At 38.5% G+C, this 288,358-nt stretch overlaps 8 protein-coding genes, 1 long non-coding RNA gene and 2 pseudogenes across 12 annotated transcripts; 3 read left to right on the top strand and 8 right to left on the bottom strand.

Moving 5' to 3' along the window:
* Positions 1-14,246: 14,246 nt before the first annotated feature.
* Positions 14,247-18,366, bottom strand: LOC143889591 (uncharacterized; annotated as a pseudogene).
* Positions 18,367-34,469: 16,103 nt separating this feature from the next.
* On the bottom strand, positions 34,470-51,916 carry LOC143882909 (uncharacterized). The gene is made up of 5 exons (XM_077386292.1): positions 51,540-51,916; positions 49,620-49,697; positions 48,378-48,477; positions 42,911-43,053; positions 34,470-34,768 (listed from the first exon to the last, which is right to left on the bottom strand). The coding sequence occupies exons 1-5, from the start codon at positions 51,810-51,812 to the stop codon at positions 34,559-34,561; spliced, it is 804 nt and encodes a 267-aa protein (XP_077242407.1). The 5' UTR covers positions 51,813-51,916; the 3' UTR covers positions 34,470-34,558.
* A 4,575-nt stretch (positions 51,917-56,491) lies between these two features.
* On the bottom strand, positions 56,492-60,133 carry SIG4 (sigma factor 4). The gene is made up of 4 exons (XM_077393353.1): positions 59,595-60,133; positions 58,362-58,733; positions 57,795-57,995; positions 56,492-56,997 (listed from the first exon to the last, which is right to left on the bottom strand). The coding sequence occupies exons 1-4, from the start codon at positions 60,069-60,071 to the stop codon at positions 56,722-56,724; spliced, it is 1,326 nt and encodes a 441-aa protein (XP_077249468.1). The 5' UTR covers positions 60,072-60,133; the 3' UTR covers positions 56,492-56,721.
* A 13,462-nt stretch (positions 60,134-73,595) lies between these two features.
* On the top strand, positions 73,596-120,850 carry LOC143888862 (villin-3-like). Of its 2 annotated transcripts, XM_077393277.1 has the most exons (23): positions 73,596-73,809; positions 78,595-78,724; positions 78,918-79,017; positions 83,324-83,392; positions 83,731-83,967; positions 84,258-84,435; positions 84,611-84,743; positions 85,464-85,626; positions 86,050-86,200; positions 86,286-86,386; positions 86,496-86,654; positions 87,305-87,373; positions 87,456-87,524; positions 87,680-87,817; positions 89,732-89,860; positions 90,696-90,843; positions 91,053-91,063; positions 91,171-91,311; positions 91,389-91,514; positions 100,693-100,758; positions 113,300-113,558; positions 119,597-119,823; positions 120,375-120,850. In XM_077393277.1, the coding sequence occupies exons 2-23, from the start codon at positions 78,672-78,674 to the stop codon at positions 120,486-120,488; spliced, it is 2,841 nt and encodes a 946-aa protein (XP_077249392.1). In that variant the 5' UTR covers positions 73,596-73,809; positions 78,595-78,671; the 3' UTR covers positions 120,489-120,850. The 2 variants fall into 2 exon arrangements, with proteins under 2 accessions (XP_077249392.1, XP_077249423.1); XM_077393308.1 differs by lacking the exon at positions 73,596-73,809 and having other exon boundaries at positions 78,576-78,724.
* A 10,512-nt stretch (positions 120,851-131,362) lies between these two features.
* On the top strand, positions 131,363-135,771 carry LOC143888788 (uncharacterized). Its single transcript, XM_077393212.1, has 2 exons — positions 131,363-131,569; positions 134,967-135,771. Exon 2 carries the CDS (start codon positions 134,969-134,971, stop codon positions 135,695-135,697), a length of 729 nt encoding a protein of 242 aa, XP_077249327.1. The 5' UTR covers positions 131,363-131,569; positions 134,967-134,968; the 3' UTR covers positions 135,698-135,771.
* Positions 135,772-136,858: 1,087 nt separating this feature from the next.
* Positions 136,859-152,167, bottom strand: LOC143888717 (ferric reduction oxidase 6-like). The gene is made up of 11 exons (XM_077393155.1): positions 151,939-152,167; positions 151,749-151,821; positions 151,099-151,363; positions 150,919-151,009; positions 150,566-150,763; positions 150,040-150,274; positions 149,461-149,788; positions 149,019-149,292; positions 146,906-147,161; positions 146,370-146,805; positions 136,859-137,171 (listed from the first exon to the last, which is right to left on the bottom strand). The coding sequence occupies exons 3-11, from the start codon at positions 151,328-151,330 to the stop codon at positions 137,002-137,004; spliced, it is 2,220 nt and encodes a 739-aa protein (XP_077249270.1). The 5' UTR covers positions 151,331-151,363; positions 151,749-151,821; positions 151,939-152,167; the 3' UTR covers positions 136,859-137,001.
* A 2,155-nt stretch (positions 152,168-154,322) lies between these two features.
* Positions 154,323-159,368, bottom strand: LOC143882900 (Ribosomal protein L18e/L15 superfamily protein). Its single transcript, XM_077386286.1, has 4 exons — positions 158,822-159,368; positions 155,570-155,653; positions 155,393-155,482; positions 154,323-154,900 (listed from the first exon to the last, which is right to left on the bottom strand). The coding sequence occupies exons 1-4, from the start codon at positions 159,257-159,259 to the stop codon at positions 154,619-154,621; spliced, it is 894 nt and encodes a 297-aa protein (XP_077242401.1). The 5' UTR covers positions 159,260-159,368; the 3' UTR covers positions 154,323-154,618.
* A 17,339-nt stretch (positions 159,369-176,707) lies between these two features.
* LOC143888547 (protein RETICULATA-RELATED 4, chloroplastic-like) lies at positions 176,708-195,909 on the top strand. 3 transcript variants are annotated; one of them, XM_077393073.1, is made up of 9 exons: positions 176,708-177,465; positions 178,554-178,622; positions 181,911-182,042; positions 182,418-182,471; positions 182,600-182,644; positions 193,574-193,713; positions 195,007-195,132; positions 195,209-195,262; positions 195,629-195,909. In XM_077393073.1, exons 1-8 carry the CDS (start codon positions 176,914-176,916, stop codon positions 195,255-195,257), a joined length of 1,167 nt encoding a protein of 388 aa, XP_077249188.1. In that variant the 5' UTR covers positions 176,708-176,913; the 3' UTR covers positions 195,258-195,262; positions 195,629-195,909. The 3 variants fall into 3 exon arrangements, with proteins under 3 accessions (XP_077249188.1, XP_077249157.1, XP_077249130.1); XM_077393042.1 differs by having other exon boundaries at positions 176,709-177,465; positions 195,625-195,909; XM_077393015.1 differs by lacking the exon at positions 195,629-195,909 and having other exon boundaries at positions 176,712-177,465; positions 195,209-195,611.
* Positions 187,457-191,800, bottom strand: LOC143888675 (uncharacterized). Its single transcript, XR_013254608.1, has 2 exons — positions 189,959-191,800; positions 187,457-189,789 (listed from the first exon to the last, which is right to left on the bottom strand). It is a non-coding gene; the product is annotated as an uncharacterized LOC143888675 (long non-coding RNA).
* Positions 195,910-200,430: 4,521 nt separating the features above from the next.
* EMB2654 (Tetratricopeptide repeat (TPR)-like superfamily protein) lies at positions 200,431-260,134 on the bottom strand. The gene is made up of 10 exons (XM_077392966.1): positions 259,684-260,134; positions 256,768-256,940; positions 253,270-253,375; positions 244,675-245,784; positions 244,136-244,241; positions 243,577-243,781; positions 242,034-242,166; positions 225,557-225,661; positions 203,290-203,410; positions 200,431-200,993 (listed from the first exon to the last, which is right to left on the bottom strand). Exons 1-10 carry the CDS (start codon positions 260,080-260,082, stop codon positions 200,965-200,967), a joined length of 2,487 nt encoding a protein of 828 aa, XP_077249081.1. The 5' UTR covers positions 260,083-260,134; the 3' UTR covers positions 200,431-200,964.
* An 18,028-nt stretch (positions 260,135-278,162) lies between these two features.
* LOC143882893 (malonyl-coenzyme A:anthocyanin 3-O-glucoside-6''-O-malonyltransferase pseudogene) lies at positions 278,163-279,741 on the bottom strand (annotated as a pseudogene).
* Between the last annotated feature and the right edge of the window lie 8,617 nt (positions 279,742-288,358).

Raw genomic sequence — 288,358 nt, 5'->3', positions numbered from 1 at the left:
CTTGTGTAGGGTCTTCATACGAAAGGCCTTGTTAAGATCCACCATAGATTTAGACCCCAGCCCTCCTTCGTCCTTAGGTTTGCAAATCCGCTTCCACCCCACCCAATGAGTTTTAAGTCCAAATTCGGAGCTTCCCCACCAAAAATTAGCTATTAGACTCTCTATTCTCTGAATTACCCTCTTTGGGGGACTTAGGGCCGAAAGGGTATAAATTGGAATACTTCCCAGAACATGATTTATTAGAACAAGTTTCCCTCCTGAAGTTAAGAATTTTCCCTTCCACCCTTCTATCTTACGCCTCACTTTCTCAACCATCAAGTCGAAATAGGAAATTTTCATCCTACCCCCAAGATACTGAATTGGGAAGGATTTGAGTAGAAAACCTGTATTGACTTTGATTATATTCTTTCTGCTTGACGACATTTTCTCGTCAACTGAGAAACAACTCTTACCTTTGTTAATTTGTTGCCCAGAAGCCTTCTCGTATCTCCCAAGAAACCTCATAATCTGACTTATACTACTCTTGCACCCATTAGAGAAAATGACTATATCGTCGGCATAAAGACAGTGAGTAATCGGAATACAGGATCGTCCTCTCATGAAATAGGAAGCTTTTCCTTCTTGGAATAGCCTAGTGATCCCTCTGCTTAGAACTTCCTCGGCTAAAATAAAGAGGCATGGAGAAAGAGGGTCCCCTTGTCTCAGACCTCTTGTCGATTTGAAGTACCCATAAGGTTCACCGTTGCAAACCACTGAAAACCACACCCCTTCGGTAGCTTCCTTTATGAGGTTCCTCCATCTTTCTGAAAAGCCAAATCTGGATAAAACGACTTGGAGGAAGCCCCAGTTTAATCGATCATATGCTTTGGCCATATCGATTTTGAGCATGACATTTCCACCTCTGAATTTTCTTCCCAGGCCAGCCATCATCTCTTGGGCAATGACTATGTTGTCAGTTATACATCTGCCTTTCACAAAAGCTCCTTGCTCAGGAGAAATAAGATTAGGCAAGGCTTTTGCAAGTCTTGTTACAATAATTTTAGCAAAGACTTTATAGCAAAAGTTACACAAGCTAATAGGCCTAAAATCAGAGAAGTCCTTGGGCTGTTCAACTTTGGGAATAAGAGAAATGAAGGTAGAAGAATATTTTCTTGAGAGTTTACCTCCTTTGAAGAATGTAACGGTCGCTGCAACCAGATCCTCCTTAATAATGCCCCAACATGAAATATAGAACGCCCTATCGAAGCCATCTGGACCCGGGGCACTTTCCGAAGGGCTATCCCAGATAACATCTTTGACCTCATCTTCGGATGGGATAGCGACAAGGGCAATATTATCCTCAACCGAAACCAAGTTGGGAATTACCTCCAACAGTTCAACATCTTCTTCCACCCCTTCTTCTGTAAGAGATTTTTGGAAAAATTCAGCGGCCAGATTCCTTATAACTTTTGGGTCTTCTACCCAAGTGGATCCTTGCTTAATCTTCTTGATCAACCCATACTTCCTTTGGTTTTGAAGAGAGGCGTGAAAAAACTTTGAGTTTTTGTCCCCCTCCTTTAGCCACTTTTCTCTGGATTTTTGTCTTAAGAAAATCTCCTCCCGTAGAATAGCTTCATTCAACTTATTATTGGCAGCTTCAAGAAGATCAGCATTGGGTTGGCTAGGATCAGATAGGTGAACGGCTTCCGCTTGAATGACTTCATCCTCCTCTATCTTCACATTCTGAAAAACATTTCCAAAAGTTACAAGGTTCCACGCTTTCAGACAATGTTTTGTGGTCTTGAGTTTATTTGCAAAAGCTTCAAGAGGGTTGCCAAACAAAGGGAGCTTCCAGGCATCCAAGACAACCTGCTGAAACTGGTTGTGTCTACTCCACATACTTTGAAACTTGAAAGGTTTTATTGATGGAGCCTGAGAAGATTCAAAACTCAGAAGGAGAGGAAAATGGTCCGAGCAAGAGCGGGAGAGATGAGTGACTTTGGTAGAGAGAAAATCACCCATCCAGATCGAGTTTACTAAGACTCGATCCAATCTCGCCCGAACACTTGAGATACCACTTTGATTATTGCACCACGTAAATCTGCTGCCAACAAACCCCACGTCAATCAAACCTGCCCCATCCACGGCATCCTGGAAGTCAGATGTGGAAGAGCTACTGGGGGGAATCCTTCCAAGCTTTTCGGTCACACTCAGAACAGCGTTGAAGTCTCCCCCTACTAGCCAAGCTTTATGAAAATCCTTACTACAGTCGCAGAGATACTTCCATAGATTCCTTCTTTCTATCAACGAACAGCTTGCATATACGAAGGTCAAGAAAGCTTCCTTTCCAGACATCGAATGACGAGCCTCAACAGTTAGAGCTTGAGAGGAAGAGGAGATAAACTCTAGTTGAAGGGAGTTATTCCATAGAAGCCAGATCCTAGATTTTCCATCTAGGTTAGTCATATGATTGCTTAGATTCAACATCAAAGCCACTTCACTGATTTCAGACTCACTTATCATAGGTTCCAATAGAACTATAAAGTTAGGATTGTACATTTTTCTAATACTGTTCAGCCTCATTCGAGTGGTCCTGCATCTCACCCCTCTAATATTCCATATTATCCCATTCATCAAGAAGATTGGAAACCCAAAACTTTCTCTGACCGGGTATTAATACCAGTTGATTTTTTCCCCTTGCCTTTAGCTTTAGCAGTAGTTTTCTTAGGGACAATTTCAAGGTCACCAATTAAATTGCCAGCAGCACCTTTGTCCAACAACAAGGAATTGCTGAGATTCTCTTCTCTGCCCTTATCTGAGAACATTTGGGAGTTGGCCTCCAACAGGGCAACCCTCCGAGGTAAGACATTTCCACTATTTTTTCCTTCTAGCGACTGCACTGAATTGGTCCTTTGATCATGAACTGGCCTGGGGTAGTTGATTTCTACTTGGCCAAAAGATACCACTTTTTGTCGGGGACTTTTAGATTTCAATTTCCTTGCAGATAGTGAACTCTTATCTGAGATATGGACTTCCACCAGAGAGGCAACATTATGGGGAGGAGAGGCCAGTAGACCTTCAAACACTAGAGGAGGAACCGAGGTGACCTTCTCCAATGCTCGGCTAGGTGGACTAATGCCACCCTCAATCGAAACTCTGTGCAGCAACAAGGAGCCCGAAAGATCAGCTAGATCCACAGAATCTACTTGGACATCTAGCAGAGATGAAATCGGATCCAAGACTAAGTCCGTTAATGTCTCAGATTCAATATTTGGATCAACACCCGAAATGGCTAAAAGCTGGGGTGAGTCTTCGATTGCATCAACAGGTATTAATTCAACAAGGCTTGCAGCCGGCTGTGCGACGATGGGAGATAATGGAGGGACCTGTGCAAGATCGGAATTGGAAACCGAAGAAGCATCCTTAGATCGCTCCATCATACCCCTTTCCTTGTTGGAGATAATGAAGGACAGATGGTCAGCCATCAATTCAAGCTGCATTTCCTCTTCCTCTCTTTCAGTTAGGGAGACGACGGACAATTGAGAGCATTCATCATCTGAAGCTGGAGGCTGCAGAGGAACCAAACCTGATGCATAAAATAACATAATATATATAGGTTGTATAATTGCTTTATCCCAATGAATCATGCCATCGGCTTTCCCCATTCGTATGATTGATTGTTGATGGAGTAGATTATATACCCCTATATATTCTTTAAAACTTGTTAGATAATCGATAACAACTCATGGAAAATGACATCTTTCGATCTTATCTTCCATAGATCTTGTTTATCAATTATATAATGAGTTAAAGCAAAATTTTGGTTTAATTAATTATCCCAATCGGAACCATGGTGGATTCCAGCCCCTAAGTAAGTTTTTAATCTATCTTTTATCTCTTAAACAATTTTTTTTTAGTTGTCTTTTAATTCTAGGTTTTAAGTTTGATTTCAAATCTGATTTTTCCGTTTTAATGCTGTTAGTCAATTTTTAAGCCAATTTTGGATAGGTAAACGACCAAATCAGGAAAAATCATAAACATAAAAGTTGTAGATCTTTCAAAATCCTTCGAAATGAGTACTTAAGGGTTAAAATCCAAATTCAGATGAGTGCGATACGACTGTTTTAGTAAACTGTGTTTTTAATTCCAGATTCTGAAATTCAGATTTTAGTTTTTTTTATTTTTTAATTAGAATAGTTTTAATTTGTTTGTTAATTAGAACTGATTTTTCTTATTTAATAGGTACTTAATAGAATCATTAAATCTTTGGTTTACTTTGCCTAGATATAGAAAATAAAGTAATAATCAAATTAAAGTTAGTTTCGATCTTTGTTTTTTTTAGGGTGTAAATTTATAGTAAGTTGTTGGCTCCGAGGTAAATCTACGGAAATCCTGAGACCCATGCCAGGCAATAACTTATTATACTTGTATTTTCAAAATATTATAAAGATAGAAAGTCTACATCCTCTTCCCTGAGATCGATCCGTGACTGCATATGATCCGTGCACTTGCGGTTATTTAATATTACAATTAATTGCATTTCATACCATCTTTAGAGGGTAATTGTTCTTGGATTTGTAACAATTTAGGTATTTCGCTTGCATTGTATGACATTGAAGTGGAATTTGTTTATTATAAAAATATGGTCCTTAATGAACTAGCCCTTCACTCTTCAGGTGATTACTTCTCTAATAGCTCACTCTGATTCTGTTGAATGTGTTGGTCTTTCACTAAGGTACATCCAATATCTTTAATAAACTATCTTCATTTTTATTGTTTTTGGAATATTTGAAATTGGAAAGGACAATATCTTTAATAAACTATCTTGATTTTTATTGTTTTTGGAATATTTGAAATTGGAAAGGACTAATTTGAACTACCTCTCTCCCCACTCATTTTCTGTGTTAATGTATGTATAATTGAATAAGATATTTGAAGAATCTAATCTTTCATCTTTAATTTCCTTGCTATAAGTTTAGTGGATACTTGATTGCTGAAATGTGAAAAAAAAAGAAAAAAAGATTGGAAGATGTACAGGTGGGAGCACAGATTTTACCGTAACTAAACTTTCCCTGTTACCTTCTGGCCTCCCTTAAAGCATATTAATATTTACAGTTCTTCAATCTCTTAATGTCAACAATTTTATTAGTGAGTAGACCCAAGCCCCATATTCTGCTGCTGTTCTCAGCCCTCAAACTAACTGCGGCCGAGAAGTGCGTACTACAATAAGATGGCCTTCAAATCTGGAGGACAAAATCCACGGCCCCAACAATAACACTCCTTTGCTTCAGCTTTGATCGAGTCGGCAACAGCAGTAGGATACAAAAATTCTCACCTTTCTCTAATCCACTTTTTGGAAACTCTCTGAGTTAGTCGTCGGCTCGTCCGTCTGCGTTTTAGCACTACCAGTTCACCCGAATTAATGAAGAATTGATCGCGGTAATCATTGATTGAGCATTGACTCCCTTTTACAGCGGCCACGTTTCCTAAGCTAGAATTGAACCTCCACTTCAAGGTTGAAGAACAGTCTTAACCACTTGAGATAGAGGCTAAACAACGGCCAAGCTCTCATCTGAGTAATGAAGCACTACCCCCAACAACACCACCATAACAAACACAATCACCGGTCCCTATATAATCTGTTTTGAATTTTATACTTTACAACTAGTTGTGGCCTACAAATGTATTAATGATTGTGATCCATCCTGCAGCTCCCCTTGGGTGGCAACTGGTCAAAAGTTTTAAAGCTCATCATCTGAGCTTTGCAGCATTCATCACCACGCTCTGTATGTGATAATGGGGTATGTAACAAGTTCCTCACTTGCATTTTAATTTAGGCATGTTTCATGAAAAATATTCCATAAACTATTAGTAGGGCAACTTGTGAGAGATGGGTCGGGACTCGGGAGGGAGACTTGAGAGGGTGGGAGTGAGGGGAGCAATAAAAACCTCTGAAAAAAGAGGAAAGAAAACTAATTTGAAGTGCGAGTATTTTTTTTTACTGTTTTAAGTAATTTCTTGTTCACCTTGATTTTATTTATTCAGGCACATGTGACATGCTTGGTATGGATAGGTACTTCCACTTACGTAGCTACTGGTTCCACTGAGGGTAAAGTACGAGTGTGGGACAACCTCTCTGAGAATTGGGTAAGAACATTTTGAGGGCATTCTGAAGCCATTGAGTCCCTAACTGTCTCTGCCAATCGCGTGTTCCTTGTCTTTGTTTCGATGGATCGAACTGCTCGGGTGTTTGAAATATCAGAGTTTTGCTAAGCTATTTAAAGCTAATCAAATGCCCCAACGGCCAGTTGGATGGTATTGAGGGGTCAGCACAAAGCCTTAACCCTGCAATCACCAGAGTATATAGTCCAAACCTTTTATCTCCATTCTATAAAATCAATAAATTCGAAGAAACGTAAAGATCAGAGACAATTGACCGATATTTTAACTGGGAGGGACTGGTGCCTAATACCTTTCTTAGTTTCTTTAGTCCAACTATCAACCCACTTTGAGAAGGTATATGCACGGGGTACCAATGTGTTGCCTTCCAAATACGGGACTCATGCATGGTAAAGGGGGGTGGCCAAACCTATTATTGGACTCAAATATAAACGTAAATTTGCGTCCAATATAGATTTGGCCCTCACAATCGGTTGTCATGAACAGGGGCTTAATCAGGAAGTAATGAGAATCCTTGTCGAACTTTTGCTACTTTTGCTAATGCCCTTGTTCGTTTCAGATTGTGACAACCGATTATAGGCCCCAAACCTATTATTGGGATCAAAATTAAAATAGATGGGGGTGCAACAGAGTTGGGTCAGGCTGAACTTTTACTAAAAATGAATTGAAATTCACCTGAACCCGACCCAATTTTATAATAAAAGCTCCCTGTTCGTTTAAAATTATGACAACCGATTGTGAGGGCTAAACCTATTATTAGACTCAAAATTATGTTACGAACGTAAGTGAGATTTAATCAGAAACGGATTGATGAGAATCTTCGGTAGTAATTTTGTGCCGCTCGAAAGAATCTAATTCTTTAGTAGAAAAAAGGATAAAATTGCCGCTTAGCTGGCTTGCTAGAGATTTTTGGGATTTTTTTGCATTTCTTAGTATCTGCACCTTAAAAATTGGAAGAACGCCAGTAAATAATGGTTGCAACTGAGGTCGGGATGACATTAGTACCCCTAAATAATAATAGCCCGTCGATTAAACTGATCTCCACGAGGCATTGCTTGTTTGAGATGGCACTGCTTACTATCTCCAACATTCTGTATTGCAATTAAAACATTCATTTTTCTAATGTAAACCCATCATTCATTTGGGTTTTTATTCAACTATCATCAGAAAAACAACACCAAAACCAAACCACAACCTAAGATGTAAAAAAAAGGTAGACAAAATTCATATTATTCCTCTACTAAGACGGAAAAAACCCATATGCTGACAATTCTCAACAATCACACCGGTGTCAAATTCTTCAACTCTTCTTGCAATCACAAATGTAACATTCTGTCCTATGATTTCTTGTTGCAACACTTCATATTTTGCGATTTCTTCAACATACAGTGCCCAGGTTGCTACCACAGAATTCCTAAGTCTATTATGATGTGGCCTTCGCAAAGCAGTTGAGACATTGTTCCTTATAACCAAGGTTTAAAATTTCAGTTTCCGTACCGGTTTCGGACCTTGAAATTTCAAAATTTCGGTCGAAATCTGGTACAAAAAAAAACAATATTTTAATCATTATTAAATTTCGGTGAAATATTAAATTAATATTTTAAAAAACAGATTTTTTGTGTCAAATTTTGGAAAAACCGAAATTTCGACTGAAATTCTGAAATTTCGGCCGAAATAAATGATCATTTCGGTTTTGTGTGGTTTCGGTGTCGGTCTCCACCAAAATCCGAAATTTAAAACCATGCTTATAACACGTTCACGAGGAGGTGCCATTTCTTTTTCTCTCTTTCAAAGCAAAGGAGATGGGGATTAAATGAAAGATGTTAGATGAAGATTATATATAAGAAAATGAATAGTCCGAGATGAATGAAAATGAATATATATATATGAGGAAAAGGATTGTAAGCTCGAGCGTACTAACCTTATGGTACGCTCGAGTGCCCAATCACATGGGTCCCACATTTTTTTGTGGTGATCCAAAGCATTCATTTTAAAGGCTCTATCATAGATAGGGTGTGTACAAAAAATCAGCTCCATTGAATCATCCTAACCCCTCCAAAGTGGAGGGCAAAAATGGGCAGATTTGTGGACAAACAATGTCTGTCTATTTTGACATCCACAAATGGATAGGTTAGGATGATCCTATGGAGCTGATTTTTGGTACACACCCTATCTATATAAGGGCCTTTCAAATGAATGCTTTGGATCATCCTAAAAGTATGGGCCCATATGTGATTGGGCACTCGAGCGTACCATAAGGTTGGTACACTCGAGCGTACAGTCCTTTTGATACGCTCGAGTGCCCAATCACATGGGTCCCACATTTTTGTGGTGATCCAAAGCAGTGTCTGTCCATTTTGCCCTCCACAAATGGATGGGTTAGGATGATCCCTATGGAGCTGATTTTTTGGTACACACCCTATTTATGATAGGGCCTTTCAAATGAATGCTTTGGATCATCCTAACAAAGTGGGCCCATATGTGATTGGGCACTCGAGCGTACCATAAGCTTGGTACGCTCAAGCGTACAATCCTTTTCCTCTCTCTCTCTCTCTCTCTCTCTCTATATATATATATATATATATATATATATATATATATATATATATATATATATATATATATATATACATATGAGGAAACTGTTGGTGAGCTTAAGCTCACCAAACTTATGGTGAGCTAGCTTTCCCAATCACATGGGTCCCACATTTTGGGGAGTGATCCAAACCATTCATTTGCAAGGCCTTATCATAGATAGGGGGTGTACCAAAAATCAGCTCCATAGGATTATCCTAACCCCTCCATTTGTGGAGGAAAAAAATGGACAGACTTGTGTCTGTCCATTTTTGTCCTCCACAAATGGAGGGGTTAGGATGATCCTATGGAGCTGATTTTTAGTACACCCCCCATCTATGTAAGGGACTTTAAAATGAATGCTTTGGATCCTCCTAACAAAGTGGGCCCCCATGTGATTGGGCAAGCTAGCTCACCATAAGTTTGGTGAGCTTAAGCTCACCAACAGTTTCTTGAGCTTAAGCTCACCAACAGTTTCTTCTATATGTATATATATATATATATATATATATATATATATATATATATATAGAGAGAGAGAGAGAGAGAGAAAGAGACCCATGTGTTTTTGGTCGGCGGACTAGAGAATGATCTCTAGTCGGCAGACTAGAGACACTTTCCTCATATATATATATATATATATATATATATATGAGGAAAGTGTTGGTGATCTTAAGCTCACCAAACTTATGGTGCGCTTAAGCGCCCAATCACATGGGTCCCACATTTTCTGTGGTGATCCAAACCATTCATTTGCAAGGCCCTATCATAGATAGGGAGTGTACCAAAAATTAGCTCCATAGGATCATCCTAACCCCTCCATTTGTGGAGGACAAAAATGGCAGATTTGTGGACAAACAATGTCTGTCCATTTTGACCTCCACAAATGGATGGGCTAGGATGATCCTATGGAGCTGATTTTTGGTACACACCCCATCTATGTAAGGGCCTTTCAAATGAATGATTTGGATCATCCTAACAAAGTGGGCCCCCATGTGATTGGGCGCTTAAGTGCACCATAAGTTTGGTGAGCTTAAGCTCACCAACACTTTCCTATATATATATATATATATATATATATATGAGAGAACATTTCCTACACACTTGTGTAGGTAAGTTACCTACACACTACCTTAAAATACAGTGGGGGCCCACATTGTTTGGGTGATCCAAACCATTCATTTGAATGATCCTCACATAGATAGGGTGTCCACAAAAAATCAGATCCATAGGATCATCCTAACCATTCAAACTATGGAGGCAAAAAATGGAGTAATTTGTGAAGGTTTATACACGTCCATTTTACCTCCACAAATCGTAGGGTTGGGATGATCTTATGGATCTGATTTTTTGTGGACACCCTATCTATGTGAGGACCATTCAAATGAATTGAACATTTCCTACACACTTGTGTAGGTAAGTTACCTACACACTACCTTAAAATACAGTGGGGGCCCACATTGTTTGGGTGATCCAAACAATTCATTTGAATGGTCCTCACATAGATAGGGTGTCCACAAAAAATCAGATCCATAAGATCATCCCAACCCTACGATTTGTGGAGGTAAAATGGACGTGTATAAACCTTCACAAATTACTCCATTTTTTGCCTCCATAGTTTGAATGGTTAGGATGATCCTATGGATCTGATTTTTTGTGGACACCCTATCTATGTGAGGATCATTCAAATGAATGGTTTGGATCACCCAAACAATGTGGGCCCCCACTGTATTTTAAGGTAGTGTGTAGGTAACTTACCTACACAAGTGTGTAGGAAATGTTCTCTCTCTCTCTCTCTCTCTCTCTCTCTCTCTCTCTCTATATATATATATATATATATATATATATATATATATATATATATAGGAAAATGAATAGGTGAGATGAATGAAGATGAGAAGAGTAACAATATTAGGAACATGAGTGAGACATGAGCAGCACTCTAAATTCATGTCCTATAAACAAACTGAAATGTACATTGAATGCTTCTGCAGGGCGAGAACTCATTGTACACTAAAGCAGGGTGGATCCAACCCTTGCTCGATCCGAATCATTCATCTGATATACCTTGCTATAGATATCTTGTTCCCTAAAAATTGTGCCAATTCTTGGGTAATAGAGTATTTTGTAGTTAATTATGGATGGTCAAAAAATCAAATAAATCGATGGTTCACATTGAACATGACAAAGAATACACATTATTAAATGTTGGGATAAGGCGAGGTGTCTGATTTTTGGGTCACAGATGATCTCAAGCAAGGACTATCAAATGGATATTCAATCAATCAAAGATAGGTAACCAATTTAAATTAAATTGGAAATAGTGCAAATCAAAATTGCTACTAAAACCTTGAATAATCTACCCATTTTCTACTCCTAATAGGTTTTCCGACCAAGAAGGAAACTGAACAAATCAGTTTTTGCCATCAGCACAAGCGACCTAACATTGATCCTTTGTTTTAGGAAACTCACCAAATAGGTAATTTTGTGACACACAAATGTTAAGTTTTGAAGAGAAGATTTTCTATTATTCTTGGATGCATTACAATCAAGCCCAATGAGTGTTTATATAGAGAACACTCAAGAAGATAAACATAGAAAGAGATATGACATGATTTGGGGAGATAATCCTAATCTAATCTTATTACTTAATCTAGCCTTCTTCCTTAATCTACCACCTAATCAAATCAATCTAAAATCCAACCCAATCAATCTAAATCCACCCCAATCAATCTACGATTTGATTTTATTCTCTAATAAGGACTCTGATTGTTGATGGCTCCTATCCTTCTTACATTTTCTATAATAACTCCCTCATCATATAGAAAATAATCAAAATACCACTATTTTGTTGAAAGTGGCCAAAATATCTCAAATTTCATGGAAAATCACCTATTCACCGTACACATGAGCATATTTGAAGGCAAAAGAAAAGCATACGGGAAGGATTACACTAGAAATTAAAGTGGACCTCATAGAGTGGGTAAGACAACAAAAGTGGAAATGAAATTTAACATTGGAAATCGATTGAGAACCATTGTTCACCGTGGCAAAAGTCTCTTACATGTCTCTGCGTTAGATTATACAGGTTGGATTTACCAAATGGTCGGAAAAAAAATCAAACATACATTTACTAAAACATACAAGGAAAACATTTTTATTTTCCATTCGTTTATGCTTATGGCTTATGTTATATGATTTTTTATCCCGAATTTTGAGATTTTCTTGGTTGCCATTTGATTTTTGTGATGTGTTGTTTGTGGTTTAACTCTGACGCTTACGAGAGTAGAAAAATAATTGAAAGAGTGTGAAAATCAATGAATAAGTAGTAGCCCTGCTTTAGTGTACAATGAGTTCTCACTTAGCAGAAGCATTCAATGTACATTTCAGTTTGTTTATAGGACATGAATTTGGAGTACTGCTCATGTCTCACTCATGTTCCTCACATTGATGCTCTTCTCATTTTCATTCATCTCACCTATTCATTTTCATTCATCTCAGACCATTCATTTTCCTATATATAAATTTCATCTAACCTCTTCCATTTAATCCCGCTCTATGTCTTGAGGGGACTAGTCTCCCTCCTCGGGGTCATCCCTCTACTAAAAAGCTGTAGGAATAGAGGCGGGTAATATAGTCTCTTACGCGGGGTCGAGCCACTCTCCTTAAAGAAACTAATTCCTTGTTTGTGGTGCTCCCTCTATCCGAGTGGGAATGACTTGTGGATTAAAGCATTGAAAGAAGTGGAGCAGGGGATTGAAAGTCACTACCAGGTTCATAAGACGCAGTGAAATCTGATTCTGATGCTGATCCGGCATATTCATTCTTATCTGGAAGAATTTTGTTAGCTTGCGTCTAATTAGCTAGTTGGTGAGGACGGCTCGTTTTCTCCACTCGCAGCTCGCAGGGCTCGCATTCGCGGATGGGTGGGGAGCAGCTGATAATCAAACCGATTGCCTGCCCAGCTCTATAAGGTATTCCAAGGGGGATTTTCCAGGTCAAGAGTGTCATGAGTGGGATAAGGAGTTGATAGAGCTTTCCCTCTAGTTGACAATACTTCTTATCCACAAACTGTTCCTTCCTCGAATATGAATAAGTACTCGTGTAATGGCAGATAAAGCAGCGAACGTGTTATAAAGAACAATGTTGCAACTGCTTTGCAAAAAGCCACATCGTATTAGACTTAGGAATTCTGTGGTAGCAACCTTGGCACTGTATATTGAAGAAATCGCAAAATACAAAGAGGTGCAGCAAGAAATCATAGGACAGAATGTTACATTTGTGATTACAAGAACAGTTAGAAGAATTTGACGCCAGTGTGATTGTTGAGAATTGTCAGCATTTGGGTTTTTCCGTCTTAGTAGAGGAATAATATGTATTTTTTCCGCTGTTTTTTTACATCTTTGTTAGGCTGTGATTTGGTTTTGGTATTATTTTTCTGATGATAGTTGAATAAAAACCTAAATGAATGATTGGTTTACAGTAGAAAATGAATGTTTTAATTGTAATAGAGAATGTTGGAGATAGTAAGCACTAAGCAGTGCCATCTCAAACAGGCAATGCCTTGTGGAGCTCAGTTCAATTGACGGTCTATTATTATTATTTAGGGGTACTAGTGTCATCCCGACCTTAGTTGCAACCATTATTTACGACATTCTTCGTGTTTTTAAGGTGCAGATAACAAGAAATGCAAAAAAAAAACCCAAAAATCCCTAGCCGGCCCGCTAAGCGGCAATTTTACCCTTTTTTCTATGAAAGAACCTAATTTGATTCTTCGAGCGACACAATTACTTCCGAAGATTCTCATCAATCCGTTTCCGATTAAAGCTTGCTTATGCTCTGTAACATAATTTTGAGTCTAATAATAGGTATAGCCCTCAAAATCGGTTGTCATAATTTTAAACGAAGGGAGCTTTTATTATAACATTGGGTCGGGTTCAGGTGAATTCCAATTCATTTTTAGTGAAAGTTCAGCCTGACCCAACTCTGTTGCACCCCATCTATTTTAATTTTGATCCCAATAATAGGTTTGGGGCCTACAATCGGTTGTCACAATCTGAAACGAACAAGGGCATTAGCAAAAGTAGCAAAAGTTCGACAAGGATTCTCATTCTTTCCTTATTAAGCCCCTGTTCATGACAACCGATTGTGAGGGCCAAATCTATATTGGACGCAAATTTACGTTTATATTTGAGTCTAAGTATAGGTTTGGCCACCCCTCTTTACCATGCATGAGTCTCATATTTGGAAGGCAACACATTGGTGCCCCGTGCATAGACCTTCTCAAAGAGGGTTGATAGTTAGACTAAAGAAAGGTGTTAAGCACCAGTCCCTCCCGGTTAAAAAAACTGGTCACTGGTCTTTGATCTTTACAATGCCTCAAATTTATTGATTTTATATAATGGAGATAAAATTTTGGACTGTATACTCTGGCGATTGCAGGGTCATCGCTTTGTGCTGACCCGTCAATACCATCCAACTGGCCGTTAGGGCATTTATTAACTTAAAATAGCTTAGCAAAACTCTGCTATTTCAAACACCCGAGCAGTTCGATCCATCGAAACAGAGACAAGGAACACGCGATTGGCAGAGACAGTCAGGGACTCAATCGCTTCAGAATGCCCACAAAATGTTCCTACACACTTCTCAGAGAGGCTGTTCCACACTCGTACTTTAACCTCAGTGGAACGAGAAGCTACGTAATCATGGTTTTAAATTTCGGCCGAAACGTTTCGTTTCAGCCGAAATATTCGGTTTCAGCAGAAAACGAAACGAAATGCACATCGAGTCGGAAAAGTACAAAATTTTGCCCGAAATTTCGGTAAAATTTTGTTTGTCTAATTTTACAAGATTTCATCCAAAATTTCATGCCGAAACCGAAATGTTTCGGTTTCGCTGATAACCAAAACCGAGATTTAAAACCTTGTAATAAGAAGTACATATCCATACCAAGCATGTCACATGTGCATTTCCAAATAAAAAAATAAAATCAAGGTAAACAAGAAATTACTTAAAATAGTAAAAAAATACTCGCACTTCAAATTAGTTTTCTTTCCTCTTTTTCAGAGGTTTTTATTGCTCCCCTCACTCCCACCCTCTCAAGTCTCCCTCTTGAATCTCGCCCATCTCTCACAAGTTGCCCTACTAATAGTCGATGGAATATTTTTCATGAAACATGCCTAATTTAAAATGCAACTGAGGAACTTGTTACATACCCCATTATCACATACACAGCGTGGTGATGAATACTACAGATCCTAGATAATGAGCTTTTCATCTTTTGACCCAGTTGCCACCCAAGGGAAGCTGCAAGATGGATCAAAATCGTTAATACATTTGTAGGCCAAAGCTAGTTGTAAAGTATAAAATTCAAAACAAATTATATAGGGACTGGTGCTTGTGTTTGTTGTGGTGTTGTTATTAGGGGTCGTGCTTCATTACTCAGATGAGAGCTTGGCCGTGGTTTATCGTCTATCTAGACTGGTTAAGACTGTTCTTCAACCTTGAAGTCGAAGTTCAATTCCAGCTTACCAACAAAAAAAGGATGAGAACTTTGCCACGGTAAAAGGGAGTTAATGCCCAATCAATGATTACCGTGATCAATTCTTCGTTAATTCAGGTGAGCTGGTAGTGCAAAACTCAGACGGACGAGTCGATGACTAACACCATCAAAGCTGAAGCAAAAGAGTGTTATGGTTGGGGCTGTGGATTTTGTCCTCCAGATTTGAAGGCCATTTTATTGTAGTACGCAATTCTCAGACGCAGTTAGTTAGACGACTGAGAACAACAGCAGAACATGGGGCTTAGGTCTAGTCACTAATAAAATTGTTAACATTGAGAGATCGAAGATCTGTAAATATTAATATGCTTTAAGGGAGGCCAGAAGGTTAGCAGGGAAATTTTAGTTACAGTGAAATCTGTGCTCCCACCTGTACATCTTCTAATCTTTCTTTGTTTTCACATTTCACATTTCAACAACCAAGTATCCACTAAACTTATAGTAAGGAAATTAAAGATGAAAGATTAGATTCTTCAAATATCTTATTCAATTATACATACGTACATACACACAGAGAGAGAGAGAGGGGAGAGCGGTAGTTCAAATGAGTCCTTTCCAATTTCAAATATTCCAAAAACAATAAAATTGAAGATGGTTTATTAAAGATATTGGACGTACCTTAGTGAAAGACCAACACATTCAACGGAATCAGAGCGAGCTATTATAGAAGTAATCACCTAAAGAGAGAAGGGCTAGTTCATTCAGGAGCATATTTTTATTATAAAAAAAATCCATTTCAATGTCATACAATGGAAGTAAAATACATAAATTCTTACAAATCCAAGCACATCTACCCTCTAAAGATGGTATGAAATGCAATAAAATTGAACGAGGAATTTCGGATTTGCAGAACTTAGCAACATAGTCAGTAATAAGTAAAACAAGTAAAAGAATTAAACGAAAGCGCTACAAGAAAGTTGATAAACCAAAACAGAAGAAATTCAAACCAGTCACAAACATTAATCTGTATTTCTTTGTAACTAGAAAGGTAAAATGAGTTAATGATGTAGATTGTAGAGTACCATAACACATGTTCGACATTAGATTTTTTTTTTTCATTAGATCTTTAACAATATAGAATTAGAGGCACAGACAATAGATATGATAATGAGTGCATCAGGATGTGCATAAATTGCATTCACAGAAAATAAATAAAAGAAAAATGAGAAGTCAAAGGGAAAGAGAGATCAGACCTTCCCAGTTATTATATTCACTACGTGCAAAGATCCATCCTCTGAACTAGTGATTGTTAGAGTTGAATCAGAGGTTATAGTCAAGCATGCAAGTCCCTCGGTATGATAAGGATGGCCTATAAAAAGTAGAAATCAGTGGAATTCAGAAAGGACAAAAAACTCTAAAAAGGAAAAACAAATTTTCAATGATAGAGTCCTTCAGAGTGTAGGCAATGTAGTCTGCAACTTTACCTTATCTCCATTACAACTAGAATAAGTTAACAATATGACACATGTCTCTTCCATAATCAAGCTATAGCCAATAATACAGAAACCATGAGTACTTCTAGATCATATTAGTAAAATCAAGACATTGCATTGCGAAACCGTCACATTTTGGCTTCCTTGTGTCGTCATTCAGCACATAGGCCACGCCCAAGCAACTACATTTAGGAACTGCTAACTTGATGATTTGAACATCAATTAGTAATAGGGATTGGAGTTGCCCCTCTTAAGCATTTCTTTTATGCATTTCATTCAAGTATCGAAACATTAACACAGTGGATAGATATATAAATTGCCAGTACTAATCAATCCTCATGTAATACAATAATAGTCCATGTTATTAATCTAAGGTTCTTCCCAAGCCAACATGGTGTGATCCATAGAATAATTGTTTACGATATATGTATGTCTTTCTCCTTCCCTCCAAAGTAGTTTCGTGTGAATGTTTACCCAGCCTTTAGATGGCTTATATGACCTATTTTGACATTTTCTTAATCCTCTCATGGAAAAATGGCCATCACGAGATGCTTTAGTCTTCCATTGTCAAGAGGCAGAAGCTCATCCAAATGGTCCTTTGATTATCAAAAGAGATAATTGGTGAAGTATAAGGGTTGTAAATATCTATTGGAGATTATTTGAGGTAAATAATTTCTACTGCAAATTATCATGACTTATTTCAAAGGGGGGATATTATGAAGTTGTTTGAGCAATTACACAGAGGGGCTACCTTCATTTCTCTAATCCCCAAAAAGGAGGGGGCTAAGGAGATAAAAGAATTTACGCCCATTAGCCTCATGTTGGCATAAGGACAAAACAGCTGGTACTATTTGTAAAATTGATATGGAGAAGGCCTACGATCACGTGGATTGGATTTTTATGGATTATATCCTAGAAAGAATGCGATTTGGGCCCACTTGGAGGAGATGGATGAAAGGATGTATCTCGAATCCTTCTCTCTCGATGATCATTAATGGAAGCCTAAATAGATGTTCTCCCCACTTTTTGGGTTCCATATTCTCAATGATGCATCATCAGAGCCAGTACATATAAATTTTTCTTCAAGCAAGCACAAGGGAAAACAAAATAAGGATAAATCTATGTTGGGAACTATAAGCAACTTAAAACATGAAAACATCAACATTTCGACGAAAGAGTAGTGGCGTACCATCAGGGGTAAAATCACCACAAGTGACACTGCTGCCATGACCAGAAAACATATTAAGATAAGTATTTTTGTCAGCATTCCACATCTAAACAGTGGAATCTTTTGAACCAGCAAGACCCAAATGCCCTCTTGGGTGCCACCTCAGCCACTGAGTTCAAGAGAAAATTAAGATCAAATTACTTAGTAGAAGGACGTGAGATAATAAACCAACATCTTTTGCAAGGTTTCACCTCAATGCTCCTTCCAGGACCTTCAAGTACTCCCTTAAAACTACCAGCAGATGTGTCCCACACTTGAACAAGTCTATCCCAACTTCTAGTGGTAAGCAATTGACCATCAGAGCTAGATGCTAAAGCATTAATAGACTCCTTGTGGCCTATAGAGAAAAGGAACAAGTTGAACTTTTCCCCGACATAAATGGCTAGAATGAAACTAACCAAAGCAAATGCCATATTTCAAATCAAGATAGATATTCTCCAGAGAAGGCAATTTAAGTTGGTTTTGACTTCCAAAACCAACAATATGGTAAGATATTTACATATACACATGTTCTACATTAGTTGTTAATTACTTTTCCAATTCCTCTGTAAGGAAAATACCCACCATAAAATATAAATAACACAAAACACAAGGACTAGCCAAATTATGAAATGGTAAGATAGGTCAGAACAACCAACAATACCTTGTATCCTACTAACCATTGTAAGCACACCCCATCAAGCAAATCCCAAATGTATTTTTTTTTTTTGAAATGGTTCAATTTAAATAATGCCAGACAAAGCCTTTCTAGGTAATGGTAGTCAAAATAACTGAGTCTCAAATCAAAGATAATAAAAACATTTTGATCCTTGCAGCGCATCAACTTCTCGAAGAAAATGCTTAGCTGTAAGATCCAGACCAGAAGATCTTACACAACAATTCAAGTTCTGGTGGTTGATATATATCCATTATCCCTTAAATAGTCTTATGCATCAAATATGAACTTTTTGAATGCAAGTGATTGACAAGGCATGATAATCAAGCAAGCTTTGAGAAGATGAGAAGATAAGACGGAGAGAGGTGAGGAGATAAGGAGATGAAGCCATGCAATCTCAAATTCATCAAAATTGTTTCATTATGAAGATTCTCTCATGGAACATTAATGGATTGGGGGCCCTGGCAAAACGGGCCCAAATCAAAGACCTTGTTAGAAAAGTAAAACCAACTCTGATATGCATTTTGGAAACAAAACTAGAAGTAATAGATAGGTTTACCTTGAAGAGTCTTGGGGTTAGGGGGGATTGGAGTTTCTCGTATATGGGTTCCAATGGGGCCTCGGGGGGTATTCTTGTAGCATGGGATGAGCTGTGTTGGATAGGTGTGGAAGAATGGATAGGAAATCATTCACTTTTCGTTGTCCTCCAGCAGGTGGAGGATGCATCAAAGGTTGTTTTCACTGGGGTTTATGGGCCTTCCTTGAGGGTGGAAAAGAGAAGGCTTTGGGAGGAATTAAATGTGGTTCGGGACCCGTGGGTCTTTCCATGGTGCATAGGAGGAGACTTTAATGAGATTAGATTCGTAGGTGAAAGAAGCGGCTGTAGGAGAACAACAAGAAACATGGTAGCATTTGATGATTTCATTGCTAACCATGAGTTAGTTGATCTTCCGTTGGCTGGGGCTCGTTTTACTTGGAATAGAGGCGAGAGTCAGAGCAGGATTGATCCGTTTCTTATATGTCCCGGTTGGTCGAATCTGGTTCCTGATGTGTATCAAAGATCCCCGATTCACTCGGTGTCCGATCATTGCCCTATTCTTTTAGATCCTAGGCTTGAATCTTGGGGTCCTCCTCCGTTTAGATTTGAGATTGCATGGTTGCAAGCTCCTCGTATGGAGGAAAGGTTGGGGGAATGGTGGAGTTTTATTAAATCGGAAGGGCCTTCAGATGTGGTAATAGGTCGTAAGCTCAGATTTGTGAAGAAAAAGTTGCGGGAATGGGTAAAAGAGAAAAGAGCCTTCGATCAAAATCGTTTGAGATGGTTGGAGAGTAGGATAGGGGAAATAAATTTTCTTGAGGGTGAGGGGAATGGAAACAACAACTTGAAAGAGGAGTTGCGTAGAATTAAGGCAGAGCACAATGGTATACTACTGCATGAGGAAATATCCTGGAGACAAAAGTCGAGAGTTAAATGGCTAAAGGAGGGGGATAAGAACACGGCATATTTTCATGCCATGGCTAGTGTTAGGAGGAGGGGTAATAGGATTGAGTTCTTGGAGGCTGAGGGTGAAAAGATCACAGATCAAGATGAGATCACTTGGGTGATCTTGGAATTTTATAAGAAATTGTATTCGTCGGATGGTTCTTTAAGACCGACTCCGGAGGAGTTGGTTTTTAAGCGCCTAGACGAGGATCAATGTAGAGTTTTGGAGAAGCCTTTTGAGGAGGAGGAAATTGAGAGAGGGGTTTTCTCCTTGGGTAGAGATAAGGCTCCTGGGCCGGATGGTTTTTGTTTGGCATTCTTCCAAGCATGTTGGCCATATGTGAAGGAAGATATAGTAGGTTTCTTTAGGGAATTCCATCAGGGCATGGTGTAGACAAGGGTACTGAGGCTACTTTTATTACTCTAGTTCCAAAGGTTGTGGGGGCTTCCAAGGTTTCTGATTTTCGACCTATTAGTCTTGTGGGATGTTTTTATAAGATCTTAGCTAAGGTGTTAGCGGAGCGCCTTAAAAGAGTGCTCCCTATGATTATCTCTGATAGTCAATGTGCCTTTGTGGCCAAAAGACAAATTTTGGATTGTTCGCTCAGTGCGAATGAGGCTATTGATTATTATCGCAGGCTTGGGTTGAAAGGGATCTTGTGTAGATTGGACATGGAAAAAGCATATGATAGGGTAGAGTGGGAGTGTTTAGATATGTTACTCGATATAATGGGGTTTGGGAGAAGATGGCGCCAATGGATTAGGATGTGCTTATCCTCGATGTGGTTCTCGGTTCTGATCAATGGGTCTCCCAAAGGTTTTTTCAAATCCTCCCGGGATCTTAGGCAAGGGGATCCGTTATCCCCTTTCTTGTTTGTAATTATGGCAGAAATTCTTAGTAGATTGCTGGCTAAAGGTAGCAGTCTGGAGATGTTTAAGGGTTTTAAAATTGGGGTTGATAATGTAGAGGTATCTCACTTACAATTTGCGGACGACACCCTTTTATTTTGTGAACCTCATAAGGATCAAGTGCTCAATTTGAAAGCTACTTTAAGATGTTACGAACTTATCTCTGGTCAAAGATCAAATTTTCACAAGTCTAAAATGTATGCCCTAAATATTCCCTCGGCTGAGGCTTTAGAGATGACCGGAATTTTAAGGTGTGATCTTGATTACCTTCCCGCTTCTTATCTTGATTTACCTTTAGGAGTTAGTAAACCTGATAAAACTGTTTGGGAACCGATAATTGAGAAGATTGGGAGAAGGTTGGATACTTGGAAGAGAAATATTGTGTCTAGGGGAGGTAGGTTGGTATTGATTAAGGCTGTATTGGCCAATTTGCCTATATATTTTATGTCTCTTTTTATGTGCCCGATTAGTGTTGCCTTGCGTATTGAAAAGATCCAGCGTAGATTTTTGTGGGGTGGAAATGAGGAGAAGAAAGGCATCTCTTTGGTGAACTGGAGCGATGTATGTGTACCTATAAAGTTTGAAGGTTTGGGAATTATGAGGTTTAGGGAGTTTAACCATGCCTTATTGGGAAAATGGTTGTGAAGATTTGGGGAAGAGCAGTCTAATTTATGGGCTAAGGTGATTTGTAGTAAGTATGGTTGTATTCCGGGTGGGTGGGAATCAAAGGACGAATATAAGAAAAAGGGGTTGACTGCGTGGAGAGATATCTTAAAATTAGCTTGCTCCTTTAATCTAAAGGTGAGGTTCAGGGTCTATGGTGGTGATAGAATTAAGTTTTGGAGTGATGTGTGGTGTGAAGAGGAGCAGTTAAGGATCTTGTTCCCTAGGCTGTATCGGGTGGCTGTTAACAAAGAAGCCTTCGTTTGTGAATGTTTTGATCGTAGTGGTGGTAAGTTGATATGGTGTCCTGCCTTTAGAAGAATCCTTTTTGAGTGGGAAAGTGAGGATGAATCTCGGTTGCGGCGGCTCCTTAATAAGTGCTATGTAAAACGTGGGGTCAAGACAAAAGAATATGGACAGTGGAATCATCCGGCATTTTCTCTGTCAAATCTTTTTATAATGGTTTGATGCCTCCTTCTGTTCCTGCATTTTCTGCAAAGGTATGGAATTTTCATTGCCCACGTCGGATTAGTATCTTCGGTTGGGTCGTTTGTCGTTAAAGGATACAAACCATTAACTTCTTGAGAAATCGTGGGTTGTTGCTAATTGATCACTGCTCTCTTTGTCTTAATGATGGGGAATCTGTGGATCATTTGTTCATGCACTGTTCTTTCACCAGGATCATATGGAGATGTATCTTTCTGAGGTTTGGAATCACTTGGGTCTTCCCTAGAACTATTCAGAATCTTTTGAGTATGTGGGGGTTTATGCCATGGAAAAAGAGAGGGAAATTATTGTGGAATGCGTGTTTGCTAGCTACGTGGTGGGTGGTTTGGAAGGAAAGAAACTCTAGGGTGTTTGAGGGTTTGGCCAAATCACCTTATTATTTGTACATGCGGATTATAGCATTGGTCATATCATGGGTTAGATGTCTTCCATCCTTTCTTTTTGTATCGGCCTTTGATCTTTGGGAACATTGGAGGGAAGTGTGCTTTAATACTAAGAGGAAAATTAGCATAGTCCAAAGATGGGAGCCTCTAATGCTAGGAATGTTGAAAATCAACTTTGATGGTGCTTGTTTTGGAAACCCGGGTCCAGCGGGGGTGGGCGGTCTTTGCCGTGATGAGTTTGGTGAGATTCTTTGGGCTTTTCTGGTCCTATTAGTGTGTGTGATTCTTCTGAGGCGGAAGTTAAAGCTGCCTATTTTGGGATTAAGAAGTTGAGTAGAGAAGTATTAGACCATATCATTGTTGAAGGGGATTCATTGAATGTCATTCGGTGGTTGAAGGGTGGTGTAGCTCCTCCTTGGAAATTTTTTGGCGTTATTTGATGAAATTGAGGATTTTGTTGCAGGTTCAGCTATTGTCTTTAATCACGTATGGAGGTCGGCAAACGAAAAGGCGGATGGGTTAGCCAAGCAAGGAGTTGGGAGAGAGAGTATTCTCTGGTTCGATCATCTTCTCCCGTAATATAATCTTGTTATTTTTATTGTATCTTTTCTTCTTCTTTTCTGTTTCTTCTTTCTTGTTTTTGTTCTCTGGGTTGCCCCTTCTTGGGTGCTCCCTTGTCATTTTTTCTTTTTTGCAAATCGCTATTTCAAAAAAAAAGTGATAGATGGGAAAGCAAAGAGTCTGTGTAGTTTTCCCAAAACACATGAACCCCTTTCACTTTCTATATCACGCAAAAAATGGGAGGGCGGAGGGGGTAGGGGGAGGGGAACCCAGAGTTGCAAAACCCAAAGTGGGCCCCCTTCTAATGTTAAGCGACTTAAACCCATTATACAAAACAAAGAAAATAAAAAAGCCGTCAACATGCCTACATACATGAAACTAGGCTCCGCCGATAAACAATATTATTCAATAAGCATAATGTGCAGAGTTAGAGGCTCCCTTTTGAACGATATAATAACAAAACCAACATAACTCGTTTCAGAATTTCAAAGCAACCAACTGCAAGAAGTAAATAGAACAGATGTGTGCTAAATGACACATAGTAAACAATTAATCCAACATACCAATATGCATTCATGCAACCTTAAGATAGTATTCACAGTATTTGGATAAAATGTAAAGTATAAGTGCAAAACTTACCAGAATGACCGGTGAATGTGTACAGAATCCTCATGTTTTTCTACAACCACGAGATTATCAACAATTAGTAACGGATATTTCTACAAAATCCGAGATCTGGACTGTGATGCTCATCAAGTGGAATAAAACAATCCAAAATACTTAAAAATTCAATATAGCATAAAATCAGTCATAATAAGCATATACAAATTATAAAATTTGCATGCATATTATTGACGTAAATTAGTATAGAAGAAAATTTGAAGCAAATAATGGCTTCAAAAACGGAAGTTTAGCACACAAAAAAAATATCAAGAAATTAAATTTTCAAATCAATGATGGAACTAACCTACATCACCATATGAACTGACGCCATCACCCACATTTGGTAGATCTGCATTTGGCATTTTAAAAAATATGAATTGGGATTTTAAAAAATATGAATAACAGAGAAAAAATCCCACACAGTGGCCAATTATGATTGCAACAAAGCAACCATTGCAGAGCAACCGGTGAGTGTATTTAAAACGATTCTCTCTATGATATGATCTCCCCTACTGAATATTAAACATGCGTAGCACATCTTTGCGTGCAGATATGATCGTGGGGTATTTTTGATGAAGTATATGGAGTGCCTACAGATGGACTGTGACTTTTCATTCACGGCCAACAACATACCCCTTATAAGACGCACCTTATGCAATCAATTTTTGGCCGGGGCCTATGGAAAATGTAGGGTACATATAGGATGATTAATGTACATGCATATTTCTACCATTGATCATTCATCGTACATTGTCATTCGTAGTCAATATTTTGCTATCACATGAAAGGGAGTTCACTAACCGGTACCAATTCTTACCCGAGCAAGTGAAGAGTTGATATAATGAAAAGAAGAAAAATGACGCCGGCGCTTTTGTAATGACGCCGGTGCTATTGTAATAACTCTGGCGTTTTTTTAAAAATGCAGGCGCTATTTAAAAACGCCGGCGTCATTACATAACGCCGGCATCATTTAAACACGCAAGCGTATTCCAAGAGGGTTAAGACCATGGTCACCGCATGAATTTACCCACACACATTCTGATTTAATTCACCGATTACAATACTAACACTCATGAAATTTACCCAAATATTTTCTACAATCGTAACACTCATGGAATAAATGGAATAATTTACCACACAGACATCTCTATCGTCATACCAACACACATAGAATAACAGTCACGTACCCAAAAAGTTAATATTTATATGGATTCAAAATTCAAACAAACAAAACTTCATATTTATAAAAAAGTTCATATACAATCTAAAACTCCTCCACCTTGGGACAAACCTGGAAGCCATCCTCAAGGGTGGCGACCCTGGTCATCGCAGGAAGGGGAGGGGGACGAGGGCGACGACGAGGGGGAGGGGGATTTTCACTGGGATCCTCGATGATATGTCTCAACGAGGGTGTCCTCTTCGCCACCGGCGGTCCAATGTACTGCCGGAGGTATTTACTGTCTGATAAAGAGTCCACATCAACTAAAGAGAATCCTGGCAGAAAGGAGAGGTCGTGATTTCTCTCGGATGGTTCTCCAGCCATTGTTCAGAGAAGGGAGTTGCAGTAGTTGCAGACGGTTCGAGTGGGATGGGAGAGAAGAACCCAACTTACATTTATTTTATAATAAGTTGGCGACGGTTCGGGCTTACCGCCTCCTGGAACGGTGCATCATAATGATGGTGCCCTTTCCAAGCAAGTCAATAATTCTAGATAGGTATGCCACCGGTACAAAATATTTACACCAGTGTTACGCTATGTGGCCGCCATAAATAATATCCGTTGGTGCACTGCACGAGGATTCTTTTGGTTCGTTTGATTGTGAATTGAACTGATAGAACGGTGGCGCCTTTTTTGACAGCTGGTTTAGTTTGCATTTCAAATTTTCCTTTGAACCCAGACTCACTTGGGTTCGTTGAAATCTTGGCCGTCCCCAATATGCATTTCTGGTCGGATACACGACACTTGGACATCGAATTGGAACGGTGGCGTCTTTTAGTGTTATCCACCATTTTATTCATTCGAACTCTTTCATATCATCTCTACCGTATATTCCGGTGGCGTACCATTTATTAAATTTACCCAGATTATCAATATCTTCTGATATCTATCCACTTGTAATCCAGGTATTGAATATGGATTGGTTTTTTATCCATTAATTAGTCAGTGAATAATCATGGACATTTTGTATCGGATGCTTCATTTGTGATGTAACCACAAGTTCATATCAGATGGATTAGGCCTAGACAACATGAACATAACAATTTAACATTTGTATTGATTAATCAATCATATATAGTTGGGCTTAATTACATAGTTGGGCTTCAAGGCCAAATTCTATGAAACAAAAAAAAGTAAACAGAAAATAGTTGGTTGATAGTGTAGCGACTGAGACTCCTATACAACTGGCAAAAATGTGTTTCCGGATCCTTAGGGAAGAGTTGCAGAGAATGACTTCTCGCCTCCTTGACAACGAGATCAGAATCCTTAGGGAAGAGTTACAGAGAAGGACTTCTCGCCTCCTCGATAACGAGATCCGGGTGAAGGAAATCACTCGGCAAGGTGTGCCTCGGGAGGAACCTCCGCACGTCCACTTTTAAAGCCTCAAAGATCGAGGTCTTGCACCATTGTTGAGAGAAGAGAGTTGGGGACGGTTCGAATGGGAAGGGAGAGAAAAACCCAGGCACAAATAAATATACTTAAGGTGACGGTTCGGTTTGACCGCCTCCTAGAACGGCGCCTCATAGTGATGGCGCCCTTTCCAATAGGTACGCCACCAGTACAAAATATGTACGCTACCGGTTCGCTATGAAGGACAATACAAATAGTTATAACATAGGTACGCCATAAACTGTGTGCCACCGAAAATGAATAGTATACGCAACCGGTATAATGTAGATATGCCACCAGCACAATACAGATACAAGAAGAAGGAATCTGCAAACAGAATAGACCAATAAACGAGGATGATTGACATCATTTCAGAAGGACCAACTTCCAAGAAGTCCAATTTGGTCCTGATGGTGTCAGAAGGGTATTAGGGTCTTTTTCTCACCCGAGTTCGAAGTTTAGCCCGTTTTTTGTTCTTGTTTTAAAAGGTGCCTGTAATTCGTAATTTCACTAATCATCGGCCCACATTCCGTACTTTTCTCTTGTAGAGAAATCCTCTCGAAGATCGTGGGCAATTTCTAATGTCTCCAACCTAACAAAAGGCCCCACCCACCTGCCAAATTTAGTTCCCACCAACCTTCAGGTCCGATTTCTCGTGCTGGAGTTCAAGGGCCAAAAATGTAAGAAAAGAGAGGAAAAGAGTAAAAAGGGGGTCTATAAATAGCCGCCCTCTTTACTTCCCACATGTCCAAGCCCTAGCCCAAATTGCCACATCTCATGGGCTCTTGCATTTGGGACGTTTTCTGAATCTAAAAAAAATCTCCAAACCCTTATTCTTCTCTCCTTGTTTCTTCTTCCCCTTTCTTGCAAGACAAGAAATAATAGAAAAGAGGAAGAGAGAAAGATGGGGAAATATGTGGAGATGTTGGATTTGGGTGTGAGGATCGTGGCTCGATTCCATTCTCACTGCCCTCAAACTGCTCGTATGTATTACAAACCCCCACACAGCGAAGAACACGCCGACGGTGGCCGGAACGGAGATGGTGGCCGGAACTCCGGCGTGGATTCTAATGTTGATGGTGTTGCTCATATGTGGGGTTTCAATCCTAAGAGTGGTTTTGGGGGAGATACTACGGAAGAAATGCTTCTTTGTTATGTTGTGTAAGCGAAAAAATTTATTGATAAAAGGCCATTTTGTGTTCTTTCTCTTCATTTTCTTTTGGGTATTGCCAAATGGATTGATTGCATATATCTATTTTATTTATTCAATAGGAAATTTTTCATTCTTAGGATTTCTTTTTGGAGATGAGGTGGGGAGCTATAGATGCTATGGATGGATTCCTCTGTTTTTTTTGGTAAGGCTCGTTCACTTGTTTTTCCGGGAAAGGAAAATAAAATGTTTCCTGGAAATCGGAGGAAAAGGTTTCCAGGAAACTGCTTGCCCTTCTTCCATCCAAGGAGATGGGGCCGCTTATACTCACATTTTTCTTTTTCGTCTTTTTTTATTTATTTTTTTCTATTTTTTTTTCTTCTATTTTGGGTTTCTTCCTTCTTCCTCACTTCCATCCAAGGAGAGCATGGAAATTTAGGATTTTTTTTTTATTTTTTTTTTCGGGAAATGTTATTAGCACTACTCTATTCTGGTAAGGGCACTCCTCACTTTATTAAAAGTACCTACACCATAGGATGATCCAAACTGCCTATTAGAGGGGGCCACAGCCTAAATAGGTTGTGCCCCAAATATTATTTTCATAGGTTGATCCTAGCCCTCCGATCTATAGACGGTTAGGGTCAACCCTCTAACATTCATATCGGAGGGTTAGCATCAAACTATGTAAATGATTTTTGGGGCACAACCTATTTAGGCTGTGGCCCATCTAATGGACGGTTTGGATCATCATATGGTGCGGGCCATACCGTACTTCTAATAAAGTGAGAGTGCCCTCATCAAAATATACAGTAGTGCTGATAACATTTCCCTTTTTTTGCCCTTTTTTTAATGTAATTTGATATTTTGTTTTTGGAGCTTTTTCCATTCAGGGTAGAAACATGTGGGGGTAGGAAAAGAGTTGAGGGAGGTGCATTGGAAATAAGGCTTTATTTAATATTAGCAAAGTAGACCGGAAAATTCAAGGTAGAAACATGTGAACATGAGTTTCACGCCAGATTCTTGGTCTTTATTTCTGTATTCAATTTTAGTGAACGTATATTCGCACCATTTGCACCAACTAACCTTGTCTTTTATTACCTAACTCGCTGTCACTCGGCAGAGGCTTATTACAATTCCCGAGAGGAAAGGACAAGGTGGTTTAGTGCAAGTATCAAAACATGGTAGTGCTAATATCAAGTTTATTTAGGCTACCAATGTCGCGGTGCCTAGATTTGATAACGAATGGAAATCACCTTGTCTTTTGTAATTTAACCAGCTGTCAAAAGCTATTTCACTGAAAGGCTAAGGAATAGTTCTGTTCATTATCAAAGCAAAGTAGTGCCGATATCAAAAGATTTTATATGGTGCTGTCGTTTATCTATTTAATACTTAGTTTTGCTGCTCTTGCCTTCTGTGCGATCGTCCCTTGCAAATCACCATAAATAAAGGATTTACTAGGGTCCTTCCAAAAGGCACTCCAGGCATTACGCGGGACGTCTGTTGCAAAAGAGCAGCCACCTCATAAATAATGACAAAATCTGTTTGAAAATGAGCCTATGTGGCTGCTCTCGCTTGCAACATAGTGAAATGCCTTTTGCGATGGATCCTAGCAAATCCCATAAATAAAAGGTATCGATGCTGGCAACACTATGCTTTGATAATAGAAGGAACTATTCCTTGACCTTTAACTGAGAGCTTTCAGAGACTTATAATAGCTTTTGACAGCTGGTTAAGGCCTTGTTCTTTTAAGATTATAGCAACCGACAATTATTGGACCCAAAGGGCACGTCTGGCTGCCAAGGAAAGTTTTCCTGACAAATCGCCATCTCCAAGTGTAAATTGGAGAGAAATAAGGAAACAAAATCTCGGAGACGACATCTCCAATGAAGAGAAGTTGCGAAAAATCCGGTAAGAGAAACCTCTACTCAAAACCGAATCAATCATGTCCTGGCTTTTTAGCAACTTCTCTTCACTGGAGCGTTGTTTCGGGGATTCTGTTTCCTAATTTCTCTGCAAGTTACACTTCGAGATGGCGATTTGTCAGGAAAAACTTTCCTTGGCAGCCAGAGATGCCCAAAATGACATTTAAATTTGAGACCAATAATCAGTTTAGCACTCACAATCGGTTGTAATAATCTTAAATGAACGGGCCCTAAATTTTAAAAGACAAGGTGAGTTCTGTTTGTTATTATTTATAAGGTGTTTCCATAGTTTTACTAACTCATCTTGTCTTTTATTATCTGCAACCGGTTGTGAGGCCTAATCTATTATTTGACTCAAAGTTAATTTTGAGTCCAATAAAAAGTTTTGGACACAATTGATTGTCATTATCTAAAATGAACAGCCCTTAATTTTCCAGTAATCAGTTTGGAGCGGAGCCCATAATCGGTTTTGACAATCTAAAACGAGCAGGGCCTTTAACAGCTCTAAGGTTATTCCAATTCCCAAGTGGCTCTCAGTTGTCGTTTAAAAAAGAAAAGACAAGCTGAGTTTGTGCAATTATTAAAACATGAGAGTGCCAATATCAGCAACCTTAAAAGAGATTATAAGAAGGATGATATTGAATGCGTGGGTCCCACCACGAGATCAATTGTACGAGGCATCGAAGATTGCATGGTGCTGCCACCGCCACATGGAGTCACACTTCTCCTTATGACGAGTGATTTCAAAAGTGCCTTGTTTCGGTGAAAAAAAGAACGGAAAAAATGATACGACCACCCCTACACCATGGACTCCGCAATAAGGAAATCGAAAATGATACGACCACCCCTTTCATCATACACTCACCTGGCAAAAAAGTGACCCGGACCCATGGGTCCACCAGGCCCACCCGTAATTTACAGGTCCGGATCACTAAATTAGTGACCCGTTAAAATTTCAAAACTTGGCCAGGCCAGGTGGACCCGCAGGTCCTGGTAAAAAGCCAAATGGTGGAGATTTTATAGGGAAGTGATATACCACCCCCTTTTGATTACTAGGGACAGCCAACAACAGTGTATCAATCACTAAAAGGGGCTGATGTACTTGATGTCAGAAGAATTCAATGGGCCTGTTCCTACGTACACTGGTACTAGGTGTCTTAAGTAAAGAAAAAGGGTGAATTTATCATTTCCCAATTTTATACGGTGCAAACCCTTATAGTCCCGTATTTTTCAGAAAATACTCTACGGACCACAACATAGGATGATCTAAACCGTCCATGTGATGGAACACAACTTAAGTAGGTTGTGTCCCAAAAATCATTTCCATAGGATAATCCTAGCCCTCCGATCTATAGAGTTTCCATAAATAATAATATGCAATTCCTCCATAGATCAAAGGGCTAGGATCATCCAATGGAAATGATTTTTTGGGCACAAGCTATTTACGTTATGGCCCATCATATGGACGGTTTGGATCATCCTATTATAGTGTGGGGAAAAAAACCGGGTGATCCACGGGCTAGGATCATCCCAAGGGTCCGGGTTCACCAAATTGTGACCCGTAAAATTTCGAGTTGTTTAAGACCCAGCCCATGCCACCCGGACTCGTTTGAGCTGGGTGAAACTTGGCCCGGCCTACCTATTTGCCAGGTCTACTAGTCCACAGTAAGGTGAATCATGTTCTGGTCACCTATTCAGAAAAAGCGGTAAGGTGAATCATGTTCTGGTCACCTATTCAGAAAAACCGGTAAGGTGAATCATGTTCTGGCCACCTATTCAGAAAAAGCAGTGGCTGAGATTGACCGGCGCCTTCTAGCACACCTCTTAAAACATAGGGAGTTTTGGCTTTCACCTATTCAGAAAAAGCAGTGGCTGAGATTGACCGGCGCCTTCTAGCACACCTCTTAAAACCTTCTAGCACACCTCTTAAAACATAGGGAGTTTTGGCTTGAAAGTCTTAATTTAGAAAATATTTTTTCAAGAGGTTTGAAAATACAAGATGGGCAAAAAGGATTTCTAAGAAATTCAAAAAATTATGATCTTTTTTGCCTAGGAGTTTCTAGCCAATGTAAAAATAAGAGATGGATTAGTTACACATATTCTTGCTAATCAAGACCGTTGATCTAATATGCCATCAGGAAGCAACCCAATAGGACTGTCGGATGCTGAACCAATGTGTCTAAGTCCGAACCTGAAAGGAGATCTCATTTCCTTGCAATCCAAATGGCGCCTAAATGTACTCCTTTTTCATCGTGTTTGATGGGCAATAGATTGGATTTATGATGACCAGCGATGTCCATGGAAAAGATTACTGTGCACATGGAAAATGAGTCCTTTTGTACTATGATATTTTCCAAATAAAAACAAGGGAATTGCTAGGCATTTCCCCGGAAACTCATCCGCGGCTCACTTTTGTACTAGAGAAAATCTGCTAAAAAGTGAGCCTGGCTGTTCTCTCCTGCAAAAGTAGTGGAATATGATGTCAAACGAGAGGAGACAAGCATTTTGATTTGTCTAGAATTACCTCGAAAAATAGTGAAGCAGTGTTTGGTTGCATGGCATATCCTCGGAAAGTAAGAGAATAAGTAGGGGTGTCATTACCAATATAGAGATAGAGGGATATAGGGAAGAGAGAAAAAGATAGCATCATTCCCTAGAAAATTCAACCAAAATTCTCTAGTTTTGAATTTGCTTTTAGAGGGGACATGGAATCCACATCATCACACAAGTAATTATTACACGGAAGACATCTAAGGGAGTCAAATACTATTCTGACAACCAAACGTGGAATGGCATTCCAAATCCATAACAAATTCCGACGGCCGAGCTTCTGTGCAACCAAAATCCCAAAAAACTTCTTATTTGCTAGCCGCCATTTTGTGCCCGGCTTTTGCATGTGATGACAGCCATGTCTATGAATTAAATGAGTACAACTCAACATACGTGGCTGTCATCACACGCGCCACGAAATGGCTTTCTGCCAAAGTGGCTAGCAACTTCCTTTTTTTGTTTTGAAAGAAATAAGGGTCCATTTGTACAGTCTTTTCTAGAATCAAAATATTCTAAAAGACCATACGATTTTTAAATAGCCATATTTCCTCTGAGGAAAAACAGAAGTTCACCTACTACTTGCGCTATAATGTCAAATGGCCACATGGTGTCAACTTCATGGCGGAAACCCAAACAACAAGGGTCTTAATTTGACTAAGAAAATGGTAAAATTGCCTCTCTCTCTCTCTCTCTCTCTCTCTCTCTCTCTCTCTCTCTCCAGCTAAACTAGTAGAAGAAGAAATAAAATAGAAAAAGAAAAATTATAAAAAAGGCTCTATTAGGATTAAAAACACACATTAAAACCTATTTTGGGTTTTTTTTAATTTTTTTCCCATTTTTCCATTCTTCTTCTTGATCAGATCGTTCTTCTTCTTCCACTATTTTAAAATATATGACTCCTATTATTCTTGTACTTATTCCTTTCTATTCTTTTTTGTATGAATTTTAGGGATATTTTTCTATCCCCCCCCCCCCCCCCCCCTCTTCTTTTCTCTTTCTGCGGATTGGTGCGTGGCATAGGTTTATAACTTGAGCTGCAAGGTAATGAGACTTGACGAATTGACATGCCTTGCACTGGATGGACTTGCACTAGATGCAGGGCCTTGTGTTCGATAAACTCGTGATGCGAACGAGTGAGTTTAAAATTGGGCATGACGAGAAAACTTAGTAGTTTGACGAGAGGCTTGGAGATCGTAAGTGTAAGCAGAGTATCGAGTTGTTGGGCGTAGAGGGCCTTGCACTAGAGAAAACTTAGTAGTCATTGCCTGTTTTTTTGTGTGAGAAGGCATGCCATAACAATGGAGGATGCTCGCCGTCTGCCACCAGCAGTCCTAGTCTTGAGTAACTTGGTTGTTATTTGGGATTGTTGTTGAATTAGTAAATCACAGGGTGTGACAATACTTTCTGGTGTAATGTCGAGACTGTGTTAAGATACAGGATGGGGTTGTTTTGATCCATGTACTTGGAAGTTGGAATCAAATTTTTAGGTGATAGGAGAACTTAATTCTGTTCCGAAAAATAGAAAAAGTAATTCTTGAGAGTGAGTTAAAGAGCATGATTCTAATCCTTGAAGCCCTCCAAAGAATAAGAATTGATTTTGACTTACAGAATGACAATTACAAGAATGGTTAAAGAACACATTACAAGGGACTTGTATGGGGACAAACATTTTTTTAGAATTATATGAAAAGCTAGGGCTCAATTACAGTTCTTAGATTTGAGGGGTTTCACAAGTCAAGGAGTTTATAAGACGTCAATTCTTAGATTTAAGGAGTTTCCCAACAAGTCAAAGAGCTTATAAGACAATTCATTTTTGAAAATAAAAAAAACCTACTATGTTACATTGTGGTCTCTTAAAAAACCACCATTTGCAAAATTAATGTTTCTTTGAATCACTATACATGTTAAAATTTGTTCTACTTAAAAACCTTCATCTACCATGAATAGTAGTTGCTTAAACTAAACCTTCAATTTGGATTGGTGGTATTCATTTTACAACAACCACCATTTTCCATGAATTATGCAATTCAGTCACCATTAATCCATTTGGTTTCCATGCCATGATTAAGCTTTCTGAGATCCATTATTCATCATCCAAATAAAACCATAAAAGAGCATGAAAGGTAGATCTATGGTGTAAAATGAATCAATCAAGATCAGAGATGAGGCGATCAGACCAGGCCAACCTGCTTTGACATTAACAGAAAGTGCTAGGATCAAGCGGGCCATAGATCTATGGTGCAAATCGAATCAATCATGATCGGAGATTAGGTGATCAGAGCAGGCCCAGCTGCTTTGACATTAACAGTCAGCGGTCGGATCAAGTGGGCCCCCACCTCCCACCACCGTAAAACTCAACAGAAACCAAATGATGATATTCATGCATACTTAACCTTTGCTTTATATACCCATACCTCCCCAAAGAACAAGTCTAGTAAGTGTAGAAAATTACATTATGTAACTATAATAAGAAAACGGCAATAGATTTATTTCACTTTATAACTTGTCAGGATATATTCACAAACAAGTAATTTGAAGTAGAACATGCTGCTCATTCTGATTTGTGAAGATTATGAAGAATGTACAACGAGGCAGATGACAAGAAAATACATACAGAGTAGCTTAAAAGATCCACACCAGTAGCTATCACCACTGTCTTGCTCCTCTCAAACATCTTTACAAGAAGAATCATGACAATGACATGCCCAACCTTCGTCTTTAATTCATCGAGTGAACTGATTTCCATCCATTTGGGCCTTTCCTGCAAACAGAACACAATGGAAAAAGAACAAAATTTTGAGAATGTCTTTCAACCAATACAGTTCTCAATAACAAAGCAATTCATGAACAAAGTTCAAATCAGGGCTTTCCTGTCATTGCTTTTTGAAATTCTAAACCTTTAAGGAAAAGTATGAAAGTCCCAAAAAAGATCTTAGGAAAAGTTAAGCAGTCCGTAATTCAGAAAAAAAAAATTAAATGACAAGAAGCTCTTTATTTCCTGTCTTTGCTTTAGGCATTGTTGAATAGGAATACCATATTTACATTTCTAGGTTATTGGAAGCAGACAGCAGTATTTGAACTTCCATCTCCAGGCCAATTCAGGCCTGCCAATAACACATTCTGGTAGTCAACCTTGAATGGAGACCCATCTTTTCCATTTGCAGAGACAAAACAGCACACAATAGTGTTATCACAGGCATTCCTCCTCTGAAAGACCATGTGTCTCTGGCCTTGCCGATGATCGTTTTCTAGGGGTTCATTATCCAACTGGTGAACCCACATCCTGTGCTTCTCGGTGATAAGCCATTCACAAAAGCAACTATTGCAGGGACTGCCACGAATGCGGTTCCTTTTCGTCAGATTGAACTAGTGACATCAAACTTGAAAATGATGGTGGGTTGCAGGGAGGCAGTGACCCATCCTTCCCTGTTGGTTACATCATTCCCTCTTGGTAAAGGACTGACATGATTTATAGGAAAAAAAATTAAGATTATCAGTATTGTTTCTATAATTAAGGGGCCTAAAATTACCAATAAGATCAACCCATGCATAATGTACTTAGAGCATGGTCTAAAGTCAAATCCATGCAGACCGCTTCGGTCATTAAACCAGGGAAGCAGGATTCGTACCTGAGGGTGGGGATTCGCGATTCCCCGAATCGCGAATCGGAATCGTGATTCGATTCGATTCCCCAATTCTGGGGAATCCCGAATCGATTCCGTCGGAACCCCGATTCCCAATTTTGGGAACCTCGATTCCCAATTTATGGAAACCCCGATTCCCAGGTGATTCCCTACGAATCCCCAGCGACTCCCGGCGATTCCTTGGCGAGTCTCCCGCGATTCCCCGGCGAATCTCCGTCGACTCTCTGGCAAACCCACGATTCCCGCTTCAAACCATCCCAGGAGCCTTCGATTCCCGCTTTCAAATCCCGAATCGAATCCCGCTTTCGATTCCCGCCCTGGCAACCTTGCATTAAACATCTCAACTATAACTCATTCTTACTATGATTTATCACTCATATATTCAGAAACATTGATCATGGTCTAAACAAGACCAAACCTGTAATTAAGATGACTTCTTGTTGTAAAAATCTTATGATTTACGATTTGAATCTTACGATTCAAATCGATTCATGGATTGAACGATTCAAATCGAACAAAGAATCTTTTTTCATAAAATCTTACGATTCAAGTTCGATTCGACTTTGAATCGTGCGATTTTTTCGATTCTATCTGTTTTGGATTTTGAGAACTGATTGTGATTTCAAAATGAAAATCATTTCAAAATGCTTTGTTTATTGCTGAGATTTCTTTGTATGAAGATTATTATAGATTTGAGTATGTGCTTTGTTTATTGTTGTGATAAATTATATAATGATTTAGTATATGATGAATATAGTTTGTGCATTGTTTAGTAATTTATTGTGCGATGAATATGGTTTGTGCTTCAGATTACTAATCATGGAATTTTATATTTAATTTAATAACTTCAAATGAAAATATATAAGTACTCATTTTAATCTTATTTTTTACCTTTTTATTATTTTTTAATATTCTTTCTCATTTTATATATAAATCTGAAAAAATCTTATGATTTACGATCTAATTTAAGATTCGATACAATTCGAACCCTGTTACGATTTACGATTTGATTCTGATTTTCAGAACTTTGGACTAGAAATCAATACCCACCAAGTCCTGAGGAACCACATTCTTTCTCATATTTCAGTTCCTCCTAATATGAACCACATTCTTTCTCATATTTTAGTTCCTACTAATATGTTTCAGTAGGAATTTTCTCTTCTGTATCCCCCGTTTTTTGTCCATCCTTGCTACTCTTGAAATTAGTATTAGCACTAAACTACATACGGAAATACAGAATGCCTAAAAGTTTGTTTATTAGAGTATATTCCCTAAAAGTCAGTCATTGTGTAATGCATACGATTAATTGATGAATTTCATGATAGTTAATGGGTACATTGAAGGAATGTGCAACGTTCTTTTCACAATGATGCATGTTTGTCCTTGGGTAGCATTGTAGGAATATCATGCCCATGTGTAATGACCCGGTCTCACCAAAGGCCTGTAAAGATACAAATCCTAATTAAATCTAGATCATAGATCTTTCGATCAAAAATTAACGGATAGATCTGTGATTTTGAGTTTTCGGACCGTTGGATATGTAAATTAGATATTGGATCGATCCCTAATCTGTAAGATTCTTGTGTATTTCTTATCCCGTATTAGATTAAACGATCTTAAAAATCGACGGTCATAGTGTATTTTCGTCACTTTTAGTATAACCTATTTTTGAGGCATCAAATCTTGTCCATTCGACATGATTTTGGTCTCAGTAGATGGGTATTTTGAATACCTATCCAACGGACCCAAGATTTAGCGATTCGAACGTGATTTGAGCAAGTTATGACCATTTTTCTATTAGGCTTAGGCATAGTTACGAGTTTTGTCTTATTAGACAGCTAGGTTGTTTTATTTTAAAAAATAAAATGTAAAAGTAACATAATATAACCTAAATACCTAATAAGCTAGGAGACCCAATATTGATATTTCCACCCTTAAATTAGTATTGGATTATAATTAGGAATCTAATAATTAGAATCCTTCTTGAAATAAAACTCTATGCTAAATTTATAAATAAACCCATCTAGTGTTATTTTTAATCACCTAAAAATTGAAGGAAAAGGAAAGAGAGAGGAGAAGAAAGGAGAAAGGAAGAAGCAAAGCTACGGTTTTGTATCGATTGGTTTTTTTCTTCGAGAAAGTGTCTAGGAACTTATTTTTTGTATTTTTTGGTGTAAAATTGATGTGTTTTTGCTTTTAGTGTTTTTGGTTGTTCAAATTAGAATTTTAAATGTATTTCACATGGATCTTGATTTCTTTTGAAACAAGAAAAGAGTTTTTGATTTTCTTTCTAGGGGTTTTAATGTAGAAATCCTATTTTTCTTATGTGAAACTATTACTAAATCTATTTTAAGGTGTTGGAGAGTTTGTTTATATATGTTTTAACCCAAATGTGTGATTTAAAGAAAGTTTTATCACCTCTCTTTACATGCATATTTTCTTAGTTTTTAGGGCATGAAAACTGCTGATTTTACAAAGTTTTGTACCATAAAAATTGCTGATTTTTAAAGTTTTACGTCCCTAATTAGTTGCTGATTTTCACTGTTTTATATCCCTAAATTGGTGCTGATTTTGAGTATTTAAGCACGTAAATAGGTGCTGATTTTTCAGAGGGGCATAATAAGTGTAGATTTCTATGATTTTTAATGCAAGATTAAGGGCTGATTTTCGTAGTTTTATTTCGTGATTAGTTGCAGATTTTTAGAGTATTTTGATGAAAATATATATATTTTAGGGTATGAAAAATATGATTTTTGGACCACATAGAGAGTAGTTGAACAAATAAATAAAAAGACATTACATACGAGAATAATAGGCATAGGTTAAATAACTTAAGACAGAAAAAAAGAAAAAGCTGACACCAAGCTAATTATTAATTTTGGACCTCAGGATCCCCATCTTCATATCAATGTCAGGACTTAGGCTTCAATATCAAGGCAAGTGATGACTGACTTTTATAATATTAGTTACAATTCTGATTTTTGTGATTATATTTCTGTTTCCTATGATTATTCGCATTCTTTATGCACTTATGTCATTGAATTAACTGATTATCCCTGTAGAAATTCCTGTGGTAGGACTTTTTATTTTTCGGCCATAATCTATAGTACGGGAAGGCAACAGAGCTACGTGTGGCCACTTACCGACAGGTTCGTGATGATTTTCATCGTGTATGTACTTATGAGGAGATAGATATGACCCATATACATCATCGAGATGACATGATACCTGTCTCTGTATGTACTATTTTATGATTGAGGCTCTCTTATATGATTTCATGATTTGCCATCTTTAGTATATTCCCTTGACATTCTCACATGCTTATTGATATTATTTATCCTTAGCAATAAATCTTATAATTCTTATTGCTTTTTCTTATCACATGTGAATGCCATGAGAAACACCTTTATAATGCAGATTTTCATTCCTGTCACTTTTATTATCCAAGCCAGTCACATGAGCTTGCTGTTTGATTTAGATTATTTTCCAGACTTTGTAGGTGAGGAAAGTGAAGGAGCCTTTCCGATGAACAGGTCTACATGACACTTAGGATGGGAGAGAGCACTCATAGGATTTCTTTTTGGGTTGAGATAAATCATGTAATATACATTCTGTTAATGGAATAGAATTTTTTAGTTGTTGTTTCCCTTTTTGGGGTACCGATTCTGATTTTGGAATTTTGAAAAAAAAAATCGTGTCTAAATATTTGCCCCAAATCTGGGTCATTACACCATGGATTCACAGATCCTTAGGGGCAGAGAGATATGACATTCTAGCTCTTTACAACCAGCATCAGACCTTGCCTCCATACACGCATTGGGGTGGCCAATCTCGGCCACTAGGATAGTGGACCCTAAGCAAGCAAAATGGGTACAGTGAATAGTTCACGCACTGAACGGGATCATATTCTAGAATAGCCCGTCGACATGAAATAAAGATAAGGCTATTCTACCCACTCGGTCTGTGGGCCCAGTCCAAGGCTTTTTGGTCTACCTTACAATGGTACTCAGGCAGTACTCAGTCATAGGGTAACCCACGAAGTCAATAGGGATGCCCGACATGGAATCTTCCCATGTTTTTCGTCCATCCTAAAATAGCCTGACGAGAAGACTTGATAAATTGTTTATCAAAAGATTTTTGATATGTATATGATATATATTATGGTTTCAAAAGAATTTGCAAATGCACTTGTGGGCCCAGGTGTGTGGATTGAAAGGTATACCTTGGTGCGGGCCAAGGAGGTAGTCGTGTCCACCACCATAGGGCCAGCCCAATACGTGAGGATATGGAGGAAGGACGTACATAGGATGGTATTTGGAAGATTTGACGGCCATCTTCAGGGTAACGTCCTACTGGGGCCACTCACCTAAATGCGACAATAGCCAGACCATAGAGAGAGGTCGCAGTGGGGCTCTCGCAGTCCTACAAGATAGGCCATCGTATCCCTGCAGGATAGGCTATCGTACCCCTGCAGCCTATGAAGCACGGGTACGGGTACGGGGTACGACACGACACGGGTACGTGGGTATGTGATTTGCCAAAAAAAACCGGGTGCGGGTACGTTCGGGTACGCCGAATATAATAATATATTTTAATATTTTATTATATATTTATAAAAATAAAAATAATTGTAGAGCAATCAAATAACAATAACATCACCAAAATGGAAAATTCTAATATTACTCTTTGTTAACTTACCAACTTCTCCAAAAGCTTAAGCTGTTGAAGAAAGGCGTTATTTATCTTTTATACTTTAACACTCCCCCGCACATGTGGCCTACTTGGCAAACACGTGGCACATGTGGTCCCACTTTGGGCTAACCATCGCATGTGGATTTTTGCTATCCGGGAGGTTTGAACTCGAGACCTTTGGCTTTGATACCATGTTAACTTACCAACTTCTCCAAAAGCTTAAGCTGTTGAAGAAAGGCGTTATTTATCTTTTATACTTTAACACTCTTCATTTCAGAAGTGATTAAGTTCCATATTTCATAACATGAGACATCAATACATCATTCATTAGAAAAAAAAGTCTGTCACCAGTGTGTTGACCAGTGTGTTGACCAGTGCCTGACAAGATGAATAATTTTTAGAGACCATGAGATTTTTTTTACCAGACTTTTGGGATTTAATAATGTTTGGACAAAATAGATTTTATGAATTTTTAAAATTTGAAAAATACCCCACCGTTTGGAAGTTAAGAAAGTTAAAATTTTGACCCGACTCTTTTTCTTTGAATTTTGTACTAGAACTGGAGAGTTGACTTTTTTTCCTTTTAGATTTGGGTGTTGAAACTATTTTTAATAAACCCAAAAGGGGGGTATTCCGTTATTTACATGTAAATCTTAAGTAAATGGACAATAAAATAGTAAAGACATTTACTATTTTACTTACATGTAAATACCAAGTGCAGGAAAGTAGAGAGAAGTACAGGAGAGGAGAGACAAGCAGCACGAGAGGAAAGAGGAGCAGCAGGACGTTTTAGGTGCACACCCGATACGCATTTTTTTTTTTTTTAAACAATGGGGCACGTACCCCGGACGTACCCGCACCCCATACGTGCCGGGTGCGGGTGCGGGAGCCCGGGAGAGTACTCGTGCTTCCTAGCCTGCAGCGATCCCACTCATTACTTGCTTGACCCTTGAGGATTTTTGTAGAATCTAGGTCTCAGATTTTATAGATTGCATGGACAGATGAGATCAATTATATTGGATACAGGGAGGATTTACACTGTACCTATGGTGTATACATTTAGGTGTATATACTATAGTAGTGGTATATGGAGATTAATTAGTTAGTTAGATTACTTAATTAATTCTCATGGGAAGAGTAAGCTTCTAATTTTGAAACTCTACTCTGGATAGTTCCCAAATTAATTAATGCGCTCAATTAATAGATAAGGGAAGCTAGCAGTTTCTATTTTTTGAATAAGAGAGAGAGAGAGAGAGGTAAATTAAAAGAAAAGAACTTTCCTTATAAAAGTGATTGTTTTGGAAACAAATAAGATAGAGAGAGAGAGAGAGAGAGATTTCTTTTTGCAAAACTCTCTTATAGTAATAATTTATTATTATCAGAAATATGTTGGGAAAAGGAAACCAAGGAGAGTTGGTCGTCCAAGGCATCTTGGAACTTGGATGCCCAACTCTTCTACGGTTTTCATACAAGTGGTGAGAAGGAGAGAGTGATAGTTGGACATTTTTCCTCTCCTTCCTTCCCAAAATTATTTCAAGTTATTTCTCTCTCTAATTCTTCAATAAGAAATTCCTTGCTTTGGGAAGAAAGGTACTTCGAGTTCCTCCATAGTCCAAGCAATCAAAGAGAGGCCATCACTCCGACTTCTGAGGTGTTCGTGCTTGAGAAGCATCAAAGCCAAGCGAGGAGTAGATCAAGCACAATTGGGAAATCGTTTGGTATATTTTATAATCCCAATTGTATTTATTTTTTTTAACACCAACGAAATCTAGTAAATAGGGATCTTGGAATTCGACAAGGGACATGAAATTTTTGTAATATGTAGATTCCAAGGCCTTCTGCTGTGCCTACCAGTATTGAGTAACAATGTCTTCCTCCCGAAAGTCTAATCTTGGGTGTGACTTGATCTAGTTCAGCAACATACGACAGATTGGATTCATGTGGAGCATAAATAAGGTGATTCTACAGTCAAGTTTAATAAGAGGCCCCTGGCAATGCTCTGTCAAATGTCCTTATTTGTCAACCTAAAAATAATTACAGCCTAAAAAAAACACAGAATAGGTTATGTGTTTCATCAGACTCTTAAACTATTGAATATGTTCCAAATGTAATGGGAGCATGTAAACATAATATGAAATTTGTAGCAAAAGAAGTAAAACTCTAGACATAAAGATAACTGGAATTTCATCCAAATACATGCTTTCAATATGCAACAGAAGTAAAACTCTAAATGACATAAAGATAACTGGAATTTCATCCAAATACATACTTTCAATATGCAACAGATATTCGTTTGAACTAGAGGGTCTCTGAATCTATGCATTGAACAGGAATATAAAACAGTGTGAAAGTTTTATCTGACACAATAGCAAGAGAAGAAAAATCTCAGTTCATAGTTATCAAGGCAATTGGATGCTCACCTAAATAAGTACTTGCAATATGCAAAAGATAAATTCTTTGGTGAAAGAAAGTAATGGAGGAACATGAGTAACAACAATGAAGAAACCTTTCACACTTTCAAAATCTTCATGTAAGTTATGTATAATTTAAGTGGCGAATGTAACTACCTTTAGAGCAAACATTCCAAATAAGGAAGATCCCTTCAGCGCACGATCGACATTAGAAGGCAGCCCAAGTGGCACATTACTGATAAATAGTCCATATAGGCCCATGCCAAATATTAACATGACTGTGCCGGCAAGATAAACATCTGCAGAAGAAAAGAAGTGAAACGTCAACCAATTTTTAATCGAAAGCAACATGCTCTATTAAGTAATACATGGGGTTACTGGTACTGCAGTCCCACTAAGGTTGATGTGACCAGCAAAAATGTTCTTGTATCAGAATCAACATAGTAAATAATGAAATCATTATAAAGCAAAACAGCCTCATGTATGCAAAAGCTTGAAGTCCTTGGTAATTCAAAGGGGTGAATATAAATGAACAAAATTATTTGTGTCTAGAATCATTTTTTATTCTAGAAATTCAGATACTAAATCTTGTGACCTTCCATAAACAAATATTAAAATGCTACTACTCCCCAGGAAATTCATATACTAAAGTAGGGCACCCACGGGAATCAGACGGGTCAATTGAACCATGTAAACATAGTAGTAGATGTATTTTTTTGTGTATTTAGGGATAATTTGTCTTTTCACCCCATTAAGGTAGAATAATGAGGATTCATTTATTCTTTATACATATTACGTATAAATCTGTATAAAGATAGCACATGATCAATACCAATTTATCTCCCAGAATTTAAAGAGTTCTCACAGTAGCAGACCTACACTTTATAAAAGATTGATTGATTCTAATGAAAGCAAACTACTAGGAATCCACCAAATGTAGAAAACTTGCTATAGAATTGAAAACCACAGAACCAACCCAATAGATCTTCATAGACAATGCTAGAGGGATAAAAATACAACATAATTGTTCAAAACATGACCAACATTGGGTAAAACCCAATACCAAGCATGGTTGTACAACCTTAGTGGGAGAGTTTGGACTGAAGAAAGAGAAGACAACTATGCTCTATATAAAGGTGATAAGGATTCTATAAAAAAGTTAGCAATAGGGTGAGAAGTACAAGAATGCTTACCCTTGCGTAAGACAATATTTAGTCAAAAGAGGGAATGGTGTGAGAAGGCAATAAAGTAGGGGCAAAGTTATTACCTGGTGCTCAGATTGGTGATGATTGTCTATGATGTAGGAGGACTCGGCTTCTTTCTTCATTCTAGTGCAAACATGAAGCTTCTTTTCAGTGAAATTTGGGATGCTTGGAATATCAGTATCAAAGAGAATTGTATAAGGAATACAATGTTGGTCAAGTCATGCTGATGGCAACGAGGGATGAGAAAAAGGAGCACACTCATGAAACCTGACATCCATTGATATGAATTGCCTTTTGGCCCCAAAGAATAGCATTTATATCCCACTTTTAAACTGAAATACCCAAGATAGACAAACTCAACGGACTGAGCTCCCAACTTGGCTCTATTTGGACCCAGAATGTGAACAAAACACACTTTAGGACTGAAAACAAACAATGGGGAAAATTAGCTAAGAGCTTCAATTAGAGATTCACCATTCAAAACTTGTGAGGGAATTCGAATAATCAGATAGAATGCTGTAAGAATGGCTTCATTCCAATAAATTTCACATGACCTCATTCCCAAGAGAGCGTATCTTGTGACTTGAAGGAGATGATGATTTTTTCCTTTTAGCCATCATTATTCTGGAGAGTAAAAGGACATGTGGTTTTATACTAAATACCATTTTCAAACAGAAACCCTGTAGCTGTAGGTCATGAGAAATTTACTCACCATCAACCATCACTATCGGATCTAAGGATTTTTATATTGGTCCCAAACTGGTTCTAAATCATCATGCAAAAGATCTTAAAGATGTTGGATACTTCATCTTTACTCTCATGAGAGAGCTACAGATAACCCAAGGAAAGTCATCCACAAAGGACAAGACATATACAACTCAACTCAACTCAACAAAGCCTTTGTCCCAAACTAGTTGTGGCCGGCTAAAGGACAAGACATATATATATATATATATATATATATATATATATATATATATATATATATATATATATATGTTGCATCGGTACGGATACAGGTGTCGGAATCCGACACGGGTATCGAGTGTGGGTTCGGCAAACCTCAAAAGGAATGATCTGTGAGTTAGCCAAAATATTTTAATCAATTATCAAATTTTATTTTTTACATAAAAATATGGTTACAACTTATAACAAGTAATATATATTATATTTTAATAGGTTAAGTAGATATAAAATTTTATTTCCGTTTAAAAAACTTAATATTAGGATGGGTAAAATTCAAAACATATGGTAATTGTAAAGTTGTGGTAGTAGTATTCAGAAAAAAAATGATAAAAGAGATCGAGAAGTGTCTAAGAGAATCTCGGATTGACTCGGGGTCATCTCGGTCTGGCTTGGGGTCATTCCGATCTAACTCAGGGTCATCTTGGTTTGTCTCGGGGTCATCGCTTATCTTGGTCGAACTCAGGGCCGTTCAAGTCAAAATTAGGGTCGATCCGAGAATGACCCCGAGTCAGACCGAGATGACCCTAAGTTAGACCAAGATGACCCCAAGTCAACCGACATGAGTGATGACTCCGAGTTGATTCTTCTTCTTTTTTCTTCTTCCTCTTCTTTTTCATTTTTTCAGCATCGATTCTTCTTCTTTTCCCTTCTTCCTCTTCTTCTCCATTCTGTCTAATGCTTCTGACCACTTCCATTTTTTCCGGGACCGTTTTTTCTTTTTCCTTCTTCATCCTCTCTTCCTACTCTTTTCCTTATTCTTCCTCCTCTTTTGTTCTTCTTCCGCTTCTATTTCTTCTTATTATTCCTCTTCTTCTTCTCCCTCTTCTCTGGAGTTGCAGAGATGAAAAAATGGAAACCGAGAGATGAAGAGGACGTTTTTCTATGCTTTATTTGCACATGAGGACAAAACTGTCTTTTGGGTTGGAAAAGACTGTTTGGCACCACTTTTCAGTCACCTTGATTTTCAGTACCACCTACCGAAAATTTCAAAATTTTTACACAGCCACCAGGTCTTCAATCCCTAATATAATTAAGGGTCCAGCCCACGTACCCAGCTAAGTTCCAAGATAGAAAAAACAATAATATGGCCATGTTTATGTTCTGCCACTCTATGAGGAGTATATGCTTAAGAGGCTTGATGGAAAATTCCAAGACCACCAAGATAATTTTGGAACTCACGGGACAAATAATCCATACCATTATCAGAACATAAAACACAAACATTTCTACCAAATTGAGTTCAATTTCCTTCATGGAACAACTTCAAAATAGTCAACATTTCAGATCTTTCTAGCATCACATATATCCACAAATATAACAATGTATGAATGACTAGATAAACATTTTATTCAAGTTGGTCCCCAAATATCTAAATGAACTGACTCATGTTTATCATTTCTAAGAAAAAAAAAGGAACTATCAGATGCATGCCTAACTCACAAGCCTCGCACTCCAAACTAGACACGAAATGTAAAATAGGGGACCAAGAACTTCAAAGTTCAAACTGATAATGGATGAATAACTGAGATGACAATGCTAGAGATGTGGAGAGGAGCTTGAATATAGAGAAGCACAGTGAAGGTTCTCAAAAAAACTAGGAAACAAGAGCTCGGGGGAATCCACATAGGATAAATTTAAAAAGTAAAGTACATATTTGAATTTAATAAAAGGGACGTGGTTTTCCACACTTTATGTCTTGTTTTAGAAATAGATGCATTTCCACCCCTTTTTTTATTTGTATTTTTTAGAAAATAATGTTATTTTCAAGAAAAGATGAAGAAAAGGCGGAGGAAGTGCATGGAAAGGAGGGTTGAATCATCATTTCTCTTAATAAAAAATGGAAAATAATAATAATTTAGTGTTTGTGAAAACAGAATCCAGGATGCAAACTGGTACAAAGTGCACAAATTAATTCTATTTAATTGAAATTATGACGGACCAATGGAAGGACTATTTGGTGGTAGGAACAAGAAGAGCTTTCCAAGCAGGTGCAAGATAGAGGTCTTGGACTGGCATCTTTGGCGCAAGGTCCTTGCTACAAAGGTATATGCAAATACATAGATTTAATTTTTTTTTTCACTGGTTTATATTCTCTAACAGTAACAGGAAAAATGTACACAGTAAAGAAAAGATCAAACAGGCATGGATTATAGCAAAGCAGTTCATCTTGATTTTATCCATTATAAGAAAATGCAACGAAAGTGGGGTCGAACTATCATTTCTCTTAATAAAATATGGAAAAGAGTAATAATTTAGTGTCTGTGCGATCAGAATCCAGAAGATGCAAACTGGTACAAAGAGCACTATTTTTTTAGGGGAAAATACAGATACACCCCCTCAACTATGGCCAAATTCCACTTCTAACCCAGTGGTATCGAAGGTACCAAAGACACCCCCTCAACTTTCTGGCATTTTTAAGTAGACCCCCTCCGTTGACGGTCCGTTAGTTTAGCCTGACGGAATGACTAAAACTAACCATGGTTAATATTTTGAGGACAGAAATACCCTTGTCACTGGTTTTAAGCCATTTGCAGAGGGATTAGGGTTAAGCCATTTTCCGTCGCCGCCGCCATCTCCGGCCACCACCGCCGTCGCCTCCACCACAGACAACGAAAACCCACTCCATGGCTACATCAAACCCCACATTTCAAGAAAAAAACACAGACAAAGACAAAAAAAAAGCCCTAAAATATTAGGGTGTTTGTGCAAAGCATGATAATGATGTGAATGAAGACAAATAAAACCCCTAAATCAAGGGTTTGTGTTGATAAATAAACAAGGGTTTGAATCAAACCCTAATTTTCAGTTTTCACGTATGAAAACCCTACTTTTAGTTGGAGAAGATGAGGGCATGGGCATTATAGTCATTTCCTCCTCTCTGTCCACTCCGTCACGTTAAAAAAACCCACAAATATTTTAGGGGGTGTCTTTGGTAACTTCGAAACCACGGGGTTAGAAGTGGAATTTGGCCATAGTTGAGGGGGTTTATCTGTATTTTTCCCCTTTTTTTATTATTTTGAATATTTACAAAGAGCACAAATTAACTCTATTTAAGCACTATTTGGTGGTAGGAGCAAGAAGAGCTCCCCAAGCAGGTGCAAGATAGAGATCTTGGACTGGCACCTTTGGTGCAAGGTCCTTGCTACAGAGGTACATGCAAAGGCAGATTTAATTTTTTTTCACTGGCTTATTTTCTCTTAACAGTAACAGGAAAAAAGGTGCCAATCTTCTTGAACATGACGAATAATAGGAAAGCAGTTCATCTCTATTAATAAAGAAAAGATCAAACCGGCATGACGAATAAAGAACAGATCAAACAGTTCATCCAATCTTCTTGAACATGACGAATAATTTAGGTTAAAACATGTGTTTACAACAAAATGACAAATCATCAATTAATAATTAGATAAAAAAAAAATGCACATTTAAAGCGAAACTGAAAATAACCTCACCTATGGCTTCAACTAATCGCAGAACCATCTGCCCTGTGTGAACTCCCTTTACACAGCTTGTCCAATAGATCTTGTATGCCTCAAAAATGTAAACACAACCCTATGCAAGAGAAAGATCAACAATAATCAGCTTGATGGAATCTATCCTAAAGAAAAAATTGTAAATAAATGACTCAGATTTGTTGAATCAATATCAGAAATTACCATAACATGATTGCATACAAGGATTGAAATTTCGGTTTCGGTTTTGGCCTCAGCCGAAAACGAAATTTCAGTGAAATTTTCGGTGGCAATTTAGGTTTCGGTGGAAATTTCGGTGAAAAGTTTATAATTTTGGCCGAGATTTTTAATTTTCGATTGCGGTTTTAAATTTCTATCCTGGCCAAAATTCGAAATTTCCGTAATTCGGCCGAAATTTAAAACCATGATTGCATATTATCTACAGTTATACACTTTGTTTAATAACGTGACATGTAATCAATTTCAAACCCATTGACAGCATGGTATGTAGTTTTCAGAGGCTAAGGGAAATCAGAATCACATTCCGGCTGTGATAGGTACGACATCACATGGTGGAACTAGTGATGAATAGTTTTACATAAATGTAAAACAAGGTGATTCGTCCCATTATCAAAACATGGTCATCCAGGTATCATCAGTTCCCTAGTAATAATTGTCTTATTTACAAGCATGCCATTGGTTAATATTAATGGGAACCATCCTAAATAAACATAAGCAGCATCCTAATGGCTTAAGTGATGGGGGAAAGGAGAGAATAATTCACAAAAAAGTTATCTAATACAGGCTCCACCATTAGTACAAAAGATGAAAATTCCATCGCCATGTTTGCAGGGGATCCGAGTGACCTATGTCACAAGGAATGACGGAAATTGCATACTTTATATTTAGCATTTTTTAAATTATAAAATGAGTACCATTATACTATAAGAACTTACATTCAGAAAGCACAACAAGGAACTGACTAATGAGAGAATAATTGACAAAAGAGTTATCTATTGCAAGCTTTACTATTGGTACAAAAATAGATCCTCATCATGTTTGCACTCTGCAAGGGTCATATGTCACTAGGAATTCCAAATACAGCAGACTTTAGATTTAATATTTTGTCAATTGGAAAATAAGTTAGCCGACCCCAACTAGTTTGGGACAAAGGCTTTGTTGAGTTGTTGAGTTGAGTTGAGTCAATTGGAAAATAAGTAGCATCATAGTATAAGAACTTACATTCAGAAAGCACAACAAGGAACCGGCTAATGAACCCCCAACAGCCAGAAGTGCCAAGAAACGAAAGTCAAAGATTACCTGCTCAATGAAAGCATAAGCAAGAACGGATTTTTAGCACATTAAAATGATCATCGGAACATTTCTGAAGTGAAGCTTGTGGGTGAATTCTAACAGTGTGAAGTGGAATAATGGAACTTGATACACAAACAAGCATGCTTCAAATTTCAGAACCTATCTTGAATGCTTTGTAAATATCTTATGTTCATTTTGTATCTAAATTTCAAATCATTAATATGGATTCTACCTAGATGCAGCAAACATGGTAGCATAGCACTTATAAAAGCAGAGAATCTAGTGACTGAAAAACTTTATCACTTAATTTTCTTTCTCTAAACATGTCCTATGCACTAAGTGATACCATTATCGGGACTACCATGAATGCAAAGCTACTCCAACTATCCTTATCAGCTAGCTGAAAAATATGGAAACCAAAGCCATGTTTTATACAAGGTCATTCTTGAAAATGCACAAGACATTGACCAATTAATCTGATGCTTTTAAGTTAACCAAAAGTATCTCCACTGCTATTTAGAATTTTCAAGCATATTTCTCCAAGAAACCAAAGAATCTAGTGACAATATGAATACTTTATCATCTAATTTTCTTTCATTGAATGTCCTTTTCACTAAGGGGCTGTTTGGATACACGGATTTTAGAAACCTGGATTTCCTCAAAATTGTACATGGGAGACAAGAGTAGAAAGAGATCAGCAGTCGTTTTTTGATTTCTCGCCCTTCTTTCCAGCAGCAAGAGAGCAGCAGATCATCCCATGTTTCCAGGTTTTAGAAATCTCAGGATGCGGGAGAGATTTCTAAAACCTGGTTTTCTTACTTAAAATCCAAGAAACGCTGTCAGCGCAGCATGCAGCAACTTGATCATGAACTCTCTTTTACACTGTTTTCAACCTAAAACCTGGTTTCTAAAATCCGCATGTCGAAACGGCCCCTAAATGATCTCATTATCAAGAAAAGAACGGATGCAAACCTACTCTAACTGCCCATAACTGCTACGATGGGGACCATCCTAGGACATATTCTAATTTTTATGTCTAATTTAGGTGTTTTTTAAGTCCCTTAAGTTATAGGAGGTGTACCACAGTCTTTTGCCCATCTAAATCACCTAGAAGTTATTTTCTCAATTTAATCAGTAAGAATTTCCAAAAATACAACCATTAGAATTAGAATTTCCCAGCCAATCAGGCCAACAATATTTCAGAACATATTGCTGAAAAACATAAGCTGGAAGTAAATCATTGAAAGGTGAATCATCAAGATTAAGGGCATCTTTGGATCCCAACAAAATGGATCCTCGTTTACATGTACAATTGTTTGATTTAATATCATTTTCAAATGGGTCATTAAAGTCGCTTTGGAAGCGATTAATTATATTGAAGTGATATATTCACTCCCTTTTCTTCCATGGACCAACCCCTCTAGTGTATTTATCACAACTCTCTTTACACCATTATACCATTATTTGCAAATAATCACATTTCCCTAAGCCCTGTTTGTCTTGGAATTTGAGAACCGATTGTGAGTCTATGAGACTCATGATAGTCACTTTTGGACTCACAATCGGTTGACAAACAGGGCCTAATTATATCATTTCTAAAACTATTACACCATTATTTGCAAATAAATTTAAATCCATTTGCTTGCAAGATTCTATGCAAATAATTTTCAGAGCCCTGTTCGTTTAAGATTATGACAACCGATTATGAGTGCCAAACCGATTATTAGACTCAAAATTACAAGAGAATTCAAGCAAATGTAACCCGGAATAAACTATAGCAATAGCAGTAATAAAGAGAAGAATATAGAGGGGTTCGAGAACTACAACGAAACCCTAAAGAAGATTTACCCTCTCGATGGTGGATTCAGTGGAGCGCGCGAGCTGGCGCATACCGTTGGTGGTGGGATTAGCTAGGGCATAATTGAAGTTTCCATCGGACGGTCCAGATGGTTCCACGTAGGGTTTGATTGGAGAAGAAGAGGCTGGTACAGTTTCACTAGGATGAGAGTTGTTAAAGATTGGACGGTAAAAGCGAGGTGAATTATTACTTTGAGGAGGGCGACGAGGAAGAGGAGAGATGGAGATGGGAACAATTGAAGAGAATGAAGAAAAAAGAGCCATAGAAAGAGAAAAGGAAATTGAGTGAAGAATGTCTGTGAGGCTCTGGTCATACTGTGTTTCTCTATCTCTGTTTTACTTGGGTGAAAGATCTTTCTGAGGAAGGGAGAACTACTTTAAAAAATATTGGTCAATGTCTCGCGTGCTTATTATAATATAAGGAAAGGTTAGTTGCTTATATTGGCACTACCATGTTATTTCGGCTTCAAAATTTATTAGGGGTGCAACTCGGGCCGGGTTGGATCAACCCTAGCCCAATCCGAGATAGCATTTCGTCAGCTCTAACCCGACCCCTCCTGAGCCTTGGGTTTGAGGATGGTCTCTCAATACTAACCCAACCTATCTAAACCAAAATCAGGTCGGGTTGAGTTGAGTCGTGTTGGGTTTGGGTTCACCTAGGGCCAAGCAGAAAAATAAAAGAAAAAAACATAACGCAAAGAAAGTTATGATAAGATTAGAGGACGGAGGTCGGGCTTGAGTCAGGTCAGGTTGCTAAGGCCTCAACCGAAACCCAACCTGAGGAAAGCCAACCCAACCCAACCCAAGGGTTGCTAAGGCCTCAACCGAAACCCAACCTGAGGAAAGCCAACCCAACCCAAGCCAAAATTGAATTGAACCCATCAGGTTTGGGTTGAGACCAACCCAAGTTGCTCCCCTACCACAAAAGCTCTTAAGAGTCCAATTAAAATAGAGAACACAAACTGGGTCTGTGCGATTATCAAAACGTTGTAGTGTCAATATCAATAGCCTAAGAAAAATGTAAAAATGAAGGTCACTTTCCTATCAAGCTCCTTCCTAGCAGGCGCTTTTAGTATCCCACGCCCACGTGATTGTGTCCATTGATCTGACCGGCATCCACACGTAGGCAGGTTTGATGGTGGTTGTGTATAGGTATGAGATGTCCAATCTCAAGAGGGGTGCAACTCGGATCGGGTTGAACCCAGGTTGAGTTCGGGTCTGGTCGGGGTAGGTTCGGGGTCAACCCGGGTCGAGTTCGGGTCGGGTTTTGGTTGAGGGCTTGGGCAACCCGACCCGAGTGAAACCCGACATATTTTACGATTTTACTTTTTAGTAACCTTAAAAAGTCGGGTTGGGTCGGGTTGAACTCGGGTCGGGGTCGGGTCAGGTTCAAACCGGGTTGAGTTCGGGTCGGGGTTGGGTTGAGTTTTCCCAACCCAGGTTGAGTTCGGGTCGGGTTTTGGTTGAGGTCTTGGGCAACCAGACCCGAGTGAAACCCGACATTTTTTATGATTTTACTTTTTACTAAGCTTAAAAAGTAGGGTTGGGTTGGGTAGAACTCAGGTCGGGTCAGGGTTTGGTTGGAAAAAAGGCTTCCTCAGGTTGGTACTTGGGTCGGGCTCGGGCTCGGGCTCGGGTTGAGCAAATGGTTCCTCGGGTCAATTTCGGGTTGTCCTCAACCCGACCCGAGTTGCACCTCTATACTCAATCCCAACTAGGAACATTCTAGGTTTGTAAAGAACTGGAAGGTCATAACTCTTTGCCACATAATCTCTATGCACATGACCAATCCTACAATGCATCCTAAGGACAAACGTGTGTCTAGACTCACATCACACACTCCAATAAACACACTCCAATAAAGTACCCAATAGATGTCATGAAACAATAAATTATAGTTTTAATATGACAACGACTAGATTTTATGGAATACACTCTAACATATATGGCCAACCCCCTCCTACATGCATTCCTTATGTACCAGGTGATGCAGTGGTTGCTATCATTGACACATCCCTTCTTAATCCTGATGCTCTCATACACCTACTAAGGCATAATTTGTAGTCAGCTCAAAATCATATGAAGAAGTTAGCAGATGAGCATAGAACTGCATGTAAATTTGAAGTTGGGGACTGGGTGTACTTATGTTTTCAACCATTTCACCAAACAACGGTGACAATACGTCAAAATATGAAGCCAACTTCTCGCTATTACGGTCCTTCCAAGGTCTTGCAACGAGTTGGCAAGGTGGCTTACAGCTTGGGGATGCTGGAAGGGTCACGCATTCATTCAGTCTTTCATGTTTGCTCTTGAAAAAGTAGTTAGGAAGTCATTCCGTGACTCTGGTTGTTCTGCCGCATGTGGATATTGAAGGTAGGGTACAATTGGAGCCGGTGGCTATCTTAGATCGCAAGATGGTTAAGCAAGGAAATCGTGCAATGACTCAAGTCCTTCTTCAGTGGTCGAACACTTACAGAGAGGATGCCAAATGGGAATACTTGAGTGACTTGCATCAATAATTTCCAGATTTTAAACCTTGAGGACAAGGTCATTTTGAAGGAGAATGGAAGATGATGCGAATGTGGCAGTAGGAGTAATTTTAGTGTCTTTCTTCTATAATCAGCTGGAGTATTTTTAGTAGTTTTCTTATTCTATATTCATAGCCAACCCCAACTAGTTTGGGACAAAGGCTTTGTTGAGCTGAGTTGAGTTTCTTATTCTATATTCAGTAGGAGATCTATATGCAGTAGGAAAGTCTTTTTGATAAAAAAAAAAATCAAGTTGTAATCTTTTATTTGTGCATGAATGAAAATCGTTTCTTCTTTCCCACTCTCCATTGTTCTTGAGGCTATCTCCACCTGAAATTAATTGAGTCACTCTTAAATAATTTTGAGAAGAATGCAACTATTCATGAAGGACTTCAGATTGCAGTGGGGTTTTGCAAATTAAGAAAAAGTAGACTTGCCCCAGGTTATCAAAACTATCTCTAGTAAATGCGTGTGGTCATGGATATTACCGGGATTTATTTAAGCTTCGGATATTATAAGATTTATGCTTCAGGATTGTTTCTCAGTTGGACTACTTTTCTTGGTTTAGAGATCTTGAATTTTAGGAAGTTGACTACCTAGTTCTTGTGCTTGCAAGAGACCATGTGTTCACATTCTGATTTGGGAGTTTCCCCCCTTATATCTTTTGCAATGATGAAGGTAAGTATCCCATAACCTTATATTACCTAATAATCTAATATAGATTGGTGGGAAGCCAAAATAGAAGGATTGAGGCAATAGGTTTTTTCGAAAAGTCTATTGAGCAGACAAATCCCAAAACACACGACCTAATTAAGGAGAGGCTAGAAGAGAAGATTTTCTATTGGGTAATGATAAAAAGAGGAAAAGGGAAAATGGGCTGGTGAGGCATCCTACGAGGAATTCTCTTTAGTTTCTTCAAGCTTGGAAGAAAACGAGAAGCTCAGTGTCGTTGTCAGAAGGGCTGGGTGGATGACCTTTGGGAGCTAAGTCGAGATCTCTCGGTGGTCTTGTGAGTGGTTGGTAAACTTCAATTGTAGTTTGATTTAGGAAGTCCCATAGCTCTGAGGCTTAACAGACAAAGAAAGTAGTGGATACTTCCACTATATGGGTAGAAGGTGACGACCCTAATGAATCGACTATAAAGGTGGTTGATAAATTAGCCACATCAGCGCTCAAATTCCTCCATCATTATTGCCCTGGCTTTGATGCTCAACCCTTTTTCATTTGATTTCACGGATTTCACACTTGGATAGGAGGTAAGCACAAGCTTGGTTATTCTCTTGTGTGCAATGTAAGAGAGGACAGCAAGAAGGATTTTGAAAAGGGTGGCCAGGAAAAGATTTAGGGATTGATCAAGTATATGATGGATTGAGGAACCTATTGTAATCTTTGTTTCTCTCTTGCCCGAACCACGTAAACTTGTGTTCTCTACGTGTTGCCATTTTGTGATTGGTTTATCTTACTTTTATTCTCGGGTTTTGATCAGATTTTTGTCCGATTTTTATTTTTATTTATTTGTTTATTTGCAATCTGGTTTAAATAATAGCCCTGTTTTCTCTAATCTTAATAATTTTGTAAATTATTCTGCCTAGTAACGACCAGGTCGACACCGTAATCTTAGCATCCTTTGGGTCTTTCCCTAATTTCTTTAGCATTTTTGAAGAAGAAAGTCCTAAAAGATCACATTTTAAATGATACCTCTATCTTTCTAATCTTAATGATCTTGTAAATCATTCTGCCTAAGTATGGCCTGATCCACGTTGTAACCATACCTTTCTTCTTTCATCTCCGCAATGTGTTATGGCCCCAAAAGCATGAAATTGGATGATTCTAGCTTCTTGATTGGTGTGGCTTTTGCCCATTGAACAATTTTCGCCCTGTTATTTTCTACTGTCTATTTTCAACTCATCTGTTGGATAATTAAAATAGATTCGCAGCTTTTGAGCTATTGCCCACTATTATAATTGTTCATCTCTTTCTTTCATTGTAAAATGGGCGTAAAAAAATTTTACTCTCATTTTGTCTCTTAAAAATGTACGTAAAATTTGCTTTACTTCCATTTTACATCAAAGGTAATAGAGCATAGATAAATAGCCATGGTAAAAATGTTTCCCATCTTTTTTTTTAGAATGATAAAGAATTAGATTAATATGAATAAAGAACCGGGGGGTTAGCCCAGCGATCGACATAATCAATCTACAACCCGAGAATGAAAAGGTAAAAACAGAAAACACTGCATGGTCCAAATCAAGGGGGAAGGAAGTCAAACAATTCCAAAGCCGGCCTAGAAGTTCCATCCCTTGCTAGCCTATCCGCCGCACTATTCGCCGATCTTCTTACGTGTTGGAAGGAGATGGAGGATCCCTCTACTCAGTCCATAATCTCATCAAACCAATGAGCAAATGGCCAAGGATGTGGAAGAGTCCCCTTCAACCATTTTTTCACATTCAATGAATCCCCTTCTGCTATTACCTTGTCAATAATATCATGGTCTACTGACCTTATTTTTTGATAAATAGCTCTTAGTTCTGCCTCACTAGAATCTGCCATCCCAATGGGGCCCAAGATCGGCCAACATGATTTAACTTTTTTCCATCATACTCATTGATTTAGCTCTTTTTTCTCTGCTTTTGTTATTACAAATACTACAAGACCATGTACACTCTAAGATCTTTACTCGTCTGCCTAAGTTTTTCTAGTGCAATGCAATTGATCTGTCTGACTCTTTCTCTAGACAAGTTCAATAGCTTCCCAATCTCCTCACACGACCGAGAAGTTTCGCCATTTAGTCCAAACTGCAATCTCAGGATGAACTCCTCCCTCTTACTCAATGTCTTCAGAAGTGTCTCTATATGTTGCTTCATCAATTGTCTTTCCACCATGACTTCTGGCCTAGTTTCCTCTGGCGCGGGGATAATTTCCTACAATAAATCATAGTTAAGCGAGCTAAAATAGCATAATTGCAGCCATTTGACCTCTGCCCTCTGTGTTTAATTATGTGACATTATAAGGGCTGAAAATTGGGTTGGGTTGGGTTTCTCTTTCGCTTTAAATTAAATTCAAACTAGCACTAAATAAGGTAAGACTTGTTGAATTATTAATGATTAAATAACTCTGACTCTAACAGCTTAGGGTTTTGGAGTAACTGGTTGTTCAATATGGTATCGTCATGGCCATAGTTAGCAAAACGTGATTCAGCAAAAAGAAGAAAAAAAACAGGACGGGAAAAATTTGAGTTTAATACGGTATTGGTTAAAAAAAAACATAGTAAAAAAATGGGAACACAGAAAAGCGAATTTAAAATTTTATCATTTACAAAATATGGTGGGGATAAAATTGGAAAGTTGACCAAAGAAACATGTTCACTGTAAAAGTTTTAAATGGAGTATTAAACGGCACACCGATAAAATACGTTTTTTTCAAACAAACAAAAAAATCATTTAAAACGCAGTCTTGCTAACTATATGCTCATGACATGTCCTGGGTTCAAGACACAACAACTCATTGATATTAAAATCCGCGTGTATGGCCAATTAAAAAAAGAGGGGCCACATGAGGGGAAATGTGAAGTAACACTAACTCTAACAGCTTAAGCTTATGGAGTAAATGGTTGTTCATAAGACTCAACCCCTCCAATCCAAAAAATTTCACCCCTATTTACTCTTACCACCTATTATTATCAAAGGTTAAACAGAAAATAACAATGCATTAGAGAAACCTTGAGTGTGATGCTTCCATGGCAGCTCATCGGCCGATCCGTAGAGAGGGGGAGTCGAGTACTCTCACTAGCAAATCTCACACTTGAGACTGCCATGCCGACCATGCCTGCAACTTCATCATATGTAGGTCGTCGGCCTAATCTCGTGTTTAAGGCACTGTTAGCTTCTGCAATCTGGGACAAAATATTGCGAACCCTTGCCTACAAATGAGGAACTTGTATGCTTAATCCCTTGTTGAAATCTTTGAAGTGATCAGGTGTTGAAGTATAAATGATTAAATAACACAAACTCTAACAGCTTTAGCTTTTGGAGTAATCGGTTGTTTCACATGGTACCAGAGCTATTGCCTCACAAAAAGTCCTGGGTTCAAAACCCAACAACTCCTTGATATTAGAAAAATCCACATGTGGCCAGCCCAAAAAAGAGGGGCCACACTTGAGGGTGAGTGTTGAATCATAAATGATTAAATAACACCAACTCTTAACAGCTTAAGTTATTGGAGTAATTGGTCATTTCACATTAAGAATCAAATTAATGGAAGGAAAGAGTGCAGAAGTAACATATACCGGCAATTTGATGATTCTAGACTTGTTTTGAATGGCCTTGACTATGGCTTGTTTGATCCACCAATAGGCATAAGTAGAGAGCTTATTTCCTTTGGTGGAATCAAATCTTTCGGCGCCTTGAAGGAGCCCAAAACACCCTTCTTGAACTAGATCTTGGAGGCTTAAGCCTTTGCCTAGATAAGGAGTGGCAATGGAGACTACAAGTTTCTTGTAGCTGAGTATGATCCTCTCTCTTGACTCTCTTACTCTCCATAGCTTCTTCTCTAGATCACCTTTCTTCATCCCAACATATTCAGCCCACTCACACATGCTTGGATCATGCTTCCTCAGTTCCCGAATGTTCTTCCAAGCCGCTTCGAGTCTTGCTCCTTCCTATGATTCCATGCATCCCCATTGTTAGTAAAATATCAATGCTTTCTTCAATTATAATGGGAAGTAAAAGAGAGAGAGAGAGAGAGAGAGACTTAATCAAGTTTCGGTTTTTGTTAAGGCCCTGCTCGTTTAGATTGTGCCAACCGATAGTTAGTCCCAAACAGATTATTGGACTCACAATTAAGATCCTGTTCGTTTAAGATTATGACAAGCGATTCCGAGTGCCAAACCGATTATTGGTCTCAAAATTACATTTAAATTTGAGTCCAATAATCGGTTTAGCACTCAGAATCGGTTGTCATAATCTCAAACGAACAGGGCCTAAACATAATTTTGAATCCAATAATTGGTTTTTGGCTCACAATCGATGTAATAATCTAAAGTGAACAGAGCCTTAAGATTATGACAACCAATTGTGAGTGCTAAACCGTTTATTGGACTCAAATTTAAACATAATTTTGAGTCTAATAATCGGTTTATCATTCACAATCGGTTGTCATAATCCCAAGTCCCTGTTTGTTTTAGATTCTGTCAACCGATTGTTAGTCCCAAACATATTATTGGACTCAAAAGTACGTTTAATCTTGAGTCCAATAATCGGTTTGGGGCTCACCATAGGTTGTCAAAATCTAGAACGAACAGGTCCTAAATGAACAGTGCCTTGGTGTTAATCTGTTTTATATTAGTCTTGAGTCCTATCTTTGTGGGTTTTTCAAGACCAGTGTATTGCTCTTTTAACTATTAATAATATTTTTGGGTCTGCCTCGGGGCATTAGTGTACAATTCTGGATTTAGAGAGTGTGTGCGCGCGCGTGTTCTATCTTTCTATATTGGGAGAAAGAGTGGAAATTCCAAGGATACCTTGAGGTAGAGAGAAAACTCTGCCTCTTCTCTAGGTGTCAGATACCGTGAATGTGTAGACTTAGACGATCGGCGTCGGACCCTGCCAGGGCGACTAACACAATCAGTGTTGAAGACTTTCGAAATCTTTCCCATCTTTCTCTTCTTCTTACTCGCTCCAGATACAATTTTCCAGTCATAACTTGTCGAAATTCCATCATTCTCACATTGAAAATCATGCTTTTCAGGGAATGCCATCTCTGTAACGGCCAAAGCCGAAGAAACCGCATCTCTAGCAGCTTGAGCAGCAGCATTTGCAAGTGCAACAGCTTGCGCTGCAGCCGAAATAGTTAGAAAGTCCTCAGATATTAAGGAAGATGAAGAAAATGGTAAAGAAGGTAAGGTTTGTAGTGTTTGAATTGAAGGCTTAGATGGGATTGCATAGGGTGAAACTTTGGGGAGAGTTGGAGAGGTGTTAGCAAGTGTAGAGATAGCCATTGGGAGTGAATGATGCTACATTGTGTTAAGGTGATTGGGTAGAGTGCTTGGATTCAAGTTTGTAGATATTTTAGGCATATGACAAGCTTTTTTTTTGTTTTATGTGGAAGATGATAAGGGGAATGCGGTTGGGATTATGAAGCCACTCCCACAACATGTGGATGCGGTCCATTATATCAATATGGCGTGCCTTTATTAATCTACCTTAGTGAGGATATCCATCATGATATTTTAACCCCCTTTTAATATAAGTCACCCCCTTTAATGTATTTATGACTACTCTTTAACACTAAATGGGGTGGCTGAGGAAGGAAAGGAGGCTAATATATCATTTCCCTGTATTGAAGTGTGTGTGAGAGAGAGGCTGATATTCGTACTATCATATTTTAATAATGGCACTACTCTTTAGTTTTGCACTGTCAAAAAGCTGTTAAAGGCTATCAGAAGTATACAACTCCCAAAAAGCACTCAGGAGCTAGCGTATAGGAGATAACTGTAAAACAAAGTGATTATTGCAATGGTACTGCGCATATCAGTCCTGTATATCTATGTACTAGTATTCGGAGCCCATTCTATGCACGGGTGTAAAATGGTGGGCCCCACCCAACCAAAACTTGATGTGCAAAATGGTGGGCCCTGCCCAAGAATGATAGAAACATTGTGTGACAAAAGCACGATTGTTACATGTATAATCTTCAATATCAGGAGATTTCCATGCAACAATCTATAAATCAAATGTATTTAGGACAGCCCATTCTATGCATGGGTTCAAAATGGTGGGCCCCACCCAATCAATACATGAGGTGAAAAATGGTGGGCCCTGCACAAAAATGAGAGAAACATTGTGTGACAAATGCATATGTGCTACATGTATGATCTTCAATATCAGGAGATTTCCATTCCGTTATTGGGCACGTTATCAATGGCACTGCCTGATTGAATCATTGCTAGGGCTGGCAATTTCACCCATAAAAAGGGGATCCGTCCCGCCCCGCCCCACACAGTGCGGGGATTCCCCGACTTGGGTGGGGACAGGGACGGGGAGGGCTCCTACCTTGCCCGATTTAATACCTTGCATTATACCATTATCAGTACATAATTTGTATTATCAAAACAATTTATATTTTTAAAATTCTGTTAGAATTTTGAAACAAAATAATAAAAAGATTTGAAAAGTCAAAGATGCTTTTTCTTTTTGTTTAAAAAATTTGGAGGGAAGATTCAAATTATGTTTCCCTCTCTTGTTTTAAAGCAAAAGACTTTTGCATATGTGGGGACTTGAACCCAAGACCTTGGTGAGTGTGCTTTTGGTGTGTTTTCAAAACCAAAACCGTTTTTGTCTTTTAATGGTAATTAAGAGAGAAACGTTTATGTCTTTTAATGGTAATTAAGAGAGAAACGTTTTTGTCTTTTAATGGTGATTAAAAGAGAAACGTTTTTGTCTTTTAATGGTGATTAATTATCCTCCAACAGTCATATTCTCATCTATAAAAAGAAGAGAACAGCACCATTGGAGGATATAGTTTTTTTACAGAAAAAATATCAAAGTTTCTGCTTGTCTTCTTCCTTTCCTCCGTTCTGATCTGAGCACAGTTCTACGGTGATTCTGGGTGAACCAGTCAGCGAGTGCACGTGGACTGGAGCCAACTTTGGCTGTTTTATCTTGGAGCATCGGTTCGCGGATCCCGGTTTGCACCGGTAGGGGGCGGATACGATTCTTAAGGAGAGTGACCAGTGGCACGACTCAGCCTTCTTCTTCTCGATCTGTTTTACAGAAACGTTTTCTACAAAAGCTAAGTACTGATCTATTTACATTTCTAATTTCTGGATTCAATCAAGCCATATATCAGACCCTACTGGACAACATCTAATTTGTCCAACAATCTTAAGAATCGTATTTTTCAAATCTGATCATATGGCTTCTGATAATCCGAACCCAACTTCTGTTGATACCATCTCTGTTGAGAATTCCAATCCAACGGTTGTTCGCACCTCTGTTGTGAACAGAATTCTCAACACCATTCCAGATTTTTCCAAGATCGAACGCCTTACTGGATTGAACTATAAAAGATGGAAACAACAGATCTTGTTTGCTCTACAACAAATTGGTGCCGCTTTTGTTCTTACACAATCAAAACCATCTGAAGATTCTGCTGATTTTGAAAACTGGAATAATGCTGATTATATTTGCAAGAACCATCTCTTGAATGGTTTGTCAAATGACCTTTATAACGTATACTATTCATTTGAACATGCTGCTGATCTTTGGAATGCATTGGTAACTAAATATGATTTAGAGGATGCTGGAAATAGGAAATATGTGATAGGGAATTTTTTAGACTTTGCTATGGAAGATGGGAAACCTATATCTGCTGAAATAGATGAGTATCAGTTCCTAATTGGAGAATTGGCTAAGGAATGTATGAAGTTACCTGACACATTCGTGGCTGGTTCTCTTATTGAGAAACTGCCTTTGTCTTGGAAAGATTTTAAAATCGGAATAAAACACAAGACAAAAGAATGGACCTTAGACCAAGTAGTTGTTCGGATTAAAATCGAAAAGAAAAACAGACTAAAAGATAAGCAACAAAATACCAAATAGTATACCTCTAAGGCAAATATTGTTGAGACTAAAAATGATGGGTCTAAGAATCTGAAACCGAAGAAGGAAAAGAACTTCAAGAAATTTGGACCCAAAAAGAAGGGAGTCTGTTTTGAATGTGGAAAACCCGGACACTACAAGAAGGACTGCCGACACCGAAAGACTGGTTCGTCCAGTGCCAAGGTTAATTTAACCGAGGCAGATGTGATTGCAGCGGTTGTGACTGAGGTAAATCTGGTGGAAAATCCAAAGGAGTGGATTCTGGATACTGGTGCTACTAAGCACATTTGTGGAAACCGAAACTCCTACAACTACACCTTAGTTAAGGAAGGGGATCAAGTTTTCATGGGGAACTCACAGACCTCAAAAGTCGTTGGTAAGGGCAAGGTCTTGCTGAAGTTAACTTCAGGGAAAGTACTTGCACTTCAAGAGGTGCTGCATGTGCCGGATATACGACGTAACTTGGTGTCTGGTGCGATCTTGAACAAGAATGGACTAAAGCTCACTTTTGAAGCAGACAAGGCAATCATTAGCAAAAATAATGTATTTGTAGGGAAGGGCTACAATGCAAATGGTTTATTTGTTCTTAATGTACTTGAAATCCTGAATGAAAAAGTATCATCTTCTTCTGCTTACATTGTTGAGTCCTTTGATATTTGGCATGGTAGATTAGGACATAGAAGTGCATCTTACATTAAAAGACTTTGTAATTTAGGTTTAATAAATGAAAAAATTGAACCTAGTAAAGAAAAATGTGAAATATGTGTTGAATCAAAATTCACAAAGAAACCTCACTTTAGTGTTGAAAGAAAATCTGACTTATTAGAGTTAATTCATAGTGATCTAGTTGATTTTAGAAATCTTGAATCTAGATGAGGTAAAAGGTACTATGTGACCTTTATAGATGATTACTCTAGATACACTAAAGTATATCTTCTTAGAACTAAAGATGAGGCTGAACAAGCCTTTATCAAATATAAACATGAAGTGGAAAATCAGTTAGATAGAAGAATTAAAAGACTTAGAACAGATAGAGGTACAGAATACTCTATAACTAAGTTCTGTGATGATAATGGTATTATCCATGAAACCACAGCCTCGTACCAACCTGAATCAAATGGTATAGCAGAACGAATGAACAGAACATTAAAGGACATGTTTAATGCTATGTTGATAAGTTCTGGTTTACCCTTGAACTTGTGGGGGGGAAGCACTTCTTTCAGCTTGTTATATATATAACAGGATACCTCCAAAGAAAAAGGGTCAAATACCATATGATCTGTGGCATAACAAAATGCCTAGTTTATCTCATTTGAGAGTTTGGAGTTGTTTGGCTAAGGTTGGAATACCAGAACCTAAAAAAAGAAAACTAGGACCTAAAACATGTGATTGTATATTCATAGGATATGCTCAAAATAGTACAGCCTACAGATTTCTAGTTTTGAAATCAGTTGAAAATATCCTTGAATATAACACTATAATTGAATCTAGGGATGTTGAGTTCTTTGAACATCACTTCCCTATGAAGAAAGAAATTCCTAAAGAACCTAGTAATGATTCAAGAAATCAACCTGAAACTGAAAAGGAATTGGATTCTGAGTTTCAAGAACTCAGAAGAAGTAAAAGACAAAGAAAAGAAACAAATCTAGGAGATGGAATGTTCACCTATCTAATAGATTAAGATCCTGTAACTTACTCTGAAGCTGTAACATCTCCAAATGCTGTATTTTGGAAAGAAACTATTAAAAGTGAATTAGATTCCATAATAGAAAATCACACTTGGGAACTAGTGGACCTTCCACCTGGAACAAAAGCACTAGATAGCAAGTGGATATTTAAAAAGAAGCTAAGACCTGATGGGACAATTGACAAGTTTAAAGCAAGACTAGTAGCTAAAGGCTTTAGACAGAAAAAGGAGATAGATTATTTTGATACCTATTCTCCTGTTGCTAGGTTGTCCACCATTAGGATATTATTAGCTATAGCTTCTATTCATAAATTGGTAATACATCAAATGGATGTAAAAACAACTTTCTTAAATGGAGATTTAGAAGAAGAAATTTACATTAAACAACCTGAAGGATTCATTGTGTCTGGTCATGAAAACAAAGTTTGTAAACTAATTAAGTCACTGTATGGTTTGAAACAAGCACCTAAACAGTGGAATGACAAATTTGATAGTGTCTTAATTACAAATGGGTATAAGATAAATGAATCCGACAAATGTGTTTATAGTAAGTTTAATGGGGATAAAGGTGTAATACTTTGTGTATATGTAGATGATATACTAATTATTGGTACTAATTTGGACATAGTAAAATCTACTAAGAGATTTTTAATGTCAAATTTTGAAACCAAAGATATGGGTGAAGCTGATGTAATCTTAGGGATGAAGATCATCAGAAAAGAAAATGAAATAATATTGTCTCAGTCTCATTATGTAGAGAGCATTCTAAGGAAATTTGGACAATATGATAGTTCACTTGCAAAGACACATTTAGATTGTCAGGTACATCTAAAGAAAAACAAAGGTGAGATGGTATCCCAAAAGGAATACTCAAGGATTATAGGTTCAGTGTCATATTTGATGAACAGTACTAGACCTGACATCGATTCAACTCAGTACTCGGTTAGGTTCGCTCCCAAAACTCAACTCCCAAGGCTTCTGTGGCGCCACAACAGCGAATTGTTAGGCGGCAAATGAAAGCTTCTCATGACGAGCAGTTGGAAAACTTAGTCAACACACTCATAGACCAGGACATGAACACTAGCAGGCTTTGACTAGGTTGTTAAGGTACCTAAATGGTACAATAAACTTTGGACTGCATTTTAAGGGGTATCCTGCTGTCTTAGAAGGCTATAGTGATGCGAATTGGATCTCTGATTCAAGAGATTCAGTGTCTACCAGTGGATATGTATTCACCCTTGGTGGTGGTGCGATTTCTTAGAAATCGGTTAAACAAACTTGTAGTACAAGTTCCACTATGGAAGCGGAATTTATAGCCTTAGCCCTAGCAGGAGCTGAAGCCGAATGGCTCAGGAATTTTATGGCAGATGTGCCTTTATGGCCAAGGCCGGTTCCCTCAGTGTCTTTACACTGTGATAGTCAAGCTGCTTTAGCTAAGGCCAAAAGTAAGACCTATAATGGCAAAAGAAGGCATATACGCCTGAGGCATAATTTGGTAAAACAATACTTGAGTGAGGGAACAATAGCACTCGACTTTGTAAGGTCGGAGAGGAATCTGGCAGATCCTCTGACAAAACCACAGATAAACAAGGTGGTTTATGAGACATCGCAAGGAATGGGGTTAAAGCTCGTGGCATGAATCATTAGTGATGGACACCCAACCAATGTGAAAGGAGATCCCTGGAATTTGGTTCAATGGGTACTAACAAGTCACCGAATGGTTTGTTAACACTATCACCTCCTACTCCTAGATGCAAAATGATGAAAGATAGTGTTCACTGCAAATGAGAGAGGATGAGTTATAGACTCTTAATCAGATCATAACCTGTATTGGGTGGTATGTTACTTGCAGTGCATACTTGATGACTGACCTAAGTGAATGTGGAGGTAAGGCTGCTTCCTATGAGAATTTAACGAGTAATTCTCTAGAACATTCATGAGAACCAAGAGGGGAACAAGGCCAAAATGTTCCAAAACTGTGAATGAATCACCAAGGAATCGAATGTAGAGTGTGGATAACAGGTTAGTCAGTTACACCCACGAGGAAAGGTTGAAGGAGTCTAACTCTACCCGTACTCGGTAACGTAATCTGTTTATCCTAAATATCGGTTGAAGTCCAAAAGACACCGGTATGAATTCACTCTATTTTCTAATGTGCTCAGATACTTTCGTTTTCAATTTTCAACTGTATTTTGAATCTTGTGGGGGATTGTTAGAATTTTTAAACAAAATAATAAAAAGATTTGAAAAGTCAAAGATGCTTTTTCTTTTTGTTTAAAAAAAATTTGGAGGGAAGATTCAAATTATGTTTCCCTCTCTTGTTTTAAAGCAAAAGACTTTTGCATATGTGGGGACTTGAACCCAAGACCTTGGTGAGTGTGCTTGTGGTGTGTTTTCAAAACCAAAACCATTTTTGTCTTTTAATGGTAATTAAGAGAGAAACGTTTATGTCTTTTAATGGTAATTAAGAGAGAAACGTTTTTGTCTTTTAATGGTGATTAATTATCCTCCAACAGTCATATTCTCATCTATAAAAAGAAGAGAACAACACCATTGGAGGATATAGTTTTTTTACAGAAAAAACATCAAAGTTTCTGCTTGTCTTCTTCCTTTCCTCCGTTCTGATCTGAGCACAGTTCTACGGTGATTCTGGGTGGACCAGTCAGCTGCACGTGGACTGGAGCCAACTTTGGCTGTTTTATCTTGGAGCATCGGTTCGCGGATCCCGGTTTGCACTGGTAGGGGGCTGATACGATTCTTAAGGAGAGTGACCAGTGGCACGACTCAGCCTTCTTCTTCTCGATCTGTTTTACAGAAACGTTTTCTACAAAAGCTAAGTACTGATTTATTTACATTTCTAATTTCTGGATTCAATCAAGCCATATATCAGACCCTACTGGACAACATCTAATTTGTCCAACAAATTCTAAATCTGCCCTTTCGCCTTTGCCTTTTATTGTGCGGGGCGGGGTGCAACATCCAGCCCCACGCCATTGCCAGCCCTAATCATTGCTCTATTTTGACAAATTTTGTTCCCCTTATAAATATTTCATCTACATTTACCAAAAGAAATAAAAAACAACACACGTAAAATCGAGAGAACATGAAAGAAGAAGAAGAAGAAAAACAAATCATACATGAGAAATTTCAAAGATCCCGCTTGGCAATTTGGGCCCATGCACATGAGTCTGGGTGAAGTTTGAGAGAATAAAAAAATTTAATAGAATAACAATGTGAGATGCTTCTTCATATTGTACCAATGCCTTGGTATTTTGACTAGGGATGCTTCATGGGAGTGTGAAATACAATTGTTCTTGAGAAAGTATGATATTGAACATGTAGGCCAATACTTGGAATTGTCTAATTAAGCTTGTGCCTTTATAATAGTCAAAACAAAAGATGGTTGGATTGGAAATTATTTTCTTTGGAGAACAAAAAGGATAATCTAGAATCTTGGAGGACCGGAGTGTGAATCTTGGGATAAAAACTCTTATTTCAACTTGAGGTCAATTTATAATTCGTCTTCAATTATATGTCTGTGTGTTTCTTTATATTAATCTTATCATATTACATAGGTCAAAATTCCTATTTATGGTTTTCAGTAAAATGACTAGAACACCTTTCTCAAGGTTCAGTTGAGGGAACAAAAAACCAGATACATTAAGAGTATTGAGGAACTCTAATTGGACGGAATTAATAGAGGGAGAACAAAAATAGAAATGTGGGTCTAGGGTAGGGTGTTCAAGAGCATACAAAATAGTAAATGAAATATTGAATGGGATTAGAAATAATGGATAGTCAGAAATAATTATATTACTTATTATTACTATATTGATTGCAGCAAAATCTTTCATAATTGGATTTCAAGTTATCAGTTACCAACTTCTATTTATTTTTCCTTCTTTCCTTATTCTTTATTTCAGATCCAAAATAGAAGAGTGGGGTGAATCCGAAATCCAAAGGAGGTATAAAGATATAGGTTGGAAATAACTTAAGGGACTAAGCTTGGGTTGGCATCTAGTGACAAAGACGTTGACAGTAGGGATTGAGTCTCTAGCTCAATAGTCAAGGTTGTGTTCTTCAACCTAGAGGTCGGTGGTTCAACCCTAGCTTACCTACCAAAACAGATGGTGACAGGATAGGAATATGTCTTGGACACATACCTTTTGGTAAGTTTTAATTTTGAATTTGTAAATGTTAGTCTCACCATCTTGAGAGTATTGAATGCAACTAATTAATTAATTACTAATTCCAAGGCAAACCCAAACGTCTTCCTCTTCTTTTTCATCATCTTCTTCTTCCTTAACTAGTTATTCTTCCTCTTCTTTTTCTTCATCTTCCTCAACATCCTTGACGAAGTTCTTCACCTTCTTCTTCCGAGTTGAAGGGTTGGTTGACGGAGAACAAATAGGTGGAGTTGAAGCCGCATAATAAGTAGAGAAGAAGAAGAGGGAAAATTGATCTTTTAAACCGTATGATGCCAATCCAGTGGCAAAAGAGTTGAAAATACATCCATCCATCTTTAGAATCAGACTCAAAATGTAATTACAGTATTTTCCCTATGAAATGATATGATTTTATATTCAGTTTTACTGATTATTTTTATGTTGTTTCAATTTTTTTATGTTTTAATGTGTTTTTTAATTTAGAAAAGTTTCAAATCCGTTTTTTGTCTTCCACTATTTTTTGTGGTTCTTCGTATAACGGTAAGGTTGTGCGAAGAACCTTGCTACAACAGTAAGGTTGCTCCATTATGATCTCGTGGTTACGGGTTCGAGTCACAGAAACAACCTCTCTACAAAGCATGCGTAAGGCTGCATACATCTAGCCCTCCCCAGACCCTGCAACTGCAGGAGCCTCGTGCATTGGACCGCCCTTTACTATTTTTTGCGGTTCTACTATGGGCCAGACACTTCTTAGTACAAACAAAAAATAAGTAAAATAGAAAAATAGTTTTACTATGGGTGAAAGACTTCTTAGTACAAACTAAAAATCGCAAATCGAAACAAGACAGAAAAAAGAGGTTTACTATGGGTGAGACACTTCTTAGTACAAACTAAAATTTAAAGTAAAACAAAAAAACGAGTTTTACTATATGGGTGAGACACTTACTAGTAAAAACTAAAAATCAAGATAGTAAAATATATAAAAGAAGAGTTATTCCCTCATTTGCACATTAGGGCAGGGCCCATCGACAAAAACAAGTAATGTCACTCATAACAAGTGAGCCAATGTGGGGTACCTTCCTTTACCTTAACATGTGAGGTGTCTCAACATATATAGTGTCCCCACATGTAATACCCGTTAATGTCTTTTTCTTAATTAACGGTCAAATTGATTTCTCCAATTGTAGTCGTGCATTCCATTATCCATTATGCTTCTAACTAACATTAATAACATAATTTAATGTCAGAATTAAATTCTAGCCTAATTTAAATGGAAAATGTGTTATAGATTTCAGTTCTTTTAGTACATTCTTAATGTGGAAACATGCAATTGGAAATCATTTTCTTTATTTAGCAAATGAGTGAAGAATAGATGCACTCTTATTCGTGGAGTTTAAAGGGGGAAATAAACAAATAAATGTGCCATGACATAGAAACAAAGGATTGATTCTAACTTTCTAAGGGCACGTTTGGCTGCCAGGAATTGTTTTTCATAATAAATCGGCATCTCCAGGTGATGATGAGCATGAAGTCGCCTAAAACTCAGGAAGCAAAATCTGGAAACTAGTGTCTCCGGCCATGAGAAGTTGCTGAAAATTGGAAATGGTCGATCCGGTTTTGAGTAGAGTTTTTTGTTTCTAGATTTTTAGCAACCATAGACACTAGTTTCCGGATTTTGTTTCCCGACTTTTAGCCGACTTCACCCTCATCCTCGCTTGGAGACACCGATTTATCATGAAAAAACAATTCCTAGCAGCCAAACGTGTCCTAAAATGCATATATTCCCATGCGTCCTGGCTTTTGTAGTATATGAGGCGCTAATCATCTAAACCATTCATCTGGTAGGCCGTTTGCTGCCGAAAGTTGTCATGCTAGGTGATCGTAATCGTAATCAAGATCTATGAGAAAAATATAAAAATATAACTATCTAATCGACCAGAAGGACGAAAAAAATGTATAAAAAACATATGGTTTGGATGGTTGAGAATGGTTCATATCAACCGAGGTGGACCCATATGATGATAGAACTAGGAAGCATTGGAATATTCATGGACCCACGATTACTTCCCATGGATCTGTTTGGGAAGAAAAAATATTTTGGGAAAAATACAGATACAACCCTCAACTTGCTGACATTTTCAACGATAACCTTGACTTTTCAAAGTCATCAATGACACCCCCTAACTTTTCACCGTCTATGAAGTAGACCCCCTGACTTTTCACCCTATAGTTCAAAATTCATCAAAGACACCCCCTTACAAATTCTTCTTTCATGTCCTCCCCGTCACGTAACAAGCATTATTGAAAAATAAGGGGGTGTCGTTGATGACTTCGAAAAGTCAGAGTTATCGTTGAAAATGTCAGAAAGTTGAGGGGGCGTATCTGTATTTTTCCCAAATATTTATAAAATTTCCTACCTTTTTAACTCACGAAAAGACAACCAACCCCATTCAATTTTCACATAGAGGGACCTTCAATTTACGATAATAATCCTCTAAATTAACCATAACCAAATCATTTCCCCCTATCAAAAATGTTTTTCTTTCAATCCAAATAGGGCCTAGGTTTAAGGAAAGTAAAATGACATCATTTTCCAAGTATAAAGCAAAGTAGAAGTAAAACTCCTATTTGCTTTCCCTTTACTTTCCTTCTAATCTTGTTTTTTGCTTTCCCTTTACTTTCCTTCTATTCTTGTTTTGGGAGGAACTCAAACTTTTATTATTTGGATATTTTAGGGTTGCAACTTGGGTCGGGTAGGGTTGTGGCCTCGGCAACCCTACCCGACCTTCGTCCTCTAATTTTAGCCTGATTTTCTTTGGGTTACTGTATTTTTCTGTTTGGCCTATGGTGAACCCGAACCAACCTGACTCAAACCAACCTGATTTCTGGTTAGATGGGTTGGGTTAGGGTAGAGAGATTTAGAGGTGGGTTAGGATAGGGTTAACCGTCGCCAAACTGAGGCCCGGGTTGGGATAGGGTTGAGGGAATGCTATCTGGGGTTGGGTTATGGTTGGCCTCAATCCGATCCAACCCTACCGGAGTTGCACCCCTAGGGAATTTCCTTGCAGACAAAGAAATTAGAATGAACAGTGCAGACAGCCAAACATCTTTAAACAATATTTCAATGGAACACCTTTCCACAGCTAGAGGAAAAGAAAATATGCTCTTTTTATCCAACAACAATCACGGAAATGATCCTTCCTTAAATGAATTTTTCATTACTAGAAAAAAAATCGATAAAAAGGCTGACAACTAAGGCTATTTCCAACCAATAACATTTTGGGGTCGCATGTACTATATAAACTTGATCAGCTCATCACAAATCTAGCCACTGCTATTGAGAACACCTTGATCATGATCTGAGCCTCTCGATCCGTCAAACCTCGTTTAGGATTCTGCAAAAAAAAAAAAAGCTAAACCGTTGATTTATTCTTGTGCTTTATCATGGACCAGTATTAGAAAATGATCATGTGGAATGCCCTTGATTGTATCTCTGCATGGGACCCAGAAATTGATTATTAGCGTTGGTTGCAACTTTTGTTGCCCACCTAGCCATTTGCTCAATAGAATTGAAAGTTAGACAAACTTTAAAACCAATGTCATTGGCGAGCGCCCTTACTAGGGCTACATGGTGGCATACCGCTCACCTAACTACAGTTGCAAAAGGGTTCGTTTGACCTATTCCCAAAGATCCTCCAGCTCGAGTAGGACCGTTCCACTCACGACACTTTACAAGGTCAGTTACCTCAGTCACTCGGGGCATACTGGCTAGCTATGCGTGTTACCAAGCAACAAGTGCTGAGTATAAATGTTCACGTTACAAAGAAGTGATTCACTTATGTCCTGTTTGGTTACTCAAAGCAAGGAGATCACTGGCGTTTCAAACGCCGATGATCTTCCACTAATCTGCCCAATATATGTTTGGCTGTCATTTTGCATTGAAACTTCCTTGGACTCCCAGACATCTTCTAGACATCATAATTGCCTTTTTTCTATGTGACCGCAATGATCCCTATTCTAATCTTCTCCCCGTCTTTCACCATTTTGGTGGAATTTGGGTGAAAGAAGAGAAGAAACATTCTCTCTCTCTCTCTCTCTCTCTCTCTCCCACCCTCTATTTTGATAATGACATTCCTACATCTTCCACTAATCTTCTCGAGGGTTGTCTCGCAACCAAACACTAGTAACCACTCTTCCACTATTCTTTTCCCCATCTTTCATGCATGTCTACTTCCCTTTGATTTCTTCTACTAAGGGGCCGACCCTTTTCTCCTGGGCCAGCCCCCTCTAGTGTATTTATAATTCTCTTTTTACACTACATGGGGGTGGACAAAGGGGGCAAATTTATAATTCACCTTCACTTTTTCTAACAGGGTGGGCCCAATCAAGGCATTCGGATGAAGGGTTTAGATCATGTTGCCATCATGGGAGCGTGGCCCCAGCTTCCGAAATCTCATCTTCTCTCAAAAATAATAAATAAACGAAAAGTTAAAGGCTACTGATATTGGCACTACCATGTTTTGATAAATACACTAACCCACATTGTCTTTTCTTTTTAATAGGCTTCGAGAGCTTTTTGTGAATTGTAACCAAGGATTTAAATTTTGGTTTTGATATCGGTTTAGGACCCCTTGAAAATTGAAATTTCGGCCGAAATCCCGCGAAACAAAGAAAAGACTATTTTATTCAATATTAAATTTCGGTCGAAATTTCAGCAATTTTAGGTCGAAATTTCTGTAAAATATTAAATTAATTAAAAAAAAAACAGGTTTCTTGGGTGAAATTTCGGAGAAAAAATTGAAATTTAGACTGAAATTCTGAAATTTCGGTCGAAATAAAATACCGTTTCGGGTTTTTGTGATTTCGGTGTCAGTCTCCACTGAAATCCAAAATTTCGGACGAAATTTAAAACCATGATTGTAACACAGTTGACATGACAGCAGGTTAAATAAATAACGACAAGGTGAGTTAGTGCAATTATTAAAACATGGCAGTGCAAATATCATTATTATCCTAAAGAAAATGAAAGGCAAAAGAGAATAACAATGCAAGCAACAAATGATGCGTGAAAGGGAAATACTTTTTCTCCATCTTCGCTTTTACGTGTCTTTTCCCCTTCTCGCTTCGAAAATAAAAAAGTTCAAAAAAAGGAAAAGGTAATAGACAGTCAGACACAGAGAAAGAGAGCAATCATTCCCTTTTATATCCCCATTGGCCTTCATATTCCTCTTTCTCTCTTCCAAATTCTCATCTCAATCTCCACTTTCTCCACAGATCTCTCAGGTACCTTTTTTAAATTTCCATCTTAAAATCTCTGATTTTTTGTTCTTATCAAGTTTAAAATCTAAGAAAAAAGAATCTTATTGTTCAATGTCTTTAATAACTAGACTCAGATCCAAGATCTGTTGTTTTTCTTCCCCCTTTATGTTTCTACTTTTTGATTATTGCTCTCTCATGTCTTGATTCGAGCTTAGGAATCTTAGATTTCGATTGATCTCTAATGATTTTGATTCGATTTATGTGTGTTGCTATAACAAAATTCTTGTTTTTCATTGATTCGTTCGTTGTGATGTGCTGTAATTTTGTGTTTGGTTCTGTTTGGTTTGCAAGAAAAACATTTCTAATGAAAATTTTATATTGGGATTTTTTGTTCTTTCCACAGTTTAGCGTGAAATGATATGATTATGGTTAATTTAGAGTACCTCTAAGTAAAAATTGAATAGGGTTAGTTCAAGTTAAGGAAATTTAAAAAATATTTTTCCTTTCCAAACTTTTCCAGAAAATTCCTGCAATCCAAACGGGGCGTAAGTGATTTGACGTGTTAGATCAATGTGGATTCAAATGTAATTCAAAAATTTATGCAAAATTGTGTCTTTTCTGTCTCTCACTTGTGATATTTTGAGCTTTTCTCATGGTTCTGAAAGTAGATCAGAGTTTGAAGTTAATTCATTCTTCTAACTTACATTTTGTGATCATAGTATGCATTTCCCTTAGCTCAAATTGACTCTGTAAGATTTGTTTCGTTCTGGATGAATTCTGTGTATTTGGGATTGGATAGAATAAAAGAATAAAGGGTTTTGCTAACGAGTGTCCTTATTAAGCATCATTTAATTGCCATTTGGAACATAAATTTACACATATTTTGAGACTCTTACACATGTTTTGGTATTTTTTTTTATCAAAACATGTGTAAATTAATGTTCCCAATGGCAATTAAATGATGCTTAAGCTCTGTTTCTTTCAATGTAAAATTGATGTAAAAGAAATTTTATGCTCATTTTGGAGTGTAAAAATGGGCGTAAAGTTTGTTTCTACACCCATTTTACGGCAGAAGAAACGGAGCCTTGAAGGGCACTCGCTAGCAAAACCCAAGAATAAAAGGGTGCTTTGCTAGTCTCGCTTCCCACCTAGAAACTAACTGCCTTCTTCTTGGAATTGTGTATGCAAAGTGTATGTGTACTGATAATAATCCAAGTTGGAAAGCTGATGATAGAGGCACAAGTTATAGTGCCGTGGTATTGTTGAATTTTCTGATTTAAATCCACTGTGAGTGATCTCCTGATAATGGTTAAAAAACCGAGATTGGAAAACATCAATACCTTTTTGGCTGTGCAGAGCCGGCCGCCGCCTTGGGGAATCCAGGTGTCACTAGTCCCTACATTGACGTCTGACCTGCACCCAGTACTTTTGAATCTGGACTTTCCTTTCTATAAATAGGATGACACCACTGATCCTGACATTTTAGCTGATAAATTTCTCTGTGGCCAAATCTCACCTTATTCAGCTGCCAACTGCGAATTAAGATCTTTTGGTTGATCATTTATGGGAATTTGGCACTAAAAGAAACCAGTAGGAGAAATTGACAGTTTTTTTTATGACATAGGGTACCCCCACCTGGTTTGGGACAAATGTTTAGTTGAGTTGAGGGTATCCCCACCCTATTTTAGGGCGGGACTAATCCCTATGGATGCACGCAATCACCCGTAAACCACGCACATCGGGTTTATTTAGGGGGATTTGAACTCTCATCACTGGGGTTCATACCCACAACTTTAAGCCAAAGAGCCACACCCGACTGGGTTAGGAGAAATTGACAGCTACATAAGAAAAATCGACAGATTCATGAAACAAGGAGACCGGTTTTAGTAAAAGACCCTTTAACTATGGCAGAGCTATGGGAAAAATGCGTTGTAACAAGTCTGGAATTGAAGGAATGAAAGATGCGGTGCTGGAGTACCTGTGGAACAAGGCAAAAATGGAAAAACAGCAGCAGGTCATTGTTATCAGTTGGATCCAGTAAAGACCATAGGGAAATGGAATCGATACTGTTGAAGCGTGTGGAAGAAATTCGCAGAGATTGTTGGATAAAGATGGAGTAGTGCAACTACTGTATTGGGACAGGACTCGGACTGTAGAGGAATCAGGTTAAAAATCCACGTACCCAAAAAGAGGCCTTGAGGAGGAAATGATCATCATGGAAGGTAGACTGGAGACATAATCAAGCTGGGCGAAGCAATGCCCCACCATAGCACATAAGAGTACAAAAGCAGGACTTCTGATGGGGAGGACATTCTTGAAGCTTATTTAGGGGGGAATTTGATGCTGTATTTAACTTAGAAGAACATGAATTACCCTTAGAGGGAGGAACCAAGTTACAGAACAGGATATGATGTTTGACATGGGTAGGGAATTATGTATTCTGTTTGAGGAAGAGGAGGAACAAACTTGGACAATGCTAAAAAAATCGACGATCGAGAAAAATCCAATATTATGGTGAAAAAGAATAAAACTAAGGGTCTCTGGGAGCTTGGAGGTTTGGCCTAACTTAAGGCTTTAGGATGATTATCCTGGTCCCATGATGAAAATAGCATTTTTGAATATAAAGGGGTTTGGGGATGAATGAAAAAAGGGCCGCTGTCAAAGATCGAGACTAGGGATGGGTATTTTAGTGATTTTGGGATCTAAAAGTGGAAGGGGTAAAGGATACACTTGATATAATCTTGGGAAGACGAAATTGAGAATGATCCTATCTGGATGCAAAAGGGACAGCGGAAGGTATTATCATCATTTGTTGCAAAGGGAAATTCATTATAGAAGATACCAAACGAGGGAACTAGTCTCTACCCATAATGGTGGCGAATGTGGCCAGCAACAAATGGAATTTGACAGCGGTATATGTAACTTCAAGGGCTATGCAGCGGAACCAGCTCGGGTCAGAAATCTTGGAGTCACAAGGTCATTGGAAGGGATGATGGATTATTGAAAACTTTTTTAATACCATTAGGTTCTCCAATGAAAAGTGTAGAAATGGAAGAATCACAATGAGCATGTTGAAATTCTCGAATTTCATTAAACAGTGCAAACTATTGGATCTTCCATTGGAGGTTGCGACATATCCATGGTCAAACAATCAATCAAACCTTATTATGAGCCGATTGGATCATGTTTTGATATCTAAAGATTGGGAGGAGAGATTTCCTCTCATTATTCAAACAGTACTTCCTCGTACTATTTCTGACCATTGCCTATTCCTTTTAAAAATGAAGGACTTGGGGGGAGAGTTGAGACCCTTCAAGTTTGATTTGGCATTTTGTTAGAACCCGGGTTTCGATTGGAAAGTTAAAGTATAGTGAAAAGACCTGAATGTGGTGGGATGGAAGGGCTTCATCTTATGCAGGAAGCTGAAAGCATTGAAACTAAAAATCAAGGAATGGAAGAAATCTTTCGATGAGACAAGTAAATATAGAAAGGAAGAAACCTTTCTATTGGATATGCCCGACAATATTGTAACCATTCATTTCTTTATTAGAAAATGTCGGTTATCCAAAAAAGAATAAAAAATGGGAAGTCAGAAGATACTAGGATCTTACACTTTTTTTTTGGAGCAAAAGAATTATAGATGGTAACATGAAATTTTCTAAATGAAGCATAGCTTGAAACTTTCTAGTGCTTGAAAGCAAGATTTGATGGATATTGATGCATATTTGTCATTGCAGGTTGGTGATGCATTATTATGGAAGTAGATGCTTTTATTAACGGGTAGGAACTGATGGAAGAATTTATGCTTTGTATCTTTTGGTAGGTTTTGAGAACCCGCTCAATAAAAGATCTTCACCCCTCTCCTTCCTTTTTTTTAAAAATTTATATAGAATGAGAACCAATACTTTGTGCTTTAGGTAGTTTACTTGTTTTTGAGAAATAACTCAACGAACGACCTCTCTCTCTCTCTCTCTCTCCCCTATAGGCATTGTTTCTAACATGGAAGTTTGTAGGAGTGTTACACTTCCAACTTGAAGGGAACTAGATCGATCAGTCTGGACATTATGGTTATATTTGTATACCTTTATTTATACTCAAAGCCTACTCTTGTAATGATTCGAAATATAATCTGTGGAAAGAGAGAAATATCTATAAGGCATTATGACACTATACCAGTGTTTCAAAGCAGACATGGACTAAATTGCAACCAAAGCAAATCCTAGTCTACTAGGTGCGGTGCAGCTGAGTACTCAAGTTGACGTGGTCATAACTCAGGGGAGACAAGGGAGTTTGATTGACTTGTTAGGGAAAAATGTGTACTTGGACCTGAACTCGGCCAAGGTAAAAGGTAGTCGACTCGGGCGAGTCGACGATTGATGCGGGGAGTTTCAAAACTGTGCACTATACCATTCAATGTTTGGTCATATGAAGGAACATCCATTTTCCAGGGGGGTAAAAAATATGATGGGAACTGGAAAATATCTGTCGTTTCTTCCTACTGCTAGAATCTAAACTGATTGTGTACCTGCAATTTAATACTTTTGTCTCATAGTTCTGCTATTGTAACATGGAAAGATTGAAAATATTGGTTTAAGAAATTATGTGCTACTATAATCCGTACTACATGGTTAGCCGAAGGATCACTTAATTCAGACCATGCAAAAAGCAAGTTTCATTCTGGCTATTGCTCGAGTCTTCTAGTCTATTTTATGCGTGTAATTTCATGTCTCATTTCCATGATTTTGTTAGTATTTCCCTTTTGACAGAAAAAAGTTTATAACATTTTTTTAATGTTGGTGGGAATTTTAGACACCAGAAGCCGGAAGTTTGAAAGGCTTTCTCTTCTGGCTCTGCTCTAAACAAGTCATAGAGAAGGTTATCACATCATGTCTAGTGCGAAAATTCTGGATCCTGCATTTCAGGGTGTTGGCCAAAGAATGTATCCTTCATATAAATTTTAACTTCTTTGCCAAATAGATAAGTTTCGGAAGGATGTTTTCATGAATTATATATTTTTTATATGTATGCCATTTGAATTTTAACATATGTTTACGTTCTAATTACCTTGTTATTTGAATATTTTTTTTTTGTCATTTGAATCTCTACCTGCTTTAATTCTTAACATCTTGTAGAGGGAGTGAAATATGGCGGATTGAGAACTTTCAGCCCGTTACCTTGCCAAAGGCTGATTATGGTAAATTCTACACGGGGGATTCTTACATTGTTTTACAGGTAGGATGGATCTTGTAATTTGTTCTTGTTTCTTTGTGCCTCGCTTATTGATGTCTCCCTCTTGAATATTCTTGACCAAGTATCATATCATTGGTTATCATCTTGGTTACTCGTATCATATTTGGCTATTGAGGATGAAAGACTTTGGCCCCTTAGCCAATAAAAATAGGAAAGAATGTTATGAAATGCTAGCTATGCTTGAAAAGAATTCTATTCAACATGGTTTGGTGATCATCTATTGACTATTTGGCTGTTCTTGACCCCCTTTATATAATTTTATTTTGATTCATGGCTTCGGCGAGCCTTTTGTCATCCTTAGTTTATTGGTGGATCGGTTGAAGTCTTTATGAAGGTCCCTTTTAATTGTTTATATCTAGCAATTTTAGTTTCTTTGAAAAAAAAATCTAGCAACTTTAGTTTTTCAAGTATCAATTTCACTGTCAAATTCCAATCGAGTCTGTTGCAAGGTTTCAGGTTTCAGTTTCATTATGTGCTGCGCTCGTAACATAAACGAAAACATATCAATTTCAAATGGAAATTTTGATTGAAGTCTTGTAAAATCATGGAAATGTATGGAAACTTTTGCAAATGATGGACATGTATTATGAAACTTCAGAAAATGCTAGAAAAAGCACAAATGTACACTAAAAAACCATCACATAAGCAATAAAACTATCCATAATAGTTTATGAACACTGAACACCTAGTGACATGCAGTGTTGTGCATGTCTAATAATTTAATACACACTATATACTACATTTCACGTATAATTCATATAAATTCCTAGGGACAAGCACTATTGTGCATGCTTGATAATTTAGTCTCTACAATTGTTTCAAATTTCGGTTTCGGAATGCGTTTCGGGTCCTCACCGTAACCGAAATTTCGGCCGAAATCCGATGAAATCAAATTAAAGGCTATTTTATTTCATACAGAATTTTGACTGAAATGATCGAAATTTCGGTTATCTTGGCCAAAATTTCGGGATAATATTAAATAATTATTGAAAGTCGAGATTTTTGGGTGAAATCAAATTTCGGCCGAAATAAACGACCGTTTCGGGCATTATTGATTTCGGTTTCCGTCTCGACTGAAACCCGAAATTTCGAATTTCGGTCGAAATTTAAAACCATGAGCTTGAGCTCATATAAGCTTATATGAGCTAGAGTGCTCAAACACATGGGTCCCACATTTTTTCTGGTGATCCAAACCATTCATTTGCAAGGCCCCATCATGAATAGGGTGTGTACCAAAAATCAGGTCCATTGGATCATCCTAACCTCCACATTTCACATATAATTATATAAATATTTTCACACAATGCATACACTAATTTCACATCCAAATAATGTAAGTATAATTATGTATCACATATTGGTATACTATACCACTAATACACTAAATAGGAAAGAAAGATATTTTTATTTTTTATTTTTTTATATCTTATAAAAAATTATAACAAAAATAAAAATAGTGAGAAAATAAAACATAAATTTTAATCATAACTGGACATGGCTAAATCTTTAGATACCTTTACTTTGTAAATTTTCAATTAAAAAACAAGGTTAACTACAATAGTATAAGGCTACTGATATTGGCACTACCATCTTTTGATAATTGAACTCATCTTGTCTTCTGATAATTGTACTAATTCATCTTTTTTTAATTATTTAAACAGCTGTCAAAGGTTATTACGGTTCCCAAAAGGCTCTCAAGAGCCAATTAAAAAAGAAAAACAAGCTGAGTTTGTGCAATTATTAAAACATGGCTCTGCCAATATCAATAGCCTATTATAAAATGTTAGATTTAGCATTACAGCCGTATGTATTATATTATTTACATAATGTCTTTGTCCATTCTAGTTTTTATATTTTTATATATTATTTATTATTTTCTAATATATTTAATAAGAATATTAATTATTTTCTATAATTATTAAATAAAGTAAATAATTTTCTAGCATTTCTCGACGTTTCATTGTAAATTCCCATCATTTGCATATGTTTTCATACCTTTTCGTGATTTTATAGGATTTTGAATGACCAATTGAAATCGACACGTTTTGAAGTTTCAACCAAAATAATGTATATATACTACACTTTTAGTTTTGGTTTCAGTATGCGTTTCAATTTCGATATGCGTTTCGGTGGGAATGAAAGTAGAAATATTTGGGTCATTTCTTGTTAGTTTTGTTTGAAATTTAAAACCATGGATAAGGGTGATTTGTTTGAGGATCCTAGTAGATATTGTCATCTAGTTGGAAAAGCTCATTTACTTGACGATTACACAGTCTGACTATGACCCGGTTTATGCATAATCCTACTATTGATCATCGTGATGCTGCTTGGTTTATTCTGAGGTATTTAAAGGGTGCACTAGGCAATGGAATTGTTTTCAAGAAAATTAATCGCTTAAGAATGTAATGATTTTTCAGATGCAGATTGAGCATGATTGCTTTATGACCCAAAAAAAGGGTGCACGAGGCTCCCGCCATTGCGGGGTCTGGGGAGGGCTAGATGTATGCTGCCTTACCCCTGCATTGCAAAGAGCCTGTTTCCGTGACTCGAACCCGCGACCACCAAGTCACAATGGAGCAACCTTACCGTTGTGCCCAAGGCTTGCCGTCTATGACAAATGTTCGAAAATTTGCTATTATACCTTTGCTGGAGGCAGTTTAAGCAGAGTATCTTGCAATGGCTTACATAGTATATAAGTTGATGTGGCGGAAGACACTTATAGAAGAGTTGGGATTTGAAATGACAGTGTTCTATGATAATCAGATGATTGCTAACAATCCAACGTTTCATAAGAGGGCTATAAGCACATTGAAGTAGATTTTCATTTTGTTCATCAAAAGTCACTAGAAAATTGATATCTACTATATGTGTGAGGTCCAAAGATAAATTGGTAGACATTAACAAAGGCTCTTACTCGTGGTCAGTTTGGAAGTATTTGTTCCAAGCTGGGCATATATGACATCTATTCTCCAACTTCAGGGGATTGGGGTGTTTGCGGGGGGGATGGGGGGCGTATCAAGAGATTATATCATTTAAGTTAGATTTACATCACTCTTTCAATGTAATTTCTTTACCTGAGTTATGTTTTCCGCACTAATAGGATGGAGTCCATCATAGATGGCCTAATGGCATAAGTTGTAATGTTCAAACTTCGAATATATACAGAGATATGTTTATGCATATATGTGTATATAGTATATACATATACGTAAACCTTAGATGCAATTCAGCCTCGTCGAAATCTGTCTCTTTCTTTTCATTTCTGCTTTCTTATTCTTTTCTCTTTCTTCTTTGTACGAACTGAATGAAGACTGTTTATTAAGATCAACATGGCTTGACTTTTTATTAATAAATTAACTGTAGTTCATGTGATGAACTTTACTGTGAAATTTTATATTGTCTCTTCATTGCATGATTATGTTAACTCATATTGGCATGCAAAAATATTTGGCTTCTTCTAAACTGCATGCTTTTGTAGTTGTAGTGATAATCAAACTTTATTGGGTTCTGACACTTTGTTCCACGTTCTGCTTTGATGTTTAGCATAAGAATCTTCAAAATTCAATATTTCATAGGATTCTGATTTCTTTTCCATCTATTTAGCCCAAGCCACCTATTACTTCTACCCTTTGCTGGAGTACAATAACATTTTGCACATCCATCACAAAGCACCGTACTTGGTTTATAAATTAAAACTTCCATTTGTCTCTTTCTTTTTTGGTATGAAGATCTGCGTTAGTAGGTCTAATTTACATCCTTATTAAAGTAATCTTTTGTTTCCCTTTTTGCAATTCTTTTGAAATCTTCCAGGTTGCAACCATTGCCATTGTCTCATCACTGTGGAATATCTTTTAACTGTTTTTGATGTTTAGGAGCTGAGTTTTATGGTCCTGTCTCCCTTTTCTGTTATGCATTTATGAATAGGAAGGAGTTTGTAATCTTTTGACAAACGAACCTGTTAAAAAAAGGAAGGAGCGTATTGATCATTTCTCTCTAAATTTTTAATGGGTCATTATTCAAATTTCTATAGCTATGTTTAGTCCCATTGTATTAGCCATGCTTATTGTTACTGTTGGTAAGTGAAAAAGAAACTGTTTCTTTTTTGGATTCCTTGAACTGTGTTAACAAGTTAGTTTTTCATACGTTTGTTGCTGTTTCTTGTGGTCTAGCAGTTAGAATCATTTTCCATTTGTGACACTTTGGAGGCACTTCTTTCGAGAGTAACACGTGCACTATATTTTTCTTCTTTAAGGTTGTTTATCAGCTCACCACAGCTGTGTTTTTGCAGACAACTGCTGGCAAAGGGGGTTCTTATCTATATGACATTCATTTCTGGATTGGAAAAGAAACAAGTCAGGTGTGCTACAATCAAGGATTAAAATTTCAGTTTCGGCAGTGGCCGAAACCAAAATTTTGACCGAAGTATCAAAATTTCAGCCGAAAATTGGTAATTAAAAAACTCGGTCATGTTATAAAATTTCGGTAATTTCAGCCGAAATTTTGTAACATCCAATAAAATTTGGAAAATACTAAAACAATTGGAATTGGCCAAAATTTGGGCCGACACCGAAGTCATGTACTTTTCGGTTTTGGATTTTGGCCGAAATTTTAAACCATGGCCCTGCCTTATCAGCCAATACTTTTGCACAGAAGTTACACTCTTTCTTATTGTTTTAACTTCTGAAATTATTATAGGATGAAGCTGGCACTGCAGCCATCAAGACAGTTGAACTTGATGCAGCCCTTGGAGGCCGTGCAGTTCAGTACAGGGAACTTCAAGGTCATGAATCCGACAAGTTCTTGTCATACTTCAAACCATGCATTATTCCATTGGAGGGGGGTGTTGCCTCTGGATTCAAGAAATGTGAGGATGAGAAGTTTGAGACGCGACTCTATGTTTGCAAAGGAAAACGAGTTGTTAGATTGAAGCAGGTATCACAGATTTTAAATTTAATCTCTGCTGTTCATTATGCGTATCATGGTTTTAAATTTCAGCTGAAATACCGAAATTTCAGTGGAAATTTCGAATTTCGGCTGGGACCGACACCAAAAATTTCGGTAATTTCATCGAAATTTTAACAATTTCCGCCAAAATTTTAAGATTTACACCGAAATTTCGATTTCGATTGTGGCCGAAACCAACATAAAGCCTTGATGCGTATCTTGTTTATGCTGAAAATGGTGGTCAAGGGAATAGTGAGTCCGCATGTTTGGTCATGCAGGTTCCCTTTGCTCGCTCATCACTGAATCATGATGATGTGTTTATCTTGGACACCGAGAATAAGATTTACCAATTTAATGGTGCAAACTCCAACATTCAAGAAAGAGCAAAGTCTTTGGAAGTAATTCAATTTCTCAAGGAAAAGTACCATGAGGGGAAGTGTGATGTTGCAATTATTGGTAAGGACTGATATTCTCTACACTTTTGGTTCATGCTCTCTTACTCCCTTCACTTTCTCATGGAGGAATTGCCATCATTTAAACATTTATTCTGTTTTTCTCTCTGTCTCTATCTCTATCTCGTGTTTCGGCGTTCGTTTTTTTATCATTATACAAATTATGTTGATTGTGCCAGATGATGGAAAGCTTGTAGCTGAGTCAGACTCTGGTGAATTCTGGATTCTGTTTGGTGGTTTTGCACCAATTGGCAAAAAGACTGCAAGTGATGATGATTTGACTTTGGAAGCAACACCTGGAAAACTTTATAGGTATTTTCTATACTTTATTATGCATATCTTGCAACTAGAAGGGAATCAGAGTATCTGGCCAATTGAAATCAGATTAATGAATATCATGCCATGTCATTCATTTATTCTATATTATTATGAACGCAAATGTGACCAATTGTTGTTGGTTTATGGTGGGTCGTTAATTGTATTTTGAACTATATACAGGTCGCAATCGTTCTCCCTTAAAGGGTTACAAAATAACTGGCATTATTCCATATTTCCATGAGTACTGTCTAAGCGTACAAGATTCAGGAAATGTTTGGCAAGGAAATGTGTTGTGATATTGGAAAAATTGGGTATTGACGTATTGTTTGTTTCAAAATTTGGGAAAATTACAAAATAGGAAAAATAATAAAAAAGGATATTGGGACAAAAAAATAGGAAATAATAGAAAATTGTTGAAATTCATAAATGTTGATAAATTTGGGAATTATACACAATTGATTTGGATGCAAATATATCAACAATTTGTGAATAAAATTCAGAAAAATATGTTTTTCTGAGAAATTTGAGAACAATTTCAGATTCTTTCAATTTTTTTTATCTATGTTACCATCAATCATTTATAGAATACTATGACTTCCTAGAAAGCTATGTGCCAACACAAACATTTTAAACCTAAGTCAATGACCTTTCTATTAACTAAAGGTCTCTACTAGCTAGCATGTGGTACTAAGTATCAATATTTCTTTTCTGTAGTATTAGTGATGGTCGGGTGGAGATAGTAGCAGAAGATGCACTTTCCAAGGCAATGCTTGAAAACAACAATTGCTACTTACTGGACTGTGGGGCTGAGGTATTTGTTTGGGTCGGCCGGGTAACACAAGTGGAAGATAGAAAAGCTGCCAACAAAGCTGCTGAGGTTAAGCCATGATTGATCTCTATGTCTGTTTGTTTATCATACCAGCAACTTTTTTGATCAAGGTTTTAAATGTCGGTTTCGGCCACAACCGAAACTGGAAACTTTCGGTTTCGGCCGAAATTTTGTCCAAAATCATGTAAAATTTCAGAAATAATTCTGGCATTTTACAAGATTTCAGTGGGAATTTCGGGAAATTTTGGTAATTTTGGCAATTTCAGTGGAAATTTTAAAATTTCGTTGGAAATCCTGAAATTTTGGTGAAAATTTTTAAAATTTCGGAGGAAATCTTGGAAAATTCGGAAATTTTGGCTTCAGATTCAGGTACTTTCAGTGTCGGTCCTAGCCGAAATCCAAAATTTTGGCCCGAAATTTCGGATATCGGTCGAAATTTCAAACCATGATTTTGATCTTCTATTTTTTCAGGAATTTATCACTAATCAGAACAGACCAAAGTCAACACGCATAACTCGAGTTATTCAAGGCTTTGAGACACATTTATTCAAATCCATCTTTGAATCTTGGCCAATGGGCACGGGGGCTTCTGGTCCTGAAGATGGAAGAGGAAAAGTAGCAGGTAGTATTGAGTTCTCAAGTTTGAGCTGAACTGCATTCATTTCATAGAATTAGTTTTAGTTACAAGCTGTTTGGGGATTTTTTAGCAATGCTGAAACAACAAGGTGTTGATGTAAAGGGAGCCATGAAAGGTGCTCCTGTAAATGAGGACGTCCCTCCTTTACTCGAAGGGCGTGGAAAAATTGAGGTCTGTACCTGGTGTCTTCTAGTGATTTATATGCCTTGATATGGAATGTTTTAAGCTACTTGGATAAAAAGTATCTTTATGGAAGAATTAATAATTGCTAGTATTCTAGGTCTGGCGCATCAATGGCAGTGCCAAGACTCTGGTTCCCAAGGAGGAAATTGGAAAATTCTACTGTGGAGATTGCTATATTGTTCTTTATACATATCATTCTGGTGATAAGAAAGAAGACTACTTCTTATCCTGTTGGATGGGGAAGGACAGCATTCAGGTAAAGTAAATGGCTTATTTATTTCTATATATATTCCAGTGTTTCTTATTTTTTATTCTCTGCCTTTTTTCCTTGTTTTATCTTTTTTGTTTTTATTTTTCTTTTTTACTCTATAATTATTAGTCCTTTTTCTAATACTTATGCTCGTTCCTGTACCTCAATGCCTATGCCACATTTCTCACTACCTCTAATGTTTTCTTTATGCTTTGAAGTTTAATCTGCCGTTGGTTCAGAGTGTGTCAGTATCATATATTGAATTTTTAACTGTATTGCTACATTGCTTAGTTGTTTTCATGATGTTATAGTACCTTATACACATCAAGTAGTCGCTATGAATGCTGTAGGAACAATATTTAACACCATATATTTCTGGCTTTTAAGTACATTCAGCCTCTCTGCAAAGCAGGGGTAAGGCTGCGTACATCTAGCTCTCCTCAGACCCCGCAATGGCGGGAGCCTCATGCACTGGGCCGCCTTTTTTTTTCCTTATCATATATTCTTCGGATCTGCTTTATTCATCGGTACAAGTTCCATGGATTTCAAGATTCTTGTTGCCGGTTTTTTTTAGTTCTTGTGTTGGTATGGGTTGCTTATATTCAGATGCATTATAAACATACTTAAGGTAATACGATTATGTTGCTGTCTTATAGGAGGACCAATTGATGGCTACTCGGTTAGCTAATACAATGTCTAATTCCCTAAAAGGGAGGCCTGTTCAGGTATTGTGTTATTTCATCTTTCAAAAAGTGAGGGAAGTGTGACTTTTTTAAGGGTTGGTTTTTTAATAAGGAGCCTCTATAGGGACGCATTGTTCAAGGAAAAGAGCCGCCACAATTCATTGCTATCTTTCAACCCATGGTTGTCTTGAAGGTATTTTTCATTGAGCCTATTCCGTCTTTTCCTTTCTTTTGCACAGAGACTAACGGTGTCACTAAATTAAAATGAACATTCCAAGATTCTTGGTTTGAAATTAGATTGATGGAGATTAGGCTGTTTTATTTGAAGTACTTTCTTCTTTTCTGCAGGGTGGAGTTAGCTCTGGTTACAAGAAATCGATAGCAGATAAGGGTGTGAATGATGAAACTTATACTGCGGATAGTGTTGCACTAATTCAAATATCTGGTGCATCAATGCATAACAATAAAGCAGTTCAAGTTGATGCGGTACGCACTTATGGTCCCACCCTTTTCTTTATTACATTATAGCTAAATTTTGGTAAATATCTAGGGTGGCTGTCTTGACATTCTTTTGTTATTTGGAGCCAAAGGATGTTTGTCTTTTGCTAGTTGCAATTGTTAATTGCGTTAGTTTACTATTCTAGTATATAGTGTTTCTTTTTCAAAAAGGGGACTAGATTGACTTCCAGCCTAATTAGACACTATGAAACATATGTCTTCATTTAAAGAAGTGCCTCGTGACAAAATGTTCATACAGTGAACATTGGAGTATGCACATACAGTGTGTCTTGGGTGTATTTGAATAGAATGTTGCAAGTATGAGATCCTAAACTCATGGTAAGCCATTTACATTTAATGATGCATGTTGAATTGCTTATATACCCATAATGATGTCATGACCCTTATATACATTTCATGTGTACATGTGTGCATCATATAATGCATATATATGAGCCTATAATTACAAATAACCATATTTAAGATACTTCCAGCTTTCCATGTTATCAGGTAATGATCTTAGAATTCTTCTAAAAAATATAATAACGCCACATGCGTGATTGTAGAATTATACATAACGAATATCTTGGAGTCAGAAACATTGAGGGGCCGTATGGATACACGGATTTTAGAATCCAAGTTTTCAGTTTGAAAACAGTGTAAAAGAGGGTTCATGATCAAGCTGCTGTCTGCTGTCCTGACAGCATTTCTTGGATTTTAAGTGAGAAATTCACGTTTTAAAAATCTCTCCCGCATCCTGAGATTTCTAAAACCTGGAAATATGGGAGGATCTGCTGCTCTCTTGCCAACGGAAAGAAGGGCGAGAAGTAAAAAACAAGTCAAAAACGACGGCTGGTCCACTTCTTCTCGTCTCTTAGCTACAATTTTGAAGAAATCCCGGATTCTAAAATCCGTGTATCCAAACGGCCCCTGAGGTTATCATTTAAAACATGTTATCAGTATCACATAGATTGGAAAAGAACAATTCCTTGTTGAGCAAGAAACTTTCTAATTCTGAATTCATCAGCATCAATCCTAATAATTTGAGAAAAGACTATTCATGGTGGTCATCATCGATTAAACAGATATGATCTTGATTATTTTAGATCATATTTTTCTGAAGAATTTTACCATATTTCATGATCTATGGATTTCCGGAAAGCATGTGGTTCGGCGCGAACCTTAGTGAAGGATGTATGGAGTTCCACCATGATGTACACATCATAGAGAATCTACCCTCAGAAAATCCCCCATTGATCCTGTGCTGGCCTTTGTATTTTAAAAATACTCAGAACTTTTCACTTGTGATTCTATCAACCTGAGTTACTTGGTTCCTTCAACATGATTTTACTTGGTTGATTCCTTCAACATGAAAAATATTCAGTTACATTCATGTATAAATGCTACCTATACAAATAAAGTATCGCTTGATTCTCTTCTCTTACATATGGCTATGAGGTTATTTGTTTCGTGTCGTGCTCCCTTCGCAGTTGTGTAGCTGGCTAGGCAAGCCTAGGATTTTAACTAATCTGTTATCATTATTTGAAGAGAAACACTTTTTATTTTTATTTTTATACATTTGTGTTTTGTTTAAAATTTGGGATTTTAAAGAGCTTCTTCAACAATAGCAATAATAGAGTAGTTCTGTGGTATTATGCTTTCACTGGTTATTTTTTTTCTTTCGAAATGAGCTTTCACTGGTTATTTGATAAAAAAAAAATTATTTGTAGGTAACCAAGTGCTTGTTGATACCTTTATACTTGAAATTCTAGTGAGGGTTAATTGTTTGACTAAAACATGGTATTATATACTTTCTCAGAGCGTGCAAGTCATAACCAAATAAATATTTCTCTAATTGTACCACAATTTTTGGTTTTAATGACATTCAATGTTTTCATTCAGGTAGCAACATCATTAAGCTCTACTGATTGTTTTTTATTACAATCCGGGTCTTCTATTTTCACTTGGCATGGAAGCGTTAGTACGTTAGAGCAGCAACAGCTAGCTGTGAAAATTGCAGAATTCCTGAAGGTATGCTCCCTGTAAAATCATCTCACTGTCTTCAGGCTTTGTATTTTGGTTGGTGTTAAAGTATAAAAGATCAAATATCGCCATCTCGAACAGCTTAAGCTTTTGGAGTAATTGGTCATTTCACATGGTACCAGAGCAATAGTCCTAGGTTCAAAACTCCTTGATATTAAAAAAAATCCACATGTAATGGCCAACCCAAAAAAAGAGGGGCTACATGTTCCATGTGTAGGCCAACCCTAAAACGAGGGGCCACACGTGAGGGGGAGTGTTAAAGCATAAAAGATTAAGTAACACCATCTCCAACAGCTTAAGCTTTTCGAGTAATAGGTCGTTTCACAGTTAGCAAATGTCACATGGCATCAACGTCCAGTCCTAGCCGTCCTCTGTGTGCTACATGTCAAGTCGCAGACTAATTGCTTCAATTTATTAGATGACTACATTATGCAGTAATTCAATGCTTTACTATTTTCAAGCTCTTTCCCACTATATTTGTTTTAAGAATTTCATGAAGAAGAGAAGCATACTAAAATGCAATGATTTTTATATATTTGCTCAAGGGAAAGCTCTACCTTATAGGATTTCTTATTATTTTTTTTTTTGGGTCTGCCTACACCAATCCTCAAAACCTCAACCTGAGGGGTTTAAGAAACAGTCCAAGCCATCGCGGCAAAGGAGAGAATTGGTATAGGATTCGTCATTTTCCAAAATATGTTTATTAGTTGGACTAATTGCAGTCTTTTGGGTTGCATTTATCTCTTAGACTTTTTTTCCTCCTGCAGTCAAGTATGTCGTTAATTAGTTATAATCTATAATACTTATACTTTTAATACTTCAGCCGGGGGTTGCATTGAAACATGCAAAGGAGGGAACAGAGATATCTGCCTTCTGGTTTGCACTTGGAGGAAAGCAAAGTTACACAACCAAGAAGATGGTCCAAGATATTGTTAGGGATCCTCACTTGTACACATTTTCCTTCAATAACGGTTGGTCCTTAATCTCCAAACTGCTTGTATAATCATTTATTTATTTCTTATTGTTTTTTTAATGATAAGTATTTCTTAATGTTATCTTCTCTCTTATATGCTTTCTTTGATTAGTTTTTTGATGTAATTTAATATCCGAGTATTGGAACTTTTGATGAAGTTTTTTTTCCTTCTCCCATACATGTTCTTAACCCTGTGCTGCTCACCAGGAAAGTTTGAGGTGCGCACCAACCTTCACCTCTCCATGAGTTTTTTTTCGTAATTTTCCATTTTTTGCACCAATTTCTCATCCCTCAAATTTCTTCTACTCTTTTTTATCGATGGCAGATAACCGAGGTTTTCAACTTCTCTCAAGATGATTTGTTGACTGAGGATATGTTGATACTCGACACACTTGGTGAGGTCTTTGTGTGGGTTGGTCAGTCTGTAGATGCTAAAGAAAAGCAAAAGGCTTTTGATATTGGCCAGGTATAATTACTTAGAGAATAATTCTTCTCTTTCAATAATTCCCTTCTTTATGTATCTAATGTGTTGGAAAATTCCAGAAATACATAGAGTTGGCAGCATCCTTCGAAGGATTATCTCCAAATGTACCATTGTACAAGGTGACAGAAGGAAATGAACCATGTTTCTTCACAACATACTTTTCATGGGATTCTTCAAAAGCTACTGTAAGTGCTTAAGTCCTGAAACCTACTCTTTTCTATTGTGCCTTGAATTTACTGGTCTTTGGTTTGTGGGATATTCAAGTTCTTTTTGAGACCCAAAACCTATGCCTAAGCACTATAAAAAAGCAGAACTTTGATGTGTAGTTGTTCTCGCCCTAATTCTGATCCAGTGACATGAAAAACACTCCTTTGGAGACAGGATCAACAATTGACTTAGAAATCTCTTATATCTGATTCCACCTACTGGGAGTTGTAGCCCGCCTCCCCTACTTTCAGACTCATCGTTTTCTTCTATCATTTTCGTCAGTTCTCATATATCATTACCTTGACATCCCTTTAGGCTATTGAGTTAAGGCTTTCAACTAATCCCAGTCAGATTACAATTTCTGGCATGTTCCCTTGGGATAGTATACACCATTGCAAAATGGAAAAAAAAAAAAAACTCACTTCAAAATTCTGTGAAACGTGTTGAAAACACATGGGAACAGTTTTGGAAACGTATGGGAAACACTAACGAAACATACTGAAACGTTATAGAAACTTCGTGCATGAATCGGTTGTGCAAATATTTGTAAACACATTTATGAATTTACGTAAATTTTGTTTCACCAATCTTGAGAAACAACTTTCTAAAGTTTGGAAACACGATATAATATCTTAAAAACAAAATAAACCCTTATAAATTTGATGCTATTGAAAATCCCGTCCTCATTTCGATTGAAAACCCTAACTCTAAGGCCGTGTGTGGATCATTGGAATTGGGAATAAGAATCGGTATCCTTTTTCACTTTTCAAAAATAAAAAAATAAAAAAATAATCAGTATCCTTTTTGCTCTCCAAGATTTCTGGCGTTTGGATTGTTGTTAGCAATGGGAATGGGGATCCAGGCAGAATTAAGGTGGGATTAACAACTGGATTCCGAACCCGCTGAAGACGTGGTATTCTTGATTCCCGACCCTCTCTCTCTCTCTCCTCCCTGGTTCGTCCTCATGGCCTAGATCAAGCCCGGCGAAACACCTCTACTGAACAACCCTTTGTGGACCCCGATCTTAAGGAGGCGGCGATGAACGAGTCCCCGTCGGTCCTTTGGATCTCCACATGAAGAAGAGCTCTACCAAGGAACTCTTGAAACAGAACGCCCTACGGCGATATAAGAGATACCTCTTGATCTGGAACCAAGGCTCGAAACCAAGACGTACCTAAAAATGACAAAGAGTCGCCATCCATGGATAGGCTATGGAACCAAAAACAAATGCTCTGCTTGCAATGGATAACCAGATATATATGAGTTCGTGCCTGATTACGAGTTGGGAAGGTCCGGAGAACATCCAACTCGCTCGAGCGGACTCGGTCTCTTATGCCATTTATTTATTAATTTTGAAGAATTTTGGGCGAAAATCATGTGAAATGGGAAAAAATATCCCCGAAAAAATGTCTACCTAAACATGCATGACCTGGGGATGGGCAAAAGAAAATAAACATCAAAGTCCTAAGAGAATTGATATCAGTGTCACCCAATATTGGATTAAACACTAGAATCCGCCGTCCCTAAAAGAGACAGAGAAGACTAGATTTTATCCAATATCACATAACCCTGCTATCTATCTCTACACATCACATCTAACATTCATGCCTAAAGAGAAATGGAACCAGTATCATCTGTCATTATAATAAACACTAGAATCCTCTGTCTCTGAAAGAGGCAGAGAAGACTAGAGTTTATCTAATAACAGATAACCCTGTTACTTATCTCCAAACATTCCATCTAATCCTAACTCATCACACCTAGTAAAGCTGTAAACATACGCTTGTACATCTACAACTAAAGAGATAAACCTGCACAATGAGCAAATGTCAGTAGATAATAGCAGAAATAATAATCAGCAATAGTAAAGAGCTACAGCTAACCATATGATAAAGAGATAATGACCAAATAAGCAGTAAAGAGCTATAGCTAAAAATGTGAATAAGCAAAGCGATATAGACATAAACACTCTACAGCTAAGCATGTGAATCACATAAAGAAAGTAATCACTCAATATATCATCATATAAAAAATACGAACAAGTACCAGACCTTAAACCCCTAAAACTCTAACAACAAACCCTAAGACTCTAATTGTTTTTCGGGCCCGAATCTTTGGATGGTCTGAGTTCATCCGAAGCCGCCTACGTATCCCCGCCTCTTACAGGAATCAAGGCCACGTAGTTCTTGTGTTCCTATTTTAAACTATGATGCCTAAGACATCTAGACCACTAAACTAGACTCAACCTAAAAGACCAGACTGCTTTTTAAAGCTTCTTGAATGTTGTTTAGGTTAAAGTGAATTGTAGATTTTAGGACTTCCTATATGCCCTAACTAAATGCAAGTTAGCCTTAAACTAATGTAGGTGGGCCTTACATCTTATGTGTAACTAGACTGTATGTCCTGGGAAAAACAATGAGCTATCTAACGCACCCTATTCTAGTCATCAGTTAGCGATGTTGATCGCAACTGATTGGACAGAGACGAAGACAAACTCCTAGCTAGGACAAACTCCTAACTCTAACACAAACATAAAACATCCAAAACACTCAACACATCTAGGACAATCCTAACTCTAGAGAAAGATCTTTTCGAAAACAAGTTTATTGAGAAGCTTCAAAAGCTTTTCGTGTTTTTCAAAATGTTCAAATGATTTATTTTGAAGGTTTGACAAGTTTGTTTTGAAAAGTTTGACTGGACTTGGGATAAAGATCCCAAGTTGCCTACGTACCCCGTGGAAGGGGATCAAGCCAACGTAGTTCTGAAACAAACTTCCTAACTACGTCCTAAAACTATGAAATTTTCTAATATTTTTGGATTTTAAAATGTTCAAGTGTTTTTAGATTTTTTAAAAATGTTTTAACCCTTAAAAAGGGAACAAACCAAACAGCACACTAGGGCCAAACCCTAGGGCTAAAGGGGAAATCCCAAATTAGCAAAATAGTATCCCAAGAACAAGATGAAATGATCCTCAAACAAGTAAATCAGTGTCCCATCATGAAATGAAAATGATCTAAGATCCCAAATAGGTAAAACTCTAATGAGGTTAAACAAGTCTATAAGGAAAAGGGGTGACAACAACACTAAAAGACAACACTAAAAGAACACTAAAAGACAAACTCTTAAGCTAAAAGGCAACCAAAAGTTTATAAGATGGATTCCTAAACAATCAACACTAAAGAGGGGGTGCAAATAAGTCAAAGTATGACTAGCACTCTATGAGGGGGTGCAAATAAGTCAAAAACCTCTAATAACTCTACAAAAAAAGGGACAAATAAATCAAAGACTCTCTAATAAATAAGGGTGTTAGTGAGACTGGGCAACTCTCCTGACACAAAGGTGGGCTCCAAGTATCTCTATCATTGCCCTTGCAATGATAAATAAGAATAAGGCAACTAAAGACTAAGTTGATCTTCTACTGGTAGGGGTACAAGTTGGGGTACTATAAATGAGGCCAAGCATGCCTCCTATGAGTAACTTTCTAATGAACTAAGATAACCTCCAAAAGGGGATCGCATAACGAGACAAAGCATGTCTCCTAGTGGGGGCTCTAGGTGACTCTTTCATTGCCCTAGCAATGATAGAAACTAAGGTTTAAGGATGTCTAAAAGACTAAGAAAGTCTACTAAATAAAAGAGGGGAGTGCTACTAAGACCGAGCAAGTCCCCTAAAAGATGAGCCAAAAATAAAGTTATAAAGATTATTGGAACGAACTAAAGCTTTTTAATGGGAACACCAATATGTATAAACCCATTCACCAAATCACAGTAATCATTAGATCAAAGGATCAGACCTCAACCCACTACCCTCTAATTGGCTCTCAAACATGAAGTGTGTTACAATCAATAACAAGACAACCTACTGATATTTGTAACATCATGCCTGGAATCAACTGGAATATGAAAGGAGGTTACACAATCGAAGACACTATAGCAGATCCTACAATGCCTTTATAGCAATCTAAACCTGATTCATCTCTTCTTTTTCTTCTCTTAAAAAAAATATCATTTAATACAATGTTTATCAGTTAACAAAAATCATAGAAGAAAGATGAATTCATTTCATACCAAAACATATTAATGGGAATATCAAGAGTACTACACAAGCTATACTCAAATGTCAAAGCATGACACACAGTGTACCAATATGTAGGAGTAATAACATGTATAAATTTAATAAGACAACCTCAACACAATAACTTGGTAACCAAATGCAAACGATAGTAACAATTATCCAGTATATCTGGACTTATACATTAAAAAAAAAAAGAATTTTCAACATCTGCTTTTGGAACAAAATGACGGAAAGAACAACCATTTTTAAAGGAAATTGGATTAGAAGAAAATGGGAATCACAAGAGTTAATATTTTGACAAGAGCCATAAACAATCAAACATAATTGTACTGACATCGATTCTATAAAATATTAGATGTGGAAATTCTATTGGAGAAACCTGTTCATTACAAATTAATCAAACAATAGAATCTGATCATGTCTCTTATAAAAAAAAAATAAAAATGAGAACAGCACACTTGTAAAATCATCTTACCTTAAATAATGACAATTTTAAAACTAATTTTTATAGAAGGAAATGTGACCTAACATGTTCTGAAACTGACAGGCAAAGTGAATGTTGTGGTAATTGACATATGTAAGTACAAATATCAGTTCCAAAGGCAATATTAATAATGCTAACGTATATCTCTATTGACAAACCAAACAATGTATCTAAACAACTATTCCAGCATAGACAATCTGATTATTTGGAAAAGAATGAACTATCACATGCAAAATAATTCATGCAAAATAATTGACACAGTCCTATAGAGCAACAAAATCTTTTTCTATCTTTATAATGGAAATAACCTTTACTCCATTTAGTGGTCAAAGTAATTTTAAAATTGCCACACTTCAATCATTCATATTCACATACTGGTATACCAACTCGGTCAATTCTATTTCAAATAGGGCATTAAACCAATTGAATTAATGAAATCAACATAAAAGATTTGACTCTGCATTTACTCCTGAACATGACCATATTGTTCAGATAAACACCATGTTAGTGTTATCACACCCTTTCACTCTAAGGAGGAGAACAAATTGTATTGAACTAAAATAATTGCTACTTTATTTTAATACTCCTATTCAATTCATCTCGAATTACTCCATCAAATGACTTCAAAACCCCACTAGAACGCAGAAGGACAAATTCATTCAACATCTGAATTAGATATTCTAAATACTCTGATTTCATTATATCGGCATTTCAAATTCTAAATGAAAATTAATAAAATAGAAATAGTAAAATACTTGTAGAAACTAATTGAAGGCCTGAATCTAAAGCACAAAGCTGTTGACATAAACACCATATCTTCTAATGTTTACACTACTTGCCTTGTCTTTTAATCACTATATTCATCAAAATCCTTTTTAACCTCTTACAGCCCAAGGGAATCAAAGTCATGGAAGGGATGAGTTTTGAACCATGACTGACCATAACTAAAGAACGGAGTTGAAAACCAATGTCAAAGAGACATAGCATATAGAAGAAGAGAACACGTATTGAAAGAGAGAGGAAAAGAAGAAATCGTAAAGGGTAAATTGAATGTAAGCCACACGGGTGCGAAACCAGACACATACTTAGTAGCACATCATGATCTTCTCTAAAATAGTAACCCAACCCACCTTGGAATTTAAATTACCCCCTTTCACAGACTAGTCCAAGTTAAAAAGAATGCACATATGACAACTCGATGGGAGCTCCAAAAGTCAAGTACACTATTGGGGAAAATAATTTCCAGGTTACACACAATTCTCTTTTCGTACAAGACATCAAGAAGAGGACTAGGTCACATAGCAAACATCTCTATCTTCACTAAGTTGCTACATATCAGCAGCAAAAATGAAAAGGAAGGAAACCCCAAAATTAATCTCAACTCTAGAACTGTTATGACTTGGACGAAAGGATCATGACGTAAATATTATAATAGAAATGAAGACTCCAAAAATTCTACGAATAGGATCAAGGAAAGTGGGACTTTTAATGATCTACCACTAAGTTAACAAGACTTTGTAAAACCAATTGGGAAAGCATTAGTCTCAAAACAAATTGGAGGAAGCACGAGTTTATAGAGCTCCTAGAAAATTCAAACCTTTATTGTAACAGGGAGAAAGCCACATAAAAAAAAAAAAAACTAGTATAATGCACTCATAAGATTCTAATAGGATGTAAGCCTTAACACACACACACACATATGCCCTGTGTTTGAAGCCTTAACAACTAAAATGAGAATGTAGGACTGTGTCATGCAGCCTTTTAACTAAATGTCCCCATTCAAAATAAAATCTGTAACCTATGCTCTCCAATTTTTCCTTCTAAAGAAAATCATATACTCGACTACAGTTCTATAATGTAGTATTACATATTACCAGACAATCATGAAAAACATCATGAATAATAAAAATAACAGCAGAATTCACACAAGGAAATTCATTCCTTTTTTTTTTTTCGAAACAAATTTGAATTACAATTCAACTGATGCTTAGTCAAGAATAATTTGACTAATCTAAAAAATGATTTTATACAAGGAAAATCATCACAGATAAATAATAATCCTATTGAACAGATCACGAGTAGAATTCGAATACTCAACCAAATTAATAAGAACATAAGATCACACAGTAAAAAAAATGCTGACATTAAACTGAAATAAGCTGGAGAAACATTTTTTTATTCCCTATATACACAAGTAGGAATAAAAAATGAGTTCAATATATCATTCTACACCGCGCAATCCAAAGATCCGACCAAATCAACACCAAATTTCAGATCAGATATTCAATTCTCAGAGACACTAAAACGAACATTCGATCACTAAATCCGAATAAAAAGAAGAGAATTACCTGAATAATTTTGACCTTTGAAATACCTTTGTAGTTTTGATCAAAGTTTGAAGAAGCAGCAGCAATTAAAATGATTCAAATCTGAAGCTCAACTATAGAAATCCTTCCCTCTGCTCAGGCTTAAATCCGAAAATTTTAGGTTTAAATCCACAATCTAAACAACAAACTTATTCCAAACAAATTAATCTAAAGTTTATGTCCTAGAATAAGGTAAATCTGAAGAATCGTGCTTTGGATCGAAGATTTCTTCACTCGTTAGGGTTTCTAGATAATAAAAAAAAAGAGAGTTTCTGATACAAATCTGAAAAAGCAAGGAGGAATCAACATCTTATAAAGAAATAAAATTGGAGGAAAGATTTCGGCCGGATTTTGACCGGAATCCGGCGAGGTTTGCCAGAGGAGAAGGTCAGAGAAAAGGAAAGATGAACTAGGGTTAGGGTTTTTAATTTGGGAACTCTGCTCTCCTTTTCTCTCTCAAACGAATGGGAAAAAAAATTGCAAAAAAGATAGTAGGGCTCTCTATTTATAGTTTTTTTTTTTTTTTTTTGCAATAATTTTTAACCCTTAAAGTTTACTTGGACACCCCTCATGCATGAATTTGACTTGTTCTTTGCTGATTTAGGTGGTCCACGAAGAAATGCTAAATGAAAATTAGAAGAACAGATTCGAGCTCCTTTAGTTGCCTGGTACAACCCCCCTACTGCAAATTATACTAGCTAAACCGCCCCCCAAACTGGATAAACCACTACCCTTCTGCTACACTATACTACGAACTACACTCGTTCATTAGGCGAACCTCAACGGATTTTGCCGAAATTTTGCGGAAGCCTACTTGGGACACTAAACTACGATAGGGCTGATTTTGGGATACTAATTCGTTGATTTAAAGAAAATTTTACTCAAACACAATGGTTTAGGGTTCGGTCAAAATGGGGTGTCTACACCCTTGTGTGATGAAAACCACATCAAATCTTAGCTGATTTCTTCTCTGGTCAAAATCACATCCTTGAAAACTGAACAACTCCTTGCCTTTTTCTTGAAAAGCTAGGGCATCCTCATTGTCAAACAACACCTAGTTTTTATCTTATGCTAAATAAATGAAAAGATAACAGCCTTTAAAATGGGTTTGGTTTTTCTATTTTTGGTTTGTGTGGGCTTTGAATTGTCGTTTCTATATGGGTGCTATCTTCTCATTTTTTACCTTTTTATGCTCTAGGTTGTCATTTCTGCAAGGCTGCCTTCTTTTCATTCTTTTTTCTTTCATCTTTCATCTGTTGTTCAGTATCTCTTGTTTCTAGTGGCAAGGGATTTGAGACTTCACTACGATAATCTTTTTGGATAGGTGTAAAGAACAGATCTGAACTAGAACTGGGAATGATGTAGAGCCTGTAAATGATTCTGAGCAGATCTAAGGATCTGGTTTTTGTGTTTCTAGAAAGAGAAAGCGACTATGCAAACCATCAGATCTGGATTCTGGTTTTAGCCTTTTAGTAAACAAGCAGGAAATTGTTTTGTACTGAGATGTAATGATCTAGGAAAATTGCAAATAGATCTGAAATTGAGTTACTAAATTGAACTTCAAATGAAAAATTGGAAACAACGAACTGAATTATAAAGACAAAACTGAAATGCATAGAATCTAGGTGTAGAAAATAAAGAAAAGAATACTATTTCAGAGAATCGAGAATGAAGTTCCAAGGAGGTAAAGGATTTACATAATTTCGTGTGATCATTACACATTTACAATAATTGTACTTCATCACTTTGTGTGTATCATTTACAACTTGATCTATTAAAGATCAATTTAACAAGTTTTTAGACCAAAATGCTAATCTCAAGAGCTGTCTTTATTTTACCCCTTTTCGACCATCTCGGTCATTTAAAAAAAAAATGAAACTGCTAAAAGGGCGGCCCAGTTCATAAGGCTCCCGCCATTGCGGGGTCTGGGGAGGGCTAGATGTACGCAGCCTTACCCCTGCTTTGCATGAGGCTGTTACATTTTAAAATGAAACTGCTACCATTCAAAAAAAAAAAACAGAGGTAATTTATTTACGTCAAGAACAGCTACTAAGCTTACATTTACCAATAATTTTTGAAAAGTATCTCTTGAAGTATAGCTGTTGTTTTATCATATATATCTGATGCATGTAACAATAGTCATCTTTTCCTGTATTTTTTTTAATGTATTTCTTATCTCATTTCAGTTGCATTCCATAGTTTGATGGATTACTAATTGCTCTTTACATTCAGGCTCAGGGAAATTCATTTCAAAAGAAGCTCTTGTATCTCTTCGGGGTAGCCACTCATGCTTCTGAGGTAATTTTTGATTTGATTTAACTTTTCTCTTTGTCAGATGTGAAATGCTTCAAGGTGTTCCAAACTCCCAGTAAAAAAAAAAATGTGAACTTTCTTTGTTGTTTAAGTAAACGGTACTGTGAATAGATGAGTCTGTTATAAAATTTTTGAGGACCTTATGGTTTCTAACCTACATTATTTGTCTATTTATTTACACGGGATTTTGGCAGAAATTAACTGTCTACTTCCTTTGCGAGTCATTTATTGTGAACTTATGTTTCATAAAATCAAGCTGGACCTCATAATTTCTGAGAGATGGCAGAATCTGTCCTTCCCAGATTCTGATGCCATTGAAGAATCTGTTAACCTTGGTGAATCTGACAATCTTTAGGCTGGTGGGCTAGAATATTAGTTTCTTCTCAATTCATACACTACTAAATCTTGTTGATAGTCATGATGGCTTTCCAGGTCTATGCAAGATGAGATTTCTTGCATGATTAAGTTGCGGAATTATTTTAAACAAAAGAGTAGATGTTCTTGTGTGCATTAACGCCAAATAGAAGAGCACTCAGGGGTATCATAAGCTGAAATATACCTTCCGGGAATATAATAAAGATAAAAATGCCATTTGGAATGTGGAGAGAACCCATAATCGCATTTACAGACCCCCCTTATGACAATTAACCAGTGGATATCTGCTATGTTTGTTTTAACACCATTTTATCTGATAAAAATAGCATATGGAATGTGGCAAGAACCCATAATTGCATTAACAGGCCCCCTTATGAAAGAACCCATAATTGCATTAACAGACCCCCTTATGATAATTAACCAGTGGATAACACCATTTTATCTGTACGTGGGTACATTTGTTTTTACAATTGAAAGTGAGGGCTTTGTTTCCATATATTAAACATTTAGAAATTTAAGGTGAAGTGAAGATAACATACTCTCTGTGTATTCGACCATATAAACAATCTGATATGCATATTCAATATTGGTATGTGTATATTGTAGATCAATACTCTTTAGATTATGTTGCATATCACTATGTTATTTCTATAGTATGTCATCGACAACTATGCCATATATTAGTTTGTACAATCAAACAATTTAAAATGCATTATTCAGAAAGCACCCTATATAATTTTCATGTCATTGGTCACCCAGTAGAGGTGTCTCTGTCAATTGGTTAATGTGCCGCAACACTGGTTTTGGACTGTTGATCTAGCACAGATCTAGAGGAATGTGGCAGATTTTTTACCTAAAAGAGAAAATGGATTAGAGATGTTTCTCCAATAGCTTAAGCTGTTGGAGAAAGGCATTATTTATCTTTATACTTTAACATTCCCCCGCACGTGTGGCCCACTTGGCAAACATGTGGCACATGTGGTCCCACTTTGGGCCGACCATCGCAAGTGGATTTTTGCTATCCGGGAGGTTTGAACTCGAGACCTTTCACTCTGATACCATGTTAACTTACCAACTTCTCCAAAAGCTAAGTTGTTGGAGAATGGCGTTATTTATCTTTTATACTTAAACAATATTCATATAGTGGATTTTCTTGTCTATATTTCCTAAGAAGCGAACTGGCTTGTAGCAGAACAATCAAGCAAGTCAGAAAACAATCTTCAACCGAAGACGTATAGAGTTGTAAATGAGGTCATAATGGAAAATAGAAATTCAGGAAGGGGCTTCCATTTTGGTTGTCCATTATTTTTCACCCTCTTTAGTTGAATAGCTATCACGTTCTTCTTCCATGAGTGTAGGCTGACTGAATGGCCCATCCCTTGTCTGGTGGTCATGGTGTTTGCATAAAGTGTGGGGGATGCATTGGCTATAGAAAATAAAAGCATTCATTCTTTCGAGGAAGATTTTGCTTAGGCCTATAGCATATGGTATGTTTTGAGTTTGCTTCATCTTAGGAGATTGTCCATCGCATTAGTCCAAAGTCTTGCAGAATGTAATTTCTTATGTGTTGTTTTGAACATGCCATCAGCTCCCATTGCTGCCTATCTCCATCAATTGGTAAGAGAAGTTGGGTGTGATCCTGTTGAGTAGACATTGTGGTGGATACTAAAAAGTTACCATGACCTGTCTTGGCTCTAAACAATGGACAATAGGCCGATTGCTTTGCTCGTAAGCGTAGATTCTTATAACTGGTATCGCATCATGAAGAAGCGGCAGTGCATGTACATTTCTCTTGAGACAACGCGGTTCTAATTCCTAATCGGTTGGAGTAAAGTGATCTCCAAGAATTAGATCTGTTGAGTTACAATGGAGAGAGAGAGAGAGAGAGAGAGAGAGAGAGAGAGAGAGAGAGAGAGAGAGAGAGAGAGAGAGAGAGAGAGAGTATATTATCTCTCACACGAATATATTATGAATATATATGAGTGAGATAGGTGGATATATAGAAAGACAATAATACCCCTCCACATGGGAGGTGCCCACATATATGACCATATTCAACACTCCCCCTCAAGTTGGAGTATGTATATCATGCATTCCTAGCTTGTTACATAAATCGTTCAATCTAGCCTTGCTCAATGGTTTTGTAAACATGTCCGCTATTTGATCATTTGATCTTGTAAACACAGTGCAAATCTCCCCTTTTTGGATCTGATGACGAATGAAGTGACAATCCACCTCTATATGTTTTGTCCGCTCATGGAAGACTGGATTCATGGCTATATGAATGGCGGACTTATTGTCACAGTGGAGCGTCACAGGTGATGAGTAGGGCAACCCAATCTCTGACATGAATGACCTCAACCAGATCAACTCGTGACTTGTATAGGCCATGGCTCTGTACTCAGCTTCGGTACTTGACCTTGAAACAACTTCCTGTTTCTTGCTTTTCCAAGAAACTAGGTTACCTCCAACGAAAGTCCAATAACCATTTGTAGACCTCCTGTCTGCAGGAGATCCTACCCAATCTGCATCTGAATATCCCTCAATCCTCATGTGGCTATGTTTTCTGAAGAGGAGTCCTTTACCAGGAGCTTTCTTAAGATATTTCACTATTTGAATAACAGCTGACCAATGAGATGTTCGTGGTGCACTCATATACTGACTAACTACACCAACTGCATATGCGATATCCGGACGTGTGACAGTGAGGTAAATCAACCTCCCAACTAAACGTCTGTATCTGCATGGATCCTCTATTAACTCCCCTTGATCAGGTGAAAGCTTGACATTTGGGTCCATAGGAGTCTCGGCTGGCTTTGCTCCCAGAAGACCAGTCTCCTCCAATATATCCAGTGCATACTTTCTTTGTGATAAAGATAGCCCTCCACGCGAATGTGCTACATCTATCCCTAGAAAGTATCTCAGGCGACCAAGATCTTTGGTGCAAAATTTCTTCTGAAGAAAGTCCTTCAGCCTCTGTATACCTACACTGCCACTCCCTGTAATTATGATATCATCAACATAGACAATCAGGAAGATCCTACCATCATTGCTCTGAGAGATGAACACCGAATGGTCTACGACACATGTTTCATGCCAAATCGTATCACTGCCTCACTAAATCTTCCAAACCAGGCACGAGGGGATTGCTTAAAGCCATGTATTGCCTTTTGTAGCTTGCAAACAACTTGCTTCATCTCCCCCTGAGCAACATACCCAGGAGGTTGCTCCATATACACCTCTTCATGCAGATCACCATGCAAGAAGACATTCTTGACATCAAGCTGATAGAGAGGCCATGACATATTCACTGCAAGAGATATCAAAACTCGTACTGATGGGATTTTGGCAACAGGAGAAAAGGTTTCCATATAATCATTGCCGTAAGTCTGTGTATACCCCTTTGCAACCAATCTAGCCTTCAATCTCTCTACTGTCCCATCTGGTTTGTATTTTACTGTGTACACCCACTTGCAGCCTACTACCTGCGCCCCTGGAGGAAGAGGGACCAAGCGCCACATATGATTCGACTTCATAGCATCCATCTCTGCCTCCATAGCTGCTCGCCAACCTAGATGGGCCATAGCCTCTACAACAGAACGTGGAACAGAAACAGAGGACATAGATGATAAAAAAGAGCTATAAGTGGGTGAAAGATGAGCATAAGAAACCACGTTAGAAATGGGATGATGTGTAGAGCGAGAGCGTGTACGAGATGAAATAGGGGCCTCATCAAGAAAAACAGTTACCTCTGGAGCAGTAGGGAGTCTTGCGAGCTGTGAGGGAGCTAGTGGGCATGAGGTGTCATATGGACATGAGGGCAGTGAAGATTGCTCACCCCGACGAGAATAAACCTACAGTGGCTTGGATTGTTCCACATGTGACAAATTCGGGACTAGTACGGGTAATGGTAGAGGAACCTGAGAAGCAGGAACTAATATAGAAACAGAATCAGTAAAATAAGGGGTATCCTCAAAAAACGAAACATCGGCAGACACATAGACACGACGAAGTTGAGGACTATAACATCTATAGCCCTTCTGAGTACGAGAATATCCCAAGAATACACATTTGATAGCGCGTGGATCCAACTTATCGAGTCCAGGGGTAAGATCATGAACAAAGCATGTGCAACCAAAGACTCGAGGAAGTAAAGGGAAGGGATTACCAGATGGATTTAAAACTGAAAATGGAGAACGGTTTTGGAGAACTGATGATGGAAGACGATTGGCTAGGAAACATGATGTGAGAACGGCATCAGCCCAATATGACTTTGGGACACGCATTTGATAAAGGAGAGTCCTCGCCATGTCTACAAGATACCTAATTTTCCTCCCAGCAACACCATTTTGCTGAGAGGTATGAGCACACGACGACTGATGAATAATGCCATGGCTAGATAGAAATTCCCGAAACCCATTTGAAGCAGAGAAGTATCCACGTGCATTGTCAGTACGCAAGTATTTAAGAGAACATGAGTAATGGTTAATAATCTCAGCATAAAAAGAACGGAACATAGAAAAAACTTCTGAACGATCTTTTATTACATATAACCAAGACATTCTTGAATAATCGTCCACAAATACAATAAAATATCGATATCCAAATAAAGATGGAGTTCTACATGGACCCCAAATATCAGAATGCACTAGCTCAAACGGACGCGAAACACGACTAACAGAACGTGACGGAAAGGAGACACGATGGTGCTTTCCATACTGACAAGACTCACAATAAAACTGACTAACAGGACTAGACACAACTGAAGAATATTGTAGACGATCTGCTGGTGGGTGACCAAGATGGCAGTGCCACATGAACGAATCAACTGAAGTGCGCAACGCAGTGGGTGGAGAATCATCGTCAAAATAGTAGAGTCCATCCACCTCATGGCCTGTTCCAATCCTCCTCCCAGTCGGAAGATCTTGAAAAGAACAATAAGAGGGAAAGAAGGTCACATAACAGTTAAGACGACAAGTAACTTGACTAACAGAAAGAAGATTACAAGGAAAACTAGGAACACATAAAACAAATGAGATAGATAAATTAGAACCAAGAGATGTGTTCCCTACACCAGAGATAGGGCACAAACCCCCATTAGCCAAAGTAACTGATGTTGAAGTGGAAGTAGGGTTAAATGAGCTAAGAAGACTAGTGTTACCCGTCATGTGATGGGAGGCTCCAGAATCAATGAGCCATGACCTGGTGTGACTAAGAGAACAGGATGGGTTGCTATCTTCCGTCGCATGGGTGGCAATGGGTTGTTTCCCTTTCTCCTGTAGGCGCAGCAGATTCTCGTACTCAGTACGAGAAATAACCAGTGTATCAGAAGAACTAGGCGTGTAAGAGACAGCCGTCGAACTCGATGTGGGAGTCCCAGAAACGTGATGTGCAGCTCGTGGGGGTCGTAACTCTGGATGCAAGTCATAGTAGTAGTCGACAGTGTGACCCTCCATGCCACGGTGTGTACAATAACGGGATCCACGACCACCAGTACCACGGCCTCCCCCTAAATCACGTCCAAAGCCTCTACCAGATCCGCGGCGACCATGGCCATGACCACCACGAGTACCGCGACCATAACCAGACTGAACAGCTAAAGCAGATCGCTCACTAACAAGATCATCAGGAACATCAACCCGAAGAGCTTGCTGAACAAGAGAGAAAACTACATCAAGAGATGATAAACTACCCTCACCCACTATCAGTTGTCGAATAGGAAGAAACTCTCTTCCTAAACCATCCAAAAACTGAACAACACGTAGCTCCTCTTTTTGTTTGGCGAGCACAACAGGATCTGTAGAGGGCGGCAAGTAAGAGTCTAGCTACTCACAGAAGCCGACAAACTCAGAGTAATACTCAGAAACAGATCGCTCGCCCCACTTCGATTTGAGGAGGTCCGAATACACAGCACAAATATTCGTAAGATTGTTGGTTCCTAAGTAGAGTGTCTTTGCACGTAACTAGACAGCTTTCGAGGACTCCAGGAACAACATATGACTAGCAATCTTGGGCTCCATACTATGACATAACAGGGACTGAAGACTAGCATCCTCCTGGCTCCACTTGTCATAGGTGGAGTCCTTAGGTGATGGTGGGTCTAAAGTGATATAACTCAATTTCCCCTGACCACGGAGATAAAGCTTAACAACCCGACTCCATGCAGGGTAGTTAGATCCGTCAAGTTTGATCGAAGTCATGGAGATCATAGGAAGAGAACCAGAAACAGTAGAGGACGTGGCCATTGTGAATAGCTGCACGAAATCACAACAATACAAACAAACGGTAACACCACAACACCAGCCACAAAGGAATGAATGGGTTGCTATTCACCCAAACATAGATGCCACATGAACAACCACAAACAAATCCACGAATCTACTAACATCCACCACCAACGAATATCAACTACGAATAACACACCGAAAATCAAGCCGCCAACAAACGACCACCAATATCACTAGACCCAACATACACCATCAATAAGACAAGTAACGGGTTACAAACGAGCACTATAAAAGCCAACAAAAAAATTCTCTCAGACATTCCATCAAACAGTTGGCATGCACTTATATCACCAACAACAACTAAATAAATAAAGCCACCAACAAGTAACGCCAAACCAACGACAAGTGCCGCCAACAACTAATCACCATCAAATCATGAACACGCCACCAACAACCGCATCTACAGATGCTGTCTGCACACGAATAGGCCACGCGAATCGCACTGTAATGACCACAGACCTACCACAAATACCACCACGAATACAAATCACAAGTCACTAACAAGTGACCAATAACCAAGCACCATCAGACAAGATTGCATACACCAACTAGAACAACCACACACGAGGTCGCATACATCAACACGCTGTCCAGGAAATAAGGAACCAACTACAGTACATCCATACACCAATACTTGCAGAAAATAATCAAAAGAAGAGAGGATGAATGTTTAGATCATGAGTAGTAGAATTTAGGGTTAGGGTTTGAGGTTAGACCGTTAGAGTTAGGTTTTGAGGATGTGAAGGGTCTGTAAGATTGAAAAGAGACACCAAGATGGAAAAACAATAGGGTTTGGGTGGTGCGATATTGGGGAAAAGAGAAAGGGAGTGGTGTTCCTGGTTAGGGTTAGTGATTAGGGTGTTGCACCACTAGGATGTTGGAAAGGGGATTAGGATGTTGCGGCACTAGTTAGGGTTGGGGAAGGGCTGGCGTGAAGAAGCTCTGATACCATGTTGAGTTACAATGGAGAGAGAGAGAGAGAGAGAGAGAGAGAGAGAGAGAGAGAGAGAGAGTATATTATCTCTCACACGAATATACTATGAATCTATATGAGTGAGATAGGTGGATACATAGAAAGACAATAATACCTCTCCACATGGGAGTTGCCCACATATATGACCATATTCAACAAGCTCTATTTGTGGTTATCATGAGCTCATGTCCACCTCTTCCTGGTTTTATTTGTTGTTGAAGGATTGTCAAAAAGGATCCTTCTCTAATAGACTTTCAGTTCTTCCTCAAGAGGTGGTATCTTGTCAACTTGTAGAGAAATCAGGTAAGAATACTGTAGGTTCTATTGGGCATATGTAAACTGATGCTTGTGCATTCCAAAAACCCGTGTATCCTGATTCCAACAATCCCATATGTCAACAAGTCTAAGCTCGATGTTGGAATGAAACCAACTAGATGGATGGAGAAAATAAGATTCAAGTTGTACTACTCAAATGACTTCAAATTTCACTAAATGGCTTGTTGTAGTACAAGATACAATGCCCTAATTATAGGCTACATCTCAAATCCAAGATTAACACTTCTTAACTCTGCTTAGCTTTCCTAAGCAATCACTAACACACTATCAAATGTAAAATGTAAATAATGGGAAATGATATCGGCACAACCATGTTTTGATAATTGCACTAACACATCTTGTCTTTTATCATTAAAGAGCTGTCAACGGTTATTACAGTTCCCAAAAAACTCTTACAAACCAATTAAAAAGGAAAAGACAAGCTGAGTTTTGTGCAATTATTAAAGCATGGTTATGCTGATATCATTTCCCATAAAGTAAATGACATACAATTCCAAAATAAAAGCAAGTCACATGATTATAAACTCCCAAGAGAGCAGATATCCAATATAGCAGTTAGAATGTAGCAGGTCCCAATTTAGCCGAGTCAATGTAGCAAGTCTCATTGGTAAAGGTGGCAATCTCCAAGCATGAATGTAGCAAGCTCCAAGAAAAGAGGTGATCAAGTGGTCAAGCATATAATTCCAACAGCCCCTCTAAAGCTAGACCAGTACCATGCCAAGTTTCATCTTCATCTTGGGGAATGTATCGAACTTCAATGCCTTTGTCTTCCATTTTTCTGTTGCACCGTTCTTTGTAAAAAAATGAAAAGGGCACAAGGCATGAATGGGTTTGAATGGTGTTTCTAAGGTTGGGGATTTTTTTTATGGGTATTCTTGGGGTTTTGGGTAGAGGATAGGTGGAAAGAAAGATGCGAGTTAGGTTTAGGGTTTTGGGAAGGTGGGTTATGGGAGAAAAAACTAAAAAAAAAATATCATGAAAGAGATAGATAGAAAGGTTGGAATCTCACCAACTACAAACCCAAGGCATCACACCAAGGTGTTCCTAGGCATTGCACCTTGGTAAAGATCAAGGCATCACACCTTTGCAAGGAGTAGACATCGCATCCACAGAAGAGGAAAAAACTTCAAAAGTGCCCATACACAAAATCTTTTCATTCATTCATCCATACATAACATAGCATCCTCAAATGTGCCCTAAGGCTTACGGAGGAAGAGAACTAGAAAGTTCTAAAACCTTAAAGGAAAAAACCAATACTTTTGGACCAAAATACCCCTCTTGCTTGCTCCCTACTCAAAAATCCCGTAATACACTTGTAGGGCCTCTCTCCCCCCTTACAATATACAAGTAGGAAGAGAACTAGAAAGTTCTAAAACCCTAAAGAAGAAAACCAATACTTTTGGACCAAAATACCCCCTTGCTTGCTCCCTACTCAAAAATCCCGTAATACACATGTGGGGGGCCCTCTTTAAAACATACATAACTCAAAGAACTTAAGCTATTTTCATGTAAAAAGATTCTAATATCCCTACTATAACTTAAAGGACTTAAAAGACACCTAAAACACACTTCAAAAATTAAAATATGGCCCTGCGATTGTCCCCATCAAAACCCGTACGGGTTAAATACTTGAATTTTAGATGGAAAGGATCCCCGTGTTGTTGTGAACCAACGAATTTGCTGACTTCTGGATCTTATTTGGTGCCATGCTGAGTGTGTAGGGAACCAGCCTTGAGAGGATGGACACCAAATCAGTTCTTTTAGATGGCTGTTCAGCTGCAGAGATGTTCGAGCGAGGATGTTGGTCCAACTTGCAGGCAGATGATCAGACGATTGGCTTTTATTCCAGTGACCTGAGGGCTGAATTGCATCTTTGATCTTGAGGTTTATATCTATCTGGTCTATAGAATCTGATTTAAATACTAGGGGTCTGTCTTCGAACCATAGGTCTGTCAGACGAATATGTTGCCTGCTCTGACATTCCATCTAGCCAATTCTAACCATTTGTCTCTGGTTGCAATCAGATCTCACCACTGTTTTTAATTCCCTTTGGTTGTTGCACCTAGACTTGGTGTGACTGATTGTAGTATAAAGATCTCATGAATAAGCTCCAAAGAGGTCTGTTCTCAGTATGAAGATCTCTTGCTGTATATTCCATGACTTCTACGTAGAGAATTCTCACCATGTTTGATGTAACCAGACCCCTTTAACAATGGATGTAGCCCTTGCATGTTTGCTAGGGCATTGATGTCGGTCTAAAGATGGGGGCTGATGAAAAAGGGCTTTCTGTGAAGCATCAAAACTATTGCTTTACATTCATGTGGTACGCAAGACGTTCGAGCCAATGCAGTGCAAAGATGTTAAAGTGGTTGACACTTGACAAGGAAGCACACACATACGAACAAAAGTAATGATGATGGGGACCGTCCTTGACCACATTCAAACAAGGAGATCATCCCTGGGAGCTTTTGAAAGTTCTAGGATCATGTGGCTTCCGCAAGACACATTCCACCATTCTCAATTCTCAAAACTTGCACTAAAGGGCCATTGACATGGAAGTTCAGAGTCTCAGCTTCTATTTTAATTGAATAAGAGTTAGGATTAGTGGTCATTGTCACAAATATCTGCCTCAAGAATTTCTTAGGAAGTGTATTTCTCAGGAGATTTTAAATTTTCTTGTTATTTTCGGGTTTATATCGGGAAAAACTTTAAAAATAGAATATTTAAAAATATATAAAACTGGAAATATAGAATATATAAATATATATAATTTATGAAATTTAAAATAAAAATATTTTGAAATTATCGCAATATTTTTCACGATAAATGATAAAAATGAAAATATCATGATTTTTTAAAATCTCAGGATTATTTTGGGGTTTTTCGTTTTATATTTTGAAAAGTCAGAGTTAATTGGGCTGAGTTATTTTAGAAAGTCTAGTTGAGCTTCCTTAATAGGTACTAGAGTCCTTTAGAAAGTTTTGTTAAGCATTAAGTTTCTACTTTGATTGTTTGAGTTGATTAGGATTAGTTTCCTTTTTCAAGTTATTTTACATTAGACAGTCTTGAATAGGAAATAAGTTTTTTATTAACTTGTGTTGGTGTTTAGAGGTTCTATTTGACAAGGAGCCGAAGTCATATTTTCTTCATGTTTCTCATCTCTACATATTGAAATGCCCAAGAGATTTTGAGAACACAAATAATGAATCGGGAAAAGATTTATGAACGTTTTGCTTAAGGTGTGTGATTGCCTTACATTCTAAGCTGTGATTTCCTTGGCATTCTATTGTGTGATTGCCTTAGGAGTTAGAAGACCAAGGTGTGACTGCCTTGGCATTGTATGGTGTGATTGCCTTGGAGATCTATCTTTATTCTCCTTCCCTATCCAAGGTATTTAACATTGTCAAATGTCAGTTTTTTCTTTGATTCCAATATCCTACTCTCAGTTGATTTCCAGTGTTATTCCATATGTGATCTTCCATTTTGTATATCCACAAGTTGCATGTGCTAGAATTCTCTTCTGCATCTTTCCATTATTTTTCTGCGCAAGGTTTTTTTGTTACTGTTATGGATTTATCTAGCCAGATCTGGATTATTATATTAATTGACAGTTCCTGTATTTTTCCAATCTTCTCAAAGTGACGTGAATAAACCCAACAAATCTAGAGTCAATCCTATTATGAACTCGAGCAAAACTGAGCCTATTTTTTGTCCAAATCTTGACCACAACCATGTCCATTCTTCTAAATTCAGTTACTGCAATCTTTTATCAAACATGCCTCCCATAGATGATCCTACGTCAAATGCTTTGCGTTGCGCAAGTGGAATTGCTTTCAAGGCTTTGATCATTTCCTAATTGGTGTCTCACCTATCTTTCTTCTAAAGTATTACCTATTTTGCATTTGAAAGCTACTGTTTAGCTTGTCACTTTTGTATTCTGTTTTATGTGCTAATAAAGTTACTTCTTGTGAGCATCACAACATATTCAGTATCATCAGAAGCATGTTATCCCAGTTTTTTATATTTTTCCAAGGGATTTATTTCTCTGTGCAAGCTATGGTCACCTATTTTCAGAATGCGCTTGCTTGTTTTACCATAAGTTTCAACTCCATACTGTTTAAATATTACCATTCAAAAAATAAAAATAAAAATAAAGATTAAATAAAGGCTAGTGATATTGGCACCACCATGTTTTTATAACTGCACAAAGTCGCTTGTCTTTTCTGTTTTAATTGGCTTCTGAAAGCTCTTTAGGAACTGTAATAACCTTCGGCAGCTTTTTAAATAATAAAAGATAAGATGAGTAAGTGCAAATATTAAAACATGGTAGTGCCAATATCATTTGTCTAAATAAATCTATATAGCAAGCTATTTTTAAATGTTTGTTGATTTTCCATGGCCCTGATCCACATTTTGTTTTCGCTTCTTTTTAACGGAATGGATATCCTCCATAGAAGAAAAACTAATGAATTTCATGTGGGTCCCACTCCAAAAGCAACATAATTTCAAGTATTAGGGGGTTGGTTGTTATTTACTACTTGCGCTTATATTGCAGAGCCACGGAAGATCTAACGGTTCAGAACATGGTGGACCCACCCAAAGGTCTTCAGCTCTAGCAGCCTTATCTTCTGCATTTAATCCGTCTGCTGGAGGAAAAACTGCAGCACCAAGATCTCGTGCTTCACCTGAAGGATCACAGAGAGCTGCTGCTGTAGCTGCTCTGTCCTCAGTTCTTACAGCCGAACAAAGGAAGGAAAAATCCGACTCCTCTCCCATACGGTTCAGCAGAAGTCCTTCCCCTCCCAATGCAACCGGTATGGAAAATATAATGATTAGGTTTCTTCCCTTTTATGTTATAGCTCATGGGTAGGAACAACATAATGGTATTAGTGTTCCTACACGATCGTGTAGATAAGTTATGGGATTAGTGTTCCTACACGATCGTGTAGACAAGTTATCTACACCATCGGCTTAAAACACAGTGGTCCCACATTGTTTGGGCGATCCAAACCATTCATTTGATAGGTCCTCACATAGATAGGGTGTGCCCAAAAAATCAACTCCATAAGATCATCCTAACCCTTCGAACTGTGGAGGTAAAAAATGGACAGATTTGTGAAGGTTTATACCCGTCCATTTTAACCTCCACAAATTGAAGGGTTGGAATGATCCTACGGAGCTGATTTTTCTGTCATGCCCTACCTATGTGAGGACCTATCAAATGAATGGTTTGCATCACCCAAACAATGTGGGCCCCCACTGTATTTTAAGCCGATGGAGTAGATAACTTATCTACACGATCGTGTAGGAACACTTCTCTCTCTCTCTCTCTCTCTCTCTCTATATATATATATATATATATATATATATATATATATATATATATATATATATATGAGGAAACTGTTGGTGAGCTTAAGCTCACCAAGCTTATGGTGCGCTTAAGCGCCCAATCACATGGGGGCCCACTTTGTTAGGATGATCCAAAGCATTCATTTGAAAGGCCCTTACATAGATGGGGGGTGTACCAAAAATCAGCTCTATAGAATCATCCTAACCCATCCATTTGTGGAGGTCAAAATGGACAGACCTTGTTTGTCCACAAATCTGCCCATTTTTGTCCTCCACAAATGGAGCGTTAGGATGATCCTATGGAGCTGATTTTTGGTACACCCCCTATCTACGATAGAGCCTTGCAAATGAATGGTTTGGATCACCATAGAAAATGTGGGACCCATGTGATTGGGCGCTTAAGCGCACCAACAGTTTCCTCTCTCTCTCTCTCTCTCTCTCTCTATATATATATATATATATATATATATATATATATATATATATATATATATATATGAGAATAGAGTTCCTAAGGTGTCACCTCATATAGCTTATATGAGGTGGCGGTTAAAAACATAAGGGGCCCACTTTGTTTGGATGATCCAAAGCATTCATTTGATAGGCCCTCACATAGATAGGGTGTGCCCAAAAAATTAACTTCAGGTCCGTAGGATCATCCTAACCCTTCCATTTGTGGAGGTTGAAATGGATGGGTATAAACCTCCATAAATCTGCTCATTTTTAACCTCCATAAATGAAAGGGTTAGGATGATCCTATGGACCTGATTTTTTGTAGGCACCATATCCATCTAAGGGCCTTTCAAATGAGTGGTTTGGATCACCCCAAAAATGTGGGCCCCTTATGTTTTGTGAGCGCCACCTCATATAAGGGGCACGTGCGATGCAACACAACATCAATAGGTAATGCCCGTAAATTATTCCCATAGGCTGATCCTAGCCCTCCAATCTATAGAGGTTTCCATAATTAAAAAAGCATAAAGGAGGGGGATAGGATTGAAATTATGTGGTTTTAATGGGTGCCTTTGTTAAAAAGCATAAAGGAGGGGGTAGGATTGAAAATATGTGGGCTGAATTGGTGCCTTTGTTAAAAAAAGTCAAAAAAAGTGATGTGTAATTCTCATAGAATTTTGGGAGAAATTCAAATAATTCTCTCCTTTTCTCTTTTGCTATATATATATATATATATATATATATAGAGAGAGAGAGAGAGAGAGAGAGAGAGAGAGAGAGAGTATAGTTCCTAAGGTGTCACCTCATATAGCTTATATGAGGTGGCGCTCACAAAACATAAGGGGCCCACATCTTTGGTGTGATCCAAACCACTCATTTGAAAGGCCCTTAGATGGATATGGTGCCTACAAAAAATCAGGTCCATAGGATCGTCCTAACCCTTCCATTTATGGAGGTTAAAAATGGGCAGATTTATGGAGGTTTATACCCATCCATTTCAACCTCCACAAATGGAAGGGTTAGGATGATCCTATGAAGTCAAATTTTTGGGCACACCCTATCTATGTGAGGGCCTATCAAATGAATGCTTTGGATCATCCAAACAAAGTGGGGCCCTTATGTTTTTAAGCGCCACCTCATATAAGCTATATGAGGTGACACCTTAGGAATTCTATTCTCATATGAGGTTAAAAATGGAGTTCCTAAGGTATCACCTCATATAGCTTATATGAGGTGGCGCTCACAAAACATAAGTGGCCCACATTTTTGGGGTGATCCAAACCACTCATTTGAAAGGCCGTTAGATGGATATGGTGCCTACAAAAAATCAAGTCCATAGGATCATCCTAACCCTTCCATTTATGGAGGTTAAAAATGGGCAGATTTATGGAGGTTTATACCCATCCATTTTAACCTCCACAAATGAAAGGGTTAGGATGATCTTATGAAGTTAATGTTTGGGCACACCCTATCTATGTGAGGGCCTATCAAATGAATGCTTTGGATCATCCAAACAAAGTGGGCCCCTTATGTTTTTAAGCGCCACCTCATATAAGCTATATGAGGTGACACCTTAGGAACTCTATTCTCATATATATATATATATATATATATATAGTGTTCCTGCGCAGCTGCTCAGATAGCTTATCTGAGCAGTTGCTTCAAAAACTCATGTGGCCCACATTTTTGGGGTGATCCAAAGAATTCATTTGAAAGGCCCTTCCATGGATAGAGTGTGTACCAAAAATCAGCCCTATAGGATTATTCTAACCTAATCAAAGGTGGAGGGGAAAATGGACAGACACTGTTTATGAACATTTTTTCCCTCCACAAATGGCTGGGTTAGGATGATCCTAAAGGGCTCAGTTTTGGTACACACCCTATCCATGGAAGGGCCTTCCAAATAAATGCTTTGGATCACCCCAAAATTGTGGGGCCACATGAGTTTTTGAAGCAGCTGCTCAAATAAGCTTATCTGAGCTTGAGCTAAAAAACAAATGTGGCCCCACATTTTTGGGGTGATCCAAAGCATTCATTTGGAAGGCCCTTTGATGGATAGGGTGTGTACCAAAAATCAGCCCTATAGGATCATCCTAACCCTGCCATTTGTGAAGGGAAAAAATGGGCTGAAACATGGACACACAGTGTCTATCCATTTTCCCCTCGACCTTTGATTGGGTTAGGATGATCCTATTGATTTGATTTTTGGTACACACCCTATCCATGAATTCTTTGGCGTGATCCAAAGAATTCATTTGAAAGGCCCTTCCATGGATAGGGTGTGTACCAAAAATCTGCCCTATAGGATCATCCTACCCTAATCAAAGGTAGAGGGGAAAATGGACACACTGTTTCTGAACATTTTTTCCTCCAAGAATGGCAGGGTTAGGATGATTAGGGGTGGTTATTCGGTTTAAACCGAACCGAATAGACCGAAATTTGGTAACCGAAATAATTTCGGTTACCAAATTTCGGTAACCGAAACCGAACCGAATAAAAATTCGGTTATAACCGAATAATCGAATTGTGGGAGAAAAAGAGGGAAAAAATCAAAATATCAGTTTGGATCGGAGGGCTAGGATCATCCGATCGAAATGATTTTTTGAGCACAACCTAATTAAGTTGTGATCAATCAAATGGACGGTTTGATCATTCTACGGAGTGCACACATAGCACTTTTTTTTGGAAAAAATGGTTTTCATCCATAATCTCGGTTATTCGGTTAACCGAATTTGTTTTTGAGAAAACCGAAACCGAATAACCGAATTTCCAAAAAAAAAAACCGAAACCGAACCGAAAAGAAAAAAACCGAACCGAACCGACCAATTCTGTTCGGTTCGGTTCGGTTCGGTTATTCGATTTTAACCGAATAATGCTCACCCCTAAGGATGATCCTAAGGGGCTCATCTTTGGTACACACCCTATCCATGGAAGGGCCTTCCAAATAAATGCTTTGGATCACCCAAAAAATGTGGGGCCACATGAGTTTTTGAAGCAGCTGCTCAAATAAGCTTATCTGAGCTTGAGCTAAAAAACAAATGTGGCCTGCATTTTTGGGGTGATCCAAAGCATTCATTTGGAAGGCCCTTCCATGGATAGGATGTGTACCAAAAATCAGCCCTATAGGATCATCCTAACCCTGCCATTTGTGGAGAGAAAAAATGGGCTGAAACACGGACACACAATGTCTATCCACTTTCCCCTCAACCTTTGATTGGGTTAGGATGATCCTATTGATTTGATTTTTGGTACACATCCTATCCATGGAAGGGCCTTCCAATTGAATGCTTTGGATGCCCCAAAAAATGTGGGGCCACATGTGTAAGCTCGGATAAGCTTATCTGAGCTCGAGCTCAGGAACACTTTCCTCTCTCTCTCTCTCTATATATATATATATATATATATATATATATATATATATATATATATATATATATATATATATATATATATATATATATATATATATATATATATAGAGAGAGAGAGAGAGAGAGAGAGAGAGAGAGAGAGAGAGAGAGAGAGAGAACATTTCCTACACACTTGTGTAGGTAAGTTACCTACACACTACCTTAAAATACAGTGGGGGCCCACATTGTTTGGGTGATCCAAACAATTCATTTGAATGGTCCTCACATAGATAGGGTGTCCACAAAAAATCAGATCCATAGGATCATCCCAACCCTACGATTTGTGGAGGTAAAATGGACGTGTATAAACCTTCACAAATTAGTCCATTTTTTGCCTCCATAGTTTGAATGGTTAGGATGATCATATGGATCTGATTTTTTGTGGACACCCTATCTATGTGAGGACCATTCAAATGAATTGTTTGGATCACCCAAACAATGTGGGCCCCCACTGTATTTTAAGGTAGTGTGTAGGTAACTTACCTACACAAGTGTGTAGGAAATGTTCTCTCATATATATATATATATATATATATATATATATATATATATATATGAGGAAAGTGTTTCTACTCGGCCGAGTAGAAACACTTTCCTCTATATGTCAGGTGCATAAAAAATGTCTCTATCTATCTAAAAGTGTCGTTTGCATTATTGATTTCTCAGATTGAATACCACCCAACCAAAATTTATACAAATCTTACATGAACTATCTTCCAACACTATGAAAATCATGGGTACTTCTATTGTCGTATTAAAATGCATTATATTTGCATTATGGACTTACTGATATTTTTAAATCATTGTTGCTAGAATTTGTTGACCTTTACCATGGTCATCTAAAAAAATAGTATGATCAACATTTGTGAGAGACACCTGCTTCTAGAAACTAAAAAAATGTACTATTTTTCATACCGTAGGGCAATTCACTTTTGTGTTTCAGTACTTGTGAAATAGGTCATGAGTAGTTGTGTAAACGAGCCGAGCCGAGCTTGGCCCAGCTCGGCTCGGCTCGTTAAGCTCAAAAGCTCGGCTCGGCTCGGCCAGGCTCACGAGCGGCTCGCGAGCCTTAGCCTTCCCGAGCGGCTTGCGAGCCTTAGCCTTCCCGAGCTTGGGTTATATTAAGGTCAATGATACATTCACACCCTCATCTTCCTTGGACAACTCTATCTAGTGTAATTTGACTACTCTTTTTACACCACGGGGGGTGGTCCAAGTAACAAATGGGGTACCAAAAAAGAAGTGACATATTTTGCCTCCTCCTTTCACTCCCTGGACAACCCTTTTAGTATATAAATTAATATATAATATATATTTAAATATATTAAATCCTTAACGAGCTGAGCCGAGCCGAGCCTAGCCTAGCTCGGGCTTGGCTCGTTAAGGATTCGAGTTGAGCTCGAGCATAGCTTTTACCGAGCCGAGCTCGGAGCTCGCTCGAGCCAAAATTGACACCCTTAGTCATGAGAGTCATATGTTGTCTGTCTATCTTCTCCCGGGAAGAAATTCGGTTAGTAAAGATCCTCAGGAAATGTAGTTACCACTGTTATATAAATATTTTCAGCCATTTTTTAAAAGTCGAATACAGACTTTACTTTTTCTTTGTCTATTAAGAGACTATTCATAACCCATTTCAGATGAGGCAAAGAGTGAAAACACTCACTCTGAGGTGGAGAATTCGCAAAAAGTTCAAGATATCAAGGGGATCATTGAGGGAGTATCCATATCAGAAAGCAATGGTGAAGATTCCTCGTTGGAGGATGCACAATTAGACAAGAATGGGAGCGAAACTACATTCAGTTATGAATGTGTGAAATCCAAGTCCACAAATCCAGCCAGCGGAATTGATTACAAGCGAAGAGAGGTATTCAATTTTTATTACTTTACCAGCTTCATTTTCCCGACGGTGTGTTAGTTGATTAACTTTGGTGGGAAAGGAAAAAATATTACCTGGCAAAACGAATGGAAAATGAATAAAAAAACGGTCATTTTGTTGTCAAGAAAAAGAAAAGAATCCATGCCCAAAAATATTGTTGTAATGGAAAATGAATAAAAAATGGTCGTTTTGTTGTCAGGAAAAGGAAAGGAATCCAAGACCAAAAGTTGTTTTCCTTTTCCTAAGCTCAAAATCATTTTCTCACAGCAAGATTTTGAAAGCTAAAAATTATGCCCAACTTTCCCTCCATGTCATTTTCTTACGCCACTGAAGTGGCCCAACAATACATCCGAAGTTCTGTCTTTTAGCCTAAAAGCAATCCTTTCCAGTGGAATCCATTAGAAAGTGCAGCAACTGAACACACACTACAAATGTTTTATAGCCCAGTTACATCTACATCAAAATAAAAAAGAAGAAACCGATGATGGGCAAAACCTTTTTCATGTGGACTAATCTTATCTCATTAATTTTTTTCATAGGCTTATCTCTCTGAGACGGAGTTCCAGACCGTATTGGGGATGACTAAAGAGGCATTCTATAGACAGCCCAAGTGGAAACAAGACATGCAGAAAAAGAAGGTGGATCTCTTCTAGAATGGTGTATTCAAGTGAAGGAATGGCTATTTGGTACCCATTCCTTTTTCATTTCTTATTCCTTGATGGCTTTTGGTTGAGAAAAATATGGTGGTTTGTTCTAGTTTGCTCTTTCTCCATGATGAAAACTGCTGTTGGTAATGCCTTATTTCATTTTTCTTCTTTTATTGTTAGTAGGTCATTCTTTGATTTGTATGAGAGTGAATCCCATCTCCATTGCTCACTGGATTTGCCTTATTTTTAGTGTATTTATTATAGGAATAGTAGGTCTGTATGGTGTAAGTTTGATGATGGATTAGGTGTATATTGTATTAGTTTTTTATATAAAATATATACATTCAATGTAAGGTTGATCTCTGCTACCTTTTCTTTGTGCCTTAATTGATAAGATTGTTTGTTCCATTGATCAACTGGCCACAACTTGATAGGATGATCCCAACCCTTGATCCATCAATCCTTGCTTAGGGTTGGGCCCAGAAAAGCTAGACTGTTGAATTTTGTAGGTTTTATCTTAAAGATTGGATTGCTGCTCGTCATGGGGCAAGGACATCAAACGCCTTATTATAGTTTACAAGACCAATGGTCTTGATTGCACATACATGTATCTGTGTGAGATCCAAAAACTGATTGGTTGAATTGATACATGCAAAATTATAGTGCAGAATTGCTCTGCATGTATGGAGTGGCAAGGGGAGTGGTTGTTTAGGAGAAATTTTCATCGTTGGGTCGTTGGGTCTGTTTGGATGCACATAACTTAGAAATAGAAGGGAAGTAATATGGATTCACATATCTTTACTTTCCTTTTTCTCTTGATTTGAGAGGAAAGTCAAACAGTGCAAAAGGGCTTCTATTTGAAATTTTTACAAAACGGGAAATGATATTACACAGCCAACTGTTACTGTGAGAATGTTTCACGCTTGGGGATAAATCCACCCCTTTAACGTTTTTCTTTGTCTTTAAAGGAACGTATAACGTTGGGGGTGATTTTATCAGTCGGAAGAGGGGGGGATATCATTTCACTTACGAAAAAAAACAATGTCTGACAATGTGAATAGTAAGGGGCCATTTGGATACGCGGGTTTTAGAATCTTGGATTTCCTCCAAATCATGGTTGGGAGAGAAGGAGACCAGCCGTCGTTTTCTGTTTTCTCGCCCTTCTTTCCGTTGTCAAAAGACCAGGAGATCATCATATGTTTCCAGGTTTCAGGTTTCAGAAATCTCAGGATGTGGTAGAGATTTCTAAAACCTAGATTTCTTACTCAAAATCCAAGATTCTAAAGAGAAGTGAAGCAATAGGTCTCCTTATTCTCTCTTCTCCCAATTACGATTTTGAGGATATCCATGATTCTAAAATCCATGTATCCAAACAGCCCCTAAATGGCATATAAAATTAGGATTTGTAAAATATGTAATTTTGCTTTCCCACATTTTAGTCCATCCAAACAGACCGAAGGGTTTGTGGAAAAGGAGAAAACTAGCGAGAATCCAGTTATTCTTGATTTCTCTAATGCTGCTACCAAATAGACACCTCAAGGCCATATGTGGATTTTAAGAAAAACATTTATGGCGGAAAATTTTTCTTTCCTCATGAAAATGTTATGATTATGGTTAATTTAGAGGAATATCATTATAAGTTGAAGGTACATCATATAATATAATATAATATATATGTAAAACATAATCCTGGACGACGTGGGTGCGCCACGTGGCATGCCAAAACTCTCTCTATGAGGTGATATATTTGGATTGTAGAAAAAATCTCACCATAACCCACGTTTTCAGAAAAATTGTTTCTATTACTCAATATCCCATATACTATCAAAATTGTTTCTATTTATTGGAGAAAAAATCTCCACTACGTCCCATGATTTTAGCAAAATTGTTTCTATCTCTCAATATCTTAGGTATATTTGAAAAAATTTGGCTAATTATTTAGTTTTTGCCCCGTGCATCTCACGGGTTGTCCACTAGTATAAATAGAAATTGAATAGTGTTGGGGTTCAACTAATATTTGTTGGTGTGTAAAAAAAAAAAGTGGAAATCTTATCAATATTTTTCCTTTCCAAAATTTTTCAGAGATTTCATGTGGTCAAATAGGGCCTAATTGACTCACACCATCGTAGTAGGCCCATGTTGGAATGTTTATGAACCAAATCATGTGTTCTAGACTTTTTTTTTGGGCCCCTAGGTGGAAATTGGACTTCCCATATGTGAGCTCAGTCCAAACATGAAGCATATTGATTGTGTAAGACATAGGCCATGTTCTAAATGACTAATAATACTTCGTGCTAACATGGATGGGAAGAAATGAGAAAAAAATAAGATAAAGTGCTTGTTATTTTGGGTGTAGTTTTAGGATTTAAAAAAAGGTAGAGGAAAATGAAATTTCAAACCCTTTGCCCAGCATTTTTCACCCCCTTTTGTTTGTCCTTTTCTGAAAATGACTTCAATTTTAGGAAAAAGGTGATGCAAACATTGAGAAAAGACAAACAAATGGGGTGAGAAGATGAAAAGAGGGCGGAGAAGTATTGTTAGTTTATCAATGCGTCGATACAGACTACCCTACATAAGAGGAGGAATCCTCACTAAGGGCCCATTTGGCTGGTAGGAAAAGCCTTTGTGGGAAAAGCCTTTACTCTTCCATTCCTTTCCAAGGAAATCTTTTTCGTCGTTCGGTACACCAAAGCTGAAATAGATCGCTTCTTCCAAGAAAGATATACATCCCGTTTGGATGCATATTATTTGGAAAAGATATATGAGAACATCGACTAATCCATGGTGAATGGGCCCCACATGTATAATAATGAGTTATATATAATTTGAGGAATGATAGATACAATGGAGCCCTGCATAAAGAGCCGCAAAAGGGCTCGTGATTGGATCCACGTCATCAAATGTAACTGCTTTTTCTTTTTCAACCAATTTTAAAATGTAACTGAAAATGACGTGGATCCAATGAATAGCCCTTTCGCCACTCTTTATGCAAGGGCTCCCTTGTATCTATCATTGCTCGTATAATTTTGTCCAATATATAAAAGTATATACTTGTGTAAAAATATTATTTGTGACAAAATTAATTATAAAAAACCCAATAATTACTCTAATATAAAAGATCTTTAGTGCACAAAAATCTTTGAGTTCATACTTAAATCTAAAAAAAAAATTATTACTATTTTTTCCTTATTTGTTTTTGAATTTTTTTTACCATTTATTTATAATCAATGACATAAAAATAATCAAGTGAATTATTAAAATCATATATGAGATTATTAAATTGTATTGTAGCAGATAAACTCATAATACACATATACTTACAGATGGGAATGCAAGTCTCGGTCTTTTTTTAGTTTTCTCCAATATCTGAAGTTTTAAGGAACTTTTAGCATGTAAAATTCCTTTGAAAAGAAATAAAATAGAATATTAGAAAGTAGTGCTGGAAAAAATTGCTTATTAAATGATAAATTACTCTTTTTTAAGACATTGAAGATGATACCTCTCCCTCTTACACTTACAAAATCTGAAAAGAGAAAATAAATTGAACTTTATCCTTCTTGGGTTAGAAAATAAGGAGTTTCGATGGCATTCTTATATTTACTTCTCTATTTTGGCTCCAATGGCATGAATGAACAACAAAGATAAATTATTGTCCTATTTGATTGATCACACTATCAAAGTTTATTCCATCATTCTAAATTGTAGTGCATGCAATTGTTGCCCCATCCCCTAATTGGTTGAATACATCATGCAATGGGCCATCGTATACATGACTAATAGAAGAGTGGCTCGCCCATTGTGGATGATATAACCTAAAACCAGTAGCTTTGTACAATATGCCCATTTGATAATTGAACTTGAACGTTAATATCCTTTTCTAACTATCACTTTAAAAGTCATTGAGAGAACATTGGTATTATTGACTTGTACAACTTTCTAGTATTTTTCATCTCCATAATAGCTTAGTAAAGGAAGGGTTTAGATCACCCTAATGCCTTCTAACAATGTAGTGATATCTTTTTGCACCTCTCAAAGTCTTGATTGATTGACTCATTTCATGTTTGTTTCATAAGAAGAGTATGTTGGTGCAAATAGGGGAAACTATAAAATGGAAAAAATGCAATAATATAATCTTAGAGAAAAGTGAAAAGGCCAAACCGTGAATAGATAATCCTCAATAACTGTAGAGCTGTTGTACGTCATCGAATGCTTTGCTTAAGACGTTATTCGGCCCTATTCTGGTGCAAAGATCTGACAACCGAACCGTCTCCAGGAACAACAACTAAGTATTAGTGTGCACCTACCAAACACTTTGAAGTCAAAGCTTCGAGTCTCTCTAGTTAAGCAAATCGGGCTCTACAAAACACTTTGAGGCTTCTTGTGTAGATCTTAATCTCACACAAAAATGGTAGAACAAATCACACCAAAAGACTTATGGGACAAACCCTTGGTTGGCTTTTCCTTTCGCACACCACAACAATGGTAGAGAACTTTCTCTTCTCTCTTTTCTCTCTTAATAGAAGCTAGCCAAGAGTCTCTTCATTATTTTGGAATCACCCTTAATGAGAGCACTCAAGGCATTCAACTAAAATGAGAAAACCAAAGAGTCACCATTAATGGAATACAAAGAGTCACCAAGAAAGGCTAACTCTTTTGTCCTTTTGTGAATGACTCTTGGAGTACCAAGGAATATGAAAAGCCACCTTAAAGCCTCAGCCCAATCTTTAATATTTGAAACTTAATTGGATTAAAAACTCCAACAATCTCCCACAATTTTCAAATCATCACAAACTCAGAGAGCTCTAGTCACATTGTGCATGATGAAAATGTCTGAAGAATTGAATTTCCAAATAGATTATCTGAATTGTAGTGTAAGTACATGGTGGACTTAGCCTTGAACCTGCACCTTTCTACTTTTCAATAATCACACATGACGAGATTCATAGTACGTGTGTATAGTGGACTAAGCCATGAACTAACACATGTGGACCCCGATCAGAGAGAGGCGCGGTGAGGGACGTGCCCCACGCGCTAGCTAGTCTCAGGATCATCCACGTGAATGGAGAGCTCTACCAAGGAACTCTCGAAAGAAGTGCCCCTCACAGCATGAGTGGAGATACAAAGGGTGAGATACCTCTCGATTCGGGGACTAGCCCAGATTCGAGGCGTACCTTAAACAAAGAAGAGTCGCCATCCAAGGAAGTGGGCCAAGGATCCCATACTATGCTCTGTTGCAACGGATAACCAGAGATATAAAAGAAGGTTCGTGCCTGGTTACGAATTCGGAAGGTCCAAAGAGCACCTCGTCCGCCCAAGTGCAAGCATCTGGTCTCTTATGCCATTTATTTAATAATTTTGAAGAGTTTTGGGCGAAAGTCATATGAAATGGGAACGAATATCTCCAAGAAGACGTCTATCTAATCATGCATGTCTCGGAGATGAATAATAAGCACACCTAAAAGAAATGAAATAAGTGTCGCCTAAGAATAACTAGGTTATGAGTGTCATACCTAATTGGTTTCTGAGTTCTGGTGTGCAAACACATGCATGCTACAGCTAAAGGTATAGGATCTGTACATGAAAGTAAGAAAACACAGCAAAACACACACTTCAATTCTATACATGACTGGACAAAATGAGTCCTAACTCTAATGTGACCTGACTCGGACCAAGATGGCCGTCCATCCCAGCTGCTCTACGTATCCCGGCCTCGGGAAGAATCGGAGTCAACGTAGTTCAATGACCTGTTCTAAACTACGATGCCTAACCATCTAGAACCGCTATCCTAGACTCGATCCACTAGACTCGACTGATTTTTAAAGTTTTTTTTTTTTGTACAATTGCTTAAGTTCATGTGAATTGTAATTTTTAGGACTCTCTATATGCCCTAACTAATGCAAGTTGATTAGCCTTAAGCTAATGCAGGTGGGCCCTATACCCTATGTGTAACTAGGCCGTGCAACCTAATGAAAACCATGGGCTGACTATATGCTTCCTAGTCTAGCCATCGGTTTGACTAAGTGTCTAACCGATCAACTTGAGGCCTCCTAACTCTAGGGACACTCACGCGACGGGGCACACCATATCAACAAATCAGGACAGACTCCTAACTCTAAAACACCCTAAATATCTAGGACAGACTCATAACTCTAGAGGAAGATCTTTTTGAAAAGGTTTTGAAGAGTTTTTGCATTTTTTTGGAGGTTTGAAATGTTTATTTTTGAAAGTTTGGCTGGACCTGGGATGTGGATCCCAAGCTGCACTACGTACCTCGTGAAAGAGGATCAAGCCAACGTAGTTCGGAAATGATTTTCCTAACTACTCCTAAATGACTCAAGATTTTTGGTTTTTGATGTTTTTGGAATTTTTGACACAAGAGGACAGAATCTTATCATCATAAGGGCAGGACTGACTCCTGATATCCCACAAAGGTTGGACAGCATCCTATGCTTTGCGGGGGAAAAGAACAGAAACACAGCTCTGCAAGGGTTGGACAGCATCCTATACCTTGCAAGAGCGGATAGAAGAACATGATCTGATGAAAGGTTGGAAAGAATCTTAACCCCTGATGATGATAGAATTTGATTCTTGAACAAGATGACTGACTCTCTAGACTAAGGACAGGTTCCTATGCTAGTGGACTATCAAACTAAGATAAAGCTCACAAGTAATAAGGAAAAAGAGACCTTGTGCATATTTGGTAAAGGTAAAACACCCAGCCGGGCCGGACAGCTACCTAGCCCTAGGGTGCAACAAATGTGCAACCCAATACCCATAAGGGTAGGGGTATGTTGCCAAGCCGAGTAAGGTGTTCTCCCAAAATCAAATGACGCACAAAGAGGAGGTTTAGTAAGAGAATGAGACTGGGTAAGTCTCTTAGACACAAAGGTAGGATAGAGAAAATTGCTAACGAGACTAGGCAAGTCTCCTAGGATGGGCTTGGGCTATCACCTTCATCGCCCTGGCGATGAATAGAAGGATCTAATGACTTGAGGCTATCTTTATAAAAGACAAAAGAAAGAGGGATATTACATAGACTAAGTAAGTCCCCGTAAAGGATGGGCTTGGGATAACTCCTTCATCGCCCTTGCAATGAGAGGGGATTCTAGTATCTAAAGAAAATTAACAGAAATCTATAAGACTGTGTTAGTCTATCAAAAAGAGAAGAAAAGGCTACCAGATAATTGCAAATTCCATTCTATTCTTATAAAAATAAATCAAATGCTAAGCAAAGAAGAATTTTCAATAAAAAATCTATAGCAATCATAAAATGATAAACAACATTAATTAGTCCAGACCAGCCGCTGGATAGCCTAATAAAGTAAAAGAAAACAATATCAAACACTTCTATGCCCAACCACAAACACCACCCCAATATGGGGATGAAATCAGATGATGCTAAAGTAATCATCTGATATCATATACACATGATAATATTTCTATATCCCGCCTTGAAATCAGACAGTACTCATGTCGATAATATCGAATAGAGTAGTCATCTGATCTCCTTCTTCCTATTAAACAATTTATTTAAATAAAAAGGAATGAGTATAATAAGCTTTGAGATAATCTCACCTGAACAATCCATTTATTACCGTCTTCGAACCCTAACTCAAAGCTTAGTATGAAAGAGAAGTATTAAATTTATAAGTACTGGACTATAGGCTTAATTTTGGAAATCCTTATCGAAATCTTCTCAAATTTTATTTCAAAGTACTCTTTATTCAGTTTTTTTTTTATAGATTTTCAAAGGAAAATGATCAAATTATAGCATCTTAACATAATTTTTTGAGAATCTGGTTAAGAAAAGATTAAACTGTTGAATCTGAGTTCCAATTAAAAAAAAAAAAAATTTCAAAATCAAAACTAAAAATCTAAAGAGTTAAAATCTCAAATCCAAAGCTATTAAGATCAAATCTCAGATTTGGAGCATAAACTGGAGCATTCAAATCCACAAGAATCTAAGATCCAAGAATATTCAGAAGACAAGTTTAAAATAAAAGAAAGCTCTTGAATAATCATCATGATGCACAGAATACATAATCAGATTACTACTTTATCTCTTCAAAATGAAATTACCAGAGTATATGGCTGATGGCGATTTTCTGAAATTAACAACGCTTGTACAAGAATGAGATAAATGGAAAATACATTCTGAAACATGACATGCATTTGATCTTTAAATTTCAACAATGAGGTAGTGTACCGACAATTAACTGGTGATTTTAATTTAGAATGAAACTCTTCACAGAATAACCTGAGTAATCATTTTATCTTATATCCAAAGTAATACTTGAGGCATATCCGAGAATTGAGCATGAATTAAGAGATGAAATGCTAAGTGGAAACAACGCTTAAGTTGAAAATTAATCTAAAAAATGTGTACATTAACATAAGCAAAGTCTAATCGATCTATAGAAATCACACAAACATGCAAAATTCTAAGGAACTTGGCAATGCACAGACCAGATCAAGTTTTATAGAGAAAATAAACAATTCAGAGGCAATAAAAGCTAGATTTGAATCTTCTTTCAATTTAACAAGACTTTTCAAAGGAAAAGAGATAACAGAAGCATGCATGTATAGAAATTCCAACAACAAATTGAAATAATCAATAGTCCATCAAGTTTTAATGAAAATTAAGGATGATAAGCATTGAAGACAAACCTACTGAAAATGTTGATGACTATGGGAGGTAGATCTTACCCAAAAAATGCAATGACAAGGTGGAAATGGCAACCGGCCAGAGAGATCACCTGAATACCCGACAAATCAACTGGAGAGGAAGGCTTTTCTCTCTAACTTCTCTAATCTCTGCAATTCCTCTCCTCTGTTACGAAAATGAGATTCCCCTTTTTACAGATCTAAGATTTTAAGAACTTTAGCTAGGGTTTGTAATGATTGAGAGTAAAATAGATTTGGAGAAAAAGAAGATAGCAAAGAAATTGATCCGAGGTTGCTATTGGCCGAAACTCCAACAGATTTGCCGGAAAAAATCAAACGGAGAAGAAGAAGAGGTTAGGGTTTCGAAAGGGACAAAAGAAAACCGAAAAATCAAAATCTGTGTGAAGAGTGAGCATTCGCACAAAGAGGACGTATTTGCCGGAGATCAAGCTCGCCAAAAACATGGAATCTGGTCGGAGAAAAAGGAAAAAAAAAAAAAGCTAGGGTTTAAAAGTTTTAGATCTGAGATTTAGGGTTTGAAATTTGGGGAAAACCTCCAAGATGCTTGCTGTAGAAGGTGAATCGGCTAGAGAAATGACCGGAATCCGATCGGATCGTAGCTTGCCGGAGATGAGGAAGATGCGCGACTCTCAGATCCCCTTTCTCTCTCTCTGTGCGAATTTCTCTCCTCTCCCCCTTTCACTCTCTCTTTGTATATCTCTCAATCTTCCTCTTGCTATGTGTAGATCTTGCCGGAGCTTCGGCAATCCCACCGGAAAAGGTCGATCGGAGAAGAAGAAGGTAGGCGACCAGGACATGGCCGGAATCCGGCAATGGTGCGATCGGAGAAGATGAAATGAGGGAAAATCAAGGAAGGCTAATGGACAGATCTCCGGTGAGTTCGTCGGAGAAGGACAGATTGATCGGAGAAGATCGGAAGAAATGGGTTTGGTTTTTCATATTTGGGGATTTCTCTCTTTCGAACGAATTTTTTTTTAGAAAAAAATGAATTCCTCTGTTTGTAACGAAAAACAGGTTTTATATAAGAAAAAGCTAAATTCGCACCCCCTCTATTATCTTGGACAGCCCCATCTAGGATAATCCACCCCCCTTTTGCCGGTTTATACTAAGGCATTCCCTCGGCTCGTTTACCAGGCAAATGCACTCGGATTTCGACGAAAATTTACAGGGACCTAGCTGGGACCTTGACCTAGCTAAGGGTGGAGTTTGGGATCCTAGCTGATTGATTTGGTTGGATTTTTGCTCAAACACGGGAGGCTCAAGGTACGGTCAAAATGGGGTGTCTACAACACACTACTCACAAGCTTGCCTGAAACAAATAGCACACACAGTGCTTGTCCTGGTTCTGCGAGGGCTCTAGGAGTACGTGTAATGACTGTGATTGACCTCTTCTTTGAAAACCCTAAGAGTTAGGCCATTGGATCAGTAGATCTTATTTTCGAGGGTGGGGATCAACGATCCATCGTTGATCAACCCTTGATCCTAGATTTTTATCACTCTTTTCCCTTTGATTTGCTTTGATCCATTGATCTTAGAATCAATGGCTATTGAAAGTTATAACTAAATTCCCTAAATGAGAGAAGAATATAAGACTTGTTGTAAAAAGAAATTCCGCGGAAAATATCACTTAAAACATGGAAAAACAAAAAAAAATAAAAGTTACGGGAAGAAACCCACGTTTTCCCTGCTTACACTCCTAATTTGACTGTGGGCTTACTTATAGTAAATAATTAATTTTTTAAACGATCCCCAAATATCTGGAAAGAAGTGAATCCTAGTTATTTTAGGATTGTAACAACCCACAAATTTGAAAAGATATGATAAACCAATGAGAAAATTTAATGAAGCAAATAAAAAGGAAACAAATTAAGCAAATTGTGGGAGATCCACGATTTCTCCCACAAGGGGAATTGTGCGCACAACTCCACTAAAAAGTTGTGCGCATATTCCATAAAAAAAATTGGAGTCGGTCCCATTTATTTGTTATAATCTTTAATTCAAATCAAATTAATATCCTCTTAATAAGATCCTTTGTTTTAAGCGGCCATTGGAAACTTGCCACATACGAAGGAGATAAGAGTAAGGAAACTAGCAAATCTTACTTTAAGTATCCCAATTTAAAAAAAGGAGAGAGAACAAACTCTCCAAATTAAGATCTAAATTAGCATAAACCAATAGAAAAGAGACAAATAGATTGAGATAAGGGGAAAGAATTTTCAAATCACCCAAACCCCTACAATTTGGGGAGGTGTACACGTTTTTCCAATACGTGTATGTCTCTCTTCCCCCCTCCCCTTAACACACATCATCAGTGAGTGAGAGAGAGAGAGAGAATAGAAAAGAAAAGAAAGGAGAAGGAGAGAAAGAGAATAACCTAACCTTCTTCACCTTTGAACCACCAAGTAAGTACCCATTGTTTCGATAAATTCTAGACGAGTTTTGCCATGTGCAATTTCATATTTTCTTTTCTTCAAAGAAGGATTTTGGTGTATGTCCAGCCCAATCAAAGTGTAATCACATTTAAGTCTTTGAGATTGCATTACCCGAACAATCAATAACCACAACATTAACATCCTCTCTAGATCAATGAGTAAAATAATTTAAAAGTGATGGCAATGCAATCACTGAGAGTAAAGAAGATGACATGCTGCACTGCTCTATGCAGATAGGTAGAATGTAATGGCATTACAATACTTTTGGAGTACTAAACTTCTAATGTCCAGCCAATGATTAAAGAGCTCCATTATTCACCTGCATGTAGGTTATATGATTGCAACCTAAAGCTTTATTTTCAACACCTTGATATGGCCCTGAACCATCAAATATTTATCACTGATTCTACCAATAGAAGTTAAACCATTTATTTTTTAACTCCATCTATTGGATGGGATATCTATTCAAGATGGTTGTAAGATTATGTGGATTGCCTCATGATGGTCCAGAAGAACGGCATTCTTCATTTCAAGCATGCAACTCTCCCCTTATGGAACCAAAAATTGCCGCAAGTGACTTTTCATGTAGCCATTTCTATTTCTTCACTATGAAAGAGGAAAATCCAACCTTTTGTGTAGCCATTTCAATTTCTTCATTGTGAAAGAGGAAAATCCAACCGACTAAGAGCCGGAGGAAGCAAAATAGTGTTGCATGTTTTCATTTGTGACACGATTAGAATCATTCGATCAGTGGGTGTAAGTATAACTTCCTTACAATATTGATAGTTTAATACTCTTGAATTGCTTATAGCTAATTCTAATATGACTAGCTATCAATAAATTGAACAAAAACTATGTTTCTCCACAGTTCAAGATGAATCATGAAATATCAATATAATAAGCAAAAAATTACTGCAAAAAAATTCTTTTCCAATCTTTCCCAGAAAATTCTTGCAAAACAAACTGGGCCTAATTGTAACTTCGGTATGTTTGTATATGCTATTTGGGATTTGTTAGGCAATTTGGCGAAAAGCCATTTCGCGGCTCACTTTTATTGGAGAGAACAAACCACCTAAGATGAATTAATGAATAAGGCAATCTGCTAAAAAGTGAGCCAGTCCCATCGTTAGGTCCTGTGTGGACTGCAATAATTATCAGGATAAACATGAAAAATAATTTTTTCTCTAGAATTTCCTGTTTTTTCATTGTTTGATTATACATGAAAAAAGTAACTTAAACCTCGACAGATGAAGTTTTTTGACATGGACCATTAACTAACAATGACCCAAACACGGTACCTTTCAATCTTTTTGGGTGTGAATAAAGGAAGGCTGAAAGCATTTGCTAAAGCTATGTCATTTGCATTGCCTGAACTGTTTAACTTAAGGTAAATACATCTGGTTCTTATACTTCTAAGGACTTCCATTAGAATGTTCTGTTTGTGTCTAGCTTTCTTTCCATGGATTCTGTTATTTCTTGCTAACCAGAAGAGAGAAATAACACTTGTAGAAACGGAATCCCTTGTTGAAATTAAAGAGGGGTCAATATGGCCGAACAATTTGGCCCATTTAAGTGATTTTTTGCTGAGTAATCTCCTATTCTTTTGCCTAGTATTGTGCTTCCCACGATTTTGAAGAAGAATAAAAACGTTGTGAGTTTTTTAATGGATATAAAAAAATGCCACGTCGGATCAAGGTAGGATGGGGACTGTCCAACAACCTAGAATCCAATTTCAGAAAAAAAACTCAAATAAGATGCAAGTACTTGGATCTATAAAATTTTTGTTTGCTTGTATTTGCATTAAAAATAATTGTAATTGAAGAATAAACTGAAAAAAAATAAGAATCAGACTTAACTATGAAACAGTTGTTAATGAATCGTAGTCATGCGTAACTAACGATGATTTCCTTATGAGAATTAGATACATAAACGGAAAAGGACAGATAAAAGTGATGATTTCCCAATGATTCAGAAGCCATGCCTAATTAAACGCATACACAAAAAGCTAAACGGGTCAGCAGAAATTATAGCGGTGATCATAACAGTTTTCAAATACATCACTAATTCTAGGACTCCTTACGTGAACATGGATATCAGCAACAATCCAGAATCCAATTTCAGAAATTACATGAAAGAAATAAACAGGAAAAGTTGGACATGTCGTACCTCTAATGCCAACGAAGTTTCAGTTGGTTTTTTATGTTGGTTCAGAGAGAGATACGAAAGATAAATGGGTCTGCGGAAATTATAGCGGTGATCATAACAGTTTTCAAACACATCACTGATTCTAGGACTCCTTACGTGAACATGGATATCAGCAACAACCCAGAATCCAATTTCAGAAATTACATGAAAGAAATAAACAGGAAAAGTTGGACATGTCGTACCTCTAATGCCGACGAAGTTTCAGTTGGTTTTTTATGTTGGTTCAGAGAGAGATATGAAAGATATGTAGGCATGAGAAAGGTTAGAAAGTTATCCTTTTTTAGGAAACTAATTCAATTAGAACATGCATGGAAACTAAAAACATAAACTGTTTTGATATAAAAGAAATTGGATTTTGATAAAAAGAAACTACGGGTGAAGAGAGAGGATTTTTATTCGTTATGAGACAGAGAATATAGGAAACAATCGTGTAGGGAGAGAGGATTTTAATTCGTTATGAGAGAGAATATAGACAATCTTGGCCTTTCAATTTGCAAAGATTTTTGTACCATTGGTTCTTTAGTTTTCACTTTTGTCTATTACGTGATTGTGGAAATTTCAGCCATTCAAGAAGAGTCTGGAATTGCAATTTCCTCGTTTTCCAAAAAAAATAAAAAATACAACTGATAAAACCATTAAAAAAACAAATCCCTAAGGTGGAATTTCATGGGAAAGAAATTCTGATTTATTTCCAATTTATGTTGGAAAATTCGTCATTTTAAAGTTTTTTAAAAATTTCTGTGAAAAGGTTCATTTATAAAAAGAAAAAAGTCAGATTGCTGGGTTAAAAATGTATACATTATTTTATTCTCCATGCCTCTTCAGAATAGATATATGTTGGATTTTTGAAAATTTTCAGTTGCTCTGTTCTGTTGAATATACTCAGAATATCTGCCAAAACATCAAAAAATCTTATATGTTGTATGAAATGCATCAAGAGTTCTGTTCAATTTTAATAGAACCTATCTACAACAACAGGATTTATATCTAAGTTTTATTGAATTCGCACAAGAATTTGGAGTCCTCACTTCTATTCTGCATGGAAACTGGTCTCGATTAGAGGTTTGGAACCTTACTTGGGAAGAGGCTTTAACTTTTTTTTATATTATGTTTTTCTCTTAGTTTGATTTTATCTTGTTAATTGTTGATTTATGTCTAGTAGGTATGGGTCGATCACCGGCAACTCTTCCCGCCAAACGAGGTCGACCAAATTCAACTCCCTCTCATATGCTTCCTGATGCTGAGCGAATTTTGTACGAATTGATCAAAAGCAAGGAAGGAATGGGGATCTGGATGGGTGATCTAAAACGTGAATCAAAACTGCAGGACAATGTTGTTGGCAAATCTGTTAAATCGCTTGAATCCAAGAACCTGATAAAGCCTGTTACTAATGTGCACAACAAGGGAAGAAAGCACTACATGGCTGTTGAATTTGAACCCTCGAAAGAAGTAAGTGGAGGTTCATGGTACACAGACGGGAAACTTGATATGGAGCTTATAGAGGTCTTGAGAGTCCAGTGCTTGAATCATGTTAAAAAAATGAAATTTGCAACAATCGAGGGGATATCAGAGTCCATTCGTAAGTCGCACCTCTTTAAAATTGAAATTAGTACCCAGCAAATTACTGAGATCGTGCAGGCATTGGTTTTGGACAATGTGATTGAAGAGGTGAGGAGTACTGCGAAGGGAGATTTTTCTTCTATGCCACTGGGGAAGGTCTGTTACCAGCTTTTCAGTAGGGAATGCTCTGAAACATATACTATAACATCATTTCCTTGTGAGGTTTGTCCTCAGCTTAGAGAATGCACACCTGGTGGTATTATCTCTCCAACAACTTGTGTCTCTTTCTTGAATTGCATTTCATCATGTGTTTTGGGTGTGTGGGCATACTGAAAATACTACACTGTTACATGAACATTCTGAATGACAGTGTAGTAGGTGGATATCAATTTATGCACATTGGGTCCTATTATCTATAGTTCTATACTATAGAAAGAGAATTCACCCTCTTACTTTTTAAAAAGGTGTATAAATATCAGTTTCCTTAGAGGTTTAAATTTGGGTGGACCGATCATCTCACAAATTAAACAGCCTAAAATTGATCAAGTTATATTCAATACCGTTACACCTTAAAATTTGATTAAGTTATAGTCAATACACCTCGCAAAAAACTGGAGTGATCATCCAACTTCTTTAGTCTGTTTATTTTTTAGAAACTTAGAGAACGAAGTGAAGATTATATATCTTTCAAAGAATGATAAAATCTAAAATTGGAGAAAATGGTTTAAAGCATTCCAATTTTTAATGGAATTTCAAACACACTTAATTCCCAACTCCCATTTTTTACGCTCAACCTGTCTATTCATGAGATGTAATTAATGATTCCCCTTAAATAAACTCATCCACTTTCCCATTTTTAAATGATAAAAAGGAAAAAAACTACGGTGACATTTTATGTGAATTTTCCTCTACCAATTTGCGGAGTTTCAGAACAGAAAAAGAAAGTGATGAATGAGAAAAGAGAGTGAAGGGAGTTCAAAAAAAGCAAGAAGCAACAAAATAAATTGTCAAAAGTAGAATTAAGTGTGTTCAAGAAGAATAAAGGGCATTTTTTTTAGTAGTAGAATAAAGGGCAAATGTAATAAAAGAAAAGAGAACAAAAAAATTTGTATTTGTGCACACAATAAAAGAAAAGTAAATGTGTGCATTTGTGCACATGAGGCGCCCTCCATTGTTTTAAATTTCGGTTTCGGTGGAAAACGAAACGAAATTCACAGTGAGTTGGAAAAGTACCAAACTTGCCGAAACGTTTCGGAAATTTCGGCAAAAACGTTTCGTTTAGGTAAAATTTCAGAAATTTAGGTGAAACGTTTCGGAAATTTCGGTGAAATGTTTCGGTGAAGTACAAAATTTCTCCCGAAATTTTGGAAATTTCTGAAATTTCACTGAAATTTTTACAAGATTTCGTACCGAAACCGAGATTTAAAACCTTGGCGCCCTCATGATATGGGCTATTAGACTTTTTTCCTTTGTATGTTTGTTTTGAATACTGTATTCAACACCAATAAGATCACCCATTTTTCAGGACCCAAATTTCCACACCATACATGCAGAATAAATGTTCAATGATTGAGATCATTTGTTGAGTGTGGCCAGTTGACTGCAGGCTTTGTTGTGTAGCCATACTTGAAAGGGCGTTACAGATCAAAGCTGTGGCAATTGAAGTGGAAGATTGTTTGATTCCATCTGCCCACCATGGTTCGGGACCTGCACTCAGCAGCAACACTAGAGCGAAGGCTTCGAGGGCCACATACAATGACACCAATGTCAGCTTTTCCCCAACGTTCTGAGACTGAGTTGAAAATTTCTGAAAAATAACCACATATAGATCTGGGTGTTGAGTAGGAAATTCTGAGAGAATAATCATTTATGTGATATTCAGTGATTGTTGAATTATATACGAAATTTGTGAGGCCTAAACAAAATGGGAAGTTACCCAACATCACAAAGATAGAAGTCAGTATAGAAGTTCCAAAACAATCTAAAGATTAAACTATTAAAGTTCTTAAATTCTACTCTGACCCAAATAAACTTCAAATGGCTATGTACAAAGATGTTGATAGAGATCTGCTGCATAAGATGACAATTTTGTAATTGGTTAGCGATTTAACATTTTACCTTTTTGTATGATTTAGTAATGTAAGGAGGCGGGATGATGATGTAGTAAATATGAGTGGACAGAAGGTATCTAAGAGGGATATCTTTCGCTATCTTGGTTCAATTCTACATAAGGAATGAGAGATTGAAGAGGATGTTAACCATAGAATAAGAGCAGGTTGGTTGAAGTGGAAGCTTGCCTCAGGAGTTCTATGTGACCGTAAAATCCCTACCAATTTGAAGGGTAAGTTTTATAAGACAACTGTGAGGCCAGCCATGTTGTACGGCTCAGAATGTTGGGCCACCAAGAAGCAGCACGTGCCTAAGATGAGTGTAGCGGAAATGCAAATGCTTAGATGGATGTGCGACCACACAAGTTTAGATAGAATTAAAAATGAAGACATTCGTAAAAAGGTGGGGGTGGCACCAATTGAGGAGAAGATGAGAGAGCACCGCTTAAGATGGTTTGGACATATCTAACGTAGGCCTTTAGATGCTCCGGTGAGAAGAGGCGACTTGTGCCAAATTGATGGAGTAAAAAAAGGTATGGGCAGACCGAAAACAACTTGGGTAGAAACAGTGAGGAAAGACTTGATAGCTAGGAACGTAACAGAGAACATGACCTTGGATAGGATAGAATGGAAGAAAATGATCTATGTAGAAGAACCCAACTAGAACCAGGATTAGAAACGGGCATATTCCTTTTATCTTCTTCATGAATTTTTTTTTCTAAAGGATTCATTTAGCCGACCCCAACTAGTTTGGGGCAAAGGCTTTGTTGAGTTGAGTTGAGTTAAATTATGTTGTCCGCTTATGTAAATAATGCTAGATGCTTGCTTTCCATTATTGGAGCGGAATATGCAATGAAAGATTGGCCATTACATCAGTTCGATGTAAGAAATGCCTTATCGAAATTGTTAGATTAGATGTCTATCGTGTAATGGTTAGTGGACTAATCACTACACCATAAACATCTAATCTAACAATTTCAATAAGGCATTTGGATATTTTTGTGGTTATGGCTATCTAGATATTTTTGGATGCCTCATGATTTGGATTGAGATTTTGCAAATTTTAAATTAGGTTAGGATTTTAGTTCGATTTGGCTTCGATTATGTTCACGCTTTTGTAATGTGAAGATTTTAGCATCGTTTTGTTATGAGCACTCTAAAATTTTGTGCGCTCTGCTTTGAGGCGGGGAAATCAGTGGATCACCTTCTCATTCATTGTAAATTAGCAAGGGAGATTTTGATCAGAGTTCTAAGCAAATTTGTTATCAATTGGGTCTTTCCGGCTAAGCTATTGGACCTTTTCCTTGATGGTTAGCGGCGTTGTGGAAGAGTAAAGGAAAATTTCTATGGAACGTTTGCTTCTTAGCCACAATTTGGGTGATATGGAAGGGAAGAAATGCTAGAGTATTTAAAGTGAGATCCAAAAAATCATATTTCCTCTTCATTACAGTTGTTGCATTAACAATTTCATGGGTCAAATCTCTTCCTTCCTTCAGGTTTATTTCTTCCTATGGCCTGTGGGAAAGGTGAAATGAAGTTTGCAATAGTGTGGAGGCCAAGCATAAATCAGTTCAAGTCCGGATTCCCCCCTGTGGCTGGTTTTGTGAAACTCAACTTTGATGGATCTAGCTTGGGGAATCCGGGCCCTACTGGGATTGGGAGAGTTCTAAGAAATGAGATTGGGGAGGTTATTTGGGCTTTTGCGGGTCCCTTAGGAGAAGTGGATGCTACGGAAGACGAGGTGCGTGTTGCACCAAGGATTGAGGCTCTTAGCTAGAGATCACCTTAATAATATGGTGGTGGAAGGGGATTAATTGAATGTGAATTGATGGCTCAATGGTCTCCAAAAGCCTATGTGGAGATTTGACAACTTGTTTGATGAAATGTTTGATTTGGTGAGATCTTTCTCAGTAGCTTCCCAGCATGTGCGCCGCTCCGCCAATGACATGTCAGATGGCCTCGCGAAAATGGGAGTCTTCTTGGAGTCATTGGCGCTCTATGATTCTCTTCCTCCCTGATTTTCCCTGCTTTATACTTGCTTATTTTTTTTGTTTTCGCTATCTTTGTACGGACCATCTCAGTCTTCTTTGTTTTCATCGATAAAATCTCTCTCTCTCTCTCTCTCTCTCTCTCTCTCTCTCTCTATATATATATATATATATATATATATATATATATATATATATATATATATATATATATATATAAAGAAAGAGAGAGAGAAAATGGTTTGTGAGCAGCTTCTCAAATAAGCTTATCTGAGCAGAGCTCACAAACGATGGGGGGGCACATTTTTTGGGGGATCCAACACATTCATTTGGAAGGCCCTCCCATGGATAGGGTGTGTACCAAAAATCAGATCAATAGGATCATCCTAACCCAATCAAAGGTGGAGGGGAAAATGGACAGATACTGTGTGTCAATGTTTCTACCCATTTTTTCCCTCCACAAATGGCAGGGTTAGGATGATCCTATAGGGCTGATTTTCGGTACACATCCTATCCATGGAAGGGCCTTTCAAATGAATGCTTTGGACCCCTCAAAAAATGTGGGGCCACATGTGTATGTGAGCTCCTGCTCAGATAAGCTTATATGAGCAGCTCCTCACAAACCATTTCCTCATTCGGTTACAGTTAATGACGTGGATCTATTCAAGGCCTTTCTTTAGCCCTTGCATGAAGAGGGCCCTTGCATCTATCATTCGTCTCTCTCTCTCTCTCTATCTCTCTCTATCTCTCTCTCTCTCTCTCTCTCTCTCTCTCTCTCTCTCTCTCTCTATATATATATATATATATATATATATATATATATATATATATATATATATATATATATATATATATGAGGGCTCACCAAACTTATGGTGCTTGGATAATCATGGAAAAAGGAATTTGCTCTCCCTTGGGACCGGAAGCCTTGGATAATCATTTGCTCCCTCTCACCATGGAAAAAGGAATTTATTCAAGGTGAGGTTGCCCATTGGGTTCATTTTTGTGGCATTCCTTTGCATGTTGTGCTGTGTCGATGGTGGAGGCGTTAGGGGATCTTTTTGGTGAGGTTCTAGAAACCAAGTTGGAAGGCAACCACCAGAACTGTATGAGGTATGCCTCGGCTAAAATTCTAGCTCCCCGCTGGCACCTCTTTAGTCCCTGCATTAAGCTCAAAGTTTTAGACCAGTCCTTCACCATTGGAGTTGGCCTTGCGAAGGAAAACCCTGATCATCCAAGATCGGATTTTCTCTTGCCGGAGGACCAATCGCCGGATAGAGTGGGGTGTTTGCCTGAGGAGCCGTTGGGCCACGTATGGAATTCAAATTTCAAATCTACCCAACCAAACTTTCAGTTTGGGTCACCCAAGAAAGTCCCTTTGGCTAGTCTCAAAATCGGTGTGGTGGGACCCAAAGAGAGGAACCCAAGTCACCCAGGTTTACCGTTGGTAAGTTCCGAGATACCTAAGCCTAACCACCCCGCCCCTAGGCGGAAAATTGCTTCGCTGAATGTACCTATCCCGAATACCAAGACAGTTGGGCTACATCCTAGAGCTTGGCTGTCGTCGAGCCCCTAACGCTTTTAATGATGTTATCCTCCTGGCCAGGGGGCGAAGACCACAAGAAAACTTCTTTATGAATATTTTAGAAAATATCTTGGATTCAAAATCAGGATCAACGAAGGTAAACAACAGACTCTTGAGGTTCCTACAAATTTTCTGCAAATCTGGTAGGGTAAATATATAAATATATATATATATATATATATATATATATATAGAGGAAACTGTTGGTGCGCTTAAGCTCACCAAACTTTTGGTGAGCTTAAGCGCCCCAATCACATGGGGGCCCACTTTGTTAGGTGATCCAAAGCATTCATTTTAAAGTCCCTTACATGGATAGGGGGTGTACCAAAAATCAGCTCCATAGGATCATCTTAACCCCTCCATTTGTGGAGGACAAAAATGGACAGACACAAATCTGCCCATTTTTGTCCTCCACAAATGAAGGGGTTAGGATGATCCTATGGAGCTGATTTTTGGTACACCCCCTATCTATCATAAGGCCTTTAAAATGAATGCTTTGGATCACCTAACAAAGTGGGCCCCCATGTGATTGGGGAGCTTAAGCGCACCATAGGTTTGGTGCGCTTAAGCTCACCAACAGTTTTCTCTTATATATATATATATATATATATATATATATATATATATATATATATATATATATATTTGATGAAATTAGAAGAATATGATAGATTTAAGATCCTAATCGAAGCTAGGGTTTAAGCTAGGGTTTGAGGTTAAGAATATGACAAATCTTTAATTTTAAATGGGGATCTAGGTTTTTATGGAACGATGAAGAATCAGAACAACTAAACACTTGTCACTGTTGAAGGAAATGGCTGGGTTACGAGTTGTCTAAAAGCACAAACTAAATGACTATCTAAATGGGGATGACAAGTCTGTTTTGATGAATGCTTTGCCTCCTCCCTATCTCTAATCAAGAGGAGAGTGGGTCCTCAAGAAATAAAGGGTAGTGGATGAAGAACTAAGGAACTACAATTTTTCCAGGATGGGAGTGTATGGAGGTGTAGATCTCACAGTGGTGCTTGTCCCTGAATAGCTTTTTGGCTTTGTACTGGCCTAGAAGTATAATCCTAGCCAGCCTTGCCTAAATTGATTCTATGCAATGCTAGTTGGGACCCCTGGTCCCCAATGTAATTTTCATAGGATCAATGAAATTGTCATTTAAAAAAAAAAATATATATATATATATATATATATATATATATATATAGAGAGAGAGAGAGAGAGAGCGAGAGAGAGAGAGAATAGTGTTCCTGAGCAGCTGCTCAGATAGCTTATCAGAGCAGCTACTTCAAAAACTCATGTGGCCCACATTTTTTGGGGTGATCCAAAGCATTCATTTGAAAGGCCCTTCCATGGATAGGGTGTGTACCAAAAATCAGCCCTATAGGGTCATCCTAACCCAATCAAATGTGGAGGGGAAAATGGACAGACACTGTTTCTGACCATTTTTTCCCTCCACAAATGGCAGGGTTAGGATGATCCTAAAGGATTCATTTTTGGTACACGCCCTATCCATGTAAGGGCCTTCCAAATGAATGCTTTGGATCACCCGAAAAATGTGGCGTCATATGAGTTTTCGAAGCAGCTGCTCAGATAAGCTATCTGTGCATGGCTGCACAAACCATAGTGGGGGCCACATTTTTTGGGGGATCCAAAGCATTCATTTGGAAGGCCCTTCCATGGATAGGGTGTGTACCAAAAATCAGCCATTTAGGATCATCCTAACCCTGCCATTTGTGGAGGGAAAAAATGGGCAGAAACAGTGTCTGTCCATTTTCCCCTCCAACTTTGATTGGTTTAGGATGATCCTATAGGGCTGATTTTTGGTACACACCCTATCCATGGAAGGGCCTTCCAAATTAATGCTTTGGATCCCCCAAAAAATGTGGCCCCCACTATGGTTTGTGCAGCCTTGCACAAATAGCTTATTTGTGCAGCTGCACATACTTCATTTTCTCATACATATATATATATATATATATATATATATATGAGGAAAGTGTCTCTAGTCTACCAACTAGAGATCATTCTCTAGTCCGCCGACCAACAACACATGGGTCTCACATTTTTTGTGATCTAAAGCATTCATTTGATAGGCCCCGTCATAGATAGGGTGTCCACTAAAAATCAGCTTCATAGAATCATCTTAACCCTTCAATTGTGGAGCTAAAAAATGGGCAGATTTGTGGCGGCTTATAGCCGTCCATTTTAAGCTCGACAAATCAGAGGTTTGGGATGATCCTATGGAGCTGATTTCTTGTGGACACCCTCTCTATGTCAGGGCCGATCAAATGAATGCTTTAGATCACCACAAAAAATGTGGGACCCTTGTGTTTTTAGTCGGCCGGACTAGAGACACTTTCCTCGTATATGAGGTGACACCTTAGGAACTCTATTCTCATATATATATATATATATATATATATATATATATATATATATATATAGAGAGAGAGAGAGAGAGAGAGAGAGAGAGAGGAAATGGTTTGAGCAGCTGCTCAGATAAGACAGAGCTCACAAACCATGGGGGGCACATTTTTGGGGGGATCCAAAGCATTCATTTGGAAGGCCCTTCCATGGATAGGGTGTGTACCAAAAATCAAATCAATAGGATCATCCTAACCCAATCAAAGGTGGAGGGAAAAATGGACAGACAGTGTGTGTCCATGTTTCTGCCCATTTTTTCCCTCCACAAATGGCAGGGTTAGGATGATCCTATAGGGCCCATTTTTTTCATGGAAGGGCCTTCCAAATGAATGCTTTGGACCCCCCAAAAATGTGGACCCCCATGGTTTGTGAGCTCTTCTCAGATATGCTTATCTGAGCAGCTGCTCACAAACCATTTCCTCATATATATATGAGGAAGTCTAAACTGAAGGTAGCCCTTGCAAAAAAGAGGTGAAAGGGCTCCCCCATTGGCTGCACATCACCATCATGTTTCACTTTTCAGCCGTTATTAATGCATGATGGTGATGTGTAGCCAATAGGACAGCCCTTTCACCTCTTTTTTGCAAGGGCTCCCTTCAGTCTAGAATTCCTCTCTCTCTCTCTCTCTCTCTCTCTCTCTCTCTCTCTCTCTATATATATATATATATATATATATATATATATATATATATATATATATGTGGGTTTTGCTAGCGTCAATCCAGAAGGCTTTTCGCAGATGGTATGTTGCATCTGACAGCAGCCAGAGAGGCTCACCTTTTGGCAGATTTTGTCTTCATTCACAGGGTGGCTGCTTTCAGATCCAACAGAGCATCCACGAAATGCCTTCTGCGATGGACGCTAGCAAATCCATATATATATTGTTCAATCTAGGCATCATGCATCAAAAAGGGCGAATTATGGACTTTTCAAATACTTATTTTTTTGAATGGCAAAAGTCCACACTGATAATACAACGAGCTGTACTAAAATAGAAATACAAAAGTACAAAAATAAACCCAGTCAAGGAGGTAAAAAAATAAAAAAACTCAAGATCCTACTTATGAACTCCCTCCCTAGCGAGTCTGTCGGCCATCCCATGAGCAGATCTTCTCACATGCACGAGGACCCTACAAATATGTCTTTAATCTAGTCGAAGAAACGACCAAACCTCCAGGGTGGAACTAGAGAGCCCTTGAGCCACCTTATTACATTAAGCGAATCTCTTATAATTGTATGGGCCAAGCCATCTCTACGCAAATTAATAATACCTTGATGAATAGCCCTTACCTCTGCCTCACTAGCATCTGCTAAACCAATGGGCCCTGAGAAAGCCCAGATAACCTCCCCGAAGGAATCCCTTAGAACACCCCCAATCCCAGCTGGCCCAGGGTTACTAAAACTAGAACCATCAAAATTCAGCTTCCTCATCCCATTGGGAGGAGGCTGTCACTGCTGCAGAACCATGGATTGGTTTTCCTTGCTATAACAAATCACTCTCCAACCCATAAATCAAAATGCTGAAACAAAGCGGAATAGAGGGTGAGACTTAGCCGAAGCAATGGTTAGGGCTATGACTTTGATAAAAAGAAAATAGGATGACTTGGCCACTCCTTCAAAAACTCTTTCGTTCCGTTCCTTCCGTAGAACCCACATGGTAGCTACTAAAGAAATCGAACAAAGCACCCTCCCTTTTTTTCTCCATGGGACCGACTGCCAACCCTCAAGCAAGTCTCGAAGATTAGAGGGGAATACCCAACTCATTTCAAACCTGGATGAAACCCTACCCCACACGTCCCTGGCGACTATGCAGTGAATGAAGATACGGTCCACGCATTCTCCCGCCTTGATGCACAAGGCACAATGGTCTACAATCAACATCTTTCGGGCCCTACGAAAATCAACCATTTGAATTCGACCACAACTTTTCAAATACATATTATAAGTTTTTAACTATAAAAATCATCAATAACCCTATCAAGACTACAGTGAAAACATGGAGCACCTCCATTTAATATCTTATTTTCAAGGGAGTCAGTTGTCTTAAAACTCTTACGGAAAGATCATTCTCAATCCCAATACAAAATTCATAACATGTCTCATGAAACTCTATGGACATTCTAATTTTTGAGACCTTCGGGATCATTTCTAAGAAGAGAACTTAGACATTGAGCAGTATTCCTAAATGCAAGATTCCCATTGACATTAGATTGATCTAAATCAAAAGCAATAGGTTTAGAAGAAAAGAGATTAATTTGACCATTCAAAAAAAAAATTTAATTTGACAATTTATGTCTTGAAAACACAATGAGGTAAATACAAAGGAAGACCATCTATGTGAATTACTCGATTTGCTTACTTTTAAATATTTGTGTTTCATTCCCAATACCCCTTTCGATCCTAATCACATGGATATTGATCAGTTTCTTGTTTCACTTGGTTGGCAGTAGGAATTTATGAATTTAGTGCCAAAAGAGCAACACCCAGATTCAACTGCTCATCTATTCCGTGCAAGATATAAAGGCTCATCCTAATCTAGGTTGTAGAAGATCTAGGAAATTTCTCCAAGTTTTGCCGAATGGGTCTGGAACTCCTTCCACGTTGGAGGCTGGGTAACCATAAGTCTTTAAAATCTATTCAAATGGGGGCTTCTTTTTAGTATGTTTAGGAGACCGATCTTGTTGTTAAAGAGTGAGTGAATTTTATACTTTAAACCAATAAGACCCTGAATTGCCACTTATAATTAATGAAAGAAATGATACGTCAAACAGAGGAGTAGAAAACTTTATACAAAAGAATTATATAATGCAAGAGTAAAGTACATGCAGTTATTTGATTTATATGAACAAACAATTAAAGCAGGATCTATATGGTTGAGTTAGAAAGATTACCCTGGAAGTCTGGCCTGTATCCATACTGTGTACTACTTGAGCTAGAAAGATTTGGTTGACATGCAACAAGTGGTTTCTTTGGCTCATTATACTGTGTAGATCTACTCTTGTCATCTCCATTCATATATTTCTCGCGGGTTGAAACTTTTCTTTCCCAATAGTGCCACAAGATGACCACAAAACCTCCAAACAAGAAAACACTTGCAATCATGCATATGATGAATAGAAGTCCTTTGAACCACCAACATGTTACATGAAAAGGTGTTATATAAAATGCTTCCATCAAACCCAAGCAGATGATAAAGCCAATTGTAGATGAGATAAAGTAAACCCCAGACCATATATTATTCCCTGTACCAACCAAACTGGACATGCTACTTCCATTGGTCATAGGAAAAGAGGAACAGCCCACACTTTCAGAGAGCTTTCCATCTTCCTGCAGTTAGAAAGTAGCTATTGAATATTTATATAATTATACTATGTGGGAGGGAGTATTTTGTAAAAGATGCATGAAATGATGGGGAGTCCACACCTACCAATACAGGCTCTGATTCTTGAGTGACATAAGTTTGGATTTCTAAATGCAATTTATCGTGAAAAGATGGGCAGATGGACTTAGCATCAACCATAGACAGAAGAGAGAGGTCCTCATATTTTTTCACAGCCCAAATAACTAAAACCTTTTTCGGTACACATGGTTTATTCTCCCTAAGCCGGTACAAGATGTCTCTCAGGATAGCCAAAAATGGTGAAATGCCAATGCCACCAGCTACCAAAATAAGGTTTTCATACCTAAGAGAGAGAAGTTCTGGGAGGTCAGTTACCTATAATATGTAAACAATTGAATACTACCTACTAAGAAAAGATAATTTATACTAGGCAGTGAAATGTGAAGCAAGAAATCAAAATTTTAAATAGAGCAAAATGTAGGAAGACGTGTCATTTTGTTTTCCTATAACATTCATTTTCAGTTATATAAGGAATGAAAAATTAGAGGTTGATTTAGGAAAGACCTCCAATATTCCTATGGCTGGGGTCCCAATTATATTGGGTTTTGGAGATATTCCTCTGCAAGCTGGTGAATATTTACACAATCTACTGAAAATATGAAGCATAAAAGCTTCATAGTGTATTGGTTTGGGGAAAATTACTTTTCAGGAGCCTCCCAAGAATAAAAGGGTTTTCTTTATCCGTGAGATGATAAAGTGGTGAAAGGGTAATAGACCCCATTTTGTAGCCTTTTGATCTCTAAGGGATGAACTTCTGTTTGCTCATTTTTCTAATAAACAGAGTCTGCATTATTTTTAGCTGTGAAACTCCAAAAATGATATTTTGTAATGGAATGTTTTTCTCTTAATCGCCTATGGACCTGTGTGTTATAAATTTTCTGCTCAAGTCATCCTCTCGTAACCTTTTCAATTCTTACCATTAAATTGAATAGAGTTTAGTTTCTTGGAAACTTCATTTCCAGCACGTGGTCCCATAGTAGAAATATATTTCTCTACATTTCATCACCCTATCAGAAGAATTAGTTCTTGAGGACTTTGCACACGTTATCAACAAGTTTAAAATAGTAAATCAAATGTTAAAACATGTTAAGAAATGTGCTGTTACTATCTGCCATCTAGAACAACTCAATAACGAAAGAAAATAACATAAGTCAAGTAGTACTCCGACTCATGCCCATATGGCCCCTCAACAGAAGTTGTTATCCTAGGATAACTTTGATATGGAATGTCTTTTTGAGACTGCTCTGAACCTTTTGTGATATTATCTCTCTGCTTTAAAATAGAAATAAATGATTTCTAATGAAATCATACGAAGATGGTATGATGTACACCTCATTTACCCGGGATTGTAGTTCAATCAGTCAGAGCACCGCCCTGTCAAGGCGGAAGCTGCAGGTTCGAGCCCCATCAATCCCGAACTAGGATCTGATAAATCCATCAACTCATCTCTCCATTTTCTGTGGAGAGTGGGGACAAGGAGCAGGATCTAATTCCCGGCAGAGGGATACTTATTTCTTTCGTTTTTCGTTTCGAATTTCTCATCGGAGAAATATGGGAATTTCAATTACTTCAACTAGTATCGATTGATGGGAGAGAGGCATATGTAGAGTGATCGACGGTTACTTCAACTAGTATCGATTGATGGGAGAGAGACATATGTAGAGTGATCGGCGGTATTGTATCACCCTATTCAGGATTTCAATAATAGAGACCATACCGGCCTGGCTTTTTCGATGACTCCTGATCAATGGAATGGGATAGAGTGCTTATATGCTTCCCACGAGCACATACACAAATTGCATTCATTTATTGTACGATACACAATTAACATAGTTACTTCGGCAGCGACAGAGTACTTGTCAGATTAAACCTACCTCCCTTTTTAGCTCCAATTTTGTGTAACCTCAATTACTAATTGAAAACCATTTTTCTATCTCATTCAAATTGCATACTGAATCTTTGATGGATTTGTCCTAGTCCCAATCCATGGAAAGAGGATACTAATAAAAGATCAAACAAAGATCCGTCCCTTCATTATCAACAAGTTTAAAATAGTAAATCAAATGCTAAAATGTGTTAAGAAATGTGCTGTCACTATCTACAATCTAGAGCAACTCAATAACGAAAGAAAAGAACATACGTCAAGTAGTATTCTGACTCATGCCCATATGGCCCCTCAACAGAAGTCGTTATCCTAGGATAACTTTGATATGGAATATCTTTTTGAGGCTGCTCTGAAGCTTTTGTGATATTCTCTTTCAACTTCCCAGTCCATTCTCCCATAACCTTTATAAGAATTGAAAGATGGCGTCTACCTTCCAAAGGACTGGAAGAAACACTGAAGGGATGCCACTGCAGCCAAGATAGCTCCCTTACTCTAATGAAAATAAAACTGAGAGCATTGTAACCCAGATCTGAGACATTGAAATAGTAGTCAGAAGACATAAAAGCCCAGTAAATTGCTTAACAGAAAATCCCACAATATTACTATAAAAGAGAAAAAAGTTTGAATGAGAAAATATGCTACTAAACAGAAAATTTTATACTTTCATAAGAATTAAATATTGGGGAAGTAGTAGTACTTCTTGGTTTTGAAAGAACCAGTTCTACTGTTCCACATGGCAGGATTGTCGCTGAAACCATATCAACTGTTTTGCGTGATTGGCAAAACCTCAAAAAGCGATCAAGTAGGTAAAGGAAGATCCCTCCTGCAGCTACACTGAAAATGGAGTCTCCAACATGCAACGCTAGGAAGATGATGAAAATTGCATAGAGTTGATGGGTGTAATAGAAGAGCTCAAAATACTTCTTCCTCACTGGAGGTAAAGATGTCACCCACATTAAGAGACCAGTCAATAGGCTGATCACCCCAGGAAGATAGGAAAAACCATTGCTTTTCCATCGGATAATCTGTACAAACAAACCAATTGAATCGGTGAAATCAAAATAGTGATCTAATGTATATAACTCTACCTAGACTGTAGAGTACAAAACCCATTCAACATAAGAAGCTTCATTCAAAATTTACTTATTACAAAGAAAAAGAAGAAACATGAAACAATGTTTTTTCCACATAGCTCAACTTCCACTGCAGAACTCCAGAAATCAAGAAACAAAGAACCATACCACATTGCAGGCATAAAACTGGCATCAGAACTCACTTGGTGTAGGAGACGACCCTGCAGAGACCATACAACTACATAACAGAGTCCATGTAACGTGAAGATCGCCATTACAACATGTCCCAACCATATGTGGTATTTGGTTGCATGCTCCATGGGGACATCTATGAGGCGGAGAAGTATCGATCCCCTCGCAATTGGGAGAAACAAAAATCCTAAGCACGACAATCCAATCGAACCTAGGCGCAGCCCCGATCTCTCTATCATTAAGTAACTGCAAAAAAAAATCAAAGCATTCCACCCATTAGTCTCCACCTAAAGCCTATCTACTCACTCTTCCAAATAAATGAGTTTTCAATTTATATCAAACATTTATCTTTCAAAAAAAAATTATATCTAACATTCAAGTACCGATGTTTCTCGTCATCAAACTAAAGTTCTTGCATTGTTCCAGAAGAGATAAATACCATAAAAGCATCAATTAGATCAAAATTGAATCAAAGTAGTTTCCTCTCTGGATCTATCAAACAAGATGGATAGGTGGTAAGGTCCAAATTAACTATACCTCTTCTCTTTAGAAGGCAATGTCATTTTAGATATTGATCGGTGATTTTGTATTGTATAAGCAGAAAAGGCCCAGATAATATATGCTGCAAACATGAACATCCCAATCAATTCTGCAGCGGAGACAATCCCCAGTGGTCCATTGATGAGGACAGGGAACGTCCTTAAGCGGAACCTTAAAAAGGCAGGCTTCTTCTTCCTAGAATCAGAACAAGAAAAAGATTATCTAGGATGAAGAATTCCAAAGAACCTCAAGGAAATGAGGCTTAATTATTCTACCCATTGTGTTCAACTGGCAAGCAGAGATGGAAGTTGATACAGTTTAGAAGAGAAATTTGGAGATCAAGGGCATACTTATGATATTCTCTGGGAAAGGCAGCCAAGTATATAATAGCTAGAAATGCAATGATGAGAATTGGGGCGCTGAAAGTCAGAAAGACAGCTCCTGAAATTCCCAAAAAATATTGGAATGTTATAATTCAATCATCAATTAGGCTAAAACAGAAAAGCGAAACGAAAAATACTAAAACCCACCCAGGATTCCGAAAAATGTTCTTCCAGTAGCATGAAACAATTTCAGAAACATTCCCTCCATTGATTTGCTTGGGTAAAGGAAAAACATAGCGATCCAAGTGACGAAGATCAACCACATGGAAGTTTTGAGTGCCCATTTCATAAAAACTGATGGTGACAGTCCCCACTTGACAGGATCTTGTTCAAGCCTCCTGTTTGAGATAACTGCTTCACCAACTGGATGTTCCTCCATTGTATGATGAAGCGCAGTCTGAGAAACAAAGTTCTGTACTGACAGAGAGCTATTCATATTCAGAAGTCAAAACATAATAAAAATTTTAAACTAAAATTTAAAGATATAGCTAATTGAGCTTTCTGTCTGAATTGACAAATACAGATTACTTTTTTCTCAATGATCTTAGACTTGATTACATCCATTCAATAGAAAAAACCAAATTTAGCTACTATTTGAATATCTTGTAAAATGAAGGATTTTTCTATTAACAAGGAAAGATAAAGATGACACTCAAAGAAGATTTTCTAATTAAGTTGCCTAATCTAGATATATTACCTCGCCTAATATGATTCCCTACAACTATCTATTTGATACATTTGAACTTCCAATTGATGGGTAAATAAAAATTAATAGTTAGGACTTGTGAATACTGAACCTTCAATCTATCGACCTCTATCTCCCGAATTACTGAACACCCATCACTGCTTGGTTAAAGATATCTTGTTTTACTGCAAACAAAAAATCAACCAAGTTTAGCTTGAAACTATAAATTTCAATGCATAAACTAAAGACTGCTGGTTGGCAAATACTAAATCTCTACGTATTTTATCTGAATCGATGAGCACCTGTTACTTGTTTCTCGATGATGTTTCAGCCAGTTGCATAGATTCTGAAAGAAGAGATAAAGTAGCTGTCTGAACTTGGAGCTTACAATGCAAAAGTTAAGTAGCTGTGATGATGAAAAGGAAGGCCAAACAGATATTGTGATGATGAATGAGTGGATGAAATGATAGGAGAAAAAGGAGAAGGGTAGTACGTTCAATTCCGTGTTGGAATTTCCATTGTCGAGGTTGTGGATGTGTTTTTGGTCCTAGTCTCGTAAAGCATGCTGGAATTTCTGTTCATGTTTGTTGTTATTCTTCTTTTTTGTCATGTGAAGATGACAGACTGATTAGTTTTTTCATAAGGCCCTGTTCACTTCGTTTTCCTTTCCTTTCCATGTGACATGGCAGAAGGAAAAGGAATCCAGGAAACTATCAAGGAAAATGTTTCATTTTCTTTGGAAAGCCTCTTTCCGATATATTTAATCGGAAACCAAATCTCGAGTAACAGAGAGAAAGTCAATTTCCATGTCATTTTCAGCTTTTAAATAAGAAATTCCACATCTGATAATATTTTTCCCTGGAAAAGAAGTGAACACAGAAATTCTGTCTTGTCAAGGTCTTGCCTGGGAAAAAAAAACGCTGTTTTCCAGGGAAAACAGCACCAGGGAAAAGAAGTGAATAGAGCCTAAGTGAACTACGAGTAATACCAATATGTGCCAAGAATATGGGCCCACTGCATGACTTCTGGTAACATGGAAAATACAATCCAAAAATAATGAGAAGCCATGAAATAAAGGCACTGCAATGATTTCTAATGAAATAATGAGGGGAAGTATATATTTGCCCCCCTTTCTTCCCTGGGCCATCCCCATCCCCTCTAGTGTATGTATATGCTACTCTTTTTTACATTATAAGAGGGTGGCCAGGGGGAAGAAAAAGAGGGCGAACATGTACTTTTTCCCAATAAACGATTAGTCCAGAAGCCCATCCCATAGATTGAGTTAGAATGTCTAATGGGCTCTATTTTTCAATGGGCTTGGGCTTCAATTATGTTTGGTGAACACTGTAATCGATAATGGAAGCTCAAAATCAATAATGAAGCCGATATGGCTTGCTCGTACGGAGATCCTACTGAAGTGACGGTATCAAATGGACGGTTCAGATCATTCAAAGGCTCACTACATTGTCGTAACTAGTAAGGTTGTTTCATTGTACAACAATGGGCCCTGTCTTGAAAATTCCTCATGGGCAAGAAATATTGAGTATATGTCATTAGGGATTAGCTAGGGAATTTAGCGGGAAGGCATTTTATGGCTGATTTTTGCTTGAGAGAATGGCCACGCAGGCTCGATTTTCATATGAATTTGTCTTATCCATTTAATTCATCGGAGGTGGCTGTTCTCTCATGCAAAAGTCAGCCGTGAAATGCCTTAGTGTGAAACAAGGTTTAAAATTTCAGCCTGAAATTTCGGATTTCGGTGAGGACCGGAGCTGAAACGTTCCGAAACCGAGAGTTCCGAAATTTACCAAATTTCAGTTGAAATTTCGGCAAAATTTTTACTAAAATATTAATTTTTTATGCCTTTACCGAATTTCAGCCCCAAAAAACGACATGTCATGGGCCGGAGTTTCAGGATTTCGGCTAAAATCTCGGTTTCAGTTAACCCCGAAATTACCTCAGAAACCGAAATTTAAAACCTTGGTGCGAAAGCAGAGACGGAGCCAGGGGGGGAGGGGGGCAATTGCCTCCTCTGAAAAATCTAAGAAAAAATTCTAGACGTTTTGAAATTGCCAAAAATGCCCCTTCTCAGCCACTAACTGTTCAATTATTTGTCTTTAGAAAGGGGCAAAGGTCATTTTCTGAAGGTTATATTTAGAACTAGAGTCTGCACGACTCACCTATGCTATTTTTACAACAGCATCAATGTAATTGTAAATAAAAGATTTATTATTGGTTTGCTGATTTTGATAACAGCACTCCACTGTTGCTATATTCAACACTGAGTTTTTGATTGACACCTTGTTATTCTGTCAAAATTGAACCTATGCTACTCATGGCCATGGGTTTTAAAAGGGGAGTTCTTAAAATCTTTAAAAAACACATATGCTGTTTTTATAACAGCACCCATGCAAATAAAAGGCTTCTTAATGGTGTGCTGATTTTGATAACAGCACTCCACTTCTGTCTTATATGAAAACATCACCTAAAAGTTGATTTTCATGAAAACTTAAAATATCCTTGAGTTAAAAATGACCTTGAAAACTTAAAATATCTGAAATCTCCTACACAGGAACTGTAATTGAGCTGCACAAATTTGATGAGTTGTTTGCCCCCACCTCGGGCAAATTCCTGGCTCCGCCCCTGTGCGAAAGTCCCTAGCAAATCCCATGTAATTGACAATAAATAAAGAAGAGAGATATTTTCATGAACATCCATCATTTTATGAGTCTTAACACAAAAGTTGAGTCAATCACATCAAAATGTATAGCCCCCTGTGACAGTCATAGGAGGATGCACAATAGCATATCTCCAAATGCAATGCTACTCTAGACCATTTGTCCCAACAATCCGTTTCTTACAGACAGGTTAACTAACTCGCGCTGTCATTGTTTCAAATAAGCTTTTTAACATGAAGAGGAAATAATCTTAAAGAGCAAACTTAAGGCTGAAGCAAGTTAATAATACTTAATAATGGTGTGTTTATGATGATGAGGGTAGCGGAGCTGTAGTAGTAATACCAGAGTCCATCTCTTGCGACAAAAATGGAATGGGTTTGGTGGGAGCAGGGAGGCGGCCAATGCTATCAACCTTATCCCGCTGCTTGGGTGGGGGTCGTGCTGCTCTCGGTAATAGCCTCCCCTTCTTTTCAAACCATTCAGGCTTCAGCAACGCTCGGAACCCCAACTTGTTGTAATATACTCTCCTCACTGAACCACCTGCTGCTTCAACTGCTTCCCTTGCCCTCACTGTTACCCTCGATACCTGCACACTTGCAATGTCAGTAGCTTGTTCTTGTACTGCATGCAAAGTAAACCAAGGGATAGACATTCCATTTGATTGTTTGTCATTTACATTTTGGCGTTTTCTCAGCTCAAAATGTGAAATTCAAGCATTCTTAAATAACAAAGAATACGTAGCCCAAGGTTACAAATTTTTTTTTAAAATTATTTTTAGGGAAGCAAATACTGCTAATTAAGAGATTTTAGATTTTGGGTTGCCCTTTCAGAAAAGTAGTGCGTTATTTTCAGGGAAGCAAATACTGTAGATTTTTTGTTGCTCTTTAGGAAAAGTAGTGGGTGTATTTTGATCATTCTGGCATGTAGAAAGCACTTGCTCATTATTGCAATTAACAGAATGGTTATTTGGCTGTTGTAAACAAAAAAAAGAAAAAAGAAAAGAAAAGAAAAACAAGTTGAGGAACTAAGGTGAAGAGGTTCATCCCAAAATAGATTGAAGCTAATAAATGAAGGTTACCTCAAGATGAATTGGCCATTTTATATGTTCAGCACCACGGCCCATCAATCTTACTCCATCTTTTATCTGCTTCCCTATGGCACTTGTATCCTATTGTCATACGTATAATCAGTCTCAAACAAAGCCAATAGACCATAAACAGTTATAAGGTATAAACCAGGAAAAGGAATTCGGTACCTTGAGTGTTTTCATTGTAATCAGCTCCGATGAGTCGATATGGCCTGCATTTATGAGTTTTGCGATCTTTCCCAAACCAACAGGCTGTTACAGAGAAAGTGAGAATGATTCATCAGCAACACTGCTTCCAATCCAAGTAATAAATAAACAGAACATTGATGATGGATAAACAGTTGACAAGCATTTACCTATTAAAAAAAAAACAGTTGACAAGCATGGAAAAAAAAACTTGATTCCTCTGAAATGAGAAGACAAATTTCAAACTAGAGAATAGCCCTGAAAGTATAATAGATTTCTACTACGATGATTGGATAAGCAAATAATTTTATTTTAATATTACTGTTTTGTATATCAGTAGTTTGACAGAAACATTTAAGGGCGTGTTTGGTAACCAGTTTTTGGAGCGATTTTCTGATCCTTTTGCTCCAAAGAATGGAAATGACATTTGGTTTCAAGAAAGCAGCTTGAGTTTTTGTTCGAAAAGCACATTTTAGATGGATTTTTGACAATTGAAAAGGAGCTACTTCTGCGATTCATGCACCGGTAGAACGACTTCACAATTCCATGATTCCGGCTTTGTTAATGATTACCAAACACACCCGTAAGGAATTGGGGTCTCCAGGTTGAGAAGACATGAATTAAGACAGGGTCATGTAATAACCGTAGTTGCGACTATTAAGACAACCCATGGATGGTCCCGCTTGTATATTTCATCATAGATGACCTCAAGCCCCCTCATCCAGATAATCATCATAGTGTCATTGAAAAGTTGAACCAGTGTAAGAAAAATGTTCTTTGGAACGACAGGGAAGAGAGATGAAAATATCATTTAGTTAGCTGGGACTGGGAGGCGGTCGGCGGTCTATAGGCAAGGCTTTAAATTTCGGTTTTGGTTCCAATTCGATTACCACGGAAACAGACATTTTTGTTTCAGTTGGTATAAAGTTACGGAAACGTATGGAGACGTATGCAAATGATGGAATTTTAAAATGAAACTTCAAGAAATAGTAAAACAAATTTGGCGTGATGCTGGGAAAAAAAGGGGAAGACTCAGGGTAAGGGCAGTAGGGAGCTCAAGGCCCTAAAAAGATAAAGCATATCCTAGCTCATGGGCGTTGGTCGTTGACAGTGTCTTAGGAAGCACTAAGAGCGCGGAAATGGTGGTCATAGTTGGTGTGTTTTGGAGAAAAGGCGGTAATTACGGCCCTAGAGAAAAGGCAGGACAGCCCGGTTGATGAGCCTGTTGCTTCCCGGGACACTTTAGGATTGGAAGTAGACCACCGAGTCGGGGATCATGTAGCACCTAGTGGGGGATACTAAAGGAAAGGGTAAACTGATGACTGATAATTCAAGAGAAACTGAGAGTCGAGGATCGTTCTCGGAAGAATTTGATGATTTGTTAAAAAAGGGAGACGTATTCGGGATTGGATATGATGAAGACTTGGGGGCGACTAAAGACATGTTCCTGGCCATGGCAGCAAATGATTTGGAAGAAAAAAAGGAAAGAGCAAAGGAGGCTGAAAATAAAGTTCGGGAGGGGGTTTAAGCAATGAGCTCCCTTTCCATCTTAGCACTTTCACAATCACTTGTGAATTCAGGATGTTCGAACTCTCATTTGGCTTAAGAGAATTTGTTCCCAGGCCCTGGCAAAGCTATGTGAGGAGAGTTCTTCCTAAGCTACCGGATAGTTTTGTTAGATGTGTAAATTTTGGAAAATTGAGGAAAGAGTTATAATTTTTTACTTTAGAAGGATGGGGGTCATGATTACATAGCTAAGAGAATGCATTCGACCTATCTCCAGACGAATTACAGATTCGAAGGTTTTGGTTTTAGAGATCATGTCTTTCGCCTAAACTAGCCTTAATCTAGATACTATTAATCTGATACATCATCTCTAGGAGTATGGTGATTTCTCTACTGAGCTGCTTTTAAGATTGTCTGTTTTAAAAGGGTATGGGTTAAGGTTCAAGGCAACGCTCCAAGACGCAGAGGGTTGCAGCTTGAGCTATATTGGATAAGTTATCACTGGTAGGAAGTAGGAAAAGAAAGGACATGTAATTGTAATTGTTAACTTTAGTGTGTTATTCCAGGTTTTGGGTTTGCTTGGCTTGGTTACTTATCATATCATGTAATAGCTTGGGACTCCTGGTCCCACCTGCTATCTTAATATCAATAAAATTCGGCATTTTTCCAAAAATAAAAAATAAAAAAATAGTTGGTGTGTTTTGGAAGTTTTGTTCTTGCTTACTAATTGAAAAAGGGATGGTATAATAACACTACCATGTGTGCTTGAGGGACTGTGGTCCTTCGCTACAAGGGGGGTATAGTGTTTTTTGGTTTTCGATGGTTGAATTATCCACTATGGTCCTTTGGAAGAAAGACCTCAGATATGATGGAGGTTTTGGGCCCGATTAATTTGCTTGAAAGACCTTGGTCTTTCGCGTGTCGAGTCTTCCCTCATCTGTGTCTTTTAAATTTTGGATTGTTTTGTTTTGGGTAGTACTTATATGGGCTATTTTGCTTTGGTTTTTTATGATGTAATGGGGTGGGACTACTGGTCCCAAATTTCTGTACATTTGTTTTTATCAATAGATATGTCAATTTTCCAAAAAATAAAATAAAATAGAACAAATAGAAATAAGTGGTCCGAAATTTCTGTACATTAGTTATTATCATTAGATATGTCAATTTTCGAAAAAATAGAAATAAAAATAGTAGAACAAATAGAAATACACACTTAAAAACTATCACATAAGCAAGACAATCATATGTAATGGTTTAAAAATATCGAACGCTAAGTGACATGTGCTGTCATACATGTCTGATAATTCAATACATACTACATTTCATTTCACATAGAATTCATATAAATATTTATGCATAGTACATACACCACGTTTCACATGCAATTCACATAAATATAATTATATAAAACATACTGATTTGGTATACCACAAATACATTTATGATTTTGGTTTCAGTATACGTGTTGATTTTGGTATCGTTTCCATGCGGATATAAACAGAAAATTTCGATCATTTCGTGTCGATTTCGGTGGAAATTTATGACTATATTTATAACTTTCTAAGCGGGTATCGGATTCAAGGTCTGCTCTAACTCTCTCGTCTGCTTCAAGAATGATATATGGTGTGGCAACCTATTCTTTTTTCTTTTTTTTAAAAAAAAAGATTCCTTCTTTCTTTTTTGAAAAAAAGAAAGAAACCCTAGATAGAATGGGGAGAAGGTAGGTACCTGGAAAGTGAGGGAAAAGGGGTTGTGAAAGCCTCTCTTAGGGAGGCGGCGACGGAGAGGGGTCTGGCCTCCCTCGAAGCCGAACTTCATGGTTCCTCTTGCTTTCTGCCCTTTATGCCCTCGCCCTGCCGTCTTCCCCTTTCCAGACCCGATCCCCCTCCCTTTCCTCCTTTTCTTCTGCCGAGCTCCTTTATTGTCTCTCAGATCGTTCAAAGCAAGAAGGACGTTGCTGCTGCTGCTGCTGCTCAATCCACCTCCTCCTCCTCCTCCAATCGACATCATCATCATCATCATCTGGCTGCTGCTATATCCATGCCGGAATATTCCTCCTCCTCCTCCTCCTCCTCCTATCGGAATCGCTATTGTCGCTGCTGGTCTCGAAATGGATGAACCACGGAGGATTGCGGTAGCTGCTAAGGACGACAATCTCTTCCACATGTTATGTCGTTTCGTTGCTGTTATTTTTAAGTTTCTCTAATAGAGAAGAGAGAGCGATAAGAGGATTCAGTAGTAGTTGTTGTTACTAAAAGGGCCTGGGTCTGGGAAAGAATTGGGAGCGAATTTATGAGGAAAAAACGTGATGACAAAAAAACTAAGGAAAGTTGTTTGTTGGGAAAATTCTCAAAAAAATGTGATTTTTATCTAAAAACAGTTAAGTTGGCTAATTTCTCAAAAATGTCCTTGTGTTGGTTTTCCCTGGGGCTGCAACTCGAGCCGGGTTTTACCTGACCGCATCGACCCGACCTAAAAATAGCCTGGGTTGGGTTCAGGTTTCATGGGTTTCGGGTCGAGCCGGGTTGAGCATTCAAAAGCCCGCATGAATCTCGGGTCGAGCCGGGTTTGAACGGGCCCGACCCGAGTTACATAAGTTATAGTATGTACATTTTTTTTCTATTGTTAGTTAAAAGTTAAAAGTGAAAACCTACGCACCCACTGTTATTGTATGTGAGTGTAATTTCTGCTTCTATGAGTTTAGTTGATTCAAGTGTTTGATTCAGCATTGTTTGATTGTAATTACAACATTGTTTGATTACAACATTGTTTGATTCAAGTGTAATGTGAGTTGAATTTCTGCTTCTATGAGTTGAGTTGCCTTGCCAAACAAGAATTTTCCTTAAAAAATTGCGTCAACGTGAAAAATCTCGACTCGACCCGAGATTTATCATGGGTAGGGCCGGGTTTGGGAATCGTGGGTTTTCCGAAAAAAAACCCGACCCGACCCGAGATATTTCTCGGGTAGGGTTGGGTTCTCCAAAACCCGACCCGCCCGACCCGAGTTGCAGCCCTAGTTTTCCCTCTAAGAAAGTAAGCAACGGATCCCAATACATTTCACCTTACATTTTGACCTTTTCCCACCTCTCTCTCTCTCTCTCTCTCTCTCTCTCTCTCTCTCTCTCTCTCTCTCTCTCTCTCTCTCTCTCTCTCTCTCTCTCTCTCTCTCTCAGGAACAATTGAGGGGCCCCCAAAATTCTCCTCCTTGGTGAGTTGGTGCCCAAATCCAACTCACTATGACTGTGTACCGTCCAAACCATAGGATGATCCAAGCAGTCCATTTGATAGGCCACATCGTAAATAGGTTGTGTCCTAAGAAACCATTTCCATATGATGATCCTAGCCCTCATATATAAAGAGAAATTGCTTATTATGGAAACCTCTATACAATGGAGGGTTCTGATCATCCTATGCAAATGATTTTTGGGGCACAGGCCATTAATGTTATGGCCCATCAAATGGACGGCTCGGATCATCCTATGGTCTGGATGGTACACTTCATTTTAAAAATATGGGTGGGGCCTAAATTGGGTTAATGTTACTGTACGAACCACACCATAGGATGATCCAAACCATGGACAGCTTGGATCATCCTATGTTGTGGACAGTACGCTTCAATTTGAAAAATATAGGTGGGGCCAATGATTGGGCCTTAATGTTACTGTACGACCAACTTTATAGGATTATCCAAACCATGGACGGCTTGGATCATCCTATATTGTGGACGAGCCTTAATGTTACTGTACGACCAACTCCATAGGATGATCCAAACCATTCATTTGATGGGCCACAATGTAAATAGGTTGTGCCCCAAATATCATTTCCATAGGATGATCACAACCCTACAATCTATAGAGGTTGCATAAGATGTAGTTTCTATTTAGATCGAAGGGCTAGGATCGATCAGCCTATTGAAATGACATTTTGGGACACAACCTATTTACGTTTATGGCCCATCTAATGGACGGTTTGGATCATCCTATGGTGTGGTATGGGTGGGGCCTACGTTGTGCAAAGATGGGCCCACCATTCCACCCACGGTTTCTGTTGGGCCCACCATCTTTGAACAACGTAGGCCCCACGCATACCACACCATAGGATGATCCAAACCGTCCATTAGATAAGCCACAATGCAAATAGGTTGTGCCTAAAAAATCATTTCCACAGGGTGATCTAATGAAATACAATGCAAATAGTATTGTACGGGTCACACCTGAAGGTTGACCTTTTTACATTCTTTGCAAACAGGTGCGAATTTGCCATAATAGGTCGACCTGCAGGTCGACCTTTATAGCATATGTACAAACAGGTGGGAATTTGTCTTGATAGGTCGACCTACAGGTCGACCTTTTCACCATTTAACCAAATAGGTAGGAAGACCAATTACAGGTCGACCTGTAGGTCGACCTTTCCACCATTCCGTCAGACAGGTGTAAAACATGTAAAAATGTATAATTAGTGGTTCCTAGGTATAATTAGTGGTTCCGAGTGTTTAAAATCCAATAAATACAGTCATTCTCACTTTTTATAATGGTTTTGACTGCATAACTATTTCAATCTCACAATTTAAACTCTCGAAACGGAACAAGTATTAGGCCATCTAAACTACGAAGCACTATAAGATCTAACTATTTAGACAACTATTTAACCCATTGTTCATACATTCATTGCAACTTTGACATCCACTGAAGTAATATTAGATTGTGTGAAGCAATATTTCTACCTTGGAACCACTATTTATACCTTGGAACCACTAAATACTAGTAAATAGTGGTTCCTAGGTAATATTAGTGGTTCCTAGGTATAATTAGTGGTTCATAGGTCTAATTAGTGGTTCCAAGTGTTTAAAATCCAATAAATACAGTCATTCTCACTTTTTATAATAATTTTGATTGCATAACTATTTCAATCTCACAATTTAAACTCTTGGAACCGAACAAGTATTAGGCCATTTAAACTATGAACCACGATAAGATCTGACTATTTAGACAACTATTTAACTCATTGTTCATACATTCATTGCAACTTTGACATCCACTGAAGTAATATTAGATTGTGTGAAGCAATATTTCTACCTTGGAACCACTATTTAGACCTTGGAACAACTAAATACTGGTAAATAGTGGTTCCTAGGTATAATTAGTGGTTCCAAGTGTTTAAAATCAAATAAATACAGTCATTCTCACTTTTTATAGTGGTTTTGACTGCATAACTATTTCAATCTCACAATTTAAACTCTTGGAATGGAACAAGTATTAGGCCATCTAAACTATGAACCATGATAAGATCTTACTGTTTAGACAACTATTTAACCCATTGTTCATAAATTCATTGCAACTTTGACATCCACGGAAGTAATATTAGATTGTCTGAAGCAATATTTCTACTCTGGAACCAATATTTCAACTTTGACATCCACTACATGGTTCCAAGGTATAGTCTGTGAAGCAATATTTCTACTCTTGAACCACTATCTATACCTCGGAACACCTATTTATACCTCGGAAACCACTATTTATACCTCAGAACCACTACATAGTGGTAAATAGTGGTTCCTAGGTATAATTGATGCTTCTGAGTGTTTAAATACTAGTTCCCAGATATCAACAGTGGTTCCAAGAACAAAATATTGCTTATACACATTTAAATAGTGGTTGTAATTGTATAGACATGAGTTTCATCCTGATTTACTCTAAATAGAAACATAGAGGGCAATAGAGAGATAAAGAGATTATGACAATACATCATAGCATTGGAAAGAGGATGATGACAATAACAAATGTCTAACACAACCATAACAAATCCCTAACAAGTAAACAAGATGATGACAATACACCATAGCATTGTAAGGAACATGTTAAATGTATGCAAATGTATCACAATGGACCTACTTGAGAAGCTTAGGTTTGAAAGCCAAAGAAAAATAAAAGATGCAATAAAATCTACATTTTAGGAGAGGGGAGTTTCACCTCTCTGAAATGGAATTTCGTTTGGGATTTTTACAACAGCCAATGGAGTTTGATTTTGGCGTGGGAAGAAGAAGGTAAAAAAGTCAAATTGGTTGGGGAAATGCATTGGGATTTGTTGCTTACTTTCTTGGAGGGAAAGGCAAAATAAGGGCATTTTTGTCCTAAAACACTCATTGGGATGCGTTTCACCACTTTTTGAGAAATTAGCTAACTCTACCCCTTTTTGAGATTTTCAGATAAAAATCACAATTTTTTGGGAATTTTCCCTTGTTTATTTGCTGCTTCTATTAGCCAAAATCACTATAAAATCAGGGCAAGACAAGCTGAGTCGTTGGATAAAAATTCGGTGTGACCAAAGAGATCAATGGCTCACCAAGTCTAGACTGAAAGGAGCCCTTGAAAAAAAGAGGTAAAAGGGCTCCCCCATTGGCTGCACATCACCATCATGTTTGACTTTTTAGTCGTTATTAATGCATAATGGTGATGTGCAGCCAATAGGAGAGCCCTTTCACCTCTTTTTTGCAAGGGTTCCCTTCAGTCTAGAATTCCTCTAATCATTTATTCCTTCTTTTCTTACTAATATTAGACAGACTTGATTATTTAGTGTTTCCTTCAACTATAGTATTTTTTATGATTACAAAAGACGGGATATATGTGTTGCTTGATTATTTAGTGTTTCCTTCAACTATAGTATTTTTTATGATTACAAAAGACTGGATATATGTGTTGCTGCATTTTTAATCATTAATAAAATATGTCAAATTTTACAGTCTTGTGTAACATTGTTCTACTTTGTCCTCTTTAACGATTTTCTTTAAATAAGGATGTCGTTAAATGGAAGGATAAATTTAGTTTCAACATTTTTGTTCAGTGAAGAATGGAAGTCTCCTGCTTAGTTGTCTTCTCTATGAACATATCTTTCATTCTTCAAGCTGGTCAAGTACGTGCTTGATTTGGTTTAAACATATTGTGGCTGTTAGAAATGGTGATAAGGGAAGAGAGAGGAAGAAGACGAGGAATGGAGAGATGGAATGTCTCCACTAAGGCTAAGTTAGGGCTACCTGGTACAAAGACTACGATACCCCTCACAATACACGTAATGGTCAAACTACCCTTTAACACTCTTCAACTCTCCCCCTCAAGCTGGAGTGTATATATTGTAGAACTCCAGCTTGATACAAAGAAAACTACAACAAACAACTATAATACCCATACAAAAAAAGAAGGCAATAATCTCATACACATAGCCAGCTTGGTACAACAATGGCCAAGGGGCAATTGATCCTGGTATTTGTCTCTTCAATTTGACATGCTTTAAACATGGATATTTCTATTTCATTAATCCTGATGGTAGTGACATTTTGAACTTCTATTTTTTGTCATTGGTGATGGTAGGGGCTCATTTGTTGGACATTGTTTTAAAAGGCCAAAGCTAAGAGAAGTGTATGTCCTAAGTGGAGCAAAGTATAAAATCAATAAAATTGGGAAGTCAACTCAACTCAACAAAGCCTTTGTCCCAAACTAGTTGGGTCGGCTAAATGAATCCTTTAGAAAAATTTCATGAAGAAGGTGAAAGGAATGTACCTGGCTCTAATCCTGGCTCTAGTTGGGTTCTTCTACATGGATCATTTTCTTCCATTCTATCCTATCCAAGGTCATGTTCTCTGTTATGTTCCTAGCTATCAAGTCTTTCCTCACTGTTTCTACCCAAGTTGTTTCCGGTTTGCCCCTACTTCTTTTTTACTCCATCAACTGGGCACAAGTCGCCTCTTCTCACTGGAGCATCCAAAGGCCTACGTTGGATATGTCCAAACCATCTTAAGCGGTGCTCTCTCATCTTCAAGCACTTCTTTGTGGCATCTACCCTTGTTGACCAGACCTTGCTAGATTATCTTATCATTGAGGGGGATTCCCTCAATGTCGTTAGATGGAGGAGAGACGGCTTCAGCTTCCTGTGGAGATTTGCCGATGCGGTTGAGGAGGTGATATGATTGAGGGAGATGATTTTAAGATTAGACACTTCTGGCGATCCGCTAATAGTGAAGTTGATAGACTTAGCTCATTTTGATGATAGTAGTGATGTTGTCTTGGATTTTTATTTTTTGAGGATATCTAGTTTTTCCTTTTATTTAGGAAACCACTAGGATGAGAGTATATAGAGATAAATCTTTGGTGTGTGGGATCAAATTGGGAGATGAATTATTGTCATCCATTGCTGATACTCTTGGTTTTGGGATATCAAGCCTTCCAATAAAATATCTTGGTCTTCCACCGAAAGATGGTGGCGCCTTTTGCCTCCGCGATTGGGATCCGGTGATTGGAAGGGTTGAGTATAAGTTTGAGAGTTGGAAAAGAGATTGCGGGGGGGGGGGTGTGGAGTTTTCACAAACAGAAGGGGAAAGTTTATTCGATGCGGTCTATCAGTGTTTCCCCAACAATGTCTCTCTCTCTCTCTCTCTCTCTCTCTCTCTCTACACACACACACACACACATACTGGTTAGTTGCCTTAAATAGCAAACAATTAAATTGGGAAAGTATACAATGAAGAGATTGAGGCCCTATTTGGATTGCAAGAAAAATATTTTTTGACGGAAAACATTTTCATAAGTTTTTTCTTTCCACAATTTAGAGGGAAATGATCTGATTATGGTTAATTTAGAGAGCGATAATAAAAAATTGAAGGCACCTCAAAGGCCATGTCTCACAACCATGATTTTTTTTCATGATAAATTAGGTGTTCTAAGTGGTGAAAGAGAGGTAGGGCGGGTGGGAGAAGGAGAGAGATTTCAGAGGGCCAATTGAGATGAGTGGGAGAAGGAAAGAGATTTGAGATGGCCGATTGGTGAGAAGTCACTAAAAATTAGGAAAAATTCAATCTGATTTTGAGTATAGTTTTTTATTTCCTAATTTTTAGCCACTTCTGTGAAAACTACCAGCTACTCCAAAATCTTAATCGGTTGGAGAAGGCGTTATTTAATATTTTATACTATAACACTCCCCCTCACGTGTGGCCCCTCTTTTTAGGTTTGGCCTACACGTGGCACATGTGGACCCTCTTACGGGTTTGGCCATTGCATGTGGATTTTTTACATCAAGGAGGTTTGAACTTAGGACCTTTGCTCTTATACCATGTGAAACAACCAGTTACTCAAAAAGCTTAAGCTGTTGGAAAAAGGCGTTATTTAGTCTTTTATACTTTAACACTCACCCTCACATGTGGCCCCTCTTGTAGACACCCCATTTTGACCGAATCCCTTTTTGTGCCATGTTTGAGTAAAACCCCACTAAAACATTGAATTGGAACCCCAAATTGCACCCTAAGCTAGCTTAGACTCTCACCAAGGTCCCTGCGAAATTTCGTCAGAATCCGAGTGCATTTGCCTAGTGAACGAGCTGAGATAAGTGTCGTAGTATGAACCAGAAAAGGGGGTGAATTTATCCTGAGCGGTACAGATTGTGGTCCAATGGGACACGATTTCAATGTGCGCCCATCAATTTTTGCGTCAATTGCGCGCCCATCAAATGGTGGTGCCAATATCAACTCCCCTATATTACTATAAATACCATTTTAAGCTCTCATTTGGAAAGATTAGTTCTAAACTATTTTTAGAGAGAGAAATAGTGAGAATCCAAGAGAGAGAGAACAAATCTCGTTTGAAACCCTAGTTATCTACTCTTCTTCTTATCCTCCGATCAAGCACCGACCAAGATTCTGGCAAGAATTTGTATTCCGGCCGGTAATTTTCCCTCACTGTAACAACTATTTTCCTTTACCTTGTCCAGATTCGTTTCCCTTTTGCAGTAGAAATCCTAAATCAACATTTTGAGGCTTAGAAATCTTAGATTTATTAGATCTGTGGAATTTTAGTTGGAATATATCTTTTGTTTGTTGGATCGGACCTTCTGGCGCGCCGATTTGGTTCTACATCTTCAAATTGTGGTTTAGAATGATTTAATGATGTTCTCTAATTATAAAGTATTTGATCTATGATCTGAATATCTGGAGAATTAGTATAATCACTGTCATTTTAATGATTTCTCTCAAGGTTGGTAGTATTAATTAAACTGGTGCCTCTATTTGATAGCATTTAATTCACAGATTTGCATCCTAAAATTATTGAGCATGCTCTGAATTAGAAGTAGTCTATGAACTAATAAAGATATTGCTTATTAAGAGGGATGTGTTCAAAAGCTTGTTAAAATGCAGAGAGGGATAATACAGAGATTTCAATTTTGTAATATTTCTAAGTTAATCATTTATTTTACTCAGATTGTAATCCGAAATTTAGTAGCTTATACGTGTCCAATATTTAATTTCTTATTGAGTATAGTTATAGAGATGTTTGCGTGCTTGTTTGGTTCAGATTTTTTTTTAGAAAATTGTGAAAAGCCAAAATGAAAATGGTGCATTTAGTAAAATAAAGGGAAGTGAGATGGTATAAATTCGAATACATGGTTATATTGATATCATTCCCTTGGCATATTGGGTAGAGGAGTTGATATTTGTAATGATACGCTATGATGATGATGTGTAATCAAATTGGGTGGCTGCTTCAAGCGTGAAGACAACCAAATTTATAGTGCTACTATTATTATTAAAATGAAGGGGTCAGCTGTTAATCATAGATTGTATGAGTATATACCCATTCCATGCCCCTTTGGGTTTGATCTTTGTCCAAGGGAAGAGATTATTTAAAATGCTATGAGCTCATTTCTCATATATTTTCTTGATGCTATCAAAGGTCATTTGAGGTCATTATATGTTTTTAATTTAATTTCTCTTATCTGTTCAGTGATGATTCTAATTAATATATTAATGTAGCATCTGGTGTTATTATCCATTCTTTATGCTAATAATATCATATCTACTTCATGTGCTAAACTGACATGAGCTTATCAAAGTAATAGCAGGAATCAATGGAAAATATTATTAATAAAAAATCATTTAGTATCATTTATGGTATACTATTGAATGGTTTTATACATTGAAATTGTGAAATATGTGTTGTAAATGTTGTTCATGGTGGTAGTGCTGTTGATGTTATTATTAAAACAGAGCATGGCTGCTTGTATCACTATTCCTTGTTGAAAATGTAACCACTTAGCAGCCCTCACATCTTGTTGTACATTGATAATAGCTGCCCTCACACCTTGTTGCAATGCAGCCCTCGTACCTTGTTGCCCATTTGATATGTACAGCCCTCTTGTTACTTGGATGTTTGTATCTTTCATTTCACTTTGATATTGGTAGTTATCAATAAAAGTATATCTATTAGGTTAGGTTTGTATGTTTGCATGATTTGAAAAGTGCATGTACGAGAATTTGTGCTAAAATGTTGAAATAATGTTTATTTTCTCATTAGACGAGTTGAGGAAATCATGAAATACAGAAAGTCACACCCTTTAGGGAGACAGGCTATGTCTCAGCAGAGTAGTTTATCCTTTAGAAGATTACCTTGGTCCCATTAGTAAGTCAACCCGTAGGAGACTGCCCCTTTGGGTTTGATCTTTGTCCAAGGGAAGAGATTATTTAAAATGCTATGAGCTCATTTCTCATATATTTTCTTGATGCTATCAAAGGTCATTTGAGGTCATTATATGTTTTTAATTTAATTTCTCTTATCTGTTCAGTGATGATTCTAATTAATATATTAATGTAGCATCTGGTGTTATTATCCATTCTTTATGCTAATAATATCATATCTACTTCATGTGCTAAACTGACATGAGCTTATCAAAGTAATAGCAGGAATCAATGGAAAATATTATTAATAAAAAATCATTTAGTATCATTTATGGTATACTATTGAATGGTTTTATACATTGAAATTGTGAAATATGTGTTGTAAATGTTGTTCATGGTGGTAGTGTTGTTGATGTTATTATTAAAACAGAGCATGGATGCTTGTATCACTGTTCCTTGCTGAAAATGTAACCACTTAGCAGCCCTCACATCTTGTTGTACATTGATAATAGCTGCCCTCACACCTTGTTGCAATGCAGCCCTCGTACCTTGTTGCCCATTTGATATGTACAGCCCTCTTGTTACTTGGATGTTTGTATCTTTCATTTCACTTTGATATTGGTAGTAATCAATAAAAGTATATCTATTAGGTTAGGTTTGTATGTTTGCATGATTTGAAAAGTGCATGTACGAGAATTTGTGCTAAAATGTTGAAATAATGTTTATTTTCTCATTAGACGAGTTGAGGAAATCATGAAATACAGAAAGTCACACCCTTTAGGGAGACAGGCTATGTCTCAGCAAAGTAGTTTATCCTTTAGAAGATTACCTTGGTCCCATTAGTAAGTCAACCCGTAGGAGACTACCTCAAATCTCACAAGTTGCACCCCTTTCTAGTTGAAGACAAACTCGGTCTGGTAGTTGCCCATACCTTTTTTTTTAATCATTACAAAGGCGATGATAAGGTTACTTGGAGCCCATCTCTGTGTTTAGGAGACTTGCCCAGTCTCACTAGCACCATTTTTATCTCCTCTTCTTTTAGGAGACTAGCCTAGTCTCATTAGCACTCCCCTCTTAGGGTTATACAATAGGTGTGTGTCCTTTCGTCTAGGAGTCAGTCCTTTAGCATAGGAGTCTGTTCTTTCGTATAGGAGTCAGTCCTTTAGAATAGAAGTCTATCCTATCATCATAGGGGTTAGGATTCTGTCCAACCTCTCATCAAGTCATGTGATTTTATCCATTCCTGCAAGGTATAGGATGCTGTCCAACCCTTGCAGAGATGTGATTCCATCCAGCCCTCCCCGCAAAGTATAAGATGTTGTCCAACCTTTGCGGGATATCAGGAGTCTATCATACCCTTATGATGATGGGATTTTGTCCTCTTGTGTCAAAAACATTCAGAAATTTCAAAAAATCAAAACATCTGAAAATCAAAAGCAATCTCAAAAATCTTGAGTCATTAGGAGTGTATTTAAGAAAATCTGTTTCCGAACTATATTGGCTTGATCCCTTTCCACAGGGTACGTAGTGCAGCTTGGGATTCTTATCCCAAGTCCAGCCAAACCTTTAAAAATAAATATTTCAAACTTTCCAAAAATGCAAAAATTCTTCAAAATCTTTTCAAAAAGATCTTCCCCTAGAGTTAGGAGTTTGTCCTAGATATTTGGGGTGATTTAGAGTTAGGAGTCTGTCTTGATTGTGTTGATATGATGTGTCTTATCGTGTGAGTGTCCCTAGAGTTAGGAGGCATCGAGTCGTGGTCGTTTAGACATTTAGTCAAACCGATGGCTAGACTAGGAAACATTTAGTTAGCCCATGGTTTTTCTTATGATGCATAGCTTAGTTACACATAGGATGTAGGGCCCACTTGCATTAGCTTAAGGTTAAAAAACTTGCATTAGTTAGGGTATATAGAGAGTCCTAAAAATTACAATTCATTTGAACTTAAGCAATCGTGCAAAAACTTTAAAAATCAGTCGAGTCTAGTGGATCGAGTCTAGGATAGCGGTTCTAGATGGTTAGGCATCGTAGTTTAGAATAGGTCATCGAACTACGTTGATTCTGATTCTTCCCGAGGCGGGGATACGTAGAGCAGCCAGGGTTGATGGCCATTCTGGTCCGAGTCAAGTATTGCATTAGAGTTTTAGGATTCGTCTTGTCGAGTCGTGTATATAGTTGAATTGTGTTGTGTATTTTGTTATGTTTTCTTACTTTCATGTACAGATCCTATACTTTTAGCTGTAGCATGCATGTGTTTGCACACCAGAACTTAGACACCAATTAGGTATAACATTCATAACCTAGTTATTCTTAGGTGACACTTATTTCATTTCTTTTATGTGTGCTTATTAATCATCTCCGAGACATGCATGATTAGGTAGACGTCTTCTCGGAGATATGTGTTCCCATTTCATATGACTTTCGCCCAAAACTCTTCAAAATCAATAAATAAATGGCATAAGAGACAAGGTGTTTGCACTCGGGCGGATGAGGTGCTCTTTGGACCTTTCAAATTCGTAACCAGGCACGAACCTTCTTTTATATCTCTGGTTATCCATTGCAACAGAGCATAGTATGGGATCCAAAGCCTACTTCCTTGGATGATGACTCTTCTTTATTTAAGATACGTTTTGAATCTGGGCTAGTCCCCGAATCGAGAGGTATCTCACCTTTTATCGCCACTCATGTTGTGAGAGACACTTCTTTCAAGAGTTCCTTAGTAGAGCTCTCCCTTCACGTGGATGATTCCAGAGAGACTTTCGTGGGGGCTCGTCCCCTGCCTCTCTCGGATCGGGGTCTACACCTCTTTTAAGGATTGGCCTACACGTGGCACATGTGGCCCCTCTTTTGGGTTTGGCCATTGCATGAGGATTTTTGACATCAAGAATGTTTGAACTTAGCACCTTTTGCTCTGATACCATGTGAAACAATTAGAAGCTCCGAAAGCTTAAGCTGTTGGAGAAGGCATTATTTAGTCTTTTATACTTTAACTAAGGCGTTACTTGAACTCAGATTGGCCTTGCATTGATAAAAAAGTGAGTGATTTAGTTCTCCGGCGGACGGTTAGTCTCGCCGTCCGCCCGGCCCTCTTTGTTTTTCTCACATATTGCTTCTTTTTCTAAAATTCAATCGTTGCTTTTCTTAAAAATTCAATCGTTGTTTTTCTCAATATTATCAACCGGAAGCCTTACCTGGTTTCTTCTCCAACATCATGCCGAACATCTTAGACACACTAGAGGGGTTGTTGGATAGAGACCTGCTACTCTCTCTGATTTGGCCACACGTTGCCACAGTTCATGTCCTTTCCAGAGGTGGTATTATATGGGATTCTTTTCATAATACTTTTATTTGTATGAACCACTTCAATCCTAAAGAAGGAAAAAGCCATTGTGAGGCCTTATAATACAAGAAGATAAAGAGAAAAGGGAGTTGGGAATGGCATACCACTATTTTACTCAAACCCCCCCCCCCCCCCCCCTCCATTGCCTTTCACTTAATCACACCCTTCTAGTTATTCTCCTGCCTTGGTTTTAACTCCTATCATTTTAGAACTCTTTATGTTTTATCATGCACCCCATCTTTTCTGTCCTAAAAAAATGGTATACCCCTAATTTGATATTTGCACCCCCTTTTATTGCCCTGTCCAAATTTTGCCAATATTTGTCGTCACCATCTTTGCCGCCAGTTGTTTGTTGTCGCTCATTCAATTTTTCTTTTCTCTCAAATTCTTCATTTTTTTATTTCAGTTGAGATACCTTTCTTAAAGTGCATGCCTGAAATATTGAATCATTTTGGTTGAGGTGCTTCATTTCTTTTGAAGTGCATGCCCGAAAGTGTAATTCCATTTTCATGAGGATTGGTACTTAATGCCGACCCATGATGATTCCCTTTTCGTGAGGATCGGTACTAAATGCAGACCCATGATGTCTTGCCCATCGAGGCAATTTCCTGCCCATTTCGGCATTGGTCCATTTTGACCTATTTTCTGTCCATTCCGGCGTTGGTCCATTGTGACTAGGGCTGCAAACGAGCCGAGCTTTGGGGTGTTCGAGCTCGGCTCGTTTAGTTTTTAAGAAGGCTTGTGTTCGGCTCGGCTTGCTTAGTTTTTGAAAAAGCTCAGCTCGGGCTCGGCTCGTCTCAAGAATGATAAAAACATACATCTGTGGGATTTGAACCCAAGCCCCCTCTAAATCCAGCGCCTTAACCACTCGGCGAAACCTTTATTTGTGATAAACAACCCACATTCTTTTATTTTATATATAAAAAACAAACATAATCCAAGCTTTAAAGCTCTGCTCAGCTCGGCTCGTTTATGAACCGAGCCTAAAAAGCTCACGAGCTTTTCCGAGCCAAACTATACAAAACTCAAGTTCGGCTCGTTTATTTTGGCGAGCCTAATTTTTGGGCTCGGGTTCAGCTCGTTTAGTAAACGAACAAGCCCGAGTCGAGCTTTTAACCAGCCGAACCCAAACATGTTCGTGAGCCGGCTCGGTTCATTTGCAGCCCTAATTGCGACCCATTTCTTGCCCATTCCGGCGTTGGTCCATAGCGACCCATTTCCAGATGGTTCGGTATTCTAAATTGGCCTAAATACGACTCGCTCATTCAGGCTTGAGTCAAATCCAGTTCATTGAAGCTCTTCGCGGCTCATCTTTCATGCGGCACATTTTTCAACAACATGCGACAATTATCTTCAGCAATATCGGCAACATACATCAAATGGACATGAATCATGATAGTGTGCATCAAAATTTACAAATTTTTATATTTCTTCTTGGGGATATCTATTGTAATCAAACGTATATTGATTTTCAATCCATATATGTTTGAGGGGGCATATTAGAGAATGAAATCAAATCAAGATCAAATATTCAGAGATTAGAAGATTTGATTTGATTAGGTTATATTGGGTGGTTGTGTTAGATTAGGCAAGTGAATTAGATTAGGCAAGTGAATTAGATTAGGATAGTGTCTTTCCATAATTATCTTATTCTCTTGCTATGTTTATCATTTAAGTGTTCTATAAAAAACACTCCTTGTGCTTAATATAGATTATCCAAGAATTAGTGAAATCTTCTCATAATTTAATCAACTTCTACGACTCAGAGATACTAGTTTCCTTTATTTTGTTTTTTAGATTTTTAGCCACTTTACTCGCCTAACCCCTCTCTCACCGCTTGGTGACACCAATTTATCATGAAAAAAAATTCATGTTAGCCAAACGTGTGTTGGATTTTTAAAGTCTTTGAATAAGACAAAGTCTTGATAAAAGGCAAAGTCTTAATAAAGACGAAGTCAAATATAAAAGTTGCTTTTGCTAGACTTTAAAAATTGGAGGGAAGATTCAAATTAAAGTTTCCCTCTTTGTTTTGAAAGCAAGAATCTTTTATTTGAATGGGGACTTGAACTCAAGACCTTGAAGTTTGTGTGCTTGTTGTGCTCTCTAAACCAAAGACAAAACAAATAGTTCAACATTGCTTTGGAAGAAAAAGTTTCTCATCCATATAAGATGGAGAGTTGGAGAAAGGTTTAGGCCTTCAAGGGGCTTTAGAATTTGTTGGATCCTAGGCTTTTAGAAGAGCACAAGCCCATGTGTAAAAAACATACAGGCCAGCGTGCCGGGCCGTGACCCGAGGTCCGGGGTTTGGATTTAAATGACAAGGTTCTTTTTATTGCAAAAAACGTTTTGATTTTTCCGTTTCAAAACTCCAACGGTCACTGTTGGGAGATAAACGTTGGCTCTCCCTAACAGACGCCTTCGGGTCTATAAAAGGGGACGAGACAGATTGGTTTTGACACACAAAAAATTCATAATGGTTTTACAAAGCAAACAAGAAAGAGTTTATGTTCGATTTTTCTGTTCATCTTCTTCCACCGTTCCGTTCCGTTTTTTAGCATAGTTCCACGGTGGTTCTGGACCAGTCAGTGAGTGCACGTGGACTGGAGCCATATTTGGTTGTTTTATCTTGGAGCGTCGATTCGCAGATCCCAGTTGCACCGGTAGGGGGCGGATACGATTCTTAAGGAGAGTGACCAAGTGGCACGACTCAGCCTTCTTCCTTTCAATCCGATTTAAAAAAAAGGTTTTCCTTCCAAAATAGATAAGTACAATCTCCTTAAGATTTCGGTTCTGAATTCTTTCAACAGAAAATGATTTAGGCTCCGAGTTGCAGACTTTTGGGTTCGAATAAACCATAGATCAAACCCCAACTATATAATTTCCAACAACATGTCTAAGTAACAACTGAAGAGGGCTAATTCAAGGAGAAATTATACTATTAATGGACGGACAAACTTGTACTCATCATCCCATCCATGATATGTGATCCAACGGCAGTACACTTTTTAAGATGCTGTTGTTGGATCAAATATCAAGCGCGTTACTTCCATTGTACCATAAATATGAGTTTGTAAGCCCGGTCAACATATAATCTCTTCTGGTTTATGATATTTTTTTTCTTGTATAAAAAGTAGGAACTTTTAGAACTATTTTTCCTTCCCAAACTTTTCAAAAAAATTCCTTCAACCCAAATAGGGTAAAAGCACTCTATCTCTCTCACGTGCATTGAGATCTATATTCCTTTACTTCTACTTTTATGCCCATCCAACACGTGGAAAAATCTTTCATAAAATGATAGAATTTATAGGGAAATGATATTCCCCCCTGATGGATAAAATCCCCCCATAATTAGGGCTGCAACTCGGGTTGGGCGGGTCGGGTTTTGGAGAACCCAACCCTACCCGAGAAATATCTCGGGTCAGGTCGGGTCGGGTTTTTTTTCGGAAAACCCACGATTCCCAAACCCGGCCCTACCCATGATAAATCTCGGGTCGGGTCGGGTCGGGTCGGGTTTTTTCACGTTGACGCAATTTTTTAAGGAAAATTCTTGTTTGGCAAGGCAACTCAACTCATAGAAGTAGAAATTACACTCACATTACACTTGAATCAAACAATGATGTAATTACACTCACACTACACTTGAATCAAACAATGCCGTAATCAAACAATGTTGTAATTACAATCAAACAATGCTGAATCAACTCAACTCATAGAAGCAGAAATTACACTCACATACAATAACAGTGGGTGCGTGGGTTTTCACTTTTAACTTTTAACTAACAATAGAAAAAAATGAACATACTATAACTTATGTAACTCGGGTCGGGTCGGGTCGGGCCCCTTCAAACCCGGCTCGACCCGAGATTCATGCGGGCTTTTGAATGCTCAACCCGGCTCGACCCGAAACCCATGAAACCTAAACCCGACCCAGGCTATTTTCGGGTCGGGTCGATGCGGGTCGGGTAAAACTCGGCTCGAGTTGCAGCCCTACCCATAATGTTATTCGGTAGGTTTTAAAGGCAAAATAAAAACGTTAAAGGGGTGAATTTATCTTAAAGCAGCCGACGACTCTCACAAAAACCATTACTCCATTTGGTTGCTAGGTTTTTTTTTTCCTAGGATTTATTTTCTAGGGGGAAATATCAGCGCCCAATTTATATGGTGCAGTGGAGCCGACATTTCTTAGGTAATCTAAACCGTTCATTTGTTGGGACTTGATGTAGAGAGGGTGTCCTCCAAATCTTCTCCATGGGATTATCCTAACCCTCTGAGGTTTTTATAATGTGTCGTTCATTTTAAATCTCCACAAATCAAAGGGTTAGGATTATTCTATGGAAATGATTTTCTGGGCACACCCTATCTATATGACCCAACAAATAATTATTTTGGATCACCCAAAAAATGCGGGCCCCACTAGTTTTTGGGACGGCACACCGGTCACCATATAATTTTGTGCCCTTGCAAAAACCAGCTCGAAGGGTGCCCTCATCGATCAGTTTCAGCAAAGTCAAAGCCGCTGGTTTTTGCTAGGGCGCCCTTCATTCTATCATTCCTCATCTCTCAATAAAGTGATTAAAAAAAAAAAAAAAAGAAGCCAAGAAGATTCAAGATTCGATCCTACGGCAGAGAATCATCCATGTTCCATCAGTGAGATTCCCCCTCGAATATTTTACTGCATCCACACAAAAGCTACATAGCTTTTCTCTATCCACCCATTGAATAAAGAATCTCTGTGGCACAAAAATTCTCAGGGGTCAATTTTTACCAGACACCCCCTTTTTTATATATCCTCTCCTCCTCTCTACTTGTCCTCACTCCCCACTCTAAGTGGTCTAATGGCCTTAAGACCGCAAAATAATAAGGAAGGCAATAAATAAACACTGATATTGTGTGTTTTTTCATGCCTCCCTTACAAACCTAATCCCAACACCTAATCCCAACACCTAACCCCAACACCAACCCTTCAAAAAACGAAGAATTGTAAGCTGAATTTCCCTGTTTTGCAAGGAATCCGAAGCAAAAGCAGAAGCCAAATAAACCCTAGTAATGGCGGTTTGTAGCTTCAATCCCCCTCAAATCCTTCACCCTTTCAAAATCTCAACAATCAATCCTCATCCCCACTACTTATTTCCCTCTTTTCCCTCCTCAATCCATCACCCCTTTCATTCGAAAATCGCGATTTCCAATCAATTTCGAAAGCCGAAATTTATCGCTTTTTCTAGTGGTGGTGGTGGTGGAGAGATTGGTAATGGAGGAAATAGTGATGGTGGTGGTGGAGAGATTGGTAATGGAGGAAATAGTGGTGGTGGTGGTGGTGGTGGAGGGGGAGAAGAAGATGCTAGTGATAAGAATAGGGCGGAGGCGGTTTTAGCCCTAGCTGAGATTGGGAGGAATTTGGATAGTATTCCTTCTGATTTGGCATTGGCGATTGAGGCGGGACGGATTCCTGGATCGATTGTTCATCGTTTTGCGGAATTGGAGAAATCTGGTCTCATGAGGTGGTTGCTTCAGTTTGGAGGGTTCAAGGAACGCCTCTTGGCTGATGATCTGTTCTTGGCCAAAGTTGCCATGGAGTGTGGCGTTGGTATATTTACAAAGGTTTAATTCCTCTTCTTTTGTAGTGGGATTTTATTGGAAAATGCTGTACTAGGAATTGATTTTGATGAATCTGTAATTAAGGGCCCGTTTGGATACCTCATGCATTTGTATTTTGATTTGGTTTTGAGTTTTGGATACAAAGCACATCAATCATCTTCATGATCATGTTTTAAGAGAGAGAGAGAGAGAGAAAGAGAGAGAGTGAGGGACGGAGGGATGCCTCGCTGCTGCCGCAGCAACGTCGAGGAGCAGCGATTGTGACGGAAGTTGCCACAAACGTTGATTTCCAAATAATGTCTTGGAGAAAAGATTTGAAAATCGGAATTTTTTGCACTGTTGTAACTGATTTGGAAATTCTAAGGATCTGATCTAGTTCAAATTATCAACTAAATCCAAATCTAAATCTTGCTGGTATCCAAACGTGGCCTAATCTTAATTTTGGTATTCTATGATGGGAATCAAATTTTAAATTTTATTTGTTACAATTTCTTCCACATAATCTTCCAATTGGCCCTAAAGACATAGTTTGTATTTAGTATTGGATCCTTGGTTTGTTTTATAATGGATTTAGAATATGATGAATCACATTATAGAAGATAACACATGGTAAATATCAACATTTCTTTTATGACTGTCATAAGCGATTTTGCTTCATAATTGTCAAGTTATCAGCATATATGTTTTCCCATTTTATGTCATCAGCTTTGGACTTTTGTATGAGGACTCATTTTATAGGCTTCAATTTTCTCAGAAGTATAAGTAATCATCGTAGTTTTTGATGGAATAACCATTTAGTTTGCATATTTATTCATTTTTCATTACTTGATACGTTATCATTGTTGGATATATCTTCCTTCTCTTGCTATGCCAATTCTTACCATATATCACAGTTGTTGGGTTATTTCTACCTAGACATACTTCAAAATGTGTAGCTAACAAAGATAATTATAATGATACTATCTTGATTTGATGTGTTTTATGCTCTACCTGATTAAATTACTTTTGACTTTTGTTTTTGTATCCACTAGAAATTATGGTTAAATAACCGTGGGCATAATCTTAATTTATTTATTTTTTTATGTTTTCAGACTGCTGCTGAGTGGGAACGACGTAGAGAAAATTTTGTCAAAGAGCTAGATTTTGTTGTTGCAGATGTGGTATGTATCTTTTCATGATGAAGAATGTAATGGCCATCGTTCTATCTTGTTGCGTTTCCCTCAACTTTGGTGCTTAACGTTTTACTAATTGGAAGTCAACGAGCATTGCAGTTATCCCAATTTGACTTCAACTGGTTATAACTATGACAGTAAAAACATTACGCCTTAATTGATTGGATGCCCGATATTTTGGCTCATTTTAGTACCTACTTTTAGGGCGGAAGGATACAATCAATATATTGTATCTACTATCAAGATGTTTACATCTTTTTGAGAATTGACAAGTGGCACCGCATTCATGAAAATTCGTTGACTTGGACATTGAAAAGGGTGTAAATGTAATCCAAACTATAGGACCGAGAATGGTTCAAAAAATTTATAGTCAATCTGAACTCGGTCAAGTCTATTCTGCTTGAGAAAAAATTGTGTAGATTCGCCGTATGACTTGATCCACTTGAATTTTTCTTTGATTTCATGAATCTGCATATCGACTTGGTCGAGTCAATCAATTTTGCTTGGTTTCCCGAGTCTCTAGAACATCAAATCAACAAGAAACAAAATGTTAGAGATAAAAAAAAATACATAAATTGATTGTGTAAACAAATAGTGTTAAAGCGAAACTAATAGCTTCAAAAAGATGAGAACAAAGGAAAACCATATTCTTGTGATATGAACATAAGGATTTGTTGAAGAAACCCTTATGGATGTTGGAGGTTTTCTCTTGAGTGTAAGAATTCAATATCTGTTCATGTTCAAAATTACATTCAGAAGCTTTCTGTAAGAGTATTTTGATGAATGATCTACTATTGCAGTTTTCTCTTTGATTATAGCCATATTTGAGCTAATGAATCTGTGTTTGGGATGATGAAGAAGAAAAATATGGAAACTGAAAAGAAAATGGGAGTTTCAGGAGATTTTTTATGTCTCGAAGAAAGAAAAACCAACAAAAGAAAAGAAAAGAAAACTGACTGGAGATTTGCACTTGTAGTAAGAGAATCTTAGAAGTAGGAATCTTCCCTCGGGGTGCTGCTCCCACCTCGGAACCTCGTTTCGGAGCGGCGCTCCTTAAGAAGGAGCTTCTAGGGAGCGTGACCCCAAAGAGATGGGAACCGCTCCCATAACGCTCCCAGCTTGCTTCTATTGCTCCATAAGTCCCATCATCATCAACTTCCTTACATCAAACTCCTCCAACTCTTCAAAGTAATTCATTGGAGCAAGCACAAAGGCTTGTGCATCTTCAGAAGGCTCGAAGAATGAGTGCACGTAAATGAAGATGGTTGATTTTTGATGTACTTAAATTTTGAAAGATATATATATAAAAATGGTTAGAAACTATTATTTTTGATATACTTGAATTTTGAAAGATATATAAAGGAAATATTGCATAGACTCACCCATGGCGCTCCCAAACTTAGACTCTTCTAGAACCCCCTGCTTCCCCGCTCCCGCTTCGTGCTTCTAAGAAGAGAACTCAAAAGGGAAAGGCAGTTTTTTTTTTCTTTTTTTGGGTCTGTGTGTGTGTGGGGTTGTGTGTGTGTGTGTGGGGGGGGGGGGGGGGGGGGGGGGTCTCTGGATGATGAACAACATCTTCCATCGGCATTTTTTTTAAAATTTAATTTTAGTCTATTTTATTATTTTTATATTGTTATGGATAAATGATGCAACATGTGGCTAGCATGAATAGGCAGGGATATAAATAACCATAGCATGGCAAGTTATTTATTCTTGCACCTCACGACCAATGGTCTTCAACACTTGCAAGTCTTGACCATGTGAGATAGTTACTTGAAAGCTTGGTCTAACCAAGGCACTGGTAAGGGCTACTTCTGAATTAAGTTATTACTGAATTTTGAATATATAAATATGAAATTTTGAATGTTTATTTTTCTATTTTTTTCTATTTTTGAAAGCTAAGTTATTACACTTTATTAGAGTTTTCACCGTGCCTTTGACTCGACTCGACTAAGTCCACTTTCAAATTGGGTTTTTAAGTTTTTGATATATGGTACCAAGTTTGAAGTTGGCATGGAAGGGGAACCAAAACAGTGTTCTTTATCATTTAAGTCTCCTAACCAATGGGTCCCTCAACAACTTTGAAGGCTTCTTGTACAGAAGAGATGGTGTGAAAGACATTTGGGGCATAAGACTTATGCAGAGCCCACCTAGCCCTATGCATGTACATCAACTCACTCCAGTTACATAAAAAGACAGAAATGTTTAATGCATTTCTGGAATGAGATTTGGCGGCCGTTACTGCTATAAATAAATGTTCTATCCGCATATACTACATGTGAGTGGATAAGGACTTGTTCTGTATCCCATACCTATCTTTAACTATAGCTACAAAGTTACTATCTCCGTGTAACAGCTTACGTTAAAATGCCTCAGGTACCCACCTACTACCCTATACATAAAATATCACTGTATAAATGCTTAATATGTATTATATACATAACATCTGCTATGGTTTTTTTAGATTTGTCCTATGTGTTGGTCTGCTATATCTTACCATGGTTTTCTTTGCTGTTTAATGTAATGGTTTTCTTTGCTGTTTAATGTTTTGGTTTAGGTTTCACCTTTTAGGTTCTTTCTTGCCATTCCCCTTTATTAATGACACGGAAATGTTCTGAATCATATTCAAATTTTTCTTTGTTTATTGGGAAGTGAAAGGAAGTTAGCAGGTTGGTATTTTACTGCGTATCCATTTGTTGCACAGCATGATCCTTGTTGGTCTGTGACTTCTTTATTGTCAATTAAGAAAAAAAAAAGCAAGAAATTAAGAAAAATGATGGATTATACCCTTTTGAGTTTGTTAATGAATAAATTAAGAAATTAAGAAAAATGATGGATTGTACCCTTTGGGTTTGTTAATGAATAAATAAGAAAGGGTTATTGGCCAATCTTATGGGTGTTTTATTTACTTTCATCAGCAATAAAATAGTTAAATTAAGTTTTTAACTATGAAACTGAATCGATTTTATTTGTTTTGTCTTGAGCATTTTATAAAATTGTAAAGACACAATTCATATTTCATAATGTCAACACACCTTGTGGGATATTTTGGTCCGTCCCCTCTTTGCATAATAATAGGGATCATTAATCATAACTTCTCAAAGCTAAATTTTCTTCTTGTAGATAAATTCCTTACCTAGAAATTTCTTGTGTGATTGCTCATTGGATACCCATTTTTTATTATCATAATTACTATGTTGGTTGTTCTTTCACTTGTTGTGCTCATTATTTTTTTATCTTACTTTATTTTACTTGCTAATTCTTGTCGTTTCTTAGGTGATGGCCATAATTGCAGATTTTATGCTTGTCTGGCTTCCTGCTCCAACTGTGTCTCTTCGTCCAGCCCTTGCAGTCAGTGCTGGACCTATTGCTAAGTTCTTCTATAGTTGCCCTGACAATGCTTTTCAGGTAACCATTCGACTAAAAGTTATAGTAGTAATCAATGTATTGGTTTAAAAAACTATAATTCATAATCTTTGTTTCCATCATGGTTTGAAATTTCGGTTGGAACCGAAATTTTGGATTTCGGCCAGGATGACACCGAAAGTAACTGAATCTGAAATTGCTGAAAGTTAGCCGAAATTTTCAAGATTTTCACCTAAATTTTAAGATTTCCACTGAAATTGCCGAAATTACCGAAATTTCCTCCGAAATCTTGGAAAATACCTAAATTATTTTCCAAAAATTTACATGATTTCGGCTGAAACCGACATTTGAAACCTTTGTTTCCATAGCAGATAGAATATGAAGCACTTATACACTCTGTTGGTGTCCTCTCTGTAGGTTGCCTTGTCTGGAACATCCTACTCATTTTTGCAAAGAATAGGTGCAATATTGGTAACGTGAAGAAACTGTTGATTTCATTTGTATTAGCTGTAATAAATTCTACTCTTCAGTGAAAATTTTCCACAATTTGTTCTACTAAATCCCCGCAACTTATTAATATGTTTTAATCTTTATTGCAGCGTAATGGGGCAAAGCTTTTTGCAGTTGGGACCAGCGCATCTCTGGTATTTCAGTCTTTTATGAAGATTTTGCAATTTTGATTCGGCCTTCAATGTAGTTTCAGAATTTATTTGCCTCCGCAAATTACTTTCCACCATAATAATATTACTTTTGGAAAACTTTCTGCTGACTTTTGGAAATTTTCTTACAACCACTTCTGCCATTGTTTCAGAAAGAGCATAGTTCAGTTAATTTTGTTTGATATGTAGTTTTGTCATTTCTCAGTGGATCTCATTTTCGACATGTCTTTAATAATCAATGTTTCAAGTTGCTCACAAAGTCCAGTCTGGGTAACCTGAAAGACAATAGTTATGCCAATAAAGACTGAGGAATGTCTTATCATAAGGATCTTGGAAAATTTTGGGGGTTTTCTACTGAAATTTCTTGTGCTGGAAGTTATTTTGCCCATCCAATCACTACTTCTTGATCAAGTAAAATTTTAAGAACCCTTATCTATATTATTTTAGATACAATTGCATTACTGCATATAATCTTCTGACCATTTTAAAGTTCATTTTTTAAGAAGTAAAACTTTATTAAAAACTAAAGGCCGGGCTAGCCAAATGCACAGGCGAAATTCATGAAAAAGAAGAAAGAGGAAAAGGAAAATTACGAATTGGGCATCTCATGCCAAATCATCAAACTGCAATAAGATACACCAAAATTGGCCAAAGAATTTGTCCAAGTGTTGTCTTGTAAAGTTGAGAGAAGCTCTCCGTAGCACACAAAATTTCCATAATCTACCTGAAGTAGTGTCTAAATCTACACGACGGGGAAGACTCCTCCCTAAGCCACCTAATCATGTTAAGGGAGTCACCTTCCACCCAAATCTTTTATGCACGAGGGGCAAGTTTAACACCATTCCAAACAACACGTATTTTCGTCTTTGTCACATCACTATCGTTGTAGGGACCTTCAAAAGACATGATAACTCTGCCATTAGTGTCAAAGAACAACCCCTAATGATTTCTGCGATTACTGTTAGAAAAAGAACCCTATAATGCCTGCCTTTCGAACAATAGTATATTCCGCAGAAGATTTTGCTACTACCATCAAAATTCAACTTAGTCAAACTTTCAGTGGGGGCTTCCCATAACATAGGAGACCTAACTAGGTAGGTGGGGAGGGGGAGAACTCTGTACTAATTAATAATTATTTCTTGGATAGCCATGTCAGAGAAACTTTTAGATTTTGAAGTGTGTTAAAAAAAAAAAAAAACTTCAACAAAATTTAATAATACAGAGAGAATTGGCCTTATCTTTGAAACTGCAATCGTTTCTATCGTTTCATATAATCCATAATGTTGGTGGGAAAAGGAATCGTAATAAACACTCAAGTCCCTTAATAAGCACTGATTATTTTTAGGAAAATAATGACGTGGAAGGAATTCATTGAGATTTCGTTTCGGTGGGGATGGAAATGGAAACATTTCGGTAGTTTCGGGGGAATTTCAGGGAAATTTAAAACGGTGGCAGTATGTGGAGTCCAATATAATTTCTTCCTATTCTCCATTAATTTCTTCTCTGCCAACATAGCTATAATGGTTATCAACTATGCTACCGGTGTAGAAGTGCGAGTATCGGATACTACAAGGATCTTTTGCGGGAATCTTCCACGCTATAAAATGGTCTTTCCACACTAGAAAGGCTTTCTCAGGAATGCCATTTCCTTTCCATGACCTTCCTGGAAAACTTTTTCAGCTGTTTGATTCAAAAAGTACAGGGCAACCTTTTTCTGGAAATGTGTTTCTCTTGTTTGGATGCTTGTTACTTGGAAAAGGAAAATACGTGCTTATACTCAATGATATACTATGGCCAGTGGGGCTGACGTATATACTAATGAGTTGTATATTAATGGGGCCAATATAGAGTGCCTAGCGGCCAATAAAACTGTTGGAGTCTACATTGGAGAAGGAGGAGAAGAGAAGAGATGCTGGAGAAGTGTGTGTTATAGAATAAAAGTCTCTCCCATTCACGCACAATATTATATTATATACCAATATGAGTAGGGTTACATGAATGACTAAAATGACCCCACTTGAGTGAGTCCAATACACAAGTCCACTCTTAACACTCTCCCTCAAGCTGGAGTGTATATATCATACATCCCCAAGTTGTTACATAAGTTGCTTAATCTCACTCTACTTAAAGGCTTGGTAAACATATCTGCTACTTGATCATTTGATCTAGTGAATACTGTGCAAATTTCCCCCTTTTGGATCTTGTGATAGATAAAATGGCAATCCACCCTATGTGTTTAGTTCTCTCATGGAAGACTGGGTTCTGTGCTATGTGAATGGCAGACTTGTTATCACAGTGAAGTGAAGTCGGAGATGAGTAGGGAAGTCCAATCTCTGACATGAACGATCTCAACCAGATCAACTCACACCCTGTATAGGCCATAGCCCTATATTCTGACTCTGCTCTTGATCTTGATACGACATCCTGTTTCTTGCTCTTCCAATACACCAAATTCCCTCCAACAAAGGTACAGTAGCCGGTAGTCGATCTCCTATCTGCAGGAGATCCTGCTTAGTCTGCATCTGAGTGTCCCTCAATTCTCATATGTTTGTGTTTCCTGAAGATCAATCCTTTACTAGGAGCTTTCTTCAGGTATCTCACAATCTGAGTGACTGCAAACTAGTGTGATGTCCGTGGTGTACTCATGAACTGACTGGCTACACTAACAGCATAGGATATGTCTGGGCATGTGACAGTGAGATAAATCAACTTCTCGACTATACGTCTGTATCTCCCTGGGTCCTCCATAAGTTCTCCTTAATCAGGAGAAAGCTTAATATTGGGATCCATGGGCATATCGGCTGGCTTTGCACCCAATAGACCTGTCTCTTCCAGTATATCCGGCGCATATTTTCTTTGTGACAAAGAGAGCCTTTCACGTGAGTATGCTACTTCTATCCCTAAAAGATATCTGAGGAGGTCAAGGTCCTTAGTGCTGAACTCTTTCTGAAGAAAATCCTTCAGCCTCTGTATACCAGCACTATCATTCCCAGTAATAATAATGTCATCAACTTAGACAATCAGAAAGATCCGACCATCCTTAGACTGAGTACTGAATACGGAGTGGTCCACAGCGCACTGAGTCATGCCAAACCTTACAACTGCTTCATTGAATCTCCTAAACCAAGCACGGGGAGATTGCTTAAGGCCAAATAAACTTTTACTCAACTTACAGACAACATTCCTCATCTCCCCCTGAGCAACATACCCAGGAGGTTGCTCCATATAAATCTCCTCCTGCAGATCACCATGCAGGAATGCATTTTTGACATCTAACTGATATAGCGGCCATGACATATTAACGTCAAGAGAGATAAGTACCCTAACTGATGGAATTTTGGCAATAGGAGAAAACTTGTCAATGTAATCAATCCCATAGGTCTGTGTGTACCCTTTTGCTACCAGCCTCGCCTTTAGTCTCTCCGCTGTACCATCTGGTAAATATTTGACTATGAACACCCACTTACAGCCCACTGACTGAGCCCCATGAGGAAAGGAAACCAACTGCCATGTATGATTCGATTGTAAAGCACCCATCTCAGCATCCATCGCTGCTCTCCATCCAGGATGTGCTAAAGCCTCTGCAACCGAACGGGGTATAGAGACAGAGGAAATAGAAAACAAGAAAGGACTAAAATTCGATGACAGTTGAGCATAAGAAACCACATCAGAAATAGAGTGTTGTGTAGAATGAGAACGTGTACTAGATGACATAAGAGCATCATCAGGTACAGTCAATGGGTAAGATGGATCAGTAGGCTGTGGAGGAGGTGGCTTACATGAGGGGCCGTCTGCACATGTGGGTAAGATAGGTTCTTGAGGACGACGGGAATAAGTTTTAACCTCAGGCGATGAAGAGGATACAGGAGCAGGCAGCAGAAGTGGAGTAACAGGTGATGGTGGTGTAGAGGACCCCGTAAAGTATGGTTTGTCCTCGAAAAATGTGACATCAGTAGCTACAAAAACACGACGGAGCTATGGATTATAGCACCTGTAGCCTTTTTGAGTGCAGGAATAGCTAAGGAAGATATACTTGATGGCACGTGGAGCAAGTTTATCGAGGCCAGGTGCGAGATTATAAACAAAACATGTACAACCAAACACTCTAGGAACTAAAGGAAATGGATTCCCTAACGGATGTAAAATAGAAAAGGTTGAGGGTAGACAGTTCGCCAGAAAATATGAAGAGTAGCGTCAACCCAGTATATCTTTGCAACATGCATATGAAATAAGAGAGTGCGTGTCATATCAATCAAATATATGAGTTTCCTCTCAGCAACACCATTTTGCTGAGAAGTATCGGCATAGGATGACTGATCTAAAATACCATGACTAGAAAGAAACTGCTGAAAACCATTAGAAGAAGAAAAATATTCACGAGCATTATTTGTACGCAAGCATTTTATGGAACAAGAATACTGGGTAGAGATCTCAGCATAAACGAAACAAAACACATTAAAACATTTTGAGCGATCTTTTATTACATATAACCAAGTCATTCTGGAGTAATCGTCCACAAATACAATAAAATAGCGATGTTCAAATAATGAAGGCAAGGACCCCAAATGTCTGAATGAACAAGCTCAAACGGGCTAGACACACGACTGACTAGCCTAGACGGAAAGGAAACACGATGGTGATTTCCATACTGACACGACTCATACTGAAAAGAACGAATATGTCTAGAAATGTAACGACCCAAATTCCATAATCAGGTCGCTACGGGTAAAACCACAACAATCATTACATAAAATTTTCACCATCATTTTTTTACAATAGGTAAATAAGTAGTAGAAGTGATAAAAAAAAACTTCTCCAATTAAAACCTTACCATTAACATCATTCTTAACAATTAGAAATAACAACCCTTCCCAACTTAATAACACCACTAACTCAATAACCACTTTAAACCAAATTAAACTTAAAGTCTGAAATCCAACTAAACTAAGACCCCGGATGTGACAATTATGTCAATCCGCAACCCTTGACTCCAGCACACCCAAACCCCATATTGGTTTCGTCAAATGTCTTCATTGGCAAAAGCTCATTCTTCTTTACCTACATTTCCTGTAGGATAGGTGGGTTAGAAGCAAAGTAAAGGCAACTCCCAAAATAATAAAAATGAGCAACATGAATTTTACCACAGTACTTCCTACCATAATGAAATATTAATAGAACATGAAACTACCTCATTTTCTTATTATTCAACAATACAATAATCAATAATGAAATTCAATTGCAAATGCAAATGCATGATTCATAATTAAAATGTTCTCTCCTTTGTCCCTAATGATCATGCGGCAATCCCCATCGATCTTCTTCTCATATACTGCGGTGGCTTTCTCACCTGACTGGTGATCATTGACCATCAAGGACCCTCCATTCCCTATTGGAACGTGATCCACTTTAGGATTTCGATCGGTTCACGACAATGGTTCCTTCCAAATGCATTGCCCTCTAGTTGTCGTACGCCCTTGGACTGGTTGGCTGTTGGCTTTTCGCCCAAGGTTGGATCCAAGGGTTCTCCTTAGTTTTTCCTCCCATTATTCCCAAATCCTATGTATGCAATTTGCTCTTTTAACAAGACCTTTCTTTTACTACTACTATAAACATTCTATCCTTATATTTATTTCAAGATTTAAATATCCAAATTTCAATAGATCATTTTACTTGAAATTATATAACATACTCACAATAAATATTTAAAACTACGCATGATCAATTAACATTCCATCATTATAAGAACTAGAGTAACAAAATCACATTATCAGCATAATCATTACTAAGCGAGTAAACCAATACTTGCCTTATTGACTTGCTACCAAAAATTTTAAGATCTTCCAACTTAGGAGCGAGTGTTGCCTGGAATAAGACCATAAAGACGATCCAAGCTTCAACATACTTTTAATATGATACCCTTATTTTAAATCTTTTTCTAATTCAACCCTAGACTAGCTACTTTATCTTTTATGTTACTTCATTACTTCCAATTCTTAACTTATTGTTATGAACATACTTTTGGAATCCTCTTTATCATAATTACATGCTTAATTGGACAGTGCATTTTTTTCAAAATTTTCATATAAGACCAGTCGATTTTGTGGCACTATTAAAACTGTTTTTTTTTTTTTAAATCGATGAAAACATTAAAAATATCTGAATTAAAAGATCCATTTATTTTAAACAGCTTGTATAAAAATCAGTCTCAAATCTCTAAAATTTCTGAATAAGACGAATTAGTTTTGTCTCTTTAATAACAATAGACAAAATTGAAAATCAGTATAATTAAACTCCAATAAGTCTGAAAATTTGAAACTAGAAAGTATAATAATTAAGATGATTTATTGCTGAAAATCAACATGTAACTTTTTAAAATTCCAGATATGACGAAGAAAGTTAATGTCATTATCAAAATATGAAACTCATTAAATCTGTTATTATTATTATTATAAAATTCCAGTATATATAAGATATCTTTGTATTTGTAATAAAGTTCCAATGAAATTGATAGTCGCAAGAACTTTGTTCGTCCTATTAGAAAATTAAGGATATTAACTTTAGAACATTATTAGAGTGAAGTGGTGGTTGATAATGCGAATAATTAATGGGAATGGTGGAGAATAATGGAGAAAGTGGAGGATGGTAGAGAGAGTGAAGTGGAGAATAATGAGCTTTTAATTTAATGGAAATGGGAGATACTGGTGTTATTTTAATGAGAATAATGAAGTTAGTGGGAAATGGTGGAGAAAGTTAGGTCATACTAGTGGTGAGCCCCATTTTGTGGGCTCCGCAAGCAATGGGTCCCGCCGATAGTGGGTCCCGTTTGGTGTCCCCGTCGGTAGTGGGTCCCTGCCGGTGGTGGACCCCAATGGTAATTAGTAAATGTTAATAGTGAATAGTAAATGTAACTGGTAAAAAGTACATGTGCATAATGACTATTAATTTCACCGGGTATTACAAGAAACAATTGAGGAATGCTGAAGCCGATCCGCTGGAGGGTGAACGAGACGACAGTGCCACATGAAGGAATCAACAGAAGCGCTCAAGGCCGAGAACGAAAGTGCACTGTCAAAGTAGTAGAGGCCACCTGCCTCATGGCGCGAGCCAATCCTCCTCCCAGTCGCAAGATCCTGAAAAACACGATAGGATGGAAAAATGTTATAGAACATTGCAGATGATGAGTAATTTGACTAACGGAAAGTAAACTACAAGGAAAACTGGGAACATATAGTATAGAAGACAAAGAAAAATCAGTGCCAAGTGATGTCCCCCCTTTACCAGAATAGGATGGGTTGCTACCTTAGTAACCATAGCAGTGAATGGTTTTCCCTGATCCTGGGAGCTCAAAAGTGCCTCATATGCAATGCGTGAAATAACTATCGAGTCTGAAGACAGAGGCTGCTAAGGGCCCTCAGTAGGGATAGAAGTAGTCACGACAGAAACATGATGAGCAGCACGTGAGGGTCGCAGCTCTGGATGTAAATCATAGCAAATATCCACAGTATGACCCTCATAGCCACAATGTGTACAGTAACGGGATCCACGACCACCAAATCCACGACCTCCCCCTGAATCTCTACCACCACGTCCACGACCACGCCCTGAATCTCTATCCCCTGACTGCACTTCAAGGGCAGATCGCTCGACGGAAGAGACATCAGGAACTTCTGTCCTCAACGCACTCTGAACTCGTGAGGTCTCAGTGAGGGAAGGTAAAGAGTCCTGCCCTATAATTAGCTGACGAACTAGTAAGAAATAACTGCCCAAACCATCAAGGAGCTGAACTACCCGCATGTCACTTTTCTGCTTGGCCAGGACGACACTGTCTGTAGAAAAGGGCTGGAATGAGTCTAGTTGTTCACAAAGGTGAACAAACTCGGAGTAGTACTCAGAAACACTCCGATCACCACACTCTAAACTAGCGCAGAGTAAGTGTCACAAATACGCGTCAAATTGTTTTCACCCAAATACCGAATTTTGTCATGATCCCATACCTCTTTGGCCGTGCAAGGAACATCATGTGTTCCGCAATCTGTGGCTCCATGCTATAAAAAAGAAGTGTGAATATGTGCATCTTCCTGGTGCCACTGAACATGATCTTTACTCTCTGATGACGGAGGAGCAGATGTGAGATAACTAGTTTTCCCTTGGGCTTTAAGGTAAATCTGAACCGAACGAGACCACGCAGGATAATTCTTGCCATTCAATTTGACAGAGGTCATCAGAACCACATGAAGGGTCGTAGATGACCTAGCCATTGTACTGGACGAGGCAGGAGTAGTCATACTAAATACCGATCACAACACAACTATCAATCCACAAAATACCAGTGCCCAACCACTACAAACACAATGGAGTCTCTAATAAGTAACCACTGCGAGCTAGAACGTACTGTCAACAATTACCAAAGGATGATGTACTCAATCACTAATATCACTAATACCACGTCCAACTACAGACCAACAACAAATAATACCAACAATTGATCACCATTGAATCACACACAAAGCATCAAAGATGACACCCACAGATGCTAACGAACACATCAATACACAGTTCCGGGATGGAAAGAAGCAATAGCACCACAAACATACATCACTAATATGAGAGAGAGTCACCAAATATCTGCCCGGAACCAACCACTAGATGCTTAGGATCGAAGGAACCCTGTTTTGAGCATTAATCCTAAAGATCGTAAGCATATGAAAGGGAGTTGAGGAGCTGATGTGTAAAAAGTTATAGGTTAGGGTTAGGTTTGAGGATAGAAAAATCAAACCAAGGGATTTCAATGAGATTTAAGGGTTTGGAAAGTGGTGCGAAATAGGATTTGGGGGTTGAGAAATAAAAAAAAAAGATTGAAGAGATGTGGTGGCACTGTTTAGAGTGGGATGGAGGGGTGCGATTTAGGATTTGGGGTTGTGCGTCAATGGTAGATTAGGGTTAGGGGTGAAAGGGAGGGGTACGATTGGTTTAGGGTTAGGTTTTAGGGTTAGGGAAATATTAGGTTTAGGGTTTTAGAGTTTTATTAGGTGTAGAACATACCGAGAGGAAGAAAGATCTCAGTTTCCAACCTATAGCTCTGATAACATGTTGGAGCCTACATTGGAGAACGAGAAGAGAAGAGATGCTGGAGAAGTGTGCGTTAGAGAAAAAAAGTCTCTCCCCTTCACGCACAATATTATATTATATACCAATATGAGTAGGTTTACATGAAATGACTAAAATGACCCCACTTGAGTGAGTCCAGTACACAAGTCCACTCTTAACAAAAACGATGGGCCCCACATGTACTAATCGGTTATCTATTTATTGGGCTAAGACTGAGGGTCAACTCCCAAAAACCAATGAAGCCCACATATAATGTGATGAGTTTTATACCACGGCTGACATAGAGAGCCTAATGGTTAAAAAGACAATGGACCCCGCATGTGTGCTAATCAATGATCTACTAGAAGGGCTCGTTGGCCAAAAACAAATGGGACCTACATATATTGTAATAGGTCATATCATATATTAATGGCTTCTTTATCAGTGGATGCTTTCTTTAGGGAATTTCTATAGGCGGATGGATTAGGTCTCGTATTTGAAATGGTGAATTAAAATTTCAGTGTCAGTAGATCTGTTCATATTAATGTCATTTTAAGATATCTTTGTATTTCTAATACCGTTTAATACCCTTGCCAGATATCTATACATAATATCTATGTGAGGGTTTTAAAGTCATTTTAAGATAAAATCTTACAAGAAAGTCAACATTTGCGGCTGTTCTCATTTTCGTGTAAGAAAGTCATTTTAATGGAAGCTTTTGCCATTGGGCGATGATAAATTCACCCCCTTCTATTCACCCCTATTTGTCAAAATGGACTATACAGCCCACACCATAGGATGATCCAAACCGTCCATTTGATGGCCACCATTGGGCGGTGATAAATTCACCCCCTTCTATTCACCCCTATTTGTGAAAATGGACTATACAGCACACACCATAGGATGATCCAAACCGTCCATTTGATGGCCACCATTGGGCGGTGATAAATTCAACCCCTTCTGTTCACCCCTATTTGTCAAAATGGACTATACAGCCCACACCTCTGGATCACCCACACCATAGGATGATCCAAACCGTCCATTTGATGGCCACAATGTAAATAGATTGTGCCCCAAAAATCATTTCCATATGATGATCCTGGCCCTCCGATTTGTAGAGAAACTCTATATATATATAAAAAAAAAACAAGTAAACTAATTACCATGTCATTATGTTAGCCATTGCCCTTTTTTTATCATTTCGTATGTATGCCACTTTTAGTTATACAATTTCTTCAATTTCTCTATTGTCAATAGTTTTATTGCTTCTCTTAATTAACCATTATCTTTTCTTCGCCGTCCGTTCATCGCATGGTTTTTTTTTACTATATATATATATAGAGGAAAAGGATTGTACGCTCGAGCATACCAAGCTTATGGTACGCTCAAGTGCCCAATCACATATGGGCCCACTTTGTTAGGATGATCCAAAGCATTCGTTTGAAAGGCCCTATCATAGATAGGGTGTGTACCAAAAATCAGCTCCATAGGATCATCCTAACTCATCTATTTGTGGAGGGCAAAATGGACAGACCACAAATTTGCCCATTTTTGCCCTCCACTTTTGGAGGGGTTAGGATGATTCAATGGAGCTGATTTTTGGTACACACCCTATCTATGATAGGGCCTTGCAAATGAATGCTTTGGATCACCACAAAAAATGTGGGACCCATGTGATTGGGGCACTCGAGCGTACCATGAGCTTGGTACGCTCGAGCGTACAATCCTTTTCCTCATATATATATATATATATATTGCGAGGTATTGAAGGAGAATTTTTATGTGCGAAGTATTGGTACTTCTTGATGGAAATCAATTATGTTACAGGTTGGTACAGGTGTAACAAATGCCTTAATAAATGCAAGAAAGGCAGTTGACAAGGCTTTTGCTGGTGAAGCAGAGGATGTCCCTATTTTATCAACAAGTGTTGCCTATGGTATCTACATGGCAGTTTCTAGCAACCTTAGGTATGTGGTTTTTAATATGTTCAATGCAGAGGCTTTCTAATTAATGAATATGGAAACTCCATTTCTTAATTTTCTATTCCTTATTGTTATAGTTCTCAGTGAATGTTTTTTTTTTGGTAGGTTGCCCTACTAATATAGTTTTTAATGGGTATTTTACTATTTTTTTGGACACTGTTTCTTAATTTAAATTAATGCTAATGATTAAAAAGAAAATTGATGCTTAAAAGTAATCTATTTCATTTAAAACCAAAATCAATATAATTTTCATGAGAAACTAGGACACATACATACATGACAAGACCAATATCATATATGATCTATTTTGTAACTAACATTACCCAATTGAATGAACATCTAGTGGTCGCAGACAGTGGGGGATTCTTGGCGAAGTGACAGACAGTATGTAAGAAGGTCAATGCTGATGTAAACTGGAGAAAGGGAAAAGTCTTAGAATATAAGGGAAGAGAAAAAGCTACAAAAAAAATGTGGTTAGAGCATAGGCTGGTAATCCGTATGAAACACCACATGAAGACGAAGATGGTGTTGTTATAAGTAGCCCACCCGCACTTAAGTTACGGCGTAAGGGAAAAGAAGTTGCAGAAGGGAGTGAAAAGAGGAATATGAAAAGTCTCAATGGGGGGGGGGGGGGGGGGGAACAATATTTGCACTACAAATGGCCCCTAGCGATCAGCCAAGCATAAAAAGTGCGTTGGCAATGAAAGAAACAATTTGATTGGGATGACACCATGAACGACCCCTAGACTGCAACATTTATTGTAACAACCATTCAAAAGAAAAAGAAAACATTTGTTGTACTAGCCTAATCAGATTAATAGATCTAAATGCTTTGTGATGTAAAGCAATCTTTATTTCAATTATGAGAAGTGGAAAGCTTCATCCTATAGCCAGACACTCAGACAGTTTTTGAGGACTTCATTTATTCGCTAATGCTGCATGAAAATGCTTAGCCTAGAGGAATTCCTGCTAGAGTCCAGAAGTGGCCATGATTTTTTTGAGATCACCCTGTTTCTCTGTCTTGAAGGCCATGATTTTTTTTGAGAATATCCTGTTTCCCTGTCTTCATGGATTGTCTGCTAGACTGCTAACCTATAGAATTGCGCCGAATTTCTTCCATGAACTAATGTGCACAAGAACACGCAGATACACAAACTTGATTATTTTTTAGATGCATAAACTCGTGCTCAAGTGCTCAGTTATAATGGATTCATGGCTTTATCTAAGTTTGTGCTTTCATGTTTAGGTATCTTAATGATAGATTTCTTTATTCAACAGGTACCAAATACTGGCTGGTGTAGTGGAGCAACGGCTTTTGGAACCCTTGCTTCACCACCAGAAGCTCATATTGAGTGCTCTGTGCTTCGCTGTTCGAACGGGCAACACCTTCTTGGGATCATTACTGTGAGATTCATGTGCATTCTTCTCCATTATGAATTTCTTGTAACCTTTATAATTATACATGTTTTTTTTTTCACAGGTGGGTAGACTATGCTCGCTGGATCGGAATCCAGAAGGTCCGTGAGTAGAACAGGTAAAATTACAAAAAATAGAAATACATCACTATTTATCAATTTCCGCGTCATCGTTCTATGTTCTTAGCTCTAATTGATGGATTTAGAATGAGGATATTTATCACTATTTATTAATTTTCTTGTTGCCATTTTATGGGCATGGGGAACTGTTCTGAATTGCATCCCCTTCGAGTTTATCTAAAATCATCCTTCGGAAGTGCCCCAGATATTGTCATCTTAATATTGTTTTTTAATTCTATTTTGTATTGTCCTCTTATAAGACATACTTAGGTGCAAGGTCCATCTGTGGATTGTATTGTATTTTGAGAATATTTCTCTGTTTGCCAATGCTTTTAAAGATTTTATATCCATTTTCTGGCTGATAGGACCACCTTTCGATGGTGACTCTTAACACTGGCAATGAATTGACCACGTGGCAACCCACGGTTGCCCACCGTTGCTCTTATCTGGAATCCGGGTCATACACAGCTAATCAGGCTTGGTATTTTGTTGAAAAATTTATCAGAGAAGGGAGTATTTTTGTCATTTTATAAAGGTTCATTCTCACCACTTGTGTTGCAGGTTTAACTTCCTTCTCCTATTTTCTTCTGTACATTCGGCAACCTTATGGGTGTTGTCTGTTTATGAAAAAAGAGGTGCTTTTTCATATGGGTTTGTTTCTTTCGATGGGTAAGCTGGGGTTAAAGCGGACCCCTACCAGTATATTAAATAAAGAAAGATTGATACAATAGTAGTAACAAGACCAGTGCTCAATCCTTAAAACAATGTCTCAAGAAAAGGCCAGAACAACTAGGGTCATGCCCTTGAAGACAAATTCAAAACAAGCTAGAGAAAAGAAATACACAAGCCGGATTTGTGCAATTGGGGAGGCTTGGGACACACGTGATCCTTAGAGCAGGACCCCATACTCACGTGGCGTTTTCATACTGTTTTTCTTTTTTCCCCTTTCTTCATGTTTTATAAGATTGGGATTGAACAAATAGCACTTCTACTTAAACTGCTCACATTGCTCACCTTTTGCCTTGGAAAGATATCACATGCCTCATATAACAACTCAGTAGCCACAACAAATTTCTTTCTGATATCCATCTGTACAATATATCATATATTGTGCAATTAGTTTTGGTAGATAAAATTTTTTCCCAGAGTACTGGAAAAACTTTTCTTTTTCTTTTTTTTGGTAATGGAAAAACTTTTTCGTTGAAACTAAGATGGGAGATTACCATATTGCTTTTAGTAGCTCCATGAAATTTAAAGCTTGATTTGACTTGGGGTGACTACAACTTAACAAGGTGGTTTGGCTAGGTTGGACATTTCCCTAAATAAATCACATTATTTTGCTTTTGTTTTAAGGGTTTTGCATATTTTTGTGATTTTCCTAAGAACATGTTTGGCAGCCATAAGATATTTCATGCAATCTTCATCTATCTAGTTTGGAAATATGAATAGGAAGGGACTGAGAGGGAGTTTGGGGAGTTAGCTTTGGATTGAAGGTTCATGAATAACAGGTCTATCTAGCCAAATTATGAGTTTTGAGTGAGGAGTAATGTTTCGAGTATTGGTTTGAAATATTTTCTTTAAAATGGCGTTTTTATAGTTTCCTAATAACTCCCTTTTGACTTGGGAGAAGGACCCACAAATCATATGATTAAGAAAAAAACAAAGGATTTTAGCCAAGAGATGTGTTGGAGATTTTAAGATGCATTGGTTTGATTACATTTGTTCAAGAACTCTTTAGATCTATACACAGTTCCCAATTTACAGCCTCTTTGGATACCTCCAAAATTGGTCCATATTTACAAGTAAGATTATTTAGCTAATGATATTGGCAGTACCAAGATTTTATAATTGCACTAATTAATCTTGTCTTTTTTTGTTTAAACAGCTGGCAAATGTTATTACTTATTGCAGTTCTGAAAAGCTGCCAGAAGCCAGTTAAAAAGGAAAGACAAGCAGACTTTGTGCAATTATAAAAACATGTTAGTGCCAATATCATTAGCCTTATATTTAAGTTTATATGCAAATGAAACATGAGGAGTGATAGAATGAAGTGGAAATCGAGCTGACATTTCAGAAATCAGCCTATAGGGGCGCCCTTGAAGCTGATTTTTGCAAGGGCACCCTTCATTCTATCATTCCAAACATTAAGGCCATCTTGGAAGGCATTATAAGGGATTTCGCCTTCACAGCTTTTGCATGCGAGAACAGCCACCTCAGATGAATAATAAATAAAACAAAACCTGCCATGAGGTTGTTGGGTGTTGTCTCTTGAAAAAGTGAGACCCCGCAATGGATTTCTGCGAAATTGCTTAGCAAATCCCTTTCGGAGTTCAATGAGTTGTGGCAGGTTAGCAAATTACGCAATTCACACTAGATTTAATCTCCCAATTTTCTCTTGTTAACGTCTCACTAAAAGAATACACGGACGTTTCTCAATCCAGTGCGCAGTTAATGCAGGGAAACCTTGGCTACAAGTTAATGGAAATTTGATTGTCTTTTATGGGTTTAGAGGAAGACCCAAGGCCCTATTTGTTTTTTAATTTGATTGTTACTCCAAAACTGATTATTGGACTCTAATTCACGTTAAATTTTGGGTCTGATAATCAGTTTGACTCAACCAATTTTCAAAATCCAAAACAAACAGGGCCTGTTTGTTTGAGATTTTGAAAACCGATTGTGAGTTCAAAACCAATTAGAGGAGTCAAACTTAAACTTGATTTGAGTCCAATAATTGGTTTCCAATCGGTAATCAAAATCTAAAACAAACAGGTCTCAAGTATTTCGCATGAGATAGTCCTTCTGTCTGTAAGGCTACAAGGTAGGTTCTATGGGAGATACTGTGCACATTGATTAATTTATCTGTTAATCTTGAAGATGGTCGACTGTGCGATAATTCTGTTTCTTGAAGATAGTTTGCCCCTCCCCCCCAATGGCAAGATAATCGAATCCAAACAGGGACCTCGGTAATCTTCTTTTTTACTAGAGTTATTTCTGGATCCCAATGCTGAAGTATAAGCGGCCTTCCGCCGAAATTATGGCTGTTGTCTTGGAGAAATCTTGTACAATCCTCATGGTCGGAGAACTTGAAAAGAAAGAAGCTGTTTTCCAAAGTAAATAACTGAAGGTCACCTCGGAGTTTCCATTTGCGAGCAAGACTATCTCTTAGGGAGATGAAGTATGGTCTACTCTTCTCCCCAAGAAATAGCCTACGAGACAATCGTCCCGTTTGGATTCTGAATTTTTGATATCGTCGTCTTGAAAAAGCATTTCCATTTTTTCAGAATCATCTGGATGGATCAGGTTGAGCTTTTGTCGTAGAGGAGGTGGGGGTGTGGGCTTAGAGAAGAGGTTTTTCCAAGGAGACAACTTTTCCAGTAGCTTCGCCTTCTTCCGAGAGGTGGAGTTAGATGGAGTTTGAACACAGTGGGATTCTGCAAAAGCACCTTGCCAGGTGTTTTGTCATCTTCCTGAGCAATGGCAATTGATGAAATTTGAACACAAGGGACCTGACCTATTGGAACCTTCATTTGGAACCCGAAGAGGTTTGTCCTTAGTCAGAGGGCCAAGAGGGTGGGAGATTTCTGGCTGAGGAGGGGAGGAAAGAAGAGGGCTTGAATTTCCTTCACCTCTGATGCTTTTTCCTCCACTTGCAAGAGGGAAACTGGTGGAGGCTTTTTGGGACGAAGAGCATGGTAAATCAAGGGTCTTGTGTTTATCCTGTACAATGATGCTAGCATTAAACGCGCAAGCAGCTGGATACTGATCATCAGATTTCACAAGGCAAGTTTCATTGTCGACTTGGGGCTGATAAAGGCTGTTGAATGGTACGAGGAACCATCTTAAGAGACTGCTGTCAAGGCTTTTCCAGCTAAATCCCTATTTTGAATTTGAATAGCTGGGCGGGAAGGAGGGCTAGCTGAAAGGTCTTCAAGAAGTTGCTGATTTGAAAGGAGGTGGCTTACATTTGAAGGTTCAGGTTCAGCTTTCAATTTGGAGGAGAGTCTTCGTCAGAGTCAGGTAGACAAAGGTGATCGGCATGACAGAAACGAGGAGGAGTATATTGATCTAGGGGGAAACCATCAGTTGCTTTAAGGAGCTCCGTGTAAGAAACCAGCGACTACACCTCCTTGGAGGAAAATGCAGAAGAATTATGTCTTGACTTTCCTTTTCCTATAAACAGTGGCCAGAAAACACAACAGCAGCAGTAAAAATAACACTAAACTTGTGATTAGGATTATTACTTTGTATTCAAAAGTCCTTCCCTGTTTCTTAGAGGTTATTACATCAGTAGACATTGATAGATTTTCTATTGGGCTTCATTGTATTTTTATGGCAAATTCACAGCTACCTTGTGCGCATCAATGTAACAATTGGTAGGGTGATTTCCTCTATTTTGTCACCTATTCTTCACAATCTCAACCTTCCATTTTCCAACATGAAGGGGTCTATTATATGTAAGCAATTAGATCTAATAGACAGCATCATAGGACTAGGATGGTATTAGACTCTCTCTCTCTCTCTCTCTCTCTCTCTCTCTCTCTCTCTCCCTCCTATGATGCTGTAATCATGCACAATATCGCCCTGATATTTTCAAAATATAGTGATTTTATCGTGACATTTGATAAAGCGACAAATTTCCAATATAATCCCGAACCTAAAAAATTATAGCAATATTTTCATTTATCCCGATAATATCACGATATTTTTTTTATTTTATGTTTTTTCTTAAGTTTAATCCTTTTTCTAAATAATTTTATTTTTATAATTTTTTTCCTGATATATACCCCGAGATTTTCCTTTACCGCAAAATTCCCGAGAATGATATTTGCGACTAAGATTATGATGGTTTGAATAAAGAATGTAAGAGGAAACCTGGCAAAACAAATAGGATTGCATTGAAGATTATTGATAAATAGATAGTTTTTCATAAAAGAAATAACCCAATGTGCAAATTAATGTTGCAAGTGCTATAAACTCATCTTCAAACCACATTATCAATAGGGCAGCTTTAATAACCTCATGTGCAAATAGGTTCTAAACAAGTGGAGTCAATCTGAACACAAGATCAAGAACCAATCTGGAGGAAAAGAATGGAAACATAGGCATAAACTGTAGAAATAAGCGCCCACAAAAGTCAAAGAAGATACATTATAAAGTAGAAATCATGCAGAAAAAACTGGGTGAAATGAAATATAGCCCATAAACGAGAAAGAAAGAGGCAAAGAGCATTGCTAATTTTATAATACATCACTTAGGCCCTGTTTGTTTTAGATTTTGAGTCCAAAACTGATTATTCGACTCAACATTAAACATTTTTTAGTCCAAAAATCAGTTTTGGACTCAAAATCAGTTCTCAAAATCCAAAACAAACCGGGCCTTAGCAAGCGTGCTTATGCAGCAAAATGAAATTCACAATATGTAAATACAACACTTGATTTTGCTAGTCGTAAATTCTTGAAAATGTTGGACATGATCATTCACTGCTTTCGGATATTGAAGATACTGCTGTTGAGTGAGACCATTCTTTTGCAGCCTGGAGATACAGTGAAGCAACTTTTGCACAGACCAATTTACAGCATGGCTTGTCATTCAACTGGATTTTTGTAGCTCACTATAGGCTGTGTACATCTAGCCCTCCCCAGACCCCGCAATGGCGGGAGCCTCGTGCACTGGCCCGCCCTTTTACTATCAGCTCTTGCAATCAGTAGACAACTTTGCTTTTCAGGGTTTCTGTAAATATGTGACCCAAATTAGCTTCAGGAATAGAAGAGATTGAAAGCACGTATGTCATGACAGCTATCAGGTAGAACATGGAGTGAAACTAAAAGTGATCCAGAACCAAATATTAAATAGAGAAAACTCCTAATTTATAAGACTTCAAAACAAAAAAGCTGCAGCAGAAAAGTTATTTCAGCCAAAATCTTTCTTTCTGATGGGCATTTTCTTTGGCTAACTCACATCTAAAAGACTTTATAACAATAAAGACAATTAAGAACCCTGACTCCCTAAATACAAAGAACAAATAATCTAAACAGTAAGGTTACAGGACTTCATGGTAGAATTTTTCAACCAACATGCGTGCATATCATTTGTTTATATGGTTAAAGGGTACACTCAAACCTTTGGCATTGACTACTTAGAGATTTTTGTACATGTTGGAAAACTTTTTTTGAATAGTTTTTTCTCTATTGTCGCCAAACTTAATTTTGTTCATGTGGTTATCTCTTTTGTTGAGCAACTAATTGAGCTTTTTACCCAAGGGGAATTAGATAAGGTTTTGCAGATTGAAGAACACAATCTATTGCTTAAAGCAGACACTTCGGGATTGGTTTGAGATGTTTAGCCCTATTCTCACTAGATATTGTTTGAGGAAATCTTCTAGTATAATTGCCTTGTTAGTGTATGTTGACAATATTGCTATTACATGCAAATGATCAAACAAGTATTGATGAGTTGAAGAATTATCTTTTGCAATTTTGAGACAAAAGGCTTGAGTACAGTAAGGTATTTTCTTTGTATTGATGCAGCAAGATCTAAGTATGGTATTAGTCTATCCCAAACGAAGAATGCGATAGATTTGTTGACAAATACATTAAGTTTTTGGTAAGATACATGTTGATAATCTTATGGTTCTAAACACTAGATTGTTATAGGAACAGGGAGAGTTCTTTGACGATCCAGGAAAATACAGACGACTTCTTAGGAAGTGTAAGGATAAATGATATCTCATTGTTTCATTAGGTTGAGAAACAGACAACTTATTAGAGTTCATTGTTGATCATTCCAGTTTAGTGAACCTCATTCATCTGTCCGCCCAGTAACGCACCTAGTTAACATGTAATATAATGTTTAAGCATGTGCCAATTTAAAAGGCACAAGGACGAGTCATGACGAAGACACCAGTCTTCTGTGACACATGATTAAGAATTTTATGTTTTGTCAAGCTAAAATATATGTCCAAAATTCATGGCAGTAAAGGAATGCTTGATACAACCTAGAGAAATGTTCAATGTCAAATTCTCTTGTACATAGTGCAGTGTTCATACATGTTTGTACATATACATGTATGTCTATTATATATAATATAATATATAATTGCATGTCAAACAATATTATAGATCGGGGAAATGATATTTCCACACCTAAAATTAGCTATGGTACCCTCATTTACTTGTCATATTTGGGTAAGACTGGACAAGCTTGCGCTTCTAATAACCCATACTTTTTGTCAAAAAAGAATTACTTTGTCTTATCTCTCTCTCTTTCTCTCTCTTTTTACATGCTCCACATCTCTGCAGGTCAAACCAAACCAATCAATAAAATCTACTATGCAGAAATCCATTCCCCGGTCTAATAGCCAAGACAGAACTGAGCAACAAGTTCATGCCCTTAAGTGGTTTTCAAGAATTAAATTTCAATGTATTTCAAAAGATCTAACATTTGAGTGCAAGCAAACTTAGGCAAAAGCATGAAGCTTTTGTATGGTTAGCCAACATTGCAAAGCAAAAGCTTAGCGAAAATAATAGAAAAGTATCGATTCTGATGAAGCTTAATGGAACTTCAAAACTAAATGACCGATTTTTTTGTTCTACCCTGGAAAGAAAGAGGGAAAAAAAGAAAAGAAATGTTAAAATCTAAAATGCCATAAGACATTCCATCCTCCATTCAGTCATCACCCTCCAAAACTCACCCCATCTCTTCATGGAAACCATCACATGTAACATACTCTCCCAAAGACAACCAAACAAATCATGAAGAATTTTTATGCAAGGACAGTTCTTTACACATTCTTAGAGAAAGAAAATTATATCCCACTTAAGTATGTCTAATGGTCATAACCCAAAAAAACATAAATTTAGGTATTTTGCACCACTTCAGTTTATCTTACAGGATTTGCTTTTACTTTTCTGCATAGAGAACACACCCACATGGTGCGCCTAGAAAGTCCATAACAAATTGGTTTATACTTCAACTGGATATAAACCCAACAATATATCAGGTCTGTTAGGGAAGCAAATTCACATACCTATTCTTCCTTGGATGAGAGAAGCATACTCCATGTTGCTATCTTTGCATGCATGGGAAAACACACTGTGATACATTTCAAGTGAAGGTTGAATTCCTGCGTCCTCCATCCAATGCAATACCTGGATGCAGACTTGCATGATTTTTCCAAGACATAGGCATAAAAACAGAACTCTGAATAGAAACATATAAACCTTTCATGAGATGGCTCGATGTATTTCCTCCTTGTATTTCCTTTGGGGCCTTATCAGCTCTCTATTTATTCATTATTTTACCATTTCAAGAAAAAAAGATGGCTCGATGTAATCTAAAAGCAAAATTATCAGGGACAAAAATAAAAATCTCTGACATGGTTAGAGAAAACCACAAGAATCAAAAAGAAAAAAAAAGGGTACCCCAAATCCCCTTTCTTTCATCTCACCAGTTAGATCAATAATTTTGCAGTGCACTTTACGTTAAACTTTTAAATTTAATGGTGTACTGTGTTTTCTGAGAGAACTTTCAAAATTCAACATTCATGTGTTACCGTGGAGTATTTTTAGTTGGAAATAAGATGATAGTAAACTAAAAATTAAAGCTTAACTATGACTAGAATGCAAGTGGTTTTGGAATGTCTCCAAATTCGGCATGTCAAAGTCTCCATAACAAATGCAGTAACTATACAATGGACTGGTCAGGAGTTCGGCCTACAATGAATGGCCAATGGGCCAAACGTCAAACTATTTGACGAATCCTAGAGATGGATCAAGAGAGAGCCCCATTGAGTATGATCTGTTTTTTATTTAACCATGTGTTCATCAATTGATGACTAACATTTTTAAATACATCAGATTTTCTACTTTAAACATGACCCATCCACCTCTTGATGTTCTAGTGTAATCATATAGTGGAGATTGCACTGAACCACAAAACTTTTCTTCCAAAAAGATGTGATGAAGAATGCAGTGAGCCACATTTTATTTCCTACAAAAGGAAAATAATCTCATTTTTTGGTTTCATGTGTCGACCTCATCTCAGTTCGTCATATATCTCACTATTCTTCACAAGGTTGTAAGGGTAAGCATCCGGAGTATCCATATAGTCGTCCCCGTCATGGATGGGCCATGTTACAAAAGTCACCTTGATCATATGACCCTAATTGATGCGAATGAAAATCACTAAGAACGTTCGGTTCATTGGCATGGAACAAGTCTCTTATTCTTTAACTTTATTTTAGTCATTTTCTTTGTAGCCTACTTTTCAGGCATTAAATCTTGTCCGTTTAGTTTGATTTTGGTCTTATTAGAAAGGTTTTTCGATTATCTATCGAGCGAGCCCAAGATCACGCAATTTGGACTTTGAGGAAGTTATGGGCAATTTACAAATGTGGGGCATGCCTGATAAGGGATTGTTATTTTTAGGGTTATTTTAGCCACGTTTTTAGTTTCTATTTAAGTTGCTTTCAATGAACGGCTCATATTAGTTGCTTAGGTCTTAAGATAGGTATTAGAGTTTGTTATTCTTATAATTGATGTTATTAAAGCATTGTAAAGGACTTCTTTGGATTGTTGAATGAAAATTTGCCTTTAGGTGTTTGAGTTCTTTGAGAACCCGTGAGTATTTTCAATGTTCGCTCTGAGAAACTCGACTTCAACGGGATCAAAGTAAATCTCATCCCCTTCGACGGTGATCGAATTAATCTATTTCCTATGATGGTGATTGAAGGGCCCCGTTTTCATTTATTTTCCGATTTTGCCTCCACTGCTAGGCAACGAGGAACCTCTGGATTTTCGGACTGCATCACTAATCACTTCATCAATGAAATTTATCACAATATAGATGGACCGATAATCATATTCACTTCTACATGCCTTCTAAAGGCAATCGTTCAATTAGTTCCAACCTCTAAATATCTAATATGCAATTGTTGAGATATTGTACTTTGGTGGGACACAACTGGTATTGTATTACCTAGAAGGGCATATTTGGTTGTATTATGTAAATAAGATTAGAGGGTAATCAAAACCCTAAGTTTTTCCGAATCTTTTTCCTCCTTTCTTCTTCTCTCCTCTTCGGTGATCTAACCCTAAGTTTTTCCAAATCTTTTTTCCCTTCTTCTCTCTTCTCTATTTTCAATCTTCTTCTCATTCGATCAATACCCTCTTTACTTGGTATTAGATCAAAACAGAAGTGTCCTGAACGTCCCTGAAGAACCCACGATCTAGGGTAGTCGTACCGTGTACGGCTGATGCCATAGAGTTTTTTATATGAGGTCTGTCGAATTGGATTGTAGGGTAACCTATGTACATTGGATTTTTATATGAGGTGTCGGTCGTATTAGATTTATAAAAGGTTCTGGGCAGATCAATGAGATACTTGATTATCTGCAAGGTTTCCTTTTCATCTTCTATTAGGTGAGGGTTTGAACATGTTCTAGAACTTGTAATAGATCAAGAATGGTGGGGGTAAGGTTAGCTTTAAGACTGGATGTTGCACTATTTCAGACAATAGGATGTTGATGGGGATTATCTGGTAGCAGCCGCAAGATAAAAAAATTTCCAATTCCCACTTGAAAAGTCAGCCTAGTGCTTTTCCTTGGCATTCATGGAGCTCTAACTGCGAATCGCAAGGCCCAAATTCCTGTCCATCTGGAGAGGCCTCAATCAACTGCTTAAATTCAGAGATGATTCTTCGAATGGATCTGTTCCTAATTCACAAACAGCCACCCTTCAAACACTGACAGATCCTCCTTCAAACAATAACTGATCCTCTTCTTGATCCTATAACACTTCCCAATCTCCAAGAGAACTGTCCTCGATCCTATAACACTTCCCAATCACCAAGAGAACTGTCCTCGATCCTATAACACTTCCCAGTGTTATTCTGGTTTGTTGTTTCGATTGAATTCCGGGATCATCGACAACCTTCTATTAACTGTTAAGATCAACATGGTAGCCCTTTGGAGAGTGATGGGGACCAAAAATATCCTCCACTCACGGATCAGCACGTGGCATCAAAACATGTCGACAGATTCATCACCCAGCAAGGGGCAATAATGTAATCACATTCTGAAAGGGGAAAACTCAATATAAACTTTGCCCAGCCGCAACCTGACACCTGTCCAAGGGCATAAAGGAAAGGGCAAAGTTTGACCAATCAATAGGCTGACACCTGTCCCCAGGGGTAAGAGGGTAATCTGATACCCAAACCCTCACTATAAAAGGTCCCTAAGGCTCAAAGGTAAAGGTCTGAATCCCAAAATTTACTATTCATAGTAGACTTTCCTTATCTGTTGCACCTACTGACTTAAGCATCGGAGGGCCTTCCTGGAGTAACCACTCCGGTTGGTCGTCTGATTGTTTGCTATCTTGCGCAGGGTCATCCTCAGCGCCCCTCATAGTGCAGGCGCACATCAGCTCTTACTAGGCCACCTAAGCAGATCACCAATTTGGACCGCAACAGATTGGCGCCAGCCGTGGGACCTTGGATGAAAAACCATTGTAGATCTGAGAATATGGTGGTTAGGAAGGCAGGCCGAGCCGGATCAAACCGAGCTATTCATCCGACGTCTAGGAACAACCCTCAAGTTCCGCGTCTTGAATCTCAAGTAGTGATTCCCCCTCCTCAGATAGAAAGGCAACCCTCAGTACTCCCCGAACCTCGAGCACAAGTAACAACGCCTACCATCGAACAGTACCATGCGCTAGTCCAACAAGTTGCTACCCTGGCAGAACAATACCGAAATTTGGTCCAGAACCCCCCCGCCTCAGCCTCATGCTCATCAAGAAAATATGCCTGTTCAATAGGAGAGAGTTAACTCTGAGCTGCCCCAACCTATGAAGCACGGGTACGTGGGTACGTGATTTTTCAAAAAAACCGGGTGCGGGTACGTTCGGGTACGCCGAATATGATAATATATTTTAATATTTTCTTATATATTTATAAAAATTTTAAAAATAATAATTGAAGAGCAATCAAATAACAATAACATCACCAAAATGAAAAGTTCTAATATTACTCTTCATTTCATAAGGGATTTAAGTTCCATATTTTTCATAACATGAGGCATCAATACATCATTCATTAGAAAAAAGTCTGTCGCCAGTGTGTTGACCGGTGTGTTGACCGATGCCTGAGAAGATGACTAATTTTTAGAGACCAAATTATGAGATTTTTTATATCGAACTTTTGGGATTTAATAATGTTTGGACATGATAGATTTTATGAATTTTTAAAATTTGAGAAATACCCCACTGTTTGGAAGTTAAGAAAGTTCAAATTTTGACCCGACCCTTTTTCTTCGGATTTTGTACTAGAACAGGAGAGTTGACTTTTTTTCCTTTTAGATTTGAGTCTTGAAACTATTTTTAATAAATCCAAATGGGGGGTATTCCGTTATTTACATGTAAATCTTAAGTAAATGGTTTTACATGTAAATACTAAGTATAGGAGAGAATTTACACCAGATAAGAGAAGCAGGAGGTGTCGGGTACGCGTGGGTGTGCACCCTAAACGCACCCGACACGCACCCAGCAACCAAAATTGGGGTTTTTTTAATAAAAAAATGGGGTACGTACCCGGGGCGTACCCGAACGTACCCCGACCCCATACATGTCGGGTACGGGTACGGGAGCCCCAGGAGAGTACTCGTGCTTCCTAGGCCCCAACCACCAGCCAGCCATGAGCAGCACCACAGATTGTCACAAAGGCATGAACCTCGTCCTGCCAGCATCGTTGTTCCGACATCGTCATCCTCCAAGTCTGCCCCGGACAACTCGCGGGCACCTAGGAAGCACGGGTACTCTCCCAGGGCTCCCGTACCTGTATCCGACACGTATTGGGTGCGGGTACGCCCTGGGTACGTCCTGGGTACGTACCCATATTTAGGAATAAAAAAAAGCCCAATTTTGGTTGTCGGGTGCGTACCCATGCGTACCTGACACATCCTGCTTCTCTCAGCTGGTGTAAATCCTTTCTGTTGCTTCTCTCTCCTCTCCTGTACTTAGTATTTACTTGTAAACCATTTACTTAAGATTTACATGTAAACCATTTACTTAAGATTTACATGTAAATAACGGAATACCCCTCATTTGGATTTATTAAAAATAGTTTCAAGACCCAAATCTAAAAGGAAAAAAAGTCAACTCTCTTGTTCTAGTACAAAATTCGAAGAAAAAGGGTCAGGTCAAAAATTTAACTTTTGTAACTTCCAAATGGTGGGGTATTTTTCAAATTTTAAAAATCTATCATGTCCAAACATTATTAAATCTCAAAAGTCCGGTATAAAAAATCTCATAATTTTGTCTCTAAAAATTATTCATCTTGTCAGGCACTGGTAAACACACTGGCGACAGACTTTTTTTCTAATGAATGATGTATTGATGCCTCATGTTATGAAATATGGAATTTAATCTAAAGAGTAATATTAATATTTTCCATTTTGGTGATGTTATTGTTATTTGATTGCCGTCCAATTTTTTTTTAAATTTTTATAAATATATAATAAAATATTAAAATATATTATTATATTCGGCGTACCCAAACGTACCCGCACTCGGTTTTTTTGGAAAATCACGTACCCACGTACCCGTGTCGTGTCGTACCTGCACCCCGTACCCATGCTTCATAGGCGGGCACCGATATCGAAGTAATCATCCAAGCCAAGCAGGGCATCTCCATCATAATAAGGGCACCGGCACCAGATCGAATCGAAGAGCGTGTAGAAAGAATGAGAGGATATAAAAAGAATGAGAGGATAGAAAAGAATGAATTGACCGTGTAGAATAAAAGCTTGAGGAGATTGACCATCGCATTGAAGACCTGGCCAGGGGACGTGAAACGTCCGATCGGAAGCCATTCATCAGCGAAGCCCCCTTCACAGAGAGGATTCTAAATGCCCCCACTCCTCACGGGTTCAAGATGCCTCCGGTGCCCCAGTACGATGGCACCACTCACCCAATCGACCACATTGAAACTTTCCAAACTATGATGCTGCTTCACGAAGCATCAGACGATTTCTTATGCAGAGCTTTCCCTAAAGACTTTGGTTGGAGCGGCGAGGGATTGGTACGCCCGCCTGAAGCCCAATTCCAATGACTCCTTTATAGAGCCAGGGGATAACCTTGTCAAACAATTCATGAGCAATAGGTGACCTCGCAAAACAGCTGCCTCGTTTATGGCGCCAAGGCAAGAGGATAATGAACCATTGAAGGTGTTCGTAGAATGGTTCAATAGAGAGGCCCTGCAAGTAGCAAACTTGGACCCTTCGACGGCCACGAACTCGTTGCTCGCCGGCGCCAGTTTTGAAGACTTCAGATGTTCGGTAGCCCGCAAGACCCCTTCTTCCCTGGCCGACCTCATCACAAGGGCAAGAAATATATTTCCGTCGAAGAAAAAATAGCAGACCTAAGGCCGAGGACCAGCGCCAAAGCTCTGGAAAAGAGAAAGGAATACGAAGATGAAGGAGTCGAGCATGGGCCCTCGCAGAAGTCACGAAGAGAGGATAAGCAACCAAAAAGGGAAAAGAGCCTGCGCAGGAGGGAAGAGAACTACACCCCCGTCAACACTTCCAGAACTCGGATATTAACGGCCATTCGAGAGGAAGACTTCCTCAGGTAGCCGGCGAAGATGCAATCCAAACGAAACAAGAGGGATAAATCAATGTATTGCCGGTATCACAAAGATCACGGGCATGACACAAACGAGTGCAAGCACTTGAAGGAGGAGATTGATTTCCTAATCAAGAGAGAACACCTCAAAAGCTATGTGAGGAAAGAGGAGCACCCGAGAAGAGGGTCTCGAACCCGCACCCCAGAAGATCGGTGCAGCCCTAGAAGATCTCCAACCCCAAGAGATCAAAATAGGCCATCCTCACAAAGGAGCCCCCAGAGAGAAGAGCAGCCTCTCCAACCCACCGGGGTTATGAACACAGTCCTCAGAGGGGTGCAGGAGGAACATCGTCGGCGACGCGCAAAGCCTACACCCGACAGGTCAATGCAATACATGTCCCCAACAAAAAACCTAAGAATGAGAATGTTATCTCATTTTCCAATGCAGACCTAGATAAAGTGATCTTACCCCATGACGACGCTCTAGTTATAACCATGTTGGTTGCTAATTGGGAGGTAAAAAAGATCCTAGTAGACAATGGGAGCTCGGCTGACATTTTGTACTACCACTCCTTCAAGCAAATGCTAATTGGAGAGGATCGCCTTAAACCCGCCAATTCGTACTTATATGGATTCTCTGGCGAAATAGTGAAAGTTGAAGGTTCCATAGAACTCTCAGCTCTCGTGGGGACAGCACCCCGTCAGGCTGCCATGATCAACTTCCTGGTGGTGAAGGCCACGTCGGCCTACAACGCCATTGTAGGAAGGCCAGGTCAAAATTTGCTCCGAGCAATAGCCTCAGGTTACCATCAGAAAATGAAGTTCATAACTCCCCAGGGAGTGGGAGAAGTTTGGGGAGGCCATAAGCAATCCCAAGAATGCTACACAACCGCTCTTAAGGCAAAAGAGCCTCCGAGGCATTGCCAGTCGAACTTCTCGATCTCCGTGACAAGGCGCAGATTACTGTGAATGAAGCGGCAGAGGACCTAGTGAAAATACCGTTGTATGAAGAATCTGAGGAGAAAACAGCTCAGATCGAATCCCTATTGGAGGAAGGACTCCGACAGGAACTTATCCATTTTCTGAAAAGCAACGCAGACGTGTTTGCCTAAACTCCTGATGACATGCCGGGGATTGACCCCGAGGTAAGTGTATAACAGCTTAGCGTCGATCCAACTTGTAAACCAGTCAAGCAAAAACGGAGACACTTTGCCCCAAAGCGGCAGGCGGCCATCCGAGAGGAAGTGGAAAAGCTCCTGTGTGCCGATTTTATTCAAGAGATTAGATATCCCGACCGGTTAGCTAACGTGGTCATGGTAAGGAAATCTAACAAAAAATGGAGAATCTGCATAGATTTCACTGACCTGAACAAGGCCTGTCCAAAAGATAGCTATCCTCTACCAAAAATCGATCAGCTTATCGATGCCACCTCAGGCCATAAACTGCTAAGCTTCATGGACGCATTTTCAAGGTATAATCAAATCAGAATGTACGAATAAGACATAACAAAAACAGACTTCATAACGAATTAGGGATTGTACTGCTACCGAGTCATGCCGGGGCTACATACCAAAGACTGGTCAACAAGCTCTTCCGTGAGCAGATAGGCAGGATCATGGAAGTATTCATTGACAATATGCTGGTGAAAAGCAAGAAGGCCCCTGAACATATAGCTGACCTCCAAGAAGCGTTCCATGTCCTAAGGAATCATAACATGAAGTTCAATCCGACCAAATGCGCCTTCGGGGGGGGCAGGAACAAAGACCAGGGTCACTAAATCCTGATAAAGACAATAGCGTCGAAGAGGGAGAGCCCATCTGGGAATTGTATGTGGACGGGTCATCCAATGCCGCAGGAAGTGGAGCCGACTTTATCCTCACAGCCCCGGAGAACTTCACTATAGAGTACGCGGTAAGGTTCGGGTTTCGTGCTTCCAACAACAAAGTGGAATACGAAGCACTAATAGCCGGAATGAACCTAGCAGCCCAGGTGCTTGCCAAGAGGTTAAAAGCGTACAATGACTCCCAGTTGATTGTAAATCAAATCCAAGGAGAGTATGAAACTCGAGATGCAAGGATGATGAAGTACCTTGCCAAGGTCCAATCCATCGCCAAGAAATTTGAGACCTTTGAAATCGCCCGAATGCAGATGCTCTCTCCCGTCCTGCCACCGTGGGGTGTACAAATCTGGGAAGTATTTATGTGGAATTCATGAAAAAAGCCACGATTGAAAGCGCTAAAGCAGAAGTGATGCAAGTCGACCAAGAATCTAGCTGGATGGACGAAATCATCAACTACCTGCGAGACAGAAAGCTACCGGATGACTCGGAAGGTGGTGTGATGCGCGGCACGCTTTACTTTTGATGGGGAGCAGCTCTATAAAAGATCATATACCTAGCCGTACTTTTTTTTTGTTTTTGAAAAGTGACATATTTCATTAATATTCAGATAGCATTCGGGACCAGGAGTCCCAGCCTGCAATACAAATTATTTAGGAGAATTGGCACGGGCATACCCAATACCAATTCAAGAGTAACCAAAATAAACAAAATTACAGAAGAAACTGAGCAATCTTTCCTCTATTATGTAGTATGTCTTTTTAACATCTTTCATCGCAATCTTATAAACTTCCACTTGTACCTTTTTTAAACTACTTATAATTGTAGATCTCTCAAACAAAAACCTCTTGAAACTTCAAGCTGACCGATTCATCTGAAACTACCAAACTTGCCTCATGAGACTCTAAAAGTCCAGATCTGATGTAAAACTCAAGGAAGGTATAGCAAAGTTAAAATATCCAGACAGGAAAACCTAAGCGAAAGAATGAATCTCTCAAGCTATGTCTATGGAAAAATGCAACTTCTGGATAACGACAAGCAATTCACAGTGCTATTAGACGATAAGAATCCTGGAGAATTGTGAGAGGGATTTACCCTATACAGGCCTACAGTCCCATATCCTGAAACTCCATAAAAAACCAGCAGATTATAGAAAAACATATACTACCACCATAAAGCACTAGACTGAAGGATTCTTAGTCCTAGGGGAAGAGCCTCCCACACCAGAAGCACAGCTAGTTCCCAAAACCCCTATCTCCTTCTATAATCCGGACCTAAATTTTCTTGTTGGATTCTATTTTCCTTTCTCCTTCACTTCTCTATCTATTCTTTTTCTCCTCTTTTTTTTTTCTTTTATCTCTTTATTCTCCCTTTGTCCTTTCTCCTCTTCGCTTATCTTTTCTCTTCTCCTCTTTTTTTTCGGGGCCGGAAGGCCTTTCATTCAGGGTTGTTGCCCTTGGCCCCCTTTACACCATCATCCTTCTCAATTCCAGATTCCCTACGCTCTTTCAGATCCCTAATAGCTATGGACCGAAACAAATTTTTAGTGGCTTCCAGATCATCGTCAAAACCTATGCCGAAGACATCCCCTATAGCCAACTCATCAATTTCTTCAGAGGGAACATCTTTACTTTCTTCTGATTCCAGGAAATCCATCAACCTTGAGTCCGCCTCATTTCCTTCCACTTCTACTCCCATCCGAGTCCGGACCTCCATGTTGACTTCCCGATCTAGGGAATCCCTTGACTCCTGAGGTATTTCTGTTGGGGTATCCATCAACTTTTCCAAACGCTCAATCTTTGCTGCTTTAACTTCCTCCCAACGCTGATGACGGAGCCTTCGCTCCTCCTCCAGAACTTCCTTAAAGAATGGAAGTTTATAGATTCTAACAAAAGCCTCCTTTGGGTCAATCTTCCTTGAAACCTTCAGAAGACAGTCCTTATTGGCCAGAGCATCCCTCTTAAATGGTTTCCACTGTCTCTTCCAAATTCCCATGGTAATTTCCTTCGGCGTAGGACACTCTTCTGCCGCCATTGCTTCATCATATTCCAAGCCCCTAAGAAACTATAAGTAATCTACCTCAAATGTGACCGTCTTCCTCTTCCTTGAAACGGAACCAGAGTCAAACGACATGGTAGATGAGAAGGGTTTGAAAGGTCTATCAAAGTCTTTAAGAAAAAGGCTAAACTTAGAGGCTAAGTTAGTTTCTCTTGGTTCTTCCTGTCTCCGAAAACACAAGAGGTTTCTTTTGAATAGAGAAAGACCTCCTTTTGTAGCTAATAAATAATTCTCGAGACACACGCCCTGCCCCATCTGACCTACTTTTTCTCTTTGAAACGGAGTGCCATTTTTGGAGGGATTTACATGAAACCTTTTGATGTGACTATTGTTATCATTCAAGACTTCTGAGTTTCCTTTATTCTTTTTGCTTCTAAAAAAGAGGTTTTTAATCTTCTACTAACACTGGTTGTAGATTACGACAGTCAGAGATATCTTTTTTGGAAGCTTTTCCAGCGAAAATACAAGATTTAGCTTTTAGTGCCTTCTGACATAGTCCTTCCTAGGACTGACCAATTTCCCTTTCAATGACGAGGCTAAACTTTTTAGTGTATCTGCCGGTTTCTCCATTCCTGGAGTAGAGGATAATTCAAAATCCTGGACAGATTTGTCCAACGGCTCTTTTACCTTGGATATGACAGATTTACCCTCATGGACCACCAGAAGAGGCCCAACCACAGGCAAATCAACCGCCGGCGGAGGGTCAACAGAGATATCTAAAGTAGGGCGCAAAGTGGCGGAATCCCCCTCTGCCAAAAGGATCTTTAATGGACATTAAAGATTCATCCACCATCTTAACTCCAACTGGATAAACTGTGGAGTCTGCAATAAGATTTATAAAAGATGGTAAACAATTCCACAAGAAAGTTAAGACCTTAACAGAGGCAAATTCCAGGCAGTGGTCATGACTGCCCGACATCTGAGATTCCAAAATTTGTCCAAAATGCTGACCAAGAATCTCCACCGTGGAAAGAGACCAGGCATGAAGTGGAATATTAAAAAGCCTGTCTCACTGTTCTTGCACCAGTTTAACGCAGGGGACCATGGTTAAAGGGAAACTAAGAATCCACCCAAAGCTCCCCACCGTAAGATGGAAGTAGCCCGGTTCTGAGACACAAGGCAAAAAAACATCATTGAGAGGCTAATGCAGAACGGTTTGCTGAGAAGCGGCAGAATCCATTTTCTTTTTGCCCAGGTCCAAACTTCTTCCAACAGAGACCTGTTCCTCAAGGTGCCTATCAAGCAACTTTTAAGGGTCTTCTTCCTATCATTGATCAATTCAATTGGGATGGTAAACACGGGGTTTTTTTCATCCACTCTAGGTGTATGGATCTCCTTGGGGGTACCCTTAGGTATCCACGACTTAACGACCTCAGCCTTTTTGTTATACTTTGGCCCCAAGCATTTTCTGCAAATGCGTCGAGAGCCATAGTTTTTTGTAGCTGCACTTCATACACTTCCAATCACTTACACTTTGATTTGGAAAAGTCCGCCTACCTCGAGCAGGTCCATTTCTGAAGTCAAACCTTCTTGTTAATATATCCAGATCCTCCTAGCGCCATTGTGATCTTTCTCTACTCCCCACCTGACCTATCAGAATCAAAGATCTCCGCCAACAACTGTTAAAGACTCATGTCGTATAGAAAGCTTCCTGAGCTGAACATCCACTTCCTACAAGATCAAGGAAAGTTGGAACCATCCAGTCAAGGCTAAAACCACATACACACTGATTTGTGAAGGTATCCAAGCCCGATGGGGGATTAGTATGTCGACGGTTAAAAAACTCTCGGACAGACATTTTTTTTCTCCCTTGGATGGCTACACTATATAACTGGCCGTACTTAAAATGTCTTCACCCATCATCCACTTTAAACGTGCTGAGAGAAGTGCACGAAGGAATCTGCGGCGAACACTTGGGTGGAAAAGCACTCGCGCAAAAGATCTTGTTGAGAGGACTCTACTGGCCAACTTTGAGAAAAGACACAATAGAGCTTATGAAGAAATGTGGGCAAAAATTCGCTCCCGTCAGTCACCAGCCAGCAGTAGCATTGTCCCCAATCGTGAGTCCCCTGCCTATCGCCATTTGGGGCATGGATATTCTGGGACCCTTCCCTCCAACCCCCGGAAGTCGACAATTCGACGTAGTCGTCACAGACTACTTTACAAAATGGGTAGAGGTGGAGCCCTTGGCAAAGATCACAGAATAGAACGTACAAACATTCTTTTGGAAATCCGTAATTTGCCGATTTGGGATCCCGAAGATTCTGATCACGGACAATGGAAAACAGTTCGACAATGACATTCAGAAAGTTTTGCACGGACCTCAGAATCAAGCAACGCTTCACCTCCGTCACGCATCCACAGACCAACGGACAAACAGAACGATTCTACAAGGGATTAAGAAAAGGCTGGACGAAAAAGAAGGCTGCTGGGGCGACGAATTATATCACGTCCTATGGGCCTACCGCACGACACTGCGAACTCCAACAGAAGAGTCCCCATTTAAACTCACTTTTGGGATCGAAGCGGTGATCCTAGTAGAAGTTGGAGCTAATTCCCCTCGCATAGAGAACTTCGGCGAGTTCTGCAACTGTGAACGCCTCCGTGCGAATTTGGACCTATTGGAAGAGCTCCGAGAAGACGCACGGATCAAACTCGACGCTTATCAGCAAAGAATATCCAAGTATCACGACGCAAAGATGCTCCCCAGAGAGCATCATGTTGGCGGGCTAGTTCTAAGAAGAGCCGCTGTATCCCAACCCCGAAGGGCTGGAAAACTCTCCCCGACTTGGGAGGGACCGTACTGAGTTTCGCAAATCATCCAACCCGGAAGCTACAGGTTGAAAACCTTGGAGGGCCACCTGGTGCCTCATGCCTGGAACTCCAGGAACTTAAAGAAATATTATCAGTAAGGGCATGATGAAAGAGAAGTAGTACAGAAGACTCCCTTCTGATTCCGGTTTTTTTTCTGTTGTAGTCAAGATGCCGATGTACAAAGAAATGAAAATAGTTAATGAAATGGTTTTCTTTTTCTACACCCTCTCTACTTATCCAAGTACATGCTGCCTACTTGAACTTAATGAGTTCGGTTACACCCCTTACACTTCGAGCATAACCTTGAAGTAGGGATAAAACCAACCTTGTGAAATAAGAAAACTCGAAAAGCCCAAGGCATTGAGCCCGGGCATCACGACTTCGGTTACATCCCTTACACTTTGGGCATAACCTCGAAGTAGGGATAAAACCAACCTTATGAAATAAGAAAACTCGAAAAGCCCAAGGCATTGAGCACGGCCATCACGAGTTCGATTACATCCCTTACACTTCTGGCATAACCTCGAAGTAGGGATAAAACCAATCTTATGACATAAGAAAACTCAAAAAGCCCAAGGCATTGAGCCTGGGCATAGTGAGTTTGGTTACATTCTTTATACTTCGGGCATAACCTCGAAGTAGGGATAAAACCAACCTTATAAAATAACAAAACTCAAAAAGCCCAAGGCAATGAGCCTCGGCATCATGAGTTCGGATACATCCCTTACCCATCGGGCATGACTCCGAAGTAGGGATAAAACCTATGAAGCACGGGTACGGGTACGACACGACACGGGTACGTGATTTTGGGTACGCCGAATATAATAATATATTTTAATATTTTATTATATATTTATAAAAAATTTGAAAAAATAATTGGAGAGCAATCAAACAACAATAACATCACCAAAATGGAAAGTTCTAATATTACTCTTCATTTCATAAGTGATTTTGGTTCCATATTTTTTATAACATGAGGCATCAATACATCATTCATTAGAAGAAAAAAAATGTCGCCAGTGTGTTGACCGGTGTGTTGACCAGTGCCTGACAAGATGAATAATTTTTAGAGACCAAATTATGAGATTTTTTATACCGGAGTTTTGGGATTTAATAATGTTTGGACATGATAGATTTTATGAATTTTTAAAATTTGAAAAATACCCCACTGTTTGGAAAGTTAAGAAAGTTCAAATTTTACCCGACCCTTTTTCTTCGGATTTTGTACTAGAACAGGAGAGTTGACTTTTTTTCCTTTTAGATTTGGGTCTTGAAACTATTTTTAATAAATCCAAATGGGGGGTATTCTCTTAAGTAAATGGACAATAAAAACATTTACTTAAATGGTTTACAAGTAAATACTAAGTGCAGGAGAGGAGAGAGAAGAAGCACAGGTGGTTTACAAGTAAATACTAAGTACAGGAGAGGAGAGAAAAGAAGCACAGGAGAGATTTACACCAGATAAGAGACGCAGGAGGTATTGGGTACGCGTGGGTGCGCACCCTAAACGCACCCGACACGCACCCAGCAGCCAAAATTGGGGTTTTAAAAAAAAAAATGGGGTACGTACCGAGGACGTACCCGGGGCGTACCCGAACGTACCCGCACCCCATACGTGTCTGGTACGGGAGCCCCGGGAGAGAACCCATGCTTTCTAGGATAAAACCAACCCTGTAAAAAAAAGAAAACTCAAAAAGCCGAAGGCATTGAGCCTGGGCATCTTGATTTCGGTTATATCTTGCATAACCTCAAAGTGTCGATAAAATCAAACCTATAGAGGCATAAGGCAAGAAACTCGGGCATAGTGAGTTAAGATATACTCCTTTTTGTTTGAACACAACCCCAAAGTAAGAGCGGAAGACAGAACTACCATCATAAACAAAAAGCGAGAAATTTTCATTCATACACAAAAGGAGATTACATTTGCGGGGCTTCTAGGCCAGACAAAAAAAAGAGGGAGAAAAAGGAATGAAGTAAACAGCAAAGGCTCAGGCCTCGGGAACATCAGGGACCTTCTCCTGTTCAGGGGGTTGAGAAAAAGTCGGAGCGACATCATCGGCATCCCCAGGGCGAGTATCGATTGGGTTAAGGACGATCTCCTCCAAAGAGATGTTGGGATGCTTCTCGGCAACAAGTGCCTTGCAATCATTAAACCCCTAAGTGTAAGACTCAGCCGCAAGAAGATAAAGCTCATCCTCCTTGGCCTTCACTGCATCAGCCTTCGCATTCCCAAGCTCCTTCAACCTTGCCCTGTACTTTTCAAAGTCGGTGTTGTACTTCACCTCTGAATCAGCCAAATCCCTCTCCAGTTGCTCGATCTCTATGTCCCGAGCACGGACATCTTGTTCGAGCTTAAGACCCTCCTTCAAATCGCCAATCTCAATATTAAGGCTGCTTACCGTCTGGTTATCGTTGCCGAAGTCCTCCTCAACTTCGTGGCATTGTCCCCTGCCCAGATCTGCACGGCATATAGAGAAGAGCACAACCCCTCAATACTTAACTCCAAGGGCTGGTCGTAGGCTTCAGCTTTGTCATTGGGAAGGCGACTCTTCAGAACGATCTTTTTCGTGACGCAGGGCTCGCCCAGACCCTTGTCTTTCTTCAACACAGCCCAGTTCGGACGAAAAATTGGGTCTTGTCACCAAGAATGTTGCCTACAATCTCCACTTGCTCCCTGGAAGAGGGCTCCTGACCCCCATGTGTTTCCTTGTACAAAGCCTGGAGAGACAAGGGGGATTTACTGCCCGAACTGTGACGGCCTGTCTTGCCCTGACGGGACTCCCCAATAAGAACTGTATCGAGCGACCTCTTATTCTGATTGCCTCGCCGTTCCGCCTCGAGTAGCACCACCACCTCGGGCAATCACTTTCACCTTGTCCATTGCCGATGAACTCGCCATCTTTGCCAATAAAACAGACAAGTATGAGAGGCCGGCTATTCAAAAGAACAAGAAGAAATGCAGATGAATGACAAATCACCCTAAGTCACCTACGTGCTTCTGTAGCGGAGCTAACTCCAATCTCCACAAAAGTCTGTTCGTAGATAAACTCTCTCCAATGGACAGCTCCATGGTTACGAATAGCACTAAACACCTATAAGTCCTCACCTTAGAAGGTTGGAGGCAGGCTGAGAGCCTTGGTGTTAGGTCTTGACCAGTTCGTAAGTACTGACCAACCTTCTCCTTGGGAAATGAAGAAAAACCTGTTCTTCCACCCATGGATGGAAGTAGGTTTCCCCTTAACCATTTTCACATCGGCGCGCTGACTTATGTAGATCCAGCCGCCACCTCGAAGCCTCTTCAAAGAAGCGCATCTCCTGAACAATCTTAGTGAAGGGACCTTCTGAAGCTTTACTCTGACTATATACATAAAGCCGATTAGGATCCGCCCTGAGTTCAGGGCAACTTGAGCCGGGGCCAAACCATAGTACCGGAGGACCTCGGCCACAAAAGGATTAACGGGGACTCTAAAGCCCCCTTTAAGGTTTCCTCATATACACAGACGTCAGTGCAAGGATTGCAAGCCCGATCTCTTTCTATGGCTATCCGAAGGCCGAACTGATCAGGAATACAACACTTGACTCTATGGTATTCTAACATGTTCTCTCGAAGGAGGTTCTTCTCATGAAGAGCGGCAACATTATAGGTCGGACTTGTATCCATACGAGCTCTTGCCCGGACTTCGAAGGACCCTCCCTCAAAAGGATTTTCCACCTCGTCGTCATCGTCTTCACCTCCCTCTTCGTCCAATTCGGCCCCTTCAAGAGGATCAAGCCGAACTCCCAAATCTAAATTTCCTCTGATACTTCAACGATCTCCACTTCTTCCAATGCACTGCTCTAAGACGAAGAACCTCCGGACTCAGACTCCGACCTAGAACCAGACATAGCGACAAAGATGCTAATCTAAAAAATGGGAACGCGAAAAAAAAAAATCTTACCGTTCTGAAAGGCCCCGACCTCAAGATGCCACTAATTACAAGGATGAAGACGACCAGAGCTTTGCTGCGAAAGGAAAGAAAAACTACGAATGAAGGACATGAGGACCCCTCACACCATTATATAACCAGCCTGACTGAAAGGTAACCGTCCAAACTGTGGTGGTTCATCTCCACGGTCAGGATCATGCCTCGTGTCACCATCCCATTGACAACATCGATGGCGACACTAACTCCAAGGGGAAGCACCCCGTCTCTCCCATGCGCTGCCAAGTTTGCACAAAAGGAAAAAAACTGCCAAAGTATGGCAATTCGTCCTAAAAAGCAAGCATCCAGTTCGTCTTTAAGACGAACTAGGTGCCATCTTTCACAAAAGGACAAAAACTGCCAAAGTATGGCAGTTCGTCCTGAAAAGCAAGCATCCAGCTCGTCCTTAAGACGAACTGGGTGCCATCTTTCACAAAAGGACAAAAAACTGCCAAAGTATGGCAGTTCGTCCTAAAAAGCAAACGTCTAATTCGTCCTTAAGCCGAACTGGACGCCAAGTTTGCACAAAAGGACAAAAACTGTCAAAGTATGGCAGTTCGTCCTGAAAAGCAAGCATCTTAAGACGAACCGGGTGCCATCTTTCACAAAAGGACAAAAAACTGCCAAAGTATGGCAGTTCATCCTGAAAAGCAAGCATCCAGTTCGTCCTAAAAAGCAAACGTCCAGTTCGTCCTTAAGTCGAACTGGACGCCAAGTTTACACAAAAGGACAAAAAACTGCCAAAGTATGGCAGTTCGTCCTGAAAAGCAAGCATCCAGTTCGTCCTTAAGACGAACTGAGTGCCATCTTTCACAAAAGGACAAAAAAACTGCCAAAGTATTGGCAGTTCGTCCTGAAAAGCAAGCATCCAGTTCGTCCTTAAGACGAACTGGGTGCCATCTTTCACAAAAGGACAAAAAACTGCCAAAGTATGGCAGTTCGTCCTGAAAAGCAAGCATCCAGTTCGTCCTAAACAGCAAACGTCTAGTTCGTCCTTAAGCCGAATTGGACGCCAAGTTTGCACAAAAGGACAAAAAACTGCCAAAGTATGGCAGTTCGTCCTGAAAAGCAAGCATCCAGTTCGTCCGAACTAGGTGCCACCTTTCACAAAAGGACAAAATAACTACCAAAGTATTGGCAGTTCATCCTGAAAAGCAAGCATCCAGTTCGTCCTGCCATCTTTCACAAAAGGGCAAAATATTGCCAAAGTATGGCAGTTCGTCCTGAAAAGCAAACGTCCAATTCGTCCTTAAGCCGAACTGGACACCAAGTTTGCACAAAAGGATAAAAAACTGCCAGAGTATGGTAGTTCGTCCTAAAAAGCGAACGTCCACTTCGTCTAACTGGACGCCAAGTTTGCACAAAAGGACAAAAAACTGTCAAAGTATGGCAGTTCGTCTTTAAAAGCAAGCATCAAGTTCATCCTTAAGACGAACTGGGTGCCATCTTTTACAAAAGGACAAAAAACTGCCAAAGTATGGTAATTCGTCCTGAAAAGCAAGCATCCAGTTCGTCCTTAAGGCGAACTGGGTGCCATCATTCACAAAAAGACAAAAAACTGCCAAAGTATGGCAGTTCGTCCTGAAAAGCAAACATCCAATTCGTCCTTAAGCCGAACTGGACGCCAAGTTTGTGCAAAAAGATAAAAAACTGCTTGAAGCAGTTCGTCCTTTCCTCAGTTCCGCCATTCCAGTTTGTCCTTAAGCCGAACTGGACGCCAAGTTTGCGCAAAAAGACAAAAAACTGCTTGAATAAGAAGCAGTTCGTCCTTTCCTCAATTCAGCCATTCCAGTTCGTCCTTAAGCCGAACTAGACGCCAAGTTTGCGTATAAAGACAAAACTGCTCGAATAAGAAGCAGCTTGTCCTTTCCTCAGTTCGGGCATTCCAATTCGTCCTTAAGCCGAACTGGACGCCAAGTTTGCGCAAAAAGACAAAAAGCTGTTCAGAATGATCTGGTACCCAAGAAGGCTACTCATCTTGCTTCCCCAAGTCGAACACATTGACTTAAGGAATCGGGGGGCAACTGATGGGGACCAAAAAGATCCTCCACTCACGGATCAGCACGTGGCATCAAAACAAGTCCACAGATTCATCACCCAGCAAGGGGCAATAAGGTAATCACATTCTGAAAGGGGAAAATCAGTATAAACTTTGCCCAACCGCAACCTGACACCTGTCCAAGGGCATAAAGGAAAGGGCAAAGTTTGACCAATCAACAGGTTGACACCTGTCCGTAGGGGTAAAAGGGTAATCTAATACCCAAACCCTCACTATAAAAGGCCCCCTAAGCTCAAAGGTAAAGGTCCGAATCCCAAAATTTACTATCCATAGTAGACTTTCCTTATCTGTTGCACCTACTGACTTGAGCATCGGAGGGCCTTCCAGGAGTAACCACTCCAGGTTGGTCGTCTGACCGTTTGCTACCTCGCGCAGGGTGATCCTCAGCGCCCCTCACGGAGCAGGCGCACATCAGCTCTTACTAAGCCACCTAAGCAGATCACCAAGTTGGACTACAACAGAGAGCAGCATGGATGATAAATTGCACTCATACATCGACCAGAGTTGTTACCTCGGCATTTCATGCTTCTACTCATTCACTTTCCTAATCATGGTTCATTGGTTCAAGAATGACTGACCAAATGAAAAGTAATCCAAATCTATTCCCCACTTTCATTTTTCTCTTCTTGTTTGAATATATTAGTTTGGTTGATAGTTTTTCTTCACCCATTTTTGGAAGAGGAGCTCATGGGCAGATCTAGCGGAGTCAAGGGGGGGCAGTTGCCCCCCTAAGATTATGAAAATTTTCCATTAGTACCTGTTTATATAGGCAATTGCACCCCTCCCTCTCTCTAATGCCCTCCCCTTTATCTGTTTACCAACTAAAGTCTTCATTTTTTTTTATTATTCTCAGACCAAGTACAAAGTACCAAAAGAAAATTCTGCATTAAAGGAAGGGCAAAAGGCAAAAGGCAAAAGTAAAGGTATAGGTAATAATGAGGTTTGAGGGAAAAAGTAAAAAAGATGTGGATATTTTTGCATTACGTGAGGATAGGAGTTCACTACCTTGTCTTTTGTGCAGGTGTCACAACAAAGAATTTCATCTCTAGCTTGCAAAACGAAATCCCCTTTTGCTAGCACCCCAATGAGATTTTATATATGTGTAAATTTGTAGTCCATTGGATTGCCTGTTATAGACACCTCTATAGATAGAAGGGTTAGGATGATCCGTGTAGATGATTTACACGGTGTAGGCTATTTACGTTGTAGCTCAACAAATGAACAATTTGGATTATTCTATGAAGTGGGCCTAATAGTACCTTTTTAAAAAATATAGTATTTCAGGTTCACCGCAACATATAAAATTTTAGGAATTATCAAGATTTTCAAAGTAAAAAGGAATTCTATTTTATTTTATTTTAGTTTGTTGTGTGTGGGGAGGGGGGGCTTGGAATTTATTAAATCACTAGCATTCTTGGGACATGCTATGCAGGGGTGTAAAATAGTGGACCCCATCCATGTGTAAATAGTGGGTCCCATTACATCAAAATATGAAGTGTAGTGTAAAGCGGTGGGCCCTTAACGTGCTACAAGAGACATCCTCTTGGCTCCCACCCTCAAGCAAATTTGCCCCCCTTCAAGAAAATTCCTGGCTCCGCCCCTGGAGGAGCTATTGGTGTTCCTCTAGTCTATTACTATGCCACAAATAGGTGAGGGTTGAGATAGGTTAGGGTTAGGATTTTGTGTGGATTTATTGTTAGGGTTAGGGTTTTCAGGATGAAAGAAATAGGGTTGATCTACATGGCTCTGATACCATATTAGATTGACATATAGAGTGGTAGAGATGGAGATTGAGAAGAAGAAGTTGAGAGAGAGAATGTGAGAGAAAGGGAGAATCGTGAGAGTTCTCTCCCTCCATGATTATTATATTTATATGAATATATATATATATGTAATGACAATAATACCCCTATATGTCTAACAATGGGCAATCATTGATCTAAGATTGGCTGTCTAGATTGAAGAACAAGATTAAGAGTGAAATTACTGGAGTTATTCATTGACCATAATGATAAGGGGTAAAAGGGTAATCAGTACAACTCATCCTTTTGAGATATGGATGACTAGGCTAGCCTAGCCTAATTCAACTACATCGGGTGAGTTTGGATAATGTAGTTGGTTAAATGGATTAATCCAAAGAGAGTTCTATTTGATGGAACTCCAATTTTTTATTTTTCTATAAATAAGGGGTTGGTCTCCGTCAGACCAGAGAGGCAATAAAATATCCAGCCTGATCGATCACTGCCATGGCAGATCAAGATAAGTTCTTAATCCCTTCTGTATTTTAATTTATTTGCATGGTTAGATCCTTAGATTAATAGATCTATAGTATTGATGTTGATTAGACGTTTTGTGTATGTGATCATGCTTTATTCTGGATGTATATTTGTTGAATACCATGATTCTAGGTGTACATGATGTTCTCATGGCAGCTGTATCAATGAATGTTTTACTCGTTTCAAGACTCCTAATTGAAATCAGCTATGTATTCTTGGAAGTGTGTTTTCTGTTTCATCATCAAATACAGAGATTGTTATTAAAAAAAAATCATTGTATATATCTTGTACTGATCCCCTCTCTCCTTCCCCTCTCTCTATCATAGGTATTTCCATCAGTATCACCTTTCTTAGAAATTTGTTAAACAACTTTCTATTCTTTAGATAGTCACCGGCATTTCCAATATAACACCAGCATTCCTTGGAAGTAGAAAAAATGCTCGGAATGATGACATTTGGCAATCCGTGAGCAATGGAAACTTTGCAACTAGGATGAACATCTTAACAATTTTCGTGCAGTAAAAAGGACTAGACCATCCAACATTTTAGTGTTTGCCAGCTAAAATACACTAATACTGACATGGTTTAATCGAGTGGAAGAAATTAGCCAGAAAAAAACAAAAAACATGTCAATTATAGAATTGGTTTGCCACACGAAAAGATGCCATTAAGTACCTCAATATATTTCCTCCATTTTCCAGCAGCTAAAAGATTCTTCAACAAAATCGAGTAAGTTGCAGAATTGGTCTCCACACCCGATGCCACTATCTTGTAGAACAACTGAAAAAAATGAAAACAGAAAGTTGCCTAATCAGAAGTGTCATACCACGAGTTCTCAAATACACTACAAGAACAGTACATCATCAAGAGGACATTGTTTTATCATGTAAGGTTATCAGAGAAAAGAAGAATGTTGTGTCTCTCTCGAACAACTTCCAACGCTTAAGCCTCTTGGTTGATTTTCTATTGGTGTCACAGTTCTGCTTCTCTTCCACTAGAGATGGTCTCTCTCTCTCCCTCTCTAACTATATATATATATATATATATATATATATATATATATATATATATATGTCGTGATTTTGGGTTTTGAGCTTCGTTTCATTTGACATTGGCACTCCCTTGTACCAATCAGAGAACTTGAAAAGAAGGGAGGATTGCTTTTATACTGTAAACTACCAAGATAATATCTGAACTCCCTTGCAGTTCATATTGGCAGTCCCAACTGTTTTCCATTTAAAATTTTTAATATACTAGCTCAGTTGCAAGAGAAATTAATTTAAGTTAGATACGAAAGCAATAACATAACACGATTTGCATCAATGGATTCTGCTTAAACTCTGCATGCTACTAAGTACTGCTAGTAGTTGCCTTATTTATTCAATTATTTAATGTGTTTAGTGTGTTTTCTGTTGAAGAGTGTTGAAGGGTATTTGGTCATTACATGTATGTTGAGGGATATCATAGTCTTTGTACCATGTAGCCCTAAGTTGGGCCTATATATTCATCATATTACATGGGAGAGTTCCTTAGTGGAGACTCGCCATCTTCTTCATTCACTCTTCTTCTTTTCCTTCTCCTTCCTTATCCATTCTAACATGGTATCAGAGCAAAGATCCTAAGGAACGAAGAAAGGAAGAGTTCCCGTCACCATCTTCCATTCACGTCTCTCTCTATCTCTTCTCGCAAACATTTTTTTGGTTTTTCTGTAAACCCTCTCTCTTCCCTCCCTCGCGCAACCCAAATCCCTAAAATCTCTCTCAATCTCCCTATTTCTCTCTCTTTCCCTAATTTCTCTCCCCCCTTTTTCTCCTTTATAAGTTTTTCGTATCTCACGCATCTCTCTCTCTCTCTCCCTCCTTTTTCTCCTTTTAGGTTTTTCGTCTCTCTCTCTCTCTCTCTCTCTCTCTCTCTCTCTCTCTCTCTCCGCACGCACGACCCTCTCTCCCATTTAGCGCATCTCCCTCTCCTCCCCTCTCGCATTACGTTTTCCAACCTCGTCCCAACCTCGCGCAAACCCGGTTCTTCCCCAAACCATGTTTACCAGCAACACCCCTCCTCCCTCCCTCGCGTATTCTGCTTATTCCTCCATTTTTATCCCATTTTGTAAACCACTTATTCCTCCGTATTGTCTCATCACCATCCCATTAGAGGAAGAAACCCTTTTCCCAAATCTCTTTCGCAACCCCAAACCCTAAATCTCCATCCAAAACTCGACATCTCAAATCCATAACCCTAAATCCCCAATCTCCAATCCCCAAACCCTAACCCACTCTTCCATTTCTAACAAAACTCCATTCCCAATGTAACTCCCAAATTTCCATCTCCCTTTTGTACCACACCATTTGTATATCAATCCACCCATTTTCCAAAAAAAAAAAAAAAGATCCCACTTTGTATATTCTTTTCCTTCTTTTCCCCATTCATCACTGCCTTCTTGTTCTTTTTTGTTCTAAATCCATAAATCTCTTTATTTTTCAAACCTTAGTCCCTTGTTAGGTTCTTTCAAGCTCCCTAAACACCCTTCTTTATGGGTTAAATCCTCCCTTCTTTATAGTTTGAGCCTCATCCCCCCATCCACTCCATCCTAATATTGTCATCTCTTTCTTCATTTTCGTAATGTTTTATGGCGATTGTGTTGATCTCAAAGGTGCACACCAAGTGTTTGATGAAATGTCCAGGAGAGATGTTGTGCCTTGAAAGTCTCCTTTCTGCTGCAAGTTGAAGGCCTTAGGCCTCATGTAGTTTCATGGATGGAGTGTTGAGTTGTTGTCATCTCCGGGTTGCTGTAGTTGCACCCCTTTTTTGTTAGAGGTTCGTTGGTGAGTTGGTTGCTTGTACGTGTTGTTGGTTGGGTTTCTTTTATAGTTGTTGTTTGTAGGTGTGGGTCCTTTTATGTTCTTCACCATTCTTTGTTGGGGGTTCTAGTTGGTGGTTGTTCTTCCTATTCTCTCTTGTTGTTGTCTCCGGCTACAGTTGTTGCGCCCTCTTGTTTTATGGGTTGCTCGTAGTTGTCATCACCGTTGTGGTGATTCTCGCCCTTGTTGATCGTTGTTGTGGTGGACTCACTTAGCGAGTCCTGGTTGTTGGTGCTTCTACACGTGCGTAGTTGTGCCTTGCGTAGTTTTACGCATTCATTGTGATTTGTGTTGCAATCCACCTTGTTGTTGTCTATGGCTATATGCCCGGTCATTAGCATTGCTTTCGACCTTGTCTCTCCAAGCGACGTGCTGTACACAAGTCCTTGGTTGGTTGTCTCTCCGGGCGACGTGTTGTTCGTCGTTGTTGGTTGGTTGCCTCCCTAGGCGAGGTGTTGTTCGCCGTCGTTTGTTGGTTGTCTCCTCAGACGACATGCTGTCCGCCGTCGTTGGTTGGTTGTCTCTCCAGGCCACGTGTTATTTGTCGTCGTTGGTTGATTGTCATGCGCTCCTTAGTTCAGCACGGTTAGTTGTTGATCATTATTGCTGGATAATTTCATCTCGCCCTATACTTGCTTGGTTGTCGGTTCCACTCACCTTTCCGGTGGTTGAGGTTCTTCTTCTATTGGCGATGTGCTGCTCAGCTGATGTCTCCTCGTGGTGCTTCATCATTGTTCGTTGTGCACACCTCTGGTGTACTTATTTTGTTGATGGTTCGTTGCTATTTCCCTGCCGTTCAATCGTTGTTGGTATGCAGATTCAATGGCCGTTGCTCTAATTTAAGGGGAGACTATGTGGTAATCGCTCTCGCGGCAGTGCCGATTCGGGGGGGACAATTGTTTTTTGGAGACCGTTGATCTCACCCGTGACCATTGTTCTAGTGGTTGTTGTACTCCGTTCTTTTTTTGTTATGTTTTTCACTATGGAATACCACACCAGCTTCAAGGAGAGTGTTGTACCAAGCTGGCGTGTGTATGGGATTATTGTTTTTTATGGTATGGGTATTATAGTTGTTTGTTGTAGTTTTCTTTGTAACAAGCTGGAGTTATACCATATATACACTCCAACTTGAGGGGAGTGTTGAAGAGTGTTGAAGGATATTACGTGTATGTTGAGGAGTATTATAGATTGTGTAGCATGTAGCCCTAAGTTGGGCATATATATTCATCGTATTACATGGGCGAGCTCCTTAGTGGAGACTCACCATCTTCTCCATTCACTCTTCTTCTTCTCCTTCTCCTTCTCCTTCCGTATCCATTCTAACATTTTCTCTCGTTGAATTTTGCATGCTAGTAACTACAATGATAATTTATAACTAGGTAACTATATTTGTATATTATGCTCACATTACTCACCCCACACTTCCACTTCCTCCAGGACATGACCTCTGAAATTTCCATCGTGCTTCACTATTCACAGACTTAATAAACTTCGCTCTAATACCAACTATCATAAGAGAGATCAACTCTGAGACCAACAAAAACAGGCCTGTAATCCTGTAGCCTCACACTCGTGTGACACTCCTGCAATGCTTCGACTTTTGCCCCAAGTCATCCTACCTCTAGTGGCCTAGCCATGAACCTAAGGCCTGTAGGATACATATTCTCACATCAAGGAAGCACAAAAGTGGAAAGAATGCGTTCTATTACTCACAAGGATGCATACAAACACGTGAGGGTCTAAGAGGTTAAGACGTTAAGAGGTAATTTGCAAATGTAGAGGCCCCACCTGTATATAGGCTAACTCCTCTTATACTACAATTGTGGTCTCCGGCTACAGTTGTTGCGCCCTCTTGTTTTATGGGTTGCTCGTGGTTGTGATCACCGTTGTGGTGATTCTCGCCCTTGTTGATCGTTGTTGTGGTGGACTCCCTTAGCGAGTCCTGGTTGTTGGTGCTTCTACACGTGTGTAGTTGTGCCTTGCGTAGTTTTACGCATTCATTGTGATTTGTGTTGCAATCCACCTTGTTGTTGTCTATGGCTATATGCCCGGTCATTAGCATTGCTTTCGACCTTGTCTCTCCAAGCGACGTGCTGTTCACAAGTCGTTGGTTGGTTGTCTCTCCGGGCGACGTGTTGTTCGTCGTTGTTGGTTGGTTGCCTCCCTAGGCGAGGTGTTGTTCGCCGTCGTTTGTTGGTTGTCTCCCCAGACGACATGCCGTCCGCCGTCGTTGGTTGGTTGTCTCTCCAGGCCACGTGTTATTTGTCGTCGTTGGTTGATTGTCATGTGCTCCTTAGTTGAGCACGGTTAGTTGTTGATCATTATTGCTGGCTAATTTCATCTCGCCCTATACTTGCTTGGTTGTCGGTTCCACTCACCTTTCCGGTGGTTGAGGTTCTTCTTCTATTGGCGATGTGCTACTCAGCTGATGTCTCCTCGTGGTGCTTCATCATTGTTCGTTGTGCACGCCTCTGGTGTACTTATTTTGTTGATGGTTCGTTGCTATTTCCCTGCCGTTCAATCGTTGTTGGTATGCAGATTCAATGGCCGTTGCTCTAATTTAAGGGGAGGCTATGTGGTAATCGCTCTCGCGGCAGTGCCGATTTGGGGGGAACAATTGTTTTTGGAGACCGTTGATCTCACCCGTGACCATTGTTCTAGTGGTTGTTGTACTCCGTTCTTTTTTTGTTATGTTTTTCACTATGGAATACCACACCAGCTTGAAGGAGAGTGTTGTACCAAGCTGGCGTGTGTATGGGATTATTGTTTTTTATCGTATGGGTATTATAGTTGTTTGTTGTAGTTTTCTTTGTAACAAGCTGGAGTTATACCATATATACACTCCAACTTGAGGGGAGTGTTGAAGAGTGTTGGAGGATATTACGTGTATGTTGAGGAGTATTATAGATTGTGTAGCATGTAGCCCTAAGTTGGGCATATATATTCATCGTATTACATGGGCGAGCTCCTTAGTGGAGACTCACCATCTTCTCCATTCACTCTTCTTCTTCTCCTTCTCCTTCTCCTTCCGTATCCATTCTAACATTTTCTCTCGTTGAATTTTGCATGCTAGTAACTACAATGATAATTTATAACTAGGTAACTATATTTGTATATTATGCTCACATTACTCACCCCACACTTCCACTTCCTCCAGGACATGACCTCTGAAATTTCCATCGTGCTTCACTATTCACAGACTTAATAAACTTCGCTCTAATACCAACTATCATAAGAGAGATCAACTCTGAGACCAACAAAAACAGGCCTGTAATCCTGTAGCCTCACACTCGTGTGACACTCCTGCAATGCTTCGACTTTTGCCCCAAGTCATCCTACCTCTAGTGGCCTAGCCATGAACCTAAGGCCTGTAGGATACATATTCTCACATAAAGGAAGCACAAAAGTGGAAAGAATGCGTTCTATTACTCACAAGGATGCATACAAACACGTGAGGGTCTAAGAGGTTAAGACGTTAAGAGGTAATTTGCAAATGTAGAGGCCCCACCTGTATATAAGCTAACTCCTCTTATACTACAATTGTGGTCTCCGGCTACAGTTGTTGCGCCCTCTTGTTTTATGGGTTGCTCGTGGTTGTGATCACCGTTGTGGTGATTCTCGCCCTTGTTGATCGTTGTTGTGGTGGACTCCCTTAGCGAGTCCTGGTTGTTGGTGCTTCTACACGTGTGTAGTTGTGCCTTGCGTAGTTTTACGCATTCATTGTGATTTGTGTTGCAATCCACCTTGTTGTTGTCTATGGCCATATGCCCGGTCATTAGCATTGCTTTCGACCTTGTCTCTCCAAGCGACGTGCTGTTCACAAGTCGTTGGTTGGTTGTCTCTCCGGGCGACGTGTTGTTCGTCGTTGTTGGTTGGTTGCCTCCCTAGGCGAGGTGTTGTTCGCCGTCGTTTGTTGGTTGTCTCCCCAGACGACATGCCGTCCGCCGTCGTTGGTTGGTTGTCTCTCCAGGCCACGTGTTATTTGTCGTCGTTGGTTGATTGTCATGTGCTCCTTAGTTGAGCACGGTTAGTTGTTGATCATTATTGCTGGCTAATTTCATCTCGCCCTATACTTGCTTGGTTGTCGGTTCCACTCACCTTTCCGGTGGTTGAGGTTCTTCTTCTATTGGCGATGTGCTACTCAGCTGATGTCTCCTCGTGGTGCTTCATCATTGTTCGTTGTGCACGCCTCTGGTGTACTTATTTTGTTGATGGTTCGTTGCTATTTCCCTGCCGTTCAATCGTTGTTGGTATGCAGATTCAATGGCCGTTGCTCTAATTTAAGGGGAGGCTATGTGGTAATCGCTCTCGCGGCAGTGCCGATTTGGGGGGAACAATTGTTTTTGGAGACCGTTGATCTCACCCGTGACCATTGTTCTAGTGGTTGTTGTACTCCGTTCTTTTTTTGTTATGTTTTTCACTATGGAATACCACACCAGCTTGAAGGAGAGTGTTGTACCAAGCTGGCGTGTGTATGGGATTATTGTTTTTTATCGTATGGGTATTATAGTTGTTTGTTGTAGTTTTCTTTGTAACAAGCTGGAGTTATACCATATATACACTCCAACTTGAGGGGAGTGTTGAAGAGTGTTGGAGGATATTACGTGTATGTTGAGGAGTATTATAGATTGTGTAGCATGTAGCCCTAAGTTGGGCATATATATTCATCGTATTACATGGGCGAGCTCCTTAGTGGAGACTCACCATCTTCTCCATTCACTCTTCTTCTTCTCCTTCTCCTTCTCCTTCCGTATCCATTCTAACATTTTCTCTCGTTGAATTTTGCATGCTAGTAACTACAATGATAATTTATAACTAGGTAACTATATTTGTATATTATGCTCACATTACTCACCCCACACTTCCACTTCCTCCAGGACATGACCTCTGAAATTTCCATCGTGCTTCACTATTCACAGACTTAATAAACTTCGCTCTAATACCAACTATCATAAGAGAGATCAACTCTGAGACCAACAAAAACAGGCCTGTAATCCTGTAGCCTCACACTCGTGTGACACTCCTGCAATGCTTCGACTTTTGCCCCAAGTCATCCTACCTCTAGTGGCCTAGCCATGAACCTAAGGCCTGTAGGATACATATTCTCACATCAAGGAAGCACAAAAGTGGAAAGAATGCGTTCTATTACTCACAAGGATGCATACAAACACGTGAGGGTCTAAGAGGTTAAGACGTTAAGAGGTAATTTGCAAATGTAGAGGCCCCACCTGTATATAGGCTAACTCCTCTTATACTACAATTGTGGTCTCCGGCTACAGTTGTTGCGCCCTCTTGTTTTATGGGTTGCTCGTGGTTGTGATCACCGTTGTGGTGATTCTCGCCCTTGTTGTGGTGGACTCCCTTAGCGAGTCCTGGTTGTTGGTGCTTCTACACGTGTGTAGTTGTGCCTTGCGTAGTTTTACGCATTCATTGTGATTTGTGTTGCAATCCACCTTGTTGTTGTCTATGGCTATATGCCCGGTCATTAGCATTGCTTTCGACCTTGTCTCTCCAAGCGACGTGCTGTTCACAAGTCGTTGGTTGGTTGTCTCTCCGGGCGACGTGTTGTTCGTCGTTGTTGGTTGGTTGCCTCCCTAGGCGAGGTGTTGTTCGCCGTCGTTTGTTGGTTGTCTCCCCAGACGACATGCCGTCCGCCGTCGTTGGTTGGTTGTCTCTCCAGGCCACGTGTTATTTGTCGTCGTTGGTTGATTGTCATGCGCTCCTTAGTTGAGCACGGTTAGTTGTTGATCATTATTGCTGGCTAATTTCATCTCGCCCAATACTTGCTTGGTTGTCGGTTCCACTCACCTTTCCGGTGGTTGAGGTTCTTCTTCTATTGGCGATGTGCTGCTCAGCTGATGTCTCCTCGTGGTGCTTCATCATTGTTCGTTGTGCACGCCTCTTGTGTACTTATTTTGTTGATGGTTCGTTGCTATTTCCCTGCCGTTCAATCGTTGTTGGTATGCAGATTCAATGGCCGTTGCTCTAATTTAAGGGGAGGCTATGTGGTAATCGCTCTCGCGGCAGTGCCGATTTGGGGGGGACAATTGTTTTTTGGAGACCGTTGATCTCACCCGTGACCATTGTTCTAGTGGTTGTTGTACTCCGTTCTTTTTTTGTTATGTTTTTCACTATGGAATACCACACCAGCTTGAAGGAGAGTGTTGTACCAAGCTGGAGTGTGTATGGGATTATTGTTTTTTATCGTATGGGTATTATAGTTGTTTGTTGTAGTTTTCTTTGTAACAAGCTGGAGTTATACCATATATACACTCCAACTTGAGGGGAGTGTTGAAGAGTGTTGGAGGATATTACGTGTATGTTGAGGAGTATTATAGATTGTGTAGCATGTAGCCCTAAGTTGGGCATATATATTCATCGTATTACATGGGCGAGCTCCTTAGTGGAGACTCACCATCTTCTCCATTCACTCTTCTTCTTCTCCTTCTCCTTCCGTATCCATTCTAACATTTTCTCTCGTTGAATTTTGCATGCTAGTAACTACAATGATAATTTATAACTAGGTAACTATATTTGTATATTATGCTCACATTACTCACCCCACACTTCCACTTCCTCCAGGACATGACCTCTGAAATTTCCATCGTGCTTCACTATTCACAGACTTAATAAACTTCGCTCTAATACCAACTATCATAAGAGAGATCAACTCCGATACCAACAAAAACAGGCCTGTAATCCTGTAGCCTCACACTCGTGTGACACTCCTGCAATGCTTCGACTTTTGCCCCAAGTCATCCTACCTCTAGTGGCCTAGCCATGAACCTAAGGCCTGTAGGATACATATTCTCACATCAAGGAAGCACAAAAGTGGAAAGAATGTGTTTTATTACTCACAAGGATGCATACAAACACGTGAGGGTCTAAGAGGTTAAGACGTTAAGAGGTAATTTGCAAATGTAGAGGCCCCACCTGTATATAGGCTACCTCCTCTTATACTACAGTTGTTGTCTCCGGCTACAGTTGTTGCGCCCTCTTGTTTTATGGGTTGCTCGTGGTTGTGATCACCGTTGTGGTGATTCTCGCCCTTGTTGATCGTTGTTGTGGTGGACTCACTTAGCGAGTCCTGGTTGTTGGTGCTTCTACACGTGTGTAGTTGTGCCTTGCGTAGTTTTACGCATTCATTGTGATTTGTGTTGCAATCCACCTTGTTGTTGTCTATGGCTATATGCCCGGTCATTAGCATTGCTTTCGACCTTTTCTCTCCAAGCGACGTGCTGTTCACAAGTCGTTGGTTGGTTGTCTCTCCGGGCGACGTGTTGTTCGTCGTTGTTGGTTGGTTGCCTCCCTAGGCGAGGTGTTGTTCGCCGTCGTTTGTTGGTTGTCTCCCCAGACGACATGCCCTCCGCCGTCGTTGGTTGGTTGTCTCTCCAGGCCACGTGTTATTTGTCGTCGTTGGTTGATTGTCATGCGCTCCTTAGTTCAGCACGGTTAGTTGTTGATCATTATTGCTGGATAATTTCATCTCGCCCAATACTTGCTTGGTTGTCGGTTCCACTCACCTTTCCGGTGGTTGAGGTTCTTCTTCTATTGGCGATGTGCTGCTCAGCTGATGTCTCCTCGTGGTGCTTCATCATTGTTCGTTGTGCACGCCTCTTGTGTACTTATTTTGTTGATGGTTCGTTGCTATTTCCCTGCCGTTCAATCGTTGTTGGTATGCAGATTCAATGGCCGTTGCTCTAATTTAAGGGGAGGCTATGTGGTAATCGCTCTCGCGGCAGTGCCGATTTGGGGGGGACAATTGTTTTTTGGAGACCGTTGATCTCACCCGTGACCATTGTTCTAGTGGTTGTTGTACTCCGTTCTTTTTTTGTTATGTTTTTCACTATGGAATACCACACCAGCTTGAAGGAGAGTGTTGTACCAAGCTGGCGTGTGTATGGGATTATTGTTTTTTATCGTATGGGTATTATAGTTGTTTGTTGTAGTTTTCTTTGTAACAAGCTGGAGTTATACCATATATACACTCCAACTTGAGGGGAGTGTTGAAGAGTGTTGAAGGATATTACGTGTATGTTGAGGAGTATTATAGATTGTGTAGCATGTAGCCCTAAGTTGGGCATATATATTCATCGTATTACATGGGCGAGCTCCTTAGTGGAGACTCACCATCTTCTCCATTCACTCTTCTTCTTCTCCTTCTCCTTCTCCTTCCGTATCCATTCTAACATTTTCTCTCGTTGAATTTTGCATGCTAGTAACTACAATGATAATTTATAACTAGGTAACTATATTTGTATATTATGCTCACATTACTCACCCCACACTTCCACTTCCTCCAGGACATGAGCTCTGAAATTTCCATCGTGCTTCACTATTCACAGACTTAATAAACTTCGCTCTAATACCAACAATCATAAGAGAGATCAACTCTGATACTAACAAAAACAGGCCTGTAATCCTGTAGCCTCACACTCGTGTGACACTCCTGCAATGCTTCGACTTTTGCCCCAAGTCATCCTACCTCTAGTGGCCTAGCCATGAACCTAAGGCCTGTAGGATACATATTCTCACATCAAGGAAGCACAAAAGTGGAAAGAATGCGTTTTATTACTCACAAGGATGCATACAAACACGTGAGGGTCTAAGAGGTTAAGACGTTAAGAGGTAATTTGCAAATGTAGAGGCCCGACTTGTATATATGCTACCTCCTCTTATACTACAGTTGTTGTCTCCGGCTACAGTTGTTGTCTCCGGCTACAGTTGTTGCGCCCTCCTGTTTTATGGGTTGCTCGTGGTTGTGATCACCGTTGTGGTGATTCTCGCCCTTGTTGATCGTTGTTGTGGTGGACTCACTTAGCGAGTCCTGATTGTTGGTACTTCTACACGTGTGTAGTTGTGCCTTGCGTAGTTTTACGCATTCAATCGGATTTGTGTTGCAATCCACCTTGTTGTTGTCTATGGCTATATGCCCGGTCATTAGCATTGCTTTCGACCTTGTCTCTCCAAGCGACGTGTTGTTCACAAGTCGTTGGTTGGTTGTCTCTCCGGGCGACGTGTTGTTCGTCGTTGTTGGTTGGTTGCCTCCATAGGCGAGGTATTGTTCGCCGTCGTTTGTTGGTTGTCTCCCCAGACGACATGCTGTCCGCCGTCGTTGGTTGGTTGTCTCTCCAGGCCACGTGGTATTTGTCGTCGTTGGTTGATTGTCATGCGCTCCTTAGTTGAGCACGGTTAGTTGTTGATCATTATTGCTGGCTAATTTCATCTCGCCCTATACTTGCTTGGTTGTCGGTTCCACTCACCTTTCCGGTGGTTGAGGTTCTTCTTCTATTGGCGATGTGCTGCTCAGCTGATGTCTCCTCGTGGTGCTTCATCATTGTTCGTTGTGCACGCCTCTGGTGTACTTATTTTGTTGATGGTTCGTTGCTATTTCCCTGCCGTTCAATCGTTGTTGGTATGCAGATTCAATGGCCGTTGCTCTAATTTAAGGGGAGGCTATGTGGTAATCGCTCTCGCGGCAGTGCCGATTCGGGGGGGACAATTGTTTTTTGGAGACCGTTGATCTCACCGGTGACCATTGTTCTAGTGGTTGTTGGACTCCGTTCCTTTTTTGTTATGTTTTTCACTATGGAATACCACAGCAGCTTGAAGGAGAGTGTTGTACCAAGCTGGCGTGTGTATGGGATTATTGTTTTTTATTGTATGGGTATTATAGTTGTTTGTTGTAGTTTTCTTTGTAACAAGCTGGAGTTATACCATATGTACACTCCAACTTGAGGGGAGTGTTGAAGAGTGTTGAAGGATATTACGTGTATGTTGAAGAGTATTATAGACTGTGTAGCATGTAGCCCTAAGTTGGGCATATATATTCATCGTATTACATGGGCGAGCTCCTTAGTGGAGACTCACCATCTTCTCCATTCACTCTTCTTCTTCTCCTTCTCCTTCCGTATCCATTCTAACATTTTCTCTTGTTGAATTTTGCATGCTAGTAACTACAATGATAATTTATAACTAGGTAACTATATTTGTATATTATGCTCACATTACTCACCCCACACTTCCACTTCCTCCAGGACATGACCTCTGAAATTTCCATCATGCTTCACTATTCACAAACTTAATAAACTTCGCTCTAATAGCAACTATCATAAGAGAGATCAACTCTGATACCAACAAAAACAGGCCTGTAATCCTGTAGCCTCACACTCGTGTGACACTCCTGCAATGCTTCGACTTTTGCCCCAAGTCATCCTACCTCTAGTGGCCTAGCCATGAACCTAAGGCATGTAGGATACATATTCTCACATCAAGGAAGCACAAAAGTGGAAAGAATGCGTTTTATTACTCACAAGGATGCATACAAACACGTGAGGGTCTAAGAGGTTAAGACGTTAAGAGGTAATTTGCAAATGTAGAGGCCCCACCTGTATATAGGCTACCTCCTCTTATACTAATGATCTAGAGCTTAGAAGCAGGAACCTCCTCTCGGAGTGCCGCTCCCACCTCGGAACCTCGATTCGGCGCTCCTTAGGAAGGAGCTTCCAGGGAGCGCGACCCCAGAGAGACGGGAACCGCTCTAATGACGCTCCCAGCCAGCTTCTATTACTCTATAAACCCCACCATCACCAACTTCCTTATATCAAACTCCTCCAACTCTTCAAAGTACTTCATTGGAGCAAGCACAAAGGCTTGTACATCTTCAGAAGGCACGAGGAACGAATGCACACAAATGAAGATGGTGAAGATGGTTAGAAATTAGCTTTTATATGTACTTAAATTTTGAAAGATACATATGAAAATGGTTAGAAACTATTATTTTTTGATGTACTTGAATTTTGAAAGATATATAAAGAAAATATTACATGCACGCTCCCACGATGCTCCCAAACTTAGACTCTTCTAGATCCCATGCTTCCCCGCCCCCGCTTCGTGCTTCTAAGATCTAGATCTTCCCACTTGGTAATCGTCCAATAGTTTAGGACCATCTTACAAATTTCTAGGCTCTCTAGGATCCACTACATATGCCTCTACTAAGGGACTAGAAGATTACTCTAGAGAACGTATGTATCTCTACAAGTTTCTACAAACTTCTAGACCCCCCTGGATCTTCTATTCAACTATGGACTTCTGGGATGTTCTCTACTCCATGGCCTTTTTAAGCCTCTATTAGCCCTACAAAGGAGTTTTGGTGAGCCAAATTGTCACTCAATGACATATTGGTCATGCTACATGTGAGCTTTGGTGGCTCCAAAACCTTCTAAGAGAAACACGAGTGAAAGCGGATGGTCCCATAAGATATATTGTGATAACCATCTAGCCATTCATACCACCTCTAACCCAATATTTCATGATATAACGGAACATATCGAGATTGATTGCAACTTCGTGAGAGAAAAGGTGGAGGCTAAGAACATCACAGCTAGCTGACATTCTCACCAAAGTTGTTCCCGAACGCCGTCTTCAGAAGATTCTTGGCAAGTTAGACGTGTTTGACATTCACATGGTAGCTTGAGAGGGAGTGTTGAAAGTTACGTAGTTTAAGTTCATTATGTATCGTGTGTCAAGGTCTTATGATGTGCCTTCTTTTATTTATGTACCTTAAGGGTATTTTAGTTATAATGTAATGTTGAATAATGAAAAATGATAGTTTAGTCATTACTTGTATATTAGGGGTATTGTAGTCATTGTACATTGGATGCCCCCTATTTGGGGCCTATATATACATCGTTTACATGAGAAGCTCCCCAGTGGAGACTTCCCATCTTCACCATTCCTCTTCTTCTTCCTCTCTTCTAACCCTAGCCTCATTTCTAACATGGTATCAGAGCCAAAGGACTTATCCAAGGAAAGAAAAAGAGTCTATCCATCATCCACGCCATTCTCTTTCTCGCGCGTCTCTCTATCTTTTTTTTCCTGTCATTTCAAACTTGCGAAAAAGAATTAAAAAAAACCCTTGTATTTCCTTTCTCGCCTTTGTATCACTCAAATCTCTCTTCTCAGTAACCTTGCGATTACATCTTCTTGTTGTCTTGCGATTGTAGTTGCAAATTGCGATTACAACTTGCGATTAACACTACTCCAGCGTGCGATTACATCTTCTCTCTCAGATCTCTGACTTTCTTATTACCTCTTGTCTCATGCGATTGCTTCTTGTCTCAGTATTTTCTCGGATCTGATTCTTTCTTTCTTTCCAATCTCGTATTCTCACGTTTAGGTTACGGTAAGGAGTGTTGTCTAGTGTTGTCTTCTATGTTTTCTATGTCTTTTATATAGTTCTTCAAGGCACACACCAAGTATTTGCTCAAATGTCTAAGAGAGGTGTAGTGCCTTGTTTGTCTTTGTTTCTTTGTCTTCTTCACGGCACACACCAAGTGTTCGATGCAATGTCCGAGAGAGGTGCAGTGCCTTGGTTGTCTTCGTTTTCGTTACCAGTTGAAGGTATTCGACCTTCAACTTGATGGAGAGTGTTGTCATGTTTTTCTTGGAGTTGTTCCTTTCTCTTGATGTTGTCTTAATGTTGTCTTTTTCTTCGTACTGTCTTCCTGGAGGAGTGTTGTTATGTTGTCTTTTCTTGAGGGAGAGAGTTAACCTCTTCTCTCTTTATGATCTTCGTTCATCCCCTTGGTGGTTGTTATCGTCTTCCTTGTTGTCTTTTCTTGTCTTGTCCGGGCTCATGTAGTCTCGCCCGAGAGGGAATGTTATGTTCTCCTTATGTTCTTCGCCATGTTCGTTGTTTCCTTTCCATGTTCTTGGCGTAGTTTTACGCATTAGTTTCCGGCTTTATGCCTTATCTTTTCCGGAAGACGGTTTCCCCATCGCTGGTCAGCTCTCTTACAGGCGACGGTTTCGGTTTTCCCGTGACCTTCTTTTCTGGGCGATGGTTTCCCCATCGTTGGTCGGCTCTTTTACAGGCGACGGTTTCCCCGTTGACCTCTCTTTATGGGTGATAGTATCCCCATCGTTGGTCAGCTCTTTTACAGGCGACGGATTCGTTTTTCTCGTCGACCTCTCTTTCCAGGCGATAGTATCCCTATCGTTGGTGACCTCTCTTTCCGAGCGATGGTTTCCCCATCGTTGGTCGGCTCTTTTACAGGCGGTGGTTTCCCCGTTGTCCTCTCTTTCCGGGCGATGGTATCCCCATCGTTGGTCAACTCTCTTCAAGCGACGATGTTCATGCTGTCGATCTTGTCACCAGACGATGGTCTTCCCATCGTTGGTTGGTTATCTTTCTCCTTCTTGTTTTCTTCTCTCCAGGCGATGGTTTCCCTGTCGACCTTGTCTCTGATGGTTTCCCCATCGTTGGTTATCTTCTATTAGCGTTGTGTTACTTCGCCGTTATTCACAGTGCGCACCTTGAGCGTGCCATATTGCTCGATGGATCCCTATTATTTCCCTGCTGAGGTGCTTCTGTTCGATCATTCGCGGTTTGCGGCTTTATTCGTCGAGCTCTCATTTAGGGGGAGGCCATGTTCTTTTCGCTCTCGCCGTAGTGCTGCTTCAAGGGGAGCTGTTCCTTTTTTGTGGCCGCTGATCTCGACGACAGCACTCTCATGGTGGTCGTTATCTATTGTTATGCTTTCCTTGTGTATTTACCACACACCATCTTGAGCATGAGTGTTACACCAAGCTGGATGTGTGTATGAGCTTATTGTACTTTTGTTATTTTTAGTTGGTTGTTGTAGTCTCCTTTGTAGCAAGCTGGAATCCCATACTATATACACTCGAGCTTGAGGGGGAGTGTTGAATAATGAATAAGGGTAGTTTAGTCATTACTTATACATTAGGGGCATTGTAGTCATTATACATTGGATGCCTTATTTGGGGCCTATATATACATCATTTATATGAGAAACTCCCTAGTGGAGACTTCGCATCTTCTCCATTCGTATTCTTCTTCCTCTCTTCTAACCCTAGCCTCATTTCTAACATGTAATATTATACTTAATAATATTTTCTTTTGTTTTTGAATTTTGAGGCTAGACGGCATGTACTACTCTTGTATTATTTTCTTATTATTAATAAAATTTAAGGTACCGGCCCGAGTTCCTAGATAAATTCTGGGTTAAAAAATTGCAAATAATACAAGGCAATGCCCTACAATGGGAGCATACCCTCTCATTTCCCATAAATAACTTTCTCTCATATCATTATTATTACTTGCTATTGGCAAGATAGCAAACTACAAAGCATACATTCTAAATTCGACAAAAACAAGTTGCTCACGTAGGAGGTATTAAACCTGCATTTGCCTGATAGAAAATGCAATGTAACCATTGCAAGTTAAACATTTAACACAAGATTAAATGAATCATGATGAAAATTTGAAGTACCTTAATCATGGTTTCAACCTTCCCACTTTTACCAAGAAAATTCAGTAGCTGATTTAGAAGCCCAAGAGAAACTACTGAGAATGAATGCTCCATATTTTCCATTAATTCAATTGCTGATCTCCAATCTCGTAGCCTTCATTCAAAATGTCTAGTTAAATGCATGGTAGAGCAAGAACTTGAATAGAGCATTGAAAGTACAAGATAAATAATATTACAATACATATTCTACGAATAAAGAAGAAACAAAAGAAAGACCATGTATTGATTGCTGAATACCATCCCGGTCATACAGGACATAAGCAAACCAGCCATGGAGAAGCATATTAAACAAACGTAAATACAGTTACCATACTTCAAAATACAATGTGAAATTCTCTTAACTGTAGAAGCACTTGCGAGGATGGCACAAAAGGAAAATGTGTAGCAAAATTAAAATTTAAGCAATGAGCAAACCAGAGGCCCAAGAATTGACTTTAAAAAAATCATTTGGATCAATGTTTGCCTCTTTCAATTAATGATATCATGGTAGCAGCCTTCTGTTAAAGAATTTAACAGAAAATGATAATGTGATATCCTCCTTTGTGTTTCCTGTCCAAGATTTCCTCCAACAGAATTATACATTTTTGCAAACAATATAATATATCAGTGCCAACAACTGCACTCCACTCTAACAGAACCACAAAGGTTTTCCTCATTTTCCTTTTCTTACTTTCCTAGAAAAATTCCAACTTTCCTTCTCCCTTCTCCAAAGGGTAGTAGTATCTCTAAAGTACAAGTAACGAGTAGTGTTTAGACACTCATAACGAGTCGACTCGGGCTAGTTAATGATTTACGTGGCAAGTTTTTACTTACTCGGGCAAGTCAAAGGACTTTTTGATCGTGATATGACACACTCCTGAATTGTGATTATTATTATTTTCTGTTTCATTTTCTTGCTATATTTTGTTCCAGTCTTTCTTGAGCTGGTTTGCGTTGTAATCACAGTGCTTTATTTAATGAAGATCTGTTCGAAGGAGGGGAGCCAATGATTGATTCCAACCATATAGATCATACAAGCCATGTTAAAAAGAGGTGATAAGAACAGTGTTTAAAGGCATACTCGGAAAAAAATTTGCCCAAGGTTAAAAAACCGAGTCAACTTGGGGGAGCCATTGACTGATGCAACAAGTTTTTCACTAATCCTGGCAAGTAAAGGAGTTTCTGATTGAATTGATAGGCCAAAACCAAGTTCATTCTGAGTAGTCAACGATATACTTGTGGAGATTCTATATAGTGGTCATTCATGACTAGTGGGACCGACATTTATGTTCAGCATTATGTCCAGGATTAATGATTACCGAAATGCATATTTCGGGGGTCTCTGCGCGAAGCCAAAATCTGTAATTCACTACAGCATAAGACTAATAATGCAGATTCAATCAAGATTATATTTCATAAAGGAGGGAATAAATTATTAAAGTCCATTTTTAAATGTAATGCATATGTAGAATACTTTAAGGCAAAGTAAAATATATTAAGGACAAAACAAGAACAAAAAACTTACAAGCTGCATGCTGATATCATTTCAAAGAAAGCAGCTTCATTAAAAGGGATCTTTCTCTCTCTCATCAACTCTGCTAGAAGAAGAACCCTAGCTGGCTGGCCTCCTCTGTTGAAAGCTTTCATAAGAGAAGAGCATGCAATCGAGTCCGGTTGAATATCATTCATTTCCATGTCATGGAAGAGTTCATAAGCTTTCTCCCAGTTTTCTAGATAGCACAACATAGTAAATAGGGCAGCAGAACAGAACAAAGAAAATCTTTGGTAAGAAAACTTTCCTTATCAGGTTATCCATCAATAAGAAACAGAGTGGGGCCTGCGTTGTTTGGGTGATGCAAACCATTCATTTGTGGGCCGACATAGATAGGGTGTGCCCAAAAAATCATCTCCACGAACAACGTCCACAAATCGAAGGGTTAGGATGATCGATGGAGATGATTTTTTGGGCACATATCAGCCAAATAACGTGCGCCCCACTGTTCTGGTCGACATACCAGATAAGTTATCTGGTCGATAGACCAAATAAAGTCAGGTCACCGCAGTAGCTGAAAAGATGAAAATACCTGCTGCACTATAAGCATGAATCATGGTGGTATATGTTACCACATCAGGACAGCATCCAGTCATCTTCATCATATTGAACATAGATTCTGCTTCTGCTAGAAGGTCCTGAGAACATGTGAAGTATCTACGTCACAAATATCGTTCTTGGGAATTTCACAGCAAGGGAAAATTTTATGATACATTATTCTTTTTTTAATTTTTTCGGGTTCATATCGGGAAAAACGATAAAAAATAAAATTATTTAAAAACATATAAATATATAAAATTTAAGAAAAAATATAAAATAAAAATATCGGGATAATATGGTGATATTATTGAGATATTTTATGATAAAAATAAAAATAACGCTACATTTTTAAAATCTCAGGATAATTTCGGCATTTTGTCATTTTATCAAAATGTCGTGACAAAAACGCGATATTTTGAAAATATCGGAGATATTTGTCACATAGTGAAGTATTATGGATAAGTTATATAAATGGAATAACTGACAGTTGCTTAGTGTAGTGAATCTATACTGACTGATTCCAGCACTTGCCTGTTTGCTGTAAGCATAGATTGCAGATGAGTACACCTCCTTAGATAAAGGAATATGCAAATCCATCATCTCATCTAGAAATTTAAGGGATTCTGCGTACTTTCCCATCTTACAAGAACCACTAATTAATACATTGAAAGTAACCGAGTCAGGTTTGGCAACCTTTCCTCTCATAAATCTGTATAAATTCAAAGCCTTTTCGTACTCCCCAATACTCATATAGCTACCAATAGCTGAGTTATATGCAATTGTATTCAACTTGATGCCTCGAGACTCCGCTGCCGTAAGTATAGAATCAATTTTCACCGTTTGACCACACCGGCCACATGCAGCCAAGAGAGTACATATAGTGACAATGTTTGAGTTAATTCCCTCTCTTTCCATTTCACGCAGAACTTCAATAGCCTCAGCTAACAATCCTGCAGACCCATATGCGTCAATTAAGGCATTGTAACTCACTAAATTTGGTTTCCATGAGTGGCTCTTTATCATGTCAAATATGCTCCTAGCCTTTTCGGGCTGTCCTGATCTACCATAAGCATTGAGCAAAGAAGTATATGATACAACATCGGGTCGTAAGCCAGACCGTTTAAGCAAGTTAAAAACCGCCAAGGCCTCCCTAGGCTTTCCATATGACGCATAGGCGCCAATAAGGGCATTATATGAGACAATATTAGGCTTTAAACCTTCGGCCACCATCATGTCAAATATTGCTTTGCAGTTTTGAATTTGTCCGCTAACAGAATACGCATGGATAATACTTGTAAAAGTGACAACATCAGGGCGGCATTCCGCCCGTTTCTCCCTCATTGAGTTAAAAACATCCACAGCTTCCCCATATTTCCCCAACTTTACTAGGCAATGTATGATTATATTAAGAGTGACAGTGTCAGGGCGAATGTGTGTTCCTTTCATTAGTTCAAAATAGGACAAAGCTTTTGAATACTGAGAGCCACTCTTGAAAGCAGATAAAACAATATTATGAGTCACCAAATCAGGCCCAACCCCATTTTCTGTCATTTTCTTGCAAATTTTTAGAGCTTCTTTCCAATGGCCACTGGAACCACAAGCATTTATCAGATTGTTGTATGTAGACCGACTCGGAGAGACCTGCACCCATGTTTGAGGAAAAGGATAAATTGTGGAAAAATACACAAAGTGTTCGAAAACAAAAATCGAGCATAATATACAAAACAAGATGACCAAAACACCAAAATAATATGCTCAACCTCCATTCATCACCAAGGTCAAACGTAAGCATCCATGATTGTCGATGGAAGAATATAAGAATATCAAGTGCTTTAGTTTAAAATTTAAAGATTTGATAAATAGCATGTTAAACTAATTTTACTAAGATTAAATGCACAATTTATGATTTGGTTCAATGGGAATCATGGTTTTAAACTTCCACTGAAATTGACACCAAAAGACCGAAATATTTCTGTTTCCATCCCTCTGAAACTGAAACTGAGACGACCAAAATGTATAAACCAAAATCGTAAGTGTAATAGTGGTATATTGTATTATATAATTATATTTATATTAATTGCATGCAAAATGTGGTGAATGTATTATGGATAAATATTTATATGAATTACATGTGAAATTTGGTATGTACTAAATTATAAAACATGTGAGGCAATTAATGTCATTAGATGTTTGCTGTTTGTAAACCAACCATTATGTACGGTTGTCTTGCTTATGTGATGTTTTCTATGTGCGTGTTTGTGCTTATTCAAGCAGTTCCATCTTTAAATTCTAACATCTGGATATGTTTTTTTTTATGACATAGGGCATCCCCACCCCATTTGAGGGCAGGACTATTCCCTATGGATGCAAACAATCACCCATAAACCACGTGCATCAGGCAACTCCTAGGGGACTCGAACTCGCGTCTATGGGGAGCAAACCCACGACGCTAGCCGACATGCCAACCTCGTCCAGGTTATCATTTGCATACCCGTCCGGGCTATCATTTGCATATGTTTCCGTATGTTTCCTTGATTTTACAGGATTTCCACCGAAATTTCCAACTGAAACCGAAATCTGTTTCTATGGTGATCTAAACCGAAATTTAAAACCTAGATGGAGTATCAACCAATCTAGAACCAAGCTTATGTTTCCATAATATACTTTTATTACGAGATAAAAACCCTTTACTTTGATTGAGCTACCTTGATTCCAAGAAAGAACCTCAATGGACCAAGATCGTCCTTAGATAAGTCTGGAACTTCTGCATGACAAATAATGTATGTTCAGTCTGACTCTGCGCATATCCAAACTTATTAAGCGCCCCACTGAACCAATCAGACCAAGCTTGCAGTGATGGTTTCCACCCTATAGAGCTATTTTCAATTTACATACCATCCCTTCACTGTCAAAAAATTTAAATCCAGGTGGAAACATCATGTACACCTCTTCCCAAGGATAGCTAAAATAATGATTTCAAGCTAAGTTGTAATTTTTGTTTCGTTTCGGCCGAAATGGACCGAAATTTCGGTTTCTGTCAGGAAAGCGGAACGAAATCTGGTCAGAATTCGTTTCGGTCCAGATTTCGGTCCGTTTCGGTCGATTCGGCTGAAATTCCGGATCTAGCCGAAATTTCGGACGAAACGGGCGAAATACCCTATTTCGTCCAAAATTGACAGAAAGCGGAAAAAATTCCAAAAAATTACCGGGAATGCCGTTGGGAGTGTATTTTGACCATTCTACCCTCATTTTATGACCGTTTTATAGCCTTTGGAAGGGCACTTTCCGTCTTTTCGCATCCACAAGCCTTCACACCGGTATATATACCCCTTTAACCATTGTTTTTCCACACTCTTCCCTTTCACCCTTCTCTTACAAACTTCATTTACACACTTTCCCACCAACTAAGATCTACACTAATCTTCTTCTAAGCTCTTCAAACTTCTCTAATTTTCTTCTAACTTCACTTTTACACATTTTCCCACCAACTAAGATCAAGATCAAGATCATTTCTCAAAGGGGAGCAAAGCTTGAAAAGTACAAACAAGACAAGGCTTCAATATACAAGACAAGGACTTATCTCTCCGATCTCCTCCGATTCCAAAGGCTCCTCCTCTCCAATCTCCTTCATTATACTATATTTTCTCTCATCCAACAAAAGGCTTCAACTTCAGGGAAGTGAAACTTTCATTTCTTTTCCTTTACTTAATTTTATTTCCTTATTTTCTTTTCCTTTGCAGATGACATAGTATTAATCGATGAAACCAAAGTAGGAGTAAATGCTAAGTTAGACTTATGGAGAACTACTTTGGAATCCAAGGTTTTAGACTGAGTAGGACTAAGACAGAGTATATGGAGTGCAACTTTAGTAATGTAAGGAGGCGGGACGAGGATGTAGTAAATATGACTGGATAGGAGGTACCTAAGAGGGATATCTTTCGCTTTCTTGGTTCAATTCTACATAAGAAGGGAGAGATTGAAGAGGATGTTAATCATAGAATAAGAGCAGGTTGGTTGAAGTGGTAGCTTGCCTCAAGAGTTCTGTGCGACCGTAAAACCCCTACCAAGTTGAAGGGAAAGTTCTATAAGACAGCTATGAGGCCGCCATGTTGTACGGCTCAAAATGTTGGGCCACCAAGAAGCAGCATGTGCATAAGATGAGTGTAGCAGAGATGCAAATGCTTAGATGGATGTGCAGCCACACAGGGTTAGATAGAATTAAAAATGAAGACATTCGTAAAAAGGTGGGGGTGGCACCAATTAAGGAGAAGATGAGAGAGCATCGCTTAAGATGGTTTGGACATATCCAAGGTTAGGCCTTTGGATGCTCCAGTGAGAAGAGGCAACTCGTGCCAAGTTGATGGAGTAAAAAGAGGAAGCGGCAGACCAAAAACAACTTGGGTAGAAACAGTGAGGAAAGACTTGATAGCTAGGAACATAACAGAGAACATGACCTTGGATAGGATAGAATGGAAGAAAATGATCCACATAGACGAACCCAACTAGAACCAGGATTAGAGCCGATTAGATTCCTTTCACCTTCTTCATGAAATTTTTCTAAAGGATTCATTTAGCCGACCCCAACTAGTTTGGGACAAAGGCTTTGTTGAGTTCAGTTGAGTTGAGTATTCTCTTTTTTTCATTTAAAATTAATATACAATGAGTTCGGGACCTTCTGAAGGAGCCTCCTCTATTGGTTCCGCACCCGCTAGATTGGATGACTCGGCATGGGCTTATGGCCTAGTGTTTCCGGGTCAACGAAAGTGTTTTCAGTGCACTTTTTATGATAAAATCCTAAAAGTTGGAGGTATAACACGGCCTAAACAACATCTAGAGGGTGTTTCTTGTGAAGTAGCGGCATGTAAAAAAGTCAATGCCGATGTAAAATGGAGAATGGGGCAACTGTTAGACCGGACGAGAAAAGAAAGGGCTAGGAAAAGTGTAACTAGAGCAAAGGTAGGTGGATTTTATGGCATTCCAGAGGAGGAAGAGGAGGGGGGGAGGAAGAAGAAGACATTGACAGTAGGAGACCACATGAGACTAGGCATAAGGGGAAGAAAACTGTTGTAGAACCAAGTGGGGCACAGAGGAAGAAGGGTATTTTTGGGGGATTGAGAGATTTGTTTGCACTACGAACAACCCCTGGATCCCAGTCAGGCAATAAGAGTGCTTTGGTAACGAAAGAAACCGCTGATCGGGCAAATATGGCGGTTGGCATGCTTTGTTCTCGAACTCTCTTTTGATTCAAATCGTGGTGTAACGTGTATCCCCCTTTGTTCCGGTCATGGAATCGATGAAATATATCAAAAAATGGATTTTTGTTATGATGCCAACCTGCCTTTCAATGTTGCCAATTCACCGTATTGGCAACCGATGTTTGATGCCGTAAATGACGTAGGGTCGGGTTACAAGGCACCTAGTTATCATGATTTGAGGGGGATCATATTAAAGAGAATTGTTGATGAAGTATATAGCTACTTAGGGGAAGTTAAATTTTCATGGAAATTCAGTGGCTGTGGCATTATGCCGATGGATGGTCAGATACCAAACAACGTGCCTTAATTAACTTTTTGATGTATTGTCCTAAAGGGGTAGTTTTCCTAAGATCTATTAATGCATCTGGCATAGTGAAGAATGTCGATGCATTGTTTAATATTTTTTATGACATTGTTTTAGAAGAGGGTCCGAAAAATGTAGTCCAATTTATAACCGATAGTGAGCCGAATTATAAAGCTACAGGGAAGAGATTAGAAATCAAATATGGCACCTTCTTTTGGACCCCATGTGAAGCCCATTGCTTAGATCTAGTCAAAGAGAACCTGGGCAAAGTTGATGTGTTTCCTCTCATAGGAAGCACAATTGAGAAGGCTCGAAAGATTAGGAGGTCTATCCACAACCACGCAGCCCTACTCAGCCCCACTGAACTTGATGAGAAAGAATTTCACAGGTGGGAGAGACTTGTGTCGTTTTGCGTGGACCAGATTTGCTACAAATTTCATTAGCATACAAAGTTTGGTGCTTCATAGGAAAGCCCTTCAACAAATGTTCGTGTCTAAAGAGCATGGTGCTAGTAGGTATGTCCGACACCAATTGAGTGAAGAGATACTAGTGTGTTGGACAAAGAATTTTGGGGGACCAGTATAAGTACATTTTAAACATCAGGCAGCCTTTGCTGAGAGTGCTACGCTTGGTAGACCGGCAATACAAACCGGCTATGGGTTACACTAGTATGAGGCCATGGATAAGGCCAAAGAAAACATCAAGGCTAGGTTAAGGAACAAAAAATTAGATTATATGCCCATGAAGAGGATTATTGACCAAAGAAGGGATAAACAACTTCACAATCCCATCCACGCAGCAGGATATTTTCTAAACCCTGCTCTCTTTTTCAGTCCAACTTTCTCCAAGCATAATGAAGTCGCCAGAGGCTTGATGGAGTGTGTTAGCCGATTGGTAGCTGATGAAGGAACACAGGACACCATCACGGGTCAAATTGAGTGCTATCGAGAGTCTTCCGGTACGTTCGGAACTAAGTTGGCAATCCACAATCGAGGAAATTTGGGGTGAGGTATATTTATTGATTTATTCATTTAATTAAGTTTATTTCATTTAAACTCTCTATAGGTAAATGCTTAACTATTCATTGATTTTGTACAGTTGCATGGTGGAACCAGTTCAGAAATGACGTCCTGGAATTAAAGTTTCACCGTCAGAATTCTTAGCCAAACCTGTAGTGCAACTGGATGTGAAAGGAACTGGAACACCTTTGAACACATCCACTCGGCAAGAAGAAACAGGTTGGAACATGGCCGATTGAATGACCTGGTGGTGTGTCCATTGTAATGTATGCTACTTAATTGAAGTTAATGTTCTCAGATCTCACCACTTGTCTTGAAGCTTTAAATTTTAAAGTCATTTATGTTGGACATTATTTTTAGGGAATTAAAGAGAAAATCTTCTACCACTAGCGACCCATTGGGTATGAATCACCTAAATGTTATGATGGATTGGGTTGCAGAAGATGAAGACGTTATTTTAAACCCAGAAGATATTGGTTGAGAAAACATTGAAGTGCCAGCTGCTGGGGCCGCGACGACACAATCCTTGAAGACCCTCCTTCTGGAGCTGGTGGTGCAGGTGGCGACAACGATGAGGGCTACCACTCGCTTGATTATGATGATTCTCAACCACCCTATTCAACATGATGTAATAAGCTATGTACGAGAGACATGATGTGAGATGTGATTTAGAGATGTATTTTTCTTTTTCTTTTTCTTTTTCTTTTTTTTGTATTTTCTTGTTTTTTATGTATTAAACTTGTAGTGTGAACTTTTTTATGGAATAAAATTGATGGTTTTTTTACATATTTGGTTCATTTAATTATTTCTTATAATTTTCTAACAATTTCTTATTTTTTGGATTTTTTTCATATTTTTAACTACTTAAAAAAAAATCCCTCCGGGAAGAGGAACGAAACGGCCAAAACACCGAAGCGTTCAATTCCGGTCGCCAAAACGAAACGGCGAACGAAACGGATTTAACAACTTAGATTTCAAGTGAGTTTTAAAAATTATAAAAATAAAAATCAGTTATCTCTACCTCTAACCACTAAAATCATGATTCAACCCTTGAATCACAATTATAAAGATTTCAAGAAGAAGGTGAAGATTAGAAGATAGTGATTTTTCAATAGAAAGGTTCTCGGGAGGGAGAGGAATCAAAAGATTTTGGGGGAGACTTCCTCTCTCTCTCTTGATATTATTACATATATATATATATATATATACTAGTAAAAAAAACCCCGTGCGATGCACGGGCCTACAAAGAACTGTACAGACCACATCACAGGTTGATCCAAACCGTCCATGTGATGGAACACAACATAAATAGGTTGTGCCCCAAAAATCATTTCCATAGGCTGATCCTAGCCCTCCAATCTATAGAGGTTTCCATAATATGTTGTTCCTCTTAAATCGGATGGTTAAGATCACCCTATAGATTTTTTATTAAAAAAGCATAAAGGAGGGGGATAAGATTGAAATTATTTGGCTTTAATGGGTGCCTTTGTTAAAAAGCATAAAGGAGGGGGTAGGATTGAAAATATGTGTGTTGAATGGGTGCCTTTGTTAAAAAAAGTCAAAAAGAGTGATGTGTAATTCTACAAAAAATTATCTTCTTTTCTCTTCTACTATATAGTATTAGATATATATATATATATATATATATATATATATGAGAAAACGGTTCCTACACATATGTGTAGATAAGTTATCTACACACTAACTTCAACTACAGTGGGGGCCACATTATTTGGGTGATCCAAACCATTCATTTTTAAGGCCCTCACATAGATAGGGTGTCCATAACAAATCAGATCCATAGGATCATCCTAACCATTCGAACTGTGGAGGCAAAAAATGGACTAATTTGTGAAGGTTTAAAGACATCCATTTTACCTCCACAAATCGTAGGGTTGGGATGATCCTATGGATCTGATTTTTTGTAGACACCCTATCTATGTGAGGGCCTTTAAAATGGATGGCTTGGATCACCCAAACAATGTGGGCCCCCACTGTATTTTAAGCTAGTGTGTAGAGAACTCTCTACACATATGTGTAGGAACCGTTTTCTCTCTCTCTCTCTCTCTCTCTCTCTCTCTCTCTCTCTATATATATATATATATATATATATATATATATATATCATAGCGACTTCTTACTTTTTTGCAGCTTTTTCAAAATCTTGAAATATTTTTTGCGAGAAATTTAATATATTCCAAATATTTGGGACACTATGTGCCTCCCCTTTTCTTCTTACTTTACTGATAATAATTAATAGTGACCCCTCTTCTCATTTTCATGCTTCCAATCGTAAGGTTTTAAGACAAGACCGGGAAGGAGCTAAAATAAAGAAAATAGGGTGCCAAAAGTAGATCCCTACGAGAACAGTCGACACTACAACAAATGAACAAATTACAATTTATCAAAATGTAATAATATTACATAGTATGCATGCAAAGACTCATTTTCTTAACCGCTACCATTAGAATGGGGGAATATAAAGAAGAAATATGATCATGTAAGTCACAAAATACGTACAATCAAGGAGGAGGAATCCAATACATACAGCTGCACGAAGCATATCATCCATTATATTCACAGCCCATCGCCATTGACCAGCTCGTCCATGTGCATTGATTAGAGCATTGTAAGTTTCAACATCAGGCTTGCACCTAACAGTATACAAGATATCTAATAAAAATTTTAAGCCACAACTATAGATGGAGAATAATTAGATACAACTCTGTAAATATGTAGGAACTAGAGCCATTAGAGAGATAAAAGCCACTTAAAATCTCAAAATTACTCTTCAACAAGATCTACAAAAAAATTCATGTGATGCAATCAAGTCGGATGCACATCAGAAGAAATGTCCAGAAAGTAATAGATTAAAGGAGGTATGGAAAATGACAGAAATAAGATAACAGAGTTGGGATAGCTTCTTCTTTTTTTTTGAATGGTAGCAATTTCATTTAAGAAAAGCGACTGAGATGGTCCAACAAGAGTACAAAAGGAAACTAGAAGGGGTTACAGCAAAAGCACGGGTAGCAATACATATTTATCAAGGGGCTAGGAAGTCAAATAACTCTAACCCTTGCCTCTCAACTCCATCCCGAGCCAATATATCTGTTAGCCGATCTTCTAACATGGTTAAATGTAATTGAGGATCCACCTAACCGATCCTGAATCTCATCAAGGTAATTAGCAAAGCGCCATGGAAGCACAAGCATCCCTCTCAACCATTGAATCACATTCATAGAGTCACCCTCTATGATTGTTCTATTTTATAAGGCTTTGTCTAAGTAGTTTATGCCCTGATATGTTGCTCTTACATCCGTCCCATTTGCATCCAAAGTCCCTATTGGCCCCGAGAAGGCCCAAATAGTGTTCCCGCTTGAATATCTCAATACACCTCCAATGTCTGCAGGGCTGGGATTGCCCATTCTGGAGCCATCAAAGTTCATTTTGAACATTCCTTCCGATGGAGGCTCCCATACTTGGACCACCAACGGTCTCCTTTCGACACTAAAACAAACCTCATTCCAACCTTCCAAAAGATCATATGCCGATACAAATTGGAATAGAGGAAGAGTTCTAGCCCATGCAATTACCGAAGCAATTACTTTAATATATAGGAAGTGGTGCGACTTTGCAACCCCGTCAAAAATCCTTGCGTTCTTTTGTTTTCAAATAACCCACAAAATAGCCAGTGGGCATAGGTCCCAAAGGACCCTTCCTTTCTTCTTCCAAGGTAGTCCAGTCCAATTTTCTAAAAGATCGGGTAGAGTGGATGGAAAGACCCATGCAATACCAAACCTGGAAAGGATACAACCCCACACTGCTCTGGCTACTTCGTAATGACTAAAAATTTAATCAATGGTTTCCCCTGCCTCAATGCACAGCGGGCAATGGTCAAATAGCCAAATCCCCCTTTCTCGCAAAAATTCAATCGTTTAAATGCAGCCTCTGCAAGCCACCCAACTCTTTACACACCCTTGGAGGAGCCTGTGTTTTCCACACTTCTGTTTTTGTGGAGGGTGTAGATGAAGGCACAATATGGTTGTAGAAGGATTTGACGGAAAAAAAAAACCAATAGAGTCCCAAATCCATATCCTTTTGTCTACCCCACTCTGCTTTATGTAGCAAGCTTCCAATAGTTGAAATAACATTACCAAAGAATCCAATTCCCTATCGAAAAAATTCCTTCGAAATCTCGGTTTCCATGCCACCCTGTCACCACATCTCTCAAAGCAGTCATTCACCATGACATCTTTTTGTGCCTGGAAACATGCCCCTGAGAGGGATAGCCGAGCACCAAGCTTCTCCCCATTCACCATGACATTTTTTGGATCTGAGTTGGGATAGCTATCTCATAAGCATTTCATAGAATTGGTCAAAATTGAAGGCTTTTGTGCCTTGACCAAGCTAACTTGGCAATGTACCTCATTTCCAGAATTTAGTTAGGATATACCAAAAAGTAGAATCAAATATCATGCTTGGAATGATGCATCCAAGATCAATCTACAGGTCGCCAATAAGATCTACAAAAATATCAATATCTTGCAGTTTTACTGCATGCACATCAAATGCATGGCCTAAAGGTAACAGATTTAACGAAGGAACCCACACAATGAAATGAGATAATGGAGTCGGGAAAGCTATCACACATGCATTTCATAGATTTGGTTGAAGTCAGGGAATTTGGGATTTGGCACTGAATGAATATCTTAGATCCCAATTTTCAAGAGATTTTGGTACGAAACATTTCCTTGTAGCGATGAAATTATAAGTGTGAAGCATAATGATCGAAATCAAAAACAGAAAATTTTGAAATTCCAATACAACAATTAACCACTAGGCAGTTAATTTCTTAGGTAGAAGGTATGAAGGAAAATGAAGACCAAAATACCTACTGACGTGTCCACAAACATATAGTTTCAGAAACATAGGAAAATAAATACTATTAAATAGTCATTCACCCTCCAAATCACTTTCACGGTAAATACTACTCAGATTATCGTAGTAATACTAGATATAATACGTGCAACAAGCCCCGACTTACAGAAGGGAAGCATTTATTAGATCAAAGGCCACCATGGCCTCTTGCTATGGCTAAAAATGATCTAATACTTGCTTGATCGCACCGCCCTCATAACAGCGACTCATCATTCAAATTTCTGCCCTGTCAATTGTTGGTCGTAGGATAATGGCCTACTATAGTGGGGGCAATGACGGAGAATAAGGAACCAATTCTGAAGAGGGAGCCTAAGAAGCACCTACCACATCCATGGAAGCCACCAAGTGCACAAACTATCCAATCCTAACACGAGGTAGCGCTCCAAGCAGTTAATGGAAGACTGTTTTGAACCCTCAAAAAAAAAAAAATGCTTGGAAACGCTAATGTCAAAATTTGGGAAACTTGTAAAACAACAAGGATCTGACACTCCAATCCCTCTCACATCAGACGTAGTTTGCACGAAGGCAAATAAACAAAAAATGTGGTTTATAGCCTGAGGTGCTGTCAAGCGATCAGAGCTTCAAAATATCTAGATCTACCATAGACCACTACGATCAAGTACAGCAACCAACTTCTACACCTATGTCTGCATAAGCAAAAATGTGGCTATCAAAGCTATAGGGATCTCTATGTTTGCATTTTCATCCTAAAAAAAGAAAACTAGACAAGTGAAAACAAAGGAGTGCTTCTTAAGAAGAAAAAAAAACTTCTTCAAAAATGCAAATTAAAAACCAAGATGCTCTGCAATAGACACAATAAATGGCATTGATCCCACAATGGTCTTCTTCGCGTCTAATTATTCGTATGACTTTCTATCTTCCTTTGATAAGAAACATATCTTACTCTCACATACCAATTAATCATGAAACTAATGATAGTAGAACTATAATAAATGAAACTGCATGACTATAATGTGGAAGTAACAATGATGATTAATAGATTAGCTAATTAATATGATCACCTAAAAAAACAATTGCATGTCAAAAGATTTGTGGACAATAATCCCTTAATCTAAAGAGAAAAAAATAACAAAAAATCAAGTTATACCTCCACTCTTGCATCTCAAAAAACAAACCACGTGCTTGATCCGTTCGGTTATGTCTGGCATGCAACCTAATCATCATATTGTAGATGTCATTTCGAGCACAATAGTTCTTCTGATTCTTCATCCAACAAAAAACTTGAACACTATGTTCAAGGGAACCCGCTTTAGTTATCTCCTACAGAAAAACACCACATTGTAAGATTCCTTAGTATAGCTCGCCACTTTCTTTTATTACAAGTTTCTATAAAAATAAGTTTTTAACATTCTTTATGGTACATCCAAAGCATACAGCCTAACCAAAATGCGACTAAACATGCTTCGTTACATATAACATAAGATAAGGTTTAGAAAAGGTAAAAACCATTGGAAGTCTAATGACATCTATGAGGCACCATTAAGGCATGACTGGAGTAAAATTACATCAGCACAATTTCCAATGAACTAGATGGAAACTGAGTTTTCGGTCTCATTTCATAGGAATTCTAGAACATCCCATTGCGGATTAAAATCTGGACCCATCATGCCGTGCATTCTTTTCCAGATTTTGATTATTTTGGTAGAGACAATTCAAATATACTTGGGTGCTTTTAAGGTATTTCACCCGTCCAAAAACGAATAGCAGGGTTAAACCCCATAAAAACCATGTTTTAGTCAGATTTAGGTCTTCTTTGTTTCCCCAAAGCCTAAATCAAGGTTGAAGAAGAACTTTTTTGGTCATTTTTGTGTGCTTTCTCTCATTGTTTTCTTCTACCACGACATATACACAAAGGCAAGGCTTTTGCTTCCATTCAAGGGTTGATTCGAAGAAGGTAATGTATTTCCATCCTCTCCCTGTATTTTTGTCATTTATTCCATAAAAAGTTTGAAATGAGTTCAAGACCTACCACTGGAGCATCGTCCATTGGTTTTGCAGCCACTATATCGGGTGATCCGGCATGTGCACAAGGTAGAGTGGTGTTGGATCATTGAAAAAAAAGTTTTGCCTAAATTACAACAAAGTTATATTTGGTGGAGGCATCACCCGATTAACAATACCTAGATCGCAGAGAACCATAAGAAGTTCTTTGGCAACCAAGAAGCAAGTTGATAAGGCTGATATGGCAGTTTCCAAGTTTTGGAATTTTGCAAATGTCTTCTTCTATGCAGCTAAGTCACCGTATTGCCTGACAGTGATTGATGCAATTTGTTTAAAAGGGTCAGGATATAAGGCATCCTCTTATCACGATTTAAAGGGAAAGATTTTTGAAGAATATTGTGTAGGAGTTGGATGAGCACTTGGCAGAAGTTAGATACCCAAGGACATTTTAAGCTCGAAGGTTGGACAGATACCAAACTTTCATTAATTATTTTTCAGCGTGTGGGTTCCCAACCTCCCATAACATTGTGCAAATGATAACTGATATGAACCTAGTTATAAAGCTTGGTTATAGAGGAGAACCTTAGTGCAATCCATGAAAGTGACACATAGGACTTAGTTCCATATCTACTTGATGTATTGGTCATTGGGATCCTAGATAGATAAAAGACTCGTCTGGTAGCTCAAGGTTACAAGAAATAATATGGTAACAATTATAAATAAACATTTGACTCAGTGGCTAAAATGACTACTGTTCGGACATTGATTGCTATTGCCACTACACGTCAATGACCTTTGTATCAAATGGACGCCAACAATGCTTTCTTAAGTGGAGACCTTCATGAGACCGAATATATGACACCACCTCCTGGGATATATGTCCCCAAGTCCCCATCACTCGTTTCTAAACTAAAGAGATCCTTTTATGGTCTTAAACAAGCACTGTGAGCATGGTTTTAAAATTTCCGCAAAGAGGTGATTACACATGGTTTTGAGCAGAATTCTAAGGATTATTCTTTGTTCACATGTCGTAGTAAATCGGTAATTACCACACTTCTCATTTATGTTGATGGTATCATTATATTTGGTGATGTTCAAGACTTACACGCCTGAAGTTCTTTCTTCGGTCCTCATTTTCATTGAGGGACTTGGGAGCTCACATACATTTTGGGCCTAGATGTGTCACAATTCGAACGAGGCACTCTAATCAGTCAAATCAAAGAATCTAATTCGTCTTGCAAATCTTACCGATAGCAAGGTGGTTGACAGCCCATTGGATCTTTTCTTTTCTTTTTCTGTTTTTTGAATGATAACAACCCATTGGATCTTAATGTTAAGTATCATGAAACTGATGGTGTGCTTCTTGAAGACCCAACAACATAACGACAATTTGTGGAAAGTTCAGTTTACCAAACAATGAACAAACCAAATATTACATGACTTGTTCAGATAGTAAGTAAATTCGTTTTTGCTCCTTTTACGCTTCATCTTACAGTTTTTCACCAAAGCAAAAGATATTTATAGAGAACTAAAGACCAGTGTCTATTCTTTCTGTCATCATCCTCACTAAATTTAATAGTCTATGCTATATGTTGACTTGGTTGGATGTCAGGAGACACGTCGTTTCATAGCTGGCTGCTGTATGTTCTTAGGTGATTCTCTAATCTCGTGGAAATGAAAGGAATAGGATGTTGTTTCAAAATCATTGGATAAAACAGAATATCGATCATCCAGTGAGGTGGTCTGGCTTAGTGCTCCACTCTCGGACTTCGCCATCACCCTTCCTTAATCAAATTGTTTATGTATCCATAGAGGCCCCTAATTTTCTCAGTGTAAGTTTTTGTATTATAAAAAAAAAAATTGATTTTTGTGATATCAAAAGAGGGCCCTCATTTCCTTTCTGTGTGGTTTTCAATTTTCATCCACCAAGTTTACATACATACCCTAAATACACTACAATGCAAAAAAAAATTAAAAGAAAAAAATCCAAAAGAGAAAAGAAAGTGAAAGAGAAAGAGATAAAAAAAAATTAAAAAAACACAGGAAATGTGTCTATGCATACCCTTATAAGAATGGGGAAATTCTTCCTAGCGAACCGACCAGCCCAACGATTAAGGATACCTTCAATATCATCCCAGTGATTGACTTTAAGAACCCTATTAACCACTTCTGAAATTTTCCAATCTCTCTGATATCGATCACCTTCAACCCTTAAACGATAACGCTTAGGAATATCATCTTTACCGAGCCCACTCACTTGGACCCCAACACAATGCTTTCCCTTATCATAATCTACAAAACCCACTTTTGTAGTCTTAGTCTCTTCCTTGCAGGAAATTAGGGTGATCTTGTAGCGATTAGGGTTCTTTGTTCTAGAAGGGAAAGGGTGGGGAAAAGAAAGAAAGGTGTGGTGTTTTTGGTTGTCGAGGTCGGAGACTGGCCGGGTTACAGATATCATCATAGCCTTAGGCGTTTGCTAATGCTATTCGGTGCTCCGTTATAGACTTATAGATAGACAGGGTAAAGAAAATGTGGATAAAACATTTAATATAACTACAATAACCGGAGAAAATACAAAGGACTTGAGCTTGAGTTTATTTTGATATTTGCACAAACTCAGGTGTCTTATCTTCTTCTTCTTTATTTTGATATTTGCACAAACCCAAGGTGTCTCATCTTCTTTAATTCGCTTGTGGGAGCTATTTGTCAAATGCAATAAGACAGGTCTTTAAATACTAAAAGGCAAGATGGATAATGAAGATGTGATTTTATAGGGGGTGTAAGCCCTTATAGTCCCTTATTTTTCAAAAAGTACTGTATGGACCGCACTATAGGATGATCCAAACCGTCCATGTGATGGGCCACAGTGTAAATAGATTGTGCCAAATAAATAATTCCTATAGGATGCTCCCAACCCTCTGATCTATAGAACTACTGCATATTATGAAAACCTCTATAGATTGCAGGGCTATGATAATCCTATGGAAATGATTTTTGGGGCACAACCTATTTTCGTTGTGTTCCATCACGTGGACGGTGTGTATCATCCTATGATGTGATCTGTACTTTTTAAAAAATACGTGACTATAAGGGCTTACACCATATAAAATTTCTGAAGATATCAAAGTATGGTTGTGCCCCAAAGACGGGAAATTGGATCATATTTTCATAGTACAGGGATAGTGATGTCAAAGCTATCATGTCTTCTGCCCTCATGATGCTTGGAAAGAAAAGCTAGCCAGTTTGGAAACCCAGTACGGATGGAACATAACATTCACCCTCCGTAATGCCTGGAACAAAATTAGAACTCAAAGCCAAAAAATCAACTGGCATTCCAGAGTTTGGTTCCTGGGACACAAACCAAAGCATAGCTTCATCACTTGGCAGGCAAAGAAACAAACTCAGCACGGATTGATTACTATTCGTAGGATCTTCCAGAGAAACCAATAGCCTTCTATGCAAAGGTGAAAGAGAAAGTGTCAACCATTTGTTCTTCACATGCAGTTACTCATCATGGCTCTGGAAATCTCTCCTATGGAGATTTAATTGCGGAAGGAAACTAAAAAAGAAACTGCAGGATGAGGAAAATTGGCTAATAACAACCTTCAAAGGGCATGGACAATCTGCTATAGCAATCAGAATTGCATTTGGGGCAACCATCTACCACTTATGGCTAGAGAGAAATGCTAGACTCCATGGTCATCCACCAAATCACAAACAAAACATTCTCAAAACCATTTTAGTTGTGTTAGCCCAAGGTTTCCCATGGATTCAACTAATCACCTTTAACTTGTTGTTTTGATGCTAACAAACCCAAATTGATTAGTCATTATGGACTACTATGTTGCTTTGTAGTATTGTGCCTTAGACAGAAAATTCAAATATCAAACCAAAGTTAGCACATCTAGCACAATACAACTCAACACGTAGCTTGCAGATCAACATGCACAATGAACCAAACACGTACATACATTGAAGACATCATCCTTGGAATGTTCAAGTCAAGAGCTCAAGTCAAAGATCCCACAAGCATGCCTTGCGAAGCTTGGAGATGAACCAGCATTGGTGGCCTTCTCATGCACCATTGAAGATGCTCAAAGAATGGAGAAAGTCACAAGACCCAAAGCAAGTTGAAAAGTTCACTCACAAGTTGAAGATGTCCACGAAAGTGCTATGGAGCCAAGATAACAAGAAGACTCAAGCTTCTACATTTTATAGATTGTATTGGATGAAGGAAGGTTATCCCTTTCTTGCAAGATCGCTATGCACAGCGGAATAAAAAAACATACAACTTTAACATTTTCTTTTCGATCTTGCAATTGCCCAAGATCCTATAGTTTAGATTAGTTAATTATATTCATCAAACATAAAGAAATACCTCTTTGAAGAAGAAATCAAGGAACCACGCTGCTTGATATACTCCTCGAACGGTTGCGATCGTTCTGAATGTTGCGAACCTCACAAGTTGAACCGATGGATTCTTTTTCTTTACTAGGACTATTGTGGATGTGAATAACACTTTGTAAGCCCAAGGGTTCCCATGATTTAATCATTCACCTTACATTCTTATTTTGATGCTAGCAAACAAAATTGATTAGCTTTTATGAACTAATGTGTTGCTTTGAGGTGTTGTGTTTTATACAGGAATTTCATGTCATAATCGTCATTACACAACTCTTCACAACACATGGCTTGCGGATCAAGAGACGAAGGAACAAAGAGCTTGCACCTACATTGGAGTCATCACCATTTGGATATGATCAAGTCAAGGAGCTCAACATGAAGATCCCACAAGTTTCCCAACAAGTGTCAAGAAGGAGCTTGGAGTTGAACATGTCATGGTGACTCCTCATGTACCTCGACATGCATTGAAGATTGGAGGACAAGTCACAAGAGCCAAGATAAAGTTCAAGATGTTCAGTCAAGCAAAAGAAGTCAAAGAAAGTGCTAAGAGCAAAGACATTCCAAGAAGACTCAAGGTTCTTATTTTTAGAATGTATTTGGAGTCCTCTTGATTTTATGTTTAAATGCACCTTCAAAAGGTTTTCAAAATGGTTTTCATACCTAAGTTTTTATATCTTTGAAAACCATACACACACTCAAATATGTGTTTGAAAACCTACGACTTAAGCCCAAGACCAAAGCCCAAAGCCCTTAGAATTTAAAGTTAAAAATGGAATTTTATTCAGGGCCGGTCGACCGGGCTATGCCAGGCGACCGCAGGATGCTACCTGGAAGTCCAGGGCATCTCGAAATTTATCAGGCCGGTCGACCGGGGTAAACCGGGCGACCGCGGATATATTTTCTGAAAATCAAGAAAATATCCAGGTTGGGCTTGGAGGTCGACCGCACTTACCGCGATCGTGTTTTTTAGCCGAAAATTAATTTCAAACAGGTAGCCCTCGCCGGCGACCGCCCTAGGGCCGGTCGACCGCGTCGGTATGAAATTTGAAATTCAAACTAAGAGCCCGATAAGGGTGGGCGACCGCCGTGCCTAGGTCGACCGCCGTGACAAGGAAATAGATCCGTTGGGGCTTTCGCAGGTTGACTGTTTCAACCCTGTAATTTATAGTTTTACCCCCAAATGGTCATATTTCTTTGTGGGCTATATATACACTATCAAAACCTTTCTAAACAACTTTTTTACAAGATTAAATCTTATCTTCTTGAACCTAAACTTTTATATGAAAGGTTAAAACCTCTTTGAACTTGTATTTGTACATTCTATCAAGAGGTACTCCATAGGCTTTACATTTTATCTTCCTTAGAATGTTTGTGAGCTTTCAAAGTTGTAATCAGCCTATCTAAAAGGCAAAGAGAATTTTTATTTTATTCCTTCATTTGTTTGTGAGGGTCTCCGATTCGGCCCATTAAGAAAGGTAAATCATTGTAAGAGGGAGGCGCCCTCACAAGGCTTTGTGTGAAAAGGGTGTGATCCATTTGAAGGAGAAGTTGGTGTACGACTTTGAGATTCGCCCGTTGAAGAATCTCATTGGTTTAGTGGAGATCCCAAGGAGAAAAACTTGGAAGAGTGGAGTAGGTCAAGTTGTGACCAAACCACTATAAAATTTGTGCCTTGTGGATGCTTTCTATTCTCCTTCTCTTTGCACTTTGGTGGTTGGTAATCTCTACCCTTTACTTGTGTTGATGTTTAATTGGACAAGGGTTGAGTATATAAGCATAAAAAAATCATATTTAATCCATATCCTACATTATATTTAATAACTAATAAAAGGTTAGACTTGTTAAGGCTTAATGGGCAAATTGATTTTAATAATCCACTTAATTAAGCTCCAAATTTTTAATTAGCCAATTCACCCCCCTAAATTGTCACCTTGTATTTCACTCTTATTCACCTCTTTAAGGTCTAATCTAATCAGTATCTTTATTGTAGAGAACATAGAAATTGATTAGAAGCCTTTCTCTTTGAAACTATTTTAATTGGAAGAGAGATAGAGAGAGATATGAAAAATGATTTTCAAAGGGGGAAGCAAGGGAGAATGAATTTTGGAGTATTCCTTCTTCAAAATTTCATTTATCCCTCTCTCATTTATAGAAAGTAGAGTTTTGGTTTGATAAATCCTTATTTCTCTCTCCCAATTCATATCCAGTTGAGAAACCAACTTGAATTGAGACTGCTCGAGCCATTGGTGTTAGAGGTTTAGGTTAAGCAAGAGGTTGCTTAAAGCATTACACTCAAGGTATCTAGTTTGGAAGACCAAGTTTGTTGCCTCCAGCCCCTATATATAGAGATATATTAGGGTTAATGACTGGTACATGAACTCTAGCCCATGTAGGCCCACTACACCGATCCATTATCTTATTGAGCTTATATTAGAACATACATGGGTTAACACCGTATCTATTTAAGGGCCTTTCAAATGAATGCTTTGGATCATCCAAACAATGTGGTCCCACACTGTTTTTGAGCTCAGGCACAGATAAGCTTATCTAAGCTAGAGCTTAGAAACACTTTTCCCTAAAAATTAATGGGAGAACAGGAATGGACATCTCTTTTATGATGCATTTTCACTCTAGTGATGCTTTGAACTCTATCCTTGGAAAGACTGGCTTCAACTCGACTCTGTGGGTTCTTATGAATATTAAACAGCTCCCACAAGCCTAAGCAAGGCTAATGATGAAGGAAGAAGATATTAGGGTAATAAATTGTGCGTTAAGTCTCAACAGTTACATGTTTTAAGGGTGGTAAAGTCACATTTGAAGATTATTGATTACATATATTTACATATACCTCTTACAAATGGATTGACTTACTGGTTTAATGGATTTGATTTACGAGAATCTCTTTGCTAAATGTAACCAACCAACACACTTTTATATGTAGGGACTTTCTTACATAGGCGTGCAACTTGGGTTGGGCCTCAACTCAGATCGAAGATGTTCAACCCGATTTCAGCTTGGACTGTGTTGGCATTTCCTCCGATTGGGTTGGGTTAGGGTTAGAAAAAGCCAACCGGATTGAATTTCGGGCTGAGTTAGAGCTGAGGTGTTGGGCAACCCGACTAGAACTGAACCTGACATATTAAATGCCTTATATACTTAGGGAAAAATTTCACCACAAACATGTTTTAATACATGGCGCTCATGTTTCTTGTGTTTTATATTTAAAGAGTTGTAAAAGGGTTTTTATGGTCCCCAAAAAGCACTTAGTGACAGTTAAATGCTAAAAGACAAGATACTTGAGTGTCATGCATCAAAACATAGTTGTGCTGAAATTATTTCCCTATATTTATTGTCTATCTTTATTTTTTTCAGTTCCCCAACCGAACTACTAAATGCTTATTAGTTCACCTATACTAATAAACGTGAATTTTCATTAACTACGTAACCCAAAACCATATACAATGGAAAACCAATTAATGCCATTCCCACGTTATTTAAACCTCCTAAATATATTTCCTACAACTGATAAATAACTATTACAAATTTATATGTTTGCCTGTAAATATATGGGATTTGCTAGGGACAATTGCAGAAGGCATTTCGCGGAACGGCTGTTGCATGAGAGTGTAGCCACATAGGCTCAAATTTTGTCTATTTCATTTAATTCATCTGAGATGGCTGCACTCTCATGCAACAATTGTTCGCAAAATGCCTTCTGCAATTGTCCCTAGCAAATCCCATAAAATATTATTCCAAAAAGAATATATACATTTTGTGCAGGAATCACATTTTTATGAACTAAAAATAAAGATAGAGCTAGGGGTGCAACTTGTAGAATTCAAGAACTTAAAAAACAAGAGATGCAAAGGGAGAGAAGAAAATATCAAAAGTACAGAAGATGACACAAAGAACTTTTATTGAATGTAGAGAACACAAAGAGATAGTGGAGAGGGTTTTTTTTTTCAACTTTTCTTCTCTTTCTACATTAATCAAAATAAACTCAACTGCCTTTTAAATAGAAAGTTGTTGTTCGTACAACACCTACAAAAAAACACACACGTTTCTAGCTCTTCTAATCCTAATTAAACTCTACCACAACTAGCCTTGATAAACTTAGTTTCCTATTAAATGGCTCATGACTCTTAGGAGATAAAAACAACTAAAACAAGAAAAACACTAAATAGAAAAGGACTCTCAGGACCATTCTCTGGAAGAGCTTTAGGTGGGCTTGGCTGGGCCGCACAAGTCACCACTGTTTGAATTAGATATTCCAACACGCCCCCTTAATTCAAACTATGTGGAGTGTTTGTACTCCCATCATATGATGAAATTTTTTGAACTTCTCTTCCGACAAAGCTTTGGTGAAAATATCTGCCACTTGATCTTCAGTATTGCAATGCTTTAAATCAACTTCTCCTTTGGCTGTGACTTCTCGAATGAAATGATGACGAATCTCAATGTGCTTCGTTCTCCCTTGATGAACTGGATTCTTTGTTAAGGTAATTGTGGATTTGTTGTCACAAAACATCCACGTAAGCCCGTTTTGTTCCTCTTTCAAATCACAAAAAATCCTTCGTAGCCAAATTGCTTGAGAAGCTGTAGTTGTAGCAGTGATATACTCGGCTTCCGTGCTTGAGAGTGCTGTAGTAAGTTGCTTCTTGGATGCTGTAGACACCTCATTTTGACTGTGCCCTAAACCCTCCAAATTTATGCAAAACCCCATCAAATGAATGAATTAGGGTCCCAAACTTCACCCTAAGCTAGGTTAGGGTCCCAACTAGGTCCCTGCAAAATTTTATCGAAATCCGAGTGCGTTTGCCTAGCGAACAAGCCGAGAGAGGATCGTGGTATAAACCAGAAAGGGGGGTGTGTTTATCCTGAGAGGGACGCGATTTTATCCTAGAACGGTGCGATTTAAATCCGAATGGGACACGACCCGTGGTGCGCCTATCAAAAATTTCTGTCAAAACCGCGCAGCTTATCAAATTGGAGTGCGGATATCAATCGTCAGAAATTCCTATAAATACCAACTTAAGCTATCATTTGTAGAGATCTGGGGTTTGTGCTAATTTTTTTAGAGAGAGAAAGAGAGGGAATTAGTGAGAGAAAACAGATCTAAACCCAAACCTTAAGCCGTTCGTCTTCTCCGGTAGATTCCGGCCTTCTCCGATCATTCTCCAGCCATTTTTTCTGATCCTTCTTCTCTAGCCGACCTCACCGGATTCCGGCCAAGTTTTGATCGGAGCAATCCTATTGTCCGGATAGCTCTGAGAAATCGTAGATCTGACATCATCTTCAAATTTTCTATAGATTTATGTGGTAGAACCTTTTATCTGTACACTTCAAGCATGTATCTGTACACCGGAGCTCCAGCCTAGCCTCGATCGATCTCTTTCATACATAAGGAGCGAGGATTTAAAGAGGAATTCACTTTAAGATAGGTATTTATTTTTCATATTTTGATTGGGATTATGATCTTGTTAATGTTTAGCTAATTGAATGTTTACTTGTGATTTTTTTTTTTATGTTTGATAAATTATGCTTAAGTGATAGTCTGGGGAATGATTTGTAAAAAAAAAAACTTTCTTCAATTTCATACTTGTTTCCTTCAATAGTTTTATAAGGTTATTGTTTTCTTTGAGCGAGTTCTGTAGACTTATGCTATAAGGATTCCATCTTGATAATCTACAGAGTAAGTTGTGTACATAGTAAATCTATTCATTAATTTTGGATTTGAATTTTAGTAGAAGATTCTATGTAGTTCAGAGAGTAATCACTAGACATATGTTAGAAAGAGCTGGAATATCATTTTTTATGGAGGTGTTTTGTCTAAAATGAATTTTTGCTATAGGAAAGTGATAGGTTCTGTGCTGTAATGATAGGTTCTATGTTGTATGTATGTGAATGATAACTTTGAATCTTTGAAGTGTAGTGGAATGTTAATATTGTCCCTGTTTTGGAATTTAGTTTTGACGCCTGATTTAGTGTAATGTGTTAAAAAAAAAATCATTTGATATCTCAATCAACCTGGAATCTTTGATTGTAGAGCTGTGAATGTAATAAGGTCTGAGTGTAGTAATATAAGAATATGAGATTTTAATTCAATTCCCCAACCTGTTTTCTCTATTCAAGATATTGGTGTGCAAATGTATAAGCTTTGAGTGTTTATTTCTTGAGAAAAATCTGGTCTCAAGTTTGGTTTATATCTCAGAATTCCACATTTATTCATGCATATATTCTGAATCAGCCCCTGTTTTGTATGGCTCAAATACATGATTCAATTCCTGTTTTGTATGGCTCAAGAACATGATTTAGTCCCGGTTTGTTTTGCACATTTTAGCCCATGGATATACTCCCAGTTTTGGCATATTTCAATCCATGAGTTAGCTCATGTTTCAACCCTTATTTTGATACAGTTCAGCCCCAGAATTGGCCCCTGTTTTGCATAAGTTCTGTCCATTTGTTCTTTGTTAATGAGTGAGTGTGCCCTGTACTAATTCAAATTTGTTGTGACTCTAGTTTGCCTTTAGTCTTGAAATTTGAACCTAGACAACTCACTTATGATGGTAATATTGTGATTGAACTTCTATTCATTTACCATTTCAGTTATAAAGAAAAGGGTTGAATTTGTTTCATTATGAGAACATGGCTTTGCAAATGTTCATAGCCTGTCCTATTGTTTGCATCAAATCTTGCGCTCATTTTACATGTATTCCAAATGGGAGTATTCTATTGAAGCCATACTTTATAAGTTAATTGTATCATATATAAAGAAGCATTTCACTTCCTTAGCCACACATTTTTAGTCTTTGTAATATTCAAGCATTTCACTTCCTTAGCCACACATTTTTAGTCTTTGTAATATTCACTACCTGAATGCATTTTTCATCTTGTGTCTTTCATATTGTGAATCCAAATATTCCTACATGCATAGCAAAACTTGCTTTGTAGAGTCATCATTGGAAGAGAACAACATAAAGTGCTGCCAATGATTGAATTTACTATGGAATTCTTTTACCAACATCATGATGAGTTTATTTTGGATCTGAAAATGATATTAGATTGAATGGGTTATGTGCTTAGCTTGGTATTGTGGTTGGTTATGGTCTGCACCAATTTTAGCTTTAACATGTTTTGAATTGATCTCTATTATTGATGTTAGCTCGTAGCCCAAAAGATAAGGTTAATTTGATTTTTTTTTCCAAGACAGATACATACTCTTGCTTGATCTCTTCCTCAATTGAAAGGTATCTGATGCATAATTGGATTTCAAGTAGGTTTATTTTCTTTTGGTTTTGGCTTTGGTTACAAATGGATTTAGTAATGAGTGTTGTTGTAAATTGGTTTCGGTTTTCATGTCCAGTAACTTTAAGTTAGTTGAATAATATGCTATGGTTACAGATCAATTTTAATAGACCCAACTGACAATAATTGAGTGAGTACATGAAAATTGGTATGGAGTTTTTTTTTCAAATGTATTAATAGTTGTGGACTTTTGGAAATATTCATAGCTGCCCTTACCATGGTAAGCCCTCACTAACCAGTCTAGTGCCTAACCAGTGCCTAACCAGTGGCTAACCAATGCCTAACTAATCTGATGCCTAACCAGTCCAGTGCTCACTAACCAGTGCCTAGCCAGTGCCTAGCCAGTGCCTAACCAATGCCTAACTAATCTGATGCCTAACCAGTCCAGTGCCCACAACCAGTCCAGTGCCTATCCAGTGCCTAACCAATCCAGTGCTTAACCAGACCAGTGCCCATAACCAGCCCAACCAGTCTTGTGCCCAACCAGTCCATAACAGACCTTCTCTTGTTGTTGAAACCTGATGATGTCCATAGTAGCCCCTTTTGTTGTTGTTAGATCATAGAAATGTCCATATCAACCTTTCCTTTCTAGCTTCTGTGGCACTATTTGTTCTCTTGCTTGTTGGGTATTTTCTATTCCATTGGACTATATCATTTATTTTCTCTTTTCTTAGTCATCTATGCAAGGAAAATTTAACTTGCATCCAGTTAACATAATCTTAAATTAGTCATCTACATACATGTTTGGGTTGTTACAGGTCATTGATGAGATTAGCTATAGTGTTTTCTTTTTACCTTATTTCAATGCATGTCATAAAAAGGTTTAGTATTTAGCTTATAAATATTGGTTCATTGTCTGATACAACTTGATTCATTTGTTTGAATAAAATCCTAGCTTGTGTGATGGAATAGAATTATAAGAGATGAGATGAGTTAAAACTGATATTATATATAATGGTAAGGATAGGATGCTATTGCTTTGGCTTTATGACAATATAATAATAAGAATCCTTCATTCTGCTTAATTTAGAATAAAATATCATATAGTTAGTTTCATTCAATTGTGTTTTTATCAAGTCATTGCCTTTGTCCTGGTTATTGCTTCTATATTCTAATATCCTCAGAAGAAGTTTTATTGATAAAAATTGAAGTGAAATTCTTATTGGTTATAGAGTGATAGTTGTCAGTTATTCTCCTTCACATGACATTTTGAGAAGATATAAATCTTGCCATGATTTGTATAGTCGTATTGAATATACATATTTTACATAAACTAAAACCAATGTTCAGATGAGTACTTCCTTTATGATAGGCTGCATCTTACAGTTAAATCAATATGAGATGTCTTTGATTATATGAGTACAGAAGTTTAATTCCCTTTATTTTTTTTATTGCTAAGGAAACATTATACTGGTAATTTCATAGATTCTTAAATAATATCCTTTTGGAACTAACATTTATACTGATATGTGTTGATTGCCACAGCCTATTGTTTTATTGATTGATATATGAAAACTTTTTGTGTGAGTTATAGAATAGGATGACTAGTAGCAAATAAAGAAATGCAGTTATGTTTATGAGATTATCATGTTCTTCTTTTGCTAAGACAGGTTAGTTAATCTAAAAAGGAGAGGCAATTAATGGATGGATTGATATGAGTGTTCTATGATTTTAAATGATTACACCTTGTCTATCATTGCACGAGCGATAAAGGCGCTAGCCCAAGCCCATCCATAGAGGACTCTCTTAGTCCAAGTAGCTGTCCCCTCTTTTATTTAGAAGACTCGCCCAGGATTTTTAGATGTGTATACCTTCAGAAATTAAGCCTTTTCATTATAAGGGCAATGATAAGGACACTTGGAGCCCACCTCTCTTTTAGGAGACTTGCCTAGTCTCATTAGCACATTTCCTTGTCTCTCCCTTCTCTAGAAGACATGCTTTGTCTTAGAGTCACTAGTCTATGAGTTTGTCTTTAGCTAGAGAGTCAGTCATTCTTTCAGGAGTCTGTCCTATCATCATAAGGGTTAGGATTCTGTCCAACATCTCATCAAATCATGTGATTCTGTCAAATCCTTGCAAGGCATAGGATGCTGTCCAACCCTTGCAGAGTCGTTATTCTGTTCTTGTTCCCCGCAAAGTATAGGATTCTGTCCAACCTTTGCAGGATATTAGAAGTCTGTCTTACCCTTATGATGATAGAATTCTGTCATCTTGTGTCAAAAACATAAAAAACATCTGAAAAATAAAAAATCTCAAAAATCTTGAGTCATTAGGAGTAGTTAGGAAGTTATGTATTCCGAACTACGTTGGCTTGATCCTCTTCCACGAGGTACGTAGTGCAGCTTGGGATCCACATCCCAAGTCCAGCCAAACCTTTAAAAATAAACATTTCAAACCTTCCAAAAATACAAAACTTCTTCAAAACCTTTTCAAAAAGATCTTCCCCTAGAATTAGGAGTCTGTCCTAGATATTTGGGGTATTTTAGAGTTAGGAGGCTGTCCTGTTTATGTTGATATGGTGTGTCTTGTCGTGTGAGTGTCCCTAGAGTTAGGAGGCCTCGAGTCATGGTCGATTAGACATTTAGTTGAACCGATGGCTAGACTATGAAGCATTTAGTCAGCCCATGGTTTTTCTTAGGATGCACAGCCTAGTTACACATAGGATGTAGGGCCCACCTGCATTAGCTTAAGGCTAATCAACTTGCATTAGTTAGGGCATATAGAGAGTCCTAAAAAATTACAATTCACTTGAACTTAAGCAATCGTACAAAAAGCTTTAAAAATTAGCTGAGTCTAGTTGATCGAGTATAGGATAGCGGTTCTAGATGGTTAGGCATCATAGTTTAGAATAGGTCATCGAACTACGTTGATTCTGATTCTTCCCGAGGCCGGGATACGTAGAGCAGCCAGGATGGATGGCTATCTTGGTCCGAGTCAAGTATTGCATTAGAGTTTTAGGGTTTGTTGTGTCGAGTCGAGTGTAGAATCAAGTCGTGATGTGTGTTTTGTTGTGTTTTCTTACTTTCATGTACAGACCCTATACCTTTAGCTGTAGCATGCATGTGTTTGCACACCAGAATTTAGACACCAATTAGGTATGACACTCATAACCTAGTTATTCTTAGGTGACACTTATTTCATTTCTTTTGTGTGTGCTTATTATTCATTTCCAAGACATGCATGATTAGATAGACGTCTTCTCGGAGATATATCTTCCCATTCCACATGACTTTCGCCCAAAACTCTTCAAAATCAATAAATAAATGGCATAACAGACCAGATGCTTGCACTTGGGCGGATGAGGTGCTCTTCGGACCTTCCAAATTCGTAACCAGGCACAAACCTCCTTTTACATCTCTGGTTATCCATTGCAACTGAGCATAGTATGGGATCCAGGGCCCACTTCCTTGGATGACGACTCTTCTTTGCTTAAGGTACGTCTCGAATCCGGGCTAGTCCCCGAATCGAGAGGTATCTCACCTTTCATCCCACTCATGCTGTGAGAGGCACTTCTTTCGAGAGTTCCTTGGTAGAGCTCTCCATTCACGTGGATGATTCCAGAGAGACTTTCTGGGGGCTCGTCTCCCGCCTCTCTCGGATCGGGGTTCACAGATGCCCATGCTATGACACCCGATGCAAGGCTAAAGCAATAGCCCATTGTGCTTTTCCGATCATCAATGAAACCTGCCCAATCACCATCAGAAAAATAAATCAATTTGTAGTTAGTGGCTTTTGAATACACAATACCAAAATTGATTGTGCCTTGGATGTATCTCATAATTCTCTTTGCTGCTCCAAAATGTGCTTGCTTGGACTATGTATAAACCTGGAAATAATGCTAACAGCAAATATAATATCCGGCCTTGTATGAGTTAGATAAATCAAACCACCAATAATGCTTCTAAAATTCTTCTCATCTGCTTTTTCAACCCCATCCTGCAAAGTAAGTTTCTCATTAGTATTCATAGGTATTTTTGCAGGTGCACAATTTGTCATACCAAACCATTTCAATAAATCTAAAGCATACTTTTTCTGACATACAAAAATCCCATTAGATCCTTGAATGACTTCAATTCCAAGGAAATAGTGCAAAAGAACCAAATTTGACATTTCAAAAATTTTCAACATGCTATCTTTAAATTCCTTAACCATGTCAAGAGAACTCTTGGTGTATATCATGTCATCCACATATAAACAAACAACTAGGATATCATCACCATGAATTTTAACATAAAGAGTTGGTTCACTAGCACTCTTCTAAAATGAGCTTTGAAGGAAATACCTGTCAATTTTACTATACCATGCTCTTGGCGCTTGTTTAAGCCCATAAAATGCCTTCTTCAATTTGTACACTTCATGCTCCATGCCTTTGATTTCAAAGTCTTGAGGTTGATCCACATACACTTCTTCCTCAAGCTCTCCATTAAGAAAATGTGATTTCACATCAAGTCGAAAAACTTGCCAATTCTTTTGAGCTGTTAAAGCCAAAACAATTCTAAGAGTATCCATTCTAGCTACAGGTGCAAATGTTTCAAAGAAATCAATACCTGGTTTGTGTCTTTGGAGAGAACCATCGGCATTGAACTTTGACTTGTAGATCCACTTAAGTCCAATTGCTTCTTTGTTTAGAGGCAAATCTACTAATGTCCAAGTATTATTCTTTGTAATCGCATCAATCTCTTCCTTCATTGCATCACACCATCCCTTCTTTTTCACTACATCAACAAAACTAGAAGGCTCCATTGCAAAACAGGTAAACTCACATGAATCAAATATATTAGCAAGACTTCTCATTCTCATGGGAGTGGAATCATCAGATGAACTTGGTGACTCATTAGGATTTGGTAAACAAATCTCAAGGGAAGGTGCCTCACATGATGTCTTTTCATTTAGAACATAGTGGGCTTCTACATCATTTTTTCAACTCTAAGCTTCTTTTTCATTAAAAATAACATCACGACTTACGATCAATTTTTTGAAAATAGGATCATAAAGTCGATACCCTTTTGTCTCCACACTATAGCCAATAAAAATACAATTTCTACTTTTATCATCTAACTTTTGTCTTTTTTCAGATGGAACAAAAGCATAGTTTATAGAACCAAAATTTTTAAAATGACTCACATTGGGTTTTCTTCCACTCCAAGCTTCAAATGGAGTTTTTCCTTGAACTGCTTTTGTAGGAGCTCGATTGCATAGGTATACCATCGTGGCTACTGCTTCGGCCCAATAATCATTAGGCAACTATTTGTCTTTTAGCATGCTCCTTGCCACCTCAACAAAGGTTCTATTTTTCCGCTCTGCGACTCCATTCTGCTGTGGGGTATAGCTCGCTGTCAACTGTCTTTTGATTCCACTTTCACTGTAGAAATCCTAAAATTCTTTGAAAATAAACTCACCACCACAGTCAGTATGAATAGTAATAATAGAATGACCACTTTGGTTTTCAACAAGTGCCTTGAACTGTTTGAAGATGGAGAAAGCCTCATCTTTTTGTTTCAGAAAATAAACTCATGTCATCCTTGTGTAATCATCAACAAATAGAATTAAGTATCTATTTCCATTCAAGGATAAAGTTTGTATAGGGCCACAAATATCGGCATGTACAAGCATCAAAGGCTTATATGCCCTGCAAGACTTACCACTTGGAAATTGTTCATGGTGATGTTTTCCCAAAACACAAGCTTCACACACTTTTCCACCATATTTCAAAGAAAGAATACTAACAGTCATATTCAATTTTTGCAGTAAAGACAATCCACCAAAATTCAAATGCCCATATCTTCTATGCCATAACATAGAGTCATCATTAGATGCACTAAAAGCATTGAATACTAGTTTTGAAAACACTAGTGAAAACATCTTATTTTCTGTCATCTTAATAGAAAACACTAGCTTCATACTTTTCTTGTCATAGACTTTACATTCTCCCTCATCAAAGATAGCACGGTACCCCTTTTTTTATCAATTGGCCCAAACTTCGCAAATTTTGAGCCAACCCAAGAACATACATAACATCATGAATTTGTTTCTTGCCAACCATTGTAGAAACCACTATGGGACCAATTCCATTGGCATTAACATGATTGTTATCACCCATCCTTACTTGTGGTTTGACAGTTTCATTTATTTCGAGAAAATAATCCTTGTTCCCGGTCATGTGGTTACTACAACCACTATATATCTAAATACAATATTTTATTATTCAATTCAATATTGGCAGTAAGATATGATAAAAATACGTTATCGTCTTTTTCAACTTTTTCATCACTTTTCTCTTCATGATAGTTTGAGTGCTCCCTAGCCTTTTGATGACAATTTTTTTCTTCAATATGGCCATACTTTTTACAATAAAATATTGTGGTAAATTTCTATTTTGATTTCCACTATCCTTATACCAACAATCTTTATCAGCATGATTTGATCTTTTGCAAAAATGAACAAAATAATGAAGTAGATTCATAGTTACCTCCACTTTGATTTCTTTGATAGCCACTGAATTGGCCTCTACCTCTACCTCTGCTGCGGAATCCATCATGTCCACGGCCTCTTCCTCATCAGAAACCTTTATTTGAATCATCTGATTTTTTCTTCAAATCCACTTTTGATTGAAACGCTGGCTTTAGTGGATTTTCTGCAGTCCTATTCAATCTCTGATCACGTGCGAGCAAAGAACCCATTAATTAATTCATAGAATATTTTAAATCTTTAGACTCTTCTATGGTAGTAACTACATGATCAAATTTATTGGGAAGATTCCTTAATACTTTTTCAACAATTTTTTATCATCTAATTTTCCCCCATAAGTTCTAATTTGATTTACAATAGAACTCACTCTAGAGAAAAAAATTTGAATTGATTCAGAATTTTTCATAATCAAATTCTCAAAATCAAGACAAAGGGTTTGTAACTTAACATAAATTACCTTCGTAGTACGTTGGTATTCCTCTTGAAGCAAATCTCATGCTTTTTTTGATGTAGTTGCAGTCATGATCCTTAAAAATATTGGTTCATCCATGGCTTGTTGGATGAGAAAAAGAGCCCTTGCATATTTCTTTTTACTCTCCTTAAATTCGTTCTTTTGTGCCGTGGTCAATCTTTTCAGTTTTGCAAAATTTTCATAAACATTCTCCAACACTTCGTATAGTTCATAAGACATAAATAATGTCTTCATCTTAATAGACAAAAATTGAAAATTTTCCCCTTTAAATAAAGGAACACTTTGCTGAAATTTTGAAGAATTGGTGTTACCTGCCATGTTGCAAACTTACCAAGTCCTTGCCAGTGTTTTCTTGAATTCGCCCGGGCTTTTCTGCTCTCTAGTTGATTGAGAAATCCCAAGACCTACTGCTCTGATACTACTTTGTAGAATTCAAGAACTTCAAAAACAAGATATGCAAAGGGAGAGAAGAAAATATCAAAAGTATAGAAGAGGACACAGAGAACTTTTATTGAATATAGAGAACACAAAGAGATAGTGGAGAGGTTTTCTTTTTATTTTTTTCAACTTTTCTTCTCTTTCTACATTAATCAAAATAAACTCAACTTCCTTTTAAATAGAAAGTTGCTGTTCGTGCATCACCTACAAAAAAAAACACACGTTTCTAGCTCTTTTAATCCTAATTAAACTCTACCACAACTAGCCTTGATAAACTTAGCTACCTATTAAATAGCTCATGACTCTTAAGAGATAAAAACAACTAAAACAAGATAAACACCAAATAGAAAAGGACTCTCAAGTAGACCCGGCAAACGAGTAACCCGCGTGGGTACCGGTACGACTCGTGCGAGTACGATACCCGCGGGTACGGGTACAAAATATCCGCGATTCTATGGGTAGGTTTTTCATGTACCCATACCCAACCCGTGCACCCTCGATTCTACGGGTAGGTTTTTCATGTTCCCATACCCAACCCGTGGGTAACCCGCCGAATTTAAATTTATATTTTCCACGGATTTTTTTTCCAACAAAAGCTTCCACGGAGTTCCGTGAATTTTTTTTTTTCAACAGAAGCTTTCACGGAACTCTGTGGGTACCTACAGAGTTCCATGAAATATTTTTTTCCAGCAGAACCTTTAAAAAATTGCTATTTTGATGGCATATAAAAGGTATTTTAAAAAACAAAGAAATTTGCTATTTTATGTGTTTTGAGTGTTTCAATGTTTTGTAAGTTGTTAGGTATTTTTTAACACTTATAGGTAAACCCACGGGCACCCGGGCCCGGCCCGGTGATCACGGGTACGGGTCGATTTTTTTGACGGGCATACATTTTGGTACCTGTACCAGCGGATTTCACTACGGGCCGGGTGTACCCGCGGGTACGAGTGTCATTTTGTTAGGTCTACTCCCAAGACCGTTCTCTGGAAGAGCTTTAAGTGCGCTTGGCTGGGCCCCACAAGTCACCACCGTTTGAATTAGATATTCCAACACAACTCAGGTCAGGTTCAACCCGTAAACAAAAAGTCAGGTTGGGTTTGGTATGTTTCGGGTTCGGGTTGAGTTTTACTAACCTGGGTTGATGACGGGTTCGGGTTCAGGTTGAGGGCTAGGGCAACCCCACATGAGTGAAACCCGAAAATTTTTAAAGCTTAAAATTCCAGTCGGGTCTGGTTGGGTTCTGGCTGAAAAAAATGATTCCTTGGTTTGGGTTGGGTTGAACATCATCCGGTTGGAACTTGGGTCAGGTCAATTTCGGGTTGAGTAAATGGTTCTTCGGTTGGGTTCAGCATCAACATCATCAACCTGACCCGAGTTGCACCCCCGGATAGAGCCTAAAATGTTAGATATACAGGCATTTAATGGCTATAGAAAAATTAATATACATACAGAAGGTACTTCTTTATTATTTCTCTCGTGTACTACACATACAACTAGAAAGCTCCTTAAATAAATTTCTGCAGTCACGCAAAGCACCCTCTGCAAAACCGTCCTCACAATCAAGCCTTACATGATTAAAATAGCTAAATTCCACTTCCTATGAAATAGGCAAGTGACTCTCACGTCCAAGAGAGTTATTATTACACTTCATAGAGATAAAGATGAGCCCAAATCTTTTCACAGGTTTGAATTACGTGATCAATTAAGGCCCTCTTCAAAGAGAGAAGCAAACTCTAGCATTGCATGTTGGAGTGCAGCAAGGCCAATCTCAAACCCACCTTCCTCATCTCTACTTTCTAAAAGTGACATTGTACCCGTTTTTTCTAGCGACAACATCTCAACCTTTTTGGGCCCACCCCATCCGAAATCCGTATCGTACACACCAAACCTCGGCGATAATCCTACGGACAGGATGCCTAACCCCAACAAAGACAATCTTGGCATCCAAAGCTCGGCGCCTTCCAAAACTCCCTTCTCCAATTCACGAATCGCTTTCCTGATCAATTCGGACCCCACCACCAATCCATCTTCCCCACATAGATCCTTCACTTTCGCACCTGTTAAACATCCACGAATACAGTTCCCGAAATACTCCTCTGGCAGTGGTGGATCCAAGCGAGCCCTACAATCCACCGTAAAACAAAAATGCAGTCTTACGTTTTCATCCAACTTATAAGCTTTGGCGAGGCAAACCCACACATATGCACATGTTAGTACGAATGACGAGTAATATAACGATTTCTGACTCGGTTTGACTCGGGCCAAGACCCTCTGCCTTAGCTTCTCGACGTTAGCTCGAGCCAGCACGAATGTGGCTCGAGTATATTGAATCTTACTCCCTTTCAACTGCTCCCAAGACAGATAGCCATTTACTTTTTCCATCTCGGTGAAGAAATTTTTCTTCATCTGCTCGAGACTTGAAGCCACGGTCCTATCGATGATTGGGACTGACTTAACAAGAGAGAGGTCTCCTCCGGCCCTACAAATGGACGCCCAAGATTTCACGAAATGGACCAAGGATCTTCCATCCGTTGCTGCGTGGTGTAACGATATTCCAATACAGATGCCCGAGTTGGGAAATAGGGTGGCTTGCAAGGCTAGTAGGGGCGTTTTTTGAGTGTCGGGTGAGGGTAGAGGAGGGACGAGAGGATGGAATTCTGTTACATCCCTAGGATGGTTTGCAATGAGTCGGTAGAAATCGTATTCTGACTCGGCGATGGTAAATGGGACCGAGTCACCGTTGATGTAACTGATCACGTGGTCACCTGTTTCCGGAGAGCGAATCAAGTTTCCGGCAAGAGGGTAGAAGAGTTGGAGGGAGAGGGATAGGGAGTGTTTAAGGCTGGGTAGGAGGGTGTGATGGAAGTAGGTTATGGGGTGGGGGTGGTGGTAAAAGAAGAGGATTTCGACGGGGAATCCATGTAAATATACTACATCGAAGAAAGTGAGAGGTATAGAGGTGTCCGAGACTGAGCCAGGTGGAGGAGAGACTCGAGTCTGCTCCATCACTTGCACCTTGTGGGGTGTAGCCATGGAGAGAGAGAGAGAGAGAGAGAGAGAGAGATTTATACGATTGCCCATTTCTATTGGTCATTTCTAACGGTTACTAATTTAATTGTACTTCCTTATGTGTATGTAAGAGTCAAAAGCGAGTGAAAACGGGGCATTTATAATTAAAGAAAATTTTTTGTAAACGGATGATGGAATTCATTAGGGATGGGGTAAGGTTAGTTTTAGGGAAGAAACGTTTGTGGAGTTGAAAATTAGAATTATTAATGGTTAGAGAAAGAGAGGAAATATATTTAATACAAGCATTTTTTCCCCATGCGTTTGGCTAGAGATGATGGTACCTACGCCTCAAAACATGAAGTGTGAAATGGTGGGCAATACCTTAAAGCATGGGTTTGGGTGGAGATTGTGGGACCTACTCATCCAATATGCAGTGTAAAATGGTGGCTCCCATCCCATTAAATGAGGTGTTAATGGTGGGCCGTACTATATATATGCATGGTTTTGGTGGAGATTGTGTAAAATTGTGGGCCTCATAAAATAAGGTGTAAATGGTGGACCCACGCATGCTATGGATGAGCTGGAAAAAACATGAAAAAACTATTTTAGAAAATAATTTTAGTGGAAAAATTCCAATAATATGACGGGCCCAGCCTATAATAAATGAGGCGTATGCATAGATTGACCGGAGATGATGGAGCCACACTCCTTCAAAACATGTAATCAAAGCAGAAGGTCGGTGATTTACTGGCCTTCGACTGCAAGGGTTTTTGCCCTCAGGCGATTCGTCTTGTTCTTCCTCTAAATGCGGATTCCGCACTTCCGTGATTAGTGGAGGAATATTGACGTTTTGAACTATCGGTGGGGGTGGCAAACGTCTCAATATTTCCTGAAGGGCGATCGAAACGTTCCCCACTTGCGATGCAAGTTGGTTGAACATGGTCATAGTGACTGGAGTAGTATCGTCGTAATTAGGCGTTTCCTTCGAAACTTGATTCTCGGGGATTGTAGCCTATGCTTGACTCCTGGTCATTACTCCTTCGCCCTGTGGGTTAGCTGCGACGAATTTTGAAGTTTTTGATCTCGAATTCGTCATGGTGGTCTCACGGATGGCGCCAATCTGATGATGCTGAAATCCGCTTTATAGGATCTAGTAGTGATAGAGTTATTCTTGTAAGCAACTTGTACTCACAAAAAGATGTTAGTAGTACCGGAGTTATGATACTTTAATATTTAAGCTAGAAATCGGAATCATAGGTGAATTGAAGGGAAAGAGATGGGACTCAGAAGCATTACCAACGAAGAAGAAGTGGGAGATGATTTGACTCAACCTGGTCTTCTCAAGTTGCCTACGTACCCCTTTATTTAGGATCAAGTCTAACGTAGTTCCATTATAAATATGAGGATCTCTTTTATAGAGAATGGAGTCCACGATATTTAGAATCTTACTATTTTAGGAGTCTTTCCCAATTGGTCGACTTTCCCGGGAGATTAATAGATATCTATTTTAGATAGATATCCTCTTTCCCTGAAACAGTAAGTTACTATTAATGGGACTCCTCTGTTTAGAAAGCCACCGCCTTAGGGCGTGCTACCTCTTTGAGAGGTAGTTTCCTTTCCAAGGACATTGCTAGTTATTAGGAGATGATAAGATCTCGTTACCTCTTTTCATAGAAACTCTTAAGTCGGTTTCTATTTGTTCGGAGGTGCCACGTGTCGTTCATCCACGGTTAATGCCGATTTTACCCCCAACAGGATGTGCCCCAAATTATTTCCATGGGATTATCTAAACCACTCAATTGATGGGCTTCAACGTAAATTGGTCGTGCCCTGCGAATCATTTCCCTACGCTGATCTGAGCCGTCCATTTTATGGGCCGTCGCATAAATGGGTTGTGTCCCCAAAATTATCCTTGTAGAATGATCCGAACTGTCCAAATGACGGGCCATACCATGGAGAAGCTATACGCCGCGAATCTTCTTGACGATTAAGGCGTAGCGAAATGGGGGTGTCTACAACCTAATGCTAGTTCATATTAATCTCATGTTTAAATTTTGTGTAACATAATAGAAAATTAGGTTTTTAGCTTGAAGAAATTAACATGTGTTAAATCTTCCAATATGAATTAGGTTTTTATTTACTCTGTGAACTTTTAGATCGTCAAGTCTTCTTTCAAATTGTTCTAATTTCATAATTTTTGCATTTCAGATAATTATTTTATGAATATTCTCGTACTGTGCATCTAATCTGCCTAAAATCTGGGTCCAAGCTCTATTATGTCTGAATATTCTTGTACTGTGCGTCTAATCTGCCTGAAATCTGGGTCCGAGCTCTGTTACATCTTAAAAAAGAAGGTTTTATTATCTGATTTAGGTTTTGATGTGTTCTATAAAATTATATATTTTCAAGTCTTATTTCAAATGGCTCTGGTTTCATAATTTTTGGATTTCAGATGATTATTTTATGAATATTCTCGTACAGTGCGTCTAATCTGCTGAAATCTAGGTCCGAACTTTGTTACATCTTTAAAATGAAGTTTTTATGATCTAATTTAGGTTTTGTTGTGTATGAAATTATAGATTTTCGATTCTTCTTTCAAATGGCATTGGCTTTATAATTTTTGGATTTCATATGAATATTATATGAATATTTTTCTGCCGAGTGTTTAGTATGTCTAAAAACGTGTTTGAAAATATGGCAGCACCTTTGTGGCAGGACTACACCTAAAAACTATATTCGATAAGTTTACAACCCTTCTAAATTAGATATTACTTGTATTATAGGTGATTTGGAAGATTGAACTTGGAGGTTTGCAAAGGAATTGGTTGTTCGAACGGTTGATACATAACTTGTGACTCTGTGTAGGAGTTTTCCTACATGAAATCAGATTTTCAAGCCGTGTTTATGAATTGAATTTATGTCTATGGAACTGATACGTTTTGTTATTCAAAGCATGTTTTTAGCATGATCAAATACATGAAAATCGGATCAAGTACGCCATTGTTTGCATATGCTTATTTTGCACAAAAATCTGCAAGTTGTTTTATGCTTTTAAATTGTTGGATCTTATTGCATGCAAAATCTATAGATATTTGATCTATTATTTGATCGTTATTGTTCTATGGAACGTTTACTCTTGGGTCCGAGTGGGCCGGTTAGTGCCTTGTGCACGGTGAATTATTTTGGGTCCGAGTGGGCCAGTTGGTGCCATGTGCACGGTGACTAGCGTAGCTATGAATTGGAATTCCCGACCTTAACCAGTTGGAGGGTGATAACTGGTGTGTGTTCACGTAAATATCGGTCTTTTGCCTCCATAGTGAGAATTTATAGTGGGAGAGTTCCCAATTCGATTACCTCTACCAGGTAGGACTTGTAAAACTTGGTTGTGACCATGTGGGGCCGATCGACAACCATGCCAATATGGGATGTGAAGCTGGCATATTGTGATAGCCCATCACTTTCGGAGGTGATCGGGTCTATAGCTATGGCTAGAGTGAATTTGTGGACTCGTTGGATCATTTCGTATCATGAAAACAGTGCGGATTATTCCAATTGATAGTTATGTTGCTTTGTGTTTATTTCATGATACTAGTTTTGTTTGAATAAAATATTCATTTATCTTTATTAAATGCTTTGCTCATGTTTTGTGTACTTGATCGAACCTATGCAGATTCCTTATTATGTATTGAAAGTAAAAGCTCATTCCATGTTGTGTATCATTTTTCATAAAAAATGAAGAGTAGTTAGCAGCTCGTGGGGAATGGGAGTGACGAAAGGATTCAATGGGATGGAAAATTTCAGTTGTAGGACTTTGATTAGTAGATAATAGGAGTTTACCTCGAACAAGCAGACATTTATTTCAATTGGTTGTTTAGATTTTATTTTATTTTAGTTTGGATGTGACCCGTGTAGGCCTTAGGATTTGGAGATCAAACTTTACGAATCTTTGGTTTAATTACTTCTATTTCCGCTAGTAGCCCTGTTTCTCTTTGTTTACGTGTTGTTGATGATCTGGCCTTACACGTTCATTGTAGATGTTTGGAATGGAACGTGCGGCACTGTCACAGGGACCCGGTTGGGACGTGACACAATGTTCGTGGTCGTCAATTTCATGTGCCGCAAATGAACCAAGTAAATATCATTTTTGCTCATCAAGATGAGACCTAGAAAGTCGATCTCTTAAACTCAAAATGTTGGTTAATTGGAGAACCTAATTGCTTCACTATCCTCAACTAGAATCATAACCCCAAGGTAATTTTACTAAATCCTTCTAAAAAGTCTTTTTGAAAATACATAAACAAAAGGAGTCAATGGAATTGTAACCCCAAGGTCAACTACTCTTTTTGTAGTAGATGATGTTGTAAAATTTTCCTCTAAATATAAAATTATGGTGTACCTTATCTCTTAATTCTGTAAAAAACTAAGAAATAAATGATTAGATGAAACCTTTTCGATGCGGCGAGGTGAGGCACGGATTAGGTCGCTCTCTTTAAGGTGATTTTGCACCTCAACGGAAAAGCCTCCGGTGCAACAGATCTAAACGCAATCACCCCCAGGATACAACAGCCCGACGCAGCGTCGATATCTATCTGAAGTGCACGATCAGATAGATCTGAACCAGACGGTGAACACTCAAATTGCCCAAAAAATAAAACAGGAGAAAAGAACAGAAGAAGAGAGCACTGTTCTGTTAAGAACAGAGAGAGAGAAGTAAAGTTGTGTGTGTAAAAACGTTGGAGAAAGTCTGTTTTTAAAGGCAAAATGTGTCTGTTAAAGACATCCTTTAAAAAACACAAGCACCCCTTCAAAACGTAAATACACCCTTTAGAAAACATTTTTAAAGTAACAAACGCATCCTTTAAAAAACTAGCTGTTTTTTCAATACGTTATTAGGAAAGGGTTTACGTTACTAGAAAAGGGTTCTAACGGTCGGATTAAGTTAAAACAAAGAAACATGACCTTTGGGTTTAAAAAAGAAAAGACACGATTGGGTTTTAAATAAACACAACTCTTGGTGATTCGCAAACCCAAACCCAACCCACATGCACCCGCGCCCACGCCCCGACTCGACACGGCACGGCTCGGCTCGGCGCGCGCCCGCGTGTGTGTTTTTATTTGTTTCTTGTTGTTCATTTTAAAATTCCCAAGGCAAACAAATTGAATGCCCTTGAAATTCCCAAGCCTTTGTCTCAACACTCCATCTTATATGGATGGAAGAATTTTTCTCACTTTCCCATCTTGGACTAAACTTCACAAGTGAAAAGAGAGCACACTCCAAAGGCTTCAAATTTTTTTAGTGGGAAAAGTACAAAAAGTAGAATCAATTTGAAAACTTCAAATTTTGGGTGGGAAGTTCAAAAGCAAAAGGAATCTTTTCAAAAAAAAAAAAGACTCTTTCTTAATTTTAGTATTAAAATACTACCAATCCCCCACTTATTTTAATAGAAAAATTACTAGTAAAACTTAACGTTGGGCAATCAGCAAAGTATCACGTATAATAAAGGTGACTATGTCTTGAACCTTTACTTAGTGTAAGTGTATTCTAACTGTAAGGAATTGATAGTGACTATGTTTTGAACTACAATCCTTGGGTACAGAAAGACGTACACCACACACATGATACTAAAGTGTTCAATTGGTTCCAAAAAGGCTCACACATTACGGCCATGTGCTACATCCCAGTATCCATGTAAGCATAAGAGAATAAGCCCTCTTCTCTATTGGAAGCAGCCCACTTCTGCGCTAACATGTAGGTGAGTCTATCAAGGATGCTCCTGTAGCCTAGACATCCCACTCATACGAGCTATAAATCTCATTAAGAGTAATAACTCAACCTTACAAATGCTTCAGGATATCATGCTTGGGTTACACCATAGGGATGGACATTGAGATAAACTCGAAATTAGCATGATCGTCCACTAATTACACTATGACTCGTTTTTTCCATTGAAAACCTAGTTCTTGGTATCTCCAATCCCTAGGTTGGGTATCCATCATAGGTAACTATTTACAAATGGGCTTTAGTCCCATCCCCCTCGATGTATTGCAGATTTTCTCCCTTGACAAGGCCTTAGTTAAGGGATCTGCCAAATTATCACCATCTCACAAAGTCAATGGTGACTGATCCATTAGAGATCAACTCTCTCACAGTACTGTGCTTTCGGCGTATCTGTCGCGACTTTCCATTATAGTACTTATTATGTACTCTTCCAATAGCAGTCGTGCTGTCACAATGAATCAAAACAGCTGGAACAGGTCTTTCCCAAATGGGTATATTAGATAAAAAGTTTCTTAACCAACTAGCCTCTTCACATGCAGAGGTTAGTGCTCTCAGCTCAGATTCCATAGTGGACTGAGCAATAATAGTCTTGTTTCTTGGATCCCCAAGAAAGCGCACCACTACCAATAGTGAAAACATAACCAGTGGTAGCCTTGGAATCTTCTGACAAAGTATTCCAATCAGCATCACTAAAACCCTCTAAAATAGCAGGAAACCTATGGTAGTGAATCCCATTATTAATGGTTCGTTTAAGGTATCTCATGACTCGTGATATAGCATTCCAATGTTCTATATTTGGATTACTAGTATATCTACATAATATACCTACTGCATATGTTATATCAGGTCTGGTACAGTCTGTAGCATACCTTAAACTACCAATAATACTAGCATACTCTTTTTTATTAACACTATCACCTTCATTAGAATACAATCTAATACTAGGATCAAAAGGAGTACATACTGGATTACAATCAAAATACTTATATTTTTTAAGTATCTTTTCTATATAATGGGATTGGTTTAAAGAAATACCACTTTATGTTCTTGTAATTTTAATCCCTAAAATTACATTTGCTTCTCCTAGATCTTAGAACCAAAAATTAAAAGATCATCAACATACAAGCAAATAATAATACAATAAGTATTAATATATACACTTATCACTTTTATTGATTTTAAAACCATTTGATATAATGACATTATCAAATTTCTAATGCCACTGTTTCGGTGCTTGTTTAAGACCATACAGTGACTTCATCAACTTACATACTTTATTTTCTTGACCTAGAGATATGAAACCACTAGGTTGGTCCATATATATACTCCTCTTCTAGACTACCATTTAAAAAGGCTGTCTTACATCCATTTGATGAATTACCAGATTATGGATCGCAACCACTGCAATCAAAACTCTAATGGATGTAACCCTAGTAACTGGAGAGTATGTATCAAAGAAATCTGTATTTTCTTTTTGTCTAAAGCTTTTAGCAGCAAGCTTAGCTTTATATTTGTCTATGGTTCCATCTGGTTTCAATTTTCTTCTAATAACCTATTTACATCCTATGGTCTTAAATCCTGGTGGTAAATCTACTAGTTTCCAAGTTTGGTTTGACATCAATGACTCCATCTCGTCATTGATGGCTTCTCTCCAAAAATCGGCATCTGAAGATGATAAAGCTTATTCTAATGAAGAAGGGTCTCCCTCCAAACTAAAGACATGGAAATCAGAGCCAAAATCTTTGGCTATTTTAGGTCTTTTACTTCGCCCAGGTTTAATCTCAACTTCATGATTTGCCTTTAACCTAAGCTTGGTACCCCCACTATCCCCAATAGACACGGTACCCCCACTATGTCTAGACTTAAAAGGAAATTTATCATCCACCAATTCTACTATTACATTGTTATTAAGGTCTAAAAACCTATATGTCTTACTTGTAAGTGAGTAAACCAAAAATGCATACTCTATGGCTCTACTTTCTAGTTTGGGTTTCTTAATATCAGGAAGCCTTACATAGGCTAAATAGCCCCAAACTCTAAAATAACTCACATTGGGTTTCCTATTTTTTCATAATTCAAAAGGTGAGACTTTAGTTTTATAATTAGAAATTCTATTAAGAACATAGGAGGAAGTTAGAATTGCTTATTCCCATAAGTTAAAGGGGGCTCTTGAGCTTAGGAGTAAAGCATTCGTAAGTTCCACTAGTGTTCTATTTTTTCTTTTTGCAACCCCATTTGAGGCGAGGGAGTAAGGAGCTCTTGTTTCATGTATAATTCCTAATGACTTAACAAACTCAGTAAATTCTAATGACTCATATTCACCTCCTCTATCACTTCTAAGTCTCTTAATCTTCCTATTAAACTGGTTTTCAACCTCTAATAGGTATTTTTTAAACTTTTTTAAAGCTTCACTCTTCTGTCTAATTAAATAGATGATAGTGTACTTAGAGAAATCATCTATAAAGGTTAAAAGTATCTTTTACCCGTAGATACCATCTAACTCACAAATGTCACTATGAACTAAATCTAAAAGTTTTGAATTCCTTTCAACACTTTTGAAAGGTTTTCTAAAAATTTTAGCCCTACTACATGTTTCACATTTTTAAAAGTCTTCTAATGCTACTTTAGGAATCATACCTAATACACTCATGTTATGTACATATTTTCTATATATATGACATAATCTAGCATACCATGAATTAACACAAGACAGCATGTAAGCAGAAGAACCACTTTCATTCATTATTTCAACATTTAACTTAAACATTCCATCACATGCATATCCTTTACCAACAAAGGATCCAAATTTGGTTACAACATACTGGTCAGACTCTATTGTTTGTTTAAAATCAGCCTTGTTAA

Source organism: Tasmannia lanceolata, unplaced genomic scaffold, assembly GCF_043159265.1.
Source record: "Tasmannia lanceolata isolate RefF3 unplaced genomic scaffold, GAP_Taslan_0.1 ptg000002l, whole genome shotgun sequence".
Taxonomy (NCBI): domain Eukaryota; kingdom Viridiplantae; phylum Streptophyta; class Magnoliopsida; order Canellales; family Winteraceae; genus Tasmannia; species Tasmannia lanceolata.
This window is presented reverse-complemented; position numbering and strand designations above follow the sequence as displayed.

What these genes read in the sequence shown, in the direction of transcription:
- LOC143888862 (XM_077393277.1), top strand. Translation starts at nt 78,672, where the DNA reads ATGTCTAGTGCGAAAATTCTGGATCCTGCATTTCAGGGTGTTGGCCAA. An exon ending in TGGAAGAGGAAAAGTAGCAG is followed by an intron (nt 86,201 to 86,285) that starts GTAGTATTGAGT and finishes GGGATTTTTTAG; the next exon opens with CAATGCTGAAACAACAAGGT. An exon ending in AAGCAGTTCAAGTTGATGCG is followed by an intron (nt 87,818 to 89,731) that starts GTACGCACTTAT and finishes GTTTTCATTCAG; the next exon opens with GTAGCAACATCATTAAGCTC.
- EMB2654 (XM_077392966.1), bottom strand. Translation starts at nt 260,082, where the DNA reads ATGATGATATCTGTAACCCGGCCAGTCTCCGACCTCGACAACCAAAAA. An exon ending in TCATGCTTATAGTGCAGCAG is followed by an intron (nt 243,782 to 244,135) that starts GTATTTTCATCT and finishes TGTGCTATCTAG; the next exon opens with AAAACTGGGAGAAAGCTTAT. An exon ending in AATGGAGGAAATATATTGAG is followed by an intron (nt 203,411 to 225,556) that starts GTACTTAATGGC and finishes GTCTGCATCCAG; the next exon opens with GTATTGCATTGGATGGAGGA.
- LOC143888788 (XM_077393212.1), top strand. Translation starts at nt 134,969, where the DNA reads ATGGGTCGATCACCGGCAACTCTTCCCGCCAAACGAGGTCGACCAAAT.
- LOC143882909 (XM_077386292.1), bottom strand. Translation starts at nt 51,812, where the DNA reads ATGGCTCTTTTTTCTTCATTCTCTTCAATTGTTCCCATCTCCATCTCT. An exon ending in CTGAATCCACCATCGAGAGG is followed by an intron (nt 49,698 to 51,539) that starts GTAAATCTTCTT and finishes TTCATTGAGCAG; the next exon opens with GTAATCTTTGACTTTCGTTT. An exon ending in CCTTGTTGTGCTTTCTGAAT is followed by an intron (nt 48,478 to 49,619) that starts GTAAGTTCTTAT and finishes TCTCTTGCATAG; the next exon opens with GGTTGTGTTTACATTTTTGA.
- LOC143882900 (XM_077386286.1), bottom strand. Translation starts at nt 159,259, where the DNA reads ATGTGGAAGAGATTGTCGTCCTTAGCAGCTACCGCAATCCTCCGTGGT. An exon ending in TTACAATGAAAACACTCAAG is followed by an intron (nt 155,483 to 155,569) that starts GTACCGAATTCC and finishes GTATGACAATAG; the next exon opens with GATACAAGTGCCATAGGGAA. An exon ending in AATGGCCAATTCATCTTGAG is followed by an intron (nt 154,901 to 155,392) that starts GTAACCTTCATT and finishes GCAAGTGTGCAG; the next exon opens with GTATCGAGGGTAACAGTGAG.
- LOC143888547 (XM_077393073.1), top strand. Translation starts at nt 176,914, where the DNA reads ATGGCGGTTTGTAGCTTCAATCCCCCTCAAATCCTTCACCCTTTCAAA. An exon ending in TTGGGACCAGCGCATCTCTG is followed by an intron (nt 182,645 to 193,573) that starts GTATTTCAGTCT and finishes ATTATGTTACAG; the next exon opens with GTTGGTACAGGTGTAACAAA. An exon ending in ACCTTCTTGGGATCATTACT is followed by an intron (nt 195,133 to 195,208) that starts GTGAGATTCATG and finishes TTTTTTTCACAG; the next exon opens with GTGGGTAGACTATGCTCGCT.
- LOC143888717 (XM_077393155.1), bottom strand. Translation starts at nt 151,330, where the DNA reads ATGGAGGAACATCCAGTTGGTGAAGCAGTTATCTCAAACAGGAGGCTT. An exon ending in AACATTTTTCGGAATCCTGG is followed by an intron (nt 151,010 to 151,098) that starts GTGGGTTTTAGT and finishes TGGGAATTTCAG; the next exon opens with GAGCTGTCTTTCTGACTTTC. An exon ending in TTGCCTTCTAAAGAGAAGAG is followed by an intron (nt 150,275 to 150,565) that starts GTATAGTTAATT and finishes TTTTTTTTGCAG; the next exon opens with TTACTTAATGATAGAGAGAT.
- SIG4 (XM_077393353.1), bottom strand. Translation starts at nt 60,071, where the DNA reads ATGGCTATCTCTACACTTGCTAACACCTCTCCAACTCTCCCCAAAGTT. An exon ending in CTAGAATCATCAAATTGCCG is followed by an intron (nt 57,996 to 58,361) that starts GTATATGTTACT and finishes CCTCATTTGTAG; the next exon opens with GCAAGGGTTCGCAATATTTT. An exon ending in ATGGAAGCATCACACTCAAG is followed by an intron (nt 56,998 to 57,794) that starts GTTTCTCTAATG and finishes GATTTATTGTAG; the next exon opens with GAAATTATCCCCGCGCCAGA.